The 285,054-nt window shown below is 45.6% G+C and overlaps 5 protein-coding genes and 1 long non-coding RNA gene across 10 annotated transcripts in view; 4 read left to right on the top strand and 2 right to left on the bottom strand.

Annotated features, from left to right (window-relative positions):
* The window catches only part of OGFOD3 (2-oxoglutarate and iron dependent oxygenase domain containing 3), a 32,795-nt gene extending 1,307 nt beyond the window's left edge, over positions 1–31,488 (top strand). The window contains exons 3-9 of the mRNA XM_009094615.4: positions 4,607–4,682; positions 5,282–5,324; positions 10,859–10,923; positions 11,494–11,550; positions 16,331–16,484; positions 23,343–23,466; positions 30,100–31,488. Of these exons, the coding sequence (XP_009092863.2) occupies positions 4,607–4,682; positions 5,282–5,324; positions 10,859–10,923; positions 11,494–11,550; positions 16,331–16,484; positions 23,343–23,466; positions 30,100–30,245 (665 nt within the window). The 3' untranslated portion in view covers positions 30,246–31,488. The remainder of the gene's footprint in view (positions 1–4,606; positions 4,683–5,281; positions 5,325–10,858; positions 10,924–11,493; positions 11,551–16,330; positions 16,485–23,342; positions 23,467–30,099) is intronic.
* Positions 31,489–48,929: 17,441 nt separating this feature from the next.
* On the bottom strand, positions 48,930–50,034 carry LOC127060244 (urotensin-2 receptor-like). The gene has a single exon (XM_050981359.1). It carries the CDS (start codon positions 50,032–50,034, stop codon positions 48,931–48,933), a length of 1,104 nt encoding a protein of 367 aa, XP_050837316.1. The 3' UTR covers position 48,930.
* Positions 50,035–70,507: 20,473 nt separating this feature from the next.
* On the top strand, positions 70,508–252,329 carry LOC127060241 (uncharacterized). The gene is made up of 2 exons (XR_007779035.1): positions 70,508–70,868; positions 251,299–252,329. It is a non-coding gene; the product is annotated as an uncharacterized LOC127060241 (long non-coding RNA).
* On the bottom strand, positions 158,821–160,200 carry LOC103820010 (urotensin-2 receptor). The gene has a single exon (XM_009094614.4). It carries the CDS (start codon positions 160,198–160,200, stop codon positions 159,052–159,054), a length of 1,149 nt encoding a protein of 382 aa, XP_009092862.2. The 3' UTR covers positions 158,821–159,051.
* On the top strand, positions 220,330–240,629 carry LOC108962686 (uncharacterized). Of its 4 annotated transcripts, none has more exons than XM_030233402.2 (6): positions 220,330–220,537; positions 234,703–234,856; positions 235,539–235,850; positions 237,134–237,277; positions 238,076–238,198; positions 239,246–240,629. In XM_030233402.2, exons 2-6 carry the CDS (start codon positions 234,793–234,795, stop codon positions 239,296–239,298), a joined length of 696 nt encoding a protein of 231 aa, XP_030089262.1. In that variant the 5' UTR covers positions 220,330–220,537; positions 234,703–234,792; the 3' UTR covers positions 239,299–240,629. The 4 variants fall into 4 exon arrangements, with proteins under 4 accessions (XP_030089262.1, XP_050837238.1, XP_018774694.2 ...); XM_050981281.1 differs by lacking the exons at positions 220,330–220,537; positions 238,076–238,198 and adding exons at positions 230,284–230,646; positions 237,979–238,075; XM_018919149.3 differs by lacking the exon at positions 220,330–220,537 and adding an exon at positions 230,287–230,646.
* LOC108962685 (T-cell antigen CD7-like) lies at positions 243,077–252,329 on the top strand. 2 transcript variants are annotated; one of them, XM_030230036.2, is made up of 6 exons: positions 243,077–243,647; positions 243,884–244,005; positions 244,698–245,024; positions 246,509–246,850; positions 248,705–248,811; positions 249,803–252,329. In XM_030230036.2, the coding sequence occupies exons 1-6, from the start codon at positions 243,541–243,543 to the stop codon at positions 249,911–249,913; spliced, it is 1,116 nt and encodes a 371-aa protein (XP_030085896.1). In that variant the 5' UTR covers positions 243,077–243,540; the 3' UTR covers positions 249,914–252,329. The 2 variants fall into 2 exon arrangements, with proteins under 2 accessions (XP_030085896.1, XP_018774687.1); XM_018919142.3 differs by lacking the exon at positions 243,077–243,647 and having other exon boundaries at positions 243,674–244,005; positions 248,699–248,811.
* Positions 252,330–285,054: the final 32,725 nt, after the last annotated feature.

The following is a 285,054-nucleotide window of genomic DNA, read 5'->3' as shown; positions in this document are numbered from 1 at the left end:
TGTGTCTGCCAGTGGCTTTGGGGGGTGCCTGCAGAGCACTTTTCTGTTTTTATGTCTTTCTGCTGAGCCAGTTTTCTGTCAAATTGGTATCTGTTCCCCCTGGCCCTTATTTCTTTGAAGTGTTGAGGTTGGTTCTTCAAGAGATATGGAAGATTTTAATCTTCTCTGACAAAGAGCAGTGAGAGTTTGACTTGCAGCTTCCATGGATGAGCAGTGCTGATGTTCTTTCAGATTTGCAGAGTGTGGTGTAATGAGCATTTTCAGTTGGTACAGCTGCAGAGAGCAGCTCTCCTCTTGGCTTTTGTCAGTATGTCTGGCTGTGTGTTGGCTGATAAGCTGTTGAATCCAAAAAACAAAACCCCAACCTAAAAACTTCTGAGTCAGGTTTTAGCCAAATTGGTGATTGTATCTGCTTCATGATGTGGCTGAGAAAATGCTGACACAATGCTGGAGGATGGAAGAAGCTGCTGTGAGCTGAGGAAGAGCAAAGGTGATCAGAGGGCTGGAGAACCCATCCCATAAGGAAACCTCAGGGAGCTGGGTCTCCTTTCTCTGGAGAAGGCTCAGGGAGAACACATCCCATCATTCCAGTTCTTGAAGAGAAGCTATAGAGGACAGAAGCTCTGTCTTTGTAAGGAGCAGCACAGAGAAGACAAGGCACAGTGGGTGCAGGTTGCACTGGGAAGATTTCATCTTGATATAAAAGAAATTTACAGAGAGAACACTCAGTCACTGGAACAACCTCCCCAGGGGGGCTGTGCACCCCTCTGGCTGAGGGATTCCAGGGTGGGACTGGGCACTGTGCTGGATAGTCTTATCCAGGCTCTCTGCACCACAAAAAGCTGAACCAGATAATCTTTGGAGGTCCTTTCCCAGGCTCTTCTGTGATTCTGCAATTTTTAAACTTTCTCCTGTGCCAGTTCTGATAGAAAATGTTTGACAAATTGCCAGTCCCATGTTCTTTAGATGGCTGGTCCTGGTGCTGTTGGTCAAAAAGACTTGGAACATAAAACAAAATTCATATGGAGTCTGAGGTCATATAGTTTTTCCTCAGTGCTGCTACTGTAGCATCTTTTTTTTTGAGGATTCATCCCAAATGTTATTTAGGCCAAGAAAACTGATGTCAGGAAGCTACCAACAAAAAAAAAACAAAAACAAAACTGTGTTGGTAAGGTAAATTTTTTTTTTGACATGAGAACATGTTCTGTGTTAATTTTTCATAGTAACTGTAAGGGGAAACTGCTGCTGGGCGAATTTGTGTGGTGCAAGGCCAGAGAAAACTGCAGCTGGTGATTTGGTTATAATTGAACTGGGGCTAAAAGTCTCTGGATTCTGCTGCTGCAGTGTTTGCTTACCAAAAGAAATCTCCCAAACCAACAAAACTTTACTCTTCCCTTCCCAGGTTTGCAAGAGCAATTTTTTGAGCTTGTGGTCTGGACCATCCCACCAGTTATGCTTTTCATTGTTTTCTTTCTATTCCTTCTTTTTCATGCTATTCTTTTCACTGTAAGGAAGGCAGGAACTTGAAGCACATCTCTCCAGGAATGAATTAATTCTTTATTTTTGGGGCTGTGTGGGGGGCAGCAGCAAGTGCTGACTGCAGGGTGAGGTCTCACCTCTTGGCTTTGTATGGGGATAATTAACTCACCTTTCTAGTTAAGTGTTTGCTTGGTGCTGCTTCTTAAGTTCTGTGATTGATTTGGGTTTTTATTTATGGAGTTTTTTGGTTTTTAAATTTTTTTTTTTAATTTAATTTTATCTATGTTGTGACCATGCTTTTGAGGATCCAGCTGTTAATTGGTTAATTAAAGCTGAGCGGTGATAATTTTCCCACGAGAGGGTGGTGATGAGCTGTGGAGGAATGTTGTGTGTTCCCCACAGCAGAGCCAGGCAGAAAATGGGAATTATGGATCAGCTCAGCAGCTTTAGGCACTTGGAAATAGGTTTCTGTCACTCAATAGCTCTTCATTCTCAGTCTTTAGCCTGGCTTGGCACCCTCAGCTGTGGGCTCTGTGTCAGGAGGAGGCACATTCCTGTCACCACTCAGTGTCTGATGCTCAGCTGTGAAGTTTCCACAGCTAAAATGAGCTTTTTATTTATGCACCTGTCCCTGCTTCCAGCTGAACTTGGTGCAACTGAGCTTCCAGTTTGCTTCAAGTGATTTGGTAGCTGGTGTCAGAGCAGGATTTATTCCCTTAGCACTGCCTGCCTGTAAATAAACTTCATACCAAATAAAATCTGCTGTTTTTCAGAGGCCAGGCACTTGACTTATTATATTTGCAGAAGGTATAAGGTGTAATGTGAGCACAGTCTCACCTGAATTCTGAACTCTGGGAGCAAATCTTGGCCATTTCTGCTCTCCTGAGGCACAGCTAACTGCTTAAACCTGCTGTGGCCACTGTGTGTGGTGAATTCTTATTTCTGTTGGCATTTTGTGTCGGTGCACAGAACATCCCTGGGCACTGCCCAGGAGCCAGATTTAAGGTCCTTTTCCTGAGACAGGGCCAGGGGATGTGGGAAGGTTTAACACAGCCTGCTGTGGGGATGGCAGCTGTAAATATCTGCCTTGCAGAGGGATTGTTCCCTGCCCAGGGCAGGAGGAATGAGATGATCTCCAAAGTCCCTTCCTATCATCCTGTGCCTCAGGGGAAATTCTTACTAAAGCTTTTTTCTCCTGTGAATCCCCTCTGGCTCAGCAGTGAGTGGTTCTTGGTTAAATATCACTGAGAAGGAGACACAGCTGCAGTTTGGGCACTTGGTCCCTTGTGTTATATTCTGGTTTTTGTGCTGAATGGGAGCAGGGGCCAGTGGCAATATTTGTGTTTTACATGTTTTGGATGTTCCTCTTTACCTTGATTTATCTGGTAGCCAGAGCTGATGGTGCCTTACCAGATAAAGGACCAGATCAGATCAAGGTTTTCCAATCATACCATTTTTTCCTCCCCTTTTTTTTACAAGTACAAAATTTTACTCTATAGCACCCACTTTTTACAATTTCTCTGGACACCATAACAATATTAAAAAAGCCAAGCAGGAACACTTAATATCTCAGCAAGCACAGACAATTCTGCTAGTACAGGCTGAGCTGGAAGCTCTTTTGCAAGAGGGGAATTGCAACCATTAATTCTTTCAGAATATAAACTTTAATGCAAATTAAGAGCAAAATGGCATACCAGGTTACCTTATGTCAAAAAAAGCAATATTTTTTCTGGAGATACTCAACAAACCAAGCTCATCTTGAGTTAGCTGGGGAAATATCACAACTCTGAAAATCACTTTGCTCTGAGTACCTTGAGAGAAACTGAAATACAGGTTATAACTGAGTTAGAGGGATGCTTTCATGTCTACTGGGCACAAATTTATGGAATCTACCAGGTACCTGTAGTACTAATCTGAATTTCTCCTGAGATTATCCTGGTATGCCTTTGACTCTTCCTTGCTCATATATGCCGAGGTCTCTAAGACAGAGAGGACACTTCCTGCTGAAACCATTTTCAAACAGACTGTTCTGATTTTTCTTACTGCTGAAATAATTTTCAAACAGACTGTTCTCAATTTTCCTGAGCATTCACCTGGTGTTTGTGCTGTTGGTACCTGACTGACTTTATGCTGGACTACATTTTTCTGTTTGTTGGAGTTTTTTCTCCATTTGGGGAAGCTTGTGCTGTTGCTTTCAGAGCAGCTCCTGCTTCCAGTTCTCTGTCAGAGACCCCAGACATGTAACAATTGCCTGAGGTAACTCTGTAGTTTTGCCAAGCCTGGATATTTGCAGCTGGGAAAGGAGCAAATCTTGTCTGAAATCAGAAATCTTTGCAGAATGTTGTAGAAAGGAAGCTCTAAACAGCCAGGATTGTCCTGGAGTATTAAATTTCTCCTTTGAGTTTACTTGAAAATCAGCTTTCCCTTGCAGCCCTCCTGACATGTAGCTGGAGTATATCCAGTCACAGGGAATGGAAATTCCTGCAGAATTCCTGGCAAAACTTCTCCCATCTGCCTGGTGATTGTTAAGAGCTGCCTTTGATCAGAGCACAGTGATGCTTTTGTCCTCCATGGGTGAATTGATGGATTTCTTTCCAGGAATTTTGTATTCTGATGAATAAATAATCCTTGAAGTGACACTCAGTTCAGGAGCACTGAAACCACACTCAGCCCCTCTCTGCTGGGGCTTTACATCTGTAAATGGATCTTCCATTTACAGATGGAAGCGCCAAAAGTGCCAAATGTAATATCCACTTCCAAAAGTGCCAAATGTAACATCCACTTCCAAAAGTGCCAAATGTAACATCCCAAGGTCTCTGGTGGCTCAGAACTGATTTGATTTCTTCTTCTTGCCTGAAGATTGTTGTCAACCAGACTTAGAAGAACTTTCATATATTCTTCACCTGGAACTCCTGCTGCTGACTTGTTATTCCCTGGAGCTTTTAAAATTTAATGTTAGATTTCTTAGCAGTGAACTTTAGGAGACTTTTAAAATCTTGTATATCCAAGCTGTGTGCTTCAAGAGTGGCTTCAAGAGAGACTTTTGTGCAAAGGCTCATTTAAAATCCTGCCCTTCAGGTGGCTGAAGTGGTTTCAATGGGTTCTTTTCCTCCTTTTTGTGTTGCAGGTTGCACTCCTAGGAAGTGTGGAAGAGGTGTGACAGATGCTGTAATCACAAGGGAAGAAGCTGAAAGAATTCGTAGGTAATTCTTTTAAAAGCACTAATTTCAATGACATTGTGCCGGTCTGAGGGGTAGGATGGGTGAGCAGGATGGGTTAGACTGATCAAAACATGAAATTTTTGTTATTAAAGCCATTTTCCATTTTTACTGTAGTGGGGGCAGTTCTTTCACACAGAATCTCCCTGGCTATGAGGGGCATGAGTGCTTCACAGAAAGAAAGGAAAATGAATTAAATAAGTTTTCAAGGATTTTCACTTGGCCTCCATTTGGCCTTTAAAAGCAGAACAAAGCAATGTGAGCCTGATTGCAGCTGTGGGTCTGGCTGGGTAATCACCAGCAGATCAGCAGCAGTCCTCTGTCAAGGGACTGGTTTTAGGGTATTTTTGGGATTTGTGGAAGGGAGCTGCAAGTTTAGAAATGTTCTGCAACACAAATTCTTCATTTTCATGACAGGCAGGAAGGTTCAGTTTCCAAGAAATGGGAGCTGCTGTTAACTCAGTTGGGTTCTACCTGCTGCATCAAATCCCACCCTCTGGGGAGTTCCATGTAGTAAATAAGGACATTAAAGGACAAATTAATCACACTCCAGTTCTCATCTGAGATTATTGTTTTGCCTGCAGAATAGCAGAGAGGGGACTGTCCTTGGGAGGATCTGATGGAGGGGTGAGCAGTGTTCTGTTATTTTCTACCTTCTTTTACTGCCAAGGCAAGATTATAAATGCATTTTTTGGGGCTGAGGTGAGGAGATGGAGATTTTTTCCATCTGTTCAGACTTGGAAAATAATAGATTTGGAAAGTTATTTCTCATTAATACTTCAGCTAGCAGTGTATCTCCTGACTCCTGCAATACAGTTGCCATTTCCTTGTATTTAATTATTTCTAGCACTTCTTTTGAAGTGATTTTTTCTTCATCTGGAAACAGTTGCTATAGCAGAACTGTAAAAGTTTATCTTCTGAAAGTAAATTACAGTGCTTCTCAGCATCATATAAAGATTGGATTTGTAGAGGCAAGAAAACCATGTAATGTCTTAAGTAGCCCTTGGAATAAAAAGAAAAGAAAATAAAAAGAAAATATTTTGAACGAATCCCACTTCTCTTTAATGAGCACATTCATTTTCATTTCTTTTTCCCATCTTTGTTCTCAGAATGTTTTGTGTGTGAACAGGAAATGTTTCTTGAGTATTTCTAAACAGAGCCACTCCTTTAGGCCTCTGCTGGATTAGGGCATATATTAGCAAAAAAAGAAGGTTTTCAATTGAAAAAATAAAAGAATTTATTGTCCTTGTGATTGCTGAGAAAGATGTGTAAAAAATATAAACCAAGAAATATCTCTGTTACTTTGGAAGCTTCACTTTGCCCTTTTTTTTTTTTAAGGGGAAATAAATGACACGGAGGGGAAATTGTTTCTCTCTCACTGCAATAAAAGAAATCTGTTAAAAATCTGATGTCTGTGGAGAGGTGTGAGCTCTGAGCCAAGCCTTCTCACATTTCTTATAATCTTAAATGTGAGGAACTTCTTAATCCTCAGGGAAATGATCAAGAAGTGTGATGTTGTATTGAGCACTTAACCAAAATAATGGATCAAAACTGAAAGATGTTAGAAACAAGAGCTGAGCAATGCTTCTGGGAAATTGTAAAAGTCATAGAATGGTTTGGGTTGGGAAGGACCTTAAATCCCACCCAGTGCCACCCCTGCCATGGCAGGGACACCTCCCACTGTCCCAGGCTGCTCCCAGCCCTGTCCAGCCTGGCCTTGGGCACTGCCAGGGATCCAGGGGCAGCCACAGCTGCTCTGGGCACCCTGTGCCAGGGCCTCACCAGCCTCACAGGGAAGAATCCTATTCAGGAGAATATGATTTTAATATGATTTTAAATACACTCTCTGTACCCAGTTTCTAATATCTTTAATGTATTTAAAATAATATTTTAAATATGATTTTAAATAACACTCTCCTTACCCAGTTTCTAATATTTTGAATATATTTTAAATCATACTTTTAATATGATTTTAAATACACTCTCCTTACCCAGTTTCTTTTATTCCTGTCCTGCTTGTTTCCTCTTCCTTTCCCCATGTCCCAGCCCATATTCCTGGTGTCATGGTGCAAATCTTTTTCTGGCAGTGCTCTCCTGGCTCTCTCAGATACCACTGGATCCTGCTGGATGTTTGCTGATGGCTTTAGATGGAACTGTCTGTCTTTCTTGGAGCTTTTCATCTTTTCCAGTCTCTTACCCACAGAGCATAAAGAATATTTCAGTCCTTACTTTCAATCCATCCATATCTGTGCTCCCAAGCTTCCAGCCACTTGGAGTAGGTCAGGCTTATTGCTTTAAATTTCTTTGGCTTTAGATGATTCTGTCCAGTTATGTCTGCTGTAAGACTAATTCTTCCTTTAAAATATCTCAAAATTACTGTTGCTGTTTAATGATTTGTAATTCTTACTTTAGCCACTTTGTTCGCTTTGCTAGTCAGAATAAAACTTGTACAGGTTTCTGTTGGGATTCAGATTGCATTTTCATTGCCTGGGGTTTCCTCTTACCCCCTTTGTAAGCAACATGTCTGGGGTTTTTTTTGGTTTTTGCTTTTTCTTTTTTTGCCTGTCATAGTTGTTATATTTTGAATTCTCAGAAGTGGGTTTGTGTCTGTGTATCTAGATATAATTTATTAATTTAAAGGTGTAAACTTGCAGTTTGTGACTTGTTTAATTCTCTCCTCCCTTTGTTTGCTGCCCTTCCCTGGAGTACTGGAGCATAGCTCCAAACCTTGTTTCCCATTCCATCTTTTTATGTTGAGAAAGTCTCGACAAACATCTGAATTATTGAAGCCTCCCTGGGGTCATGCCCCAGTTGTCATGCTGAGCTTTCTTATCTTCCTTTGTAACTTTTCCTGGGTTTATATTTATTTATGCAGAGACACACAGAGTGAAGCTAGAGGGGCCATGGCAATCTTCTGGTCTAACTTCCTGCAGAATCCAAACAGGAATATTTTCTCCACCAGCAAGCTGCTTTCCCTTCTACATCTGTCTCTGTAAAGGAGTTTTATACTCTGTTCCTTATTCACAGAATGGAAATTGCATTAGTTGACTTGATGTTTGCCTCAGCTTTTTTCTTCTTTGTATAGATAATGATATTAACCTTTTCAGCCTTCTATGGTTTTGTAATCTTTCCCTCCCTGGTATTTTTCTGCACGTCACCTCTGCTGGTGTGAGCACTTCAGTCCTGACTCATTCACTCAGGTCTTGCAGGTGCTGCCATCACAGCAACCCCCTGGTGTAAATGAGACAACTCATTTACTGTCATCATGCCTCAGGTTTAGTTTTTATATTTTTCACATTCTGTGCTGCTTTAGTGTGTGGGTCTGGGCTTCACATCAGGGGATGGTGAGCTCTGTGCACAGAGCAGGGAGACAAAACAATTCCTGCTCCAGCTGGGCACCAGGGACAAATGATCCCAATCCCAGCCCAGGAGCACAAACCCTGTGGGCTGGAGAGAGAAAAACAAGGGTGGGACTGGATGGGCTAAAGCTGGGCTGGGACAATGAACTGCAAGGTGGGAATGGAGCAGAGCTGATCCCAGGGAGAGACCCCGTGCCCGGCCGGGCATTTTGGGGCCATTTTGGGTCATCTTGGGTGCAGCCCTGGCTGGGCTCTGGTGCTGCCCAAGGTGCATCCATGGAGGAGATCCTTTAATAAATCCCTGCTTTATTCTTTAACTCTGTCCAGCCTCTGTTCCAGCTCAGCCTTCCCAAGGCATCTCCAGCCCATTTCTGTGCCCCTGTGGAAGCTCCATTCTCACCCCTCAGCTGGAGTGTGGAGCATTCCCACAGGAGCCCTGGGGGAGGCTTTGGCAGCTGCCAGCTCCTCTGGGGACAAGCAGAATGAAGATTTTCTCCTTTTCCTCCTTTGGGTTGTGTGGCTGCTGCTTGCTTTCAGAGTATCACATAAAACCTTATCAGGGAGGAACTGGTGTGGATGTGAACAGGTATTTTATTGTTTGCAATCCCTTTTAGTGAGGAACCAAGGCAGGGCCTGTCAGGCTTTCCAGGATGGGAATAGGGATCCTTCTTGCCATAAGCTGAGAAGTGCTGGGTACTGAAATATTCTTTTTGAGTTCCTTTAGCGGTAAGAGGGTGGAGAATATGGGACTATAAGTAGTGAAAGTCCAGAAGAACATGTTTGTGCTTTCTATTTTTTCCAGAAAGTTCTATTTCACTTCTTTAGAGTTCTGTAAACCAGGACATGGGGTAGTTCTGTCAGTCTCTCACAAATAGGAGTGTGAGTGTTTGCCATCTTTAGGCAAACCTTGGAGGCCCTTCAGCCTGGGATCACTGTCCTGAGCTGCAGGCTGGCCCTTGATCAGAGAGCAGGACTTGAGGTAATCAAGATTTTATTCTCAGTGGCAGAAATGATGCTGAAAATGTTTAATATTCTGAAATGACAGAGGCTAAAATAAATGTGTTCCTGTTTTTTTCCCAGGTAGCTGTTGTGCTCATGTGTAAGAAAGTTCCTGTCTTGGCATTTAGCTGTTTTCCCCTGTCTGAAACAATCCTGAAGAATATTCTTTCTCTTTCAGGTTCCCTCTTCATCCTTTATCTGGCTTTTCTAGCCTTTCTGTTGTAGCTATTGCCTTCTCAGCTATGAATAACTGCAGTTCTTAAGGGTTTTTCTTTTATTGATTAATTTTGTTATTTTGGATCTTCCTAACTGGAATCATCTGGAGCTTGGGGAGTGAGAAGAAATGTGTAAATTTGAAAAGCATGTGGAAAGAGTTAGAAAGGCAAATTTGTTTTTAAATTAAATTAATCTTCTTAGCTGTGTTGTGCCACTTCTTATAATCTACTTTAATATGGTCACAAACATATCTTGGAAGCTACACAGGAGCAGTTTTACTTCTTTTAGCTGTGGTTTAGATTTTTGTACAGAACCAGAAACAAACAGATGAAAGTATTTTGCTTCTGAAGTTTGAGTAAAGCTTGACACAAGAGCTGCTCTTGCCTGAGAGAGAGATTGTTTCCTTAACAGTCCTCTGAAGCTTGGAGAGCAGTGGGAAGGGCAGATCTGAAAAGCTCATGCTGTGTCCACTCCAGTAACTTGTTACTTTATGTATTTTGCAAGGGGTAAATAAGGTTATTTGTGTAGGTTTGGTTAAAAAAAAGTTGTTATCATCTCTTCTAATGGAGCAATTGAGGCTGCAGAGATTCTCTAAGGGACTGTGATGAGTGTGTTCCCCTGTCACCGCTGTTATTCCTGCTGGGGTTTTGTTAGAATGATGGGAATGGTCTGTGGTGCATCCAAACAATGGCAGATTCCATGATAAATGCCCAGATATTGTGCACCAGAGCTGTCATTACTTCAGTGCCACTCAGGTTAATTAACTGGTTCTCTTTGGTATTTCCAGTGTAAATAACAAAAAGACTTCTATTAGACAGTTCTATTTTAAAATATTTTAGAACTGATGCAGAACAAACCTGTGTTTTGTGGACAGCAAGGGACATACAAAGGTGTACTTTATTCAATTTAGAGAAACATTTTAGAATCCTCTCTTCTGGCAAATATGAATGTTAATCTTTGCAGCTTGTTGGGAGCTCAGCAGAAGAGTTTGGCTTGAATTGGATGAAGAAATGGATTGATTTTCCCTTTTCACTCTGTGGTTTTCTTTTTTAGCAGCTTCGAAATTGAGGAAAAGAAAGTTTGGCCCTAGCAAGCCTTGGAATTCTCATTGTACTTTGAAACAGACTTTTTAATGTCTGTATTAAATATGAGAAGTATACAGGATCTCGTGGTGAAGGAGAAGTTTTAATAACAAATGCAGGACAAGATAAATATTAGTGCTGCTACTTGAGCACCCAAAGACTGGAAAATGTGTGTGGAAGGGAAATGTGTTCCAGAAGGGATCCTGGAGCAGAGATTTACCCTCAGCCCATGGGGGGAGACTGGCAATTCCCTGTCAGATCTGAATTCAGAAATAGCAGTCCTATGATTTTTTTTTTTCATAATACCTTGATAATCTCTGCAGGGATCTGAGGGAGGTTTCTAGTTGTAAAATAAATGTTGTATTGTGATCCCAAAGCTGGAAGCTGCTTTTACTTGGGAGGGTGTGGAAAGTGAGAGGCAACTTGGGACAGTTATTAAAGGTCATAGTTAAATAAAGCTAAAACCTTTTCATGCTCATTTTTCCTTCTTTGTTTCCTTTTCCAGGCATCAATTCTGGACTTGCACTCTGGAGCTCTTTCCCTGGGGAAGCATTTTGTTAATCTGTACAGGTAAAATGAGGCTGTGGCTTCCTGCCTGCTGCCATCCCATCCCTTCCCTGCCCACTGCCTCTTCCAGTGTCTCCAGCCCCTGGGCTGGGATTAGTGCTGAGAAATGATGGAACTTGGCTGCTCCCACCACAGTTTCCATGACCAGTTAAAGAGCTTTCCTGGCATGAAAATGGATCTTTTATTGAACTGGGCACTTTGAAAGCTGCCATTATCTTTATTTTGATGTTCTTGCACTGCTTAATCATAGTATTTTTTCACAGTTATAGTTTAGTTTATTCAGAGTGGAAGAAATCAAATAGCCTGAACCATTAAAAACTTGAATCCATGTGCTTATTTCATGATGTGGGAGTGGATTTTTTTAATGCCTGTGGAATGCCATTACCAGATGCAGTTTTTCAATCCTTTAATCTTTTAAAATTTGATCTTTTTTGGACATAATGCTCCAAAGCATTTGTAATATTTGTTTTTCGTGTTGTGTCCTCACTTTTTTGATTGGGGGTAAGGAGTTGTCTTGTTATTGCTCAGTATGATTCAGCAACTCCTCTTTTAGACTGTTGTTTAATTTTTCAGGTACTTTGGGGACAAAATTCAAGACATCTTCACAGAAGAGGATTTTGCCTTATACCGGTAAAGATTTTCAGGAACTGCTGAGTGAGCCACAAACCAGAATTTTTTATGGGTTTGAGTTTTTTGTGGAGTGCAGCCTGGGAGAGGATTGCCCTTTGCATTCACACACTGGATTTTGCAGCTCAAAATAGCAATATCTGAGAACTACATGACTCCAGGAAGAGAAGCAAAAGGATTTTTTGACTAGTAAACAACAGCAGCCACATCAGGACAGTTTTATGGTGTGAATGTATTTAGGGTGATGGCAGCACCACACATTTCCCTCCCTCCCAGCAAGATGAGCTGCTCTTCTGAGCTCTGTGGGGATTTGGGATGGAAATCCTCATTACCTCCTCTTTCACACATTATCCTGGGGTTCTGTGAGATGATAGACACAGTTCTGGGCTAGTATTACATCAGGAACTCGGGGGTTTTTTGAGGCAGAGTGTAGCAAAACATTAAAAAGAGTAAAGCAGGAAGTGGAAGGAGTTGAGATGATTTATATTCTGGCTGGAGAAGCAGCCAGAGGATGAAAAAACTCTAATGGAAAAGCTCTGGCATCTGATGCTCCCAGCTTCCCTGCAGCCCTGCTCATGCACTTAACACACACAGCAAAGCTAACGAGCTCCATGTGGCTGGGAAGGTGTGTTGCCAGGAACAAGCATTCTTTATTGACTAGACACAATAATTCCTTGGTTATGCATAACAGTTGGTTTCTCATCATTTAAGATGTCCCTGATTTGAATATTTGAACTTAGTTTGGTTTTTTTTTGGCCTTTTTTTTTTTTTTTTGCCTCTGTGAAGGAATCTGATCCCCCTCTAGTGGTGGAAGGAATGTTAAGTAGCCAAATGGGTTTATTAATTTTATTAAAATAGTAATTAATTAATATAATCTTAAAATATTATTCACTTTAAGCATATTTTTATTTAACACCTGTTTTTAGGTATCATTGTCTTCATAGATGAACTTCTTTAAAATATTTTTACTTCTGATCCCAAAATTAGATGATTGCTTGATTATTATTGAACTTTAGATAATTTCTGTTTTACATGAACAGAAGCATTCAATTTTTCAATAATTTTATAACTTTATGCTGTGAGATTAGACAGCTGCTAGGGAGTGTCAATATTCCAATGGGATTTGATGAAACATCCCAGTATAGGGGATGTTTCAGTCTACTGAATATGAAGCTAATACAAAATATATTATTAAATGCTTCTGTTCCTATTAATGGCAGTGCTTTAGAACGGACTGTAGTACTTTATGGCCTTAATGAATGATTTTATGCTATTTTTGGGAGCATTTATCTTCATTATTTCCCCTCACCTACCAAGGTCACTTTAAAAATACACTCTTGGGAGAAATAACTGAATGTAATTCATGTCTAAGTATTACTGATTGCAACAATCACAAAGCTGAGAAGGCATCCTGAGCCAGGGGCCTGATTTCTGAACTGTCTCTGTCATAATTACATTGCTTCAGACTCAATTATGGTTTCTAGGCTGATGCTTTAACCACCATCTGCCAAGCACATTACAGCAATCCCTCTTGTTGCACATAATAAATGAAATGTTTATTCAGAAGGGAGACCTTTAATCAGGTTGCTTGGTGGAAGGGGTGAGTTGAGCAGAAAACAGCACAATCAGAAGATTTATTCCCAAAACCTGACAGGTTGTGAAGGCAGAGACAGGAGGAGCAGGGGAGGAGCTGTGGCTTTGCTTGCTGTGTGTCTGTGGTGTGTGTGATTGCTGTTAGAGCTCTCTGGCTGCAGGAGCCCTTTGCTGTGTCAGCTCCCTGGACAGTGCTGACAAGTGGGATCATCAGGAGTTGTGTGCATTGAGCTTTGAGTGTTCCTGTCAGCATGGCTGAGTCACACTTTGCAGTGGCTCCTTACTGCATTTTTGGTGTTGGTCTGGCACAGCCTGTGTCTCACAGAAACTTTTCAGTGGCACTTCCAGCTCTCTGTGCTGCTGCTGCTACATTAAACTGGCAGCTTTGCAAGCTTTTCCTTTCTTTCAAGTTGTGTGTTCCTTGGACTTCCAGCTACTTCACTGGCTTATTTTCTATTTTCTTCCTCATCACCCTAACTCAAACCAGTGACTGCTTTCACAGAATCTGGTGCTCATGTGCTCCTTTCAGGGAGTTCAGCTCTGCCTTTTGGTATTTCCCAGTGACTCAGTGCAAATGGACAAGGGCTGCTGCTGACAGATGTGGGGGGAGCGTTAATTTGGTGCTGATGCTGTCGACTGGAGGCTGTTCTGGGCATTTCTTGCCCCTGCAGAGCTCTGTTATTGCACCTGCTCAGAGCCAAGGTACACCTCAGCAGCCTGAATGAGACAAGAGTTGCTGTGCTTGTGAATATAAATGCTTTTCCAGCATGAAGAAACACTTTCTTTGTAGCCATAATCCACCAGAAGTGTCCCAACAGTTGTGGAGAGCCAGGAGCAGTGAGGGAACGAAGGGAGGCTCCTGCTGCTGAGGGAATAATCTGGCTCTCCCAGTTTTGGGCTCACTCATTCTTTTCTTCTGAGCTGAAATTTGGCTTCTCTTTTCACTTGGTTTACACATGAAGGGCAGAGCTTTTGTCCTTAAGTATTTTGCCAGTAGTTTGTGTTTGGAACAGCAGGGCAGGGAATGGAATGAAAACCTGCAGTCATGATATTGATAATGTTGAAATGGCCTGGCCAGCAGAAAAGTGCACAGAAGAGTTTTTCTAGTCTAAAAAGTGACCTTACTCTACTTTTCAAAGCTCTAATTGGCATATTGAGTAGGGCTTTGCATCCTGTTTGGTTTGTAAAACACACATTGTGCCCAAAACATTGCACATCAGTCTCCAGGAGGAGTGAAGCTTTAACAGAGCCTTCTGAACACCAGACAGCAAACCTTAATAGAGGGTTTTTAAAAGTGAAAAATGAATCATGCTGAAAGAAGAGGGAGGACTCCTTGCAGAGCAGGACAACTGGAGGAGTTCAGTTATGTCAAGACTGTGGCCTGACTGCTTGGGAGGGGATTTATTCCTGGCTGCTGCAGGGGCCAGGGAATCAGCTGCTCTGCTCTTGGTGGCTGTGAATTCTTCAGCTGGCTTGTTCAAAGCTCTCCATTCACAAAATGAATAATTGCATTTAGTGCTTTCTGAGAGCCTTTCCTGCATCCTGCTCCTTGGAAAAAGCAGACAGCAAGATGAGCCTCCCACAGCATGAGAGGAAGGAGCTGTAGGTTCTTTCCTTTTTCAAACTCAACCACTGTGAAGCTCTGAACTTGAAACCGTAGTTCTTGCAGCCATATATATCCCTGAAAATCCCTCTGACTTCATTTGATACTTTTATATTTCACATGTAAAATAGCTTGAATTGACCCCTAAAAATGTAAAGTGAGACAGGTTAAAAAATCAAATCTGTGTGTGTTATTTCTATTTCTTGTGAGGGACTAGGTGTGAACAGAATGAATATTTTGTATTTTTTAGTACTTGTGGATTTTAAGAGATGACTTTCACAGCCTGTAGACACACACCACAGGGCTTGTTTTGATTCTCATTTCTTTTTAGTCACCTTTTAAGTTCCCTAAAGAAATACCTGGGAAAAACTTCATTGAAAGTTATGCTGAGTGGAGAAATGCACTGGAAGATAGAAACCTACTATATAATTCCATGCTCAACTTCAGAAATGTGTTTTCTCACATTATCTTGTTTGTACACTGGAATTGTGTAATTTTGAAAGACATCTTGCATTCATTTAAAAGAATCTGGTAAGAATACCAATACATATGTTGACCAAGAACCCCGAATTTCATGGAGCCAGGGACTTCACCAGTTGGTTTAAAAGTAACTAAAGGTTCTTCAGAGGCAACCCTTTTAGGAAGGTACAACTTCACTCTTACCTGCTTTGGATTAAGAATATCTCTGTGAAAGACTTCAATGTTTTCAGCAGTTAACAAACAGTGGGATGGGTGTGGAATTACTCAGGAAAACAGAAATTTTCAAACCTAGGCCACAGGAGACAAAGTTTGTATTCCTTGATATTCTGACAATTAAAAAAGCCCCAAAGAAACAAACCCCAACCAAAATCCCTGGGGGAGGTTCCTTTTCTCTCTCTCTCTTTTCTCTCTCCCTCCCTTTTCCCCCCATTTCCCTTCTCTCTCCCTCCCTTTCCCTCCCTTTCCCTTCTTTCTCTTTCCCTTCTTTCTCTTTCCCTTCTTTCTCTTTCCCTTCTTTCTCTTTCCCTTCTTTCTCTTTCCCTTCTTTCTCTTTCCCTTCTTTCGCTTTCCCTTCTTTCGCTTTCCCTTCTTTCTCTTTCCCTTCTTTCTCTTTCCCTTCTTTCTCTTTCCCTTCTTTCTCTTTCCCTTCTTTCTCTTTCCCTTCTTTCTCTTTTCCTCCTCTCTTTTCCTCCTCTCTTTTCCTCCTCTCTTTTCCTCCTCTCTTTTCCTCCTCTCTTTTTTCTCCTCTCTTTTTTCTCCTCTCTTTTCCTCCTCTCTTTTCCTCCCCTCTTTTCCTCTCCTCTTTTCTTTCTCCTCTTTTCTTTCTCCTCTTTTCTTTCTCCTCTTTTCTTTCTCCTCTTTTCTTTCTCCTCTTTTCTTTCTCCTCTTTTCTTTCTCCTCTTTTCTTTCTCCTCTTTTCTTTCTCCTCTTTTCCTCCTCTTTTCCTCCTCTCTCTCTCCCCTCTCTCTCTCCCCTCTCTTCCCTTCTCAAGGCAAAATCAGATGTGTTCCCATGTTTCTCAGGTGAGGAAGAAGCAGTGGGTGAGTGATGAAGAACAAGGAGCAGCAGGAGGGAGGTGTCACTGACAGCGCTGTGTGTTCTCTGCAGGGATGTGAGGCAGAGGATTCAGCAGAGGATTGCTCAGGTGTTTGGCATCAGCTCCTCTGCCATGTACCTGACCAAGCCAACATTCTTCTCCAGGATGAACAGCACAGGAGCCAAGACAACACATGATGAGTACTGGCACCCACACGTGGACAAGGTGAGGAGGGGGCTGAGATGGGATGTAAACATCTGTTATTATTATTCAATCACCTGGAAATCATTTTGCATTTAAACAATCCATCAACCAGGTTGGAAAACTTGTGCTTCAGGGGATGAACCTAATGGGAGATAAGTGAGTTTTAGAAACACAGGCCATTGCATCCCATTCAATTTTATTTTCTCTAATTTAGTTTGGTTAGAATTAGTAAACTGTGAGAATGACTACTCAGGAATCTCTTTTGTCAGAAACATTGATTAAAATGACCTGAATTGCTCTTTTAGCTAGGTGGTCAGTTGGTCACTGTGGTTACTGATCTAAGACTCTTCAAAAAGCTTAATATTTGTATTTCAGCTATGTGTGAATTGAAGCTTTTTGAGCTTTTTGTGTTTCAGTGGGGATGTGGGACCTGGTACCCTCTTTCCATAACTTGGTGTTTTGATCCTTTTAACTGCACAATCTTATTTCTAGGCTTATAGCTTAATACCCAATGGACCTAAATGATTTGGTATTGAGTTTATTTCTGAGTTTCACTGAGTTCAAGAATTCTGCGTAGAACAGCAGAATACCAACAATGGAAAAATCAAAGAAAAGCACCAAAAAAACTCCAAAAAAGCAAAAAACCACACCCACATTTCATGCCTTCAGGATTTATAAATTACTCATTCTGGAGTCAAGGATTACCCAAAATGGAACCAAATAAAATAATCCCAGCAAAATCCAAGTTATTCCTTAGGGCTTAAGTCTGTAAGTGGCCAGTGTACCTTGAAGTCTGTGACCTGAGACATGAAAAAATCAAACAGAAATATTCCTTGCCTGAAAGTATTTCCTGGGAAAAGCCAGTCTGAGGGAAGTGTCTTTTGTGGGTCACAACCTTGGTGTGAGTTCCGGCGTCCTTGTTCATGTGAGCAGAAGCAGCTTAAATTTAGAAAATGTGGTGGTAGTGATGACACAGCTCATGTTTGGAAGCAGAAAGTCCTGTAGGGTGGAATGTGCCAGGTTTTGGGTGCCTCTGGTTTGTAAAGCTGTGATGTAACCAGTGAGTAGGAATGGCTCTGGACCAGAGGTGTAGGGTTGGTTTTGATATCCAGATTGTTTGGATTTCTGTTGGTAGGAAATGGATGCAGGGAGCAAATTGTGCTGGTGGGGCTCACAGAAATTCCATCATGTTATGCTCAATTCCTGTGGGTTCTCTGCTTCCTTTTTCTGCCTCTAGCAGGGTCAGGATTGAAGGCACTTGAGAGGATAGTTCACACTCAGGTGTTTTTTATTTCTTATCAGTGTTACAGTCCCACAGCAGTGAGTTCTGCAGTCCTTCATTAACATGGCACAAAATACCTGACTGTCTCTTGTTACAAGGTCTTTTAGGGCTAAACTGTCCAGTTAAGAAATGACGCCTGGATTATTTTCCCTTTTAACCCAATAACTGATCACTCAAAGCCTGCAAATGAGGACTTTTCTGTCCAATTACAAAACATCACCCAAACCCATGAAGAAGGTGGTAAAGAAGAACAACCAGCCTCCACCCTAAAACCTCCATCTTACTTCATATTTATTACTATATTCTTAACCCCAAACTCTAAGGTTTCCACCCAGTGATATTACACACTTATCACCAACTCCACACCTGTAATCCCAGTTCTATCATTCCATTTTGGAAGCTTCTCCACAACCTCAGGTCTAATGTAGTGCTCTCTTCTGAGTCTGTGCCTTTCAGCACAGAAAGTTTAAGATTCTCAGCATCCAGGATTCCAACAAATTCCAAGAGACCCTTGGGAAGAAGGAAACTGGTGATTCTGCTTGTGTGAATTGCAGTGAATTTACTGGTTCCTTACAGTTTTTCCACAGTTTCAGAGAATCAGATTTGACTGCCACAAGGGTGGGAAAAGCAGTGTATTTCAACAGCTTATGCCTATTTTCTCCACTCTTTTATTTCAGCCCCAAAAAACCCCTATTTTAGAATTCCAGACTCTGATTTATTACTGTAATGAGATCTGAGTCTGCCCAAGCCCTCCTTGCCAGAATTCTCTGTGTGTTTTGCATTGGGAAATGAATTAGGTGGTTGGATAACCTCTCAATTAAGTGTTCCCACCTAAATATCTCCTATAATGTACAAGTTCTTTTGCCATTTACATGCAAATAAGTTTACATGAAGAGAATTTGTGGAAGCTGCTTGTCTGTCCTGTCATCCTGAGAATGCCTGAACACGATGGACAGCAGGCTGAATGTTTTCCTGTTTTTATCCTTCTCTTTTGTCCATGTTTTATTTATCTTGCAGGCTGTCTGTCCAGGGATCAGATACATCAATTGATTTGTCTTGGCTTTTTCTAACCCATCTTCAGCTTCAGAATAAAACCAAAACAAGCAGGAAAAATACTCTCTTAGACTTGGAATGCATAGTCTAGACCTTAGTGGTGTTCTATACTGAATAATGGGGTTGTCTGATTTCTGACAGTGGTTGGAGTCAGTGATCTTGGAGATCTTTTACACAACCTAAATAATTCTGAGTCTGTGAAGAGAATTATCCCAGTTGGGGCAGTTTCCAAACACCTTGTTCATAATCATAAATAGTCTGAGAGAGACTAATTAGGATGAGGTTTTGCAGCTTCCCAGGTTGCCTCCAGTGCAGACAGCCTGGCTTGTGCTTCACTTCCTCCAGCAAACTTTACCACTTCCACACTGCAGTTGAAAGCATGGAAAAAACCCCACATTTCTATTGATCTGAGGTAAGAAGTTCTTCCCAGAGAAGAGTAGTAGAGTTCTTATGTGGCCTCCAAATCAAGTGTGAATGCTGGGAAGTTGAAGAAAGATCAATAAAACTTGCCAGTTTCTTGGAGGCTTTTGTCTTGGATCATTATTTATGCTTTCCCCTTGGAACAGAACAAGTCAGTTTAGAAATTTCTTCATGATTTAACAGGAAGGTTATTCCTAGAAGCCAACACAATTTTTTCCTTGCCTCCTTCCAGAAGACAAGTAAAATGGAGCCTTAGCAAAAAGAGTTCACCCTGTTTTCTGTTTCAGAATGACATTGTTGTTAAAAAGATGTGGCTTCTTGGAACATGTGAAAACCCCTCTTGCCTTTTTCCTGATGGGGCTGAGTCTATTGCAATTAAATTTCTTGATCTGAATTTCCCTGAAGACTTTTAACAGCATAATGGAGTAGTACAGATTTATTGTGTTTATCTGAGGCTTTGTTTTTTTCCCTCCTAAAATTTCCTTGGTTTGTGGTTACATAGGAATGGAAACCCTGAAATCACCCAAATGACTCATTTAATCTTGTTGAATTCATAAGCCTCTAAGTCAAATGAAGAGATTGCTGTTTTAAGATGTGGAGTTTAATCTTGGATGGAATTTGGAACTGAGGCTTCCAAATGCCAAACACCTGATTTATAATGGAGTTACTGTTGCACACTTCTCACTGTCAGCACTGCAGTCTTACAACATTCTCTGGTGGGACTTGGAGATTTGTGCAGTCCCCTGCCTGGGCACAGATCCTCTCATCCTTCACACAACTGTCAGGCTCTGCCATAAGATGGTTTTGGGTTTGTTTTCCTTGAATTTCTTCTATCAGAGCTAGTCCAGCACTTCAGTGCACATTTCCCAAAATTAGTTCTGGCTTTTTTTAGCTTAAATGTGTCCATGACCAGTTAATAGCTATTTTTGTTCCTCCTCCCAGTTCTGCATCCTCCCACCCCCATGTATTTATAGGTAGGAATCATATCCCTTTCCAGTCTTTATTTCTCTGAGCTGAACAAGCCAAACCTTTAATTCTCCTCTCCTGCAATGTGCTCTCCATGTCCCAACCCTCCCCTGTACCTGCAGCCCTCTCTGCCTGCTCAGTCTGTCACTGAGAGCAGCTGCTTCCTCTCCTAGCAGACTTTTCACCTTTCTTTTCTTCCCCTACATTTAATAAAACACATCAAAAGATCCCATTTCTGCCCTGGGACAGCCTCATCCCTGAAAACTGAGGATTTTGATTGTCCTTTCTGCTCAAAGCCATCACCTCAGCTCACCTACAGCCCCTTGCAATTCAGAGATGTGCCCTTTGCTCTTTTATTGTCAGCTAATAGACACTGCCAGCCAACAGCACACTGGAAATGCTATCGAGGCTATTCTGGGGCTTGTCTACACAGAATTAGGTGAAAGCTTACAGGAACAGAGAAGTTCTGATTCTTTTTCTGCATGCTAGACCAATGGTGATTGCAAAAAGTGAATTTTCTTCTGCACTGGAAAGCAGAGGATGCTGTCCTAAATATCCTCAGTAGCTGCAGACCTCTTGTATGGTCCTGCAACTGTTCAGTTGCATAGAAATGTGTCCCTCAAAAAAACCCACTGCAAAATGGGCCTGGCTAATTCTATCAGTTTATTCCATTTATAATAACAGTCTTTAAAGAAGTGTCATGTAAACATCATTATGAGCATCTACCATTAAACATTATCTGTGTTTGACTCTTTGGATAAGGAGTGTTCAAAAAGAGCACACTGACCATATGACATAGCAGGCTGAATGGAAATATCTGCATTTTTTCTCTTGAGTTGTTTACAAGGAGCTGTAGAAATTTGATTTGGAGCTGTGTGGCTTTTAATGACAGCTTCTCTCACATAGTTTGATCTTTTGGTTCAATTATTAATCTGTCTGGTACTGGAAATCATTACAGGGTAACAAATATATTTGATGTACATGGCGGGGTTTATGGCATTATAAATAACTGAGTTTCATTTAGTGCCTGCTTTCCAGAGTGTTGCATTTCTCAGGCCTGGTTGCTTTCTGAGAGTGAGTAATGAATGAGGACAGGAAGAGAAAATTTTCTCTTTCCATTTTCCCTTGCACACTTCATATCCCAAATTAGTCATCTCCAGCAGTCAGGTGTGTTTGGTTAGGCTAAAATGGTTGGTGGCCAGTTCTTGGAAGTTTAGAATTGGTAAAACCACCTTGGAGAGGAGGGAGAGTGCACTGGGGGAGCAAAGATTGCTGCTCCTCTGGAGTTGATAAATACAGTTCTAATGCATTAAACTTGCAAGTAGGAGTTGAATGAACTTCTGCACTGGCTGGAGCCTTCCTTAAATCGATTGGAAGTTTCTATCACCAAGTCAGTGAAGTGGAAAATGGCTCTGCAAAGCTGATTTGCATGAGAAGGGCTCTAGAGTGGCTGGTTTGAGGTGCTGCACTAGCACTTGCTCATTAATTCCCATTTATTGCCTTCTACTGCTACCAGGGTTTGGGAAAACATGGGGAGAAGGGGATCACTGTAATATTTCTCTCATTTTTGTGGTTTGGCTTTTTTCCTCTGAGCCCTTATGGTCAGAATAATAACAGGAGTATGAATGGAAATGTCTTCCTATTCCATCTGCTGTTATGTTCTCTCTGGTCCTCCCCTTACAGAAAAATGTGTACAACCGCTCCTGAGCCAAAATTTAACTGGCACTAATGAATATAACTTGAAACATGACTGAAAATATTTAGAAAACTTCTAAGTTTGGAAGTAGCACCTACCTCTAACAGTCACCAGGTCAGTCAAAACACTCTGCAAATTCTGTGTATTTATACAGTACTACTGTGCTGCACATTTCACTGCTTGGCAGTGTAAGGCTGAACTTTGGAGTTGAGATACACAAAGAAACTGGAGAACACAGCCATTGGTTTCAAGTATTTTTTAAATTGCTGGTGACATGTAGATATGAAAGGAAATACTTCCAGAATCAGCTAAACTCAATGTAAATATTTAGATAGGTTCACTCTCAGTATTAGTAGGTAGTATTTATTTTCTGCAGCTTCAGCATACATATCAACCAAAAATAATGCTTTAAAAGGAAGGAAAAAATCACCTTGCTATACTTAAAAGTGGGATATTTGGTCTGTAGGCTGAGAAGAAGCAGAGACTTCCAAAGTTCAGTTTGAAGGGCTTTTGTCGCCATCATATTTTTTGGAAAAATCCCTTTGCCCAGGATTTGTCTCCAGGGAAGCTGAGAAGCCTCAGAGAAAAAGGAAAACAATATTATCTCATTTGCTGCTCTTGTATTTTGCTGCTTTGGAATGAGGTTTGGACATTGTTTACCAATAGGTGCTTGTTTCATTGGTTTCATGTGAATTGTTTTTATTTATTGGCCAGTTATGGCCAAGCTGTGTTGGACTCTCTGGAGAGTTTTCATTATTATTTTTTATCCTTCTGTCAGTATCCTGTCTGTATTCTTTAGTATAGTTTAGTATAATATAGATAATAAAATAATAAATTAGCCTTCTGATATCAATGGAGTCAGATGTATCATTCCTCCCTCTGATGGGGGTCTCAGAAAATACAAGAAGTTTTAAACAAAACCTGTATGGAAAAGAGTAGAAGCTTCCCCAACAAATGTGTATTTACTTGGAAGTTCTGATTCACTGTTACCTGTGTGGTAGCTGGGGAAAGAATAGCAGTGAGGTATCCAGAAACCTTATACCCAATAGATCATGGCTGGAAATCATTAGTCAAGGGCTGTTCTTCTGCTTATTAACCACCTGGTGAGGATTTATCTTGGAATAGTAGAAATCCTGTCTTTTTGATACAATGTTGGTTTTGCTCTTGGATGATGGAAATCAATCAATCACTTCTCTAATGATGGAAACTAAAAATAGAAAAACATGACATGGTAGTCTTGTAGTGTGTGTAAACACAAGAGAAAAGACTAATAAACATAGATAATTCTTAGAAAATGGTGTTCTTGGTTCTTGGAAAATGGTTTTCAAAGACCCCTTTATTAAACACATGAAAAAACTGAAAATCAGCAAAACCCACCAGATCCATCTGCTCAATTAGCTGTGCTCTGCAGAGATAAGATCAAGAATTTGGTGAATTTTGGTGATTTTGGCTTCCCCCACAGGTGACTTATGGCTCTTTTGACTACACTTCTCTGCTCTATCTCTCTGACTACTCCAAAGACTTCGGGGGTGGACGCTTCGTGTTCATGGATGCAGATTCCAACAAGACCGTGGAGCCCCGAGCAGGTATGAGCCAGGCTGGCTGCAGCTTCTGCCATTCAGTGACTTTGCTGGGCTGGCAGGTGCTGTGGGACTGGCTTTGTGTCAGCAGGAATAACGTGGGGTGGTGGAGCATGCTGTGTTCAGGTTGATGACATCAAAAGTAAGGATGAGAGCAGGTTAAAATACAGCCACAGTTGGTAATGTCTGGTGTTAAGGCACAAGAAGTGACTTCCTGGAAAGGTGTAGGGCCAGTTCTGACAGCTTAGCAGGTCACTGTGTGTGGGAAATAGAAATAATAGTAATAATTCTAGATGATTAGCTTTAAAACACTTACAGCATAGTGTAGCTAAAGCTCATAGGCCAAGAAACACATAGAGTATATTATAATTAGGAAATAGTTGGCTACTTATTGTAATAGCATGAATCATAACACCTGTGTTATCTCACCCTTCTCATGAGACTGCAAATAGAATAAAAGGTTGAAAACACCTCTCAGTTGCCCCATCTCTGAGCCAAAATGAGCTTAGTCTGACAACTGTGCAGCAAGAGCAGGGCTAACTGTCACTGCAGCAAATCCAAATTAAAGCAATTTATTTTACACTGGCCTGAAATTCCTTTGCTGCTCAAGGTGGGGCTGAGGGTGGGTGTGAAGGTGATGGATTGCCACAGCTCTGCTGACCTGCTGCAGCTTGATGAACCACGATTTCTTGGCTATAAATCCATCCCTGCTTCCAGGAGGTCTGACAGCTATGAGCCTTCTGATGGCTGTCAGTTATAAATAAATAAAAAACCTTTAAGGCTGGTTTGAGATTTTTAATATGTGGATAATTTGAAACTAGAATTACTCTGGGGCTGCCTAGAGAGGAGCTCAGCCTCAGCTCATCTGTCTGGCAGGTGAGTGCTGAGCCTCCAGCAGTGTTACCTTTCATAATGCAAGATCAGCCACACTGCTGCAGGGAAAAAGAAAAAATGGGCAACTTGATATTCCTGCTGTGTTCTGCCTTTTTTTTCCAAGACAGAAAAGATGGAAATTTACTCATTTAAAGAGCCTCAGTAATTGTCTGCTGACAGTTGTTACCCCAAGCAGAACTGACTTCAGACTATTGCTGCCTGCAAATTGGGATGGGAGTTCTCTGAATTCTGGATCATAGTGATCAACTCACCTGCAGTGATGCTGCTTTAGATAAACTCTGAGATTACCTGGGTTTGCTAGCAAGAGCTGTGTGTTTGATTATTTTGTCTTTTATGATTGGAAGTAAACCCTAAACTGAAAGCTTCACCTTTTGAAAAATGCTGCTGCCAGTACTTTGAAAGGGAACACATTATTTTTCAGATGCAATTCTAAGATTACCAGATCTTTATAGCTGTAGAAATCACAACTGAATTCTAGGTGTGTGTGGGGAGCTGTCTCACTCAGCCTGGCTGCAGTGTGCAACATGCCCCTGACTTAATTTCCAAAAGTCTGTAACTGTGAAATTGCTTCCATTCAGCCCCATCTATTCATTTTCAGGTTTTCTGCTGCAAGTCTTTGCTCTTGATGTTGTTTTGGGGGAAGAAGGGGAAGCTGATGAAATCCAGAATTTTCTTTTTGGCTGTCCCTTTGCCAGGGGAGTGTATGGGCAGGGTGTGCCCCAGGACTCCCCTTCTGAAACAGAACAATGCTCAGCTCCTCAGGAATAGCACAAATGTCCCTCATGGACACAGGAGAAAATTAATTACACTTTTCTAACACATCTCTGTTATCAGAGTTGTCAGGGGTCCTGTGATTGTGTCACAGCCTCTGGTGCACAATCCCCACTGACATCCTGGGAGCAAAGCAGAAAAGCTTGAGAGGTGAAGCACAATGTGAAGGCATTTGCACTTATTTTTCCTCTTCCTGCTAAAATGTGTTTTGTGAAGGAATGACCCCAGGCTGCTTTCTGTTGCTGGTACAAGTTGATGTATTTTTCATGTTCATAATGTTCCTCTGCAGTGTTTTTTCTCTCCTTCTGTCTTTTTGGCTTTTCTTTCTTTGTTTTCTTTTACACTTCTTTTGATCCTTTGTGCTTCTCTTGTCACTCCAACTCCACTTTTAAAACCACATGTTGATGAGCTTTCCTGTGTCTCATTTAGGAGCTCCAGGCTTTTCTAGGGATGACTGTCATAATCACTGGTTCAGTTTTCATGCCTGACAAGTCATTTACTTTTCTGTGTTGCTAATGCCACTGCACTCTTAAAACCTGGTACTTGTCTCACACTTAGCCTGCATTTCTGGGGACCTGATTCTGAGTGCCAAAATGAGCAGGTTTCTTTTCCTGTGAGCAGCAATTTGTTCAAGTGTCAGTGGGGAGCAGAAAGGCATTGTTAGTGATGCAGCAGAGCAGAAAAGCAGCAATTGGAAATCCAAGAAAAAGCAATTAAACCATTGTGGGATGTCCTGTGTTGGAAGGTGCTGCCTGGGCGAGTCCCACTGCTGCTGCAGGTGCATTTGCAGCACTGCACAGGTGAGGATCAGTGTCAGCAGGCAGCTGGGCACAGGGAGAACTGTTCTGCCAGGAGTGGAGCCTCAATTAAAATGCTTTTCACTTCCCTTAGTGCTTATCACTTGCAGATTACCTAAGAAGTCTCTAAGTCCTGACTCTCCCATAGTTGACTGAACAACTCTCTAATTTATAGGATGATCTCTAACATCCCCTAGTTTGGTTGTTAGCAAACATTTAAGAAGGAATTGTGATTTATTAACATTGAGGCTCTTTAGATTATTTTTTTAACAGAAATGAACAAGTCAGCAGCAGTTCAAGTGTACAGACCTTTGGCTGATTCATAACCAGACATGGCATGAAGGAACACATCTTTCTTGGGCTCTGATGGGCTTCAGAAGTGAATATTTGTCTTTTGACATCAGTCAGGACCTCTCTCTGTCACAAGAAACTCACTGTACCATGAGGAAGAAAATTCTTAATTGCAAGGGATATACAACTCGGAATTTTTTTTTTTTTGTGACAAAGAAAGAGATCTAAAGTAGAATCTTCCTTTTAAATATACATGGAAATTCTGTTCTCAAAATTGTCACACTGGGATTTTTCTACCCCTTTGCACCAGGATTGGCTCTGTTTGAGGACTGTAAGAAACAGAGGAACATTTTGAAAATGAGGCCCTTAGAAACTAAGCCCTTTCAATATTAACTCTTCTTGCTGGTCTGAGACTTGTTTTAGTAATCTGCAAGACATAAGGAGGAATAAGAATAAATGGCAAACATCAAGGCTTTCATTTTTCAATCACAAAATTGGTATTCTTTCTTCTGCTGCTAGACTTGTCAGTATATATAGTTCATATTTTATTGAATATTTATTCATAATCGGTTAATATTCATATATTAAAATTTCATTCTTTTGCAGAGTCTTGTGTGAATTTGGGGTCTGGCAATATTAGGCAGGTCCCAGACTTCACTTGATCATAAAGTGCAGATGAAACTGCTGTTGGAATGAAATCCCAGTTCTGGTTCTGTGTTCTTTATTTGCATGTGCATTTCTTGGTTTGAAGGTCAGCTTTGCTGCACTTCTTTTCAACTTACAAGGGAATTTGTTCTTCATACAAGTAATTTATTATACAAAGGCAGAAGGAAAGGTCACAATCACTTCTGTGTGTTCCTGGGAGAAATTAATCTGTGGGGCAAAATGAATTCTGTACATTGGAAAGTGCAGTGTGACTCTTTAATCTCAAACTCAGTGTATTCTCATTTAGTGTTTCTGGAAGTGTAAAATATTTGATTTGAAGGTCTAAGATATTTGGGAACTCCCCCCATACAGACAGTCTCATCTTCCTCTGTATTCAATCCACATCCTCCAGATTCAGTCTAGATCATGATAATCTTCCAATTCCAGCTTCAGTTTTATAAAAAACTGGGGCACATCTTGAAGTTTAATCAATATCAGCTGAAAGCTGAGAATAATTTTTAAGAACTCCCCAGAAGTAGCTGTCAGTCCTGGTGAGGAACAAATGGAGGCAGCGCTTGCAGCTGCAGTTAGCACTAGCCATGCAAAGGACAGCAATTCTTCCTGATTTGCAGAACTCATCACAGATTGTGCCAGGGACTGGTGAGGGGATTGCAAAGAGTGGTAGGAAAAGGAGAATCTGCTGCAGTCATGTCAAAAAGACAGAAAATCCTTATTTCTCAATAGAACTTGCTTTTGGTTTTGTTACCTGTGGAAGAATAACTTCTTCCAGGCAGGTTTTGTATTCTGATGGTGTTTGCTGCCAGGTTAATGAAAAAAACCACTATTTTAAGTGGCAATAAAGCAGTAAGTACCTGGTAGTGCAAGTGTTATTTGTGATTTCTGTGAGAGAGCTGTGATAAATGCACTGCCTTGCTGAGGCAGCTGTCCCTGGGGTAGCAGTGATCACTCACATTCCTGCAGCACTGGAAGGATGGAGGGTGCTGGGGAAGAGTTGTCCACAGAGCATTGTGAAGCACTGCCATATTCAGAATTAGCCTCTGAGGCTTTCCCCTGCCATGAAAACTTGGTTCTAAATGACCACATGTCCTGTTTGTGCCTTTGTGTACTGCATGTGCAGGCCAACATTTCAAACATTTCAGTTGATACTGGTCAAGAAAATATGCAGCAAAGCTGAAGGCAGAAAGCAGTGGAAAAATCAGCTTCAAAGAGTTCATCCATGAAATGAGGTAATGTAACAGATGAAATAAAATACCAAAGTTACTGCAGGTTCAGCTGTGGCTCAGCAGTGAGGGTTCATTTCTTGGTCCCTAAGCTGTGTGTGAATGTCACAGATGCTCTGATGGAGCCTCTTTAAGGGCTGGTTTTGGAATAATTGAGCAGCAGGGATTACCCTTGTGCTTATGCTTCAGTGCTTTACTAAATTGTAAGGATGAATTGCTTCTTACTAGAATTTGGGCACCCATGATTTGACCACAGCTCTGCTGGAAATGCCACGTTTGGCAAGGTCAGGAAAAGTCACCTAGGTGATGCTGAGGTTGTTAAATGGGGTTGGAGCTGCAACACTTTGTTCTTAGTGAGAACTTTTTGTAGGAGTCACATTCTGAGCCCGGGTGCAGCTGCTGTGGCAGAGCAGAGCAGACCTGAGCACGGGCTGGGTGAGGCTTAGCCTGGAGGGGAGAGCTGCAAAATATCCCTGCCCTTCTCTGGGGAGAAGAGATGGAGCCAAAAGGCCTTGGGGAGACTCATCATGGATGTGGAGAGAGCAAATATTCAGTTTTCACTTGTAGATACCCCCAGGGTTGTCACACCTTCAGAGTGGAAGCTGCTGGGATTTTGAGCAACCAACTGTAGGGAGAGAAGCAGGCAGGGGTTCCAAAAATCCAGCTGCTGATATCTGAAAATGTTTGTGTGCTTTTAGCAGGAAATAAATAAGTTCATTCTTTTTCTTTGAAAACTGTGATCTGGAAGATTTCCAGACCCTTCTGAATTCAAAGTAGAAGCAAGTACTTTTCTTAGAGAATTGTTAATACTGCAAATTACAGACTGGCTGTGAGAGACTTCACTGTGTGAACCAGTGATTTTATGGATAAAGAAGTTTCTGTCTAGTAACTAAATATGGGACAAGTTTGTAACTAGGATTTGATACCCATTGCAGGTAGTTTTTTTGAGGCCACAGAGCCTAAATTTTCATTTTATTTTAAATCTAATTTATTTTACTTATTTAAAATAAATTTGGTTTAAAATTTATAAATTTTTAAAGGTTATTAAATTAATTTATTTTTAAATTCTAAATGTATTTTAAAAATTTATTGAAATTATTTTGAATTTAATATAATTTAATTCTTCTGTGCCTGACATAAATGTAGCAAAATGGTTCAAAGAAGCTTGTGCCCTCTCTTCTGGGATGCTTTCTTCACCCCAGATCAGGGCATTGCAGACATTGTCAGTCCAGGTTCCTTTTGTGGGACTTGCTTAAAGCACTTAAATTCCCCCAATTCAACATTTTTAAATAAGTAATTGAATTAGTTAAATAAATTTTATTGTGTGCTTGCAGAAAACATTATTACCAGTTTATTTGCCTAATGATGTGATGGGGTTTCTTGGACAGTCTACATGAGAATGAATTGGTGATTAATCCTAAACAGATGCAGAGGATGAGAAGACAACTGTTGTGCATTTTCCCTGGCAGTGCTCCTGTCTGGCTGTCACTCAGCAGCTGAGATGCAGCTTTTCCTTCTTTCCTGAGGAACATTTTGAGCTGATAAATGTTAGGCAGAGAGTGGAAGCTGTCAGTGCCTGAGATGAAAGATGCTGAATAGATCTGTGGTGCCAGATAAACTATTCATGCTTCCCTTTAACCAGACAGAAGAGTTGCTTCACAGAATTCACAGAACACTGGGTTGGAAGAGACCTTCCAGAATTCCCAAAATCACTGGGTTGGAAGAGACCTCCAAGACCATCCAGTCCAACCCAGCCCCAACACCTCAACCCGACCCTGGCCCCCAGTGCCACATCCAGGCTTTGTTAAACACACCCAGGGATGGGGACTCCACCACCTCCCTGGGCAGCCATTCCAGAACTTTATCACCTTTCTGGAAAACACTTTTCCCTGATATCCAGCCTGGATTTCCCTTGGTCACTGGAGAGCAGCAGAGCTGTGGAGGGAGAGCTGCAGCTGATGGCAACCTCCACTGAAGGGTTAAAACTTTTGTCTTTGCAGGCCGGGTGTCGTTTTTCACCTCGGGCTCAGAGAACCTGCACCGCGTGGAGAGGGTGCGCTGGGGCACTCGCTTTGCCATCACCATCTCCTTCAGCTGCGACCCCCAGCACGGCATCGGGGACCCCAGGGTCACAGGGCACCTCTGACTGCCCTGCCACAGCAGCTCTGCAGGGAGAAAGCAGCTCTTGGAACCTCACCTGCAGTCAGAACTGCCCGGCTGTCACACGTTGTGTTTTCACAGCTCCTTTGCCATCAGCATCACAAATGGTGGCTTAAGGAGCATCCTACATTTGATGCATTCTGAAATTGGTTTGACTTCATGTGTCAGAGAGACAGGCTGCAAAGAAGAGAGGATGGGCTCCACAAAGAAGAGAGGATGGGCTCCACAAAGAAGAGAGGATGGGCTCCACAAAGAAGAGAGGATGGGCTCCACAAAGAAGAGAGGATGGGCTCCAAAAAGAAGAGAAAGTGGGCTCTTCATTTTAAATGATTTTAAAAGTTTTTCAGTTTGAAAGATACAAGCAGTCTTTTGGGCCATGGCTTGATGTGACTCCCCAGGCTGCTGTTACCTGTCCAGTTCTTTCGTCTCTTCATTAGCAGTGTGGTGTAGAAAGTCTGACCTCAGTGAATTGAGCCTAAGTGAATTGAGACCTGAGTTAATTGAATGTTACTCTCTAGGACACACCTTCTGTTAAGAGGGATGGATTCTCCTGAGTGTGGCATCAGTGGGGAATACACCTGGGCCTTGAACTTTTTTTAAAATTTAATTACTACTGATTCATAATTCAGGAAGTCTCTCAGGAGCTATTTTTTTATTTCTCTTTTCCAGTTTAGTGTGAAGACTTTTTCTGTTAATGAGGACCCTGAATATTAAATTGCAGGGACTTCCAAGAGGAGCTGTGTGCAAACACATGCATAATCCTGCCAGATAATTTGGGTATTTTTACTGTAATCAAAGATTTTTGTGGGTCTGGAGGTTGGTAAATATAATGGTAGAAAAACCTATTTTTTTTTCTCAATCAAAATCTGAAAGAAACACATTGATCTGGTTTATTACCTGGGTGTATGATTTCTTTGAAAAACTGAAAATCTGTGAATGTGCTTCGATTTTTTTTTTCAATTTTATGCATACAGTTTGGACTTTATAGCCTTTTATGGAAATAATAACTACTGGGGGAAATTACAATGAAGATCAATATAAAGAGGAATAAGAGGGCACTTGGACTTGTGAGGGCTCTCATTGGGCACACCAGCAAGATTAGTCCTCTGTAATTTCATTTCTTTGTTCTGAAACTTGAAAAAGTCTTCCTTGTCTGTTCTAACAAGGGAGAATTGTTAAATTGGCTGGATGCAAGGAAATATTAAAGTCACTTGGGTTTCATATTGAAATACTTGTCTTTAAGCCTGTTTTTTCCAAGGAATTTACATTACACCATATTTTAAGTCTGTGTGAAGGCAGACCAAGACCAGCAGCAGCCTGAGCTTGATGCAAATGTAGATTGAAATGAGATTTAAATGCAGGGCTTTTCCCCCAAATACCTGATAGGAATCTGAGTGTGTTTGTTGGTAACTCCTGTCATGCCAGCTGTGAGTGGCACTTCTGGAGCTGCTCTCTGTCAAATCCTGCTCAACAAGATCATCTCAGCCCAGGGGGAAATCTCAGCTCATCTCCTCTTGGATTTTCATCTTGCTGAAGATTCTGTGTCCTGTAATAACTGCAGCCCATGGTGCATCTCCTGCTGGGAGCTGATGGATGCTCAGAAATAAAATCAAGCTGGTTTTTGTCTTTTGGAGTCTTTAGTCCTCAGTAATTTGGTCATTATGGTGACCAAACCTGTCACCTGTGATTTGTTGGGAAATTGTGCACTGTGCATGGCAGGAGAGCTGTTGTTTGGAAAAAAGCCAAATATTTTGTATGTTTTAGTGCCACTGAGATTCTTCTGTTTAGAGCTTCAATATCCAGACTGCTAAAAGCAATGCCTAAATCTAGGGAGAATTGAAATGGCAAATGAGGAAGTAAAGTGCAGTCGGAAAGTTTCTGAAGGTGGCCTCCAGCAGGAAGCAGTAATTGCAGAGTGGAATTTGAATTCACTGCTTAATAAGAACAAACCTGGTTGAATTTATTTTAGGCCACTGAAATACCTTAATAACTTTTTATTAAGGGTCTCTCCAGGCATGTAACTCTGAACTTCAAATATATTCATTTTTGTCCTTTTGTAGGCTCAGCTGCCTGGGAACTGCAGGGCTCTGATTCTTACAACTCTGGCTGCTCCAAGGGCAGGATTTCTTCAAGTAGTGAAGAAATATTCAAGTAGCATCAATCTGATGGGAACCTGTTGCAAAGAAGTGCTCTTAATTGAGCAGAGGTGATGTCAGAAGGTGGCTGGATGTGTCCCAGCTCTGTGAGGACCTTTCTGAAGAGCCCTTGCAGTTAAAGTCAAGAAAGGTCAGAGCTTGTGCAGTGGGAATTGGGGCCCAGTCCTGGTGGTAAAATTACAGCTTTGCACCTGAAAGCAGACTTGGTACAAGTGTCTGGGAATGCTGGGTTGTACTTGGAAAGGAAATGACTTGGAAGGAAAGGGAAAGGCTGCTGTGTGAAAAGTCCCAGAGTAAAACAGAAGGTGCAGCAGGAGAGCAAGGCAGATTTGGCTCCCTACAGTGAGACTGAGTGAAGCCTCCCGAGGACTTCTGTGAAATTGTGCTACTTTTAAAACCATATTTCCTTTCAAATGTTTTGTGGAATATCAGGAGCTGTTGAAAAATGGGCAGGTTTTGTAGTCACACTGGGTTTTTAGTGTACACCTACCTTTCAGTCCTGTAGCAGGCATTCCATTTGAATTGTTTTATCCCCTGTGATTCTGGGAACTCCAGGTGGAATTCTTGGCATTCCTCATGGATAACATTTTCATTGTGTAAGCAGTTGTGGAATCATTGTGGCTTAGAATTCCTTGTAAGTCAACTGAAGGTTTAGGAAGACACATTTATTTTGAGATTTTGCTGAATATGTATCATCCACCTGAAATATTCTGCACTCCATCTCAGTTCCAAGCCCAGAAATGTTTACAAACATACCCTATTTACAAAAAAATATTTAAATTTAGATTTATAGCAGAAATTCAACTTCATATCTCATTTTTAAGGTCCACAGCTATGTAGATTAGGAGGCTGTAGCACCTAACAATGTGCACATTAAAATAAATTAGCTGAAAAGGCACTGATGGTCACTGTGAGTAAGGAAACCTGGTTTTGTTTCTTCAATTGCATTTCTTGGTGTTGAATTGCTCCTTCACAGCTTTCCCCAGAAAAAGAAGATGATACTGTTTTTAATGTCAGAGTTCCTGGTGTTCCTTCTCCATCCAGATATCCTTCCACAGTGTTTGCTGGGGATTTGGGGCTCTCTAAGCTGCCCATGGAGAGCTCTGTGCAATATTTTTGTCTTGTCTAAATTCTAAAACAAGGAAATGCTGCTGGAGGTCAGGGTTCTTTGAGTGGGGAGGAATAAAAAAGTAAAATAAAAATAAATAAAATAAAATTGAAATTAAAAATTAATTTTAAAATAAAATCCCAGCTCCCTTTTTGAGCCTTTTGTAGAAACCCAAGCACACACTGCAGGAGCAGCAGAAGAGTTATTTCCTTTCTGAACCCCAGGTGGCTCTGGCACACATGGATCCTCTCAGCCTGGGAAATGCAGCTGAGGCATCTCCTGGAGCTGGGAATCCTCTGCTGAGTGCCCCCTGCTCCTTGGGAGCCCCTCAGAGCTGCAGCTCTGCCTTGCTCTGGGTTTTGGGAACACCCTCAGCAAGCTGAGAGCTCATTTGACATCCTTGGCTGAGCCCTGCTTCAGCTCTCTCCTGCTGATTGTTCATTTATCCCCAACATGAAAACGTGGGAGTTTTTATCTCCTGGGAGTGCTGCTGCCTTTGTGTAACTAAAACACTCAACTCTTTCAGGGTGGGCTCTGCAAAGGAAATAAATAAATAAATGTGCAGTTTCCCAGGTACACATCTCTTTGGGTGTGTCCATCATCTCCCCTCACATCCCCAAGGAGTGACCAGGGGACAGAGCTCAGGGCATCATTTATTCACTGCCTGGCTGCTCCTTCTGATCCTTTTAGCTAACATGGGGTAGTCAATGTAAAATTAATTGTCAAAATTATATTTTTTTATTATTTTCTATTAATATTTATTAATAGGAATTGTATCAATTTTTATTAATAGTATTTAATAGTATTAAACAGTATTTTTATTAAATAAAAGTATTAATTATAAATTGTATTAACAGTATTAATAGTATTAATAGTACTTTTATTAACAATAAAGAATTATTAAATAATATTAAATTAAATAGTATTTATTAGTATTAAATATTACTATTGCTATTAAATAGTAATATTTATATTTAATATTAATAAATATTAGTATTACATACTGTTATTACTTTTAAATATCATATGTATATTACTATTTATTTACTATTTTTAAATATTTATTTCCTATTTATTTATTACTATTTATTACTATCATATGTATTATTACTATTAAATATTATATGTATATTACTATTAAATCCTATATGTATTTCAATTAAATTTTATTAACACGACCTAAATTAATTTCTAATCTTTATTAATAGGATCCTTTATTAGAATTATTTCTAACTCAATTTTTTGGTGATTTTTCACTTCTCAGCATTGTTTTTTTCCCAAATACTGTTTTTCTTCTAGCAGAGGCATTGTCCATGTTTAGCCCAATTATTTCAGAAATATTTCTTTCCATCTTGCCTGTTCCTCTATAAAGCTGAAATCATGACAAGGTGAGCATTCTTGAGCATTCTTGTCTTTCCTGACGCCTCCTGGACAATGAGGAGGGAATTTTGGAACAGAGACCAGACAGAGTGAGTCACACCTGGGACCACAAGAAATGCCTTGCTTGAATAATTCTGACTCTGGAATCAGTAAAGCAGCCTGGAAGTACCATCTGCTTTCTTTATGTAGTATTTTAAAGCATTTAATTAAAAATATCTTGGTTTGCTGCTGAATAATCCTGAGGCTGCCCGTGGTGGGTGAATGCACGAGCTGCCAGCTCAGACTGATGGTTCAGAATGAGCAGCCCTGGAACCTTCCCCTTTCTGCAGGGAATCTTCTGTTTATAGGGAGAGCTGAGATTTGTGCTCATGTTCCCTGTTCCTGGGGATTTCTTGGAATAGTCCTCCAGTGTCTAAAAAACTCATTTTAGACACGGATACCCTTCCTATTCTGTAATTAACAAACCACAGCAGCCCCCCCACTCCCAAAAAAGCACCAGCTGAGTTCCCGAGCTGTGATTTTTCTGTTCAGACACCTTGAGGATTTGTCTCTTTCTTGTTCCTCAGTTTATACAATTCATTTAAGCTGTTTATATAGATGCCTGGACACTTTGCTGCTGACTCCACAGAAAAAATATCTTGCTGTTTTCTTTTGCGAGAGCTTTTCCCTGCCAGGGGAAGGTCTCTGGGTGGATTCCTACCTTGGAGGTGACCTCCTCAGCATATTAACTTGCCAGCCAGACCATTAAATCTTGTGGGAATAAACAAAGGCAGCTCCTGATGGAGTCATCCTGCATGTCTTGGCTCAGGGTGGTGGTTTCTTCCATTCCCTCTAGCAGAGAATTGTGTTTATTTCTGATTTATGTTCCTGAAGAGCAGACGTGTTCTGGGAGTCCTCCCTGCATAATGGGGCTTTAATTGTGCTTCACTGAATAACCTTGTACAAAGAAGGTTTTACCAGGTGATTCAAAACTTAAAAGGCTGCTCTGAAAGAAGACAAACTCTGAGCCCATTTAGTCCCCCCACTTCTCAACACAAAAGAAATGAGAGAAGTGATCTGGGATTATTTCTGCTTTGCTGTGGGCCATAAATGTGTGTTTTCTTGGTTTCTTTATATTAAAGGGAAATAGGAATTAATTTGAGAGTCATTCTTTTCCACAGGGATGAATATGATCCAAATAAACTTTGACTAGCAGGGAAAAAGCAATTCTCCAGAAGCCAGCCAAGCAGGGGGAAGGGAAATTTCAGGTGGTGTTGGGCAGAGAGCAGCTACAGGAGATTTCTCCCACACTGACGTGGCTGTGTCACTTTGAACTGACATTTTCTCCTCCTCGTCACCAACATGTTTTATGAAAAATCCTCTCCTTAGGATTTTTCCCTCCTAAGAAGCTGAGAGGCCTCAGGAACAAACTGTAAACAATTCTTATCTGCTGGAATGCAGCAGGTGGATCTGGGATTGGTCTCATCTGGTTGTTTCTCATTAATGGCCAATCCCAGCCCAGCTGTCCAGACTGTCTCAGTCACAGACAAACCTTTGTCATTCATTCCTTTTCTATTCTCAACCAGCCTTCTGATGAAATCCTTTCTTCTGTTCTTTTAGAATAGTTTTCATGTAATATATATCATAAAATAATAAATCAAACCTTCTGAAACATAGAATCAACTTCCTCATCTCTTCTCATCCTGGGACCCCTGGGAACACCATCACCATCACTCTGCTTTAATGTTTCATCAGATCACACAACTGGAAACTGAGAGCTTTCAGGCAGCAAAGCCCTCCTGCTCAAACCTTTTACAAAATTTTCAATAGGACCTCTTGATAACCACTTGTTTCAGCCATTTATCCTGTCCATCCTCTGTTTGAATTCATAATGAACAGTGAATGTGATAAAATAAGTTAAGTGATGCTGCATCCACCTATTTAAAAAATAAATCTTCTGCATTTATCAAATGGGCATTTTTTAAATGATGGTGTCCACACATAGCTTGTGTCTGTTGCACTTTTTCTGGAACTGGACAGAATTTAGACCTGTAAATAAGAAATAATCCAAGAAGACATTAAAAGTGAATTAAGAAATATACAGAAGTGTACAGAAAGTTTCCCTTTGGGAGCAAAAAGGGTTTGAAAATTTGTGGGTTTTGGAGCTGTAAGAAAAAACAGGAAAAAAATTGATTTATTAATCCTTTAGTGGGGCTTTAAGGGAATCTGCACCTGCTCCTCAGTACCTGGAAACCCAGTGCTGCCCCTGCCCATTTGCCCTTTTTAGGGAAACATGCCTCCTTTTTAGGCACACATTTTGATGGAGATCTTGATCCCTTTAGACCACGAGCAGGAAAAATCTCCTTTCTCTGCCTCAGCAGAAACACAAGACTGTGGATTCCTGTGGATTTCTCAGGAAGGCTGTGCCCTCCTGGAGCAGTGCCCAGCTGCCAGCAACTTGAGACCTCTTCATTTTGTTTTTTTTAATGCCTTTAGCCCCTCCAGATGGGCATGAGTCAGTGAATTCCAGTGCTGCAAAAATTATCACCTTCAATACAAGTTAAACACGTTTTGACTCTGTTGCTAATTTTTTACTTAAGGCTTTGGAGCAGACTGCTAAAACTTGTTCTCTTCCTAATCATCCTCCTTAAATGAAATACTTCAGCCATAAAGCATGCACAAAAGGACAGTAATCAAAAACCTTTCCATAGCTGAGTTGTACAGGAAGATATTTCTGAGATGTTCAGGTCTAAATTAATGATTCTGTCCTCTGGTCAGGCCAGGTTTGTGATCTGCGGGATCTGGGCGAGGCAGAAGTGAAGATGTTTGATGGCCCAGCCCCCCTGGAGTGGGAGGTGTAATAATTCTGTAATTGTGGTGCACTGGTAAAGGGTTCTGTGTTAAATTTACAAACACCACAGGGTCATTAGGAACTGCCACGGCCTCTTGTTAGACAGAACAAAAAACCAGAAATCTTTGAGCCTTAAAGCCTCGTTTCTAATGAATGAAACTGAGGAATGAGTCAGTGGATCAATTAGCTTGAAAAGTAGCTATCACTGTCTGCCTGTCCCCTGAACAGGGTTGGTGACCCCTGGTTTTATTTCCTTCTGGCTCTGGATGGATGTGGGGCTGGGAGAAGGTTCAGTCACTCCTGTTCTAGACATCCACAGCTTCCTCCCACGAGCTGCGGGGGCTTGTTTGTCCTGCAGAGGAGATAAAGGATATTCCAAATCTTTTAAATTAATGAGATTTCAGTTCTCTAACAGCAGCACCTGCTTGCTGAGTGCATTCTCAGTAGTCCAGCTGCACTAGAGACAAGGATTTTCCAGTTGTGTCCATGGCCCTGGAAGGGGAGGACAGCACATCTGAGCCAGCTTTAGTCATGGAGCATGCCAGGGCTTCATGTTTGCATCAGTGTGACAAGTAAAATCTGCCTCTAAATTACCAGCCTTGAAACTGAAAAATTATTATTTTGTTGGGAAGAACACAGGTGTGGAGAGAATGCTGGGCTTAATGAGCTTATCTAATCCCAGTTTCCTTCATAAGTATGAGCCTGACTGTAAATACTGAAGCTCTTTTTAGAGATAATAGCCAAGAATGCTTCCTAACCACAGGAGGATTTACCATTCCTAAACAGCTAAAAAGCTGAAACTAATCAGAAATATGAAAACTCCCTCAAACTGAACATTTTGCAACATGGGTGTGTTGGAGCTGGGAGCTCCCTCTGGGCTGGAGCCAGTCCTTGGCAAGAATTTGTGCAACAGCCTCAGGTGCCACAAACCCTCTGTATTTCTGCAAAATGACTTCCAGGTTGTTGTTATGATCCTTGAGGGTTTTTTTTCCTAGGATTTCTCCCCCCTGAGAGCAGGGGAAGGTTCCTGCCAGGGAGGTGCCACCCCTGCAGCCCCCCCGTGTCCCCCGGGAGCTCCCAGGGTGTCAGCCCTGTCTCCTCCTGGAGACAGCTACTCTAAACACTGGGGATGGTGTTTATCCTCAGGGCCAGGGCTCCATCCATTTGCCCAGTTTATGTTGGGAATGAACAGGAAAATTGCTGCTTGCAAGAATTCTGACTGCACCCACCCTGGACGAGGAGACCCCGGTGTCCCCCAGCCCTGCACCAGGGGGGTGGGGGGGACCACCCCAGGAGGAGGGTTGGGTTTGCTGGGGCTGGAGGGTTTGCTGGGGCTCTCAGCCCAAAAGGCAGCAAGCAGCTGGGATGGGGAGAACACATCTGGACACTGCAGGGAGGTGGTGGTGGAAGGAGAGCCCTATGGAGGGGTTGGGAGAGGATCTTTGGGCTCTTGGTGGGATTCACTGCAGGTGAGGGAAGGGTGGGAGCTCCTGCTGCTGAAGAGGGGCTGGGAAGGAGCAGCTGCTAAACCTGGGTGGCATTGAGTGCTGAATGGCAAGGTGTGACATCCCAAATGACAGGGAGGGAAATCACAGGGATGCACAGGATGGGGAAAGGGAAAAGGAGCTGCTGTTCCTTCAGCATGATAGTGGCACCCTGGAAAATGCTAAGATAAACTCTGAAATGTTAAGCCTTGTGTTTTACCTGCGTAAGTAGTAGTAATTAAAATAATTATTGTATAATCATAAGAAAAACAATGAGAAACTGTATGTTCCTAGTCTAAGGTGGCCATGCTTGGCTGAAATCTATGTATACTATAGAACAATGTAAGTTTAATAATTCACATGAAAGTTATATAACGATAGAATATAAAAGCATATCCATCCCGAACCTATGTCGAGGTCAGATTTGGGTCTGTACCCCTGACACCCAGAGCTCTTCAATAAAAGCACCTACATATAATCATTTCTCGTGATTATATGTTCCTGAATGCTAACAAGCAGAGTCTGAAATGCTGTTTAGAGACATTTCTCCTCATACTGAGGGTTGAGATCAGCCTGCAGCCCTTCTCCAGCCATCCTCTGCTGCTGGCTTCTTGTAGCTTCTTGGGTAAAGAGAGAGGCTGAAGGGAAAGCAGTGCCCTGGTGTGCCAGGCACAGTGCCAGGCACTGTGTCCAGGCAGGGACACTTAGCAGGGAGGAAGGATCCTGACAGCCTTGCTGCCATCCTCTTGCCAGCACAGCACCTCCAAAATCCAGCAGAACACCTAGGGGGACAGAGGCAATGTGTGAGATGCCCAGTGGGAAGTCACTTGCCAGCTGCTTTACTGAGGTGCTGTTTAATGGTTTTGCTAAAGCAGCTGCCTCTGCCTTATTAATTTGGAAGACATTACTGACTGAAAAGCTTAATTCCAGCTCTTACTTTTCCTTGATTCTTTTGCCTTTGGGGCAATGAGAGAATATCCCATAACACCTCCCTTTCTGAAATCACAGGATCTCTTGGAGATCTGCCTTAAACCTTGTCCTCTTGTTAAAAAAAAAAAGGGATATTTAAAATAATGTGGAGCCTACCAGGAGCTTCATCTTCTCAGCAGCCCAGACTCAGAATGGGTGAGTTCTGTTAATTTAGAGCTCTTTGACAAAATATTCAGTTGAGGACCCAGTGGAGTACTCCAGGAGTTATCATCAGGTCATTTGTCCTGCCTGTGTGAGAGCTACAACTCTGGGCAGGTTTGGATTCCATTTCAGTTCATTCACCAGTTCTGTAACCATGGGTAACAGCAGAACTGACGTGGCTCTGCACTGCTGCAAGGAGGCTGTCAAAGTTGTCAGGTTTTAAAATCAACCTGCTTTGATGACTCCTGTGTTCTGCAGCATCTACCTTACAGAGTTTGCCCTGAAAAACCTGTTTAAAAATGACTTTCCCTTTTTTTTGCAGCATTTGAACTGAAAGCAAGACAGAAGAAGTTCAAGGATGCCTTTGCAAAAGACTGGTGTGTTGCCAGAGATACAAGATCTGGCTTGTTCTAATGTCTTCTCTCTTGCAAAAAATAAATTTATTTTGTTCTGAAGTCTGTTGGGAAGGATGAGGTTCAGAACAGACTCTTCCTTCCTTCCTCCAGCACTGGAGGAGCCACAGCCTCTTGGAGGCTTTGAACATTTGTCACTTTGGAAGTGCAAAGGAGATAAATCTGCCTGTGGTCTGGAAGGTGATGCAGCATTGCCTTCCTCAGGCTCCTCTCAGCCTGAAGCCATTTCTCTGTGCTCTCATCAAGAGTAATTCAGGGTGACACATCAAGGATTTCACCTCTGTGTTTGCAGGGGGTGTGGCTGTCCAAGCCCTTCTCCCCACACCTGAACACAAGAACTGGAACTGGGGGATACAAACACCTTCCCCATACCATCAACTCACAGATTTAAAGATTTTTCTTTTTAAAAAAAATTCTTTAAAAAAACTTTTATTGGACTAAACCCAAAACTTGTTGTGGTTTTTTTATTTTGTTGTGGTTTTGTTTGTTTGTTTGATTTTTTTCCTGCATAACAGAGAAAGATACCAAATACCCAAGAGCACACAATGCTCAGGAGGGAAAATATTCTCCTGTATGGATGGAGGTAAAACCCCAAGGGATGCTCCAGCCCTGTCCCCATCCCTCCACTGTGGTCCCTCCCCACTTAAATGAGATCTACAAGGAGCTTTAGCACTGGGCACCATAGGATGGGGAGCTTCACTTTCTCATCTGGCCTAAAAGAAGCTGCTGCAAGGATTGGAGCAATGCTTTGAATTTTGAGGGACATTTTCCATGAGAAACTCACCTTTGTATTAAAAAAACCCCAACACATGAAAGCAGCCAAGCAAAGTGAGTTGGTTGTTATTTCCTCTGCTTCTGTTGTTGGGAATTAATTGTGCTGTGCCTCAGGCAGGCAGAGGTTCCTCGACAGATTTAATCATTCTAAAAGGATGCCAACAGCAAAATGACAGGGAGGTTCTGCTGAGTTTAGCAGTCAGTAATGAGTGCTGGGATAATTCTTTCTGTGCAGGCTCCTCTGCATGGGTGACATGTCCTTACCTGCACTGATCCCAGTGATCCAGGAGGAAAAGGAGAGGTTCTGCTTCCCTCCCTTCCCCTGCTGTTGTGTCTCTAAAGGAAGGGCTTTAAGGAGGGCTGGGGTGTGGCATTCACATTCCCTGAACACAATCCCTTCCCCCAGGGCTTTCTCCTGGGAAGCTGAAAGGCAGAGAGAGGCCTCAGAGAAAAGGGAAACAATTCTTATCTCATTTGCTTCTCCTGTGCTGTGCTCACATGTGGAATGTGTTTGGGGATTGTTCACCCACAGGTGATTGTTCCATTGCATTCTGCTGGGAGTTGTTTTCACTCTTTGGCCAGTCAGGGCCAGGCTGTGTCAGGGCTCTGCAGAGAGTCAGGAGTTTTCATTATTATCTTTTTAGCCTTCTGTCAGTATCCTTGCTGTATTCTTTAGTATAATATAGAATAATAAAGTAATAAATGAGCCTTCTGATGAGATGGAGTCAGATCATTCCTTCCTTCTTTGGTGGCCCTGCATTTATGACACTGGTGCACTGAAATGCTGCTGTTTGTATCAGGAGGCTCATTCCAGCCAAGGCAGGGGTGAAGGAGCATCTTCACTGCCCACTGCCACAAACCAAACACAGAGAGGTTCTGGTCCACACACACTCCCTCTGTCTGACCATGAATGGTTACCCTGAACCCCAAGTTACCCCTACAAGGAGACCTTTTCCCCTTCACACACAGCATCTCTCATCCAGCCACCTCAAACCCTGTCCCACACAACAGTGACACCTTGAAACACCTGCACAGACACTGGAGACAGCATTGCTGTTTTCTAGGCAATGGCAGGAGACCAAGTGACCCCCCTGAGGGCATTTTCTAGCAGGATCCAGCACTGCTGAGCTGCCCTGGTGCAGTGAACCCCCGTGCTCAGCTCCAGCACTGTGGAGTGCTCCAACACCAAACCCTGGGAGATCCCTCCTGGCTTTCATTCCCTCTCTTGTTCCAAGCCTGCCTGAGCTATCAACACCACCTGTGCTTTTGGGGAAGAAGCCTCTGAGCCCCCAGCAGCAGCTGAGGTGAAGGAAGGTAAATAAAAGCATTTGGCTGCAGGGCACAGGGCAGGCAGGGGCTGCAGACCCCTCAAATGTTCCTGCAACCACCCCTCAAGCTGGACACTGCCCAGGGGCAGGAAGCTGCTTCCAAAATGTGGGGCTCCAGCTGATTTTACAATAAAAAAATAAAATATTGTAAAATTTTCTGTAAAACATTGCCTTCTGTGGTGTTAAATGAAAGAAAAAACCCATCTGTCACAAAGAAAAAGGAGAAATTCCATTTAAACCTGTGGGGGGGCTGGGATTTTGAGCAGTGCAATGCTGGGGGCTGCTGCCAGCCCCTGCCCCCCAAAGGGAGAGGCTGGGGGAGCCTGGCACAGGAGCTGCTGCTGCCTCTTGAGGCTCAGGTGTCCCCTCTGCAGGGGTCAGGGGTGCTGCTCTGTCTCCCCTTTTACATCAGGGTTCATTCACCTGCTCCATTCCTGCAGATTTGTGAAAGATAGGCTCAGTGTAGCCAGGAATAATTGCTCTGTGGTGCCTTTCCCTGGGAGGCTTCTTGTGAGAGGCAGCCCTGTGCTTCCCAAATGTCAAGCTGATATTTAAAAGAATAACAGAGGTAGAAGGCTGTGAGCTTGATGGACAACCCTGGCTTGCAGGAGCACACAGACAGATGAACTGTCTCTGCCAGGCTGTGTTTTTGGACACAGCACATTTAGCTTCAGGAATCTCCCTTGCTTTGTTTGGATGGAATCATGTTTGGTTCTAGTTAAGAATTCAGGAGCTGGATTGAAGATGCTAACAGGAGTGCACAAGGAAAGACTAACAGCACCTCAGAGAGATGGGCCAGAACAAGCTGGAACAAACTTGGCAGGTTTTACTCCTCCAGCATTAGCATGGCTTTGGTTTTAGAGCTGCTCCCTGTGCCAAGCATGGCTGACACTGCTGGTGCTTTGATTGTTATTTACTTATTTACCACTTATTTACTACTTATTTACCACTTATTTACCACTTATTCACTACTTATTTACTACTTATTTTCCACTTTCCTTCCAGATATCTCCATGGAGGGGTCTGGGTGGGGTCTTCCACAGTATTGAAGTTCAGCCTTTTTTAATCAATGTTTTAATGACTGCTCTTTAACTCTTCACCCCATCTCTGACTGTAGAAGCATTTCTAGTACTCACCAAAATATTTATTTTACATTAAAATTGGTATGATAAATGGAGAGGACCAGAAAAGCAGAGCCCAAATGCCAGAAGACTTCCACAGGATTAATTTCTCCCTTTCATCTTTTAATTCTCCCTTTCTTGGGTGGGTGACCAAAGTAAAATGATGCAGCAGTTTTGCTTTGGTAAATTCCTTTGGGAGCATTTTCTGTGGGCTCCAGTTGTGACCACAGATCACACAGCTCAGTTTTGCCCATTCACATTTGTCAAACTGAAATTAGTCTCCCCCAAAGGTGATAGATGCCAAACCAGAAACTCAGTGTGGGCAGAAAGCTGCATTCCTGAGCTGAAATATTTATGATTAAAAAAACCCATTTTGACATGTATCCCATTTAAGATTTTAATATATTTAGTATCACATTAATATATTGATTTTTTTCAGTGTTAGGAGTCTGACAGGAGCTTGTTGCATCCCAGAGGTCTGGCTGGGAGGAGTTCCTCCCTCTGCCTGCACAAAGCTGAGCCTGAGTCATCCAACCCTTCCCAACACTTTGCCACCAGTTGAGGCATCCTTTCTCCCTGCTGTGCTTTAGACACATTCCCAAACAAGGGCAAAAAACTTGTATAATGCTAATAACAACAACTTCACAGGCTACTTACACCCTGCAAAGCTGTGGCTACTGTTTTGAAGACAAATAAATATATTTCTCATTAACCCAGTGTCTCTCTATTCCCCAGAAAAACCAGAATCTAACAGCAAACCCAAATATTATTGGGCAGAAAATCCAGAATCTAACAGCCAACCCCAATATTATGGGGCAGAAAATCCCCAGCTGGGCTGAACTGGAGTCACCAGCTCTGGGTGTTTCTGTGGGTGCTGGCTGGGAGGATGCTGTGCAGAAGGGCAGGGATGAAATTACCCTGGGTTTGGCATAGGAAAATAATGGGAGAGGAAATTTAACAGCTGGAAGAAGGTTTTTCTCGTCTCTCCCCCTCCAGATGCTGAAGCAATGTTCTGCCCTAAAGGGATAAAATGCTCTTCTGTTTAATGTTGTGCTGTGATTTGGGGCAACCTCTCTGTTTGAAAGCCCAGAAATAAAAAGCAAATTTTCTTCCTGAGACCTCGGGATGGGAACTTGCTGCTGCCACCAGAGGGACTCGGAAATGAGAGAGAAAAGCTGAGTGTCCTCAAAGCAGACAGAGTTCTGGCAGAACTTCCTGGGGCTGCTCTGAGGATTTCTCTACATTTTCTGCACCCAGGGCTTGAGGGGTGGCCTCTGCTGTGAGCTTTATGTGCTCTCTTCTCTCAGATTATATAGAGATTACAATAGAGAAAATATTAAATATATATAATATATATTATTCTACTATATTATATATATATATATATATAAATAATTAGATAATATTATGTTAACTATATATTATTATATTAACTATATTATATTATATTGTACTAATTATATTATATTATATTATATTATAGAATATTATATTATAGAATATTTATATAACTTATATAATATATAATATATAGTATATATACCATATTATATATTATGTATAGAGATTATTATATATAGATTATATTAGAATATATTAGATTATATTAGTTTATAATAGATTATAATAAATTGTGAACTCTGTCATCCCCCCACAGTTAATCCCCCTGTGTCACCTTGCAGCTTGAGGTGTAAAATGCTCATCAAGTCCCCTCTGTTTTGGTGGCTCCCCTGGTGCTCAGTCACACACCAAGCACCAAACCTGACTGTTGAAATAAGAGTGAAAGAGTTAAAGATTTGCTGGAGCTCACGAGGGAATTGTAATGTGAGGCTTTCGAGCTTTTATTGCAAATTTGTTTTTTGAAAGTGGAGAGAAAGATGATTTTTAAAAAAAGTGACTGAAGGTAAAGGCTGCAAAATTTCCATAAGGTTCAGGTGGATTCTCCTGTGGCTGGTGAGAGCCATCCTCGTTTGCCCCCCAGAGGAGTGCTCTTTGTCTTGTCAAGTCAGAGTGGAATCATTCCATTGCTGCAGCAGCTCCCAGCTGAGGCAGGGGATCCACCACAAAGGAAGGAGAGAGCACTCAGGATGAAACTGCTTTTCTCTCCCACTCTGGGTTGGGTTCTTTTTGCTATAAATCCTGAAATCCTAAGGGGCATGGGAACAAAAATCTCTACTGATTAAATTATTTTCCTTTTTGTAAAGCATGTATGGAATTTTGCAGTGACAGCCTCTGGCCCAACAGGAAAAAGGCTCCTGCCTTTCCTAAACCTCCCATTTCCCATGTTTCTGGAGAAGGAACTGTGTCACTGAGCCTGCTGCAACATTTCATTTATAATAAAAACACCCAAAGCATTGAGAACCACAGGATTACCATGATTTAGGTATGACAAGTGACCCCAGGGAACACAGAACCTGATTTCCTGGAATGCAAAATAGCCAAAATAAAATAGTTTTCAAGGAACTCTCCAGATGATTTTCAGTTACAGCCCCACTGACTTCCCTGCTGTTACTCAGCCCTGGCCTGAGATGCTTCAGATTTACCTGAAGTGACACCAAACATAGAATTTGCAAAGTCCCCTCATCCAGATCCTGGTCATCTCAATTTCCACACACTTCTGTCACCTCTGGAGCTGGGGACACAAAACGTTTTTCATCTCATGGCTTTGGGAATCCCAACTCTTCCTTTTGAGTGCAGAATCACCCTCCTTGACCAGCTGGGCACACTGCTTTGGAAATCTCCTTCCATCTGGGTGCTCCTCCACCAACCCTCTGCTGGCTGATGCTCCCACCACGTGGCACAGCCAGCACAGTGGCACTGCTGGTGACACTGAGCAGAGCACTGAGAGGTGTCCTGGGAAGTGCATCCCAAACAAGCCCCTTCTGTTTCCTTTTCCCCACATTAGAAGAGCCCATCTGCTCTGCATTTTCACCTTTTTTTGCTCTATCAGAACTCCTTTTCAGCTTGCCCCTCTTATTAATAACTGTGGGTTCAGGCTGCTCAGCTTTTTAATTTTTTTTCTTTAAAGTACAAAGCAAAGTCCCTAAAACTCTTTTTGATCCCTGATGTGCTCATGGGATGCAGCCATGCCTGGTTCTGCCAGGACTTCTGCCCAGACACACTTTGCATGTGACAGTCACACTCCAGCCTTCCCAAAATGCCCTCTGAGCTCAGTCTTATCTTTTTAATTCTTCTATGGGAGAGACTTCCAGCCTCGGAAATGGGAACCAAAGGGAAAGCAACAATGAGTTTAGAATTAATAATTAAAAATCAGTTAAGTTCTGAGAAGTTGTTCTGAAAATCTGCTGAATCCTGCTCTCCCTGCCAGTTCCCAAGATGAACTGTGTGTCAGTCCCCCTGTTTCAGAAGGAATGGACAACATTAGGACTATTTATGATGCCCAGCTCAGAGTCTGTGCAGCACTGGGATATGACAAAATGATCACTGGTGTTTCAAAGACAGCCCTGTGGCTAAAAGCAGTATGGGCAAGGTGAGTTCCTCACTCCCCTACTCCCCAGGAAGCATCCCAAGAGAATTCTGACTCCAGCACAGGAACACTTCATCCAACCTGTGGGTTTTTCTGTTGGCTGAGTGCACAGAACCCAGCGTGTCCCTGTGCCTGCTCCCTGCTCTCCAGCCCTGCCTGTGCTGTTGGCACTTGGTGTCTCTGCTGGGGCACAACCAGACCCTAAAGTCTGGTTTTCTGAACTCCCTGGGTAGCACCAGCTGCTGACAGGAGTTTGTGCAACTCCTTCCGTGCTCTTCTTATCCCCAGAGTCTGTCCCAGAACAAGAAAGAAGAAAATTGACCCCAACTTCCCCCCCCCCCCAGCTGGAAACTGCTGTTTTCAGCATCTGCCCTGATAAACACACCCCCCTGAGCTGGGTGAAGAGACCAGGCAAGGGGAAACCTGAGGAGGATCCATTTTTAATAAGCATTTATTTATAAACTGACACTTTACAATTGTTTAAGTGCTTGCAGGCATCTCCAGGATCTGTGCTGAAGGTTTACTGTGAGATGCCAAGCAGGGAGAAAATGAGCAGAATACATTGAGGCAAAAGGGTTTTGTCAAATGTCATGAAAATTTGTCTCTTTTGTGATGAGTTTCATGGTATAAGATTCAGTCATTTTTCTTAGAGCCTCAGGTCTTTGAGTGATAGGATTATAAATAATTTTTTTTATTTCTTCCAAGGTAAATTTTCAGGTTTGTCAAGCTCTGTTGACTTTTAAGAAAAGGACCAACTTTTTCAAGAAGAAAAAATCAGTGACAAATTCAAACCACCTTAGGTAGAAACCTTAAAAAATTACAAGGTTTTTTTTTTTTTTTTTAAGGTAATCTTGTGGTTTCTGACAGCTCACCTGGTGGTTTTTGAATGCTTGGAGTTCAAAGTGCTGCTGCAATGAATTTTAAAATAGAGACTTTAAGCTTGTTAGAACAGTAGTGCACCGAAATGTAACAGGAAATAGGAAAAGGGGCTTAAAAGTCTCTTTACAAGTAACACGCAGGGCAAACCCGAGGCTGGCAACTCAGTTAAATGATCCTGGGCCAATTTCAGATTTCTGCAGCTCTGACCCAGCTGCAGCTCCAGGGCAGCACTGGGAAGCCACAGGAGGAACGGTGTGAGCCGGAGCCGAAACTCAGCCGGGCGTGGAACCAGTTCGTGGCAGAACTGAGCAGAGCATCCACCTCATCTTCTGCGCCCCAAACCCTGCAGGATTCGTCCCAAACAGCTGCTGGCTCCCGGCAGGACCCCCCCAACATCCCTCAGCCAGATGGAACTCCAGCCTCATCTCGCAGCACTCGGATTCGCACGACTTCTCGCCCCTCTCTAGAGAGAGAGCACCGAGCACGAGTTTTCAGAACCCTTCAGGGCTAGGGGGTCCCCAGAGCCCTACCTTGGCCGCACGCCCTGCTGCTCCTGCGTGGTGGCAGCGCCTCCTCTTCCTCACTTGTCCTTCAGCGTGGCCATGCCCAGCGCCTCGGAGCTGTAGTCGTACTGGTTGCTGGAGGACATGGAGCGGCCCCAGGAGCACTGCAGGTTGGAGCCCCTCTTGCGGAAGGAGGAGGTGAACCTGTAGAAGTTGCGGTGCCTGTTGCGCAGGTACTCCCGGTAGTTTTTGGTGAGCAGGGTGTAGAGGAAGGGGTTGATGCAGCTGTTGCTGTAGGTCAGGCAGGTCACCAGGTAGTTAATGCACTTCTGGGTTTGGGTGGTGAGCTGCAGGGAGCTGCTGTAGAGGCGCACCAGCTGCCAGATCCAAAAGGGCAAGAAGCAGGCCCAGAAGACCAGCACGATGCTGAAAATCATGATGAGGACCTTCTGCCGGGGGGACCTCTTGCTCTTCTCCTTGTGGGGGGGGTTCCTCTGGGACTCCAGGTAGGTCCTGGCCAGGCGCGTGTAGAGGAAGCCGATGATGATGCCCGGGGCCATGATGCTGGTGCTGAAGAGCACGGTCAGGTAGGTCCGGTAGGCGTCCACGCTCCAGGTGGGCGCACACATCCTCTTCACCTTGCCCTCCGCCTTGCCCCCCTCGGTCAGCGTGACCATCAGCATCATGGGCAGCGTGAGCAGCAGCGACACCGACCACACAGCCCCCGCCGTGACCTTCCGGTAGCCCCTCGACCGCTTCAGGGTGTCCAGAGGCCGGGTGACGGCCAGGTAGCGCTCGGTGCACATGAGGGTGAGGGTGAAGATGCTGGCGTGCATGGTGAGCAGGTCCAGGCTGAGCAGGATGCGGCACCCCAGGTCCCCGAAGTACCAGTCCTGGGCCAGGTAGGTGCAGACGATGAAGGGGATGGTGGAGAGGTAGAGCAGGTCGGCCAGGGCCAGGCTGACGATGGAGCTGTACATGGGGGCGGCGCAGCGCGCCGAGTGGCACATCACCACCAGCGTGTAGACATTGCCGGCCACCCCGGCCACGTACATCACCGACAGCACCGTCCCGAAGGCCGACGGGATGAGCAGGGGGCCGCTCCCGGGGGCACCCCCGCCGCCCGCCGCCGCCGCCGCCGTCCCGTTGTCCCCCGCCGCCGCCGTCCCGTTGGGCTCCATGGGCGGCGGCGGCGGCCCCGGCACCGTCGCACCGGCCCCGGAGCTCCCGGCCCCGGCGGCGGCCGCTCCGCCCCCCGCGGGAGGCAGGGCGGTACCGGGCTGCCCCCGGGGGAAGGGCCGCCCCCGCCCCGCCGGGGCTCCCCCGCTCCGAGCCCGCGGGGACCCCCCAGCCCCGCCCGTGCGGGGCCCGCAGGTGCCGTCCGGGGCCGGGAGCTCCGGGGAGAGGGGCGAGAGCGCCGGTCGAGCTCAGCCCGGGCGGGGACCCTGCGGAGAGCGGCTCGCCGAGCCGGGAACGGGGCTCACTCCTCCGGGAACGGGGCTCCCAGAGCTAGGAATGTGGGTCCCGGAGACGGGAACGGGGCTCCCCGAGTCGGGAATGGGGCTGTCCCAACCGGGAACGGGGCTCCCCGAACCGGGAATGAGGCTCTGTCCTCCGGGAACGAGGCTCCCCGAGCTGGGAATGCGGCTCCCGGAGGCAGGAACGGGGCTCTTCGAGACGGGAACGGGGCTCTGTCCCAACCGGGAACGGGGCTCCCCGAACCGGGAATGGGGCTCTCTCCTCCGGGAACGGGGCTCCCCGAGCTGGGAATGCAGCTCGCCGAGCCAGGAACGGGGGTCCCCAAGCTGGGAACGGGGCTCCCCAAGCTGGGAACGGGTCTCTCTCCGCCGGGAACGGGGCTCCCTGAGACGGGAACGGGGCTCTGTCCTCCGGGAAGGGGGGTTCCCGAGCTGGGAACGGGGCTCTGTCCTCCGGGAACGGGGCTCCCCGAGCCGGGAGCGTGTCCGGAGCGCCCCGCGCCCCCCGCGGAACGAGCCCCGCAGCGCAGCGTCAGCCTCCGGGAGCTGCCTGAAAAGTTTTCCCGGCCACTCCGCTGGAATTCGGCGCTCCCCTCCAGCGGTGGCATCGCTGGCCGTGGGGCTCGGCGCTGAGCTTCAGCTCCTCAAGCAAAGAGGCGTCAGCGGCCGACAGGGAGAGCCAGAGGCAGCCGCGCTCCGCAGGTGCCCCGCGCAAAGCGCTCCAGAAGCGCTCGGAGAGAGGCTGAGGTGGAGGTGGATAGCGAACCCGGGCTGAAAAAGACTCCTTTCTCCCTGGAAGGAGCTCGTATTTTGAATTTTACCCTGAAAAGCTCGACAGTGCTGTCATAAGATTTAAAATTCGAACTTCAGTGGTGGCTGGTTCTTGTGAAGAGGGGGAGGCAGAGAGTGGGATGAATGTGAGGTTCACAGACACAACTTTTCCCCTTCGGCAAGAAGTCTGGGGACAGCTGCAAAATCAGTAAGCACATTACATTTCCATTTGATTTTAGAGAAAGCAGAGATAGGCAGTCCATAGTCAAAGGACAAATTTCCAAGGGTACCAGAATGCTGTCTTCTCTCAGCTCCCATTGATTTCCAATAGGAATTAACTGGCTTTTATGCCTTCAAACATTTCTGTTTAAACCAGAGTGCTAAAATGACTGATATATGTTTATTTGCTTGTTTTAATTCTTCCTGAAAGTACTTTTGTGCAAACTGTTGTCTAATTCTCTCTGCCATGCTACAAAGCAGTGAAAATCTCATTGACTTGTAGGACCAGGATTCAGCCCTATAAAAATATTTATAATATTTATCTTATAAATATCAAGACAATAAAAATATCGAGTACTTGATTGTAATCTGCTATGAGGTGAACACACAAATACACAAATCCAGCCCTGCTTTCCTCCCTGGTGCTGCTCATCAACGTTCGTGTCTGTCTCCAACGCGCTCCAAACGCTCAAAGCTATATTCAATAAAGGGCTGGCTCAAACATGCTGGTGAGGGAGAAGAAATTAAATTGAATTATTTTTCAGGCAGGGGGTTACTTTATCAGCTTCAGCCGTGGCACTGACAAAGCTCAGGTCCAAGCACTGGGGTGGAATTTGCTTTTCTCTGGAAGTTTGGACTCGTCCGGTGCCAGCGGCCTCGGCAGCCTCACATTCCTCTGTGGCAGCTGGACACAGCAGCTGGGAATGCAGAGGATGCTTCAGCAGGGCCAAATCCTGCCTGCATGGCAGGCCAGGGGATTGACTGCCACAGACTTCAAGTGAGACCCATTTTTGGCATAAATAGATCATCTCTGAGAATTAGGCTGCATGCAACTATTGCAGTCCTGTCGTCTTTTGTTTTGAAGTTGTTCTCTCTCCGTTTTTTTATCTGTCTTCATCTAGTAGCCAGGACAGAGGGAAAAGAGAGAACAGAACAGATATTTGGTTTTCTGCTGTGTTACCTGATTTGTTTTGGAGATCACATGAGGTATTAGAGGTAAGCAGAGTAATGTGTTCTTCTAGACAGAGAATTACTTCATCTGTTTAGTAAATACCTAATTTCAACTGTCTGGTTTTCCTTCCAGCACAAGAATGTTCAATTAAGCAACACCAGGCATCAGTTAGCCTGAGAGACACTTGTTTTCTTGAACATGTAGGATACACACATCTATCCATGGAAACTCAGTCCTGTTAAACTCTTCAGAAATTGTTGCCTGAAGTTGTTCTGCAGCACAGCAAAAGCTGTTCTCGGAACAAAAGGCACTTCTGCTCTCAGCATGCACTGAGCCTCTTCTGCACACCCACGGGCATTAACAGAGCATTTCCTACTGGGTGCAACTGGGCCTGGAGCGTGTGAGAACAGTGATCAATCAGAATTAAAAGGGGGACATTGCAGGAGTCTGGAACACTGATGTTTCCCATTTGTCCGTGTACACAAGGAACACATCTTTCAGCAGTGTGGGTGACAAGTTACCAGAAGAAGTAGTGAATTTTCCATTTCTCCAGCTGTCTAAGTGAGGACTGCAAGTGCTTTTTTGGAAGATGAATTTTGATCAAACAGGAATAGGGAGCTCAGTGTATAATTACTGTCAGAGTAAATCCTCAGGGACTTGCACACAAAGCCAAGTCATCAAGGATCAAATTGTCTCATGAACCTCAAGATCTGTTATTCCCTATGTGGTTTTCTTGTAATATTCTAAAAAGCATTGGTATGAAAGTGATAACACAGAAGCACAGACTCACAGAATGGCTTAGGTTGGAAAGGAACTTAAAGTTCATTTCATTCCACCCCTTGCCATGGGCAGGGACACCTTCCACTATCCCAGTTTGCTCCAAGTCCCATTCAAACTGGCCTTGGATGCTTCCAGGGATGGGGCAGCCACAGCTGCTGTGGACAACACCTTGCACATGCACTTCAGGTGCAAAATTTCCCCTCTGGAGCCATGAATGCCTCATGCTGAGCATACCCAGCCATCTTAAAATATAGCTCCATGTGGCATTTTATTCTCTGCTTTGAATAGAACTTTTTTCAGGTGCTCAGTACCTAATTTTAGAATGTCCTAACATGTTTTTCGTCTTGTTAGGAAGCAGACAGTAGCAGCCTACGTGGTGAGGGCTGTTTGAGCAGCCATGTCCAATTTTTTTTCTTGGAAAGCCCTTGATATTCTCTGTGAATAACTGGCACCCCTTTGTTTGGCTGTGAAGGTCATGGTATGTATGGTGGACAGCTGAAGGCTGTTGCCTTGGCAAATTGAAAAGCAGTTCTGCTGGCTCCATTCAGCTGTGACAGGATCCAAACTAAGTGTTGTCTGGGCAAAGGAGTGTTTGGAAGCAGAGGCTCCCTGTTAGGCACCATCTTTGTACATGTTGTCCTCCTAAAATACCTTCTGGGTGGAATTTTATTGTTGAGAGTGAATTTTGAGTTCAGGATAGGGAATGTGAAATGCTGCATCTGTGTCCTTGATGTGAGCTTTGGCTAGAGGTGCTGTGGGTGACAGGTCCAGCCTTTGGCTGGGTTTGGTTTGAGTTGTGTGAGTTCTGCCTGGGCAGGTGGACACTGATGTTTCTCGTGATGCTCTTGTGCCCAGTCACCACAAGGATGATCCCCTTCCCATCAGAGGGGCAGGAAGTGAAGAGATTTAACTGATCACTTGCCAAAGTATCAGGAAAGTATTTTGCTTTGGCCAAGTTCAGAGGGTCCTGACACAGTATCTGAGTGAGAAGGGCAGAGGGAGGGATGTCTCTGGAGAAACCCAGGGCTGAGGTTTGTTAGATCCCAAGCACGTGCTGTCAGATGAGATCCATACATTCATTTCTTAATCCCAAACTTAGGGGCTCAGTTATCATCTGGTAGTGCAGAGCCTGTCAGTGGAATGTCACATTGCAGGGGAAGGGATGACAAAGAGGAATTGAAAGCAACTGCAGCTCAGTGTCCCACGGGACAGGCAGAGCCTGATTTGGCTGTGTTGCTGACTCAATGACCTTTTCTCAGGTTACCACCCACTGGTGTAAAATCCCTGCAGCTTGGCCATGGAGTCTCACTGGAGCAATGTTTATGCTCTGCAATATGCTCTCTGAAATTGTTTCTGAGCCTCTCATCACTCAGGTGCAGGGGATTATCTGAGAGCATGGGATGTGCACACTGATTGCAGCAGAGTCACTCCTGAGCTGCACAGATATAAGGAAAAGCAAATTTGATCCCCAACTTCTGAATCTGTTAACATCTATGTTTACATCTGCCCCATAGAGCTGAATATGCCCTTAAATTTAAATTTAAATTTACAAGTATACTTTATTTCAAAGTTTATTTCAAATTTTAGAGCTTTCTCCCCTCACTCAGAGGTTTGAGGTGCAAGTGTCCTAGCTCTGGAGGAGCCACTGGAGAGAACCCTCTGCAAGATCTCTGAAGAGGAGTGTGTAACAGCTTTCAGGCAGCATTATTTCAGGAATGTAGTTGAATGGGTTTTGAAAACCCTCCCAGACAAAAAGCACACTGGAGGGACTTGTACTTTTAATCACAGCACTCCTGAGCAAGTGCCCCGTGGCTCCTGGTGCCCAGTGAGGACAGCAGAGTCCTGGCAGGGTAAGGTCTGAGGTGCCACAAGGATCTGTGCCCTCTGGGGACCTGGCTGGTGGTGGCTGCTCCCTTTGGAGGCAGCTTCACTCCCAAGGTCACCGAGTCCAATTTTATGGCATTTCAAGCACCTGTGTGACAGATATGAGCTCAGAAAATCTGCTCCTCACCTCTTGTGCATCCAAAGCCCTCAAACACCTTTGGGGTGCTGCAGAAAGCCTGAGACCTTCAGCACTGAAGTTACACCTGGCAGAGGACACAGTGGCCACAGGAAAATGTGAGGGGATCAAGGGTTTTGTCCTTGCTTTTTGCAGAAGATAAAGAGTGTAAATTGTGTGCTGTAACAGTGACTTTCAGCTGTTCTGGATTTTTAGGATCTTCTCCTCGTGTTAAAGCATTTGAGAACATTTTACAATGGAAAAAAATACATTTTAATAGCCCCAAGTCATTTCCTGCAGAAACTCAAACCACTGCCATTACACTTAGATCTGAATTCTTTCTCCTCCCCTGAAAGACAGAACTGTACACCGAAAAAAGGAAAAAAAATCCTCATCCTTTACCACGTGAGTACAAAGGAGACTGTCTTGGCTCCAGGGAGGTTTTTATTGTTCCACAGCATCTGCACAGAGTGGGCACTGCAGGGATGGTGCCAAAGAGCTGGCAGAGATCAGGGCTGGGGGAAGCAGCAGGTTTGATTTGGCAACCTGAGTTACCTTTTGTCTTGCTGAAGGAGCTCTGGGAGCTCAGTGCAGTGTTGCTCTTGGTACTTGATTTGTTTTTGTTCAAGGTGGGAAGGCTTTAACTCCTATTAAATGGCCTTTTCTACTTTTGGAAAAATTAGAGATTTTGTATCTGCAGATTTCTCCCTCAGAGAGGGTTTGGCTCTTTCCACAGGCCAAACTCCACTTGGAGTGTGCAAATCCTACAGCACACTATCATCTCCAGAACTCAGCCTGTTGTTAATAAAGAGCTCCAGATGCTGGAAAATCTCTTTTTTTTCCTGACTTCTGTGATATTTCTTGATCCACACCGAGCTATTGCCTGCAGGTGAGCAGTCTGCATTTTGTGGGAGCTGGGAGAGGCACTGCTGGGGATCTGCAAGGATGACCCAGCGTGGTGGAGAAGGAAATCCTGCTCTGTTTTGGAGGAGCAGTTAATAGAATGGATGTTGTTTCATATTGGTTTATAGGAATTAGAGAAAAACTCTTGACAGATGTGAGAAAAGGATGGAAGCCCAAGGAATCTCCTTTTGCCAGAGAAACAATTCCTGGTCCAGCCTCATGCTTGGTGTGTGGGTCAGAGCTCACGTGAGTCAGTGTGAGCTTTTTCCTGGATTTCAGTGAGCTTTGGAGAAAGCCATTGATTAAAAACCAAACAAGGACAGGGCTGGGTCCAGCTCTGGGGATGTCTGAACTGAGGGGTGGTTCTGGCTTGGAGGCTGGCAACACAACATCCTTTTAAAGGGGGATTATTTCAACTCCTCCAGCAGCAGCCACACTCAGAGCATGGCAAAGCAGGGCTGAGAGCTCTCCAGGAGGGCTGTGACTCCTGGCACAGCTCCTGGGCTGAGGGTGACAGCTCTGTGTGTGCCTCAGAGCCTCTGCTTAGTCACTTCTCTCCTCTTATTTACCTTCCCTTGCAGGTTTCTTCCTCCTGAAGGCCCCAGAGAGGCTCTTGCTGCAGGTGTGTGTTCTGCACAAAAGGAGACTCTGCTGCAAGCCAGCAGCACAGGGCAGGGGATCTCTCTGCTACCAATTTTATCTGTAAGCTGACTCTTGTCTCCACATTCTAGTGCCTCTGGGGGAGCTGGGAACCATTTGTTGTATTTTCATTCTAATGTTTCTCTGACTTAATTACGTGAGGATGTGTGTCAGAGTGGATCAGTGTCAGATGTTGCTGCTGAAGGGGGATTTCAGGCAGTGAAACTCCAGCTGGGTGGGTACCTCTGTCAGCTTAATGAGAGCAGTGAACTCCTCCTGATGTTTCTCCATTGCCTTTGGTCAGACTTTGCCTCTCCAGATCTGTATTAAACTTGGTTATGAAAGCCTTGAAATGGAGCAGAGGGTTTGCTCTACTTCCAGCCCCAAAATCACCTTCAGAAGAGCTTTGTCCCAGTCTATTGTAAATGCAGGGTGCCCTGATGAGGGGAGAGGATGATGAGGAGGACTCCATCTTATCAGAAGGTTAATTTATTACTTTATTACACTATATTATACTAAAGAATACTATACTATACTGTACTATACTATACTATACTATACTATACTATACTATACTATACTATACTATACTATACTATACTAAAGAATACAGGAAGGATACTTACAGAATGCTAAAAAGATAATAATGAAAACATTTTACTCTTTCCAGAGTCCCAACACAGCCTGGCCCTGATTGGCCAGAGCCAAAACAACTCCCAGCAGGATCCAATGGAACAATCACCTGTGATAAACAATCTCCAAACACATTCCTCATGAGCACAACACAGGAGAAGCAAATGAGACAGGCATTGTTTTCCTTTTCTCTGAGGCCTCTCACTGCCTTTCAGCTTCCCAGGAGAAGAACCCTGGGGGAAGGGATCATGTTCAGGGAATGTGAATGCCACACCAGTCCTGCTGTCACCCAGGGCTGTGCTGCTGGAGCCCCACGAGCTGCTGGCTGGGCTCTCTGGGGTTTGCTGGGTTTTCTTTGTCTGGAGAAGCCACGCAGTGCCATGGCTCTGTGTCACCAGCTGTCCCCAAGGACTCCCTCCTGCACGTCCCTGTGCCACATCCTCACCATGAATGATGAACAGAAGCACTGGAGAGGAACAATGATAAAGGAAATACAGGGATTTGTTTGTTTGTTGGAAAGGGTTTTGGGCTAATTTTTTTACTTTGTGGCTACTTGTGGACAATCAGAAAATCAATGTTCATAAACTGAAAGCCTTAAGAGCTAAGTTTTAGGAGCACAGCTTTTTCCCTGCAGGCTGTAGAGATCCAGGTACATTTGCAATTCTTTGCTAATAAGCTTGGGACTAGATCAGCATATATATGTAAAAACACAAATACTTTTATTACTGAAGACAGCCCAGAGCTCAGGCTCCTTCAGTTTGCCTAGAAAATGGAATATTTGATCCTCCCCCACTAATTGTATGTTTTTCTTTTCTCCTGGCAGTCAGCACAAAAGCTCTGAAGTATGTGACACACGACAAAGAGAGCCCCAAAATCTGCTGTGCCATATGATCAGCTCACATTGCAGTGGGCATGTTCCTGGCTCCACAGAGCTTCACAGCCTTCCCACTCCTCCCTGCTTCCTGCTGGGAATTTCTGCCTTTAACTGTCTGCAGGAACTCACAAGTATTTCCTCCCAAAGCATGCAATATTCATGATTCATTTAAATCTAAAATACACCTGGGACTGGGGAAAGGGGGTTGTTGGTCCTGGGCACTGCTGTTGTTGAGACAGGTCCAGGAGAGATGAGTGGTTGATGCACCCTTCCCCAGGAGGTGGGTTTGGTGTAAGGAACACAACTCTGAGGGTGAGCTGGGATTTGCAGAGCCCAGTGAACACTGAACACAGCTGTGCCAAAGTATGTGATTTCCCCTTTTTCCCATTTGGGTGTGTTCCAGATGGCAAGGCAAGAGGTGTTCTATCACCATCTGTGTGCCAGCTGTCTTCTGTTCAGGGGCAGTTTTCCTTATCTCTTCCACACCCACTCCTCCCTCAGGGGACACCTGCTGATAACAGGCCATGGAATGTCCCTGCATGGCTGATAAGAACTGCAGCATCCCACTGGGAGATGGGAGCCCAGAGGGAGGAGCCAAGCATTCCTACCTGGATAGAATCTGAGATTCTGGAACACCAGCACGGCTTCTCCACTGGATTCCCAGAGGAGCAGCAGCTGCCTCTTCCCCTGGATCTCCAGAGGCAGAGTGCACCCTGCTCCAGGATCCCTGCTCCAGCAGAACCAGCCCTGGCACTGCAGGAGGGCTGAGCCACAATTCCAGTGGCACTGCTGCCAGCCCCCTGACCCACAGGGTGTCAGGCTGTGCTCTGCCTCTGCCAGGGCTGGTTTGGTTCACTGCATTGTTTATTTTATCCTTTCATTTTCTTCCCTAATAAAGAACTGTTATTCCTGCTCCCATATTTTTTGTCTGAGAGCTCCTTAATTTAAAATTTATAGCAATTTGGAGGGAGGGGGTTTGCATTTTCCATTTCAGGGGAGGCTCCTGCCTTCCTTAGCAGAGACCTGGCTTTCCAAACCAGGACAGGGTGAGGGGTACAGTGCCAGTGTGGGCTCTATAAAGAGCTGTGCAAGCTCCTGTAATCCTCCCATCAGCAAATTTGCTGCTGGTCAGTGATGACAGTCAGTGCCACTCTGGCTGTGGTGGCACAGGGATGTGCAGCTGCTCTCAATCAATTTGATTTGGTTCTTTGGAGCAATAACTGCCACCAGCCACTTCAGTCAGCTCTGCAAGATCAAGAGCAAGGCATGACAAAAAGAGAGAGCAGATGATACAAGCACAGTTGTTTATAAACCTTTATTATTCACTGTGAGCAATCAGCAAATCTTTTACTACAAACTGCTTCCGTCAAAGCTCAGCGTTATTAAAGCAGGGGATTTATCTTCAGCAGGATTTTCCTGTGCTGGACTCAAGGGGAGAAATGAAAGATAAACATCACTGTGACAGGCAGAGTCCAGGGAGGGGAGTCTGGTCAGTGCAGCTGAATAGCTGCAGGCTTTTTGTCCCTGCTGGTGGGGAGCAGAGAGGAAGCTCAGCGTGGGGAGGCACTGAACACAAGAAAATGCCACTTCTCAGGGGTGCTTTTTTCAGGCTGACAAATGCAGCCTTTTTGCCCCCATTAGCTGCAGCTGCAGGATGCTGTGTGGCTCCTGCACCCTCCTCCTGTCAGTGAGCTGCAAACTGGCACCCCACAGTGGGGAGGTCAGAGCAGGTTGTGCATCCTTGGCCTGAGGTACAGAAATGTGTGTTTGCAGCTTCTGGGCAGAGACACAGCCAGTGCATTCATCTTTTCAAGAGATACACCTGGGCTTGGAAGCAGGACTGTTGCTTAGTCCTGTGAAGTGTTGCAGGAGAGTTCCTGTACTCAGAGCTACAGTTGGAAATAGAAATATCTCTAAGTTTGTGAAAACAGGGCCAGGAGCAGGTGTGTGTGACATGTGGGACCTTGGAAAGAAAAGATGAGAGGTGATGCTGGAGTAAGGAATTGGACCTGACAGGTTTTCATCACAGCCACCAATTAGGGGGTGGATTTTTCTGCTGAAGTGCAGAAAAGGAGCTGGGATTCCCGTGCCTTCCTCAGAGCAGAGAGGGTGGATGTGTGGGGACACAAGTGCCAACCAGCAGTTGTACCTGTCAGCCTCAGGGGAGATTTGACTGCTGAGAAAGGGCCCACATTTTACCCCAAAAATTGTGGATGGGACAGGTAAAAGAGAGGTTCTTTGCTAGAGGTATAATCAGGCCCTTCCCTCTCCCTTCCCTCTCCCTTCCCTCTCCCTTCCCTCTCCCTTCCCTTCCCTTCCCCTGGTCAGGCTGGTGAGCTGTGGGCTGAAGCACCTTTCCCAAGTAGGAGAAATAGCAGAAAGTTTATTGTTTTTTCTGCTTTTCTCTGTTTCCCTCACCCCTTCCTAACCTGCTCAGAAACATCTCCCCATTGGGAACATGGAGTTGAAAAAAAGGTGGGAGAGACTCTGACAGACCTGCTGGGATTCAGGGTGGGCTTCCAGGACTTTTCTTACACATAGGTAAAACATTGAAGGCAGGCACTGATTGTCATCTCTTGATTCTCCCAATCTTCATGTTGCCAGTGGCTCTGGGGCTGTTCTCTGCACTGACACTTTGAATGAACTCTCCACTGCAGGGAAGGAGTTTGCAGGAATATTTGCAGGGAATGCCTCAACAAAGGCAGGAATGATGCATCTGACTCCATGCTCTCAGAAGGCTAATTTATTAATTTATGATACTATATTATATTAAAGAATATTATACTAAACTATTCTATACAATACAGACAGGATACAGACAGAATGCTAAAAAGACAATAATGAAAACTCCTGACTCTCTGCAGAGCCCTGACACAGCCTGGCCCTGATTGGCCAGAGAGTGAAAACAACTCCCAGCAGAATGCAATGGAACAATCACCTGTGGGTGAACAATCTCCAAACACATTCCACAGGAACACAACACAGGAGAAGCAAATGAGATCAGAATTGTTTTCCTTTTCTCTGAGGCTTCTCAGCTTCCCAGGAGAAAAATCCTGGGCCAAGGGATTTTTCAGAGAATGTGAATGCCACAGAGTCTGCAGGAATATTCATCTCCCAGAGATGTTCCCTCATGTCTGGCAGTTCTGGTGGCACTTGAGTTGAAGGTGTCACCTCTGCCCAGTCCTTGAGGTGCCACAGCTCTGCTGCCCAGCTGAGATCCAAACACATCTCCAGAACCTCACACAGCAATTCTGTGTGAAAGAAGCAAGTAGTGTGACAGAGGCATTTCATGGTGAAGGGAAAAAATCCTCTTCCAATCCCTGTGATGGTGCTCAGAGAGGCAGCTCCATCTCTCCCAGAAAGATGCCAATGCCAAAGTCAGTCCAAGCTGCTTCATAGCAGGATTGGAGAATGGCAGCAGCACATCAATTCTGCACTGGAACACTAGAAAACCTCAGAATTTTTGATTTAGATCTAAGTCCACCTTGAAAAGAGGATTTAGGCATTTAAAAAATGTTACTCTGTGTTTTGTGCTGTTTTCTCTTCTCTCAGAGAAGCTGTCTGCACTGCATTATGCAGCAGGCTCTTGAAAGCATAACTAGTTATGTAATTATTAGAATTATATTTGCATTCCCAGCTAGGCTGTGTATAACTAGTATGCTAATATATGCTAATTAAATACCAATTAATAATTTTTTTAAATGAGTTTTGACTCTATACAGCTATCAGAGATGTAGTAAATACTCATTGCTTATGAAGAACAAATCAGGTGTGATTTAATATGCAGCTCTAGTCCTATATAAACACATTGTGCCAATTATTTGGAACATTTAATGTGCTTTTTATTCATCTTGCACAGCTACTGCTGACTGAGTGACAATCACTGTAATGCATTTGACTGCTTTTTTATTAGCTCACATTAATGCTTCCAGCCATTCACGTTGGCATGAGTTGTGTTCCAACCATCAGAAAATGCACAAATTTAATAAGTTTTACCCTGTGAGGTAGAAGGGTTTCCTCATCCTGAATCCAGTCAGGCAATCCAGGTAGGCTGATGAAAAAATTTGTCTGTCTTTGTATAGTTTGAGGCTGTGTGGCTCTGGCAGGGTATCCTCCATCTCTTTATCTGCAGGCTTCAGGAACTCTCTGGAAGAGAATCCACGTCCCCATCCAGCTGAGATGCCTCTGATTTAAGAAACATCCACAGTTTCTGCTGCCAGAGGGAAACAGGATTTTGTGAACTCGGTCTCTGCTGTAAATTTGGAGTTATGCTGTACACCTGGGGAGATAAGCTCAAGCTAAATTGGCTGAGCACGATGTCTGCTGCCTGCTGTACCCTGGGAATGAGCCAAGGGAAAGGCTGGCAGGGGGCAGCCAGGCAGGGCATTGAGACCAGGGAGCCCCTGGGCACCCTGGCTGCGAGAGGCTTGTGCAGCTTGCTCAGGGCTGGGGACACTCAACACTTCCCCATGGGACCTGGGTTCTGCTTTGCAGGGGTCTTTTCCAGACTTTTGCCATGCTGGGAGTTTGATTTTTTCATTGTGTTTTGCCTTGGAAGAGATTTCCCTCACGAGAAAAAAACAAAAAAACCAAACCAGGGTGATTGAAGAGTTGCCTTGGGCAGGCAGGATCAGGGCAGGATGCCTGGAGGTGCCTCCCTGTTCCTGCACCTCCCCACTCCTGCTGGGCTCTGTCACATCAGTCACCTCTGTCACACCCTCCAGGGAGGCTTTTCCTGCCCTGAGGCCAGGCCAGGACTAGGGCTGAGGCACCCACCTGGGGATTTCCTCTCTGTCCAGGAGCATCTGCAGGGCTCTGGGGGCTCCTCTGGTGTCCCCAGCCAGCTGAGGGGACCAGGGCACCTGGGGGAAGAGCAGCAGGAATGGGGAGACAATGAACATCTGGAATGCTGTGCAGTTAGGAGTGGGGTACAAAGTCTGGGGTAGCATTAGTGCCAACCCAAACAATTCCCAAAAAACAAAGGTCTGTGGCTCCTGAGGCACGTTCACCTTCAGCAGAGAAATTCTGTGCTACACAAATTCTGTGGGCTCCCAGGTCAGAAGTTTGGCAGAATTAAGGCTTTGCCTGCAGCCTGTGTATTTCTTCAGCACTTCTTTCATGTAGTTCAAGTAGTTTCTGAGCTCTGATGTGTTTGCTGTCACTAGAAATGTCTCCCAGCTCATAGAGCCCAGAACTGAGCAGAATTTAGGAAGAATACATACTTTGGTTTTTATTTTCTCCTTTTATAAGCACCTGTATCTTTGATTACTTATTGCATCACTTAGGGGTTCCAGCATCAAGATAGTTGGAATTTTCCTTCCTGCTCTTCTTAGTTTGTTCCTCCTCACTTTTAGGAATCAGCCTCACTGATTTTCAGGGTCTTTACCTCTAACTTCTGGAGCTGGTGACACCTTAAACAGATTATATCAGCTCATTTGGTTTCATTTAGAAACCAATCAACCCAAATTATCTTCAGTGCCATGTAATGAAACTAAGTTCAAGCATTTTCTCAAAGTGTTTTCCTGAGGCACTTCTGTGAGCTCAAGCTGTGCTGCATTTTCAGGACAATTTAGGTCTGAAGCTTACTTGAGACTTTATCAGCAAGGTAAGAGAGCATTAGTAATTATTCTAATTTTTCAAGTTGAGAATGGCTCTGTGCTTCCTTTAAAGTCACTGCATCTCTTTTTTTATAAATTATTTTTTAGTTAATAACTAGGTATAGGAAAGGTAGATATTCAGTTTGATGTAATTTGCTCTATTGATCACGTTGTTTCTCAATGGAGAAATATAAATTTGGTATTTCTAAAAGCAAGATTTTTCCCTGTATATTGACAAGAAAAAAAATGCCATTTTACTAAAAGCTCAATTTACCCAGTTCTGGACAAAACCCAGTCTGGGTGGTAGAATCAGGAGCAGGAACAGGTGTGTTCTTCACCTGAGTCTTACATGTATAAAAGTGATGGGGGTGCTAAAATCACTGACTGCAGCAGGTGCCAAACACAATTCTGCATCCTCAGAAGGTTTTTGTTTTAGAGAGCTTCTGGCTGTCTGCACTCTGCCAGGCTCAGAAAAGGGGTGGTGAGGATGGCAGAAATGGATATTTGCAGGTGTTGTAAATGGATGTTTGCAGGTGTTGTAAATGGATGTTTGCAGGTGTGGAGCAGGCAGGTGTGTCCTGAGAGCAGCAGTGGGTGAGGCAAGGACACAGCTGGCAGTGCCAGCTCCTGGCACAAACCAATCCCTGCTGGTCCCTTCAGGGCAGCCTCTGTGTGGAGTTTTTGGGGGCATTGATGTGGAGCCTTTACCCTTTGAATCTCTTGCTGGTCTGTGAGCCCATCTGGCTGAACTGAGCTAAATCCTGTCCCAGGAGGGCAGTGAACATCAAACCAGTCCCCAAAGAACAGCAAAGCCCAGGCTGAAACACCAAAATCAAAGCTAATGGAGCTGGCCTGGGGTAGAGCTCACCACAGAAAACAAGGTTGAAGCAAATTTCTGAGTCTGGGAAGTGTAATTATGCTGTTTCTTTTCAGAAGATAAATGGATGATGCTAAGTGTCATCACAGGCTTCTCTCATTAGGCTAAATTCACTCAGGAGTGCTTTTGTATTCAGAAGAACATTCTGTGGACTAGAAAGTGCTCAGCCACAAAGCAAGCTATAAAAAGGTTAATGATTTTAAGCCAAAGTCACATCTAAGCAGTGATAATGTTACAGCTTGTGGTATTCCATTTTTCTGTGGCAGTGCACATCTGTTTCTTTCATTTCAGTGCAGGCTTTGGTCTCTGGAAGAGCTCTGAGTCTGGGAGCAGGGTACTTGACTGGGCTTTTGTGCTGGGCATTTCAAAGGCCTGCAGCCTGGTACTGAGATTGAGGCACTTAAGGATTTACCTCCTCATTAAGGAATAATCAGCATCAATGGAATTAATGGGTACTTCTCAAACATTAAAAAAAAACCCCAAACAATCCTGATCCTGCCCTTTGCAGAGGTCTGGGTTCAAAACACCTCCCACTGCTTTTTTGGTTGCTGTGTCTCAATGAGGATGGTGACAACTTGGACAAGAGGCAAACCTACTCCTAATATCAGATATTAGGAAGAAATTCTTCCTTGACACAGAGCAGCTGTGGCTGCCCCTGGATCCCTGGAATGTCCAAAGCCAGGTTGGACAGGGCTTGGAGCAGCCTGGGACAGGGGGAAGTGTCCCTGCCATGGCAGGGGGTGGGACAAGATGGGTTTTAAGGTTCCTTCTAATCCAAACCATTCTGTGATCCTGTGATAAGGAGAAGAGTTGGTTATCACAACCTCCAGGCCTTCTGGGCTGAGAGGAAGATAAAAATGAGAGAAAACTGCATTAATTCTGCCCAGCAGCCTCACTGGTAGGGATTTTCATCACTTGCAGTTTGTATTGAGGGAAGAAGAAAGACTCAGCTGTAAATAAACCCAACTTTGAGCTGGACAGCAGCCTCCACTTGAGGCTCCTGTTACTCCATGGGACACCAGTCCTGCGGGGACAGGCTATTCCAGGAGAGCTGGTTCCACCAGCAGGACCCTGCTGCTCCTTCAGGGCTCCCAGCAGAGGTGCTGAGGTGGAGCTGGGGGATGGATGGGCAGGAGCAAGGCTGGAGCTGCTCTGGAGCAGGGAGGAAGAGTTTGCCCAGAATGAATTGGACACAGTGGAACGAAGTGTTCCCCAGAAATGTGTTCCACAGCCAGGACAGCAGCAGCCTTCCTGCCAAAGGAGGGGCCTGCTGCAGGAACACTTTGGCAAGGGGGTGGAATTATGGCCAAATTTGTGCTGAGCAGCCTGCTGGTGGGTGGCTGGATTGTGCAATGTTACTGGTACTCAAAATCCATTATGTGCTGCAAAGGACCTCTGAATGGAATGGATTGGTAGAGCAGATAGCTCTTTATTTTGTTTTCTTCCCCTTCACTCCCTCCCAAAAGCTGTGCATTCAAACACCTCCATTCAGATTATTTGAAGATGAGAAGACCAGGAGGACAGAGCCTGTAATGAAACCTTCATCAAGAACCTGAGAACAGGGGTAGAAAATGAGCTCTTGCATTGTCAGAAATTCTTGGATTTGTTGAGACTTGGTCCTGGAAGGGATAAACCAGAAAGCAGGCCTGAGAAAAAGAGGCAAAATACAATATCCTTTCCCTTAAGTGTGCACTTTTGTGAGTGCAGTCATTTCTGGGAGAGGGATCAAGAGTTCCAGCTGCTCTCAGCACTGCCTGGTGGGATGAGTGAATGGCAGAACCATCAGCATGTAGAAATTGGTGTGGTTTTGCCTTGGAAAGAGTGACCATAGCTCCAGGGTTGTGCTCAACTGCATCTGTTGGTTTGCTGTGTACAAACAGGAATTGTGCCTGATTGCCTGGCTGGCAAATTAAGGAAATATGGCTGATTTTCTCTCACTGGGAGAAATTTTGGCCTCACAAGGTTGAATTTTAATATTAGTTAAGGTGTATTTAAGAACACATCTGTCTTGTCCTTGTTACAGTCTTGTTCTAGGAACAAGGGAGGGCTGAGCTTGGGCTGCAGATGCCAAAAAGGCATCAGAGCTGAAAGGGAAATGTTGTTGTTTGCAAGAGCCTGAATGAGAGATGTGGGACTGCAGGCAGCTCTCCAAAATGCAGTTTATTGTACCCAAGGTGTCACAGCAGCCCAGGGCCGTGGGTGACAGAGCTGTGCCCACAGCTGTCAGCTCCAGCTGCAGGCAGGCCTGGACACCCTGAGTTTAGGTTACAAATGCATTTTATACTTTGCTTTGCTGAGCATCTTCACACAGCAGAACCAATCTATCCCTGAACTGTTACCTATAGCCCACCATAACTCCTGGAATTCCCATATTCATGTTCCCATTCTCCAGTCACTCACAGTCAGGACATTGCAGTTTAAGCTAGAAGTTGTTTTTCAGTTTTCTTGCAGTGGGAAATTCTGAGACCTTTTTTCTCCTTGCCACATTTGCTGCCTTGTTTGCCTGTGCTCTCTTCCTGCTTGGTAACAACATCTTCTGGTTTGGGGTGGGTTTGAGCCATACAAACCCTTCTCACTCACCCACCCTTTGCCTCCTTGGTTAACCAGTCAGACTGGCTCAGCAATTCTTTTCTTCTGTATCAAAACTTGCTTCCATCTCTATTCCTTCTTCAGATTCTACATTCAAAAATCTTTCTGCCAAGCACCCATAGCTGTGAGACTTCCTTGTCCAACTTTCATCCTTCCCAACAGTGGTTGCTTGTACCACCCTCTCTGGCTGACTGAGCCAGCACATTGTGGAGCTGAGCTATGAACAGCAGCAGCTCGTGGAGCTGTTTTGTGTTCTGGTGCTTTCCCAGGCACCTCATAGCTGGAAGCAGACTTGTCCCTTCAACAATGTCAGCAATGCAGCCCAGAGTGGAGCCACAGCCTCATTACCCAGGGGTGGTTGTGATCCCCAGCAGAAATGAACCCTCAGAGAACAGGGAAGGGGAAATGGCAGCCCAGGCCTGCATGGTGTCTGTAGGGCTGCCCCTGGGCACTGAGGGGTCCGTGTGGAGCTGGGGGGGTGCCAGTGCACTCAGTCCCCTGACTTTCCCTTTTGGGGCTTGAAACCACCTTGAAGTTACACTGCCAGTGGGGAGAAGGGTGTTTGCAGCTGGGGGGTGTGTGTGGTGCCTTTGGGACAGCCTGTGGTTACAAGTTTTGATGTGGAGCTGTCCTGGCCTAACACAAACCCCTCTGGCTCAGACCTTTGCTGTCCTGTTCCCTCCTGGCTGCTGTTGCCAGTGGAGGGGAACCTTCCCAGGGTTTGTGTTTATGTGACACAGGGCTTGGGGAGCAGCTCCCTACAGCAGGGCAGGTCTGCCCTGGTCTGTGTCCAGCCTCAGGGTGACCGTGGTGACAGAGCTGGTGGGACCTTCCAGAAGATGGGAAATTGTTCTAGAGCTGATTTTGTGGTTGGGAAATGGTTCTGATGCTGATGTGGTGGTTGGGAAATGCTTCTGAAGATGATGTGGCAGGAAAGGGTTCTGAAGGTGATGTGGTGGTTAGGGAATGGTTCTGAAGCTGATGTGGTGGTTAGGGACTGGTTCTGAAGGTGATGTGGTGGTTAGGGACTGGTTCTGAAGGTGATGTGGTGGTTAGGGAATGGTTCTGAAGGTGATGTGGTGGTTAGGGACTGGTTCTGAAGCTGATGTGGTGGTTAGGGACTGGTTCTGAAGGTGATGTGGTGGTTAGGGACTGGTTCTGAAGGTGATGTGGGGGCAGCACATGAAATGCCACTTGCTTGCCAAATGCTGTGTCTGTTGCATTTTCAAACAGCAGAACTGGTGAATAAACCAACCCAGTGCAGCTGATTATGGAATAATTGTTCAATATGGATCAAAAAGCACGGCCCTCAGAAAAGTGCTGCTCCTCAGGCACCACTGCTGGTCTCTGGCAGCCTTAACTGAGGAAGGAAGGGGCTCTAATTGCTCTGCAGACAGGGCTTCAGTGAAATGGATTTTAACTTTTCAAAATCAATCGGTAGAATCAACCTACAGTGAAGTCTTTTACTGATTAAATATCACTTCAACCTCCTTTGAGGACAAAATATTTACCTCTTTAACTGCTCAAACTCTTAAGGAGAGACCTCCAGGGGACAGCAGAGAGGGGGAAGAACATCTTAATTTTCTTGGTGTTTGAAGAGATAATCCTATCCCACCTCCTTTGCTCCTGGCTCTCCAGAGTATATTCTGATTAAAAAGCTCATCCTTCCAGATCCTTCCAGATTTGTTCAGATCATTAGGAAGAACATTAATTGATGCTTTTTTTGTGCTTTGTGGGCTGCTGGGGTGATGTTTGCAAGCAGCTGTAGGCACAGAGGAGTTCATGGCAGTGTGAGAAGTGCTGCCTTGTGATACATGAGCATGAGTATTCTCATTCTTCTTCTGCAGTGCCATTCTTTATTTTGCAGAAAATAAAGCTTAGAGAAAACAGGTTTTTCTCCAGGGCCATGTCACCAAAGGCCAGACTAGAGCCTGTCTTTCCTTACCCTTTCTGCCTCGCTGTGCAATTTCTGTCACCACAATGAAGGACTGCCAGGTGCTGTGTGATGCACAGAACCAGGACCTAAGACCTCTTCTGTACACATCTTGTTTCCATCCTGAAATGTAAAAGCAAGGAAAGCTTCCTGGCAGCACCATGAGAGAAAAATCTGCTTTAGCAGAGCAGAAAACTTTCCTGGGGGGCTGGCTACAAACTTCCAGCTTCTGGGTGGTGCAAAAAGCTTCATGCAAACCCATTTGTAGTTGCAGCCTGTGAGGATTCTGCCAAAACCGAAGGTAGATCTCAAACCAGATGTTCTGCCTGTCATATATTGTAAAAAGAGAGCAATAAAATGCAATTGGTGACATCATCCTTTGGGATTTTACCATTCAAAATAAAGAGCTTCACTCAGGGTTATCACCTTGCTCTTGAAAGCAGAGACTCTGAACAATTTATTTAATTGAAATGTAAGTTTCTGCCACTTCACGTGCTGGTAGATGAGTTGTGGGCTTGGAACAGGGCCTGTGTTTGCACCAGCAGGAAATTAAAATTGCCAACTACAGGCTGATACTCGGTGCTGGTGACTCAAACTGTGGTGACAATTGAAGCTGTGCTTCAGAAGCAAACTATTAACACTGATTGTGATTTTCCCTGTCAGCAAAGGAGCGTGGCAGTTGCTGAGAAATGGGATCCATTAAGGTTACAGGTTCTTTTTGAGAGACACAATGCAATTTTTTGGGGATAGAAGCCCATGTTAAGTATTTTGAAGTTCTGCAGAGAGCTCTCCACTATTTTTGCACACAGACAGAAGAGCTGGTACCCAACCTGGTCACCACCACTGATGCAGCTGAGAGTGTCATGATCTTAAATCTGCTTAATTTTTTTTTTTTAATTCCCTGATCTTTCTATCTGTGTGCAACTGTGTGTGTGCTGTGCTTGGAATTTAAACAGGTATTTTGGAACTGCTGGTTGGTGTGACGTTTCTGGATATCAGGGTCAAGAAATGTTACATGATCATCAAAGTGGGGGTTTTTGAAGGGAGGAGGCTGTGTTGTGATGGAACAGGAAGGCTTATATTTAATCTTTCACCTCTAGGAAGTATCACAGGAACTGGTGAAAACAACAAAGATTTGCCTAGTTTCTCATTTTACCTACTTTTATGTCTTGGTTTGAACAGACAGGTGTTTGCTAAGGAAGGCAGGAGCCTCCCCTGAAATGGAAAATGGAAACCCCCGCCCTCCAAATTATTATAATTTTGAAATCAAGGGGCTCTCAGGCAAAGATATGGGAATAGGAATAACAGTTCTTTATTAGGAAAATTTAAAAAAATACAAATGCAATAGTACATAAAAGAAAACAAACCACTGCCAGAGTCAGAGCAGGCCCTGTCCCCTGTGTGTCAGGGTGGTGGCACAGTCCCATCCCAGGGGGGCTCAGGGTGGTGGCACAGTCCCATCCCAGGGGGGCTCAGGGTGGTGGCACAGTCCCATCCCAGGGGGGCTCAGGGTGGTGGCACAGTCCCATCCCAGGGGGGCTCAGGGTGGTGGCACAGTCCCATCCCAGGGGGGCTCAGCCCTCCTGCAGTGCCAGCTGTGGCTCTGCTGGAGCAGGGATCCTGCACAAGGGGGGAGTTTTCCTCTGCAGCTCCAGGGCTGCTGGAGATGGGCCTGCTCTCCCTCTGGGAATGCAGGGCAGCAGAAAGCTGCTCCTCTGGGAATGCAGGGGGCAAAGGCTGCTGGGCTGTTCCCAGGGCAGGTTGGATCCAGGTAGGAATGCTTGGCTCCTCCCCTGGGCAGAGCATCTCCCCATGGGATGGTGGAATTTGATCAGCCCTGCAGGGACACTCAGTGGCCATGGACAGCAGAGATCTCCTGGAGGGAGGGTTGGATTGGGAGAGATAAAGGAAACTGCCCAGTGAACAGCAGAGAACTATAGGAATGTGCTTCCTATAGTGTGCCAAAGCTGTCCTTTGTCCCCTTAAAAAGGAAATAAGCCCAGAAGTTTCTCTCCTCAGTCAGGAGAAAAGGCATCTCATGGGACCTGGGGGACTTCAATTCAAACTTAAGGATGGCTAATTGGACAGGAGCCAAAAAGTCCCACCTGGGCAATTTACTAGAAAAAGAAGAGAACAAAAAACTAATGGCTTTTGTGGGGTGTTCTACCTGGGGCAAGAGGGTCTCTTACACCTGGATATTTTTTCTCTGTAAGGAGTTTGTTATTGGGCTTTTTAATAAAAACCTTTTTGTTTCCAACACTGCCACAGAAGCCATGCTGCTGATTTTATGCCTTCTAAGGTAGCTGAGCTATCTTGGGTGTGAAATAGATCTCCAAGAGCTTATCTGAAACATGATTCTCCTTGAGCCAGGTCTCACAATTGCCGCACCTCTGTCAGATGGGAATAGAATACACCCCCCAATAAATCTTGCAACTTCAGGCATTTTATCATGGATCTGATGAGAGGATCAGAGAAAAGTCCCTGTCACCAGCACACTGCAAGGGTGGGGTGCAGGATGGATGTGCTGGGGTAGGAAACCTTCAGGGGGATGAAGAATCGTGCCAGGAGCTTCGCTGGCTGTACCAGAAGTGCAGAGTGTGGGGTGAGTTTGGCAGCTGGAAGAGCAGAGGATGTCAGGACCAGCCAAAAGTGAAAAACTCTCCCTGTGCCCGTGGCTGAAGGGACCAAAGTAATTCTGTGAGTCTGAGGGGTTTGTTTGGATGTGCTGCAGCATGGAATTCCCTGTAGGAATAACTGAAGTGGCACATGGCATCTTCACTCTTTATTGCAACTGGGAATCCTTGGATTGGAAGCCACTGATAATCTCAAATCCCATTCTCCCTCTGACCTCATGGACTATTTTTTATGAACATTTTCTTTTTTAAAAGCTGAAAGAGTCAAAATGACTCCTGGTGTTCCTGTGCCAGGCAGTGAAATTCCTGGGAAATGGGTTAAATTGTCTCTGTGCTGATCAGAAAAAGAATGACTGAAGACAGAAATTATAGTGCAACCACATTGGTTTTAATCAGATTTTTATTAAGTGGAAGAGGAGATTTAACAGTTTGGTTCTCACGAGAAATCTTGTTTAGTTTATTTTCAATTCACACTTCAGACTGGCCTGGATTGGCCTTTTTTCTGTGTATCAGCTTTTATCACAGTGACAGGATCAATAAGGGAAGGAAATTTGGTACATGCCACGGCTTGTCTCTGTGCATCAATGCCCAAAAGTAAAAAAAAAACCAAACAAAACTGTCTAGAGATTTTTGCATTCTTCTTTCTAAATAGCAAATTTGAAAGCTTCTGAAAATCACTTTAAAAATTCACCAGAATCTGGTGAATTTTCATTCATTTTCAGTGAAGAAATGTTTCCTCAGAAAAATAAAAGTGTTTTTGCAGGAACACAGATTTCTACCTGATCTTCCCATGGGAATTCTACTCAGGAATTAGTTGGGACAAAATCATTTTCACGTGGTGAAATTTCTTTATCACTATCAAGATGTCATGATATTGAGACCAATATTTCAAAAGAAAACTCTCCTTAGGAAAACTTGAAGAAAAAATATTTTATTCTGCTATATTTTAATCTGCTGCCTATCCAGTAGACCCAGAAGAAGTTGACAAAAATACAGTCTGAAAGTCTGTACTTTTGGCCAGTCCAAATTTAAAGGGGAATTTTCACAAGAAGAATGTGCAGCAGTGACATTTAAAATCGTCAGAAATTGAAAGCAAATCCTGAGGATTGTCAGCAACATCCAATGGTCAGAGGCAGCTGTTTGCCTTTGCTACTCTTTACATTGTAATAAATACACATCAAATATTAGTGAGTGTCCCTGCTGTGTTTTCATGGGATACCATCAAGATGAAATCCTCTGTCTGGCCAGAGAGAGGAATTATAAACACTAAAGGCAATGAGCAGTTGTAGCTGAAATTCTGCTTTTCTGAGTGCTTGGAGGTTTGTGTACAGAGCCCATGGGATTTGCCAGCTTTGCTTTTCACCCTGAGGACACCGTGGTGGCCTTCACCCACTGCAGAGCTGTCCCCTCCTCCTTTGGTTCCTTTGCTTTCAATTCAGCTGCTTTCCTCTCCTCCTCTGGTTTTGGACAGCTGTTTGGGGAGCAAACATCTTTTAAAAATGAATCCATCCTGGCAGGATGTAGCAGGGAAGCCAGCAGGAGTTACCTGGCTCAGCACTTGGCTCCTGCATTAAATTCACTCCAGAGCTGGAGGAGAAATGCTCCATCCCTTTGTGCAGAAAACCCCAGCTCCTCTGGGTGCTGTGCTGGTGCTTTTCTCCTGGAAAACTTCAGTTCAGGCTCTGGGTGAATACCAAGGAGCCTGGTTTAGGGTGGGACAGAGCCAAGCAGCAGCACTGAGATGTGGGAATGCACCTGTAAAGTGCCCTGAACTCCCTTTGCAAATTCCTCATCCAAGGCAACATCTATTTTTTTCTCTTTTTTTTTCTTTTTTTTTTCCTTTCCAGCAAGTCGTGATTCCCCTTAACTCCCCCTGTTGCTACTGACACTGATGCATATCATGGTTGCTGTATAAATGTTCATTTTATCATAATGAGGCAGCAAACTCCCACATTTCCCTGGTGCCTGAGCTGCTTTCAGTGTAATTTTTAGTATAAAAATATCTACTAGAGGGTATGGAGAGGTATCAACAATTTTTTTTTTCCTGTTCTTTTAAGTTTGCAGATGATCCAGCACAGCCTGTATTTTATTGTTGCTGACAGTCCCACTATGACTAAATACAAACTTAAATTTACAGCTGGAATGAAGGGATGAGGAATGGAGGGGAAAGATTTTCCAGCGAGAAGTGTTGCAAAATAGAAATTTGTGTGTTCTGGAAGAAGCTCAGAGATTCTGATTCATAAAAAGGAAGAATTTAAAATAAATAAAGAAGAAATTATGAAAGAATTTCCTCTGGCAGCAGATGCTCCCAGCTGCTGGCAAGGGCAGGAAGCAGCACACCCAGGACTGATGACTTGTTGCCACAATTTTCACTTTCTCTGTCTGAAGCTACCCAGGCTTGCAGCCCAGAAGAAAAAGAACCAGAACGTCCAATATCAAAGTGTTCTGGCCATTAATTGTGAATTTCCTCCCTGAAATAAGGCATTCTCACAATGGCCAGGAAAATTGGTCCATTTCAGTCTTTTCTCATAAGAAAATTAACTCCTTGTGGTCATTTGCTCTCATATATCAGCCTTTCTGACAGTTCCCCTGGTTAATTTTGAGGGCCTTGGCCAAATTCAGCTGAAGCAAACAAAGATTTCAGAAATTCAAGGTTGTAAATACAAACAGCAGTTGAGGATTATAGGATCCGATATGGGATCTAATTATAGGAGCAGTTATAGGATCTGGGGAGGGGGAAAGGTGTGAGTCCAGGATTTCAGTTCTCTTGCAGGTACCTACAAAGGTGGAGCTGGTATGAATTCCCCCAGCTGTGGGAGAACTTCAGGAGGAATTTGCTGCAGCAGAAGGCACAAAAATAGAGACTCATTCACCTTTGGATTCTCTGGTGTGGAGTAAGGAGAGCCCTGACTCAGGAGCTGCAAGTCCAGAGCAAAAGGAAAACCCCATCCCTGGAAGGGCTCAAATTCAGATTGGATGGGGCTTGGGACAACCTGGTCCAGTGAAAGGTGTCCCCTCCAACCCAAACCATTCTGTGATTTATAACTTTGCACCACATTTGAAATACTTGTTTCCTCTAACAGGATGGATAATTTTGTAATTTTTTTGTATAGTTTTTTTCTCTTGATTTTAGGACGCTGCTCCCAGTGCCTGCCCAGCACAATCATTGCATTTCTTCCCATGCCATTATTTGGTTCTCCTGTGTCAGCCTGCTCCTGAGGTTGAAATGAGGGAAATGTAACCTTGAACATGGGATGAAGACTTGCTCCAGCTCCTGGTGACACCCCAAACCATTTGCCCACGTGGTTCCTACAGCTCTGAGGATCTGCACTACAGAGATTGACAGGACAGTGCCAGCTTTTCCTCTGTCACTGATGAGAGCTGATTTGAGCTGTGTTATCTCTACCTGTAGCCTTCAATCTTGCTCTGACCCTTGTGTGAGAGGAAATAAAGAGTCATTTGTGTGAAATCAATCAAGAAGATTGAAAATTGGGGGATTTTTTATTCATAAAGGTTATGCTTTTTTCTGGATTTGCTGCTGTAGGATGTTGAGAAATCAGAGCAAGCTGATGCTGCTCTTGTATCCATCAAGAGTGAAAAATCACCTCAAATACCAGAGAGGGGCAGATGTTGGTTTGGGCAGTGTTGGCTCCTCACTGGCTTTTGGCTGCCTCACACCAGGGCAGACCCTTCCCCAGTTTAATTTTACAGTGTGGGTAGGAAATATTTCACTTTCTTTGTTTAAAACCTGCTGCCTTGTGGTTTCACTGGATGGATTCCAGGAAACAGTGAAGGGCTGGGCAAGGCAGGGTTTTGTGGAGAGCCACTTTTCCCACTGACATCCATCGATATCCTTCAGCATGAGAGCACACAGTTCTTCCTGAAAAGAACTCCTTTGTGTCTTTTTAGCTCAGAAATGGAGGTGAGGCTCATTCCAGCTGATGCTGGATGTCTGAGCAGCAGCCTGTTCTCTCTCTGAGAGGCATTTTCACATCTGGGTGGCTTTACCCTGCTGTCAGACTGTCCCAAAAGATTTGTCTCTCATCTCCTTCACAGCAATTTCTTCCCTGCAGGTGCTGGGTGGGCAGCAGCAGTCGGGGGTGGCTTCCTGCCCCTTCTGCTCAGGGCTCTGTAATGGGATTTTCACAATCCATTTCCTGTCCATGCTGTTCTTTGGGGACATTGTGCCTTCCTGCAGGCTTGTGAGATGTGGCATGCTCAGGTGCTGCATTTGTATTATTAAAACCAATTTTATATTATTATAAAATTATATATTATTATTAAAACAATATCATATATTTGTATGATATATATTATATACTTGTATACAATATTATATCTTTGTCTTATATATATATTATATTATATAATTGTATACATTATTATATATTTGTACTATAAAAACCATTTGAGTATTTTCTTATTGCCTTTTCAAAACACCCTCTGGTCACAAGAAATGTGAATTTTATTCTAAACAGGACAGAAGTGATTAGTAAAGTTTATATTGGTGCTGGCTCACAAGCAAGGAGCTCTATTTGTTCATCTTTTGAAGTCCAGTGACATTTCTGTGGTCTTCAGTGGAAAAATTGGGAAATTGGAATATTGTGGGGACATCAATACATCTTTTATTTCCTAATTGAGCTCTTAATCAAAGAAAAATGAGGATGTTTCAATTCACTTCTCACTCTCTCAGCAAACAAGGATGCTAACTGCCAGAAAAACATTGTAATGATTGTGTTGTGTGGGTCCTCTTAAAAGAGGCAAGTGCTTTAAATGGAATTATGCTAATGATGTGATCATTGTCTGGGCTGGCTTAATGAGTTTAGCTGCTGCTGCAATATTAAATGCTTTGCACTTAAGAAAAACACCTCCTGTTCCACTCCAAAAAGATCAGAAAAAGCTGCTGGAGCTTCTGCTGTGGTGCTGGATGCATCACATGGGGCTCTACACCCTGCCAAAATAACTGCTAAATTTTGGACACTCTGGTCCTCTGTGGGTTTGGCAGCATCAACACAGGAATGGGCTCTGGGAGGGTGAACTTTGAAAGGGTTAATAAATGATGTGAATGCTTGATGTGGCAGAGAGGGGAGGAAGGGCCTGGAGAGTGATTCTTGTGTGTGTGTAAAAAAGTGAGATGAGGAAAAGAGGGGTCTGTGTCAGTCTGACATGATTAATCTGGGAATTGGGGCTGTGGCAGGGACAAAAATGAGCTGTGAGGGGTCAGGGAGAAGAGAAAAGGTTCCACAAGGTTCTGTCAAAGCATCCCCAGCTGTGTCCCAAGGACATTCCCTCGGGGTGCTGCTTTGGCTCCTCTGGGCAGTGCTGCCCTGGGGGTTTGGGAGCTCTGGGGATTTCTTCCTGGCTCACTGGTGTCCTGCAGAGCTCAGGGAGAGGCAAAAGGCAGAAAACCTGCCTGGCTTTGCTGGGGAGCTCTCCTTGAGCAGTGCCAGCCTGCTGGAAACACCAGGCAAAGGACAGACACACGCCCATGCAGGGCAGCCCAACTTTAATGCAGTTTTTTGTTTGAAAAACCCCCAATTATTTAACTTGGGCTGTGGAAAAGCTCTTTCTTTTTGCACTGAATAGTTTTAAACTGAAATGGAGGGACCTCTCAGTGACATGAGTTGTCACAGTGGGATTATCCTGCAGGATGAGGTGTCTCCCATTGTCAGACCCTGTTTTGAGCAGGTTCATGTTCCTGACTGCCTGGGGCTTCCCTCCAGCACTGATTTTCATTTTTAAAGTGCACAATCTAAATGCTTCCACCCTTGATCATTTTGGTGTAAAGCCAGGTCAGGCCTGAGGATGGCATCTTTGGGAATGAGCATGTTTGTAAGGAAAATCTAAAATTAATTTCCAGGCTGTTGAACTTTAATTAAATTTTGCTGCTTAATAATGGTGCTTTGTATTTTCTCTTAATTCCTCAAAAAAACCTAATTCAAACATCCTTGACCTCTGCTGGGAGATGTGAGTAAATAGGAGCTACTTATGGATTCTGGTATGGTGAGAAAAGAAATTATTTCTCCTTCATCATTGGAAACTCATTCACAGGCTCTGAAAAATTTTGAATTAAATAAAATTTTCATAGACTTGCCTAGGGCATTAAAGAGATTTGGAGCATTAATAGAGAAATGTGCTTCATGCTGTGGTTTGTATGACAAAAATGTTAAGGGGTTAAGGAATATGCAGGAAGTCAAAGATATGCATGAAATCATCTCAGTTTGGAGAGTCCCAGGAGCCAGGTGACAGAGCTCTCATTCCCAGCATGTGTCTGTCTGGACAAGGATTCTGCTCTTCACACCAGAAAAATGTAATTCTTCATCAGGACCTGCATGAAAGGAAATGAAAATTGTAGTTGTAAAAAACCTCCCTACTAAAAGAACAAATATTGAAATAATTGTAATCTATAAAAAATTTAAACACAAAAAATCCACTATACCCCCCTAAAAAAGCCCTCTATTCCCAAAAATAAAAATATTTTTAAAAATAGATAAGAAAAACCTTTGCCTTTAAACAACTAATCTTTAAAACTATACCCCATAAATTAACATAACTCATAAACACAACTGTAAAAAACTTATAAAAATAAAAAAACCTTCACTATTACAAATTTCCCCAAACAACTTCAATTCACAAAAAACCAAAAACCTCTAGAAACCTCTAGTTTTTCTTATTATAAAACTCCATAACAGAAACAAAACAACTTCTCTCCTTAAAAACTCAAAAAAAAAAAAATTAAAATTATAATAATGAAATAATAATAATTTATAATAAGTAATAAGTTAAATGTTCTAATATAATGATATAAATTTTATAATAATAAATAATATAAAATTCATAACAAATAATAATATAAAATTTATAATGTATATATAATTATAAAAATTAAATTTTATGTCTTTGCATAATTTAAATGAAAACTGTAACCACGAGTTCTGGCACATGAGATTTATTGATATGCTCAAGTATTTTTTTTTCTTATCCCAATGTATATAGTCAGTGTGGCAGGAGACAAAGGAAATACATCCCCATTAGTTATGGGGAGCAAATGTTCTGCTTTTTTCATTTAGTCAATTAAGACTCTGTTTGTAAGTACAAAATGTTTGTTCTAGACAAACTGATCTATGGAGTTGAGCTGGGGCTGCATTTTCCAGGAACAAACAGTCCCATGGAATGTGTGCTCTCTGTTTGGAGCTGGGAGAAATGTCAAATGCAAGTAGATTTTGTAAAACCTCTCTGTGTGAATATTAATGATGGTGGCTTGTTGTTTTCATGATAAACTCTTTTAGCTATTAAATTACTGGAAAGAAATCCACCACTTCTACAAGGACGCCTGGATGAGTCATGTTCATTTATTACCAAGGTAATTTTGGTTGGTTTCTGACTCTAAAAAAAAAAAATAAAACAACCTGCAAAATTTCATTGTGGTTTTCATGGAAAAACACACACATACTTTTATTTTTAACATAACAACAGGGCTTTAATTTAAAGTTTCTGGGGAAGGGGAAACTTAATCCATGCCACTCCTACTAATTTGATGCCAGTGCCAGGAGGAGAAACCTGGAGAGGGGTTGCAGGTGAGCAGAGAAAACATGAAGAGCAGCAGGAAGGATTTGACAGGATGGGTAAGGTTGGAAGGGACCACTGATGTTGGGGAGGATGAAAGTTTGACAAGGAAGTCTCACAGCTATGGGTGCTTGGCAGAAAGATTTTTGAATGTAGAGCCTGAAGAAGGAATAGAGATGGAAGCAAGTTTTGATATAGAAGAAAAGAATTGCTGAGCCAGTCTGACTGGATAACCAAGGAGCAAAGGGTGGGTGAGTTAGAAGGGTTTGTACGGCTCAAACCCACCCCAAACAAGAAGATGTTTTTACCAAGCAGGAAGAGAGCACAGGCAAACAAGGCAGCAAATGTGGCAAGGAGAAAAAAGGTCTTAGAATTTCCCACTGCAAGAAAACTGAAAACCAACTTCTAGCTTAAACTGCAATGTACTGACTGTGAGTGACTGGAGAATGGGAACATGAATATGGGAATTCCAGGAGTTATGGTGGGCTATAGGTAACAGTTCAGGGATAGATTGGTTCTGCTGTGTGAAGATGCTCAGCAAAGCAAAGTATAAAATGCATTTGTACCCTAAACTCAGGGTGTCCAGGCCTGCCTGCAGCTGGAGCTGACAGCTGTGGGCACAGCTCTGTCACCCACGGCCCTGGGCTGCTGTGACACCTTGGGTACAATAAACTGCATTTTGGAGAGCTGCCTGCAGTGCCACATCTCTCATTCAGGCTCTTACACACTGAGGTCATCAGGTTCCACCTCCCCACGTCCTCTCTGGGCCATCTGCTCAGGGCTTGGTCACTGCACAGGGAAGAAGTTCTTCCTCATGTCCAGGTGCAGCTTCTGGCCATCAGTTCCTGCCCATTCCTCTTTGCTCAGATTAAATCTGGTCTTCAGATCTAGGCATGGCTCCTAGAAATTACCAAAACAAAACCAAAAATATGCTTTCCTAGAATTCCTTGGATATCTGTGGGCAAAATTTGACAAACAAGACTCTTTCCCTAGTGTATTACTCTGCCATTCCTGGAAACAGTAGGTAGGAAATATTGCTATTTGCTATTCCAAAGTCAGGCCAAATGTTGCCTTCCTAGTGTAGAATCATATTTATTATTTATTTACTAAGAACCTGTTTGGGGACAAATGTTGATTCCCTAATACAGAATAATATTTATTATTTATTTATTAAGAACCTGGTTGGGGTTTGGGTGTTTTTTTTGGTTTTCTTTTATTTTTATTTTAATTTTTATTTTATTTTTTATTTTTGGGGGTTTTTGTGTTGGGTGTGGGGTTTTTTTTTGTTCTTGGTTTTTTTTTTTTTTTTTTTTTGTTTGTTTTGTTTTTTCTTGTTTGTTTATTTTCCTTCCTGGGTTCTTCTGCAGTGTCTGCCCATGGATTACCCCATCTCATTGTGGAGATCCATCCTGACTTGTTCCTGATCTATTCCTGCTTTCCCAGACATTTTGCAGGTTTCCTCATCAGCTGCACCACCTCAGTCACAACCCTCCAACCTCCAGCTGCAGGGAATATCCCAAAGCCACAGGTGTTTTAGTAGCTCATTTTTTGTGCTCTTTTGTAGCTCTTTTGTACTCTTTCTCCTCTCTCCCATCAGCATTAAATACTGGATTTTAAAACTCTCCAGAGGGATGCAAAAAGAATGCTGAGCTGGTATGAATGAAACAATCTTTTCCAAAGGAAAAAAATAGTGATTTTTGGAGCTCCAAAGGGTCGATTCCTGGCAGTTTCCACCTGGAGTAAATCCTGGTGAGTAAATCCTTGTGTAACACAGGAGGCCAAGGCAGATGAGCACAGCAGCCTCTCCTCCCTTCCAATCAGTGAAGGCAGAGGAAATTTTGGGCCTGTTCTGTGACATTTATAAACCCTGACACTGTTTTATCTGCTGCTGATCTTGCCTGGAGGGAATTCAAGGGTGAGGTGGCCTGGCTTGAGGGAGACCAATTTGTTTTGGTTTTGGATGAATACCAAATCCATTTTCATGGTGACATTTAGCCCTTGGAGATGCTTCCCCAAGTGACTGATGTGGGTTTGCAGACAGAGCTGGGCTGGGCTTGGTGCCCAGGCTGGGCTTTGCTGAGCCTGGTCCTGGTCCCCTGAGGGCAGGGGGTGTGTGAGGCAGAGCAGGACCCCTTGCTCATCCCTGGCTGGGTGATGCTCAAGAGAAAGGCTCCAGATCTCTGTTATTTTGTCTCAGGTTTTCTGTGATTGAATGGTTCCCAAGGTATTAGAAAGATTTTTATTTCCCAGCACTGTGACCAAAGAAGAAGTTGAGATTCCTCAGTTCTGCTTTCCAAGGTTGTTTATTTTCTCTTATCCATTCCATTCTCTCTCTGCCCTGCTGAGATCTGTCCAGCAGGTCGGGTTGTGGCTCAGTCCCTGCCCTTGGGCTGCTGTTGGCTTTTTATACTAAGAACTACCTGTGCTTTATTTACAATAATTTCCCAATCCCTGTCACCTGTGTCAGACAGTCTGTCTCTGCTCTAAACCAATCCAGAAGTGTCACCATCACAGCAGGAGATGGAGGACAAGAAGGAGAAGAAGGACAGGACACGCCCAGATTCCCCATCTTGCCTCTTGAACCCCCATTCTAAATCCCCAAAATTCTACATTTCCACCCTGTGACAAATTCACTGTCATTCTACTCAAACCCTTGTGGTTTGTAACTCCTCACACAAAGTTGGGAATTGTTTCCATGGGCTCAAATCCAAGGCACAGGTGTCTTTGACCCCATGCCAAGATCTCTGAGCCTCTGCCAGGGTCTCGAGTCCTCCAGGGCAGCCAGAGGGATGTCCTGGGTTCCAACATTTTTGGTGTTATCTCTGTAGAGCATGAGAGCTGTGGGATGTAGAGAGAAAAGTGGCTGGAGAGAGGTCAAAGACTGAGCCATTACAGGGACAAAACACCCTAAATGCTCAATCCAACTGTGGTTCTTGGCCAGTTATGCAGCTACAGAAGCCCTTATTACATAATCCACTTTTACCAGGGTACATTTCATAACCAAAACATCATTTGAAAGCACATTGTTTCCAAATGCAGTCTATCCTAAGAACAAAAAGACTTTGTGGGCTGTTTTTGGGAGACGCCCTGGGAGCCAGCAGCCAGGAGCAGCCTGCCCAGGAGGAGCTGCAGGTTCTGCCTTGTGCTTTCTGCTTGTCTGAATCACTGAAATGACAGAGCCCCACAGGCTGGGGAGGGCACATCCCGTGGTTTGCCCTCTAGCAAGTGCTGGGTTTGTTTCCTGCTGTTGTTTCAGCCCTTGTTTAACAAAAGGAGCTTCACACAGATGACAAAGGCAGTCAGGAGCATGACACTTGATTTCTTTTTAATTTGGACAGGGAAATGAAGTCACATGCCAACACGGCAGGAAATTAGATTTTGATTTTTTTAAAAAAATCAAATGCAATGGTGTTATGCTAAAATCCCAGGAAATCTTGGAGGGGGGAGAGTAAATACTGATGCCCCAAAGCCTGGAAGTCTATGAGGCATTAAAGCAGTGCCTGGAGCTCTTTGGTGCCCTGTAAACTGTTCTGTTACATAAGCATGTCTTCTTATGGCTTAACTCATGGAAATAAAATCCCCTCAGGCTGATAACAGGAGATGCCTCAGCCTAGAAAATCTGTTACTTATTTACTTCACAGGTTTGGAGGAGTGAGGAAGCTTAGCTGTGTTTAAGTCTTTCTGGGCTCAGTGGATGCTCCACAGCAAAAGTTGCTGTTTTGGCCACAAAGCTGCATCCAGGGTTAGCTTCCCACTGAGCTTTAACTCAAACTATATTTGTAGCCTCAAATTCCTGCAATTCCACTAAAGGATCTTTTTGTAAATTGTAAAAAAAGATTGGCATAAAGCTTGTGTGACAGGGGAAGGGTGTCCAGGAACGCTCAGCACATATCTGGCCTGGCTAAATCACGGGGATGCTGCCAGGGTTTTGAGGAAGCTGAGCTAGGGAGGTTTGGGGCAGCTGGCTGAATTTGGGTCAGCTGGACCACATCTGCAGCATCCAGCCCCACTGAAATAATCTCCCAGGCCGTTGCTGCAGCTGCAGTCATGTGTGAGCAGCTTTTCCCTTCAGTGGGTTCAAACAGCCCAACCAACAAGGAAAGAGCAAAGTGATTCTTCATGGAGCTTGCTCTGTGTTGCTGGGTGTGAAAGCAGCCTTGGACAGGTCAGAAATGTCCTGAAATCATCTTTGGGACCAGCCAGGTCACATATTCTGGCACCCTCTCTGCTGCTGCTGTTGGAGAAAATGGAGCTCAGTGATGCCCAGGATTATTATTAAATTATTATTTCTAATGTTTCACCATTGTGAAATGCTGTATTTCCTACAGTTAAATACCCAAGAAGAAATTATTTTTTATTATCCTGCTACACAATTTGTCCTTCTTACCTCTGCAGCACCTGGAGAGCCTATTTTGATGATCTCTATTTTCTGCTTCTCCTTTATTTTTATTCAGGTGTTATCAAAATCCCAAGGTCGAGTTTTCAAAAAGAATTCAGAAGGGAGAGGATTAAATTGATATATTTTCAGGGCATGAACAATGCTGCTGGAAATGAGGGATTTTCCCCCCACATCCTGGTTTATGGAGTGCCTGGATTTTGGATAAAAGCTCTGTTGTGCATCAGGGCTGATGGGGGAAGAGATCAAGACATTTAGGAGAATTCCTGCTTCTCTTGTTCTGAAAGATTTTGGGTTGTAACCACTTGGCTGAGGTGTAGGTTCATTGTGGAATACCTGCACTAGAGCCTTTGTTGGGTTATCCAAGCCAAGCAAGACCTGGAACAAGTTTAATCTCTGACTGACCTTCATTTACTTCCCAACACCCCCCCAGGCCTTAGCAAGTAAATAATTTCCCCAGCAACACGCAAATGGAGTTGCCATTAATATTAACAACAGCTATTATTTGTGAAATAAACTTCCTGGTTAACTGGGTGTTTATTGAAGGTTTGAATAAAGTCAGAGTGTGATCACTGGTATGGAGCAGCTCAGGCTTGAGGATGGGGAAAGGAAGAAATAATGAGTTGGCAGGTGGCCTGTAATTACCTGCTTAGGATGCTCTTGGTGTGAAATTAAATGCTCAGCACTTGCCCTGTAAATAAAGTGACCTTCCTGGCTGATGTGTCTCTGGGGCAGGGGCTCTGTGCTCTGCATCCCAACCCTGAATCTTTGTCACAAGCTGAGTTCCTGCAGGAGTCTTACAAGGGGAGCTGATCTTTCCTGGGCAAAAGTCACATTTTGGGTCACTTTGCTGGCTTTCTGAGCTGATTCATCTGGCAGGGATTTATGTTAATGTGTCAGGGCTTTGCAAGACTGAGTTCTCTTTTTTTTTTTTTTTGGCAGCTGGACTCCTTTGGAATTGTAATCTAAATATCAGTTTAATAATCAGAATCATTTTTTTTCTACAGTGAATCTGATTCAAGTTTCATGGGAGATAAAATCCTCAGTTTCTCTCATGCTTCTTTCTGCTGGAGCATTTTAATTTACCCTTCCATCATTGCAATGGTAAACAAGGAGGAAGGGCATGGCTTAAGGATGTTATTTTCTAGGCTGCTATTCATCTTAAAGAGATGGAGCTAATTATGAAATGCCTTTTAGCACTAGGAAGGCCCAGCGCAATTTGCTCATCAGTGCTGAACTGTGCTCATTTATTCTGCCTATGTGCAACCCACAGGAGACTTCTTCAACCTCAGCCTTGAATGCTCCAGAAATTCTGTCCTTCAGTGTGTTTGAGTGTCCTGGAGCTCTTGCCATGGGCTGGGTGGCACAGGGGGTGGCACAGGGGCTGTCCCTGCCTGGTGACCTCAGGGTGCTTCATCACAGGGAGCCTCTGTGCCAGCCCAGTTCCCCTCTAAATTACACTGATTTCTGAGCTGATGTGGGAAAGTCGCTTAAATTATGGCTTTCTCTAGTGGTTTTCAGTTCCTTTTTAAAAATACTCTCTGTGTTTGATATTCTGATGTCTATTGGCTGAAGTTCCTGCAGCCATAGTGCAGGAATGGGCATTCCCAAATACTCCCAGCAGCTGGGTGTGACCCTGTGTCACCATCATATTCTCTGGAAAAATCCCTGTGCCCAGGACTTTTCTCCTGGGAAGCTGAGAAGCCTCAGAGAAAAAGGAAACAATAATTATCTGATTTACTTCTCCTGTGTTTTGCTGCTTTGGAATGTGTTTGGAGATTGTTCACCCACAGGAGATTGTTCCATTGGTTTCTGCTGTGAATTATTTTGACTCATTGGCCAGTTGGGGCCAAGCTGTGTCAGACTCTGAAAAGAGTCACAAGTTTCCATTAATATCTTTTAGCCTTCTGTAAGTATCCTTTCTGTATTCTTTAGCATAGTTTAGTATAACATCCTTTAATATAATATAGATCATAAAATAATAAATTATCCTTCTAAGAACATGGAGTCAGATTCATCATTTCCTTCCCTCGTCGGGGGTTCCAGAAAATACAACAACCCTGAGCACACCTGTGGGCACTAGAGAGATGTGGGCATGGCCAGGGATGCCTTCAGGGAACCTAAATGTTCTCAGTGGGTGCAGTTCTAAACAGAAAATATTGAGAACTAGGGGGTAGATCTTGTTATAAAGTTAATATCCTACTGCATGTAAAGATGCTGGGAGCCAAACGTGAATTCTTGCATTTCCTGTCTTTTAAATGCTCCACTTGGCAGCTGTAATAATGTTTAATAATAAGGTATATCTTGGTGATGCTCTCACTGGGTTGATGGAAAACAGAGTTATGTCACAATGGTGAGGAAATACAGAACCCCAGGTAAGATTGTAATGAATTCTCTTTGCAAATAAATAGGGTGGAAACCCTTTTTCTTTTTGGTGTGTTACTGATGGACTCTAAAGGGAAACGAGCAATCTTGAGTGAACAGAATTATTATTGTTAGAAGGACTAAAATACATGGTTTGATGTTCTGTCAATGTATGAATACACTTCAAATTGTGTGTGCTTTACACTGCAAAATAATTGAAAAGAATAATTCCTGGTTTTTGTGCATTTGTCTAAGATATAGCACAGATATATTGGAAAAAAAAAAGGTATCAAACTGTTTCCTGAAAAATAATAAGCTCAGCACTTTAGGGAGCTGGAGAATTATTTTGAGAAACAGAATCTGGGATATACATAATTTACAATGCTGAAATGTGATATTTAATTGCTTGTTTTTTCTTTCAGAGCAGGAACGTTATGAATCAAATTCTTAATTCATTGCAAAGCTCTGTTCTGTCTAGGTCAAAACTGCAAGGCATGATCCCAGTGTGATTTGTGCTGCTGGAGATGTGGAGGAATCCTTCAAACTGCTGATTAAATGCTGTTTGGAAATGGACTTGAATTATTCACCATGTATTTGCCCACAAACAACAGAATTTTCTTTTAATCCTCCTCTGGTTTTACACCACAATGTGATTTACAGGATGTGAGGCACAGGTAGAAATTCTGTTGTGCCAAGAAAGCAACAGAACCAAGCTCCAGAGGCAGAGCTTGGAGCTGTACTGTTGTTTTTCACCCATCCTTGGGGTGGAAGAGGAGACAAAGCAGAAATTTCACATTATAACAACCGACTTCACTTGTGGTTTGATCTCTGTGGTAGCAGAGGGATTTGCTCTGACTGCATGTTCTCTGTTTAATAGTTTGATCTAGAGCTGCCTTTGCTTCCTCTGGGCTACTTTTTTTTTTTTATAGCCTGGATGTGGATTGATGGAAAATTTTTCCCAGGTCACTGCCCAAATTGGAAAAGAGATTATGGTTTGGTTCCACCTTTTTCTTAAGCGTTTCCTTCCATGATCTTTCTGTACCTCTTGGACCCTGTCTGAGGATCCTGAAGCTCAGAGAAGACATTTGCTGTGGGCAATATGTAATGAATATTAACTGTTGGATGTGGAGCATGTGTGCAGACTGCAGGGAATCCTCCTGACCACTGAGTGTCATTGTTAACTCAGGAGAAATGGGGTGATGAGAAAACATTTTTATCTGTGGAAGATGGGGAGATGAATCTGTGAGGGGGGCCTGGGAGGGCATGGCCATCACTGACATGGTCTGGGGAATGTCCAGGTGAATCTCCCTCACAAGTGCTGTGTGCTGACCAGCAGGCTGGAGCTGGGAATGGCACAAACCTGCCAAATGTGCTGCCATGTTTCTGTGGGAGCAGGGACACCTTGGCTGCGTTGGGATTCATGCTGGGGATTTCTCAGCTGGGTGTCCAAGGATGCTCTGTGTTGTCTCTGCTCCTCTCCCCCCAGCCCAGGCCTCTGTGCTCTCCCCAAAGCTGATGGCACTTCTGGTGTTTCTCTGGGCCCTCTTCTTGAACATTCTTCTTCTCTTCTTCCAGTGGATTTGTGCCCACTGGAGTCTGCTGTGTCCTGTGGGGTGAAACCCAACACTTTTGCACCCTGGTGTCCCTTGATGTCCCCTGGTGTCCCCTCTGGGGCCCTGCCTGGTGCAGTGGGTGATGACAAGGGCTGGTGCCTCTCTCAACTCTCAAAGCCTTGAAATGCCACCATCTGTTAGAACCCATTGCCATCTGAGCCAAAATTATTTCCATAGAAGGAAAAATACTTGGAATAAATAGTTCAAATGGTGCTTTGTGCAGCCATTCAAATAGTAATTCAAATATCTTTTCAAATAGTGAGTTTTAGTACCTGCAAGTATTGCAATCTTCTTTGTGGCCTTGCCTGTTATTGTGAGCAGAGTGCTCCATGTGTGTTAACTTAAAAATTAATATTATTCCTGTATTTTTTGTAGGGGCAAATCCTTGAAATTCCAAGGCCCTGCTATGGACTATTTGCTGTGCAGGGTAAACTCACCTTTATCAACATTGCCAATGCTGGAACTAAGTGAGAAATTCTATTTTTGGCAGTTTGGGCTTAATGTGCATCCTGCATTAGCCCTCACATTAATAATATTGCCTTCACTGACAGCAAAAGCAGAGGAGGAATGGGAACTGGAGAAGGAAACTCACAGGTAGGAAGGCATTTGGTGCTGGACTTTTTGAGTGAGCTGTGTTACTTTAATTCTTCTTAAAAATCATCTCATTCTTTGTGCTACACCGTAACAAGCAGTTGTTCTGCAGGGTTGCCTTGAACACTGATAAAACCAGGCTCCTTCCTTTGCAGAATGGCAAAATCTGTCTTAAAGCCCTCTATTATTTGAAATCAGATCCTAGTGTTTTACTGACAAAGCAGGAGAGGAAACCTTCCCCAGCTGCCTTCACTCCACCAGGATTTAACAGTGGGATTGTTATTGCCCAGCAGTTATGCTGCCATGAAAACACCACTTTTTTGGCCTCAAACCTACTGAAACTGGGCAGCTCAGGCTGGAGAGGGATTTCTGAGATCTCTGGTGCATTTGGGCAGAATTTTAAGTGCTCTCAAGTGCAAATGTTCTGCTCAAATGGCTTTGCTGTAAAAGTGGGGGGTTTGTTTGTTTGTTTGTTTGCTTTAGCTCAAAAATCTCTTCTCTTGGCTGAAGATGTAATTCAGCCCTGCTTTGATTGGTGACTTTTCAGAGCCCTCTGGGAATTCAGGCGTGTTCTTGCTCCACTCTGGGAACAGTTCCCTGCCACTGGGTGAGAACTGCTGAACTCCAGGGGCTCTTGAGCAGATTTAATCAATACAAGCTGCAGAGAGACCTTTGCCTGTTCCAGGGCAGCATCAGCATCACACCAGGGTGACAGAGCCTGGGAAAGCCCACGTGGAGGCTGAGAGCCATGGGCATGAGCACAGGAGAGGAAGACAGCACTGAAATCAGAGTAAAAGTGATGTGCTTTCTCATCAATGCTTGTTTTTGATTTTTATTCATAACAAATTAAAAGTCTTTAGCTCCTCCCTCTGTCCCTGTCAACACCAGCTCTTGTCTGCTGATCGTGTCTGCTGACCTGCTTGCACTCAGAAAAAAAATATTAAAAAGAAATTAAATAGAGCTGTTTGGAAAGGCTACACTTAATGGCATAAAATGACATCATCTGACCCCAAATCAGCATCACTCCTAAGTCTGAATATCTTGTTTTCTATGAAAACAATTCAAAAATGTCGTTCAATATTCATCTTTCCTAGAAATTCCTGCTTTGGAAAAAAATAATCCTTGCCCTAGAGCAGCTGGATGGTGGAGTGCTTTCAAGGAATTGAAAGTTCTTTGGTCCTTTGTGCTTCCCCTGAATTTTGGAGGTGGTGATGAGGATGATGCTTTTGTTTATTCTTAATTCACTGTTGATCATTTCTCCTTTTAACCTGTCACTAATCTTTACCTTTTCTCATTTTCCTCCCCAAATGCTCCAGAAGCCCTGATATTGCTTTATTTAGTTTTTAGGGACACCTGCTTGGTTCACTGTTTACTCCCTGCCCCAGCAATGATCAGGGAGGTTTTCCATGGGCTCATTGATCCCTCATCAGATGAGTCGGGGCAGGACCAGACTCACAAAGGAAACAACAAAAACATCAGGAATTATTTTTGCAGCCATTGAAATCAGCCATGTTTGATTCTAGGAAAGGTATCTGTGGACCTAATGTAAAAGGTGATTTTTGGCAGGTAAGACAAATTTGTTATCTCCCCATGGCCTCCTGAGCAGCTGCTGTTCACCAAATTTGTCTCCAATGCATGGTCAGAAATGTCCTGGATGGGAAATGTTGGACAAAGGCTGTCCAAAAGCAGCTTTTACTACTTTTTTACCACTATTTCTTAGTGATAAAAAAGACAAAATTCATTCAATGAGATTACTGGAATTAATATTCTTAATTGCTGTGACTCATTCTGTAGAATGGTTCTCTTTTAAGCTGATGTGTAACATTTTGAGGTGAACACATCAGTCAAATAACTTTAAACCAGGGCTTGTTGTATTTTGTCTGTTTTTTTATTTGGATGAATTTCTGTCATGGCTCACAAGAAAACCCACAAAACCCCAAAGTAAATCCATTCCACTTAATGAAATGAAATATGTCACAGTTTAGGACTTGGCACTTGGTTCTCTCTTTATGAAATGGTGTTTGGGTGACCTTTGTGTGAGGATGGAGGGGGTCAGGTTGTGTTCTGACTATGTCAGTGGTTGTTGGGGTTTTTTTTTTTGTACTGTTGCATTTATATTTTTAATTTTCCTATTAAAGAACTGTTATTCCTATTCCCATATCTTTGCCAGAGAGGCTTTTAATTTTAAAATTATAATAATTCATAGGGAGGGGTTTAATTTCCCATTTCAGGGAAAACCAGACACCTGTCTGTTCAAACCAAGACTTTGCCACACAAATTGAGGGAGAGGCTCATACAATCCCAAACTTTGCTGTTAGGACCTTGAGTTACAGGTCCTGTTCCCATGTGGAACTTGCAAAGTGTCAGGGCATGAGTAGCCTGAGGCCTCCAATTTTCCCAGAAGAGAGAGTTATTAAAATATACAGGAGTAATAGGTATTAAAGCATACCACAGTAATTGCTGCAGGAAATCAGAAGGGTTTTTGACAACCTGTTGGACAGAATAATTAGTCTAAGTCTGGGGAGAGTAAAAGATGAAGGCATAAATTGGAGAACACAATGAGCCATATTTTTGTTTCCTGGAAATTGGCTTTGCCTTCAAATGAGCTGTCCTGCATAGAGAATTTGCCTTGCTATACTGAATTTGTTACTATTTTAAAGGTGTTTTTTGGGAATACAATCCACTCCCAAGGTCTGGATGCCTCCAGACTTTCTCGTTGGTTAGTTGTGCTGAATTCCAGGCCTGAAATCAGTCTGAGCATGACTCCACATGCTGGGGACTCCAACTGCTCCGTGAAAAAGCAATTCTAATAATTCAAATTGGCTGGCTTTCTTCCCTTGTTAAATTTTCATGATTTAAACTCCTTTAAGGTACTAGTGTGACTTTACTTCAGCAGCTTATAGGTAATAAAAAGCTTAAGAGTCCAAAATGACATATCTCCTCATAAAGCGCCTTGATGGACTTATAACAAAGCTTTGCAAAAATCTGCTAATGAGCCTCCCAGTGACAAGCAGTCAGGATGGTAAAGGGCAAGAAATCTTCCAAATCTGGGCTGCTCCCTGCCCAGCAGGGTTTTGCTGTGCATCTTTAAATCAGCTGGAGAAAGGAGCAGTGTGGTACTGTGTGTTTTTAAAATCGGTTATTCTTTTTGTAACTCAGTAATGGTTCGGTCCTCGGTTCCCCCCATGAACTTCCCTCACAATGGTTTCTCCCTATTGGAGCTGTTCCTCCCCCCCCCCCCCCCCCCCCCCCCTCCCCCGGCCTTGCCCTGCCTGTCACGGTGACCACCCCCCCTTATCTGGAGGATTCTCTAGGTCACTCATTCTTTAATTTGATGTATGATTTGCCCCTGGGGTTTTTCCCCTCCCCTGTGTGATCCTCAGTGGCTCAGATGTAACCCACGCTCCTCCCTGGGTCCTTGTTATTGGTTAGCTTTGTGTCTCCTCCCATCACACCCACTCCCTTTATCAGCGCCCCCTCCTTGTCACCCATCCCTAGCACCGCCCAAGGAGATTAAAACGTCCTTCGTATTTATACAGGTGTCCCTCCTCCTTCCTTTGCTTCAGTACCTCGTAGCCGAGATCCCGCCTGTGCCACCCAGGCCGCAGACGGTAACCCCTGCCCAGGGTTCCGGAGGGAGTCCGGGGGTGGCACCTGGTGTGGCATCTTCGGCCGGGCCGGGGGCACCCAGCCGGGCACTGCACAGCCCCAAGGCCGCAGGACAGAGGCTGCAGAGCAGGAGCGTCCGTGAGGGATCTCACACCACACAAAAAATGGATCCAGCTTTAGATTCTGGGCACAGAGCAAATAAAATTGAGGACATCTCACTGATAGCTGCAGTAAGAGCAGGTTTTTGGAGCTGCTGGGTGAGACTGCGGAGAAGAAAAGTCAGGTTTGGCAGTGGCACCTGTCAATGCCAGGCTGGACCAAGGGAGGAGAGGTTAAAAGCTCCAAGTGACCCCAGCAGTCCTTGAGCAGAGTAGGAGAGTTAAATGAATAAAGTCAAAGGGATTGCTGAAGTCCTGTTTCTTGCTCAGAGAACAGGATTAGGCAGATGAAAGGTAGAAAATCTTATTTTAACACACGGAAAGAGATGTGGCAGAGCAGAAGAGTTTGACTTGTTGGAGGTTGTCTTACCCAGTTATGGAGAGCCAGTTTCTGTAGGAGATGGAAATGCTTCCAAATACTCTAGCAAAAATATGAGACAAAAACTTTAGGAGAGGAACATCCCCTTAAGTTTAAAACCTCTTCTGTTTGGGGTATCAGCAAAATTTCTGAATGCAGGAAATTAAATTTACAAATTGTTTAAATTTCTAAATTAAATTTAAATTAAGTTTAAATTATATTTGGAAATTAAGGGAACTGAGGCACTGCACCCAGGTCTTGGGAGCTACAGGACACGAGGTCTTCTGGCTGCACTCTGCTCTCTTGCAAACAGCTCCTGGCCATGTCCCTGGGGAGGCATTCATCACCTAAAACCCTTCTTTCCCTCTGCCCTGCTCCTGTGCAGCAGCAATCAGGAGCCCAAAGGCTCCTCTTGCAGTGTCTCAGGAAAAAAACTTTAATTAATGACGCAAAGTTCCTGTGGCATCTATTTATGGGAAGCCTTTTTGGGAAGGAATTAATGATCTTAATGTCTGTGAATCACAGAGCATGGTTAGAAAGGCCACTCAGAGAAGTGTCTGAGGAACATTAAGATATTCCTTAAATAAACCTGGGGATTTTTTTTCCCTCCTGGCCTCTGTGAAAAGCACAGGCTCCATCTATGCAGCTAATGAAATTTCCTGCTGATTGGACCCTAAACAATTACTGCATCTTCTGATTGCTAATAGCTGGGCTGTTAAGAAGAGAAGAGGCTCTGTTAGGAAGCAGGGACCCAACAGAGAGCATCCCACCTGGGTCAGTTAATGCCCTCTCCAGTGTACACCAGGAGTTCAGCCTGTGTCTGCCTGATTAATCCCAGTGTGAGGCACCTGCAGCACTGGGGTGGTGTTAATCAGACCCAGCACGCTGCCCCGGGAAGGATTTCTCAGCTGCAGAGAGGCAGATGCTCATCTATTTATTAGCAGCAAGTTCAGCACTTCATCATTTCCCGGTGCAGATTAACGAGGAGACAAAAGGTTTCTTCTGACAGCTTTCTGGGCAGCTATTGTGGCCAAAACCCCACAAAACAACAAACCAAACAAAACTCTGCGACAATGTTCTGTTCTTCCAAAATAAATGATGTGGTTCTTTCTCTTTTAACAACAAAACAAAGTGCTGCCAGCAGCCTGGTGTTTCTGAGGAGCCCAGCAATAATGAACAGGGAAATGAAGCCCAAAAATTGGGAGCAATTTTGTGCAGTAAATAACCTGAACAGCCAGGTGTTGGGACTACCAGGATGAGCACACATCTCTCATGGGTGAGAGCATCTGGAATAAAAATAGAAAAAATAAAGTAAAATAAAATTGTAACTTCTTTCAGCCCCACGGATGGGCTGGGTCTGAATCCCTCACCCCCCTGGTTTTAAGGGGGGAGGATGAAGAAGGGAAGCTCAGCTCAATTGATAGAGTTGTTATTTATCCCAGGGCTCTGCTCCTCCCTTCACTGGCTCTTCAGATCCTCTGGAATCCTCTCTGAGGCACTGCTGCTCTTCCTGAGTCTGTGGTTTCACTCCTTGGGCAACAAAACATGCTGTGAAGGACACAGTGAGAATAGGGGCTGTAAACTGGGTCTTTGCCTGTGGTCCATAACAGCTCAAGAGCTTTAAAGTTCCTAATTTCTCCCTATTCTGCAGAGAGAATGGTAAATCTGTGGAATTTAGGTGATATTTCCTATGAGGTTCATAATATGATGTTGATTAAGTCATTCAGTCTGTCATAAAACTGTTCAATAAATCTATGTGTGTTACTGGTGGCACAGAAATATTCTTGTGCCACCAGATGTTGGAACGGGGTGGGAACCATCTGAACATGGAAAGAAATGCTGGGGGTGACTTCATGTGTCTTGTGTTGGTTGGATTTCATGAGATCTGAGCTTTAAATTTGGGCTCTTCCAAGGATGGAATAGCTCATTAATGCTGGCAGAGCTTTTGCAATGCCGGTTAAGATTGGCATATTGTTAATATTGGCATGTTGGGGTTTCTGGCATTGTCAGTGGATTTCTCCTGGTGCTTAATCTGCAGTGGAGTTTTTTTTCAGAGTCCCTTTTTCCATATATATTGTAATGTTTTCCTAAGCCTTTCACCATTAAATTAACACTAGGGTGTGGAGGACACTTTTTGTTTTTACTTTTCATTCCTGTGGTCACGTTCTGCAGAGTGACTCCCTTCTGCAGCTTTCAGTAGAAAAAAACAGCCCTTTAGCACTTTCTTCCAGCTGGGGTTCACCACTGCACAATTGATCCTGTTTGCTCCCAGAACCAAATGTCCTCGTTTCCCTGATGACAGCAATTCACAGATTTATCAATAGGCTGTGGCCTTTACCTTGATTATCTGGGTCCCCAAAGCTGAGTGCCCAGAGGGCCTTTTGATGTGCATTGAAATTTTCAGGTTGACTCAAATGGGATGAGGAGTTTCCTCTGGAGATGCTCTGGAAAGAAAGTCACCAGGGACTGAAAAAAAAAAGATTTTCTTCTTGTTTGTTGCTTTGTTGGTTTCCTGTCGAATACTTTGATTTCCTTTATTCCTCTAAGGCTCAGTTCTGGTTTTAATGGAGCTGTGGGTATCTGTGTGTTATCTATCAGGCTGAAGCTCATGTTCCCAAACAGAATATCTATTTTCTTAAGCTTCTCTGCCACCTAAACACTTCACTTTCCTTTTCAAACCTCTTCCTTATCTCTGCTGTATATTTTGGGGATTTTTTTTCTGTCAGGTTAGGTCTTTAGTCTCTGTTCCTTCAATTTTCTGTATCTCCTGCATAATTTCCCCCCCTTTATCTCTACTGCACAATCCCTGGAGGCTCTCTGCTGGGAGAACAAGCAGCAGCTATTTGGAGGTTAGGTTTATTTTGGAGGTTAGGCTTTACTGGAGTTGAATATTCTGCTCATTAGAGAACAGGATTTTTGTGTGGCTACCAGGGAATAGCAATAAAGGTGGTGGGTGTTTCTTCCCCCCCTTTGCTCTGCAGCTCTCCAAGAGCAGCTGCTCCAGGTGCCAGGTGGTTCCTCTGCTCCTGCCTGGGATGTGCAGGTCTGTGTGCTCCCAACCTGAGCTGGAGAACCTCTGCTGGCCAACCAAAGAGCATTTCAAATAATCTGATGGGTATTTAAATGGAATCACAGTGTGGTTGTGCAGTTCCTTGGGCTGAAGTGGGTCCATCTCCTCTGGCTGGAGTGCACAAGGGGTTTTTATGTCTGGCTCAAGCACAGCTCTCTGTGCTCCATGACAAAATGGCAATGGGGCAAAATACAGGAAATGCAAATCACATGGAAAAGGAATTGGGCATGATGAAGGAGGATGAGGAAAGATTATTCTGATTGTGGGGCTGTGTTCAATTAAACTGGGACTCCAGCTCCTGGGGAACAGGGCTGGGTGTGGTTTTGAGGTGTCTGACAGAAAACACCTTCAGGACCTATTGAGAAAGATGTTGATAGTGATTTGTTTATTTTACAGAAGCCTCTCTTTTCCTTGCTAAGGACTGTGCCAGCTGCAGCCTGTGGTTTCCTCTCCAAATTTGCATAGGGGAGGAGAGAACATGAGGAAAAAGATTGATTTGACAAGGCACTATGCATTTATGGATAGGAAACCAAGATCCCTCTGACAGTGAGGGCTTGTGAAGGTTTAAGACTGTGCCATGTAGTTTTTAACATGATCAGCTTCTGTATAATAGGGAACATTTTGCTGTCAGTATTTCCTACTGGATGAGATGGCAAAGAGCAATTACAAATGGGAATAATTTTTTAAAAGATGTTGGGAAGAAAATGGGCATGGCTTTGTGGTTGGGAGGAACTCTATGGCAGCATCTTGTTAAAAGTACAGGGTTGTGGGAGGTGTTTCTGTATCTCATCAGGCACTGGGAAAATGTCCCAGTGAGAGGCAGCCTTTCTTACCTCCCTCTGGTATTTCATCCTGCCTGTTCTCAGAGAGTTTTGGGATGGGAGGTCTCTGATGGCTTTAAGGGGGATTTTCCTGGTAAAAATAGTTCAACAGCTCCAAAAACTCTTGCAGGGCTGGTCATCTTCCACATATACTTCAGACAGTCATAAATACATTTCCTGACATTGTAGGCTGGTTAGTGCAAATGAAAATCTCAGTTACATGTAGAGATCTAATACTCAGCCTAGAAATTTCCAGAGGAAATGTAAATATCCTATATGACCACGCACAGATGTTCATATGGACACACACATTTACATTTTCTGCTTTTGTGTGGCTGAAACACCCAAAACGTGTTTGAGCAGTTTCAGTAACTAAATCAAAACCACCCAAAATGTATTTGAGTAGTTTCAGTAACCAAATCTAAGACAAAAGGGTTGTCAATTGTGCTGTGAGAGCAGAGGGAGTTTGCCAAGTGGGAAGTCCCTCTGGGATTATGGATGCTTCCCTTGCACCTGCTTTCCACTGATAAGGGACAGGAATAATAAATCCCTCCAAGATTGCTTTTCCATGGCCAGGAATTCGTGTAGGTGAGAGGCTGCAAGCCTGGTCTCTCATGCACTTGCTGAGAATAGTGAGCTTCAGTGAGGAAGAGGAAAATTGGAGTGGAAAGATGGTTTTAAGAAAAACCAGCCCAATCTTTCTGCAGGAAGAGTCAGCTGAATTAGAGCAACATGTTCCTTTCAGTAGTTTGAGTCTCACAAGCTCCATAAATCCGGCTGAGAAGGAATTCAGGCTGGTTTCCCCTTGGTGTGGGACCATCAGCACCTCCTGCTCCAAACACATTTGGAAACTGATTTGGTTTTATTGTTCCTTTTCTGCTGAGGGTCTGGATGATGCCTGATGCTGCTCTGCAGCCTTGCCCCCAACATCTGGGTCTGATGGAGATGGGGGGTGTGAGGCACCTCCAAAGGTGGAAAAAAGTCCTTTTTGGGGTTTAGAAATGTTCAATCTGTGCAGGCACTTCAGCAAATCTTCTGGGCTCCCATGTGCCTGATTATGTCAGTTAATTTGGTTATTTGGCTTCCTGGAATGGCGTTCAGCAGCTGCTTTACCACAGCATTCTCGTGGTCTGTGCCTGACCTCTCTGTTCTCCTTTCTCTTCTTCCATGGAAATGGCAATAAAATAGGCAGCTTAAAATTGTGGGTTTTTTTTTTCCCTACAGGTTTTTATAAGAGTTGTTTTCTACTGGAAACCTGTAAAAATGAATGGAAAGACATTGATGAATACAATGGATAATTAACCTGGCTGAGTTCTAAAGGATTTTTTACTTAAGGATAGGGTACACCAGCAGGCACCTTTTCCTTGTCCTTTGTAGTTTATTCATCTGTCTCTTTTCTGTCTTTTGTCTGCAAGGTGCTTTTTGGTAAGAGATCAGTCTTGCAAAGGTGAAATAATTTCCATTCTTCAAAATCTGAAAGTTGAAAGCATTGCTGTGAAATCCTTTCAAATAGATTTCTACTGAATGAAAAGCCCTGTTGGGAAAAAAATCATAAGGCAGCAGAAGATACTGGCAACAGACAACTGAGCTGATATAAGAACTCAGTTATTCATGGTGAAGCATCACACTCTGTGCAGGGGGTGAGGTGAAACAAGTTCCCTCTCCAGAGGGGAGTTGGAGAATAAAGCAGAGAAGCAGCTGGAGAAGTTTTTGGTAGAGCTGTCTTTGGGGATGATTCTCTGATGTCTGCCCCTTTTTTCCTGTGCTCCCTGAATGCAGACTCTGACCTAACCAGGAACTGCTGGTTGGAAAGTGATTATTTCTTTTATCTCTTTCTCCCTCCTCACCCTTTTCCCAGCAGACAGCTTTTTCTTCTTCCAAAAACCACAAGGAGAAACCACAGTTTTTTCAACCAAGTGCAGCATTCTTGTGGGGAAAGAAAAAAGGAGTAGATTCAAGTCCAGCTTCCTTGCAGAAGGTAGTTTTGCTAAAAAAAGGGGGCAACTTTATATTCATGGTGAGAAATGAAGGCTCTTCTATTGAGATAAAGCCTGGTATCTAATTCTGGACAAAAATCTCTGAATGTGAGGGAAACTGTGACTAAGCAGGGACAGTGACATGTGGGCTCTGTAAGGCTCCTTCTTCTGACTCTGCTTTTCAAAGTGTGCTCTGACATTGGCTGTCACCTGCCAAAATCTTTCAGATGAAGAATTCCTTTTTCCCCCTAAAATGAAGACAGCCCCTGCCTCTCACTTTAGCACTGATTTAGGTGGCTTTTGTTCATAGTTAGCTTTAACCAGAATGAATAATTCTGTTGAGTTCTGCTGCTTCTCATCCTGGCTCTGCTTTCCAATTTTCAATGTGTGCCCTTGTCCCAAAGGCCAGTCTGTGCCTATCCATGGGAAATTATGTTTTTCTCCACTTTCAAGTCCCTGTGTCTAGCATGCATGAGAACTTCTTACATTCATTTCAGAGTCCTTGTGAATCTTGAGACAGTGTGGAAACCTTTGAAGCTTCTGGTAAGATCTTTTCCCATCACAGATGTGATGGAGACACAAAACCTCTCTTCAGGTCAGTGGTTTCAGTGGGAGTGGGAGCAACAAATGCAGCAGAAATCCCAATTAATGATTCTTTAATAACTGAAAGGGAGGGCTTGATCTCTGCCTCTAAATAATGAGGAATATTTCAGTGTGAAAGCTGCCTTGCAGCCTGTGAGTTTTTGGTCCTAGGGGGGCAATGGGAGCATTCAACTCTGTACAGAAGTTGTTGGAAAATCCACAGGACAAGTGCAGCTATTTCACAAGTCATTTCCCAATTTTCATATTTTTCTCATTTCTGCCTGAATAAGATCTCCTCCAAAATGTGAAAATTGCTGTTGATTTTTCCAGCTGGGGATGGTAAATCATTTATTTGAAGCTGGACTGTCTTGCTTGCCTATTTGAGCAGTTTATCTTGTAGTGAATTGCTGTGGTCCTTATCTCATTTCAACACCCTAGCTCAGTGCCTTATCCACCCTGTGGGAATTGTGGAACTCCCTGCTTGTGTCTGCTACAGCTCTTTGGGATTTTCCTAAAAGTGGAAACCTCCTTTGAGATTTTGCTGGAGAGATCAGTCCTGAAACTTTCAATGGTCTGAATTCCTTTTTGTGTTATGGTCTCACCTGAGCTTGGTATCACTCCTTAGGGGCCAGGATGGCTTTGTACCAAGTCACTTGGATCAGAAAAGAAGGGAGTGAGAGTCTAACAGCACCCAGTTCTCAGCTTAGCAGATGTGGAGGTTCTTCAGGTGCCTCTTCAATGTCACACTGAAGTGAGGGCCATTGATGGAATATGCAGGGATTTTCAGTGCCACCAGCTCTCTGGAGGGTCACAGCAGTGCAGCTGCTGCCTGGAGTCTTTCTCAAAATGTCTGGAGTCTGGCAGGGATGCTCCTGTGCTGCCACAGCCCTCAGCTGGCCTCTGCTGTGTCTCTTTTATCACAGCTTCCAGCAATGCATGTGGTTCACTTCATCTTTCAGATAGCATTGATTTCAGAGGAGTGTTTCTTATTTCAGACTTCTCCCTTTCTATGTGATAAGGAAACCTATTTTTTTTTGCTTACAGGATTATGTAGCTTACATTCTTTGGAGGATAATTTCACTAATTCTCCTTGGGTACGCTGACAGCACAATTATCATCTCACTTGACAGCTGTTCCCTTGAATTTTAAACATCCAAAACACATCCAAGGGCACTGGAGGAATTCAGTAGTATTGCTGTCTGTTGCTTAAAAGGGTTCAGCTTTTTTGGAAGGGGGAAGGATTTCTGCAATCCCAGGGAAGACATTCCACAGCTGTAGATGGCCGCTCTCTGATGAGAAGGGATTTGGGAAATATTATCAGATTTATGAATGAAAACTACAAGCAGTGAATTACCAGAAAGAGCAATGAGGAGCAAAGGAGATAAAACAGAAAAATACGGATTATTTTGCTTTGGCTTTTCTTCGCAGGGCAAGCTGGTCCTGCCCTGCACTGAGCATCTCCAGTGTGATGTGGGAAAAGGAGCTGAAGTATAACCAGGCCCTGTGGGTGATCACACAGCTGTTCCCAGGGACATTGATGCCTGTTGGACTTGAACCCCATAGGAAATCTTTGACATCAGCACAGCAACATGAATGAGGAACTTGTCAGTGTGAGATTCAGTAAATGAAACCTGATTTTTTGACAACCCAAACTCAAATGTGGTATTTTGGAGCTATTAGTGTTTTAACTCTGTGCATTCATGGGATGGGGCTGAACCCCTGACAGCAGGCCGAAAACAGGGGGTGAGACTTCAGCATCTCCAAAGAGTTGTTTCTCTGTCATCCTCCAGTTCTTTTCTTCTCCCTCTTGCTAAAATCTGTAGTTCAGCAAAATGGGAGGAAAAAATGGTCAAAACTTTCAGAAGGAGCCAAAGACACAAATGTCATTGTGCTTTACTCATCTGGGTGTGCCTGAGATGGGAAACATTGGAGACCCTTAACCTCAGGATGTTTTTACAAGTCAAACAAATGAAATCAACCATGAGAGTATTTACAAGTAAAAAACACTGGGAATCACTAAACAGATATAAAAAGCCTTATCATGAATTGTATCTTATAATTTTTAATGCAGAAAACATTAGTCTTTCTTCCCTGAGGGCCAAGAAGCTTCAGGGAAAAAAGGTTGGGATGTCTCCACTGCTGCTTGTGGTTCCCCATTCTGCATGGAAGAGTCTTTTTGTGGTACCTGTAGCACCTTCTGAATTACCTGATGAAACTCAAGGGAACAAATGTTTACGAGATAATTTCATTTGCTCCAGGCCTGAGGTCTGCCTCCCTGTTGCCTTGGAGATGACACAGCCCTTTCCTGGAGGGATGTGAATGGGATTTGTCTGAAAAGTGCACTTGAGTTTGTTCTGCACCTTTCCAGCAGCTTGGGCATCTTCTGCTTTAGGATCAGAGCAGGGGCTCATTCTGTTCCTTCCCACATCATAAATATGGACATGTTTGCCAATAACTGAATGTTCTGTTCATTTTTGACTAAAAGCTCAGACAAAAAGCTCAGGTTTATGGTACCTACTTAGTAGGAGAGATGGTTTAAGCTGAAAAAGCCTTTTTACCAGCACTGGTTGCAGATGGGTGCTTAGGACAGAGCCCACCTTGGTGCAGAGCACTCAAACCAGAAACCACATTGTGCCCTGAACAGGCTGCTGGGATCCTGCAGCCCTTCCTGGGAGGGTCAGCAGCTGCAGTGATTAACATTTGAGCACTGGGAATTCTGGTTATTCTCTGTGCTGCTGTGAGAAGGATGACTCTGTGCAATGACAGACTCTGGCTTTTTGTGCATTCTGTTTGAGCACTCCTGCAGAACACGCTGCTGGGCAGCCCCAGGACTCAAGGACTAGAAAGGATTCATTCATGTGAGCTTTCTAACTAGTATTCACCAAAATTGGCAACAGTTTCCCATCATTACCTAAAATTAATATAATTTGTTCCTCATTCCCATTGCCAAGGAATGAACTGATCAGCCCTTCTGATTGCCAGTCCCTTATTTGGTTTCCCCCCTTTTCTGATCAAGTGAAACTGCCAAGATCCAGCACCTTCCTGTTTTAACCCTGAGAATTTCAGACTTCCTGTGCTGCCAGGCACTGACCCCCAAGAGAACACTGCATTGACCTGAGACCATGGAGAAGCTTCCAAAATGGAATGATGGAACTGGGATTGTGGGTGTGGAGTTTGACTAGAAGTGTGTGATATCACAGGGTGGAAAACCTGGAGTTTAAGGGTTTAGAATATGGTAATATATATAGAGCAAGATGGAGGTTTTAGGGTAGAGGCTGGTCCTCTTCCTTCTCCTCCTCCTCCTCCTTCCTCCTCCTTCTCCTCCTCCTCCTCCTTCTTCTCCACCTTCTTCTCCATCTTCTTCTTCTCCTTGTTCTCCATGGGTTTGGGTGGTTTTGTGTAAGTGGATAAAAAAAGTCCTCGTTGTGGGCCATGGGTGGTTGGTTATTGGGTTAAAAGTAAAAATAATTGAGGTGTCATTTCTTAATTGGATAGTTTATCCTTAAAAGGCTTTAGAGAGAGAGAGGGGGCTCCATTTTTCGTTTGTTAGGGTGAAATGCTGTAGAACTCAGGGTTTGTGAGACTGTAACAGAGATCAGAACTAATAAATAACTGAGTCCAAACAAGCAATTCGGTCTCAAGCATTTAATCCTGACCCTGGCAAAAAGAAATCAAGACTCCACGCCTTCCTTCCTGGCTGATTTGATGACTTTACTTTTGCTCTTGAATCTTTGTCCCAGCTTTGCCTTTTGCTGCAAAGTTTCCCCAGGTTTCCTCCTCTGAGGAGGATTTGGCCTCATCTCCTATAGATGATGTTGTAGATGGAAAGTTTCCACCTCCCCTCTGTGCTCCAGCTCCCTCCCAGCAGCACCAACAGCAAATTGCAGTTCCCACCCCCCAGCAGCAGGTAGGAGCAGCTTCTTAATGGGTGCCCATTAATATCTTTCCCTTTGGAGCACAATGTCTTTTGTAATATTCTGAAGCACAGTGATTGTTCGGGCCTGTGTTTGCCATTGTACATGCTGTACTTACTGTGCTTTCAGTCTGTGCAATCAGCAGGCTATGGGAAGGATTCTTTGGCACCTTTGCTTAGTGATTAGTATTTGTGTAGCACTTGAAAGCTTAAAATGCTTTAAGAGGGATAAGTAGTACTATTAATAATGTCATGCTTTACCATACAGAATGGAGCTTATGCATACTTGTGGTGATAATCCCCAGTCTTCTCTTTATCAAACACTGTTGTCTTTCTGATCTGCTTCCAGCTTATCTTCCTCACACCTGTCAAAGCACTTTTCAAACAGCTTTTCTTCTTCCTCTGATTAAAGGCACACACAAAAACATTCCTCTTAACACAGAATTCAGCCTTCAGGTTTCAGTGGCCATGCCCAGATGTGGTGGTCTCTAAGCCATGTTCAGAGACTTTGATCTAATCAGGTTTTCACTAATCTCTCTGTCTGTTGCTGACCTAAGCTCTGCCATTCATTAAAACCCATTTTGTTTTCAGCAGCATTTGGGGTTTGATCTTCCTGGAGGAGTGCTTTCCTCTGTCCAGGTAATGTTTCATCTGTGCTTTTTACAAACCAATTTATTTTCAAGTCACTCCCTGTAGCTTCTTGTTGGGAAATCAGCTTTGTGGCTGAGGAGGAAATTAATAGAGACACAGAGAACATCTTTCTTAATGGCTGAGGCAGAGTTAAGGCAGAGTTTTTCCCCTTATATCTCAAGCAGAAAAAGGTGGGTGAATTTTGTGTGTACTTCTCTGAATTTTGAGGAGGTTAAGGCAGGAAGGATGCCTGGAAGAGATGAGTTTTAATGGAGATGGAGGAGTCTGTGTTTAAGTGACCACTGTTCTCCTCTGGCAGGGCCCCTTTCAGCCCCAAAATAGCTCCAAGCTCAGCAGCACGTTGGCATCAGCAGCATTCAAAGTGTTTTAAAATGTCCAGGAGCCAACAGAGGTTCATTGCCAGCAACTGACCTTGGGTGTTTTTGTAGAACCTGCTCGGGTTTCCAGCGCTGGGAGCAAAATCTTGGTGCAATCACAACCCTTCTGCTGCTTTACCAGGAGACAGGAGAGCAAACAGCATTTCCTGGTGAAAGGGAGGCACAAAATGTTTAATCTGGGCAGTGTGGCACCTGTGTGGAGTTATCAGCATGACTTAGAGGAAGGGTTCATTCACAGACAGCTGAGCAGAAATGAAATTATTTGGGTTTTCCTCCTCCAGCCCGGGTCAGCCTGTGCTCCAGACCCCCAATTTTGATGGAGCAGAGTCCTGAGCATGCGGCTTGGGAAGCAGAATGGAAAAGTGGGGCTGGTGTCAGATCAGAAACCAGAGCCACCAGCCCCTGTTGTGGCATGGAGATTCTGCTTTCAGGCACATCTTGCTGCTCTAAGTGCTCATTTTATAAATATTTTGCCCTGATGGATGGAGTTGTTGAGCATTTCTCTTTCTTCTCTACTCAAATGGACACTGAGGATATTCAGGTCTTGCAAACATTGATTGCCTCCAGTTGATTATCCAAAGTGGCTTTTCAAGCCCTGAGCCTCCCTTCCATTCTGACTGACATTCTGGGGTGCAAGCATCTGGCCTAGTGCTCTAAAATGCAGAAAAGACTTTTCCCTCCTCTAGACATGAGGTTTGTTTTCTATATAATCTCCTTTTGGACCTGATTCTCTTAGGACTTCCAAGAGTCAGTACAGCAAAGGCCCCAGAAATCTGAAAATACCTCAGTGGAGTGTGTTGCAGGGAAGATTCAGGCCTTCAGATAAAATTAATTTTTGATTTTTAGAATTATGCAATGACCAGAATCAAATTATCAAAGCCTTGCCAATAGGAAAATCAGCAATATTGGGTTGAGGCTTCTCTTTCAATTACCTGCAGCATTTTCAGAGACTTGAGAGCAAACAAGCAATTCAAGCTGCCTACTGCTCAGAGGTTTTAATTAACTCTAATGATAATTGCAGAGCATGTGTTGCCATTTTGGGCAGCAATTGCACAGCTTATGTGAGAATTCTTGTGTGGGTGAAACGTGGAGTGGGGAAAAAGCCCCTGGTGTCTGAACATATATTTATACACTTGTTGCTAAAATTGGATTTTATTAGAGAGTGGAATCTGCTTTCAGCTCTGAGGGCACTGAACATCACGAGGTCCTCCTGCTGTGCTCACTCAGGCCAGACAGAGCCTAGTTTGGTGTTTGGTTTGATTCTGAAAAAGCAGAACTGAACTCTCTGTTCAGCATTTCAAGAATCTTTCCAAATGGGGATGCAAATTTTGAATTTTCCTTGGAAACACACGAGCCTCGAGTGGATAGATGTTGTTGGAAGAAGGATAAACTATTTCCAAGAGCAGGAGCTAATAAAGGTTGGCCCCTGAGGGATTTGGGCCCTGAGATTCCTTCAGCTGTCCTGAAAAGCCCAGCTGAAGTGGAGCTGGTTTTGGGAGCACAAACAGCCTCCTTCTGTGCCTGCTCTCACACAGGTCTGGCTTTATTAGTTTTGGATGTTTTCTTGGATGCTTAGTGAACAAACATCATTCCACTGATGACCAGCCTCAAGTGACCTTAGAAGATTTCTTCAAGTGCACCTTTCTTCTTCCTTCTGCTCTGACTCCATCAGAATTAAAACAATTCAAGGCTCTTGGTGTGTTACTCTCACCCTAAAAATGGAGTTTCAGCTCCTTGGGGTTCCTGTTGTCTCTGTTGGAGGGAAGCTCTCACAAATCTCCTGCTCAAAAGCATCCCTTCTTAGAAAGGGAACATTTCAGTTTTTTTTCAAGAACTTGGAAATGGTTCCCCATTTCTCAGTGGGAAAGCTTACTCAGAGTTCCTTTTCTTTCTGTGTTTTTGTGGGTGTTTTTTCTTTTCTTGAACATATTTGATAGACTTCCTTTGAGTGCTCTGTTTTTGTAACACAGACTATGAAATCATCTCTAAATGTTGTGGCCCATATTTATCAGCAATCAAAAGCATATAAAAGCAGATGAAAGCTGGATTCTTTTGCTTTTGACTAGAAGAGGTTGAAAAAGAGCTAGTGCCATGGAGACACAAAAGAACCCTCCTCACAAAGGCTGTTGTGAAGGCAAGAGCATGGACATTTTCAAAACTAAGCTAATGGTCTTTTTCAAAAGTCAAAGCAATGGAGCCAAAACATTTCTGGGGTTTTTTTTTTCTGCTTTTTGATATGTTAGAAAACATATCAGATGGGCAAAATTTTGACAGGCAAATTTCAGGAAATGCTTTGCTCCAAAGGATCAAATGGGATATTTGCATTAATTATTCATAAACCCTGAGTGGCACTTATTGCTTGGAAAGGATGAAAACAAAAAAAAGCAAGATAATATTTTAAAAACTTGTTAAAGGTTCTGTATTTGGTAGAAATATTTAATTAACCTGCAGAGACCATGAAGTGATTTATTAAATCTTTTCACATCTATGCTGTGACCTGGTCTTAGAATAAAGCTGAGGGGAGAATTTTTATTTAATTCATATCTTCCTTTTCAGTTTAGCCTTATTTCTTCAGCCCTAGGACTCTTGCACAGGTGGCTTCTGTTTGAACTATGAGTGTCACTTGATCTGATACCCTTTGGGGACATCCTGATGAGTTTTTGCAATAATTTGGGTGTGAGATGAAGGAGAATCAAATAGAGCAAACTCTGAACCAATTACTACCCTACCCCAGCTCTCATTTTTTGTCATTTCAAGTTCAAAGGGAGATAAGGACCCTTTTGGACACAGATTGCAGTTGCTGGGTGTCATTATAAATACATTTCTTGGTGACTATTTCATGCTGAGGCTTGAAAGGTTGCTGAGTCCTATTCTGCATCAACTTCAATCAGGCACCACTTGTCCAAGAAAAGGCCTGGAAATGATTTTGAGAGCATTTTTCCCCCCATGGTGCCTGCTGAGCATGTCCATGTGTACTGTGGGCATTGTACATTCAAGAGAAAACCCTCACACTCAAAGCTGTTCTTTGTCACCCCCAGCTAGGAATTCTCCAACAGTGCTGACTTTTCTAGAATTTTGGGGAACAGCTCTTCCCTCTTACCATGACATACAACCATACCTAACCACGAAGAAAAAGGCCAAATTGAAAGATAAAATTAGCTTTAAAGTGCTGGTGGTGCTGACAAATAGTGCCTTGAGCAGTGTGCTTTAAAGCAGCACAGCAAGGTGAGTGGATCCCAAGGTTATAATAAATGTGGGAACTTTGTAATTAGTCCTGGCTATTGGATGGTAATCAGCAGTGCAGTCTTGCAAACAACTCTGCCACTGCTGTGCTACAGCTATTTTTTTTTCCTCTCTGCAGCTCTGCTAGGAAAAGACCATTAATTAAAACTTCAATGCTCCAATGACCCTCCACTCCAGTCTCAGAATTTTCAGTATTTTCTTCATCCTCTTTCCTTCTTTTTTCCTCTCTCAGAGTTTACTCATTTTCAGGGCTGTGCAATTTTCACCTTGGAGTAGTTCAGACTCCAGCAAGTCCTCGAAGCTTGTGTGTCCCCACTACATGTTTTTTCAGGAAAAGTCCCTGTTCATGTGTCCTGCTGACCTTTAGAGTAAAATGTTTTCACTGCAGTCTTTTTTCACTGTAAAATAACTGGGTGAAGCTTGTGAGTTTCAAAAAACATTAATTGTTTTTATCATGCTGAGCCTGGGAAATGAGGGTGGATGTTGGAGGTGTGTTCTGGATTATGTTGCAATGGGAAGGTTTTGACTTTGGGGTCTTTTCTCACATCAAATCTGAAACTAAGAATCTGGGTTCTTTTGGCTTTTAGATTGATGGTCTTACAAACAATATGTCAAACCAACAGAATGAAGTTTATCAGCAAAGAAAATATAATTAATTTTTCAAAAATAATTTAAACAATTAGTTATTATTAATATTATTAATAAATATTTTATTTATAATACATAAACTAATTAAATAATTTAAAATAATTATTATTTAAAAATATTTCCAGTCTTAAAACAATTGATTTCATTACCCCTTTTTCCTTTGTTTGTCTCAGGCTTTATCTCCACCCCCAGATCTGTCTCCATGACCCTAGGCAGGCTGCAATATATCTATATCTATATCTATATCTATATCTATATCTATATCTATATCTATATCTATATCTATATCTATGTCTATATCTATGTCTATGTCTATGTCTATATCTATATCTAGATCTAGATCTAGATCTAGATCTATATATCTATATCTATATATACATATATATATAGATATAGATATAGATATATAGATATATAGATACATCTATAGATATATATACACACACACCCAGATACAGACATATATACCTAGAATATATGTTGTTTGCCATTTTTTGTTGGTGCAATAAGTGCTCTTTGGGTTAGGACAATATGTGTTTATCTTCAGTTTGCCCAGGAAAACTGGATGCATAGCAGCACAATAAATTTCCCAGAACAAGGTCCTGTGTTTGTAACTTTAAAAAAAAAATAGATTGTGAAAGCAATGCAGGGAAACAGATGGGATGGGAGTCGATTAGGGTGCCTTTATTGTCAGCTGTTGATGAGCAGAGGAGGAGGATGCTGTCAGAGCTCTCTATAAACCCATGAATTAGGATGCCTGGGTTGAACTTGTCACTTCTTGAGCTAATGGTGAAGTATGGGCACGCTCAGAGCTGGAGGTGACAGTGGCTGAGATGGATGAGGGAAGAGCAGCCTGGGCTGTTGGCATTGGGGCTGTTCTGCCCCAAATCTGTCTGTCCCTGCTCACAGCTCTGCCCTCCAGCACTCCCCATCCTGTCCTTGCTCTGGGTCTCTGAGGCTGTTAATTGATGCTTCTGTCAGAGCTGGCAGCCAGGTTAACCTGAGGCTTCTTTTCTCAGCCTGTGCTGGAGTTTATCTGAACTGTTTGTGGTGCACAATGGACTCCCCAGAGCAAGATATTGACTGCAGCAACAAGAAGCAGCTTCTGAGAAATCTCCCATCACTGCTGTGGGAGGGGGAAGCTGTGTGATGTTAATTACTCTGACTCAAGGGCAAAGCAAACTTTAATTTATAAATTCATTATTGCGCCGTAGCAATGGCTTTTTTTGGCTTCTCACAGGTAATTGTACTGCTGGAAACTCCTCTGATCAGGAACAAAATTATTTATTAGCAACGTGTCAAAACCAGTGAAGCATTAACTCTGTGCATATTAGTGAGTGGAATATTCATTCATGCTCCAAAATACCAATTTATTGGTACAGTGTCCTGCAACAGCAGTAATGGAGGCAGCTGTGGGTCCAGAGAGAAACAGATTGGATGCACATCTGGAAACAGGAAATGTTGACCTTTGGCAGAGGTTTCCTGGCCTGTTGTGGGCAGAGACCATCCCCATTTAGAGACTCAGATGTTTCTGGGCTGTGAGGTTCATCCCTCTTTGCTGGCTCCCTCTTGGACCACTGAAAGGTCCCTGCCCTGGACCACGTGGGGTCCTCAATAACTTGATGAGTGCATTGGAGCAATTCAGGGTTGTCATTGGCAAGTGGCTACAGGTGTCCAGCCAAGTTCTTTGGAATTTTAAATAAGATACAACTGAGCTACCTGGGCTATACCAATACAGAAATAACAGCAGCAAAGAGCTTCTGATTCAGGAAGAAAAATACAGAATTTTTTTGAGGGTTTGAGGATCTAGGACACAATTTCCTTCTGAAAAATTTCTGAAATTATTTGGAAAGAATTGCACTTTCCAATGAAATGCACTTTCATGTCTTTTTGACTAGCATTTATTTTATAATTATATTGTGTGAAAGTCACATTTAGAGACTCTAATGAGAATTTAAGATCCCATTAGTCAAGCTGATCTAATGACAATGAGACATTTGATACTGATGAGACAGTGGAAAGAAAGCATTCTTTATTAAATAGCTCATTTATATTTTCCAAATGGTCAAAAAACCTTGAGTAAATATTCCCCTGGGTCTCCTTTGTGGAAAATAATTATGGGTTAAGTGCTGGGTGTTATTATTTGTCCATTCCTTTCTGTGAGCACAGGCTGGCATCACAGCTGCTGGGGTACATGGAGCACAACACCTGGGACTTCTGGTGTACTTGTGGACAGGATTTACATGAAAATCTTTAATACTACAAGCAAAAAAAAAAAAAAAAAAAAAAAAAGAAAAAGCAGGATACTTATTCTGATTAACAGTTTAGATGTCCTAGAGTGTGGATAATTGGGGTTTTTTTTTGCTAAGGTTGGGATTAAATGCACAAGATGGAATTTCTTGTTTGGACTCAGATGTTTATTAGTTCTTATCTATGTTAGTCTCACAAACCCTGAGTTCTACAGCATTTCACTCTAACAAATGAAAAATGGAGCCCCCTCTCTCTCTCTTCAAGGCTTTTTAAGAATAAACTGTCCAATTAAGAAATGACACCTCAATTATTTTTACTTTTAACCTACAACTAACTACTTGTGCCCCACAATGCAGACTTTTTAAATCTAATTACGACTTTAACTCATGAAGAAGAAGGTGAAGAAGAAGGACCAGCCTCTGCCCTAAAACCCCCATTTTGCTTTATATGTATTACCATATTCTAAACCCTTAAACTCTAAGTTTTCCACCCTGTGATATCACACACTTCTATTCAAACTCCACACCCACAATCCCAGTTCTGGCATTGCATTTTGGAAGCTTCTCCACAGCCTCAGGTCAAGGCAGTGTTCTCTTGGGGGTCAGTGCCTGGCAGCACAGAAAGTCTGAAATTCTCAGTGACCAGGGTTCCAACACTAGAGACAGTCAGTTTTTTTGGAAAAGGGAAGTTTTGAAGTTTTTGGGGAACTCCTAATGGGAAATGCAAGGGGTTGCTGAGGCACCAAGCTGACTCAAGGCCCTTCAGTGAGGGGAGGAGGGCACACATTACATGGGGAAAGTGCCAGAATCAGAGGCTGGGAGTCCTGCTTTTCTTGTCCCAGGAATAAGCAAATACAATGACACTAAATAAAAACAATTGCAGAGCAAAGACACAGCTGTCCCAAAAGTCTGGGGGACATGAACCCCAAGATGTGGATCAAATCTAATCTCAATATGTAGGAAAGTGAGGATTGGCTTAAATGTTCCTCTCTTGGAGGAGTTTAGAACCATTCAGGATCTTTGGAAATTCACATCCAGAGCTAGAGTGCACTCCAAGAGTCACAGTTTAAGCTTATTTTGGTTAGAAAACACATTGCAGATGATGCAACTCCCTTTAATAGTGATGGTCATGTCATGCAGTGGCCTGTGGTCCCTTTCAAAATAAAATCAGGGCCAGCCTGAATCTTGGCTCATCCTTTTCTCACTTTGAACTGTGAACTGCTCTTTGCCCTTTAAATTAGACTTGGTCTGCAAGAAATTGTCTGGAGAAATGCTGGCAAGTGCTAACTTTTTCCCAGCCATTAATAAATCCGTGTTCCAAACAAACAGAAGCAAATTTCCTTTCCTTCTCTAATGAATCCCTAGAGGGAGTTGTGGATTCTGCATATAAATGGGCTTTGCTCAGATTTTCTGTTTTTTTGGTGTTGTGTTTTGTCCCTCTCCCTGCTCAGCTCAGCAGGGTAAACTCTTTACCTGCTTCCCAAGCTTCTGTACCATCTCTCTGAAAAATTACCAGCACAAGACACTCCAAAGCTGAGCAAACAGCCCAGTTAAAACCAGCTGGCAAGTGTGGAAACCCAGAGCACTGGGAATATTTCTCTGTCTGTTCTGGGGTGCCCTGACCCCCAGGGCAGCACTGACTTTGACCCTCACTCATGGAGAAAGTTTCCCAGACTTCAAGATAGACTGGAATTCACACAAGTGTGCAATAGATTATAGAGAGCAGTGCAGGTGTGTCACTGGGTGAGAAATTGAGGTTTTGGGATTTTTAGTGTGCTGTGGATGGCAGCAAGATGGAGGGCACAGGGTGTCATCCTGGGTTTCTTCTTCATGCTTCTTCTTCCTCCTTCTCCATGGGTTTGGGTGGCATTTTGTAATTGGGCAGAAAAGTCCTCGTTGGGGCTCTGTGGGATCAGTTATTGGGTTAAAAGGGAAAATAATCCAGGTGTCTGCTCTTAATTGCATAGTTTGGTCTTAAAAGCCCTTGTACCAAGAGATTGTTGGGCATTTTGTGCCTTCTAATGAAAAGCTGCTGAACTCAGGGTTGTGAGGCTGTTTCACTGATAAGAAATAACAAACACCAGAGTCCCAACATGAACTGCTGTCTCAAGTGCCTTCAATCCTGACCAGAGAAACCACCTGGCGAGTGTCTGAGCAGGGACCAACCCTGCATGAGCATCCCACTTGAAAAATCTTCTGGTTGGATTTTCTCAGGTTTTCTCAGGTGGTTGAAATGGCTCCTGAGGTATTAGAAAGTCTCTTTTTTCCCCAGCCCTGTGACCAAAGAAGAAGTTGAGATTCCTTGGTTCTGCTTCTCAAGGTTGTTTATTTTCTCTCATCTATCACATTCTCTCTCTGCCCTGCTGAGCTCTGTCCAGCAGGTCGGGTTGTGGCTCAGTCCCTGCCCTTGGTCTGCTGTTGGCTTTTTATACTAAGAACTACCTGTGCTTTATTTACAATAATTTCCCAATCCCTATCACCTGTGTCAGACAGTCTGTCTCTGCTCTAAACCAATCCAGAAGTGCCACCATCACAGCAGAAGAGGGAGGACAAGAAGAAGAAGGACAGGACACACCCAGGTTCCTCCATCTTGCCTCTTGAACCCCCATTCTAAACCCCCAAAAATTCTACATTTTCACCCTGTGGCAAATTCACTGTCATTCTACTCAAACCCTTGTGCCTTGTAACTCCTCACACAAAGTTGGGATTGTTTCCATGGTCTCACATCAAAGGCTCAGGTGTTTTTGACTCTGTGCCAAGGTCTCTGAGCCTTTGCCAGGGTCTTGAGCCCTCCAGGGCAGCCAGAGTAATGTCCTGGGTCCCTACAGGATTTCACTGTGGGCAGGGGCTTGTCTCCTGTCCTTCCTGGCACTGGGAGGTGACACCTCAGCCCTGCTGCCAGACCTTTCCCAACCTTCCTGTGCAGGAGAACATCTGGCAGCTCTGGATCTGTCTCTGCCACCAAGTCAGTTGCCTGTCTCCAGCTTACTTATTGTCCTTTGTAATTATCTTTTCCCTAATTCCTTTGGTTAGAAAATGTTGAATGAGAAATATGAAGGTGACTTGGCATAATTATTCTCTGGTGAGTCAACAGGGCTCTTCAACATGAACTGAGTGATTAGAAACATCAAGTTCAATTAGGAACATGGGTAACTGTTCTGGGGAGAAATAGACCTGTACATTTTCTGAGCTCTGCTGGATTTCCTCCCTTGCAGAGCTCAGTGTGTTTAGTTTTTCTGTATTTGTGCACCTCCTTGGAGGAAAAAAGGCTCATAAATACTGGGGGATCATCCATAGTACTGTAAGAAAAAGGTGTGTTTTGACTTTTTCAATCACTAGCCCTGGGAATTGCAACAGGATCTTCAAGGAGGAGAGGGAGAAATATATCAACCTCCAGGGAAGAGAAATGGAAAAAACCCAAAAATAACGAGGAATAGAGAAACTGACAGACCCCAAAAAAGCAAAGGCATTAATAATGAAAGGCTCTGGAGGGGATGTAAGCATCTGGTTTATGAGTTCAGCATCCTGAAATTTCCTCCAAAGCAGGTCAGGTCAAAAATCAAGAGGAGATGTTCCCATGGGCTTTGGCTCAGGAGGTTTTGGGGAGGACACAAAACACGAAGAATAGACTCAGAATAGATATTTAAGGGCTGATGCAGTGTTACAGTGTTCAAGAGCCACCTAGATTTTGGGAATTGCATGGGATCTGAGCTGTATAATCTGTGGAATTACTGGGGTTCTCTGGAGCCAGGACAGGGGAGGATTCAGCAGGCAAAGCCCCACTGCAGGGGGGTGGGGACAGAAGGGGACTCCAGCTGTGTTCCTGTGGTGACAGACTGTAGTGCTTTGCTTCATAATATATTTAATGTAGAATTGAATAACAAACCTCTTCTTGCAGCCTCAGAACACAGGGCTTCTCAGGCCCTGAAAATCTCCAAGCCATTTTGCCCCTGTTTTGGTTTTATTGCCCTAAAAGCCTGCTGCCTGCTATGGATTGCTGGCTCCTGAAGTGCTTGGCATCCATGGGCAAAAAGCAGCAGAAAGAATAGACTGAAAAATCTGCTCTGTACTTTATTTGCGGTGTTTACCAAGAAATGGGCTATGAAAGTAATTATGTCCTTCAGATGGTGCAGCCTGCTATTGATGCAGAGGATGAGCTGTCAACATCAAGTGTTGTAAGACGTATGAATCTCACATACCATGAGTCTTTTAGATGTAAATGAGGAAAAAAAGGTCAGGAATGGGAAGTGCACAGGGTGATGTTCTGATAATTCTGCACAAAGCTCATGCTTCTGAGAGTAAGGGAGGCAAGACAGAGCTGTAAGGTGGAGCTGATTCTCCTGCCAGGTGTTTTTTACCAAGGAAAATACTCTTTTCTCTGCCAGGCTGCCCCTGCTGAGGACATGGCTCCAGTTACTTGGTTGAACAGTGTCCTGCAGAGCTGGCTCATGCCACTGGTGCAGGGAGGAGAGACAGGGTGCTGCCAGCTCTGCTGGGTCAGGTCAAGGTGCTGACCACAGCATTTAGCAAATAAACTGCTGGAGTGAACAGAATGTGTGAAGGGGCTCCCAAGCTGGGCTTTGGGAGGGGAACCAACAGACAGCAGGTCATCTGGGCAGGGAAAACTGCAGCCTCTTAAATGGTCTGCTAGGAACATGTTCTTGGGGCAAGGATTTGTAAAAATAGACCTGGGCTCCAAAGCAAATGAGCTGAGGGAAAGGATGAGGCTGGGCTGTGCCTGTGGGGAGGCACAAGGAAGGTGCAGGGTCCTGCCAAAGCTCTCCCTGCTTCCCTTGGGAGGGGTGGGAGTGCTGATGATGCTGTTGTAAGGAAGGGCTGGAATCCTGAGCAGGAAAGGGAAGGAAGAGAGGGTCTGTGGGTGTGGTGCAGCTGCTGTGGACAGGCTGTGCTGCATCATGGGGATGAGCATGGAAGGGTGGTGCTGGTCTGAGGCCACCCCTCTGTGACATGGTTCTGAAGGTCAGAGGTGTCCCCAGGGCTGCTGAGGAATGGGCACAAGCTCTCAGCTTTGATGCTGAGAAGAATTCAATAGCGTTGGAGAAGATGAAACAGGAAAGCCTTATAAATATGATTGCCTGGCAAAAGATTTTGAGAATATGGAAACTATAGGTGAGATTGAAATGAAAGCAGCTTTGAGATACCTTAGTTACTGAACAACTGGAAAACAATGGCATGGCCAGCTGAAAGCAATCCCCTTGTGATGGAACAATACCCTCTGCCTTGCAGACAGGTCCAAGGGCCAGAGCAGACCCTGCTAGCTTGGCAGAAGGGCCCAAAGAGGAGTTTTTAGGGTTTAAAATGTAACTCAATATGGTAATGTAATGATTCTTATAGGCTGTATGTAAATGCTGTAGGATTTGTATCTTGTGCTAGATTGGTTAGTGAGAATTAGAATATTCAACACAGAAGAAGATTTATGGTATTGTAAGGGGAACCTCACTCTCTTATGCTTTTATCCTCTCATCCTCTCTCTGTCTCTCTCATTCTTTTTACCACTTTCTTCTCTTGGGCCTGCTCTGAGCTGTGGCAGCTCCCAGCAGGGCCCCTGCACCTCATCAAAAACCCCAAGTTCCAGACCCGGCTTCAGAGATCTCTGGTCTCCACCCATCCCAACCATCCTACTCCCCAACACTCTACAGTGCTGGTCTGAGGCCACCCCTCTGTGACATGGTTCTGAAGGTCAGAGGTGTCCCCAGGGCTGCTGAGGAATGGGCACAAGCTCTCAGCTTTGATGCTGAGAAGAATTCAAGAGCAGCATCTCTGTGGTCAGGGCTCTCCTGTGTGCCTTGACTGAGGGCAGTGCTGCACAGGGAGCTGCTGCAGAGCTGGAGCAGCCTCATTAAATCTGAGCCAAGGACTGGGGCCAAAGAGACACCTGATGAGTCACTGAAAGATAAAGGAAGAGCAAGGCAAGAAGTAGAAAGCAGAAAAGGTAGAAAGCAACAAGTAGGTAGGAAATTGAAGCAAAATGCCCAAGAAATGTTCCCTGTCAGCCTCTGTCCCTGTGAGGGATCTTCACTGGGCTTCCTCCCTGAAGCTGCTGTGGAGAAAATAAAATTCCCTGTCCATCAGTTCCTCTTGTAATTAAACAGTTGGAAAGATTCCAGGTGAAATCCCCAAACCACAGTGCTACATTCGGCCTGCTCCCCTCCTGCACTGGTAACATGTCAGCAGGGCTTTGGGACTTGGCTGTGAGCTGTCTCTGATTCATAGACCTTGGCCAGAAGAGGCTGAGTCCGAGCCCAAACCACTAGCACTCCACTGGAGATTAGTTTGGAAGGCTGTGCTTAATCAGAGCTTGGGCACAGGTGGTTCTATTTTAGCCAGTCTCCAGAATAATTATCTTTTATTGGTTGTCTTTGGTCTCAAGGCTCTGCTCCTAAGTTGTTGTGCAGGAATGCAAATACAGTTTGGCTTGGCTGGAGCTCCCCTCTCCACCTGGAATGTTCTGGGTTGGTGCATCCCACTCTGTTTTCCTTTCCATTTCCTGCCTTACCCTGCAGCCCATGCTGCTGTGGCCATCTCAGCCTGGAGTGGCACCTAAACCTGCTGTGCCCTGTCCTGCTGCTGGGGCAGTGGTGTCCCACTGTGGGGGAACCTCTGGCTCTGCCCAGGCTCCTCCAGCACCATCTCCCTCTGCACTTTGGGCAGTGGCTGAGCAGTTTCAATGGATTAGCCCTGGGGCTCCATGTTCACTCAAATTATCTCCAAAACCCCAGGCTGAGGTGGGGAGCTCTGTCTCTATCCTGGTTTTGAATGTGATGTAGCAAAGGGACAAGGCTGTTGTGCCCTGGGAAAAACCCCATTATTAATTTCAGATGTGATTAGTCTCCCAGTGGGATAAATAATCACAGAGCTGAGAAGATACCTGGGATCTGGTCCAATGTCACATTTTATCTTTGCACTCTCTCTCCTTGTTTTCTGGAAATGCTCCCTCTGGGACCTGTTTTGAGACAGAAGAGGCTGTGGCTGCCAGCCTGGGGCTGTGCAGTGCTGAGGGGCTGGAGGGCACAGGCTGCTGCCTCCCTGGCACCTCCAGGGTTTGTTAGAGGGGAGCTTTAATTTGAGCTAATTCTGCCCTGTCTGGAGTTTTGGTTATGTCATGAGTTATGGCACTGTTCATCCCCACTTTTCAAAGTGCCACCAAACTGTTTTTCAGCCTTTTCTATTTTTCATCTGGCTAGTCACAAACGGTTTTGTTTTGTTTTTTTTTTACACCACTTCCCAGGCTGGTTTGATTCCTTGGATCTTGGGGATATTACATCAGGGCACTGAATAGCAACTGTGTTCAGAGTAACCAAAATAAAAGTGACAGAGGCTGTTAATCAAGAGATGTCAGCTGGGGTCAGGAAGAGTTTCCAGCCATTTTTCATGAGCCAGGGATGAGGTTTGAATGGTGCTGCTAAACAAGATGAAATGTGCCTGTGGCCTCCTCCACCATTCCTGTGTGAAGATGTTGAAAAGCTGAGGCTTTTTTGCCTTAACTTTGTGAAGTGTGGCAGCCAAAGTCACCAACCAGAAGGTGCTGGACCCATTTTACCAGGGGTCCAAAAGCCACTTACTTTCAGTATCTGCCTGGACTTCCTTTCGGTACCTGAAATCCTGCTTGGAATTTTCAATGGATGTATTTTAGGTAGGATAAGAGCCTGGCTAGGGTTACACTTAAGATGGATTTAAAATGGTTATAAAATGGATGACTTGTCAGGGGGTCTCACACTTTTATAAGTTCTGCTCCATTTGCATATTGGAGTTAATTGTCCAATTCCAGCTTTAGCCTATCAAGTTCCAACCTTCTTGTTTTTCTCTCATTATTTCACTGTTGTTTGTGCTCTTGGGCTGAGATTTGGATCATTTGTCCTTGGTCCCCAGCTGGAGAAGGAATTGTTTTGTCTCCCTGCTCTGTGAAGAGAGCTCACCATCCCCTGATATGAAGCTCAGAACTAAAGCAGCACAGAATCTGAAAAATATAAAAGTTAAAAACTGAGGCATCAATGCTTCCTGCTGCCCTTTGGGGCCATTGGGCTGGGCCAGGGCAGCTCCCTGGATGTGAATTTGTTTCTCCAGGGCTCCCAAAGTGTTGCACATCTTGGAGCAGAGCACGTTCAGACCTCTCTCTCCTCCTCCAGTGTTTCCCTTGGCACCTCTGCTACTGATCACAGCCCTATCTTGTTTGACTGAATTGTTCCCTCTCTTCTTCCCTCAGTCTCCTCTCTCAGCCAAGTCATAAATCTGGGTTTGTAGCTGATGTTGTTCTCAGGGAAGCAAACAGGGAAAGTGCAGACAGGAGGTTATGACTTCCCTGAGGGGTGTGACTGAGTGGAAGAATTGGCCTATCAGGTGGAATAGATCCAGAGGAGTAGTCTGAAAAATGGGACTAGTGACCCAGTTTGGAAGGGAACCACCCCTGTTCTAAGTACTGTCTTCAGGGGAAAGCTTTTAATCTCTGCATTCCTCCCCTCTGAGATCTCATGCTGGTTTGGGGCTTTGAGTCATGTCAGTTGTTTCATCATTTGTATTGTTTGTTTCATTTGTTTTTCATCAGATATTTTTCCTTTACCAAGTTGTTCATGAGACTGAATTATAGAAAGTGATTTCCCAGGGGCTGTCCCACCTGAGCTCTAAGTGGCCTCACACACAGGTCAGAGAGCTCTCAGGAATCCCACAGGGCCAGCACAGAAGACTTTTGACAAGCAATACCATGAATTTCTGGTGGCCCTGTGGGTATGTTTGGGGTCAGGGATGCTCTTGGGCTCTGCTGTGCTGTTGGAGAGGAGCAGCCTGAGGGATCAGTGACTATTCCTGAGGGGAATGTGACCATTTCCACCCTGCCCTAGGGTTATGCTGCCCCACTCCTTGTGCTTTAACAAAGGCTGGCTAAGGGAGCTTTGGGAGGAATTAGGGCAGTTCAGTCACAGTAAGAGACTTTTAACAAACATTGGAAAAGCTTCCAGCATGACATGTTGGAAGATAATAATTCCACTCTGCATTTGACTTTTCATTGGCATGTGTCAATGTGCCATTATATTTCAGTAGTGGAGGATCTCTAGGCTGGGGAAGAATCTTTTTAGAATCACAGAATGGTTTGGGTTGAAAGGGACCCCAAAGGATATCTTGTTCCAATCTCCCCTCCATGTGCAGGGCACCTTCCACTAGCCCAGGCTGCTCAAATCCCCATCCAGCCTGGCCTTGAACACTTGCAGGGCTGGGATCTTGGTCACTCATGACAAGGGAGAATGGGAGAGCTTCTCCTCTTGCCCTGCCACAAAGTCCTTTGTCATTGCAAGTGGCAGTGCTGCCCTTCCCCACCTGGGCACAGCCTGCCTTCGTTTCTCCTCCTGTTAAATGAGGAATTCTCTTAGGGCAGCCCCTGGCCCCATCTCAGTCTAGCTGAGCAGCTCCTGAACACAGTGATGCCTCACCACTCTTATTGTTACAAAATGCCACAATAAATGCTGTTTTCTGCACGTTATGGATTCCTTCCAGCTGCTTGGCACAGACAAACTGCAGATCAGTGGAGCTGAGATGGTGTGCTGAGCCTGCAGTAAAGCCATGATTAGCACCATTTGGCTGTGTAGCCCTGTGCAGTATCTTCCTCCACAGGAATAAAATAGTTGGAGGAAGAGAATGGTTAGATCTGCTAAATGAATCCTTCAAAACCCTTGGGCTATTTAGGAAAAGGATCCTTTGACACTCCTTGCAGCTGTAGAAACATTTGTGTGCAGTTTAGGGGCTGTTCTGTCAGCAGCAGAGTGCTCAGAGTCCATGAAATAAAACCTGGCAGCACCTTTAAAGATGGTTTGGTGCTCAGGATCTCAGGGAACAGCCACTGCCAACACTGAGTTTGTGTCCCAAAGGAGCAGAGAGAGGAGCCCCAGACCTCTTTCCTGGGGAACAGGCCTGGGGTCTCCACTCTCTGGATCTGGTGGGCATGAGCTAAAGAATTCTGTCCTGCAGCCTGGAGAGGAATTTGAGAGATTGTATGGACAGACTGGATTTACCACAGACATAAACAATGCTCTCCTTTTGCTCCAGTTGCACTGAATGATGTCTTTGTCCCTTTTCCTTCAAATTAATGTAGATGATGACTCTTTGTCCTCAAGCAGAGAGCTGGGCTCTGGTGTGGCTGCAGGGATTCCTTCCTTTGCCCCTCCCCAGCAGGTGACAGGATCATACCTGTAACCACCCTGCAAGCCCTGCTTCCCCAAAACTCTACAGCCTCAGGAGGGTTGGAGATGGGAATTTATGTGTCAGCAGCTGTGAGACTGAAGGAGTCTCTGGGTGCATGCAAAGAGCAATCAATGCAAATTCAGAAATCCAAGCTGGCAAACTGCTCAGTAGTCACAGATCAAACTCGTCACTGGAGGGTTGTTTATTAGCTATAGCATTTTGATAATGATTATCATCCTACATTAAAGCCTTGGCTTAATCCCAGTTTTCCTCCCCACAAATTAGGAGCAGTTGCATTAAGGGCTGGTCTAGTGGGAAATATCAGAAAGGGGGTGATGTCCAACAAAGCACAGTGCTGAGGAGATCCAGCAAGTACCGTGCACTGGCAAGGAGCACCAAACCTCACCAGCGGCCATGCAAGACACCAGCAGCTCATCTTACCCTGATTTCAAGGAGGAAAAGGCTTTTCTGATACAAACAAATGGTTTCCAAAGTGTTGATCCCAAGTGGTTTTGGACATTGTGGAAAGGAGAAGGCAGAGCTGCCTGGTGCTTGATCTGTGACAGCTTCTGGGGGTGGTTCTCTGGCCAGAAGTATTTGGGTATTCATTGCCCTTCATGTTTACATAAGAGGTTCCCACTGCTGAAGCTACAACCAACACTATGGGTGAGGCTGGAACTAAGCCAGAGTGCAAATTTGCCCCATATTTGGTAAATTTCTTGACTTCTGATATGTTTGCAAAGCCACGGAAGCAATTACTTTGGCCAAAAATTTATATGATGAGTTTCTCCCCAGTTGCAGTGAATTACCCAGGAGCAGTTTAAAGTTTGATGACACACATATATAATTTAAAGTAGTTCTGACACTTGCATATAATTTAAAGACATTCACAAAATAACTTCTGGTTTGTAAATTGGAGCAACCAGTGCAGGAGCACATATGGAAAAGCTGAGCTTGGATCCCTGCTGATTAGTGCTGGCACTGCAGGCACAGCCTGCTTTGTGCAGTTTGGAGAGTCACCAGTTCAAACTTTTCACAGGAAGAGTTTTCTAGAGCAGCTTTAAAGTGAATGTCAAAAGATCATTAGTTGATATGCAAATAAAGAAATTATCTTTCACAGAAAGGACTTTTCCTTCCCACTGAGCAATTGAAACTTGTTTTGCCATTTAAAACAATCTCATCTCCAAGCCCTGCTTGTGTTACTTGGCAAGTGCTGCCCAAATCTGATAACCTTGGCAGTGTGTGGCTTTGAGATTCTCTGTTTTGAAAGATGAAATTTGCAGAGCTGCTGTTGAAATCCCAGCTGAAGGAAGTCACAGTCTCATCACTGCACTGCCCACTAAAACATCTCAATGAGAGCAGGAAAACAGCTGGCAGAGTGAGAGGAAGCCTGGATCCTCCTGGCCTGCAAAGCAGCTTTGCAAATAGGGATTTGGAATGGGGTTAGTGGGAACTGGGGACTTGGATGATCTTTGGATGTGCCTGGGCAACACTTTCATGGCAACTGTGGCCCAGCTGGCAGGGCCACACGTGTGATGTGGTGGCCACAAGGGCTGCAGGGAGCTACAGCTGGAGCTGGTGGACCAGACCAGAGCCTGTTTTTTCAGCAGCCTCAGCTAAGAATGGCTTTCACTGCTCCTTCTGCAGCACTGGGTCCTTTGGGAGCAGAGGAAAGCAGGACTGTGTCATGCTGTGGGTGTCTCTGAGCAGTTGTCTCTGGACTTGCCTGTGGCTCTCTTGTCCTTCCCAGGCACAGGGTATCAGCAGAGAGCTGAGAGGAGATTCCCCCCTCCTAATCCAGCCCTGGAAAGCCAGATAGGCAGTCAGTGGGGCAGCTGGGACACCTGAGCCTCTGAAGAGAGGCTTTTCCTCCTCTCCCTGCATCTCTGACTCAGGGCTGGGGGACTCACACTGAGGGAGACTGCACTCCAGTTAAGGGGGCTGAAAAATTGCTAGAGATAATGTGGTCTAACACTCCTTGGAGCCACCAGCCAGCACTGAGGCCACTGTCCCTGTTCCTGCTGTCGCCAGTAAAAACTCTTAGGGTGACCAAGCCATGTGTGCTGATGAGCATGTACTGGCTCATTTATTCTCAATTTCTTTACAGACCAGGCAAAAGCTTAAGCCCCCAGGTTTGATTTTGAACTCAGCCCAGGTGAAGGCCAAAGGCTTCCCTGTGCACAGCAGTGGTTCTGTTGAAGCAGACTTGGGCACTGGCCTGTGGTTTGCTCTCTGGTTTGGTTCCTTGGGAGGGTTCTGCAGCTCCATCACGAAAACCAGCTCTGGAGTCCCCAGTTCTCTGGTGTCACTAACATGTATTATGAAAAATCTTAAAGATTTTTTCCTCTTGAGTTGCTGAGAGGCCTCAGGAACAAAGTGTAAACAATTCTTATCTGCTGCTGTGGTATGCAGCAGGTGGATCTGGGATTGGTCTCATCTGGTTGTTTCTAAATAATGGCCAATCCCAGCCCAGCTGTCCAGACTGTCTCAGTCACAGACAAACCTTTGTTATTGATTCCTTTTCTATTCTTAGCTCAGCCTTCTGATGAAATCCTTTCTTCTGTTCTTTTAGTATAGTTTTAACATAATATATGTCATGAAATAATAAACCAAGCCTTCAAACATAGAGTCAACTTTCTTGTCTCTTCCCTCATCCTGGGACCCCTGTGAACAATGTCACACTCTGGTGCAAGAGTTCATGGTGCTGGAGAACCTTCTCTTGGGGGAGTGTGGGTCTGCCTTGGGAGAGACTTCCCTACAATTCCCTACAATTTGTACATGTCCAAGACCTTGTATCAGTCCAAAACCTGGTAGGAGAAACTATTGGTAAAGAAATTCTTCAAGCACCCTCTGCTTATGCTGCTCTTGCCTGCTGCATCCCAGTGCTCCAAGTCAGCATCAGTGGAAATTCCAGCTCTGTTGTGTCTGCCTGCCACTGCTGCATGGCCATTTATCTCCACACAGCTGCTGCTGAGGTTTAAGAACTTTGTTGAGTCCCCCAGTCTCTGATGATGTCAAGGATTTTTGTGCAGTTTGTAAAATTGCCCATTCATATAAATGTGTCTGAATAGTTTCCATGGGAACACCTGCTCCACGCAGGGAAATGTGATTTGCTTTATGAATAAATATGGAATCTTGCTACCTTGGAGAGCCTGGGCTAGGAAGGGAATGGCTGCTGGCTAAGAAACAGTGCATGAGAGGCCAGCACAAGCCCTGGGTCAGCACAGCCAGCAGCAAGACCAAAGCTTGGGGTGAAGTCTCAGAAATTAGCTCAGGCTGAACCCTCAGGTGTAGCTTGGAGCAGGATTCCTGGTGCTGTGAGAGGATTTTGACTTTTAATTTACTAACAGAGTCACCAAGATGTCACAGTGCTACCTGGGGTGGGTCCTTGTGAGCAGCTTGGATTCCTTGGGGAGAGCACCAAGGTCTGAGCTGGAGGTTTTCCAGTTCTGTGGTGTTTCATAAAACCAGCCTGTGACTCGAGGGAGCTGTGCTTTTGCAGCAGCCCTGGAGACTGAGGGGAAAAAGGGCTGGATGTCCTTTTAGCAGGGAGGGAGGCAAGTGAGGAGCTTCCCCTGAAGCTGGCAATGAAGCAACTTTTAAATTATTTTGCTTCAGCTTTATTTTGGAGAGAGTAAAACAAAGAAGTGAGTTCTTCAGGAAGGTTTTGTTGTTTTCTTTAGAGGATAAAGAAGCCCTCTCCTCAACCCTCCTGTAGGAGGGTACAGGAGCACTTAAATTCAAGTATCTTCATCTATATGCCAACCAGGCAGGCTGTTCAGCTGGCCCCCTTTGCAGCCAGCAGCATCTGTGACCTGGGATAGGTACAAATACTTGTCACAATGACAAGCTGAGAGCTTAATTTTGTCAATTCATTTCTGTTTGCAAGTGTTCAGCCATAACCTGAATGAATCACAAAGCAGCCAATAAAGGATGGGATCAGCCTTGAGGTTTCGCTTGTTTATTTGTGTTTTTTCCTTGGTTTTGTTATTCTGAATATTAGTACATCCCAGAGACTTTTGTCACTTCAGACTGGCAGTTCAGAGTTGTGCCTGTGGAGATCTCTGCAGCACAAGTTCAATATACAGCATAGCTGTGATCTTTAGAGTCTCTTTGGGATTAGTGGAATTAGAAAGCTGGAGATATGAAGTAAAAGGCAGCTGTAAATGTACAGGACCAGCTCCATTCCTGCTGTATCCCTTCAGGGCAGGACTGCAGCAGCCTCTGAGAGTTGGTCATGGGGTAAGGGACCTTTATTTTCTGGTCACTTTTGAGGGCTTTGTCTTCTTTATATTTTCCTTGCCCTCTGACAATCTCATGTTTTCTCCATTTTCATCTTGCTCTTTTTCTCTCTCATCTCAGTGTCGTGCTTGTGCTGTAGCTCTGTCTCAGCCTCTGCTTGCCCTGCTATTTGTCATGCTGATTCCACAGTGCTTGGCACCTTCTGAGAGAAGTCAGCTAATCCTACTCCCAGTCCTCAGCCAGAACCTATGAGGAGTGATATTTCTCAGACTTTACTGATTCCAGAGAGTATTAAACTTGGAGATAAGGACTGAAAGCAGAGCTGAGGAATAGAGCACATGACAGTTGGAGCAGGTTTGTTGGATGTGTTGCACACAGCATCCACGTTAAAGCAGGATTAATGATTGCACACTGCCTGCTGCTCTCAGTGAAGCCTGCATTTCCAAAGGGAATGAGCAGGAGGGATGTGCACAGGAGCACACCGAGGTAGGTCTGAACAGCAGAGGCCAGCAGAGGGATCCCTGGACTGCTGCTTTTCCTCCTTCCTGCTTTGCTGAGAAATTCCAGGTATGACAGAAGTAAAAATACAAAGTGATGGGGCAGCATCTGGCGTCTGCTGGTGCCTGCGGGCTGTGGGCAGCAGTCTGTGTCTGATCCCTGTCCGCCCTCAGCCCCACCCTCCGTGCTCAGGGAGTCCGTGCCTGCAGGCAGGGCTGGATGGATTTACCAGGAGCAGGGGAAGGCTCCTGAAGGCAGTGTCTGAATCCCTGGTGTGGTGCCCACATGCCACGGATGCTGTGTGAGCACGGAGAGCGAGGAGCGTTTCACAACAATGGAGTTTTGTTTTCCATCCCTTCTCCACCCAGAAGAATGACAGTAACACGAGTCCCTCTGAGTGCCAGCAGAGCCCTCTTATGTGCTCGTGGGCTGGGTACCAAGTTCCTGCTCTGGAGCTGTGCAAGGGCTGGAATTAGAGGCTGAAGGCACGGACTGTTCCTCAGCTCTGTCTGCATCCCAATTTCCCCAAAGGTCAGCGCTGAGATGCCAGCCCAGTTCCCTTTCTCTCAGCTGCAGTCACCGCTGATGGCTCGGGGTGAAGCTCTCTTCCTGGAAGGTTGAGTCACTGGTGTTCTTTGAAGCTGAGTCCTGCTGCTCTCCTTTGAATTATCTTCCAGACAAGAACATCCTCCTGCTCCTTTCCCTTCTGTGCTTGCAGAATGACCACGCTGTGCCCTGCTGGGGTGACACTGGTGACACGCACGTGGCCTGTGTGTCCCACTCAGGTGGTGGCTTTCCTGTTGGGTGTGCTGCAGTTTTACACTCACAAGGACAAAGGTTTGGCTTTGGGATGAGGGGTGCCCTGAGGAGCAGCTCGAGGCCCCTCTCTGGTGTTTATCCCAAGGTGTGAGGATGTCCCCAAGTCCTGACCACCACACCACCTCTCTTCTCTGCTGTCCTTGCCTGAAGAGCTGGTTCTCAGCCCAGAGATGCTGAATTCCTAATCCCACCATGCTAATTTTCACCATTTTCTCCCTCTGCCTTTTTTTTTTTTTTACTGTGGCTCCTCCTGACACCCCTTGTCCCCATGAGGAGAGGTCTGGCCAGCTGCTGAAGGCACCTTCTGCTTGGTGCAGCCTTCTGTTTGTACTCTTTATCTTTGAGATGTTGACAGCTCTGAATATTTTACACTGCTCTCCACCCTTTCTAAGACATCCATATCAGAGGGAGTTTCATAAAATGGCTCCACAAATCCTGATCTCTAACAACCAAATGCTGCTTTCCTTTTGTGGTGGCGTGACCTCGTCAGGAATGGGCTGCAAACCCCCAAAATTTCTCTTGAAAAGCCATCATCACCCAGCCTGTCTCACCCTGACATCCTGAAGACCACAGGCTGCTTAACATTTGATGCATTTTGGCACCCTGACTGGTTTGTGGCCATATTTTTTTGGTGTGTTATTTAAGATGTGTTTTGGCAATGTGACTGCTTGGTGGCTGCTTCTTTGTGTGTTTTTTGAACTTGGGTATGAAAATGTCTGTGATCTATTACCAGCCAAGGCCAGAGACAGACCAACAGCATGATTTATTGTCTCCTAGAACTAGAAAACAGCTTCTGTCTTTGTACAGGCTTATCTCCCATCCAGTATCTTAAATTTTTCCACCTAATAACAATTTAATAGATCTTTGAGAGCATCTTTTATCTTAAAACTTATGGGGTTTAAGCCCTGGAGAATAGTTTAAAGTAAAAGTTGCACAGCTCTAAAACAACCAGGTCTGTGTTATTCAGAAGAGGGGATTTTTAATGTTAGAGAACATTTTCAGGTTTCTCTGTGATAGGAGCACTTGCAGAGAATTGAAGTATTTTTAAATTCATTTATATAAGGTAAAAAGATAATCTGAGCCATCACTATATTTAAAGTCTTGTAGGACCAACTAAAGTGTGTGTAGGTACAGCCAATAAATGATTTGACACAGGTTTTTGCCACAGCTTTGGAGTACCAAAGTTTTGCTGTTCCATTTTATTTCTGCAGCTCACAGAGGCTCTGAGTCACTTTATCAATGACTCTTGCAGCAATCTGCTCTTGGCAGGGTGAAAAAAATATAATGCCCCAGTGGAATTTTGTGGCTGTTTTTGACCCTGAGGCCAAATCTTTGCCAAGTCTTTGCAGGCAAATTCTTTTGTGCTTGCTGAACAAGGAAGGCAAAGGTGGTGGGCAGGGCTGGAGCCCTGAGAAGGGTGATTTACAGTGGGCAGGATGTGCCCTGACACCACATTTTGGGGCAATTTGCCTTATTTTGCCCTGGCCTGCTGAAGTGCTTTCCTGACTATAGGAATGTTTCTGTTGAGCAATGCAGAGCTGCTGCTGGGATGAATAATTCATGGGAAATCAGGCGTGGAAAAAACTTGCAACATTCAATCAGATATTTATTTTTTTTTCCCTTTTAAAATTCAGGCTATTGCTGACCTAATTTATCTCGAGGATGAGTTTAGCTGATCTGGACAGACAGGGATGAATTTAACATTAGAAGTGGCGGGGAATGATGTGATAATGAAATATTGAACCCTTTTGCCACTCAGTGCTCTTCCCCTCCCATCCTGTGCTGGCTGCTCCTGCTGCCATCTGGCATCTGGATGAACATCTGGCTTGGTACCTGGAGTGTGGAGCAGAGCTCAGGGATTTGGGAAGAAAACACCACAAAGGTTTGCTCTGGGAACACAGGCAGAGACCTCTGTACCTGGTTATTCCCAGGTGCTCTGGCTCTGGACACATCCTCAGTGTTGTTGGGAGCTACTGCAGCTTCATTTGGGGAAATATTTCTGCTGGTTTCATTGTTCTTTTTGCTGTCACTCCTGTTTTCTGGTGTTTGGATTTGTTTTCTTCCACTGGTAGACTGGAATATGCAAAGCAGGGCCTGATTTCAGAGTGGGAGGAGGGCCCTGAGGAATGAGCATCGAGTCAGAGACAGCCAAAACAACCTGTGGTGTAGGATGACAAAGCCCATCCTGAGACAGCAAGGCAGCCTCGCTTCTCCTGATTATTTTCCTTTCTGTGAGATTAACAGCTTCAGTACCACAGTAATATTTTCTTTAACTCCTCACAGTAATATTTTCTTTAACTCCTCAATTCCTTCTGAATAAAACATTTCCCCTTTGTGAGGCATAAAAGAAGACAGTATGTATGACTCAAGGAGCTGCTGGACCTTTTCATACTCCATAAGACCATGGAAACATCAGCAAAAGCCAGCAGAGAGCTCAGCAATACCCGGAGCAATATCACACTACCTTCTTTGTGGTGGGGTGTTGGCCTGGCAGCTTTGAAAATGGACATGCAATTTTGAATCAATTAGAAGAAGCAGCATTGCTTTAAAATCTCCCTTTTTTTTTTTTTTTTTTTTTTTCTGTACAGTTGGAACAAGGGTTGAGATACAATCCCCTGCAGCTGGAGGTGTGATGTTTGCTGAGCATGCTGGTGATTTTTGATCTCAAATGTCAGTGCTGTTACTGATTGAGTGCATTGGTTCTCTACATGACTTTCAGCCAGTATTGACCCTGCTGCTGTGTGTCCTTACCTTGTGATTTAGCTGGAGGCACCGTGTGATTCTTGCCTGCTGCAGAGTTCTGCTCTGCCATATCCTCCTGTGATCACCCAGGAGTCAGTGCTGGATGTGGGAACAGCTTCATCCCCTCCAGGAGAGGGGATTTGTGTGTGTCCTGCAGGTCACACACATCCCCCTCCAGCTTTACAGACAGCCAGAGCTTGCTCAGGCTGGCACTGGTGTTTTTGCAGCCCCAGCTGCTGTAGCCTGAGCTGCACTTCCCATTATCCTTGTGCTTCCCATTGTCCTGAGATGGTGCTCAGCACCTCAGCAATTCTGCCTTGGCTCATTAGATATTCTTAAATATGAGATGAGGTTCACAGGAGAACAAGCTCAGACTTTAGTTACCGAGATTAAAGCATGAAGAACTTGATGCTTTTGCTGTAAACCTGGAAACAAGTAATTATAAGAACAATCAGTCCTAGGTAATTGGGGGTTTTAGTGGTTTTGCTCTGTCCTCTTCAATTCAAGGCCTTCTGAGTTGTGCTGTGGGCTGGAGTGGTTTTCTCATGCTGCTTACCCTTGGCACAGAGCCTGGGAGCTGAGGCATTTTATTCTTCAGTGCTGTGTCTGGAGTTGAGAATGGAGTTCACATCTCCTGCCTGTAATTGTCTTTTAAATTGCTTCTGCCCTGATTTGACTGAGATGGCTTAATAGATATTCCTGAGCCTTTGATAGAGTAACAGTTGTTTTTTGCACCATACAGCAGGAAAGAAGAAGAGGTTAATTATAACTGCTTTCTGTGAAGCTTGGGAAGAGCAAGGCATTAATTACCAAAGCTCTGTGGAGACAGCCCAGATCACCTCCTGGTTCATTATCAGCACAGTTAATAAGGTGCCTTATCTGGATATGTCTGTGTGTGCAAACACTCATCCCAGAGCCTCTGCTGTGATCTTGGGTGCTGCTAACTCCCTAATCCAGCAAGAATTGCCCTAAAATCTGAGATGGTGTGTGCTGAAGGGTTTGGCTGGGGATGGCTGCTGGGGCTGTGTCAGGGGAGGCCAGCAGAGATGGCCTGGGAATCCTTTTTTATCCCCCAAAAGCTGAGAGAATCCAGTGGGTGAGGGGAGTAGGGATAGCAGGAAGGATGGTGAGCAGCAGGAACAGGGTGTCCATCCCTGCTGAGCTTGGGGACAGGGCTGCCTGAGCTCTGTGTGTCACCCCTGCTCCTGCCTGGAAGTATGATCCCACATGAAGTTATTTTTACAGTGGGAACAGTGCACAAAGGGTCACAGGACATTACACCCAGCCTTGCTGAGCCAATTTTGGTCCAATGATCACAGTCATTGGCCTCCTCCCAAAATCATGGTGATCATCACACAGGAATCCCTCACCCCAGGCTAAGCTCAGCAGACCTTTCTTCCAAGGACAAGAGAAGTTTAGTGCCAGGTGAAACCTCAGTTCTTGGTACCCACTGCCCCCTGAGGGTGCTTCCCAAGCCTGCTGTGGCATCTGGGGGCTGTGGAGGCCCAGAGGTTCACAGAATTCCCAGAATCACTGGGTTGGAAGAGACCTTCAAGACCATTGAGTCCAGCCCAGCCCCAACCCCTCAACTCAGCCCTGGCCCCAGTGCCACATCCAGGCTTTGTTAAACACCCCCAGGGATGGGGACTCCACACCTCCCTGGGCAGCCATTCCAGAACTTGATCACCTTTCTGGAAAACACTTTTTTCCTTATATCCAGGTTCTGACTGTCTGGCTTAGCCAGGCCCTGCCTGCAGAGCAGAGTGTCAGGAGCTGCCACCCAGCAGGGTGAGGAATGGGGGAGTCCCAGGCTGTCCAGGACAGGGACCCTGCTCAGGGCCATGAGGAGTTACACCCCAGGTGATGCTGTGTGTCCTCTGTGGTGTGGTCATGGTGAGATTGAGAGTGGTGGGACTGCTCAGGGGGAACTCTTGAGCCTCCTCACCCGTTTAATGAATTTGTTTGAGAATCCTTTTCTGGTTAGAAACCAGAGCTAGCAGTAGAGATAAAATTTGGCTCATATCTCTCAGCCCCTCAGAGTAGGAGGAAGACAAATAGGTGTGAGAAAATGCCTTGAGCTTTCATTTACAGTGACTTTGATTGTTCCATTGAGCTGACATCCCACTCTGATGCATTTCCACTCCTGCACATTTGAGTCACGTTATGGCAGTTAATCAAAACTACCTCTACTACTGATGCTGCTCCCCTGAACTGGCTGATAAAATCTCTGAGAGGCCCTAAGGCTGCTTCCTTTACAGCCCAAATTTACTGAGCTCAGTTTCCATCACCTGTGCTGCTGTCCTGCTTTATTTTCCTGCTCTTTCCTGCTCAGTGCAAAGCAGCTCCCGAGTGAAGTGCACCCCAAATGGTGGGAATTTATCAATGACAAGCATAGCTGGATTCTTGGTGTGGAGCCACAGCATCCCAAAGCCTTCTGAAACCAACCTGGCTTTTACTGATGCTGCTCTAATCCCATCTCTGCTCCCACAGCCTCCTCCCAGCCCCTCTCCCTTGGCAGTCCTCACCTGGGGGCTGGGAACCAATGGAGTCTGGGGAGAAAAAACTGAGTACATGCTCAAAAGCACCATCAGGTTTTGTAATTCCTCCTTCTCCTGGAGGAGGTCTGGGGACACATTCAGGATATTTCTTCCACAGTGTGCAGCTGAGCACCTCTGCTCTGTGGAAGAGCTCCAGTCTGTCCACAGTTTAGGATGAGACTTCATATTTTATTCAAGTGTTACAAGCCAGGCTTGTTTGTGTGCTTTGGGGTTTTATTTCAATGAGGGATATTAAAAGTTAATTTCAACAGCATCCTGGGAGTGGTAGTTGATGTTTTGGAGGCAGATAAGGCACTGCAGAGTAGTTTTTTAAAAAGCTTTTGCCACCAGAGCCCTGTGAATTGAACAAATTCCTGTATGATCTGCCCTAGAAATCTATTTTGTTTTATACCTTCTTATCTTTGTTATATATCTACACATAGATCAGTGCAATTCTTTAGAGAGAGGAGATTTATCTCAGCTTCTATTGCAGTTTTCCTAAAAAAGCTGTGAGCAGCTCCTGTGCTCTTCTGGCCAGTCATAAACTTTCCAGCTGAAATCCATCTTTGGTCACATCATTAAAGTCCCTTTTAGTGGGTTACAACCTCCAGCTCAGCTGGAGGCAATTATTATCTGATATGTACCCTGAGTAGGACATAATTATGCTTGTCACTAAGTGGCACTGTGTAAATTAGTCTTTAATTGCTGCACATCAAATGAGCAGCTACCCAGCCATTTTTCTGTGAGATAAAGAGTTCCAGCATTGGCTTCATCACTCTGCCTTCTGCCTTCACCCAGCTTCTCATTTTTCCTCTTTGGTGCCTAAGATGCAATTTCATGTGATGAGACCTTCTTAACATATTTGGCTTTTGCCCTGTAAACCCTCTTTGGTCTTAGATATGGTGGTAGAGAGTTTAACATGAAAAACACAGGAGTAATGGAGAAGATTCAAATCCTTCAAGTCCTGCTGTTAAGACATAATTATTTCACATCATCTGGGGCCAAAAACCCTTTTCTGGCTGCTATGTTGATAAAATGGGAGCCATCACAGGGCCTGAGGAATGCAACCCTTTATCATGATTTAGCTGGGTTGTGCTTTGGGGGTTTTTGCTTTAATATGGGGTGGATCACTCTTGTCTGAACCTCATTAATGTGTGTGAACTTTAGCCCTCTTGATAAGTTAGGAGTTAATAGAGGGGAGGAAAAGCCTGACTGCTGCAGTGCAAAGCTGTTTATCTTATCTGGCAACATCTGGACCTTGGACCAGACTGCTCTGCTCGGCTGCATTCCCAAGCCCTGGCTGTGTTTGGGATGGATGGACACGTATCCTGCTGGTTCCTGCTGCAGGGGCTGGGGCAGGCACACTCATGGTCCATGCACTGCCTGCCCTCAGCTGCTGGGAGCCTCCCCCAAACCACTCTGAGTGGCACTTCTGAGCATTTCTCACCCAAAAAACTCCTTGCTTACTCTTGTCTCGGTTTGGAAACCCAGGTCTCTGCTAAGGAAGGCAGGAACCTCCCCTGAAATGGAAAATGCAAACCCCCTCCCTCCAAATTGCTATATATTTGAAATTAAGGGGCTCTCAGGCAAAAATATGGGAGCAGGAATAACAGTTCTTTATTAGGGAAGAAAATAAAAAGATAAAATAAACAATGCAGTGAACCAAACCAGCCCTGGCAGAGGCAGAGCACAGCCTGACACCCTGTGGGTCAGGGGGCTGGCAGCAGTGCCACTGGAATTGTGGCTCAGCCCTCCTGCAGTGCCAGGGCTGGTTCTGCTGGAGCAGGGATCCTGGAGCAGGGTGCACTCTGCCTCTGGAGATCCAGGGGAAGAGGCAGCTGCTGCTCCTCTGGGAATCCAGTGGAGAAGCCGTGCTGGTGTTCCAGAATCTCAGATTCTATCCAGGTAGGAATGCTTGGCTCCTCCCTCTGGGCTCCCATCTCCCAGTGGGATGCTGCAGTTCTTATCAGCCATGCAGGGACATTCCATGGCCTGTTATCAGCAGGTGTCCCCTGAGGGAGGAGTGGGTGTGGAAGAGATAAGGAAAACTGCCCCTGGACAGAAGACAGCTGGCACACAGATGGCAAACAGAATACAGCTTGCCTTGGCATTAGAATACAATTTGCTAGAGACAGCTCTCCATAGCAATGCTGGCAGATCAAGGAGCCATTTCAAGAGGCTCAGTTCTATGGTTTTGGGGCAAAACCCAGATGTGGATGGGAAACCTGAGGAGACTGGAATTGCTGGAGGACTTGTTTAGTCCATGTGCTGGTTTTGGCTGTCTGCAGTATAAAATGTGGCTTCTACTCTCCTGTCTCTTGTGGCACAAAGCAAACAGTGCTGGTTAGTAGGGTAGATGGCTGCTGGAGCCAGGTGTTTGCTTTTCTGTGCTTCTGTCCCTCTTGCTGACACCAGACACCCCTTGGCAGAGAGGCCTGGAGGAGCAGCCAGGGCACGCAGCCAGCCCGGCCTGGGTTTGCATTCCAGGCTGTAATTTCTAAAGCAGCTTATGCTGTGAAGTGTGGACAGACTGTTCAGAATAACAGGAGGAACGTTTTCAGGCAGAGAAAACCTCAGCACTGTGCTGACGTGAAGCCTTTCCTGTCCCCTGCCTCAGTGAGCAGGGTCCATGGCCAGAGTGAGCCTTCCTGTCCTGGGAAGGGGCTGCTGCCCTGGCCAGGAGCTCAGGCACTAAATTCAAAGTTATTCCTCCAAAGATTTCTACCAATATGTTATCATCAACATATAAGTGCAACCAAAAGCCAACTTTCCAAATTCCTTGCAGCCTGCGAGCCTCCCACCACAAGGTTTTGGGTTGGGTCCTTTATGGCTTCAGAAATTCTGTCTGAGGAAATGCTGCAGCAGGAAGACACCAAAAAGCCTTTTTTAGTTTGTTCTTCTTCACCGTCTTTATCCTGTCCTTGTCTTTGGCACAAGATTTTCCCAGGATATTTATGCCAGGTCGGGGCATGGGTTCTGGGCAGCAGGAGCATCAGCCTTGAGCTGAGCCAGAATTCCAGCTGGGACTGACTTAGCACAGGACAGTATGAAAAAATAGACCTGGGTTTCTCTTGATCTTCTTTGTCACACGTGGGAGCTAATCTGAGGGGCTAGAAACTAAACTGTACATATTTATTAAAGTAAGGCCATGTTTTCTAGCAATTCAGGGATTTCAGGAAAAATAGTGTTTAAAGAAATATCACTTTACATCTGAGACTTCATAGAAAACTGTTGGAGCTGATGGCGCAACGTCCTGTTGTAAGCTTGATAGGGCAATGACAAATCTGGTTTTAAAAGTCCTTGATTTCCATCTCTGTGGAGTCATTATTTCTGCCTTGTATGTACACTGAAAAACATAGATGGGCTTGGACATTTATTTTTCATATATTTGGTTCATTGAAATCTCAGCCAGGGTGCTATTTAAGTGATGAATTCACTGTTATACAACACTGGGGAAATTCAGGGCTGAGGCAAAGACTCTTGTGGTTCAGAGCTATAGGTGTTTACTCTAGACACTCTACCCCTAAATGAGACCTCAACACTCTGACTTTAGCACATTCCAGCCCTGAAAATCATCACAGGCTGACCACACAAATGTGCACTGCCAGTGAGGAGTCCTGGTGATGCTTCAGGTTTTGGCTTTTCTATTTTTCACATTCTGTGCTGCTTTAGTGAGTGGGTCTGGGTTCCCATCAGGGGATGGTGAGCTCTGTGCACAGAGCAGGGAGACAAAACAATTCCTGCTCCAGCTGGGCACCAAGGACAAATGATCCCAATCTCAGCCCAGGAGCACAAACCCCGTGGGCTGGAGAGAGAAAAACAAGGGTGGGACTGGATGGGCTAAAGCTGGGCTGGGACAATGAACTGCAAGGGGGGAATGGAGCAGAGCTGATCCCAGGGAGAGACCCCGTGCCCGGCCGGGCATTTTGGGGCCATTTTGGGTCATCTTGGGTGCAGCCCTGGCTGGGCTCTGGTGCTGCCCAAGGTGGATCCATGGAGGAGATCCTTGGAATAAATCCCTGCTTTATTCTTTAGCTCTGTCCAGCCTCTGCTCTGGGTCAGCCCATGCAAGGCACCCCTGGCACACCCAGTGCCTTTGATAATGAGCTGCTTCTCTCTGCCCCATGGAAATAAATCAAAATGTGGCTTCTGTCTCCTCCAAGGGAGGGATTTCTGTGTTCCATCCTGACCCAACACTTTATTTACCCCGTGGGTGTTGATCCTACAACCTCCATCCAAAGACAATCCCCATCCATTTCTTTTTTTGCCTCCTGTGTGCCGAGATCCCCAGGATACAGAGAAACTTCTGGAACTGTAACAGACATAAATCTCTGTAATTACAGACACCAATTTTCTCAGACTTCCCTTTGAGAGGTTTCTCACTGTCATCTGTGATGAATAAATCTGTGAGCTCCCTCAGCCTGGTGCCTTTCAAAACCTGCCATGCTCTCCCTTCAGGCTGCTGCCAGGGACTTACTGGTGGGTCAACATTTATTAAACACAGACCTGCATAGCCTACAGCTGGCCAAGTTTGTCCTTAAGGCCTGCCTGGGAGTCTGGCAGGGCTTTTGGTGGCTGGTTGCATAAGCTAGGTTTTATTCAAGGTAAATTTAGTTTTCCCCAAAGAATACTGATGATTTCCTTTCATTCAGGCTTCCTAAATTGGACAGGCAGTGTAATTTCTGTGGGATGGCTGCCACAGGGGCTGGGTGATGGGGTTTTTTTTGGTAAATATTTGTCAAATTCAATGTTGCACTTGCTTCTGCTGGGTTTTGTACCCTTGTTTGTGGTGAAATCCTCAAATACCTGAGCTAATGCATTTGCTGTCAGGAATGCCTTTGGGAAAAGTACCTGTGAGTGATTTGCAGGAAGCAAATGGATCAATTTGCAAGTGTGAAAATTTTCATCAGAAACCTAGGTCTGTGAGTCTGTTGAAATCTCATCTGACTCTGGTGTCCAATCCAAACTGAGTGGCAAAAATCAGAGAATTGTCTGCAGAAATACCTGCTGGAAATGAACCCAGCAAATGATAATGGGTTCTTTTTAAATCATGAGAGGCAAAGAAGGAAAATACAAGAAATTATTGCCTTTGCTTCACTCTGAGACATGGCTCTGGGCACCCTGCACTTGCTGATTAGTTATGTGGGCATCAAGGGAGTGTAAAGCCTCTCTCTGCAAAGAGATGCAAAGAAGCCATGTCACAGGATGCACAACTGGGCTCAGGAGCCAGTCAATGGCATCATGACAGGCACTTTCATGGTCTGTTTTATTGTGGCAAATGAGGACCATCTCCACTGCATGAATCCCTGGAACCTGTCACTTGTAATACACTGTTAATGCATCAGCTGCCCAGAGCATGAAGGTGATTGCTGTGCCTGCAGACTGTTCCATATTTGCCCTTTTCTTCTTCCCCAAACTCATTAACTGAGGGACAAAAAGTGATGTGGGGCAAATACATTATGCTGGTAGTTTAATGGGATTTTTGCTTCTGTTCCATAGTGCAGAATGACTGATTTAGAGAAGGAAAGAAGGATTAGACTGATTTAGAGAAGGCCATGAGAGGGAAAAGTGTACCTGTGGCTTTAGTGCTTCGCATAAAGTACAATTCATTTTATCTATCCAAGGGAAGTAAATCCCACAGACAGGCTGCTAAGATTATAGTGAGAAACACAGCTGCTGATTTCTCTTTATGTTTGGATTACCTCCAGAGTTACTCATTCCTATGAAACTGTTTGATCCATTTCAGCTGGGACCAGCAGAGGAAAAGCTGATCTTTAATAAATAAATAGCTGGATAATAAATAAATATTAGTAAATAAGTACTGGATAAAAGAATGTAGATGCTCCTGGCTGTATTTATGTACTGTAGAGTGAGGAAGGGTGTGTGTGCTTTCCAAGTCCTTCACATACCTGGAGGGAATGACTTTGGAATGCCCAAATGTCTGGGTTTGGCTGGGGCAGCCTCAGAATATGGATATTATGTATGGATATTCAGTACACTCTCATTCATGGTTTTGGTTTTGGCCACAGGATTTTCCCTGTTCCCCCTTCAGATTGATGACTTCAGCAATTTACCTATCCCAAACCTGTGGCACCAGACTGAGACCAGTGGCACATGCTTTGAGGAAACCTGGTGTGAGGTGTGTGCCTGTTGAATATCCCAGCACAGGTCACAGGCAGAATGTGCAGAGCTTTTGCTCCAGGTTTCATTTGCTCCATTTGCAGGCTGTGATTCAGATGCCTTTTGCCTGCTGCCAGCACAGGTTGAGTTTTACCTGCTGAGAATAACAAGGCTTAGGCACTGGTGAAGCTGAGGAGTAGCAGGAGCAGGAGTGCTCTTATCCTGCAGGATACTCTCTCCCAGCATCCCCAGCCCTGTTAGTGGTCCCACTCCATCAATTAAAACCAGCTCTCATGGTGAGAACAGCAAAGCCAGGCTCTGCAGTGTGCCAGGCTCTGCAGTTGCCATCCTGCTGGCACAGCAGTGCTGGCAGTGCTTTGTGCAGGGCAGAGTGGTGCCCATGTGCCCCATGGTGTGGGCAGCACCCCAGCCCACAGCTCCTGGCTGGCCTGAGGTTCCTGTGATGCCTTCTGAAGGCTGAGCTAGGACAGAGTTACAGAATAAAGCAGGGATTTATGAAAAGGCCTCCATGGATCCACCTTGGGCAGCACCAGAGCCCAGCCAGGGCTGCACCCAAGATGAACCAAAATGCTCCCAAAACGTACATGAGGTCTCTCACTTTTATAAGTTCTGCTTATATTGTCCATTGTCCCATCCCAGCTTTAGCCCATCCAGTCCCACCCTTGTTTTTCTCTCTCCAGCCCACGGGGTTTGTGCTCCTGGGCTGAGATTGGGATCATTTGTCCTTGGTGCCCAGCTGGAGCAGGAATTGTTTTGTCTCCCTGCTCTGTGCACAGAGCTCACCATCCCCTGATGTGAACCCAGACCCACACACTAAAGCAGCACAGAGTCTGAAAAATAGAAAAGCCAAACCCTGAGGTATCATCTGCTGCTGGCCACCAGCCCTTCCCACAGCAGGAGCACTGGGGCTCTCTGTGCTCAGGCTGCTCCTGCCCAGCTGCCCTGGGCCCTGCACAGGCTGGGCTGGGCTGGGACAGGACACTGAGGGGGCTCAGGACTGGTGTAATCAGATCCCTGCTGCCCCTGGCTCCATCCCTGATCTCTGCAGCATATCCCTGATTCTGCTGGGATGGGGTCTGACTGGTGAAGATGAGGTAGGGACAGCATCTCCCAGTGCCACTTCTGCCTTTTGATATTCTCATTTTCTGCTGGGCTGGAGCATGTCCCTGACCTTTATTGGGGAGCTCAGACTTGCCAGCACCTCAGTGCCAGCACACCATGCCCCTGAGGAAGGAGGGAACCTGAGTGAGCCCAAACCTCTGCAGAGACACAGAGGGTCCCTGTTGGGAAGGATGAAAGTTTGACAAGGAAGTCTCACAGCTATGGGTGCTTGGCAGAAAGATTTTTGAATGTAGAATCTGAAGAAGGAATAGAGATGGAAGCAAGTTTTGATATAGGAGAAAAGAATTGCTGAGCCAGTCTGACTGGATAACCAAGGAGCAAAGGGTGGGTGAGTTAGAAGGGTTTGTATGGCTCAAACCCACCCCAAACCAGAAGATGTTTTTACCAAGCAGGAAGAGAGCACAGGCAAACAAGGCAGCAAATGTGGCAAGGAGAAAAAAGGTCTCAGAATTTCCCACTGCAAGAAAACTGAAAAACAACTTCTAGGTTAAACTGCAATGTCCTGACTGTGAGTGACTGGAGAATGGGAACATGAATATGGGAATTCCAGGAGTTATGGTGGGCTAGAGGTAACAGTTCAGGGATAGATTGGTTCTGCTGTGTGAAGATGCTCAGCAAAGCAAAGTATAAAATGCATTTGTACCCTAAACTCAGGGTGTGCAGGCCTGCCTGCAGCTGGAGCTGACAGCTGTGGGCACAGCTCTGTCACCCACGGCCCTGGGCTGCTGTGACACCTTGGGTACAATAAACTGCATTTTGGAGAGCTGCCTGCAGTGCCACATCTCTCATTCAGGCTCTTACAGGTCCCATTAATGTCACCCCATGAAGTCCTGCCCCTCAGCTCAGGTCACCTCCTGGGGAGGAGGACTGCCACATCTGACCAGGAAAGATGATTTTCAAATTGCCATAAAACACTGGACACCTGAAGCCATGGGAGCTTTAACCATCTGACCCTACAACGTGAGATACAAAGCAGAGTTTGTTCTCCTTGCTGGGCACGTAGAGATCAGAATTCCTGATTGCAAATCATGCTGGAGTGTTTGGATAGCTGCTGCTTCTGGGAGCAAATGATACTGAGACATTAAATTCTTTCAAATGTCCATTCAGCATGACATCAGTGCTGGCACTAAGATGTCTGTGTGTTCTCTCTCCCACCACTCTCTGCTTTTTCACTCTGCTTTTTGCAGTCCAAAAGCCACTAGAGTTGCTGATGATTGGAATAAACAAAATGCAGAGTCCCATCAGAGATTTAGGATTACTTAGAGGAAAAAGAGGAAAAAAAAGCAAGAAAAAAAGCCTGGGATAAATTTCAGTGCCTGTGGGAGATGAAACCATGAGCCCTTTCCAGAGCAGGCACTGTGTGAGTATGGGTTTCTCCCAGTCTCAGTGCTGGGCCAAGCCCTCCTCCTCACAGGGATTTCAGTCTCTGCTCTCTCTGGAAAAGAAAGTGAAATTAAAAACCCTGGTGACTTCATAAGGTGGAAAAGTGTCCACTTGTGAGAAAGTTTACACTACCAAGCCCTTCTGAAAATGCCCCATACTGGATGCCAAGGCAATGTTTCTGTGAAATGTGGCATTGCAGGATGACTCCTAGCTAATAAATCAGTGATGATAAAATCCCTTCCTCTAGGGAAGGATACAGATTCCTTCCTTGCCTGATGGGCTTGATTTCTAAACATCTGTCTGCTTCATTTCTTGTCATTGCTGTAGTAGCACCAAGAGCCAAAGTGTTTGTTATCCATCTCTTGTCACCATGCCTTGAAATGGCCATTTGCTCCTCAGGCCTCAGAAAAGGCAGGAGCTGGATGATTTCCTCACCCCAGTGTCCTGGCCAGCCAGTCCTGCTGGCAGCAGGGAGGATTTCATTCCTCCTATGTCTAGTCCAGTGCTTTGTGGGTATCTGAGCCTGCTGTCACCACCCCAGCTCTGCAGGAAGCCTTTCCTCAAAGTGATGACAGGAATTTCACTAACTGGTGATCATTTTTAGAGGTCACTCTTCATGTCAGCACAGCTGCCCAAGGAAGTGGGAATCAATTCTGTTTTCTTCCCTTTGGACAGCGCTGAAAAAAATTGAATTATCTTGCAGTCTGTAAAATTAGAGGTTGACTTAGACTTGGGATGTGCTTCCATATTGATACCTCAGGGTTTGGCTTTTCTATTTCTCACATTCTGTGCTGCTTTAGTGTGTGGGTCTGGGCTCACATCAGGGGATGGTGAGCTCTGCACAGAGCAGGGAGACAAAACAATTCCTGCTCCAGCTGGGCACCAAGGACAAATGATCCCAATCTCAGCCCAGGAGCACAAACCCCGTGGGCTGGAGAGAGAAAAACAAGGGTGGGACTGGATGGGCTAAAGCTGGGATGGGACAATGAACTGCAAGGTGGGAATGGAGCAGAGCTGATCCCAGGGAGAGACCCCGTGCCCAGCCGGGCATTTTGGGGCCATTTTGGTTCATCTTGGGTGCAGCCCTGGCTGGGCTCTGGTGCTGCCCAAGGTGGATCCATGGAGGAGATCCTTTAATAAATCCCTGCTTTATTCTTTAGCTCTGTCCAGCCTCTGCTCTAGCTCAGCCTCCACAAGGTTTCAATATCTTGAGACCGAGGCAGTTCTTTCTGCTGTCCTTTGAGGCAAATTTGTGCAGGTAAATCCCCGGGTTTGATGAGAGGAGCAAAGGGCTGGGAATTAGGCAGGTGAGTGAACCTGTGTGAGACTGCAAATAAAGAAACACATTTGTGGGGATGTACCCAGAATTTTTGCTGAAACTGAGGAAGAGGGAGGAGCTGGGTGTATAATGGGACAAACAGACCTCTGCAATTTCAAAGTGCTTTGGGGGAGAATCAAAATCCTCAGAGAAATGTGCTTTACACCCATCATGGCTATGAGACAAAGCAAATATTTCTGTTGTGCCTGTGTGAGCAGAAAAGACTCTGTCAGTCCTGTTATTAATGTGCCATTATCTAAGTAGCTTCAGATACCACATTGTTATCTAATAATTGATTTTAAAGTGCTTATTTGAAAGCTTTCCCAGCCATGTGCACACCTGCTGTTTCTCCCTGTAGCAGCTTCTTTAATTTCTCATGTACTGAATGCCGTGAGGATGCTAACAGAAAACACCAGTGGTCAGGACAGGGGAGAGAAAAAGGAAAAAGGAAGAGTTGCTCCCTGCTGTGTGCTGTGTCCTGCTTTCCCTGCTGGAGTCTGTGCCAGAGTGGGCAGCAATAATTTCACCCCCAGTTGCAGTGGTCTCAGAATTTCTGCTGCTCAGAGAGACCCCAAGATGTGTTAGAAAGTCTCTTTTCCCAGCCCAGTGGTTGAAGAAGGAGTCAGAGCTCTTCAGTTCTCGGTCTCAAGGTTGTTTATTGTTTCTTACCTATAAAATTCTTTCTCCTGTCCTGCCGAGGTCCTTTCAGCAGGTCAGACAGAGGCACTCTGGCCACCCTCAGGGTGGTGTTATCTCTTTATACTAAGAACTATGTGTACAATATTTACCACAACTTCCCAATACCTATCACCTATGTTAGACAGTGAGGTTCTACCTTAAACCAATCCAAAAGAGCCAGCATCACCCAGAACATGGAGGCTAGGAAGAAGAAAGAAGAAGGACAGGGCACATCCAAATTCCTCCATCTTGGGACCCCAAGCCCCCATTCTAAAAACCTCAAAAATCTATTTTTCACCCCGTGACTAACTATCGTCCTACTTAAACTCTCTTAACTTGTAATTCTTCATATAAAGGTTGTTAATTTGCTCCATGGGTCAGGATCAAAGGCCCAGGGGTCTTGGGCCCTGTGCCAAGGTCTCTGAGCCCCCCAGGCAGGGGCTGGAGCCCTCCAGGGCAGCCAGAGGGGTGTCCTGGGTTCTGACACTGCGGGGCTCTGGGAGATGTAGCCGTGTGCTGCAGGAGCTGGGCAGGGCTGGAGGAGCAGGGCTCGGTGCCAGGGCAGCAGCAGAGGTCAGCAGGGTGCTGGTGCCCATCTGCAGCAGCCTTGGAGCTGGTGCCTTGCTGACAGAACTCAAACAGCAGTGATTTGCTGTGGGGCCTCAGAGCACCCCACTGCTGAGCTCTGGGAAGCTCTTTGGTTGTGGTTTGGGCCAGCAAGGTGCAATTTTCTGCAGGACAGCCACATGCCTTGCAATGCCAATTACAGGGATTTTCTGCTGCTGTCACACAGTGACTAACAGCATCCAGGCCCCTCCAGCCACAGCACTCAGGAGTGGGAGCTCCTGCAATGCTGTCTGCAGAGCCAGCCACATCCTCTGTGACTTCTGTGCTGCCCACAACATTAGGGATGGAGTGGAAGGCTCAGATGTGTTGGTGTGATGCAGACCGGCCCAGAGCTCTGGGTGGCGATTCCCATTCGGTCCAGCCCCTGCTGAGAGGGAAATCCCCCCAGGAGGGGGAGACCTGGGGGCTGTAGGAGGGGGTGGGCACTGGGGTCACCTCCTGAAGCTGGGATGGGGTCTCTGGCTGGGGAGAGCTTCTGGGCCTGGGTCTGGGTCTGTCTCTGAGGGGTCCCAGGATGAGGGAGGAGATGAGAATCTTGACTCCATGTTTCAAAAGGCTGATTTATTATTTTAGGATATAAATTATATTAAAAGAAAATGCTATATTAAAACTATACTTAAGAAAGAAGGAAGGATTTTATCAGAAGGATAGAAAAGGAAAGGAATGGAATGATAATAAAATCTTGTGACTGCTCACAGCCTCGACACAGGTGGCTGTCATTGGTCATCAAGTAAAAACAATTTCACATGTTGGGCAAACAATTCTTCAAAACACATTCTAAAGCAGCAGAACACGAAGAAGCTGAAGCTTCTCAGCTTCTCAGGAGAAAAAATCCCAGCAAAGGATTTTTCAGAAAAAATGTCCGTGACACCTGAGCAGTTTTCACTCCCATTTGTGCATTACAGGTGTAATAAAGTGCTTGCAAATGCTGCTTTCCCCCAGAGTGTGCAGAACCCAGGCCTTGCCCCCTTCTTGCTGGAGCTGGGTGTGCTGCTTGCAGTGTGCTCCTGACAAACTGCTGCTTGGAGGTTGTTCCAATCAAATGGGTGCAGAGAAAAGAGAATTTCACTGTAGCCCAATGCATCTTTCTGTTTCAGGGGTGATGAAGGGCAAATTGTTCCACCCTGGAGGGGTTTTAGGTGCTGTTATTACCAGGCTCTTGTGTTCCCCTGGCTTGGCACAGAGGTGTGGAGGGGATGCTAAGCAGATGTGATACAGATGTCTGGGAAAATTCTGTGAGTGAAATTCTGGTGGGTTTTGAATGTCTCCAATGACCCTTTACCCAAAGAATACACTTACTCTTTCCAGGACTGCAAGACAGCTCTGCTATCTCTTGGTTTTGTTATTTGTTTTAAAGTTGGAAGGAGAAGAGAACGTTTTTTGTGTTTTTTGTTGTTAATATGTGTTTTTTATAGAGGTGTGTTTAGTTTTTTAGTGGTTGGAAGTTTTGCATTATTTTCTTTAAATGTTTTTTATGTAAAATTATGATATTTTATTTTTAGTTTTTGTGAAATATATATGTTTAAATTATTATTAAAATTATATTTTCTATACGATTTTATATATAATAATAAAATATTACATTAAATACAATGGGAAAATGTATTATTTTTATTTTTAGATATTTATTATAATATATGTTATATTTATATATAGCATATATAATTTATTATAATATCAATTTTTACTACTATCTTATTTAACTTTATGATTTGATATGTGGTTTGGTTTGTTTTTTTTTTTTAATAAATCAGTTTGTGGCTGATCCATCAGGAGTGTTACCACAGTGGTTTAGCAGGAATTTGGAGCTTTTGCTCACATGCAGAGCCACGATCCCTCCACTCCTCTGCCTCTGTCAAGCACAAAAGGACCATCCAGCTGCTCTTCCAAACACCTCCATGCTGACAAGACCACGTTCATGTGCCCACAGCTCTGCATCTGCTCTCCCACTCTGCTGTCCACAGAGATTTTAGATCCCCCTCAGTGGGCACTGAGAGCCCTTTCCCCCTGTGCCGTGCCCAGCCCTGAATGAGAGCTGCACATGCTCAAGAAGTAGAGAAATAAATGGAATGGAGAGAGAGAAACCTCCCCAAGAGTGGAGCTGCCTTGGAGGGTGCCAGAACAATCCTGTTCTGCATCCCCTGCCAAGCTCCACTCTGAACAAACGTCTGCCACTTCATTCAGCTGGGGTCTATTTTTCTTCCATTTAGAAGAGAACCCTCATAAACAGCACTGCAGCTCGGGGGAGACTGCCAAGGATAACTCAGCACTGTCGGAGCAGCAGAGGCCTGAGCAGGGTTCTCATTCCAGCAGGGCTCCCATTCCAGCAGCATTCCCATTTTATTAACATTCCCATTTCAGCAGCATTCTCATTTCAGCAACATTCCCATTTCAGCAGTGTTCCCATTTCAGCAACATTCCCATTTCAGCAGTGTTCTCATTTCAGCAACATTCCCATTTCAGCAGTGTTCTCATTTTTTCAGCATTCCCATTTCAGCAACATCCCCATTTCAGCTCTCTTCCTTTCTCTCCCATTTCCCATTTTCAGCTCCCATTTCAGCTCTCTTTCTTTCTCTCCCATTTCCCATTTTCAGTTCCCATTTCAGCTCTCTTTCTTTCTCTCCCATTTCCCATTTTCAGTTCCCATTTCAGCTCTCTTTCTTTCTCTCCCATTTCCCATTTTCAGCTCTCTTTCTTTCTCTCCCATTTCCCATTTTCAGCTCTCTTCCTTTCTCTCCCATTTCCAGCTCTCCTCCCATTCCAGGCTCCCCCTCAGCCTCACCCACAGCCTCTGGGGATGAAGCTGTCGTGCCCTTTGCCAGGCAGATGGTTTGGGCTCGTGGCCTTGGGCAGAGCTCTGAGGTCTCCCTGCTTGCACCCAAAAGGTTCTTGCTCCCTTTCCCAACCAACCTGGCAGATCCCCTCTCTTCTTGGAAATGATTTTGCTCAGAAATAAGGCAAACACAGAGCTGTGTGTTAGTTTATGCCAAAGAGAGATCCAAGAGGTTTAGGGCATGCTGTTGTTTCATGCTTTGATCTCAAAGGACTTCAGGATGGAAAACAAACTTTTTTTGAGCTTTTCTTTGTCAACAGCAACACAGCAGGGCTGGTTCAGGGTCCAGAGCTGGGAGTGGAGCTCACCTTCCCTCAGGAGAGGCTGAGGGGACACTGCTGTCATATTTTCTGAAAAATCCTTTCAACCAGAATTTCTTCCCCTGGGAAGCTGAGAAGCCTCAGAGAAAAATGAAAACAATAATAATCTGATTGCTTCTCCCTGTTTTGCTGCTTTGGAATGTGGTTGGAGATTGTTTGTCCAACAGGTGAATGTTTGATTGGTTTCATGTGAATTGTTTTTATTTAATGACCAATCACATCCAGCTGTGTTGGGCTCTGAGTAGTCAGTCACGAGTTTTCATATCATTCTTGTTAAGCCTTCTGTCTGTATCCTTTCTTCTATCTTCTGTATCCTTCTCTATTCTTTATTACAGCATAATGTAATGTAATATAATATAATATAATATAATATAATATAATATAATATAATATAATATAATATAATATAATATAATATAATATAATATAATATAATATAATATAATATAATATAATATAATATAATATAATATAATATAATATAATATAATATAATATAATATAATATGCCTTCTAAGAACGTGGAGTCAGATTCATCATTTTCCTCCTTCATCATGGGGACCCAGAACCCACCACACCCTGCCCCACAGCTCCTCATGCTTGGAGCTCAGCACTGGAGAGAGGAGCTGTTCTGGAGGAGTTTTTCCAGCCCCAGGGGATGCCCACAGCCCTTCTCCCTCCTGGTCTGGCAGACTCTTACCCCAAAACTCTTCCCCTCTGTGCACACCAACTTGTTTCTCGGCTGTGTGGGGAGATTTGGTTGCTCTGAGGTTCCCAGATATTTTGCCATTTGCTGAGTTTCAGCACAGCACACCCAGGAGCTCCCAGGCTGGTGTGGAGAAGCCCCAGAAAAGACAATTTCTGCAGTGTTTTATTCCTACAAAAGTCAGTTTTCAGGTGGGTGGGCTGCTGCACTGGGTGCCAGTGCAGCTCTGGGATGTGCTGTGCATAACTCAGCCTCCCAAAGCTGCAAATTCAGCAGCTTCTCTAAGGAGAAAAAACTGCATTTAACTAATCCTGGGTCATCTGAGCAGCTTGCTTTCCTGACTTCTGCCTTTCCTGCAAACTGATCCCTTTGGGCAGCATTTTCACATGTCACTGATGGATTTACCTGACCAGTCAGAGAAGCTCTAAATGTGCCAGTGCAGCTCTTCCAGAAGTGCATATCCAGAGATAGCCATTCTTTGCACAGCAGGGCAGAAAAGCTGCTTTATTACTCAATGGAAAAAACAAAAAAAGGGAAAAAATAAGAATATTTGCTGCAGGACTCTGGAGGGAGCTGCACAACCTGGCTCAGGAAGGGCAGAGCCATCTCACAGAGGTGTAACAAGCACAGGGTGAAGTCTGTGTGGGAAATGAATTTGTAGAAAATTCTTAAAACCTAAGAAAAAACTTACATATTATACATCTATAGACAAACCTTAAGAAAAAAGATACAAACTTAAAAATACCATAAAATAAAACAAACCTATTAAAAGAAAAATAAAACTAAGAACAAATTTCAAAAAATAACCTTCAAAATAAAGCAAAATACTTTTAAAAAACCTATTAAAATACATTATAATAAAACCTACAAAAATTGTTTTAAATAATTAGCTTTAAAGCATTTCCAACATAGTAGAACAATAACTAATAAACAAAAAACCATTTATAATGTAGATATAATAATACACATATTAATAATAATAAATAATTATGTATTATAATTAAACATAGTTAACATCTAATTGTAATAATGCAAATTATAATATTCATATTGTCTCACCCTTCATCTAAAGAAAAAACAAAAGTTTTTAAACCACCTCCCAGTTATCCCTCTCTAAATAAAAAAACCCCTTAATCCAACAGTCTGCTCTGCTGCAGAGACAGTGTCCTGTCCCTTCCTTGCTCAGGAGCAGGGATGGTGGGTGCTGTGGGCAGCTTTGTACAGGATTAAAGCCCCTCTCCAGAAAATACCTCTGCTTTCAGCATCAGCAGCTGAAATCTGCTGTTTGTGCCAGGCTGCTTTTGAAGTCACTGCTTACATTTGTGGCCCCTCTGTACTGAGCAGCTCCTGACAGGCTTTGCCAGGAGTGCTCAGTGTCCTGGGGAATTTGTGTCTGAGGAGAGGGACAGAACTGGGGGAGAGAAAAGGCAGGTTAGTGATGAAAATCCCACACACAGAACAGTTGGTTGACTGGCCTGGGTTCCCCTGAAAGGCTGTGATTGGAACCATTTTCACCAAAATTCCTTCAGTTTCAGCCAAGTGTCTGCAGCACATCCCCATTGTTCCCCTCCATGCTGTGGGATGGGGATTTCAGTGCACACAGCCTCAGCTGCACCAAGGGAAATACAGGCTGGATAGCAGGGAAAAGTGTTTTCCAGAAAGGTGAGAAAGTTCTGGAATGGCTGCCCAGGGAGGTGGTGGAGTCCCCATCCCTGGGGGTGTTTAACAAAGCCTGGATGTGGCACTGGGGGCCAGGGTTTAGTTGAGGTGTTGGGGCTGGGTTGGACTGGATGATCCTGAAGGTCTCTTCCTGTAGCCCCACATTTCTCTCCACAGAGAAAAGCAAGGCACAATTCTGCCCAAGAATATTTCCAAGTTCCACATTCTCTGAACCTCAGAGGAAGGAAAAACAATTCTTATCATTTGCTGTGCCTGTGTTTGTTTACTCCCAGTGATGGTGTTTTGTTTCCTTGGCCTATCAGGGCCAGGTATGTGTGTGTCAGGACTGTGGGCTGACAGCCACAAGATTCAGTGCAGTGTGAGCAGAGTTGAGTGCTTGGCAGGCTCAGATATAATATAATAATATAATATAATGTAATATAATATAATGTAATATAATATAATATAATATAATGTAATGTAATGTAATGTAATGTAATGTAATGTAATGTAATGTAATATAATATAATATAATATATAATTATATAATTTATATTAATATATTAATGTAATTATATTATTAATGCAATAATATTATATTAATATTATTACATTTAGTATAACGATATTATATTTATGATATGATATGATATGATATGATATGATATGATATTATATCAATTAGCTTATAGTACCTTCATATTCAGGTCTGGTAAGTGCCCAAATGCATCATTCTCTCCCCTCGTCAGGGGTTCCCTGCAAATCCAATATCTTCCAACCCGGTCATTCTGTGAATTCTTCATGTGGGAAGGGTGCAATCACCACCTCCTGCTCCTGAGAAGGGTGTTTTGTTCTTTAGGTGTTGGGATATAAGTTAATCTTTTGCTTTTCATCACCTTTGAAAAGGTTCTTTTCCTCCAAAGGAAATGTTTAAAGCAGGTATTTGTGATTCTTAAACTATGCAAGACCATGCTCAATCACTGCAAACCTGGGCTTGGGAGCCTGTGGGTTTCTCTTTTTGGTCAAGGATTTTAATATTCTGGTGTTCCTGCAGAGTGGGAAAAAGAGCCTTTTAGACCTCTGCTGGCTGAGCACAGCTGCTCCCTGCACTGCAGCTGTTTTTTCCTTTAACCTGGGCAGGGAGCCTGAGGGTGGGAGCTCCGTGGGTGGGATGGAGCCCAGCTGGGCACAGCCATGCCCAACCTCCCTGGGCAAGACAACCATAAAGAACAGCTTCAGCGGGGTCTGCGTGAGTGCCCAAAATCCTGCTGGTTCTGGCTCTTTTCTCAAAGGGGTAATGAAGTTTCAGCTCCATCCATTAATCAGGGATGGCATAAATTAAAGCTCCTTCCTTGCTGCAGTGCAGGAGCGTGGCAGCATTTGGTGCTTGCCTCAGGGTTTGTTCTGGTGTAGGTTGGCCCAACAGCAGATCTTTCCAGACACAGGTTTCAAAGCAAGGAAGAAGTTTCAGGCAGCAGAAAGCAAATCAAGCAGCTTACAAAGATGTTTTCTTCCTTAATTAGCTAAAGTAAATCTTAATCAACCCAGCAGTTGGCTTGCTAAATGCCAAAAGGGAAACTGCTTTTACTATTTTTGGTCCATCACAAAGAAGCCAGGGATGATGTTCTAATGAAGCCAGATGGCCAAAGCTGCTGTACTGAAACCCAGCCATGGAGGAGGAGGAGGAGGAGACTGGAACAGCACAGGCTGCCCTTAAAGAGAGGAAATTTACCATTCTCTGATACTCCAAGGACTGGGAAACTTTGGAAATTCCAGCTCACTTCAGAGGGTTTTGCACAGATTGTGGTGTGATGGGGTAGGTCTCACTAATACACGGAGCCACTTGTCATTCATGGGATCCCTTGGTATCTTCACTGCTGCTCTTGTGGGCAGCTGAAATGCTGATTTCCTGGACTCAGGGGGTCAAAAATGTTTGGGGTGTTTTTGGTTTTGACTTCAGGGTTTGTTTTTAGTATAAACTGGTACAACTGCATTGACTCCAGTGGAAACAAACCTGCTTTTATTGTTTAGAGGCTTGTAGCTTTTCCTTGGAAAGCTTAATTGGCCAGAAATAACAAATTAATAGCCTCAGCTGAAAACATAGAATAGACAGGCTCTGTGCAAAATTAAGCATGTATTTCTTCCAGAAATCTCAGCCTGAATGTCTCAGTCCTGGGCTCCCTGTGTGGTTTGGCCCATATTCCTCACACCCAGACTTTCTTTTCTTTGGGCTCCCTGCACATCTCAGCCAATGCCAGATGGGCCCCACCTGCTGCTCTGCCCCTGCCTTGCTCCTCTCCAGCTTTTCCAAAATGTTCCCAAACTACCTGAGGATGTTTTCCTCACTGGGCTTCAGTGGAGATGCTGCTCTGAGGAGGGGGATCCAGCATCTCCCAGGGGGAGTGGCTGGGATGGAGAAACTCTGAGCCCAGGGAGGGGGTCCTGGGAGGAAACCTGGGTCAGAGGCTGCTGGGGCTGCTGGTGATGCCTTGTGCAGGCTGGAGAGAGTTACAGAATAAAGGGATTTATGAAAAGGCTCCATGGATCCACCTTGGGCAGCACCAGAGCCCAGCCAGGGCTGCACCCAAGATGAACCAAAATGGCCCCAAAATGCCCGGCCGGGCACGGGGTCTCTCCCTGGGATCAGCTCTGCTCCATTCCCACCTTGCAGTTCATTGTCCCAGCCCAGCTTTAGCCCATCCAGTCCCACCCTTGTTTTTCTCTCTCCAGCCCACGGGGTTTGTGCTCCTGGGCTGGGATTGGGATCATTTGTCCTTGGTGCCCAGCTGGAGCAGGAATTGTTTTGTCTCCCTGCTCTGTGCACAGAGCTCACCATGTCCTGGTGTGAAGCCCAGACACACACACTAAAGCAGCACAGAGTCTGAAAAATATAAAAGCCAAAATCTGAGGCATCAGTGACACCCTGAGCCTTGTGCTCAGAACTGAGCTCTCTGCAGTCCCTGTTCTGGATCCTGAAGGAATTTCTCCTCTGAGGATACCAGAGAGGACCAGAGTGATTCACATAAACACAGCTTCACATAAACATTTTGCAGTTCACACAAACATGGAGCAATTCTGTTTGTAGAACGTTTGCAGTTAATGAATTAATTATGTTACACTCTCCTCTGAGCAGCAAGCCATGAACTGAACCAAGCAATCAGCAGGAGGCTTTGCTGCCTGTGTTTCCTGTTGTGTTTCAAATAAACACAAACACAGAAAGAGTCAAAGTTCACTTCTGCTGCCCAGTGTGCTCAGATTTGGGCACCAAATTCAGTATGGAAAGGAGAGCCTTGGAAGGCGTGCTCCTACTTTAATTCCCAAAGCATGTTGGTGCCTGTTGCCACTGGGGTATGGATGGAACCTCCCTCTTTTTAAGATTTTTTCCCCCTCTTTGTGAAATAGTGATTAAGAATTAGAAACCTTTCTCATAATATTTGATTCTCGTGTCCATAGGGCTCAAAGAGTTTCCTTGCTGATGCTCACACCTCACTCTTGGCATTGCTTTTCTTTCCCACAAGAAAGACAGATCCTCAAAAGATCCACAAGTTCCTCAAAATCAATTGATCCACAAGGATTAACTTATTTTGAGGATCTGTCCATTGGTGGGTGTACCCCTCATGCTGCCTTTAGCACATCTGAAAAAAACTAAAAAGGTCTTGGATGTTTTGTGGCTGGAACTGCAGTTGATGCCAAAGAATTAACTCTGTTATGGGGCTTCCAGGATTTCTGAGAAAGGGAGATGCCAGAATTGGCCAGGGATGGTTGTAGCAGTCAGAGCTGGTGTGGTAAATCCTGTCCTGCCTGCCCCTGTGCCAGGGGATGCTCCACTCTACCACTGAGGCAGGTCGTTTCCCTGATTTTTGTCATAAATTTGCACTTACTGTGCTATATTTTCATCTTCCTAGACAGCTTTGAACTAATAACAGCAGCTACTTGACATGTAATTAAAGCTAATAACAGCAGAAATTATGCATGCTTGAGTGGTTTGGTCTTTGAAACACAAATTGTGATATTTACACTTTCTCTTTTGGCAAAAACACGTGCTTTCCTCCAGACAGATGGCTTCACAGGTGATAAATGTTTGGGAAAAGTGGGTTTAGCAGCAAGCCCTCAGTGTGCAGAGAAAACTCTGACTTTTTGACAGGTGGATTCCCTGATCTGTGAGTATTTTGGTGGGGTGTTTATTCCTGAGAAGCCAGAATGAAATTTGGATTTATCTCCTGCCTTGGATTATCTGCTGCTCAGCTTTCACTCAGAGATGTGGGATTTTTTTTTTTCCTGCAATGTTTGTAGTGAATTTTCATTTTTACTACACTGAAAAACTGGGAGTCAGCAAAAAATCACCTGCTTTTCCTCTGCCTTGCCATTTCCAGCCCACTTTCAAATACCCCTCCATATTCTGGCAGCATAATTCATTCTCTGCTCTTGCTCTGTCTCCTTGATTAAGTTGATTCCACCACACTTCTGATGTGCCTGGATCAGCATCCTCAGCTGAAAATCAGGTCTAAGCAGGACTTGCAGATAAGATGCTGATTTTGGAGGTGCAAAAATGGTCAGAATGACTTAGCACTGACACTGTGTTCCAGGCTATGGCAGCCTGTGCAGTAAATAGGTGGCAAAGATCCCCCTGCAGAGCTGGCCTGGGTGCAGAGCTGCACAGGGCACCATTCAGGGTGCCCAAATGTCACTTCAAAGCAAAGCACAAGGCAAGGTCTGATGTTTTTCTTTCAATGAATTCTTCACTGCTGCACTGCAGAGCTGGAGTTTGACCTGGAGAAGGAGCAGTGGCTGTGTGGAGGTCTCAGGATTTAATTGTGCATTTTGAGAAAGAGAAATGGCCAGGCCAGGCAGTCTGAGTGTGCTGCTCAGCCGTGGCTGGGGCAGATGATTTCAGAGGAGACATCCTGGTGTGGCAGCCACAGCAGATGCCCATGGGGCAGCACTGGCAGGAGGAATGGTTTTTTCCTAGGCAGCTCTGCCAAGGACTGGATTTGCTCTCCAAGCTCTGCTCAGCCTCTCCTTTTAATGTCCTGAAGCAAACAGTGAATGGAGAAGTTTCACCCCAGAGAAATGAAAGGAATGGCCTGAAGTGGGAAATGAGTTTGTAGAGAATTTTTAAAGCTTGGTAGAAGGTTAACATAGTATATTTGTATGTAAATTTTGAGATAAGGAGTGTTGGTTTAGAAATGTTATACAATAGGATAGACATTGTTGAGAGAGAAATGGAATTAGAAATAAGTTTTTAAAAATGGTCCTGTAAATGAGACTAGATGCTGTGGAGAAATAGAACAATGAAAGATGTGTAGTGATAACACTTATGAGGAGTAATTTTAGATGATTGGTTTTATAACATGGTGTGGTTAAAACTGATAGGTTAAGATGATGTATTGTAATTAAGAGGTTAAGAAACACTTACAGTGTATTGTAATTAGGAAATAGTTGGCTTTTGATTGTGATGGTGTGAATGATAAAATCTGTATTGTCTCACTCTTCACATAAAACCTAAAATGGAATAAAAGTTTTTAAAACACCTCTCAGTTGCCCAAGTCTGGGTCAGAGAAGGGCCTAATCCAACAACCTGACAATCTGGAGATTGTCACACAATGTCACACAGCCCTCAGCCCCTGGCCCCGTGGGGTAATTGTGGCAATGTTCCTCTGGGGGCTCACCAAATGTGGAATTGTTCTTCACTCGGGGTGACCAGCTGTGGTGGGGCTCACAGGGGTCCCAGGGTGAGGGAGGAGATGAGAATCCTGACTCCATGTTTCAGAAGGCTGATTTATTATTTTATGATATATATTATATTAAAAGAAAATTATATACTAAAACTACACTAAAAGAATAGAAGAAAGGATTTCATCAGAAGGCTTGAAAGGAATAGAAAGGAATGGAATGAAATGATAATAAAATCTTGTGAGTGACCAGAGAGTCTGAGACAGCTGGACTGGGATTGGCCATTAATTAAAAACAACCACATGAGACCAATGAAAGAGGCACCTGTTGCATTCCACAGCAGCAGAGAATTCTTGTTTATATTTCATTTCTGAGGCCTCTCAGCTTCTCAGGAGAAAAAATCCTGGCAAAAGGATTTTTCATAAATTATGTCCTGACAGGTAATCCCTGAGCTGCTGACCAAGAGCCACAGTGCTCCAGCAATCCCACCTCTCACCCAGCCAGCCTTGAGCTGCAAGTGAACCAAAATGTGCATCAGACTGCCCAGATCCTGTCTGGGAGCTTGAGCTGAGGTTTTCCTGGGTGCTTGGAGGCTGAGGAGCTCTGGACTGGCTGTGTCCCAGCAGGGGAGGTGGGACACTGGCAGCAGGAGGGAGGCTGGTGCCTGTGGCAGTGGGAATTGGGCAGGGCTGGCAGTTTGGTGGGGTTTGCACAGCTGCTCTCTGCTTTCCTGCTTGGATTCTTACAAAAGTCCTGTGGTCTGAACAAAATGGAAAAAGGCTTTTTAAAATTAAGTGTAAGCAAACTGGTGGGTAAAGCTTCACCTTGGAGTGAGAAATTGTGCTGTTTTGCCTCCTAAAGGCTGAAACGAGGCAATTCAGAATTTGGAAAAAAGGATAAATAAAAGAATTTCCAGAAGGATTCTTACATTTCTGGGTGGATTTGCAAATTATTTGGGTAAACACAGACGTCATCCTTTGCTGGCAAAGACCAAAGCTGAGAGCACTGCCTGGCCCCAGCTGCACTTTGCTGCCTGTTTCAGCCACCAGAGTGGGTACCTGGCCTTTCCTAGCTGTAGGAGCACTGATCTGGCCCTTTTGGAAAACTTTGGAGTATTTACAATTACATTTCCTATGAGTTTTGAGACATTGTTAATGCTTCCTGGCTTAAATGGGCAAAAAATTTGGTGTTTTGGCTATGACTCTCTGGAGTTCAGTTGGTGATTCCAGCCTGTGGGGCAAACACCTCAGGGATGGGGGGACTTAAGGATTTGGGATCATGACAGAACTCCTGGCCTAACAACACAGGGGAAAATGAACAAAGAGAGCCAGGTCTGAGCTGCGCAAGCCCACAGCTGCCACAGACATATTTTATGAAAAATCTTTTTGCCAGGATCTTTTCTCCTGAGAAGCTGGGAAGCTTCAGCTTCTCCCTGTTCTGCTGCTTTGGAATGTGATCTGGAGAATTGTTTACCCAGCATGTGAATTATTTTTACTTGCTGACCAATGACAGCCACCTGTGTCGAGGCTGTGGGCAGGCACAAGATTTTATTATCATTCCTTTCTATTCCTTTCAAGCCTTCTGATGAAATCCTTTCTTCTATTCTTTTAGTAAGTTTTAATATATCATTTTCTTTTAATGTAATATATATCATAAAATAATAAATCAGCCTTCTGAAACATGGAGTCAAGATTCTCATCTCCTCCCTTGTCCTGGGACCCCTGCAAACACCACCACACACAGCCACAGGGATAGACACTCTTTCACACCAATTTCAGATTTAATTTATGCAAAGGGCTGCTCCTGGGTCTTTGATGATAGGTTTGTGCAGGGAGGACTAAGTAGGGCACAATAATTTTGCAGCTATCACTAAGCACACCATTAATCTCTGTCCTGGAGGAGGCAGTTCCTCCTTTGGCTCTCTCTGCTGCTCCTGCTCCCTGCTAATATTCAGCAGGCTCTGGGGGCTGAGCTGCTCTTTGGTTTCAGGCAGAGAGCAGCTCCCTGGTGTTGTCTGAGCATGGCTGGTGCTTTGTAGAGTTAGTTTGGGTTGTAGGGCTGGGTCTCAGCTGCTTGGGAAGTGCTCAGAGCCTTGCCTGTAGCTGCAGGCTTGGAATGCCATTCCCTTATTGCTGCCTGAGCTGAGTGCTGAAGGATGTGAGTGCTTGAAGGAGCCAAAACCAACTCCAGCCCGGGGTGGGAAGGGAAAGGCTTGGATAAAACATCTCATCCTTCAGAGGTGACCCAGCACTGACAGGAGCATCACCCACAGCCACTCCCTGACCTGGGGATGCCTTTTCTCTTGGCTTTGTTGTGCTGGTTTGACAAACACATCCCCAGCCCCTGCTGAGACAGCACAAGCTTCAGAGGAGAAGGGCTGAGGCTGTGTGTCCTTCCAGGGAAACAGGGAACCCAGCTCCTTTCCCTGGTCTCTGGCATGGCCTTGTGCCTTCACCACGCTGCTCAGGGTGCTCCCTGCACTGACAGAGACATGAAGGGCGTTTTGCAAAGCTTTTCTGTGAGATGGATTGCTTGGGGAGGGTTTGGAGAAGAGAATCAGAGCAGAGCTGCTGAGGGTGAGGGGGTCAGACTGAATAATGGAAAGCAGATCTGCTCCAATATCTTCAGTAGCTGCTGCACTGCCTGCATGGGTGGGTGAGGTCTGGATGAGCTGAGATTTGCAAACCCCCTGTCACTTTGACTGTCTGATTTTAGGCAAGATGGACAATGCTTTCTAAAGGCTCAGGCTGCAGCAGCTTTCCTTCACAAGCAGGGGAACTGCTCATCCTGAGCTTGTCTGGCTCTTCCTGGGCAAGGAGAAGCTAAAACTGCCATTTGAAAGAGAGAAAAAGGAGGCTAAACTTTACATTCTGACTCATATTAAACCCCTGACTAACCAAGTGAAAAGCAGGTTCCAATTAATGTGGATATTTTCCAATATTCAATTAAATTGGATAGTAGGAAAAATTCTTCCATGAAGGGGAGGTCAGGCATTGGAACAGGCTGCCCAAGGAGGTGTGGAATCACCATCCTTGGATCAATGGAAGTGTTCAAAATGTGCACAGTGCACGTGGCACTGGGGGACACGTGGTGAAGGAGGTGGTGCTGGTAATGGTAAAGGTAAATGTGGTGGTGGTTAATGGTAATGGGTAACGTGGTAGGGGTTAATGGTAAAGGTTAATGTGGTGGTGGTTAATGGTAATGGTTAATGTGGTGGTGGTGGTTAATGGTAATGGGTCATGTGGTGGGGGTGGTTAATGGTAAAGGTTAATGTGGTGGTGGTTAATGGTAATGGTTAATGTGGTGGTGGTGGTTAATGGCAATGGGTAACGTGGTGGGGGTTAATGGTAATGGTTAATGTGGTGGTGGTGGTTAATGGTAATGGTTAATGTGGTGGTGGTGGTGGTTAATGGTAATGGGTCATGTGGTGGGGGTGGTTAATGGTAATGGTTAATGTGGTGGTGGTGGTGGTTAATGGTAATGGGTCATGTGGTGGGGGTTAATGGTAATGGAAAAGGTTAATGTGGTGGTGATTAATGGATAATGGTAATGGCTGGACTGGCTCCTGAAGGTCTCCTCCAATCTTTGTGACTCCATAACAAACCTCTTCACCCCATCCATGGGCTCCCACTCCCTCACAGAGGCTTGAAGGTGCTTCACTCTCTCTACTGGGCTCTCACTAATGTGTCTCCAAGCTAACAAGTACTGCCAGCACAGGGAATGGCCAAACCCATGGTATTCCTGCCCCTTGAAAGACCCAGCCTCAAGCTGCACCAAGGGAAATACAGGTTGGATATCAGGAAAAAGTGTTTTCCAGAAAGGGTGATAAAGTTCTGGAATGGCTGCCCAGGGAGGTGTGGAGTGCCCATCCCTGGGTGTGTTTAACAAAGCCTGGATGTGGCACTGGGGGCCAGGGTTTGATTGGGGTGTTGGGGCTGGGTTGGACTGGGTGATCTTGGAGGTCTCTTCCAACCCAGTGATTCTGGGAATTCTCTGAGATCAGGAAGGGGCTGATCCTGAAGTGGGAGCTGCTGGCACACTGCACAGCAAGCAGGCTGCAGGTAAATTGCCCTGACCCCGAGGAGCACCTCTGATGGGGTGTGTGGAGGGGGCTGGGAATGAATAAAGGCCCCTTCCCGTTCCTGCAGCAGTTCAGCAGCAGAACTGCATGCACCAGAGCCCTCTCTCATGAGTGAATCTTCCCCCATTCACAACAAACTTCAAGCCCATGCATGGAAGAGACAATGACTTGTCCAAGTGCATTCCCCAGGGAGGCTGCATGCAGATCTTGCCCTATGCCCATGAGCAGTGACCATTTCAACACCTTGAAGGGGAATAGATGTTTAAATTCTGAATTCAGGCTCAGTCTAAGCAAACAGAGCTCACTGCCAGAGGGATTTCACGCTGCAGTTCTGAGTTTGCTGCTCAGAATTCATTTAGTTCCAATTCTGTAGCTTGGCTGTGTTGGCATTGCATCCTCATATCCCTGCTAATGAGGAAGCAGGGCTGCTGCAAGCAGAGGTCTCCTGTGGGGATGTTGGCAGCATCCCAGAGAAGGTATTTTAGACTCAGTGGGGAAGTTCCAGACACCACAGATTATGTATTTATTCTAATGATGCCTCATCATTTGGGAAAGCCAGGACAGGCACTGTAATATTGGTGTAAGCAGGACTGTTTTTGTAGCAGAAAGGCAAAATCACTTCCAGGGAAGGGAACAAGTTGTCTCCCTAACCAAGAACCAGCACTTTTATAACTGGCACTATTAAGCACTTCAGAGAACATTGCTCTGCCCAGGGAAAATCACATCTCCTCAACCCCCTCCTCTCCCTCTGTCCTCTCCCCCTGGACTTGGAGGTGGAGCTCTGGTACCTCAGGCTGGACATTGCAGTTTGCCAGCAGATGCCCTGAGGACAGGCACATCAGGGGTTCCCAATTCCTCCTTGGAGGAGGGCAGAGGGTGGAAATGCTTGCTCAGGGCAGATGATGCTGCTCCTCCTGGGTGTTTGGGGCCAGTGCAGCAGGAGATGCTGAGTGTTCCCTGCCTGTGGCACTGCCATGGGAAGCCTGTGCTGCTGACAAGGACCATGGTGTAACTCCACTGCACACACCTGTGTGACTGGAGAATCCAGCCCAGTGCAGAATAAGTGTGAGCATCACCCAAACCAGGACAAGCAACCCTGGATATGTCCAGTCCTACCCCAAATGCAAAACTGCGTGGAGTTTCACAAACATCAGCTGCTTTTTCTTTATTTCATTGTCTTCAGTCCTCATACAGCTACAAATTTAACACTACTGCTAAAGAAAAAAAGAGCAGACTACAGCCATTCAGGGGGTAACATAATTTTAAACGTTGTGAGACAGCTGATACTCTTAAAAATCATGGCCTTGTTATGGGCTTTCATTATTGATGGCTACTTGAGGAGACATACGCTATAAAATATAAAGATAAAAAGTGAAAGGCTATTTAGATAGATGTTCAGCTGAGTGCTGCTAGCATCAAATCAGTGGCACTGGAGAAATGAGAACAGACACACGGCACAGCCTCTGGACTAAATGTGTGCACTGCCAAGGCTTGGCCTGCACAACGTGCACTTTAAATCAAAGCAACATTGAAGTCAGTATTGATTGTTCTTGGAGATATATTTTACCTTCAGGCACTGCTGTTTCCCAAAGGAGCATGAGCAAGGACGTAAGTCTCTGTGCAGTGCTGACTGCTGGTGGACAGGGATCTCCCTGAAATCCTCTGGAAACGATTCCTCCTCTGGAAGTACCCACTGCTGCTGCTGAGGGACCTCTGCCTGTTCTTCAGGTACTCCCGGTAGTTTTTGGTGAGCAGGGTGTAGAGGAAGGGGTTAATGCAGCTGTTGCTGTAGGTCAGGCAGGTTGTCAAGTAATTAATGTTCTTCATCACCTTGGGGGATAAAGGGAAGGATTCATAATACTGGAAGAGGAGCTGCCATATCCAGAAAGGCAAGAAGCAAGCCCAGAAGACCAGGACTATGGTGAAGATTAAGTAGAGCACCTTCTGGTTGGGCAGCCTCTTGGTCTGCTTGAAGGAAGCAGTCTGGGACACCCAGTAAATCTTGGCCAGGCGAATGTAAAGGTAGCCAATGACCACCCCCGGGCCCACGATGCTGGTGCCAAAAAGGATGGTGAGATAGACCTTGTAGGACAGCTTGCTCCAGGTGGGCAGGCAGATGCTTTTGTTGTCCCTTTGCACCAGCTGGATCATGATGAGCATGGGCAGGGTGAGCAGCAGTGACACCAGCCAGATCACCACAGCGATGGCCTTGCGGTAGCTCTTGGACCTCTTCACCGTGTCCAGGGGCTTCAGCACGGCCAGGTAGCGCTCCGTGCTCATCACTGTGAGGGTGAAGATGCTGGCGTGCATGGTGAGGAAGTCCAGGCTGAACAGGATGCGGCAGCCGATGTCCCCAAAGTGCCACTTCTGGATGAAGTAGGTGCCGACGATGAAGGGGATGGTGAGGAGGTAGAGCAGGTCGGCCAGCGCCAGGTTGATGATGTAGATGTACATGGAGGCAGAGGATCGCAGGTAGTGGCACATCACCAGCAGGGTGTAGACGTTGCCTGTCACCCCAACCACGCACATGAGGGACAGGATGGCCCCGATGGTGCAGATGGCAACCATGTCCTCCGTGGAGCTGGCCGCCCAGGCGCCGTCCCCGCTGGCGTTGGCAGAGACATTGGGCCTGATTCTGAGCACGCTGCCCTCCCCTGTGTCTGTCACCACGTAGGGGGTGGTGGAGAAGTGGCTCTCCAGCTCGTCACTTAGGGACATCCTCCCGGGTTTAAATGCCAGAAGCTTTGCTCATGTCACTGGGGTCTGAGGGGGTTCTCTGCTCTGAGAACTGCGGGGAGCTGTAGAACCATTTCCCAGCAGTGTCTCACCCAAGGACCATCTGCATTCTCCACTAGAGGAAAGACAGCAAAAACAACGTATTAGAAATCTTCCAGAGCAACACAAAAGTTCATTTAGAATTTACCTGTCCCTGAACACGTATCTGCACTGCCTGAATGTACCAAAGGTCTCAAGTGCTGAGACCACTCTTGCAGGGCCCCTGCTCTCATCACAAGAGCCCAGCTGTGAGGTGTGCCCATGGAAAAGAGACAAAAAAGGTTGTGTGGATCACTGGAACCACTTACTGCAGTCCTTAGTTTGGGGTTGGAGGAAAAAAAAAATCCTTCCTAAATTTATAACGATGATTTAGAGCTACCAGCATGATTGTTTAAACCTCTTTGCCACATTCTTAAGTCTGAAGGAGCAGAAGGCCCTGAAAAAGGGAAAACAAAATTTGGAGTTATCATATGCAGCCAAATTGTCTGTTCTGAGTTAGTGATGCATTCCCAGTCCTGTCCAGCATTCCTGCAGTGTTTTCACAGAGCAGCTTCCCTTGAATGAGAAGCTCCTCCTCTGTCCTGCAGTTTCAAACAGCATTCGAGTGATGGAGAAAAAGGCACCTCATGAAGCAAAGTGCAGTTTCCCTGTGGGATTTCTGTGTCTGTAAACACAGGGTTTTTCACTCTCTCTGTCCAGTGTGACAGCAGAGATGTCCATGTGTCTGTAAAGATCTGTTTCAGCCAGAGCTGGGTGTGAACCTGCCTGAACAGCCTTGAGCAGCGAGGTGTGAGACGACTCTGTATGTGGGAGCCTCTGCTCAGCTCAGGCTCAGCGCTGCACAAATCTGGACTGTGCTGCTCTGAATTCATGCTGGGTGTAGGCAAAAAGAGAGCAAACCTTCCTCAGAGAAATGCTGAACAAGTGGCTAAAATGCCCAGATTTTAAGGCATACCAAAAGCCTGTGCCATCCTAAAGGTCCCTGCACACAGAGGTGCATTTGCATTGTGTGTTTTACAGCACTCAGACTGTCTCTTTTTCTTTGGAAAATGCTGAGGGAGAGGAGTGCTGGGCTGCCTTGTCCTCGTAGGGCTCAGCAGGCAAAGACTCCCCTCTGCCTTGTTCCACTGGGCAGGCTGGATTTGTTTAATCCTGGGAATTTGCAGCATTTCCCAGTGAGTTAGGTGTCCCTTTCCCTCCTCACCAGCTCTGACTCCTTTGCCTCTTTCCTCCCACTGTGTCCTGAGCAGGACATTACAGTCCCAGGCCCTCCCCTGCTGCCCTTGTGTCACCCTGTCAGTGACCTCTGTCACCCTTGAGGATGGACGATTTTCATCCTCTTTGTGACTTGCCCTCATCTTCTCCCCATTACCACCTGCAGAGATGACATACAAAGCTCTGTATAAGAGAGGACAATCCAGTGCAGAGGGAGATTTTCCCTCGCTTAGCATTTGGGATAAAAGTACAAAAAAGCCAGAGAAACACACAGAGCCCATCTCCCACCCCAGTCCCTCGAGTACAGGTGGGAGATGAGCGTGGTTCTGCAGTGCTCCTTCAGGACCCTGCTGCCCTGGGCTGGTGCCCACAGCTTCACCAGCATCAAGATCCATTTCTTGGACCCTGCAGCCCCAAATCTGCCTGGTCCTGCTGTGCTGTGCTGTGCCCTTCTGCTGTAGGGCAGGTGCAGCCAGTCTGTCCCACTGCCCCTTTGTCCCTTTTATCGATGCTGGTGTCCGAGCTGGCAGTGACAGTGTCTCCCAAGAAGGAGACACAGCTGCTCCAGGAGCTGTGGCTGCTCCTCAGCCTCACAGACAGCAGGAGGGCACAGAAATGAACAGCTCTGCATGGGATGCTCCAGCTGGTCCCACACACAGCTCTGGGCTCGGTGTGCTGCTGAGAGCTCATTTTCAGGAGCGTATTTCCATGGCTCAGGGGCTGCCTCCTTGCAGCTGCCTCATTTGGTGTCCCAGGGACTTGTAGCAGATTTGTGCCATGCTGGTGCCTGTCTGTGCTGTTCCCTGGAGTGACAGCTCCTGCTGGAGAGAGCCGAGCCCACTGCATCTCCCTGCTCTGCTCCTCTTCTGCTGAACCTGCCTTCTGCTCCATTCATAAAATTCCTACAGCACCAATTCCATTCAGACACTTTGCCCATCTCCAGACAGAGCTCGAAGAGGAAAATTAATCCAAAAGGGAGCCCTTGCATCATTTTAAAGTTGCCATCACTGCTGCTCTGGTACACGAACACACACTCACACACATGCACACACAACAGAGAGCTTGTTATTCCAAGCAGCCATTCAAGCACCTTACGGTCCAGGCGATTTTCCCAGCCAATCTTGCCTTTCCCTCTACGAAATCATCCCACAGGAGTCCAGTGCATATTTACAGCTGTAAACAGAAATGAATTTCTCCTGCTCAAACCTTGCTTTTAAATCCGGCAGATGAAGTTTCCGACAAGAAAGAAAATGTTTCTAAAATAATAATAAAAAATTCTATCTAGTAGTATCAAAGCTGAAACTTAAAGAAAGAAAAAGAGGGGAAAAAAAACCAGAAAGAAGAGAATCCTTCTTCACAGGCAGAGAGTGAGAGATCCCAGTGCTCTGTCGCATCTGGAGCGGCAGGGGCAGCAAGGGAGCGTGCTGCCAGCCAAGTATGTTTGAAATCTGGGCGCTCTTAATACTCTCATTCCCCTCCCTCCACTCGTGCCGGCTATTTTTGCTCCCCGGTGACGTTAGGCATAGCGTGGCTTTGCTGCAGCCTGTTTAAAGCAGCAGGGTTGGATAAGCACGGCTCGCCTCCCCTGCCCCGCTCTGGGCATCACAGAGGTTCGGGTTGTTCCACCCCAGGAGAGGTGGAAGGCAAAGCACCGTCTGTACAGCACACGGAGAGGGAGAATTCCTGGATTCCTCAATTAATTCCTGGATTCCTGAAGCTGCTCGAGCAAAACCAGCACGGCTGGGGAAGGAGAGAGGGCCAGGGAGGGTTAAATTCCTGCGGGAGGGTGGGTGGGCTGCCCAGGGGAGCAGCGGAGCTCCTTGATTTGGAGATCGATTCCAAAGAGAAGCTGGAGTTTATTTGGGTTGGATGGCGTGTGAAGAGATGAATCTGTGCAGTGGGGTCACACGCCACAGCATCTGAGACATTTCAGGCTGGCAGTAACAAAATATTGCCGAAGTTGTTCGGGGGCTGGGTGGTTCCCTTTCCCCAGTGATACTTGTGAGAAATGACACTCACTTTCAGACATTTTAAAAGGGTTTATTAAAGCCTTATCAAAAATTACAACAGAAGACTGAATAGAGAAAATAAACACGGCGCTGGGAGCAAGGGATTTTCCCCACCATGTGCTCATCCACACAATGGAGGTTTTGCCTTTTAACCCTTCTGCCCCTCCCAAAGTTCTGCCCATCAACTCCTTCTTCACTGCCCAGTGGTGGAGATCACTTCCTGACATCTTTTTTGGAGGTCAGCTGTTGCCATAGTAACGAGCCAACCCTCCCAAATGTCCCAAACCCAGGCCACCCCCTGATAACAACACAAGGGGGTAAAACACAACTGTAAATTTATAAAACTTCTCTTAACACATACACATAATATTTGCCCTATAATTGTGAGACTCAACCATTTCATTGCTCATTTCTCACACACTCAAACACAGAGATCAGCCCAGCTCCTTGAAACGGAGCAGTGTTGGGATGGGGCTGGTGCTGGGAGATGCTGAAGCTGAAATCTGGATTGTTTCTGAGCAGCTGAACGTTGTGCTGGTTGCTTGCACACAATAGGATTGCTCTTTCTCCCAGTTTCCTGCTTTGTGGACTGCAGGGAATCACTCCTGATCTGTGTCGGGGGAGGTGAGGATCACTCACCTCTCCCAGGTGTCTCCTGCAGGACACAGGTGTGTGGGAGATGCTGGCAGGCCCATTGCCAGCTTCCCTGGGCACCCACAGTGGGCAGATGACACTTCCCAGCCTTGGGCTCCTGGAGAAACCAGCGCCTGGCACAGCAGCTGGCCCTGGCACATCCCTCCCGAGTGCTGCTCCCTCCTCTGCCTCTTTCCCTGGATACTCAGGTCATTGCTTCTGTCTTCTCCACCTTCTGCACTCTGCAGTCTGGGTGCCTTGTGGTGCATCTTGTGTCTAAGGTCAGTGGGAGCCCAGTTTGTGTCCAGCTGCCCAGGGCAGCTGTGGGAACACCTGGACAGCTTGGTGAGCCCTGGCTGTGCCTGTGCCCACAGTGGGGCAGCTGGGCCCTGCTCAGGGACAGGCTTTGGAGGGGGCTGAGGGCTTGGCTTAAGAGCAAATCCATGTGGAAGCTGGATTTTACAGTAAAAACAGATCTAATGTGAGCAGCTCTGACAAGGGTTGGCTGAGACACCCCAGCCTGAACACCCACATGTACATTTGTGCTCTGGCTTTACATTTTGTGTCTGGTCCCTAGAAATCTTTGGAGAAGTGTGGGATGGAAGCTGCTTCTCAGGCTGTCTTCTGAGGAAGATCCAACTTCCTGGATCAGGAATGGTGGCCAGCAGGAGCAGGGAGGTCATTCTTCCCCTGTATTGGCACTGGAGAGGCCAAACCCTGAGTGCTGTGCCCAGTTCTGGCCTCTCGGCTTGGGAAGGACCTTGGGACACTGAGCACATCCAGAGGAATCTGGAGAGGAGCTGGGAACATAAACCCTGTGAGGAGCCCTGAGGGAGCTGGGATGCTCAGCCTGGAGAAAAGGAGACTCAGGGGTGCCCCATCACTCACAGCTCCTGAAAGGTGCCTGTGCTCAGCTGGGGCTGGGCTCTGTCTCCAGGCAGCACTGACAGAACCAGAGCACACAGCCTCCAGCTGGGAAATATAGGTTGGACATCAGGGAAAAGTGTTTTCCAGAAAGGTGATAAAGTTCTGGAATGGCTGCCCAGGGAGGTGGTGGAGTCCCCATCCCTGGGTGTGTTTAACAAAGCCTGGATGTGGCACTGGGGGCCAGGGCTGAGTTGAGGTGTTGGGGCTGGGTTGGACTGGATGATCCTGGAGGTCTCTTCCAACCCAGTGATTCTGTGAATTCTGTGACTCCAGGGAGCAGGAACAGTTCCTGGGTGTGCACAGAGAGTGAAGCCATTGGCAAAGTGCTTGATTTTCTCCCACTGGGAGTGAGGAGGTCATTGATGTGTCCTCCTCCCAGGCAGAGCAGGCACAACCTGCTGCTGTCCTTGAATCCCTTTCCTAGAGCCTGCCTGTGGCCCAAAGGGCTGGGGAGTGCAGGGATGCTGATGGGGACGTGGGTGCCTCTGCTCAGCACCTCCAGCACGTGGTAGGTGTGTCCAGGTGTCTGTCCAGGCACTTACATTGGAACTGCCACACTCCTGTCACTCCTCTGTCCCCAAAGGGCCACTTGGGTTGGTGTTAACCCATCCCAGGGCAAGGAAGGAGTAGTGGGATGGAGGAAGGATAATCCATCTGGGTAATCCATCAGTTTTCCAGGCCTGTGGATCCCAACTTGATACTTCCTTTTGTGGCACTTAAACCTTTCAAAAAACATGAAACCTGTGATTTCATTCATCAGGATATCTCTGTGCCCACAGGGCTCCCATTTGTCTGTGTCCTGCTGCAGTCATCAGAGGAGAAGTGGCTGGGAGCAGTGTGGGCAGTGTCAGCTTCACAGCCCTGGCTCAAAAGGGCTATTGGTGGTCACAGTTTGGTGTGATAATTCACTTGTGGGGATTTTTGGAAGGAATTTGAGACAGGACCTCTGAATTGTTTTTGATGATGGGGTTTATTTTTCTTATTTTCTACACAGGAAGGGTGAGTTCAGCTCACATCTTCACAGCACGGCTCAGAAGGTCACAAGACCCTCAGTTACAAGACCTTTAAAGGAGTTATTGACCAATAGAACACTATTGACAACAAGGATATTTATGTTTTTGATCCAATCCTTAAATATTTAATCTTATGGACTCATGCTACAGTGTGAGCTTTCTTAGCCAATCATGTTATGGCACACAAACCCACAGTGCTGCATTCTAAACTCCTTGTTTACCTCTGCAACTACTTTTAGTTTTTCTATACCCTAAACTCTAAAACTCTAAACTTTCCTTTCCTTAGCTTTACCTGTCTCTGCTTTAAACTACAAATCCACATTCTCTCTTCTAGCACCTGAGTTTGGAAGGCTTTCCAAGGTCTCAGACCAAATTCTGCATTTAATTCTAAGCTTTGGCTTACAGGCCCAAAATTCTGAGAATTCCTTGCATTTTGGTTCCAATAGTTTTGCTGCTTCTCTTCCCCTTAGTAACTCATCTTTAAAGCAGGGATAACTGTCCTGGATTGCCAAGGCAAGCTGTATTCTGTTTGCCATCTGTGTGCCAGCTGTCTTCTGTTCAGGGGCAGTTTTCCTTATCTCTTCCACACCCACTCCTCCCTCAGGGGACACCTGCTGATAACAGGCCATGGAATGTCCCTGCATGGCTGATAAGAACTGCAGCATCCCACTGGGAGATGGGAGCCCAGAGGGAGGAGCCAAGCATTCCTACCTGGATAGAATCTGAGATTCTGGAACACCAGCACGGCTTCTCCACTGGATTCCCAGAGGAGCAGCAGCTGCCTCTTCCCCTGGATCTCCAGAGGCAGAGTGCACCCTGCTCCAGGATCCCTGCTCCAGCAGAACCAGCCCTGGCACTGCAGGAGGGCTGAGCCACAATTCCAGTGGCACTGCTGCCAGCCCCCTGACCCACAGGGTGTCAGGCTGTGCTCTGCCTCTGCCAGGGCTGGTTTGGTTCACTGCACTGTTTATTTTATCCTTTTATTTTCTTCCCTAGTAAAGAACTGTTATTCCTGCTCCCATATTTTTGCCTGAGAGCCCCTTAATTTCAAATTTATAGCAATTCGGAGTGGGGGGGGGGTTGCATTTTCCATTTCAGGGGAGGTTCCTGCCTTCCTTAGCAGAGACCTGGCTTTCCAAACCAAGACAATCACTGTGCTCACTCATCTCCCAGTGCCCTGAGTTTCAGGGGTTTTAACATTTGTGGGATGCTGTCAGAGCTACAGACAGGGGTGGCAGCCCCTGTGATCTTGTGTAACTGGAGTAGGAGCTGCACAGGCAATCCTAGGTGAAGACAGGAGTTCTCCAAAATATGGAACAGCTCTGTTTAGTCATTCAGACAGCATCCACTGCTACAGGGCTGGAGTTCTGCACAGGAGCCTTCTGAAGTTACTGCACAGGCAATAACCATAATTATTCTATTAAATACAAGGCAAAAGAGACTCTTTCTCCCCTTTGATGTGAGGATTTATGCCAGTGCTATGTGAATTTAATTGTGTTACTGAATTCTCTTTATTGCAAAGCATTCGAGATCAACAACAACAAAAATCACAGCAGAGTTCTCCTGGAAATCCATCAAATCATCTTCAGGAAAACCTCTGGGCATACAGACACACTGAGACACACCTTCCATGGGCCAGAAGCTGTTGCTAGACTAGAGTCAAAAGCCTATTTGCCATTATTTTCTGTCCCAAATGTCCTGTGCAGCACCTGTGTGCTCTGCTCTGCTGACCACACCATTCCTTTGCAGTTTGGTTCCATTCCTCAGCCTCTCCTCCTCTGTTCAGCTGAACAGCAGCCCTGGGTCCTCCTGGGACACCATTCTGTATTCCTCAGCCCTTATAGCTGGGAATTAGAAGATTTAGGAAAGTGTTCTGGGGCCAGAAGTCTGTTAGGAAAAAGTCAGGCTCCATAATTTCCAGCTGCTGCTGATCCCAGGTGTTTTCTCAGCATGAAGGGCAGCACACATCCCCAGCCTGGCAGCAAAAATTTCTGCTGGAGCTCTCAAAACCCTCTCACAGGAGACAAGAGATGAAGTCTGAAAAGTTGTCTGGCAGTGCATAAAGAGCAGCAAATGTCACCGCACTGAGTTCGTGCCACTGTGGACTCGGTGGTGGCATTTGCCATCCTGCACACAGGGGGGTGGTGACAGCTGGTGCTGCTGTGGAGCACCTCTCTGGAGCAGCAGATGCTGCTTTAAAAAGCTGCTTTTCTACAAGAAATCACATTCCCACATAATTTCTGCCCTTGCTTGCTCTGATGGGTAACTTCCATTCCCAGTGGTGGTGACTCAGTCTGATTTCCAGAGCCTGTCTTTACTTCCCAGAGGAGACAGTAAAGGAGTCAATAAAGTCCTTTTTTCCCCCTTGTGGCAGCATCACCAAACTGAGCCAGAGTCCTCCTGATGCTCTGTGAGCCCCTCTGGGGCTGCAGCCCCTCTCTGCTCTGCACTGTGCTCCCCTGAGTCTTGCACGGCACCAGCAGCATGCAGCCCCTGCCAGGGGCAGTTTGGGGGCACCAAGCAGGGGCAGGGCTGTGCCCCCTCCAAAAACCATCCCAGCTGGCTGAGAGTGGATGCCCTGGGCCATGGGCAGCCCCAGCTGACCCAGCTGCCTGTCCCCTGGCCAGGGTTTGTCCCTGTGGCTCAGGGTGTGGCGTGTGGGGCCATCACAGTCACACAGGTTGGGTCAGGCTGGAAGGGACAACTGTGGCTCATCTGGTGCCACCTCCCTGCTCCAGCAGGGCCATCCCAGAGCTCAGGGCACAGGGTGTGTCCAGGTTCTGGAATTTTTCCAGTGAGGGAGACCCCATGCCCACTCTGGACAACCCAGTACAGAACTGCCAGTGTTCTCCTGGTCACACAGAAATTCCAATTAGCTCTTGAGAATCTGCCCTGACTTTGGGGTCAACCCAGAGGAGAGCAAGGATTTGCAATGCTGTGCTGAGATCAAGTCCTCCTGAAGCTCTGCTGGTGGCCAGGAATGGCAGCAGCTCCTGAGGAAGAGAACTGGTGAGACCTGGCCTCTGGTCATCTCTCATTCCAAGGAAAGTTGCATTTCAATCCCTCTGTTCCAACACTCATGGTCTTGGACACATGCAAATGTGATATTCAAGTTCCCAGCTGGTTCCCAGTTGTTCTCTCTACTCTTTCCACTGTCTGTCCCCACTGGTGGGGACATTGGTCTCTGATCCAGTGCTCGGTCACTGCACAGGAAATTCTTCCTCGTGTCCAGGTGAGGTCTCTGCCCGTTCCTCTGGTGCCATTGCTGTGCCCAGCCCAGCAGAGCCTGGTCCCTGCTCTGAGCCCTCCCTGCAGACAGGAATGAGGCCCCCAGGCTCCCTCAGTGTAAGAGCCTGAATGAGAGATGTGGCACTGCAGGCAGCTCTCCAAAATGCAGTTTATTGTACCCAAGGTGTCACAGCAGCCCAGGGCCGTGGGTGACAGAGCTGTGCCCACAGCTGTCAGCTCCAGCTGCAGGCAGGCCTGGACACCCTGAGTTTAGGTTACAAATGCATTTTATACTTTGCTTTGCTGAGCATCTTCACACAGCAGAACCAATCTATCCCTGAACTGTTACCTCTAGCCCACCATAACTCCTGGAATTCCCATATTCATGTTCCCATTCTCCAGTCACTCACAGTCAGTACATTGCAGTTTAAGCTAGAAGTTGTTTTTCAGTTTTCTTGCAGTGGAAAATTCTGACACCTTTTTCTACTTGCAACATCGACATGTCTTTTTTGTCTGTGCTCTCTTTCTGCTTGGTAAAAACATCTTTTCGTGTGTGGTCAGCTTATCCTTTGCTCTAAGTCATAAAATCTCTTTCCAACTCAACAGAACCTTTGTTTTCTTAGCTGTCCTGCAAGACTGGCTCAGCAAGTGTCAATTTACACATCTATTATTTTTCTGTATCAAGACTTGGTTCCATCTCTATTTCATTCTCAGATTCTACATTCAAAAATCTTTCTGCCAAGCTGTGAAACTTTCTTGTCAAACTTTCATCCTTCCCAGCACCTCAGCCATGTCTTCTCAAGGTTGAGGTGATGGAGGTGTCCCTGCCATGCTGGTGGCACTGGGTGCCAGTCTGTGCTCAGAGAGAGCTGCAGGGTCACCCACTGCCTGGGTGGCTTGAGTGAGATAAACTCTTTACGTGTGGGAAATGGATTTGTAGAAAATTCTTAAAAGTTTGACAGAAGATTCAGATAGTATGTATTTTTATGTAAACTTTGAGATTAGAAATATTGACTTAGAAATGCTGTGGGATAAGAAAGACATTGTTGAGAGAGAAATGGAACTAGAAATAAGTTTTAAAGGATGTTTTTGTAAGTAAAACTAAATACTTTGAAGAAATAGAACTATGAAAGATGTCTTGTAGTAGGACTTATGAGGGATAATTTTAGATGATTAGTTTTAAGGTATTTCTAGTATAGTGTGGTAAAAGCTAGTAAGAAATAGTTATAATGTATTGTAATTAGGAAGTAGCTGTCTTCTAATTGTGATGGCATGAATTATAACATTTGTATTGTCTCACCCTTCAGGTAACACTGAAAATAGAATTAAAGTTTTTAAAACACCTCTCAGTTACCCCATCTCTGAGTCAGAAAAGGGCTTAATCCAACATTTCCTCTCCTCAAAATCCAGCAGCTGAGCCTCTCTCCTCAGGGATTTGCTCATGAACCTCCTGTGCCCTGTGCCCTGCTGTGAGCTCCCTGCTGAGGCAGGTGGGAACAGCTCTGTGCAGGGGCCTTGAAAAATACAGACTTGCAGCTAAAAGCACTGCCAAAAATGACAGGTGCTAGTTAAAAGACTCAAAACTATGTGCCAGTTTTTAAATGAAGCATTTTTGCCCAAAATGTTGCTTCCTGGGATGAAGAACAGGGAGCAGATGCCTCCTCTGTGCCATCCCCTCTCTGCAGGGACATCTGTGCCACCAGCACAAGGTCTGGGGACAGCAGAGGAGCCTGCAGGGCACAGGGGAGGTGGCTCTGCAGTGTTTGTCCCTCTGTTGGAAGTTCTGATGTAGGAACAGGCTGGAGGGTGCTGGCTGAGGTGGGCAGTGGATGTGGCACTCCACCTGTGCCCCACTCCCCTGTGGTTCCTCCTCTCATTTCCCTCTCTTGGGGGGCTGCACTCCCCTGCCCACTGTCCCTTCCCACCTTTGTTTGCCCCTGCACTTTGCAAACCCTCCCTCCCAGGGAAGTGGCTGCTGGCATTTTGTGTCAGAGGGAGATTCCTCTGGAAATGGCTCTAATGCAGAATAAATGCCTTAATTCCCTGCTCCAAAGCAGTGGGAACCCTGAGCAGGGGCCTGGGTGCTCAGCTGGAAAGCGTGTTTGATTGTCCCCAAATGCTTTTCTTTGCCCTGCTTTGGGCCAAAGTAACACTTTACCTGCTGGAGGCTCTTTTGTTTCCAGGTGCTGCCCCACTCAGTGGGAGCCCAGAGCAGATGGGGGGGTTGCTGAGGGCTCACCCCAGCCCTGGTGTGAGCAGGGGGTGCAGCCAAGCCATGGAACTGCCCACCTGCAGCCCAGGCAATGCCCTTGTGCCCCTGTTAGACTGACTGCTGGGCTACAGCTCAGCTTATTTTGAATTTGCATCACTGTGGTGCTCAAGGCCACACCGAGGGGAACTCTGACCTGCCCCAGATGTGCTGCTCCCACCCCACCTCCCTTCCTGCGTCACTCTCATATTTTCTGAAAAATCCCTTTGCCAGGATTTCTTCTCCTGGGAAGCTGAGAAGCCTCAGAGAAAAAAAGAAAAAAAAAATCTCATTAATTATCTCATTTGCTCCTCCCTGTTTTGCTGCTTTGGAGATTGTTTATCCAACATGTGAATTGTTTTTACTTAATGAACAATCCCTGTCCAGCTGTGTGGGGACTCTGAGGAGTCAATCACAAGTTTTTAATTAGTATCTTGTTAAGCCTTCTGTAAGTATCCTTTCTTTATTCTTTAGTATAGTATTAGTATAGCATAATGTAATATAATGTAATGTAATGTAATGTAATGTAATGTGATATGATATGATTATAATATAATATAATATAATATACTATAATCTATATAATATCATCTAATATAATATAATATCATATAATATAATATACTATAATATAATATAATATCTATAATATAATATAATATAATATAATATAATATAATATAATATAATATATAGCATTAGCCTTCTAAGAACATGGAGTCAGATTCATCAATTCCTCCTTCATCCTGGGGACCCTGAAAATCCCACACTTCCTGCTCTCATCCATGCTGAGCTGCTCTGGCAGTGCCCTCTTGGCTCCCTGAGATGATTTCCCTCTCATTCCTCAAGCACTTGGTATGCTTCAAAGTTCCTCTCACCTCCCTCTGCATGTGGACACAGCACCTGGTTGGACTCACTGCAAATATTTCATTCTCTCTGCTGATTTCCCAGCCAAGGCACTGAAGAACCTGTGGCAGCAGCTACAACAAATCAGCACGAGGACATGGCAGGAAAACAACACAAAACTGCAGCACAAAATACCCTGGTGGTACATTGTTATTGCACCACTGCTGCACAACTGGAGGGCTTTACATTTAAAGCAGATTGTTCCCAGTGGGCTGGGAACCTCCTTTGGGTGCTTCATATGGCTGAAGGTGGGGAGGGCTTTGGGCTTTGGGTTTTGGGTGTCAAAGTTGTTTTATTGGGGACACAAAGGGAACAGCATCCTTTGTTTTCCAGACTGGTCCTGTGTGGGGGTGTTCACAGGGGTCTCAGGATGAGGGAAGAGATGAGAATCTTGACTCCATGTTTCAGAAGGCTGATTTATAATTTTATGATATATATTGTATTAAAATAAAATGATATATTAAAACTATTCTAAAAGAATAGAAGAAAGGATTTCATCAGAAGGCTTGAAAGGAATAGAAAGGAAAGGAATGGAATTATAATAAAATCTTTTGACTGACCAGACAGTCTGAGACAGCAGGACTGTGATTGGCCATTAATTAAAAATAACCACATGAAACCAATCCAAGATGCACTTGTTGCATTCCACAGCAGCAGATAATTATTGTTTAAATTTCATTTCTGAGGTCTCTCAGCTTCTCAGGAGAAAAGATCCTAGCAAAAGGGTTTTTCATAAAATATGTCCATGACAGTCAAACAGCTGTACTATTGAAGAAACACCCCAAAGGATAAAAAAGCCCCACTCAGTGCAGAAATCAGCAGTGGTTTGAAATTCTCTTGTGTGCCTGCAGCCCCTGAGCACGTCACCTCTCCTTTCCCTCCAGGGTGCTGGGGATGCAGTTCTTGCCCCTTGGCTGAGCTGTTGTCTCTGGCAGTGGCTGCTCCAGCTGCACTGGCTTTCTGCTGTTTATTCCTCCTGCTTTGCACCCTGTCTCATGCTGCAGCACCCCTGGGGCCGTGCAGATGCAGAGATCCAGGTGGAATGAAGTGCATCCTTTCACATGCTTACAGAGCCTGGCTGTGCCCACAGCCAGCCTGACTGTGCCCACAGCCAGCCTGACTCCTCCTCGTGTAAACAGGGAGGGAATGTTGCCTCTGGAAGGTGTGCTCAGAGCTGCAGGGAGGTTTCCCAGGCATCTGCTGGGCTCAGAGCACTTCAGGCTGCTCTGGTGCCCTCCTGAGCCCCTGGCAGAGGGGAGCCTGGCCCATCCCTGCCACCCAAATCCCCACAGATCCTTGCTAGCCCACAGCCTGGCTGTTGCCATGTTGCCAGCAGTGCTTTTTAGCAGGGCTGAAAAGCCAGCACTGACTTTAGCAGGGTTTTGGGGAGCAGATGATTGTCCAGGCTGGGGCACTCAGGGTGAGAAGAGCCAGGCTCAGGGGCTGGGGCTGCCAGGGAGCCTTGAAGCTCTTCCCACTTTGCAATTTTCCTGTGTTGAACCCAAATGGGAGAGGCTGGGCACCTGCTGCAGGGGAGGGTGGCTCTTGAGAGCCTTTAAACACCTCCAGTGTTAAGTGCAAGCAAAACATTCCAGGATTTTGGTGGCTTGGAGCTCCTTTTGCCAGCCTGCATTGGCAGTGTGTGACTCAGTTCACTAATGACTGCAATTAGACATCCCACAGCTCTTTGCAAAGAGGCTCTGGGTGACCTGTGCTGGCCTTGGCTCAGTTCCTGTCCCCTTGGGCCATTCTCCAAGAGATGCTCCAGGACTCTGTGCCAGTGCAACATCTGGCTGTGCCTCCTCCTCCCAGCACAGCAAACACAAACCCCTCAGCTGGGCACAGAAAGCAGTGGGAGCTGGCAGAACTTCACTGGGGCAGAAGGGAAGGGCAGATAGGGACTGTGCCACCTCTGCCCAGCAGCTTGAAGCATTTTCCCTTCAAACCTTCCTTGCCAGACCTTCCCACGAGCTGCCCCTGGCATGGCTGTGTCACTGACACATTTTATAAAAATCCTTTCCCTAGGATTTTTCTCCTGAGAAGCCTCAGAAAAGAAATGTAAACAATAACTCTCTGATGGCTGTGGAATGTGGTCTGGAGATGCTTTACCAACAGGTGCATCTTTGATTGGTCTCATGTGGATTGTTTTTACTTGATGACCAATCCTGGTCCAGCTGTGTCAAAGCTCTGAGTCTGGCACAGGTTTTTGGTTTTTTTTTCATTCCTTTCTAGCCTTCTGATGTCTCCTTTCTCTTTCTTTGGTGTAGTTTTAGTATATAATTTTCATATAATATGATATGATACGATATGATATAATGTAATACAATATAATATGATACATATAATATAATATAATATAATATAATATAATATAATATAATATAATATAATATAATATAATATAATATAATATAATATAATATAATATAATATAATATAATATAATATAATATAATATAATATAATATAATATAATATATAATATAATATATCAGCTTTCTGAAACATGGAGTCAAGATTCTCATCTCTTCCCTCATCCTGAGCCCCCTGTGAACACCCCCACACAGGACCAGTCTGGAAAACAAAGGATGCTGTTCCCTTTGTGTCCCCAATAAAAAAGCTTTGACACCCCTCCCAAAACCCAAAGCCCAAAGCCCTCCCCACCTTCAGCCATATGAAGCACCCAAAGGAGGTTCCCAGCCCACTGGGAACAATCTGCTTTAAATGTAAAGCCCTCCAGTTGTGCAGCAGTGGTGCAATAAAAATGTACCACCAGGGTATTTTGTGCTGCAGTTTTGTGTTGTTTTCCTGCCATGTCCTCGTGCTGATTTGTTGTGGCTGCTGCCACAGGTTCTTCAGTGCCTTGGCTGGGAAATCAGCAGAGAGAATTAAATATTTGCAGTGAGTCCAACCAGGTGCTGTGTCCACATGCAGCCTCCCTGCCATGCCCAGGGCACAGGGCAGGGACCCACTTGGCTGTCTGATGCCAGTGTAAGCTCATTTATTACATGGCAAGGGCTTGGCATGGTCTGTGTGAGCACAGAGCAGCATTTGCTGCTGGGAGTGCAGCCCTAGCTGGGAGACTCAGATATTATCAGGATCAAGAAGCAAACAGGTTTAATGTTTCTGTTGGACTTTACTCTCCAGAATCTCTCTGCATCAGCAGCAGACTTTGTCATTTTCCCCTTCACTCCTTTTCCCCCTGCTCACTTAGGAAGCTGCTGGATGGTTGGACACCACAGGTGATTGTCTCCTCTGAAAACTGGCCATTTGCCCCCACACTTTGTTTCTTAACTTTTAATCAATTACATATTTGTTTGGGCTCATGGAAGATTAGCTGTTGGAGGACCTTGCTGACTGCTGATAATCCAGTCAAACTGCTGGAATTATTTCTATATTTCTACACCTTGAGAGAGCTCCAATCTATTCCTGAGGCAGAGCTTCTCTCTCAAGACCCAGAGCTGCCTTTTCCCCACTCTGCTCACTCGAGTGCCTGTTCACCCTCCTTACTCCTCCACAGTCCCTCTACTCATCACTGAATCCTCCTTTGGCAAACTGGCCTCACATTCACCTCTCTCTAGTTCTTCACTACCCAGAATTTGAGGCAAGAAGCAACACTCCAGAGTTAAAGCTGAAGCTGTTTCATCCCTGGGCTTTCACAGCTTCTGGGTGAATACAGTTCTGGAGACTTGAAGTAAGCTCATGCAGCAGGGGAGATCATAGTCAGCTGTATTTATTTTATTTCATTGATTTTCTGGCTTTTAACTCACTGTATGAAAAGAAATCTATGTTTTAAGGCATGCAGTGCTTACAGTGAGTTAAGAATACTTGGACTTGTTGCTTTTAAGAAAACCATTTGAAGATACCAAGTCTTGACTGCTGACCCCAGGTCCCTTCAGAAGTGATAAAGAAGCTCTTGAATGCACCAGAGAGCATTCTTTGACATCTGCAGCCCTTAATACACAACCTGTGGTGTTTCCTGGAGGGATTTAGAAAGAAAAGGAACAATGAGCAGGAAGAAAAATAATAATAAAAATCATCTTTCTGTGGTACAGAACAAATTCTTCCATGCAAGGGCTGGTTGTGCCCAGGCTCTCACTGCTCCAGGCTGCCTTCACAGCTCCCTCTGATCAGAGATCCTGTTGTGAATCTGAGTGTTTCAGTGTTTTGACACACCCCTAGAGGCATTTTCTGTCAATTTTGCACATATAAGCCTGGAAAATAAGTCCCCACGATGTGTGTTTATGCAAATTAGTGTGTTTAAGCTGAGGGAACTTGGGGAGCTGTTTGCTCAGACCTAAGGGCATCCAGTGTCCCACCAGGATGGCCAAGCTGCCCCTTCTCTCCTGTTTAGCAGCACACAGCTGGATGGGAGGCAGGTGTCTGCAGCTCCAGCCTGGTCCTTCAGCAGGTCCCTGGGCTGGGAAATCCTTTCTTCTTCTTGGTGTCCCTGCAGGGAAGTTCAGTGTTGCACTAAGAAGCAGTCCTCACTTTCCTTGCACAGCCCCTACCTGTTTCCAGGTGATTCTGTGCAGCCTTCTGAATGCTGAAGTGCTTCAGCCTCTCCCCTCTGAGTCATCCTCCTGCTTCTGATTTCCTGCATTTCTCATTGACTTAAGTGGGAAATGAGGGGGTGTATTTTATTCCCATCTGTTAGAAGTGGGGCAGTTAGCTTCTGGTCATTGGGGCCACCTGTTAAAACCAGCGGGGGCAGTTTCCTTTATCTCTTCCACAGCCAACCCTCCCTCCAGGAGATCTCTGCTGTCCATGGCCACTGAGTGTCCCTGCAGGGCTGATCCAATTCCACCATCCCATGGGGAGATGCTCTGCCCAGGGGAGGAGCCAAGCATTCCTACCTGGATCCAATCTGCCCTGGGAACAGCCCAGCAGCCTTTGCCCCCTGCATTCCCAGAGGAGCAGCTTTCTGCTGCCCTGCATTCCCAGAGGGAGAGCAGGCCCATCTCCAGCAGCCCTGGAGCTGCAGAGGAAAACTCCCCCTTTGTGCAGGATCCCTGCTCCAGCAGAGCCACAGCTGGCACTGCAGGAGGGCTGAGCCCCCCTGGGATGGGACTGTGCCACCAGCCTGAGCCCCCCTGGGATGGGACTGTGCCACCACCCTGAGCCCCCCTGGGATGGGACTGTGCCACCACCCTGAGCCCCCCTGGGATGGGACTGTGCCACCACCCTGAGCCCTCCTGGGATGGGACTGTGCCACCACCCTGAGCCCCCTGGGATGGGACTGTGCCACCACCCTGAGCCCTCCTGGGATGGGACTGTGCCACCACCCTGAGCCTCCCTGGGATGGGACTGTGCCACCAGCCTGAGCCCCCCTGGGATGGGACTGTGCCACCACCCTGAGCCCCCCTGGGATGGGACTGTGCCACCACCCTGACACACAGGGGGCAGGGCCTGCTCTGACTCTGGCAGTGGTTTGGTTTCTTTTCTGTACTATTGCATTTGTATTTTTAATTTTCCTAGTACAGAACTGTTATTCCTATTCCCATATCTTTGTCTGAGAGCCCCTTGATTTCAAAATTATTATGATTCAGAATAAGGAGGTTTACATTTTCTATTTCAAGGGAGGCTCCTGCCTTCCTTAGCAGACACCTGGCTGTTCAAACCAAGCTATTCTCTTCTTTCTAGGGTAAGATGAAGTTGACCCCATATGTTTTTTTCTTTTGACCCATCTCATGTAAAAGTTCAGCCCTTCATCTCCTGCAGCCTTGGCCCAGACTGTGACAAAGCAGATCAAAATGCTGGTTATGTTAGGGGTGCCTGGATCTGGGATTTAAAGCTGGCAGGGTGTCCATGCCCTTGGTCTGACAGCAAACCTGCTGTGCCTCTGCTTCCTCCACATCTGGGAGATGCCAGGATGGGGAAGACTGCTGTGGCTGCTCCTGAGCGGAGTGGGTGAAAGAGCTTGGTGAGAACCCATCCCTCCCAAAGTGGAGCTGATGCTCTCCCCTGCTTCCAACCAGATGAGGCTGGAACAAGAGACAGACCTGTGTCCCTTCCCCACCCACCAGAGCATCCTGTGTGAGCAGTTTGCCAAAGGAACAAGCAAACTTCACTCTTGGAGCCTTTCCCAAGAGTTGCACTGGATGTTCCCTGAGCTCTAACTCACTGCTGAACAACACAGACCTTTTCCAGCAGGATGATTTTTCAAAACTTTAAAAATATAGAGTGGGAGAAGTGTAAGGAAAAGGGTTTTCTCCCATTCTGACAAGAGCTCCTGCCTTCTCCCTCCAAACTGGCATCATGTTCTGCAAAAATATCCAGCTCTCACTGGTCAGCACTCCTTGACAAAGCTTCTTGCCAGGACACTTGTTGAGTTTTGATGTGGTTTCTGCTGGTGTGTGCCAGCACCTGGCAGGCAGCATCTCTCAAACTCTCTCCTCTTTTTCCCTCTTTCCTCTCCCCTGTGCCAGATTCCACCTCACCTGTTTATCTCCTCTCTTGCACAGCCCTTGCCTTGTGCCAGACTTCTCCATCTCTGTCTCTGCTCCTTTCTGTTCCTGTGCTCCTGGTGACAAACCCCAAACGTACCCAAAGGGGGGTGGGTGTTGAGTAACTGCAGCACACACAGTGCCTGAGCCTCCCAGGCCACCCTTTGTGAGCATCTCTGGGCAGCTCTCTGTGGTTTTGTGAATTGCTTTTGACTCCTTGGAGTGGCTACTTAGAATAGAGGTTAGCAAGATTAAAAGAGTAAAGTGGGTATTTATTAAAGGCCTTCAACAGATACACCATGGGCAGTGCAAAAGCCTCAAAGAGGCCACACCCAAGATAGAAACAGTCAAGAGTTTTTCAGACAGAAATAAATTTGGTCCATTTACATATCAGAGGTTAATCCTCCAATTACAGCTTCAGGTAATGAAGTCCTGTTCCCCCAGTTTGCACCCTCTCCAAATTCACTTTTGTTTAGTGTGGCATTCACATTCCCTGAAAAATCCCTTTGCCCAGGATTTTTCTCCTGGGAAGCTGAGAAGCCTCAGAGAAACAGGAAAACAATTCTTATCTCATTTGCTTCTCCTGTGCTGTGCCCATGTGGAATGTGTTTGGGGATTGTTCACCCACAGGTGATTGTTCCATTGCATTCTGCTGGGAGCTGTTTTCACTCTTTGGCCAGTCAGGGCCAGGCTGTGTCAGGAGAGAGTCAGGAGTTTTCATTATTATCTTTTTAGCCTTCTGTCTGTATGCTTTCTGTATTCTTTAGTATAGTTTAGTAGTCTTTAAATAATACAGTATCATAAAGTAATAAATTTACCTTCCGAGAGCATGGAGTCAGATTCATCATTCCTTCCTTCATCAGGGTACCCTGTAAATACAATAGCTTGTACTTTTTGGGGCCTAAGGCTGTAGGGTGTCCTTGAGTTTCAGGCCCAGAGGAATTGTTTTGTCTCACCAAAATGTGAAGGCAGCAGCTGACACTTCATATCGAGTTATGCACTAATGCTGTTCAGGATTTGAAAAATATAAAGGCTGAAATCTTAAGGCATCACTTTGAGACTTCACCTTGCCAAGAACTGCTGTTCCCAAACCTGTGCTGCTCTTATGGTCCCTTTGTCTGTGACTGCTCAGGTAGCAGCAAAGTCTGGTGTTGGAATAGATGGGAAGCAGGACTGAATAGCTTGTGGAAAAAAATGAGAGTGAAGAGGAACCTTGTGAAGTTCTGCAGTGAGGAATGACAGGGGAAGGAGAAAATCTGAGTTCTTCTTTGGGTTGCTCCAGTTCAGTGACCTGCTCAAGTGTCTACTGGCTTCCCTAAAGGTTACTCAGGTTGGCCAAATGCATCTTTAAAGGTCACCAAAGCCCACCTAGACCTTGGTGAAACCTTGAAATGTTCTGCTGACACAGCTGAGGGTAAGTTGGACAGGCAGGCTTAGTGCATGGGGACCCTGGTGTTGGGGTTACCCAGACCCACCTTGTGTTTCCACCTTGAGGGGAGGAGAAGAGACCCTTGTCTGAACCAGCTGGGCCAGTCAGGGTCTGTCCTGGGCTGCTCCTGCAGGGGGGTGGCAGGGAGGGAAATTCTGTGCTGTTTCTTCCAGAAGTTTCTGTGGGAAGCACCTCTGCCCTTGGCGTGGCTCCAGGGCGTGAGGAGCAGCAGCAGGGAGCTCTGAGCTGTGTCTGCCTGTGCCAGGCTCCAGCCCCGAGGCAGGGCAGGCACAGCAGCTCTGTGTGGTGCCAATTAGCCCTGCTAATCCCTGCAGCTGCTTCATTTGGGTGCAGCCTGTGCTGATGTGATTATGCTGCTTCTGGTCCCCAGGCTGGCTCGTGTGCTCGGCGTGGCATTACAGCCCTGAGCAGGGAGGGGTCTGGGGGCTTTCTGTACAGAAACAAACTGCAGGAGGGGGGAGGTGGAAAGGAAAAGACCCCTTGGGGTGAGCAGTGGTTGGGTTTGATGCTCTTTTTGTGAAGCAGCATTGAACAGACGTGTCCCAGCACTCCCCTGGTGTGGGAAATGGATTTGTGGAGAACTCTCAAAGCCTGACAGAAGGCTCACACAGTGTGCATCTGTATGGGAACCTTGAGAAAAGAGATGGTGACTTGGAAGTGCCATGGGATAGGACAGACATTGCTGAGAGAGAAATGGAGCTAGAAACAAGTTTCAGAGGGTGGCCTTGCAAAAAAGACTATGTATATATAATATAGATGATACAGATATATATAGATAGATATGGAGAAACAGAACTATGAAAGATGCATTGTAGTAAGACCCACGAAGAGTAATTTCAGATGATTGGCTTTAAGGCATTTGCAGCATGGTGTGGCAAAAGCTGATAGGCCAAAAATGCTTATAAAGTATTGTCATTAAGAAATATGATACAGATATATACATAGATATGCATGGAGAAAGAGAACTAGGAAAGATGCATTGTATTGGGACCCACAAAGAGTTATTTCAGATTATTTGCTTTAAGGTATTTACAGTATGGTGTGGTAAAAGCTGATAGGGCAAGAAACACTTATGATGTATTGAATTAGGAAATAGTTGGCTTTTGATTGTGATAGTGTGAATTGTAACATTTGTATTGTCTCACTCTTCACATGAGACTGAAAATGGAATAAAAGTTTTTAAAACGCCTCTCAGTTGCCCCTCCTCTGGGTCAGAAAATGGCTCAATCTGATCCCCTGGAGCTGCTCAAACACGGCGCTGTGCTGCTGGGATGGGCAGGCTTCCCATGGAGGGAAAAGCAGACAGGCTGGATGATGTGATGCCTTGGCCATAACAGCTTGTGCACTGTAGATCAGGAGCTGGCCTGCCCCTTCCTCCCATGCTGGTGTTATCAGCCCAGCTGTGGGGAGCATCATTTGCCCAAATCCTCCTGCCACCTCGTGTGGCCCTGCTGTGGCAGTGACAGCTGTGCTGACAGCCCACATCCCATTCCCCATTGCTCAGGTTAATGAAGCCAGGGCTCAGCTCTGTGTGCACTGAATAACAGAATAACCACGGGCTAATTCTCCCCAGCCAGTTCTCTTGCATTATTTATAGATAGGAGTAGCACACTATCCATGAGGGAAACATATGGACACTTGGCTGTCAGACTGTACTCAGGTATCTCTTTTTTCCATCTCCTCTTTCCAGTAAAGTTAGCTTAAAAAAAAAAAAAAAGGCCAAAAATGATGATAAAAATGTAGAATAAGACTCTGACTTCAGAAAGATAAGCCCTTGTCCCACTGGTATTGACTTAGCAACTCACAGCTACCTGTGCTGTCCTTGTTCCCTCAGCCTGGAATCCTTCCTGTGGTTGCACTGAAATCCCTTCAGCAGAGCAGTCCTCACATCTCCACTTGTCTTCTTGCTGTAATTCCTGCCTCCAGATGATGTAAAGATGACACAAGAGCCCTGCTGAAATGCTGCTTTCCAGCCTTGAGATTTCCCAGCTCAGAGCTCTCCTGTGGAGTTAATCAGTAATTCAGGCACCTCCTCCAAAACCCCAGCCTTCTCCAAAGCCTCTCAAAATCACAGATGAGCAATGTTAGAGAAAAGACACTTCTGTAATTAAAAAATTTGCTTCCACTGATATTTTCCATGGTAAATATTCATTGAGACAAGAACTTTTAAAAGATTTTTTTCCCTATTGCTTCACCTCAAGCCTAAGGGTGTTCGTAGCAAAATACTGTGATTCTGTTGAAAACATTTAATTTCAAACTTGCTCATCCAGGGCTCCCTAATGTCTCATTTTCCAGCTCACAAGAGACCTCAGCATTCCAGCTTTCCATTCTTGTTTGGAATTGAAAGTAATTTCAAATGTCTAAACTCCTGGTTTGAATTCCTTTTTGGGGCTAAGTGATGATTTTCCTTATCAAAGTTTTCTATTCTCTTTTCTGCTTGGTTTTTACTCATGAGTGTGTGCAAGCATTTCCTTAATCTAAAGAAAATCAGCATCTATAAGAAAATTCCTTTTACCCTGTGCAGCTTTAATTTCACCCAGCACCAGCTTCTGCCTGGTGCTTCCCAGTGGGAATTGTGAAGCTCCCAGTGGTTTCCTCAGCATTAGCTCTAACCAGGGAAACAATCCCATAAAAACAAATTGGTTTATTTAATAGCCTTAATCATATTTTTATGTGTAGAGAGACAAATAGAAATGCTGCCAAACACAGCTTTCCTCTTCCCCCTGCACCTGGAGCCTGGCTGATTGATTTTGGAGTTTTTGCTGCTTTTTTTTTTTTTTTTTTTTTTTTTTTGGCCAGGATTGGCATTAAATGGGTGAGATTGAATTTCTTGATTGGACTCAGTTATTTATTAGTTCTTATATCTGTTACAGTCTCACAAACCCTGAGTTCTACAGCATTTCACTCTAACAAACTAAAAATGGAGCCCCATCTCTCTCTCCAAGGCCTTTGAAGGCCTTGGAGAGAGAGATGGGGCTCTCTCTCCAATTGTCCAATTAAGAAATGACAACTCAATTATTTTTACTTTTAACCCAATAACCAACCACCCATGGCCCACAATGAGGACTTTTTTATCCAATTACACAAAACCACCCAAACCCATGGAGAAGAAGGAGAAGAAGAAGGAGAAGAAGAAGGTGAAGAAGAAGAACCAGCCTCTGCCCTAAAACCTCCGTTTTGCTCTATATATATTACTGTATTCTAAACCCTTAAACTCCAGGTTTTCCATCCTGTGATATCACACACTTCTATTCAAACTCCACACCCACAATCCCAGTTCTGTCATTCCATTTTGGAAGCTTCTCCATGGTCTCAGGTCAATGCAGTGTTCTCTTGGGGGTCAGTGCCTGGCAGCACAGAAAGTCTGAAATTCTCAGTGACCAGGGTCCCAACAATTGATGGTACCTGAGATGTTGGAAAATAGCTCTGGTCTGCAGCCAGAGCCTGTCTGTGACAGCACTGGCAGCAATCCAGCCCTCTGGGATTGAATTCAGACCTGCAGGCATGATCCCTTTTCCCTTCAGGAATTCTCTCTTCCCAGCTCTCAGTGTCTCACTCCATTCCTGGAGGCATCACCTGCCCAGCAAAGCAAACTGCCCCTGTGGGGACCTCACTTTTGGGAACATCTCCCTGAACCAGGTGCTCTGAGTCTCTGGTTTGCTGTTTATCTGTTGGGTGTTTTTTTTTCTGGCAGCTGGATGGGCTCTGTGCCCACTCTGCTGTGTTGGGCTGGGCTCTGTCCAGCTATTTTTCTCTCTGAAGCAGAGATGAGACCGTGACCAAGTGAGGTTTTGTCTGGCTCCTATAAGGAAACTATCTCTGCACTGATCCATATCCAAGGGAATGTGGAGACACGACAGAAGTTTGTGCTCTCCAGGCTCCTACTTGCAGAGAAAGAAGGAAAAAAAAAAGGGACTTAAAAATTCTCCCACTATAATTTTTTGCTTTAGGGAGTTAACAGCTGTTGGACCTTGCTGTTGCTCAGAGCAATTCATGAAGAATTGTTGCCTGACAAAAGTTTTGAGCTTCTGGGTTGCTCAAGTCCCCCAGATCCTGTCTCTGTGTCCATGTTTTGGGAACTGCAACTGCTTTGAACAGCCAAGATTTTATCTATGCTTACACTCTGAGGGTGAAGGATTTTGTCTTTCCCTTCTGGAGGTGTTGCCCTGCTTGCCCAGGAGCTGGGAAGGCAGGAGATCTGAGGGCTGTGGCTCTGCAGCTGGGGCCAGCCTCTGACAGTGCCCTGGAGGGCAGCCCTGGGAGCTTCCCAAAGGCTTTTCCAGGGTGTCAGAGCAGGTGGCAATGCAGAGGGAAGGCAGAGAATGACACTGAGGGAAGTGCATCCTCTTTGCCTCACAGCAAGCAGCCCAGAAGTCAAATTTCATCATCTTTCTCAACAGCCTTTCAAAAGAGAGTAATTTGCATCAGTCCAACAGCAGCACCTCATGGGGTTTTTCATGAGGCAAATTTGTCCTCTCCAGAAAGGCCACCCTGCATTGCTCTTTCCTCACAGGTCCCCTGCAGACCTGTCAGCTCTGGTACCAGCTGCTGGGATTGGAGTTGATTGTTCTGATAGGAATAATCAGGGAAGGGGAAGATGTTTATTTTATTTAGTTTATTTTTTTCTGTTTCCCCCCCAATTTCTCATGACACTTGGGCTGGCAGAGCAAGGAGTAGCTGGGGAGAGGTTGAGCACCATTTGTGGCAGCTGCTCCTGCTGCTGAGGTGGCTGCAAGGCTGGCTCAGGAGCCAGGCACAGGTGAGGATGCTCAGACTCCCTCCTTTCCAATTTCACACTTCATTTGAATGCACAGACAGGAGAGGAGATTACTGCAAAGCCAGCCCTCAGCTCTCCTGACTGCAGGATGGAAATGGAAATCTCTGAACCCTGAACTGGCTCACTGAAACCTCCTCAGGGTGGAGGACCTGGAAGTATTCCCTGTTCTGCCTCTTCTGGGAAAGCTCTTGAATAGGGGATGTCTCTTTTACTTGGAAAAGACAAAGATTGTTGAATATTAGGCTGGGGGTTTTGCTGCAGCTGTGTCTTAAAGGATTTTGGGAGTAAAAGCTGCACGCTTCTTCTCTGCCCTCCCTTTGCTCTCAGAACCAGTCTTGAAGGTGCAAAATTTATTTCTGGGCTAAACAGGATGGGGATATGAGCATCATAAAGTCACCCCAGGAGAACTGTTTAGAGTGAGAATCTGCAGTCTGAGCAGGTGGAGGGAGGGAGGAGCGTGGCCATCTCCCTCGAGGGGATTAGGGAAGCCTCCCTGGGTTTATCCTGCCTGAGGAGCAGACTGGGAGGAGAGCTGGGAGCTGCTGGTACACATTGCAGGGAGGAGAAGGCAAGGGATAGGGGAATATGAACAAACAGACTGTGTTAGTTGATAAATGGATGAGTAGGTGACAGTTGAAGGGTCCCTGGGACATTCCTGCCCCCAGAGCACTGCCCAGAGGAGGCTGGAGGGACCAAAGGGAGCTGTGACACTGACTGGGGTTGATGGATTTACAGCAGTAGTTGTGTGCCTTGGTGTTCCCACTGTAGCAGACCTGATTAAGCTCTTTTCTGACCCAGAGATGGGATAACTGAGAGGTGTTTTAAAAACTTTCATTCCATTTCCAGTCTCATTTGAAGGGTGAGACAATACAGGTATTATAATTCACGCCATCACAATCAGAAGCCAACTATTTCCTAATTACAGCACACTGTGAGAGTTTCTTGGCCTATCAGCTTTTGCCACACCATGCTGTAAATGCCTTAAAGCCAATCATCTAAAATTACCCCTTGTGGGTCCTACTACAATGCATCTTTCATAGTTTTATTTCTCCAAAGTATCCAGTCTTTTTTGCAAGGCCATCCTCTGAAACTTGTTTCTAGCTCCATTTCTCTCCCAGCAATGTCTGTCCTATTCCATAGCATTTCCAAGTCAACATTTATCTCAAGATTTGGATACAGATGTACACTGTCAGGCTTTGTGATTCCTCTGCAAGTCCATTTCCCACATTTGCCCACCCAGGGGGCTTTGTCTTGGCCAGAGGTGCCTGCAGGTGTGTCAGGTGCTGTGTCCTGGCTCCCCAGCAGCTGGGCTGAGCAGGGGCTGTGAGCTCCTCAGCTCTGCAGGCAGCAGCTGGGCTGGGATGCTTCACTCTGTCAGTACCTTCTGGAGAAGCTGCTGCATTTTCCTACAGCAGATCCCAGGAGTGTTTTGGATCAGGGAGTGCTCCTGGCTGGGAGGAACCACAGGGCTGCAAATGAGTCCCCTGGACTGTGTCACACCACAGGTCATTGCCCTGCCCTGGAAGTGCCATCCCAAGAGGAGCAGCATTGCCCAGAGCCAGTCCTGGCACTGGGTGTCACATCTGTGGTTGCTCCTTTCTCATAGCTCCAAAGGGTTTGGAATATCTGCTCATCTGGAGCTCATCTCTGCCTCCGGATCTTGGCACATTTGACTGATTCCCTTCCTAAACTGGAAAACCTGAATCCAGCAGGGCAGATGAGTGTGGTGGGGAGAGGAATGTGGGGGGTTTTGGGGTTTGTTTGATGGGCTGGTGTTTTTTGTTTGGTTTTTATCCCCCCAGGATTTTCTGTGTTATCAGCACATGCCCAGCAGTGGTACTTGCTTGAGCAGCTGTAATTTCCTCATTCCTTCCAGTGCAAACCTGCCCAGCATCTCAATGCTGCCATTCAATGTTTCCTCTGAAGAATGAGAGGCAGCAGCAGTGAAAAAATCATCCTTTATATTGGTGGACATGCTAGTCAGGATTATGGGATAATCAATTCTGTATTTATCTCTGCCATCTCTTCCAAGGTCAGGATTTACACTATTTTTTTTTTTTTTAATTTTTTCCCCTTCTTTGGTAGATTTATCTCTGCTTTAGAAAGCCTTGAGAGCATGTTATAGCCACTTTCACTTTGGAAGGTGCTGAATTTGAAGCAGCAGACTGAAGGTACCAAGATATTAATCCCATTTCTATGCAGTTATGCACTGGTTGGCAGCAACCTCAAGAAATGCAAACCAGGCTTTTTTTAAATATTTGTGAGGATCAAGAGGCAAAGATGCTCTGCTGCCAGCCTAGAACCATCCCCCAGTGCAGTGGTTTGGGTTTGTTCATTTGAGATTTTGTTAATTTGGGGATTTTTTGGTTAATGTATTAATGAATGTGGTGGGTTTAGTGTTGGTTAAATATGAGTGTATTCACTTCTTGTTGTGAGGTAGGATTAGGAGAAAGGTACAGTAGGTTTAAAAGTTAAAAAGGATATAAAGAAAAAATTATTAATAGTAACTTAAAAAAGAGCAATAAGAATTAGAATAAAACCTTTAGAATACTTCTTTTCTCCTTATAACTTTTTTAAAATTGATAATGAAAAGAAACAAACCTTAACATTTTAGTTAGTTTACTACTTTTAGAATAGTTTTTTTTTTAGTTTATTTAGGGAGATAAGTCTTTCTTGTTAATGTTATAGAGACCTTTCTATAAGAAAAATAGGGTTTTTTGTGGGTTTTCATTTTTTTATCAACAGTAGTAGTTTGGGGAAATTTGTAATTGTGAATTCTTTTTTCTATAAGTTTGTTTTTATAGCTGTGGTTTTGGGTTATGTTAATTTACCTGGGCAGCATCCCAGGGAACAGGCTGTGGTACTTCATCTCACCTGGGCAAAGTTTTGTGGGATAAAGGCAAAGACCCCATGGGGCTGTTGGTGCTACAGCCACCCTTGGGGTGCTGCAATATTGGCCAAGGCTCTGTGGCTTTGACTAGCCAAGGATTGATCAAACTTGGTCCTCTAGTTTTTGAAGGATTTGCTTTATTTTGATATTTTTAGTGCTTTGCAGTGGCTGCTGATCACTGAGCTTTGTAGGACCCTAAGAGTCCTTTGTAGAATCCTAAGGGTCCTTTGTAGGACCCTAAGAGTCCTTTGTAGGTCCTTGGTAGCATCCTAAAGGTCCTTTGTAGAATCCTAAGGGTCCTTTGTAGGTCCTTTGTAGGACCCTAAGAGTCCTTTGTAAGTCCTTGGTAGCATCCTAAGGGTCCTTTGTAGGACTCTAAGGGTCCTTTGTAGGTCCTTTGTAGAATCCTAAGGGTCCTTTGTTGATCCTCCTAAGGGTCCTACAAGGAGTCCTTTGTAGCTTCTTTGTAGGTTCTCCTATGTCGTAGTTGAGAAGAAGACAATCCAAAGCAACACACTCCATTTTCAGAAGGCTTCAAACTGTTTTTATTCCAGCATGAGTGCTTTTTATACATTATTACAAAACTCATAAATTTACACTTTGCTCATTGATCAGGAAAGACAAACAAAGTGCTCATTGGAATGGGCAGTTCAGGTTTCTCTTATTTCTCCTTCTTTCTTTCTTGGTTTCTATGTCAGTGACCTTGGTAAGAAATTCTTTCAGGGGTAGACATGGATCCTCTGATCAAACATGGATCCTCTGATCAAACATGGATCCACTGATCAAACATGGATCCTCTTCTCAAACTTCTCTCTGGCTCCCAGAATTGCCTGTAAAACCTCTGCCACACTCTTAAGGGTCCTTTTTAGGACCCTGGTTCCAAGGTGGGGGATTTGAGGGCTGTAGGGGAAGGGCAGGGCTGTCCCTGCCTCCTGCACATCCGTTCCTGGGGCATGGGGTGTGCTGTGCTCCAGGCAGGAGGTTTGGGTGCCACAGTTTTGGCTGGATCCCAGCTCCCAGCTGAACCTGGTGCTCTGGAATCTCTGGCTGAGTTTCTGTGGGAATTCAGGCTCAGGCACAGGTGGGGAACTCTTGGGTGCTTGGGATTTACCTCAACAGCAACTCTGGGTGCTGTAACAACAATTGTTACCTACAGATGGGATATTAGGAAAAAATTCTTCCCTGTGAGGGTGGTGGGGCCCTGGCACAGGTTTCCAGAGCAGCTGTGGCTGCCCCCATCCCTGGAATGTCCAAGGCCAGGCTGGAAGGGGCTTGGAGCCAGCTGGGATAGTGGCAGGTGTCCCTGCCCATGGCTCACTGGATGAGCTTTAAGGTCCCTTCTAATCCAAACCCTTCTGTGATTTTATGATATTCCTAAATAGACAAACCTTTGCCCAGGTGAGATGAAGTACCACAGCCTCTTCTCAGGGATACTGGACAGGTAAATTAACATAACCCATAAGCACAACTATAAGAAAAACTTAAAGAAAATTTTAAATTTTTCACAATTACAAATTTCCCCAAACAACTACTGTTCATAAAAAAATTAAGAGATGAAGATGATTGGATTAATGACTCTGCCAATTTTGGTGTGCTCCATCCAGCAGCCCTACCCTGCTTGAGCTCAGTTTCAGTGCTCCTGGTCTCAGTGGTGCTCTGTCACTCTGATCCTGCCTCTCTTCCAGACTCTTCTATCAATTAACCCAGCATCCGGGAGGGAGGGGAAATTTTAAAACTGAATTATCTTTTATTTTATTTTTTAATATAAAAAACACTTGTTCAGGAGGGACTGTTTTTTCTCTTGCAAGGCTCTGTGCAGTGGTGAAAGAAAGCCTCAAATTCAATATTTCCCATGCAACATTTTTCATATTTCCATCTGTTAAAATGGAAATTTTAATTTTTGATTGACAAAAATTTCTTAACTGTTGTTAGACAGTGAGTTGACAATGGCAAATAATCCATACAAAATCCTTGTGGATTAGTTCTGCATTCAGGATTCTGGCACTCTTGGTATTACTACTTTTACTTTTTCTTTTTTATGATGTTTTTTTTTGCTGCAGAGGACTCAAGAGGCTGACGTTGTGAATGAGGCACCGAGCTGAACTCGGGAGGTCTGTGTTCAGCTTCCAGCTCCCTTAATCCTTCTGTAAGCCTTATTGAAAAGGATTCAGCTCCTTTAAATTGCCTTTGCAAAAGCTCCAGGTCGAGCTGGAGCCTTGTGAGCTGACATGCAGAGAGAGGAGAGTTTAACACCTAATTGGGGAAAGTAGGGAGCTCTTGGTTTTAAAAGTGTCAGGCTGCAAATACGTGGCTGGGAGGCAGCCAAGCACTCTGTGAGGAATGGATCTCCCTGGGAAAAGGGTCACTCTGGGGTGCTGGCTCACTCCTCAGTCTTCACATAGCTGTTCCCATATCTGCAGCCCCCCAAAAGCTCTGGTTGACCCACATGGTGGTGGTTTCTGTTTCGGGGGTGTTGCTTGAAGAGGTGGCTGCTTAGTCTGGCAGAGTCACTGGGGAACTGGGTGAGTGCTTAAATAGGAGTTTGAATTGGGATATTCAGTAGGGAAGTTGCAGCAATAAATAAAATCCTGTGAGAAATTGAGTGATGACCTTCTCAGCAAGAAGAAACCCAATCTGCTCAGCTAATAAACTTTCCAGGTTTGCATTTCCCTTTCCCAGAAAGGTGAGGACTACTTCAATTCCTCCTCCCTGGCTGATCACTGGGGCTCTGCAGGAGCCTTTTGGGAACTTGGAGGTTCCCCCAGGTGAGGGGAACCCCCAGAGCAGCCCAAGGGGGAAGGAGGAGCAGCTCTGCAGCTCTCAGTGTGAACAAGGGACAAAACTTGGAGACAAAGGCTGAGGCTTCAGTGAGCCAAGTGGGCTGTCAGTCTTCCCAAGAGCTGCCAAAGGGGAAGGGAAGGAAGGTCCAGATTGTGGGATGATGCTGTCTGAGGCTCTTCCTGTATCTGCTGGTTCCTGGAGGAAGGAACTGGGTCTCTGCCAGGGTTTGAGTCATCTCCTTATCTGCAGCTCCCTCTGGGCTGCATTCTGCATGTGGGTGAATTCCCAGTGAGATGGAGACACCTGGAATCCTGTTCCCACAGGAGTCATTGATTCTTGTTGCCCATAAGTGACCTGTGGCCCTGAGGGGGAGGGAAAAGAGCAGGAAGGAAGGGAAGGCACTGCCTGCAGTGTGGATAACTGGAAATGGGGTGGTTTTCCTTAAAAACTGTTAAGGCTACAAATAAATCTGTCTTTTCCTTGCCCTCTGCAGAGTAACCAGACCTTCCCCTGCACAGGGCCCAGGGCTGTTGGAACCTTGGTCACTGAGAATTCCAGACTTTCTGTGCTGCCAGGCACTGACCCCCAAGAGAACACTGCATTTCACCTGAGGTCATAGAGAAGCTTCCAAAATGGAATGACAGAACTGGGATTGTGGGTGTGGAGTTTGAATAGAAGTGTGTGATATCACAGGGTGGAAAACTTGGAGTTTAAGGGTTTAGAATACAGTAATACATATAAAGAAAGATGGAGGTTTTAGGGTGGAACTGGTCCTTCTTCACTTTCTTCTTCTGCACCTTCTTCTCCACCTTCTTCTCCATGGGTTTGGGTGATTTTGTGTAATTGGATAAAAAAGTCCTCATTGTGGGCCATGGGTGGTTGGTTATTGGGTTAAAAGTAAAAATAATTGAGGTGTCATTTCTTAATTGGACAGTTTATCCTTCAAAGGCCTTGTAGAGAGAGAGATGGGGCTCCATTTTTAGTTTGTTAGAGTGAAATGCTGTAGAACTCAGGGTTTGTGAGACTCTAACAGAGATCAGAACTAATAAACATCTGAGTCTAATCAAGAAATTCCATCTCATGGATTTAATCCCAATCCTGGCAAAAAAACAAGCCAAGCTTCCACACAGGTCCTGTCTCTGGTTTCTGTGGCACTGCAAGAGCACAGGGAGGGCTGCAGGGATGTCCCTAAAGGGCCACATCTGTCCCTGCTCCTTGTATGGCAGCTCTCAGATTTTCTGTTTGCTCCTGCTGCTGGGTTATGATGAGCTGGGCAGTGGGGACAGGTCTTGCATCACTGGTGACTCAACATCCCACTGAGTCATGGCATCAATATTCCAGAGTGAATTAACACATGGGTAGGAGTGTGTGCACAGGCCAGGAAGAAGTTATATTCAGCACTGATGTTGTAAAGGAAGTGATCTCTTTATCAGAGTGGTGTAAACATCATTTTCACATTCAGGGAACTACGGAAGTATATCTGTAGGCCTGAAGGGATTGTCTGCTGGAGAGTAAAAATAGAAAATTAAATGCAAGGCATTTGGGTCTTCTACCATGAAGTACAGCAATCCTGATCTGATTGCAATGATTATGAGTGCAAGTTACTGAAAGTTTTAATGTAAAAATAAATTGCAATTATCATGGAGGGAACACTACACTTGGCTGGAGGAGATAAAAGTCCATGTTCAATACATCAACTGCAATTCTTGAAATATTTTTGAGGACCATTTAAGATTTAGAGTGCTTGAAATGCTGCTCCCACATGAGAAGTATTTCTAGGAAGGCTTGTGGAGCTCTGAGTTGGTATGTGTGTAAATCCTTGGGTGGTTTGTGCCCCTGTGACTCACATTTGAGTCATCAACCTGAGCATCTGCTTAAGTTTTGAGGAGAGATCAGATGCATTCTTACCTTTTACAGAAGCCCTGGTGGCCTGAGGAAGTGAGGTCATTGGTGAGAAAGTGCTTGATCCTGAGAGGATGTGTTATCCTTGTTATCCTTTTGGATTCATTACTCCATCCTCAGAGCATGTCACCCTATTTTTCCCAGCTGAATGTCCTTCTAATTAAATTTAATCTCCTTAAATGTTTGGTTTGTATTCCTGCCCCTCATAGGGGTGCTGCATTTGTGCCATTTGTACTTTTGCTAATTTCCTATCCTGTCCTTAATCTTTTTTTCCTCTGTCTCTGAATTTGGGATGAAACAAGTCTTTCAAATAAGATGTAGTTAAGAAAATGAGCTGGTCTCCACTGATTTACCTGTTCTTGTAAAGCCACTTTTTTTTTTTGGAGCTCTTTGCTCCAGAGCACACATTCTGCTGATAAACAACTGCCTGTGGCACCCCAGGCTAGGCTGAGCAGGTCTCAGCTGCTGTCAGCTCTTCACTGGCTGTGATTTTGATTTGTGGCACTCTGTGACAGCTGTCACCTGTATTTAGGTCCCTCACTGTATTTGTGTCCCTGCTGGTGTATTGATGGAGCTGGTCCATGGCTCGCTCTGTGGGAACAGCCATGAAAGATTTGGGACAGGTTTGAGCTTGGAAGTGGCACTGAGAGGATCCTTGACCATGGAGAGGTGATCTTGTTGGGAAGGTCCAACCAGGGGGAAATCTGCTGAAGAGTCTTTACCCTGTGATTGGGCATGGCTGAACAAAAGCCTAGCAGAAAATGGGAGCAGGTTCTGGGAAGTGCAGTTATTGTTCTGCCTATATTGTGATTGCTGTTTTCATGACCTTTGCTCCTGTTTACTTGCTGACTGAAGTTGTGATTCTATTGCTATGTTTTTAAAAGTGATTCAATAAAGAGTATTTTTTTCTTTGGGGTAATAATTATCTCATATCTTGTAGAACATTTGTAGATTAATGCAAAGTCGTAACGTGAGGAAGTGATTTTGATCTCTAGTGACTAATGTGATGAATAATTTTGAATTTTTTTCCTTGTACATGAATCAGTACAGACGTGGTGATGCTCTGCTATAAAGAATTGCAAACACAGGTGGTTCCCTTGCATTTCAGGATAATGGTATCATTAATATTAGAAAGGCTTGGGTTGGAAGGGACATTAAAACCCATCCAGTTTCACCCCCTGCCATGGGCAGGGACACCTTCCACTATCTCAGGATGCTCCAAGCCCTGTCTAGCCTGGTATTGGACACTGCCAGGAATGGGGCAGCCACAGATTTTGGGGCTCACTTCCCCAGAGAAACATGGCCCTGGTCATCCCAATGGTCCTTGGCAGTCCCTCCTGGTGGCATTTACCTTGTCCTGCCTTGGCACAGGAAAGAACAAACTCTCCTTCACTGCCCTTCTCGTGTGCTGTGCCCAGCAGAGCAGCTGTTTGCAGGCATGAGAGCTGCCTCCTTGGCCAGCTCCTCAGGAAATCTCTGTGACCAGGAAGTGCTGTGTTTGGGAATCAGCAGTGTGAATATCTCCTCTCTTTCCTCTCTCAGAGCAGTTAAATGATGAGAACTCTAAATCTGATTCTGCCATGACTTTCTTTAGTGGCCCAGGGCAAACACATTATTTACACTCATCTGATGGCAGCCTGTGTGCAGCCAGCAGGAGTTTGGGCTCGAGCTGCCCATGGGAGGACAGCTCCTGAGGGAGAAGTCTCTTGGGGCTGGTGCTCTTTGTGCCAAGCTGACAAGTGCTGATGGGATACCTTTAGTGCACTGAGGCTGTACTGTTTGTCCAGGAGCCAAGCTGTGCTCTGCAGTGTGCTCTGCAGGGACCTCACTGAGGGGTTTAACACACACTCCTCTCATAACGAGGTCAGGAGCTCTAACAGACCCATTATCCTGGATTGTGCTCATGAGAGGGAGCACAGGCTGCAATAAATGCTGGTAGAGGCTGCTAAGGCCCAGAAACCTTTCTGAATCTCTCATCTAGGATTCTCCCAGTTGAGCCCAGCTCCTGCAAACTGGAGATGCTCCCCATGAGCTCTGGAAAAGCTTTGCTGTCCCAGTTGCCAGCAGTGCTGTCACAGAAATGATTGGCATCTTCCCCAGACTGATGCTCCACAAAAACAACTATTCCTTTTATGTTACATCCCTGCTAGGAGTGTGGGTTTTCTACCTGTGGCTGCCAAAATGTTGAGGGGAACAGGGGAAGTGAGGGAAATGTCTCAAACTCTCAAAGCCCAAAGCAGCACATACTGAATCCCATTCAGCTCTGCTGGGAAGTGTTTACCAGGAAAGCCTTTAGAAAGCACAAGAAGGCAACAAAACAATTGCACAAACACAGACTGTTTTCTTCCCAGCAATAATCTAATCATCAAAAAGGGAACTTTCAGTTCTGTGACTCCTCAGGCTTAGGAAGAGCAGATAAAGCCAAAGCTGGTTAGAGCAGCACGATTCATGTTTCCTCCAGCAGCCGCTTCTCATTTCACCTCCTGTTTTCCCTGGAAAGTGAGGAAACTCTTGTTTCTTTTGGACATAATAGGTCTGGGGAATGCCAAAACATTTTCTTTTTTCAGTTTTCTATCACATTTAAATGTGGAAGCAGTGCTGTTGCATGGTGGGAGATGCTTCACCATCACAGTTGGTGACTGAAGCATGTGGGGCTGGATGTGCTTTGGCAAAATTTTTGGCTGAGTTGTTGGAGCAGGAGAGAGCTGTGGAGCTGGAGGGATATTTGGTTTCAGTCCATATCACGCTGTCTTGGTTTGGAAAGACAGATCTCTGCTAAGGAAGGCAGGAGCCTCCCCTGAAATGGAAATTCCCTCCCCCTCCCTCCAAAATGCTATAAATTTTAAATTAAGGGGCTCTCAGGCAAAAAAATATTGGAGCAGGAATAACAGTATCATAAGTTCTTTATTAGGGAAGAAAAGAAAAAGATAAAATAAACAATGCAGTGAACCAAAGCAGCCCTGGCAGAGGCAGAGCACAGCCTGACACCCTGTGGGTCAGGGGGCTGGCAGCAGTGCCACTGGAATTGTGGCTCAGCCCTCCTGCAGGGCCAGGGCTGGTTCTGCTGGAGCAGGGATCCTGGAGCAGGGTGCACTCTGCCTCTGGAGATCCAGGGGAAGAGGCAGCTGCTGCTCCTCTGGGAATCCAGTGGAGAAGCCGTGCTGGTGTTCCAGAATCTCAGATTCTATCCAGGTAGGAATGCTTGGCTCCTCCCTCTGGGCTCCCATCTCCCAGTGGGATGCTGCAGTTCTTATCAGCCATGCAGGGACATTCCATGGCCTGTTATCAGCAGGTGTCCCCTGAGGGAGGAGTGGGTGTGGAAGAGATAAGGAAAACTGCCCAATGGACAGAAGACAGCTGGCACACAGATGGCAAATAGAATACAGCTTGCTTGGCAATCCAGGACACACCCCAGTGCACAAACTGTCATGGCTGTGCTTTCACAGGTGTGCTCCTCCTGAACCAAAACCTGCTGGTTTAAGGACAATCCCTCAAAACTCTCCCAGAGGCAGGCTGGCTGTGTTATAGCACCGTGGTGTCTGGAAGTGGTTCTGGGGTTTAAGCTGCAGCCTCTGTCACCCACCTGGCCTGTCCTACTGGCATCTCTGAGGTCACTGGATGGGGACAGGGGGAATAAGAGGCACAAGGCAAACTCTGGAGGAGCTGGAGGGCTTTTGGCTGTCCTTTGCAGGATGTCTGAGATGGAGGTGAGCCCCATGAGCCAGATGTCCCCACTGCCCTTGCTGGAGATCAGAGCCTGTGGAGACACAAAGGTGATGGTTCTGGTGGTCAATAGAGATGGCAATTCTTCTCTGGAGCCCATTGATTTGAGAGTATGCTCCTATTTTAAAATTGTTTTGTTTTTCCCTGTGGAAATGTGCCCCCTGCCTCTCACACTGCCAAAGGAGTGATTGTATTACATGAACCTCTGCTGTGGAGTGAGGAAATGTTTGAGTTGATTTTCTGACACTCACTGCACAAAGTGGAAGAGCAGCTTTAGCTGGGTGAGTGCTCTGTGTTAGCCCCTCACAGCAATGCTAGATACACCTGCTGCAGAAGATGTTTAAACAAACATCAGTGGCTCTGCAAGAAACCTGACACAGCCCTGCCACTGAGGTTTAGCTGTATCAACACCAGGATGAAAAGGAAAGCTAAATAAACAACAACAAAAAAGGATGTAGCTGAAATTCCTTCATAGATGGGCTGCAGCCCAGTTAGCTGGAGCTTTGTGGAAAATGAGCTGAGCAGCAGAAAGCCATGGGAGGAAGTGTTGTGGTTTTAGGATCATGTTGCAGGAAGTCTTTAAGCAGATGAAGCTGCTTTGATGGTGCCTTTCCAGGGAAGAGCTGTTCTCCAGCCTCCATCAGAGCTCACTATCCCTTCTTCATGCTGAGTTTCTGGCCTTTTTTTTTTTTTAAGTCCACCTTTCTGGCCCCACTATCCTGTACACACAGGGGTGAAAGCATGGCTGGGCTTTATCCAGCTGCTCTCTGGTCCTGAGAAACATGAAAAGATTCATTACACCAAGAGGATCTTGGACACCACAAAGTATTTGATGAGTAGTTAAAAAACTCTAACTGTCAAGCAAAACTTCCATTTTCCTTTCCTTCCCCTTCTTTTTAGTGAGACAGCCTATTTCTGTAAGGAGAACTTCTATCCCTTCCAATATTCAAATGGCTTTTCAAAATCTGTATTTTCATGAGCAGTGGATATTTTTCAGGATGTGTATGAATATTTCACCTTGACTCCTCAGCAGTTACTGGTGGCCACCTGCCAAGTTCCATTCCTCTGTTTCACCCACCTGCAAACATCTCCTCTCTGGGTGTTTCACACTCCAGGCAAGGGGAGCAGCCATCCCGAGCACAGGAACTCTCAGGAGTTTAACATCTCTAATGTGCTATAGCACTCAACATGCTGCCCAGGTTTTTAATTACATCATGGTGATTAGCAGTCCAGAAAATCACTTGAAGCCAATTAAATCATGTGCACCTCACTGAAGACTGCTGCAGGCTCTGGGGGCTGCTTCAGAGCAGCCACAGTTGATTGGGTTTTGAACAGCCCCTCTCCCCTCCCTGTAAATTATTTACCTACTTCATTATTTTACAGCTCCACCAGTAACTGTATTGAATGGGTTTAGTAAAGCTGCTATCACTAGTGGTAGCAGTGACATTTTCTCTTCTATGTACCCCCTCATGTCTGGGTTGGGACCCTAAAGTGAGCTGTGGCTTTTCTGACCCCTGAATCACTGCCTGTAATTTTAATGCTCTCATGCAGAGCTACCACAGCTTCTGCTGCCCAGAGTAAATCAGCCCTGCAGCCCAGTCTGGCCTTGCAATGGAGCAGCAGCTGATGATGCACATGAGGTCACCACTATTAAATACCCAAACCTCTCCAGGAGCAAGCAATGGGATTGAGAAGGGCTGAGACCAAAAGGTGCTTTTCTGCCCTCCTTTTTTTTTTTTTTTTTTTTCCAATATATAAATACTTTTGCATGAAAAAAGGTCCCTCCAGGGGCAGATGTCCCTGTCCCTGACCAAGAGAGCTCAGAGCAGCTGTAATGCCCAAGGGGGGCCTTTCCTCCCACCCTACAGCTGCCCCATGAATTGCTGCTCCTGAGACCTTGGGGATCCCCAGCTCAGAGCAGCCAGAAAACCCTCCCAGGGAAAACCACCAGGAACTGTGCCTTGTCCCAGGACCTGGATTTATTCTGCCATACATACAAGCTGCTAGAGAAATTCAAGGTGAGGGGACACCCCATGTGCTGGGGGGGATCTGCTCATCCCTTATGGGTCCCTGTCAGAACCCAGGAACTTCCTCTGGGTGCCCTGGAGGACTCGAGACCCTTGCAGGGGGCTCAGAGACCTTGGCACAGAGCCCCAAACCCCTGTGCCTTTGATTTTGACACATGAAAAAAATTATCAACCTTTATATGAAGAATTACAAATCAATAGAGTTTAAGTAGAATAATAGCTAGTTTGTCATGGGGTGAAAAACAGATTTTTGGGGTTTTTAGAATGGGGATTCAAGGGGCAAAATGGAGGAATCTGGGCATGACCAGCCTTTCTCCTTCTTCTTCTTGGCCTCCATCTTCTGCTGTGATGGTGGCACTTTTGGATTGGTTTAAGGTAGAAGCTCACTGTCTAACATAGGTGATAGGTATTGGGAAGTTGTGGTAAATAATGGACATGTAGTTTTCAGCATAAAAAGATAACACTGCCCCGGGGGCAGGCAGAGTGCCTCTGTCTGACCTGCAGAACAGACCTAGGCAGGCCAGAGGAAGAATTGTATAGGTAAGAAACGATAAACAAGCTTGAGACCAAGAATAGAATTCTGATTCCTTCTTCGACTGCTGGGCTGGGAAAAGAGACTTTTTATCACACCTCGGGGTCACTCTAAGCAGCAGAAATCCCTTATGGGTCCCCTGCACAAGGCCTTGGGGGCTGCTCCCAGCACCAGTGTCCATCTGACCCTCCTCTGTCCTTGCAGCTTGGTGGAGAATGTGCTGGAGGGCAAAACCAAACCCTCCTGTCTGCATGTTTCTCAAGTGTCCTCTTGCTTCCCTCAGAAAGGGAAATGCCACACCAGAGCACTTCCCTCTACATCAAGGTAAGTGCTGGCTGAGCTCCAGGAGCTCCAGCCTAAGGACCCTTGGAGCTTTATCCTGGTGGTTGCATCCTCCCCATCACTCCTGCAGAGGCTGGGCTCTGCAGGACCCTGACAGGAAAGGCATGTTTTGTATTCCTACCCCTCATAGAGCTGTTGCATTTTTCCATTTGTACTTTGGCTAATTTGCTCTCCCGTCCTTAATCTCTCTTTTTCCTCAGCCTCTGAATTTGGGATGAAGCAAGTGTATCAAAATATTATGTGGTTAAGAAAATCTGATTTCCACAGATTCATCTGTTCTTGTAAAGCCATACCTTTGCTCCAGAGAACACGTTCTGCAGATAAACAACTGCCTGTGGTACCTCAGGCTAGGCTGAGCAGGTCTCAGCTGCTGTCACCTCTTCACTGGCTGTGATTCTGATTTGTGAAGGCAACTGAGAGTGTCTGAACACGGGGCTCTGGGATGCACTGCAGGGCACCAGGGACGTCCTGAGGGTAAAGTGGGGTCTGGAGGCACCCTGAGAGCACCCAGGTGCCCAGGGCTATGCCAGGCCTGTGCCCTGGGGGACACCCTGCCCTTCCCTGCCTGTCTGGGTCACTGGGACCCGTTGCTGGGGAAGCTCTCCTGATGTCACCAAGCACTGGGACGCAGAGGTAGCAGCAGGTGCTGTGTCACAGTGGGGCCCTTTGTGACACCCTCCTGCAGCGGGTGTGGTGAGCATGGCTGCTGCCCACAGTGCAGGGTGACAGGCAGGAGCCTGGACCTGACACGGAGCCCCCGAGTGCAGCCCATGTCTTGCCCCAGCACCCCTGGCAGCCCTGTGGGGCTGAAGTGTTCTGCCAAGGCTTCCCACGACACCACCCCAACACCTGCCCCAGGATCCCCCATACTGCCTGTCCCACAGGATGGAGAAGACACCTCCTGCCAGCCCCAGGGAGGCCTGGGAGGGGGACAGTTCTTCCCAGGGGAGCAACTCTTCACAAGTGGTGTCCTTCTACGACACAACCACGATGCAGCCACTGCAGCTTGGTGAGTGAGGGGCCCCTGGGCTGGGTAGGGCTGGGGGCCACCAGCACAGCCTAGACAATGCCAGGATCATGTTTTCCTGGCATCAGTCCTGGAGGACAGGCAGGATGTCACCTGGATGCCAGGGTGGCGTGGGGCTGGATGCCAGCCCCAGCACAGCCTCTCCCAAGGAAAAAACAGAGCAGAGAGGCTCCAGGGCGTGGGCAGTGAGAGGCAGTGGCACTCTGAATATTTCCTGACCATATTCCAGCACACTCCTCAGCCCAGGGCACTGGGGCCATCCCAGCTCCTCTACCCATCACCTCCAGCCACCAGCTGCTCAGGAAAAAGGCTGTGCCAGGGTGTGGGCATGGGGCTGGCTGCAGGGTAGGTGTCCTTGGCTCTCTCCTGTGCCCAGAGCCCTGCAGCCCCCCTGTTCTTCCCCTCTGGCAGATGCCAGCTGGTTGCCTATATACGAAGAATCAGAGGATGCAGTGGATTTCATCCTGGCCTTTGTCAGCAGCCTTGACAAGGTAACAGAGGCCAGCTGGACACTGGCTGTGCTGGCATTTGCTGACCTTTGCTGTGCAGTGGTGCTGGCTGGGCAGAGCTGCCTTTCTCTCTGGGCACTGCACTCCCAGTGCTCCAGCCCCACTGGCTGTGTCCATCCTCCTACACTCCCTGTTTTCGTCTCTGCCAGGACACCCACAAGTTCACATTTCTGAAGAGCACCTACGTCGTGTGCAAAACTGCCTTGAAACGGGGCTTGACCAAGGGCCTGGATTTATTCTGCCAAACGTGTGAAGTGGTAGAGAATATCAAGGTGAGGGGATGGGCACATCCCATCTGGTGTTTTAGAGATGGGCACAAGCACCCCTGGCACTGGCACCCTATGTGGACAGTGCTTGGGTGGGTCAGGGATCGGATGCTGCCAGGTGCCATCCAGGTTGTGCTCTTCAGGACCTCCTGGAAAAGGAGCCAAGGGACCGTCTGTCCTCCCAGATCCGCTATCTGGCCATGATCACCATTGAAGAATTAAGGTGAGCCCCTGCCCCAGAGCTCTGAGTCCACCTGCACGAGGCCTTGGGGGCTGCTCCCAGCGCCAGTGTTCAGCTGACACTCCTCTGTCCTTGCAGCTTGGTGGAGAATGTGCTGGAGGGCAAAACCAAAACCCTCCTGTCTGCATGTTTCTCAAGTGTCCTCTTGCTTCCCTCAGAAAGGGAAATGCCACACCAGAGCACTTCCCTCTACATCAAGGTAAGTGCTGGCTGAGCTCCAGGAACCTCCCGTCCCTCTGGGCTGCTCCTTGCTCACCCTGTGCTGCCCCATGATTAGAGATCTGAAGCAGACTGAGGTCTTGCCGTTGCTTTCCCACTCTGGTGTCTCTGTCCCCTTCCCATGGGCCTGGCTGCTCCGTCCCCAGCAGTTTGTGCATCCCTGTGTCTCTCCAGGGCAGTTCAGGTGTCCTCCTCAGGCACTGAGAGCTCAGATCACTCTCCTGGGCGTGGGGAAAGAACAGCACAATGACAGGCACTGCTCTCTGTTGTGCTTGCAGACCCTGAAAGCCATGGACACAATGCTGAGGACAGTGGTGCTCAGCTTTCCTGCTTCCAGCGTCAACAAGGAGCTGCAGGACATCTTTGAGGTGTGGCATAAGCAGAATGGGGGTCCCAGGGCTGTTCCTCACCCTGGAGGGGAGGAGCTGCCCAGTCCAGTGCTGAGCAGGCAGAGCATGGCATGGGGAGGATGTTCACCTCCCCTGGGGGAGCAGGGGCTGGCACCAGGCTCCTCTGAAGGAGTGGCTGCAGAGGGTGGCACCTGCCTGGCCAAAAATTTGTCCTGGGACCTTTGTCCAGGCTTGTGAGAGACCCCAAGGACAGGCACCCCACTGCAGGCTTTGTGTGAGGTCAGAGGAAGCCGTGAGGGATGGTACAAGCCTGGCCCAGGAGCAGAGCTGTGCTGGCTCTGGTGCTCACCAGTGGCTTCTCTCACCCCAGATGCTGCTGGAGTACACCAGATCCGAGAGGGAAGCTGTGCGGGAGAGGGCTGTGGGGAGGATTGCTGTCCTCACCAATTTGCTGTCCAACTATTCCACTCTGAAGGTAGGAACCACGCACCCTCCAGCCAGCCCATGCCCCCCTCCCTGCCACTCTCCATGCCAGGGCTGCTGCCCAGCTGGTTGCTCCAAGAGATGGGCCCAGGGAGCCCTGCAAAGCCCAGATTCACTAGGAATCCAGCCCTGGGCACACTCTTGGGTATAGGTTCAGCACCAACTTCCTTCTCTTAGCCCTTCTTCTCATACCTCCCTCATCCAGCCCTCTGTCAACTTTGGAAGAGACAGTTCTGGACCTGTGTGCCCTGAAGACATCTCATTCCCAGCCATGGGAAGGCTGGTGGGACGTCTCATTCTTTTCCGATATTCTGGGGAACAAACAAGCTACACAGCTTTCCACGCTCTTTTTTCCCTCGCTGAATTCCTCTGTAAGTAAAAAAGCAAGAGTAGCTGTGGCCTTCATCCCTGTGCACACAGACCTCTCTTGACAGACCTGCTTCCTGACCTCCTCTGCCCCTCCCAGCTGCTTCCCATGGCATCACTTTGCTGCAGAAGCTGAGTGCTCACCTCAAGTCCAGGATCTGTTTGTTACTGCTCTCCTTCCCCCTGTTCCTTTCAGGACCTTGAACCCCACTGGCTTGTGGCCTCCACAGCCAAAGCCCAATTGACTCCTAGGTCCCAAAGCTGAGTCTTCCCCATTAGAGAAGAACAAATCCACCACCCTGGCTGGTACCTTTTGCCTAAGCAAGAAGCTATTTCTGATGGCCCCCAGAAATCCTGACTGATTCTGTCTTGCAAGCAGTTCTTAGGGTGGTTTGATGACCTTGCTGGCAAAGCAGCTCTGCCTCACTGACTCTTCTGTGTTTGCCCTGCTGTTTAGACAAGTCAAGGCCAAGGGATGGGTCAGACGAATTCTCTTGGGAAGCTGTGACCACCTCCTCACTGTGTTACCTGAGCACTAGGGACTGTACCCAGGTAATGATCCCCCTCCTGGCTGGGACCACCTCCTCACTGTGTTACCTGAGCATTAGAGACTGTGCCCAGGTAATGATCCCCCTCCTGGCTGGGACCACCTCCTCACTGTGTTACCTGAGCACTAGGGACTGTACCCAGGTAATGATCCCCCTCCTGGCTGTGACCACCTCCTCACTGTGTTACCTGAGCACTAGAGACTGTGCCCAGGTAATGATCCCCCTCCTGGCTGGGACCACCTCCTCACTGTGTTACCTGAGCACTAGAGACTGTGCCCAGGTAATGATCCCCCTCCTGGCTGGGACCACCTCCTCACTGTGTTACCTGAGCACTAGAGACTGTGCCCAGGTAATGATCCCCCTCCTGGCTGGGACTCTAGTCTGTGGTATCAGCAGGGCACTTGTGTGAGCAAAGGGACCCAGAATCAGTGGGGTCTCACAGCCCTGGCAAGAGGGTTCCTGCCATCCCTGAGAAGGGACAACACATGGGCTGCACTCTGCTGTCCTGGCAGCAGCTCCAGACCCAGCAGGAGCTCCAGCAAGCCCCTGGTTCTCCTGAGTCCTCCTCCCTGACGTGGAGGGCCCTCTTTCCTCACTCTCTCCCACACAGGGACTGCAGGCACTGCTGCCAGCTCTCCTGTGGGCTCTGCTGGCAGCACAGCCAGGAACCTCTGCCCAGCCAAGCAGCACCATCAGGGCACTCAGTGGCACGTGTCTTCCTTCCTTCCTTCCTGCTACAGGCCTTTGGAAAATACCTCAACTCCAGTGAGAGGACAGACGTCATCCTCGAGGCCATCGAGGCCATGAGAGATGCCAGCATCCTTGACAAGGACGTGCCCAGCAGCATGCTGGATGTGGTCATGGAAGACACGGACTTCTGGCTGACAGATGTAAGTGCCCTGGGGCTGAATTGCCCTGATCTTCAGCCTGTCAGGCCTTGTTCCTCCCTCCATCCCTTCCTCACAAACCCAGGTGACTTGGGCACTTGAAGCCATCCGAAGGCAGCAGAGAGAAATGGGAAGGGCAGCGGAGACATGGCTGCACTCCATGGCAGTGCCATCCTCACCTGTATCCTTTCCAGGTGCCCAAGATAGCGAACTGCATTTTTGAGAACCTGCTAAGCATCACCATGGAGGCAGGCAGTGTGAAAGTGGAGTCACTGTTTCTCCTGATGACCAACGAGTACGCCTCAGCAGCGGTCATCAGCCTGTGTGAGACGGCTGTTCAAGGGAACAGGTACTGGCCCTGACAGTCTGAGGGGCTTGTGCCACGTGGGGACGGGGACCCCGAGACTCTGTGGCTGCCAGATCCAAGGAATGCTGCAGGACATCCCCCAGAGCCAGGCTCTCCATCCCACAAACCTTTCTGGCTCTCTGCCGGGCTCACAGCAGCCAAAGCCAGCCAGGCTGCTCCAGAGCCAGCTCGGTGCTCCCATCCCACAGAGAACTCCCCTCAGCCCTGTCCTGCCTCCTGCAGGGCCCCTGGGGACCCCAGCCTGTGGGGCTGGTCCTGGCCATGGCTCTGTGGCTGAGACAGGCCCTGCCTTCCAGCACTTTGCAGGAGCTGTGTGACACTCTGTCCTCTAAGCCTGACATTCTGGACAAGTTCCTAGCGGAGTTTGCTACCTTGCTCCGGAACCAGTGGTGCAACCCTCCCAGAGAAGGCACCCGTGCCTCTCACAGAACGGTGAGTTACCAGAAAAAGCCCCAGCCCCTTTCTGTGAGCCCTCTGCCAGCACCTCATGGCTGTGTTTGCTCCTCCAGCCATCCTTGGGGCAGGTTGACGTGGAGGAGTTGGGTGATGAGCCCGGCATCCGGAGCAATCAGGGGCATCCCGATGTGATTAAGGCCTTCCTGATGCTGGAAGTCTTCGCTGGGCTGTCAGAGAGAATTGAGATGGTGAGCAGGGTGGTATTGGGGCAGCCAGGGCCTGGGGCTGAGTGCAAGGCAGTGGCTTGGCCTGGGCTGGGCTGGGGGTCAGAATGTGGGCTGACTGCTCCAAAAACCCTCCCTGCCATGGCAGGGCCTGGGCTGGGGGTCAGGACGTGGGCTGACTGCTCCAAAAACCCTCCCTGCCATGGCAGGGCCTGGGCTGGGGGTCAGGACGTGGGCTGACTGCTCCAAAAACCCTCCCTGCCATGGCTTGGCCTGGGCTGGGGGTCAGAATGTGGGCTGACTGCTCCAAAAACCCTCCCTGCCATGGCAGGGCTAGGGGTGGCTGCCCTGGGAGGTCTCCAGACACAGCCTTTTCACAAAATGGAAACCCTCTTCTTCATAAAGGGGAAAAAAATTGAAGCCTTCCTGCCAAGCATGATGAAGATACTGGAAGTTGGCAGTGAAGATGAGAAGCTGAAGGTCATTGAGGTCTTCCGAAATGTCCTGGGTCAGCTGAAGAAGTCAAAGGCCAGCTCCATCGCTGTGGCACTGGTGGGGAGGATCCTGCCCCTCTTTGACTCGGTGAGGCTGACGTGGGAGCCCAGCCCCAGAGATGGGCACTGCCCCTCATGAAAGCAGCACTTAGAGCAGGCTCAGCCCTCCAGGAATGGATCCTGGGCTTTGCAGCCCAACACTGCTTGTGCCTGCTCTGGAATGTGACAATGTGGCATGGCCCTCACTGCAGGCACCAGCAGGGAGCCTTGCTTCAAGGCTCACCTTTCCTCCCTTGTGGAAACCCAGGGCACCTGGAATATTTCTCTGGCTGCTCTGGGGTGCCCTGACTCCCAGGGGAGCACCAACTTTGACCCTCATTCATGGAGAAAGTTTCCCAGACTTCAAGATAGACTGGAATCCACAAAAGTGTGCAATAGATTATAGAGAGCAGTGCAGGTGTGTCACTTGGTGGGAAATTGAGGTTTTGGGATTTTTAGTGTGCTGTGGATGGAAGCAAGATGGAGGGCACAGGGTGTCATCCTAGGTTTCTTCTTCATGCTTCTTCTTCCTCCTTCTTCATGGGTTTGGGTGGCATTTTGTAATTGGGCAGGAAAGTCCTCATTGGGGGCTCTGTGGGATCAGTTATTGGGTCAAAAGGGAAAATAATCCAGGTGTCAGCTCTTAATTGGAGAGTTTAGTCTTAAAAGACCTTGCAACATGAGATTGTTGGCCATTTTGTGCCTTCTAATGAAAAGCAGCAGAACTCACAGCAATGAGACTGATTTACTGATAAAAAATAATAAACACTTGAGTTTGAACGTGAATTACTGTCTCAAATGCCATCAATCCAGACCCAGAAAAACTGATGACTGGTACCCCACACTCCCTCCTCACAGGACAGCGGGCGGCTGCGAGAGCTCTCCCTCTGGCTCCTCAGAGACCTGCTGAGGTCCGTGGCAAGGAGGGATGAGAAGAAGATGAGGAGGCAGGTGCAGAGTGCCCTGATCCCTCTGCTCTTCCGTGTGAACGACCAGGTTCCCAGCGTGGCCAAGGTATGGATCTGAAGGTTGATGTGATATGGGGGGGCTGACATCTCCCAGGGTATTGTACTTGTGGGGTGCCCCGTGGCAGGGAGGAAGGATGAATCTGACTCCATGCTCTCAGAAGGCTGATTTATTATTTTATGATATTATATTATATGAAAGAATACTAAACTAAACTATACTAAAGAATACAGGAAGGATACTTACAGAGGGCTAAAAGATAATAATGAAAACTCCTGACTCTCTCCAGAGTCCCAACACAGCTTGGCCCTGATTGGCCAAAGAGTGAAAACAACTCCCAGCAGAATCCAATGGAACAATCACCTGTGGGTGAACAATCTCCAAACACATTCCACATGAGCACAACACAGAAGAAGCAAATGAGATAATTATTATTTTCCTTTTTCTCTGAGGCTTCTCAGCTTCCCAGGAGAAAAATCCTGGGCAAAGGGATTTTTCAGAAAATATGAATATGACACCAGGGATTTTGGGCACTGGGGCAGGGGCTGCTCACTTTGGGCAGGCAGCCCCTAGGAAGGTTCTCTGTGGAACCAGCAACAAGCAAGGGTGGACAAGGTGCCTTGGCCATTTTCATCACCTGTCCTGCCTGCTTCTGCAGCTTGGCAGCAGCCTGTGGCCGCTGAGGCAGCACTCGAGGCCTGAACATGTGTGTTCCAGGAGAGGCTTCCCAGCTTCCCCACAAGTGTCAGGGGCCAGGCCTTCAAGCCTCAGTCAGTCACCCAGGGCTGGCCCCAAGAAACTTCAAGACATTTGGGCTAGGACAAGTCACAGCTTCCTAAGGGTGGGATCATTGCAGGAATAAAGCCAAGAGGTCTCTTTGCCCAGGCCCTGGTGCCACCTCTGAGCTAATGTTGTTCTGCAGGCTTCCAGGGAAGCCCTTTTTGCTGCTGCAGAGCTTCTCAAATGGAAGCAGCTCAAGCACCTGCTGCAGAAAGAGAGGATGTGGGAGCTTGGAGAATGCTTGGTAAGGACAAGCCCCAGGGCCCAGACTGGGTGACAGCTGTCCCTGCCCTGTGTCTGTGCCCATGGGAGCCCAGGGGAGCAGAGGCTGCTCTGAGTGCTGCTCACAGGGCTGGGCAGGACCTGGAGGACCTTGTTCCTGTCCTTGAGAACAGAGCCTCAGAGGCTCCTCTCCCCTTGGGAGGGCTCAGCAATGGGGTGCTCCAGCCAGCTGGGGGGCTCTGTGACAAGCCTGGTGACATCCCTGGTGCTCCCTGCAGATAATGAAGAGGAGGAGCAGGGCTGAAGAGTTCATGAATCAGAGCCTGCCCTACCTGAGGGACCCTCAGTCCTCCGTGCGCCTGGCGGCCGTCAGGTTCATCGGTGAGTCACAGCCCTGGCCCCTTTTGGGCCAGCCTGGCCACATCCCTGCCCTGCACTGGCAGCAGCCCTGTGGCTACCCCAACCACCCTATGCAGCCTCAGCCTCCTTCTGTGCCCTGCCACCAGCTGGGCTTGGTGGCCACCTTGCCCAGTGCCCTGCTGGTGGCCCCTGGGTCATCCCTGTGGAGTGGGAGGGTGGCAGGGCTGGGGGTCACCCTGCTGGGAGCACACTGGGAGCAGGGAGTGACAGAGCTCTGTGCCCAGGGTGCGCCACGAGGCACATGAGGGACCAGGACATGGAGACTCAGGCCCACATCGTCAGTGGTGAGTGGTCTGTGGGGAATCCGGGGGAGCTCTGCAGACCCGCAGCTTCATCTTGGCTCTGTTTGTTTGGGTCACAGCCCTTCAGCCCTTGGAGAGAGACAGGGATATCTCAATCAGCTCCCTGGCAGCCCACACAGGCTTGATCCTGAGAGCTCCAAGGGTGCAGAGAAGATCGTGGGTCATTCTACACATGCTGTGCTGCTGGTGTCGGTGAGCTCAGCAGAGCTGCAGCTGTCTGTGGATTAATAAAGCTGGAGAAACACATCCATGGTATCCTTCAGATGTGTAGTGCCCTGAGCGTGCTGAGCAGACTGTGTCCTTCTTAGCCTGTTCCACAGAAAGTGGGATGCTTCCTCCTCAGACACCTGCCATCCCAAAATGCCCCACTTGGCCCCAGACTGCAGGCACAGGGCCCTAGATTTTGTGCAGAGGGTCTCAAATTGCATCCCTGGTACCCCAGAATGTTCCCATGGACCTTGAATTCTACCTGCAGAGCCCCACAGCATCCTTGGCAGACTGAATTGTATCTGCAGAGCCCCACAGCATCCTTGGCAGACTCTAAATTCCATTCCATGTATTTCAGAATGCCCCACTGAGTGCTTAGGTGTAGCTGTGGGGCCCCAACTGGTCTCTGGCAGCCCCACTAGGTGTGGAATCATGAGGGAATGCTCAGCCCTGAGTGGAGCTCAGCAGGTTCCAGAGCTCCCTGGGGAGTGCTAGGGGTTCAAAGCTGGAAAGGAGTGAAGCACTCTGTTTTGAATGTGGCATCTCTTAATCTTCCACCAAAAGAAGCCTCATCCACACCCTATGGGGAAAGCTTCCAGCTCCCCAGCACACACCCTGAACAATGAGCAGGTGATGCCATCCCCAGGAGCTGGAGAAAACAGCAGAGGGTTTTTGAAGAGCCAGAAGGGAGGGGCAGGGGGGCACTGGGGGAGGAAGCAGAGAGCCCCTGCCCTGGATTTCTTCAGAGGGACAGAATGTGTGAAGGATGTGGGGTTTGGGGTCTTTTCACCAGTGCTGCAGTTACCAAAACCCTCTGAAACTGTCGGGATTGACTCCCTCTAACTCTGGCTTTGGGTGTTAGAGAGTAAGGCCTTGCTTCATTTTTGGCCAGCAGATGTGGCTGAAAAATTCTGGCCTCTGCACTGGTGGAAATACAGAACTTTTACACTGATTTACACATTTTTAGCCAACAAACAAATTAATGTTCATTGGATCTAAGTCACATCATTGGCTTAATTAATTTGTGTTCTATCCTTTCCTGGTTATTGATTTCTCACTCTTCATGCCACTTTGCAACACATTTTTTCATCCTTTTATCCTCTTTTCCTTGGATGGGGAGCCTCCAACTCCTTACTCTCCTCTGTATCTTCTTGTTGATTGTTTTCCCTTGCTGTGCCTCAGCTGTCCTGTAAGTAGCAGAGTTGTCATGTTTGTCACTTAATATTAAATCTGACTTTAGCTCATACCCTTACCAGTGATTTTTTAAGTGATCTCAAATCTCTCTTTCATAGCACCCAGGGGAGGGGCAGCACCGTGGGGCAGCTGCTCGGGGGTGTTAGGGGACCTCTCTGCTCCTGGCTGGTCAGCTCAGGACACCCCCCTGGCAGGTCCCCAGCCCCGGGGCCCTGCTCTGTCCCCGGTGTCCCTCTCCTGCAGAGCAGGATGGCCATCAAGTGGCTGGTGCTGGGACTGGCACAGGAGCTTTTTATCCCGGGCTGCTCCAGGAGAGCATGTAAGATCCCATTTAAATATAAATGTAAATGTAAATAGCAGGAGGTGTGTATATATAAATATTATATATAATATATAAAAGAAAAATATAATAAACATATATTATGTAATATACTATTATGATATAATATACTATTATTTTAGTAATACATATTATTGTATGTAAATATTATATATTAATATTGTGTATTGTTATATTAGTATATAGTATTATATTGTATATTATGTATAATATATCATTGTATAGAATATATCATGTATATATTATATTTTTATATATATATATATAAAAATAGGAGAAAAACCCAAGTATTTGCTTGATATTATTAGTTTCTTTCAGTGCCCTGTTGTCACTGTCATATTTTCTGAAAAATCCCTTCACCAGGATTTATTCTCCTGGGAAGCTGAGAAGCCTCAGAGAAAATGAAATCAATATTATCTGATTGCTTCTCCTGTGTTTTGCTGCTTTGGAATGTGGTTTGCACATTGTTTAACAAGTGGTCATTGTTTGATTGGTTTCATGTGAATTGTTTTAACTTAATGACCAATCACAGCCAGCTGTGTCAAGGTTCTGGAGAGTCACAGGTTTTTCATTTAGTATCTTATTAAGCCTTCTGTCTGTATCCTTTCTCTATTCTTTAGTATAGTTTAGTATAGCATTCTTTATTATAATAAAGTATCATAAAGAATAAATTAGCCTTCTAAGAACATGGAGTCAGATTCATCATTTCCTTCCTGCCATGGAGGCCCCTGAAAATACCACACCTTGTCCCATATCTTTCTGTTGGGATCTGTGCCCTGTTTGGGCAGTGGCCTGATCAGTGAAACTTGTCATTCCCCCCTGTTTGCCTGCAAAAGTGTTTTTCATTTTAATGGCACTTTAAACTTGGGCCTTCTCCATGCCCTGCAACAAGAACAGAATGACTTGTGTAAAGCTCTTATGCTGGATAGGTTTATTCTCCTGAATATTTTCACCAGAACAATTTAATAAGTTTATATTTTTTAAGCATTACAGTTTTTTCAGGCTGACCACCAGCAGAACAGGAAGGAAGCTTCCAGAAGAGCTGTTCCTAAGACAATCATGCCTCCAAGAGCAGCCCACAAACACATCTGTCAGTGGCTTTGGAGCAGATGCTGGGCTGCTACATGGAGCAGGCTGATGGCTGGCTGCCCCAGGGAAGGAGTAGGCTGTGAGTATGCTGTTTACACAGGGTGGTAACATTACCTACAAACCTTGTTTCCACCTTCAAGAGGAGGATTCATTACTCTTGTTATGCCACAGGTTGCAGGGATGGAAGGCACAAGTTGCTGGCTTGAGTTTGGATTGCATGGCCACAGGGAGGCTGCACAGAGCCTGGTGTAACCCTCTGGGCTGTGGAACATCTTAGTGAGTGCAGAGGGGAATGCAAGGCTGGGGAGGGGGGGAAAAGGCTGCAAACCAGCAGCTGGAGGAAGGAAATCCATTTGTGGCATGGCTTGGGAACACAGCTTCTCTCTGTTCCCTCCTGAGGAGGAGGGAGAGCCCAGGATCTGCTCTGTGCTCAGTGTTGGATGCTGTGGTACTCACATGCCCTCTGAACAGAGAGAAGCTGTGAGAGAAGCAGAGAAGAAGGGAAAACAATTCTTATCTCTGCTTGCTGCTCCTGTTGTTTGCACATGTGGAATGTGCTGGAAGACTAATTACCTGAAGGAATTTGGTAATTGGATTCTGCTAAGGATTGTTTTGTTTCCTTGACCAATCACAAAAAGCTGTGTCCTGACTGTTCAGAGACAGTCATGAGTATTCTTTAGTATCCTTTAGTATTCTTTGTAATATAGTATAGTTATAGTATAATAAAGAATAAAATGATATACTATATATTTATACTATAATATAGTATAATGAAGTTAGTAATGAGCCTTCTGATATCATGGAGTTCTGTGCATCATTCTTCCCAGCCATCAGGCATCATAGCATCGAGAGGATGCTGGGCACTAAAGTGGCACAGAAGCACTGCAGGGACAAGGGTGAGGCTGGGAGGTGGGAGATGAGCTCAGGGGACAGCCTTCAGGTGGGTTTGTAGTAGACAGCTGCCACTGCAGAGACACTTGGTATTAGTCCAATTAACACCTCAAATTAGTGTGTGCATTTACTGGAAGTGCAGCACAGCATGCAAGGTGCAGAAGTGCAAGGGCAGTACATGTTTGTGTTGGGCAGTGCATGATTGGAGCCAGAAAAAGCCTTAATGGACAACTTCTGTGATTTCTTTCATATTGACACTTCTTATCTGCTGAGTATTTAGCCTCTCTCCCTGAGGAAATGTGTGGTTTCCCTGGGGCCCACATTCTCTGGCTCTGGAAGGATTGGTTCCTCATTTGAGGTTCAAAGAACAATTGTCCCTTTCTACTGCTTTTGGTTTAAGTAAGTTGTAGTGATTTCAGGGTTTCTAGGTATAGAAACAAAAGACTGACCAAAATAATTTTTAATTTGCACAGTTCTGTATATAATGTGATCCTGTGCTAGGACTGGGACTGCTACTGTGACACACAGACCAGCAGGAACTTTCTCCCAAGCCCTGCATGAAAACACCATTTCACCAAAATTCTTTTCATCTTTTGGACCCTTTTGAAAAAAGGATAAAAGGAGTCAATCTCTTGCAAGCATATTTGTGGAAAAGGAATAAAAACCATCTTGTGTCCAGGTGTTTTCATCTATAAATGGTCACCTGGCCCTGCTTCCAGCTGGAAGTGTGGGGAAATTTTCAGCGTCTGGATTTGTGTTAATGAAAGCAAAAGCAGAGTGAGAGTGATCTTCTGCCCTTCTGGAGTGAGGTAGAAAGGGGTCATGGAGAGCTGCAAAAGAGGAAAGGACAGCTCTACCTGGGAATAAGCTTTTGAGTAGCTGGTTTGGATCTGAGGTGGAAGTGGCTGCTGTGTGTGTTTCCCAGTATGGTGTGTAACTCTCAGATTCTCTAGCTGCTCAGAGAGACCCCAAGATGTGTTAGAAAGTCTCTTTTCCCAGCCCAGTGGTTGAACAAGGAGTCAGAGCTCTTCAGTTCTTGGTCTCAAGGTTGTTTATTGTATCTTATCTAGAAAATTCTTTCTCCTGTCCTGCTGAGGTCCTCTCAGCAGGACAGTCAGAGGCACTCTGCCTGCCCCTGGGGCAGTGCTATCTTTTTATACTAAAAACTACCTGTACAATGTTTACAATTACTTCCCAATACCCATCACCTGTGTTAGACAGTGAGCTTCTACTCTAGACCAATCCAAAAGTGTCACCATCACAGCAGAAGATGGAGGCCAAGAAGAAGAAGGAGAAAGGCTGGACATGCCCAGATTCCTCCATCTTGGTCCCTGAACCCCCATTCTAAAAACCTCAAAAATCTATTTTTCACCCTGTGATAAATTCACTACCATTCTACTTAAATTTTTGTGGCTTGTAATCCTTCATATAAGGTTGGTAATTGTTTTTTCCAAGGGCTAAATCACAGGCACAGGGGTCTTGGGCTCTGTGCCAAGGTCTCTGAGCCCCCTGACAGGGTCTCGAGTCCTCCAGGGCACCTAGAGGAATGTCCTGGCTTCCTACAGGTATCTTAAATATTTAACACTGAGACTGTAAATCCATGATCTGGATGTTGGAGAACCAGCCTGGCACAACCCCCTGAGCTTTCCAGCAAGATGATCAGTGTTTCTCTGACAGCAATACTGGTGCTGCTGGAATAAATGCTTTGTGGCTTGGGAGATGCTGCCTGACTTTGGGAAGGAGCTGGAGCAGCCCTGATGGCTTGGGTGAGGCAAAAAGGAGTGGGAGGGTTTGAAAGTGAGTTTCTAGTGATGGTTGAAGTCCAGAGCCACAGCTTTGCTCCTGCTCTGCCTGGATTAGGTGTTTGGACCTGGGAGATGAGCATGTTATGATTCTAAGGCTCTGGGCTGTCTCCACAAAGAATAGAAATGGTACTCTGGGGACTTGGTCAGCAGCTCTGAAGTCTCAGGGGTGGGAGATTTTATTTGAGTCAGCTAATTTTTTCTCAGCCTTGGAAATCTTGCTGCTTTTGTTTCCATTAAAGAAATTTCTCTTGTGACCAAAGGGCACTTAGTTCCTGGAAAGGAAAACACAAGCTTTTCTTTTCCTTTCTCTAAACCAATCAATTTACAGACTCTCTCTGTGGGAATGTCAGGAATTGTACAGACACCCTATGCTCTTGATGGAAGTTGATGTTGTTTTTTATGAGTTATATTATCTTACTCTGCAGGAAACAGACATTTGTCTATATAATTTTGTTCTAGAAAAAAAAGAAATAAGCGAGAAAACAGAAACAGCAGAACATGGGTCCTGTTTTTCTCTGCTAGGTGGACTTACCTGCTCTGCTTTTCCTTTCCCTGTTGTCACCTCATGTTATCAATCACCAGGACAAATCTGACAGGGGTCTCACACTTGGTGGGTAAATTATTCCTGTGGGCTGGCTGGGGGCGAGGGCACCCAAAAGCTGCAGAGAGCCTCGGGCATTCTGCTGGGAGAGTCTGCTCCACACAGGTGACAATGACACCTTCTGGTGCCAATCTGGGCTCAGGAGAAACATTGTTTCCTGCCAGGATGAGAAACACAGACCCCCAGGATGTGGTGCTTGGGCTCTGAAGGCATTGTAAGGCTGGTTCTCATTTGCTAAGATTTTGAAATCTGTGGATTTATTCTCTTGCCAGCCCATGGGAATATACATGTCCTGACACTCTGCTCAAGGCTGTGTGACCAATAAATGATCTCTGTGAGGTGGCAGAGCACCAGGCATGCATTTGGCAGGCAGGGGGTGCCCAGCAGCTCTGTCATGCTCCTCTGCCACCCAGGGAGCTTCATGCCCTGTCTGTGCCAGCTGTGACACAGGGCCCAGCCATGCCAGTGGACACATGCCCAGACACAGAGCTGTGCTCTGAGTTTACTCCAGTTTATTGTTTTCTATGAGAAAAGAGAGCACATTTTAATCTTTAAAAAAAACCCAAACCAAATTCCACACTTATGGAGACTGATGTTTTGCCCTCCAGGCTTCTCCAGGCTTGCAGGGAAGCAGCTGTCAGAGAGGAACACCAAAAAAATCCTGCAAGTGGGAGCAAACACAGAGTTCTCAAAAGATCTCCTGCTGCTAGTGTGACTCTAAATTGGACAGAGATGGGTTTGATGGGTGGACTGTAAGATGGATAAGAAAGTGGTTGGATGGTCACTTCCACAGGGCCATGGTCAGTGGCTCAGAGTGCTGATGGACATCAGTGACCAGTGGTGTCCCTCAGAGGTCAGGGTTGGGACCAGAGCCATTTCATCTCTTCATTCAAGACATGGATGAAGGGACTGAGTGCATCCCTCATAGGTTTGCAGGTGACACCAAGCTGAGGGTGCAGTGCCAGCCCTGAAGGATGGGGACATCCAGAGGGACCTGGACAAGCTCCAGAAGTGGCCCATGGGAATCTCATGAGGTTTAACAGGACAAGTGCTGGTGCTGCAATAGGGTTGGTGCAACCCCCCAGGATCAATCCAGGCTGGGATGAGCAGAGGAGCAGCCCTGGGAGAGGACCTGGGGGTGAGATGTGGACCTGCCCCATTCCTGAACCCCCCCCCTGCCCCTGTGTGGGCTGCAAGAAAGGGATTGGGATTCTGCCCCTGTGCCCCACTCAGGTCAGACCCCACCTGCAAAACTGCCCCAGGCCTGGGGCCCAGCAGAGGAAGGATCTGGAGCTGCTGGAGAGAGCCCAGAGAGGCACCAGGATCATCAGATGGATGGAGCAGCTCTGCTGGGAGAGCTGGGATTGTGCAGCCTGGAGAAGAGAAAGTTTGGGGTGACCAAATTGCTTTTAGAAGGAGACCTTTCAGATTTAAACAGCTTCAGTGCATGTGCTGTTAGGATTGTTAGTGAGTTTTTCTCTTAGAGCAGGAACTCATTTTAACATAGCTAAAACAAGCTAAAACATAACTAAACAGAGTTTTAAAATAATAAACAAAGTACTTGAAGCAGAAATTTTTGGAGGATATATCGATTCTGCAGCAGGATGATAATTGCAGATTATTTTGCACTCTCTGAAAATAAACATCCATGTCGAGCTTTTGTCTGCCTATGAGTCAGCACAATAGAAGGAAATGGAAGTTTAACAAGTGTGAGTTAAATGTCTGGAGACTGAGGAGACAAAGGGAATACCCTGAACATGTGTGAGAGAAACCTGAAACAGCTCTGGATGGACAGCAGGGACTTCTCCCTCAGCTGCTTCATCCTGCACAGTAACCTTTTCCCTTCATTCCTTTTATCTATGGGCTCAGGCTCTGGGAGCAGATCCAGATCTGGAACTTTGACCCCAGTTTCTCAGCCTGGAGCTCCAGTAGTGGAAGGGTGAACGGTCCAGGTTTTTATGGGAAATCAGCCTCATTCCCTGACATAACAGAACAAAAGCAAAGAATCCCTTGAAGATTCAGGGAGCTTCATTCTCTTGCAATTTTAGAGATCTTATCACATCGTGTCAAAAATGTTTTCTCACTATTTTATGTCAACATGTTTGGTTTCTTTCTGCTTTTATTATTTTAACATTAATGGCATCAACATGCTGGTGTTGATGCTGAGGTTATGTCATCTATCTGTCTATCTATCTGTCTGTCTATCTATCTATCTATCTATCTATCTATCTATCTATCTATCTATCTATCTATCTATCTATCTATCTGTCTGTCTGTCTGTCTGTCTATCTATCTGTCTGTCTGTCTTGTCATCTATTCCATGGGTTTCCTATTTCATTGTAGAAGTACAATCATCTTCCTCAGCAGGGACCAGAGCTCTCCCAGGTGAAGCTGCTTGCCTGAAAACAAGCATTGAACATTTTGGAGTTGATGGGGTTTTTTTGGCTGCTTGATTTTCTTCCCCAAACTGGTGAAATTTTAAATTTTAATTTAAATTTTTATAAATTTAAAAATGTATAATTTTAAAATTATTCTTTTTTTTTAATAACAATGGACATCTTTCAGCAGAAGAAAACAATATTTCTTTGTTGCAATGGCCAATTTGAGCTGTTGCAGAACAGTTCTGTGGCCATCTACAGCCACATGTAACTTGCTCAAGAGCCAGGCTGGTGGCTGAGACTGAGTGCTTTTCACCCTGGGAGCTTTAATTCTTTGCAGCTGTGCTCCAGTTTGTGGTGCTCACCTCTGGATTGGTTCTCAGCAATTGTAAAGGGATGATTTCCTGATCACCTGAAGCAGTGCTTGGTGCCACCATCCATCCCTCCAGGTCTTCACGAGCTTGGTTACCTTTACAAGGGACAGTAGGTCCCAGTCTGGTGAGAAAAAAGTGATATTATTCCTGGGTGGAGTAGGGGAGTATTTAGCATGGAAAAGGATGAGAATGTCTTGTTATGAAATAATTTCCTAGATCTTTCCTTCCTTGGAGAATCTGTGTAAAAGCAGATCTTGTTTGGGAATGTGTCAAAATCAGCAAATCAGAGTAGTGCAAATGGAAGGGATGGTGTAAAGAAGCCCTGAGGAGAACTGAGCATGATCTGATAGAAAAACTCATAACCTTTCTGGGAATTAATCTAAAAGAATTAATCTAAAGGAACTGAGCATGACCTGATAGAAAAACTCAAAACCTTTCTGGGAATTAATCTAAAGGAATTGTGGGGTGTGAGGTCCTGATGCAGCTCCTGACTGAATGTCTCTTGCCAGTGTTTTGCTGCAGTTTTGTGTTACAATTTTGATGATTTGGATTTGCACCAGTGTTGTGTTGAAATAAATGTACTCTGCATGTGATTTGGATGTTTCACAAATATTTTTAATTTAGCAATTATTTTTACATGTGTTTATGGATGGAAAAGTCCAAATACAGTGCCTCTTGGCTAACCCCATTCTGTTCCATCCATAATCCTTTAGAAACTCAGAGCTGTTTGGATTCAGCACCTGCTGCCTCACCTGTTTCATCCACTTTCCCTCATGCTCTTCTAAGCAGAAAAAGGAACCAAGTTAAAACTCCAGGCCCCCTTGTGCTTATTTCAGAGACAAAGAACATCTTGATATGACACTTGTGGAGGGCAAAGCAGCTCTGCTGGCCTGGGCTGGATCCCAACATCCCCTCTCTAAGGGTGACAGCGACTTGCAAGTAGCTGGTGTTCCTTGGGATGGACCTGCTGAGCAGGAAGGTGCTGGAGACTCTGAGCTGAAGCTCACACCAGAGCCAAAGTGCTGAAGAGCCCTGCTTGCTGCACCTTCCTCCCATGGATCTGTCTAATCCCAGATGTGCTGAGGGTTTCTGGGCTGGCCCTTGTCCTGCAGCAAGGGGCCCTTCTCTCAATCGTTCTGAGCACAGACCACAGTGATGGCTTTTGTGAACCCACTTGTCCTGCAAGGACAGGGGAGGTGACATTCCTTGTTTCTCAGGGTCACTTACATCTACATGTGCATGGCCACCTCTTGCACGTCTTTGTTGTCTCCTGTTGTCCCTTGTTCCTGCAGCCCATATTTCCCACATTGCCCATTTCCCACATTTGTGTATTTTTCAGATCTAGTTTATATTACTGGAATATGAGCTAATTGGATGTGGATATGCTGTGGCTTTAGTTGTTCTGATCTGAGTTTCCTTCCTAACACTTTTTGATGCTTTCACTTTGGCAAGAGGAAATGGCCTCAAGCTGTACCAGGGTCTGTTTAATTTGGACATCTGGAAGAATTTAATCATTGAAAGCATTGTCAGAATTTAATCATGGAAGTCACTGTCATTGGGAGGTGGTGGAGTCCCATCCCTGGAGGTGTCCAAGGAATTGCTCTGGGCTCAGTGACAAGGTGGGCAACAGGCACAGGTTGGACTCAATGATCCAGGTCTTTTCCAACTGAAATGATTTTGTGATTCCATGATAACTGCACTGAGCTGCTTTTGGCACATGTGCCATAATCCTGATGTCTCTGTCTTGAAGAGCTGATTGTGAGTTCACTGCTGTGGTGGTCAGATACTGAGCTGATTGACCACACTTCCCCTATTCAGTTCCCTTAAGGCAAAACTCCCTTCCTGCTTCTGCCTTCACATTTGGATAGTGAACTTACTGCCATTTCAATAGAAGGAAAAGCTCCAGTAAAGATTGCTGTATTTCTATGTCTGTTTCTAAAGGGGAATGAAAATGTGAAAGGCTTCATTTGTCCCTCAATTTAGTCTGTAGAGTCCCTGCTGGATAAGCATTCTTGGGGAATAACAAATCTCTGAGTTGCCAGAGCTGTAGTGCCTGAAGTCATGTTTCCCTCTGAAACAGATCTTTTCTGTATTGCACAACTCACAAGGCTTCTACTGCAAAATGTTAGCAGTAATGAGAAATATCTGCAGTGCATCAATAAATGAGCATTCAGTGGGACTGGCCTGTGGCCTGCCAGCATCTGGCTGTGCCTCATGGAAGAAAAATACCTCTAGAGAAAACTGAAAGTCAGTGTTAGAGGAAATGGTCCTCAGAGATCACCAGTTACAACAAACGGAGTTGGAAAATTTAATAAAACTGTGCCAAAGCGAAGAGTCAGACTTTGGTATGAAAGAGTCAGTTTAGAACAACTAGAATTTGTTTGGATAAATAGCTTCAAGTCATCTTTGTGTTGGGTGGGAAAGGGAAGCTCTGCTCAGATAAGGAAGTCCTTGCTTGGAAACCAAAAAAAACCCCACTGATGTTTCAGAAATGATGTTGCCATCTGCAAGATCCTTTTACATCACAAGTTGAAATTGCTCCATAGCTGGAATGGAGACCTCCACAGCTGCGTGATCCAGGTGGGAGGGCCAGGGGTGAGCAAAGCAGAGAGGGAAACACAGAGCTGCAAAGGAAATTTCCTCTTGGTTTTATTGCCTTGCCTCAAGCAGTGGAACCAATGAGCCTTGCTGCAGAGTGTCTGTAGGGGAACTGCACTGCAGAGAACTCACAAAATCTCTGTATTGTTGGGTGGTCCCCACCTGACCCCCATCTGCAACAGCCACCAAACCTTGGGCTGCAGTGAGATTAATGCCTTCTATCTCCTCAGTGTGCAGGAAATACAATAAAGTCACAGGCCTTCTCCTTCTGGAGAAGGAAAAAAGGTTCAAAATCTCCAGATTCCTGGTCCAGTGCCATCTATACAGTAGGGGAGCACAAGACAGGCCCAGTGATGTCAAGGTGTCAGATGGCAATAGCATTAAAGTCCATGTGTGTTTAACCTTTGGAACTCATATATGAAAAGTGAAACACTGGTTCTTCCTTTCCAGCTGGAAGCCCCCTGTGTCACAGAGCTCTCATGGAGATAGGAAGTAGATGTGAATTCCCTGATCTCTTGTGCCAGGACTGAAATAATTTCCTCTGAGAACAACATCCACATCACAAATCCACCTTGTTATAAATGGCTGAATTAAGGGCAGAAGAGTTACATGCAAAGCCTGACTCATAAAGGAAGGATACTGAAGGAGGTAACTTTCTACTTTTATTTTCTTTTCCCTCTACCCTGACCATCTGTGTGTATTCTTCTCTGGTTTTGCACAGGGCAGTAGACTGTAGCATGTGAACAGTCTGTTTCAGCCTCATGAGATCTTGCAAACTTCTCCTCTGCTGTCTGTGATGCTGTCATTGCCTTCTACTGCTCCTGCTTAGTTCTGCAGACTTTAATTTCCACTGGCAGGTTTTTTTGGTGCTGCTGAGCAGCACATTTGGCTTTTTGCTAGCCTGCAGCAGGACACCTGCAAGGGAGCAGGGGTGTCAAAACTCCTGGGTTTTGTGTTGGGAGAAATGGTTTAACAACTTATTTCACACTGAACTCCTGGGGTGTAGCTTTGGCCTCTGAGCTGTTGCTGGGAGGTCTGTAGTGCTGGGACTAGGACTGAACATCAGGGACAGCAGGATTAAAACTCTGGATGGAGTCTGAGCTGGTTTTCCTGGTTTGCTGTTTGAGCAGTGCTCCCTCCCTCAGCGAGCAATCTGCTCCCTAGATTGTACCAGATGTGCCTGGGAAAGATGTCTCCTACCATGTTTTTGTTGCCTTTTGGGTTTTGTTATTCTCTGGGCAACACCTGGATTTAAATTCCTCAGAGAGCATATGAGCTGCCCTGAGATACCAAGGAAAACATCAGGAAAGTCATTCATTGCCTTTTGATTTTCCAGTTGTGCTCTTTGCTTTAGGGCTATACCACAACTGTTAGTGTCTGCATCAGTGGACATGCTCTGCAATTCCTTTGGTTCCCTTTTGAGACAGGAATGCCCAAATCCATAGAATCTGCATCCTACAGATGGACACATGAATGTGAACAAGTTGCTTGGCTTCTAGAAAGAAGGTGGCTGAGGAGGCAGTGGAGTACCTGTCAGGCACACTGGCCTAGGAGCAGGTAGGAGCACCTAGTAACTATCCTGGTGGCAGCTTTCCCCTCTGAATCCCAAAGCTGTTTTTGCTTTAGCAAAGGATAAACTGGAATGCAGGAAGGGCAGGATGCTCTAGATCTCATCTGGGAGCTGGGATGTGCTGCTGGGTGACCTTGGCTTTTAGGCTTGCATGCCTCTTGGGTGTTGCAGGCTCACAAAAAGGACATACAACCAGAGGTAAATATAGAAATTTCCCATTCTACCAACACTTCACTGTCCAATACATGGTCCCAGGGGAACTAGTAGCTGGTTACTTCCAGGGTCTGAACTGGTGGAAAGGAATAAGACTAAAATATGTGGCCTGGGAGCCAGCAGAGCTGCTGCTGCTCTTCCTCTTCTGAGTCATGTTCTTTGTCTAATGAAAAACAAATGGGGAAAGCTTGACAGCTCAAAGCTGATTTTGCTCTGCTTGAGTATTTCTCCTTGCAAAAGGGAGACCCCATCCTGCTGCTGCAGGCAGCTCAGTGTTTGCTTGGCCTCTGGCAGGGCAGGGATGTGCAGAAAAGCAGTGATTTTTAGCTGGCAGAAGGTGAGTGCATGCCTTTGTGCTGGGGTTGAAAGGACTGCAGCACTGTTTTCTCAGACCTTTGAATCTTTTGGTGAGATCCAGTCCCCCACAGGAGCCAGATGATGGGGTTTTAAAAACAAATCTGAAGTTGGGGTATCAGTCATTCAGAGCTGCCCCATCCTGTCTCACATTGTAGAGGCCTCTGCTTTGGAGAGCTGAAAGGATTTGCTCTGCTGTTTCTCCCATTCAGCTGCTTGTAACTCACTTCAAGCTGGAAATGCTTTTGATGATGGTCCCAAATGTGCAACCCCAACTTTCCCAGAGATTGAAAAATTACCTCTAGGCCATTTTTGTGTGAGACATCACTACATCAGCAGTTTTTATGAGCTGGGCCAGGTCATGGCAGCAAGACACTTGTATTTGGATTTTTCCTGTATTAGCTGGCTGGGGTTCAGCTGTGTTGTGGCTGCATCTATCACATCCAGTCAGGGGACAGTGGTAAAGCAAAGAGAACAAGACATTCTCTGCACTAAACCTTGTCTGTGCAGTTCAGAATACAACAAATAGATGAAGGAGGATGAGGCTGGTTGCAAATACTCCTCAGTAGTGACTTTTCCAAGGAGAGCTCAGATGAGGCTATTGACAGTCACAGGCTCTAAGGAAAAGTTGAGAGATTGAATTTTCTTTTTGTCAGAGCGAGCAGACTCATAGAAGTAGGAACAAGGCTGGGCTTGGAAATAAAATCACAGAACTGAGTGGGGAGTGTTGGAAAGGGGCGAGTCAGGATGGCCCAGACACAGTTCCTGGTGCTGGGCATGAGGAAAGAGCTCTGTCCTCACAATCAGATGATGTGGCAATGACCCAGGCTGTAAATCTCCCCTGCAGCCATAAACTCAAAGATAAACTTGTGCTTATGTTGCAACAGAAAGAAAACACTGAGAAAAAAAAACAACTGGAGTGAGTGAAGAGGAAGAGAAAATTAATTGTTTTTTTTCTGGAGCTCCTTGGCCCGAGGGAGTCAGAGGGCTGGGCTGGGACCCCCCAGTGGTGCCATTTATCAGCAGCTTGGTGCCACCTCTGCCTGGCATGGCGTCAGTTCTGGCCCTGGCCTTGGACTTCTGAGCCCATGGGTAGGCTGCTCTCTGTCTGTGTGTCTGTCCATGAGTCTGTCTGACTGCACTGCAGGATGGCTGCTTTGGGCTCTGGTGCATAAACCCTTGTGGACTTGCTGGCTGTAGGGCAAATCTGCAAGTAGGAGCAGATTGTCCCAAAGGGCATTAGGCCCCTCTACACATCCCTGTGTCTTAGGACAAGATGGCCAGGGAATTATCAAATTTATTTAAGATGATTTTGAAAGAAGCTCTGTGTGTCCTTTACAGGCTGCTCAGAGGACTCTTTTTAAAGTCTTAAGATCACACACAGAGAATTCACAGAATCACAGAATCACTGGGTTGGAAGAGACCTTCAAGATCATTGAGTCCAACCCAGCCCCAACACCTCAACTAAACCCTGGCACCCAGTGCCACATCCAGGCTTTGTTAAACACACCCAGGGATGGGGACTCCACCACCTCCCTGGGTACTTTATCACCCTTTCTGTAAAAAAATTTTCCTCATATCCAGCCCTTGGCACAGCTTAAGACTGTAGATGATTAGTTCATGCATGACAAGGCATGTCATTGTGTAGTTATAAAGAAGAGTGCTGGCAGCTGAAAAATTTAATACAAGACCAATTTTTCAACTGAGGAGGTGTTTTACAGCCCACTGTGTATCTCAGTATGCCATAAGATGTTAAACCACAGCTATTTAAGGGTTAGGGGAAAGGGCAGGGAAATGATCCATTAAAACTTATAAATTTATGTCACCACTGAAGAACATTTTTAAGAACATCAAGCTGTTACTTTAAAGGAAACTTAGACAAGGGTTAGACATTTTTCTGTCAGTCAGAAATCCTGGGTACCATGTCTGCCACACACTGGGGATCCCTGGCAGGGGGGGCTGGGGGAGGATGCAGTGTGCTCTGCCTATCCATGAGATACTGCTGAGAATTTCAGACTTTCTGTGCTGACAGGCACTGACCCCCAGGAGAACACAGCATTGACCTGAGGCCATGGAGAAGCTTCCAAAATGGAATGACAGAACTGGGATTGTGGGTGTGGAGTTTGAATAGAAATGTGTGATATCACAGGGTGGAAAACCTGGAGTTTAAGGGTTGAGAATATGGTAATACACACACACACACACACACACACACACACACACATATATATATATATATATATATATATATATATATATATATAAGGCAAGATGGAGGTTTTAGGGCAGAGGCTGGTCCTTCTTCTTTACCTTCTTCTCCACCTTCTTCTCCATAGGTTTGGGTGGTTTTGTGTAATTGGATAAAAAAGTGATCATTGTGGGCCATGGCTGGTTAGTTATTGGGTTAAAAGTAAAAATAATTGAGGTGTCATTTCTTAATTGGACAGTTTATCCTTGTAGAGAGAGAGGGGGCTCCATTTTTAGTTTGTTAAAGTGAAGAGCTGTAGAACTCAGGGTTTGTGAGACTGTAACATAGTTAAGAACTAATAAACATCTGAGTGCAAACAAGAAATTCCTTCCTGGCAGAAAGAAGAAAAAACTCAACAGCTACCCTAGAAAGTTTGTAATTATCCAGCATCCATTTGCAGAAAGCAGTTTCCTCCACTTGTCTTTGGGTCATGGTCAGCTGATTTTTGATCTGAAGGGAAAGGGGATGGGGTAGAAAGCAGAAAAGCCTGAGCCAAAACCTCTAGAAATGTTAGAAAGGAGGCAGCACCTGGAGTAAAGCTCAGGGTGGGTGGGGGGGAGTAGATGTGAGAATGTACTGGGGAGAGATGTTAATTCAGCTCTGAGTGTGATCATTACCTGGGGTCTCAACAATTCTGTCTTTGATGCCCTGAGCCTGGCACAGGAGTGTAATGGCAGCCAAATGTCCTGGTGTTGGCTGGAGCTTCTCTCTAAGAGCCCTGAACTCTGCAGCCAAATTGCTGCTCTAGTGATGCAGAAACCTCAGGGAACAGCACTGGTGCATCTGGGAAAACCATGCCTGACAAAAGGTTCCTTGTGTGAGCAGCTGTTGGGTGGTACACAGGTATTTGACTGGGGAATTATCTGATCAGTTGAATTATAAAAATCACTTTTGTGATACTGCCTTCACTGCCATCAAAATTTATGGCCTTAGTTATATTTCAGCCATAAATTACTCCATGCACTTGGTTAGCAAGGAAGTCCCTCGCAAACATGAAAATGGAAGTTCTGCAGGTAAGTGAGATTTGGAAAGCAAATACTACATAACTTGTTTGCTTTGTCTCATGGGCTCAAACACCTGGTAATTCAGGAGAATAGAAACTTCCTTCTGTCTTCTTTAGCTGTAGGGAAACAAAGATTTGTTATGGTCACCACGGGGGTTTTTTCAAGGATAATCAAAGAAAAAGTGGGTCCCATCCTGGATTTAATTTACTGCTTTCTCTTTGATGTTCCTTCTTCTCTTTTCTTAAAGAAACAGTTGTAATAGCTGGCCATGGTATTATGCAGTAAGTAAACAACTTATTCTGATAAATTGTTTTAGTTTCCTATCACAGAAGGCTTTGAATCTTGAACAGTGATGGGACTGCTTTGTCCAAAATACTGTTGGTTTGCAGAATAGTCTGAGTTGGAAGGGTCTCTTAAGTGAATAGCTCATTTGGGATCAAACCCAAAACTTTAGCATTATTAGCACCTGCTCTGACAACTCAGGTTGTGTCTCTGCAAAACCAGAGGTGTTTTGGATCTTTGCTTCTGTATTCTGATCTCTGGGATGCTGCTGGGTACTGACTGTGCCATAGCTCTCAAAACCAGCTCCTTTGGACATGCACAGGGGGTGCACAAATGCTTGGAAAAGGGGGCTGCTTCTCCTAAAAAGGCATCAAAGCATTTTGAGGTCAGAGGGTCACAACAGCAGATGCAGTTCTGGTTTGGCACTCTTGGAAGAGAGTGTTCTAGGAAATGCCTGCCTTTTAGAGGAAGCTAATTCCCAGCTTTTGCTGAGGGTTTTGGAGCATTGCCACAGCCACTGGAGCTGTCAATGTGTACTTCCTGCAAGACAATTGTTGGTTGCATTCCATACAGTAATTTTCCAAACTCTGATATTGGAGTTTGGAAAAACAAAAACAAGACTCAGCCATGGAAGGAAGAGAGGTGCATTATTCACACTTGCTGTCTCCCCAGACAAGATTATTGTTTAGGGTGATTCAGCCAATATCTGCAGCTCTAAACAGGTCAACAATGAAATGGACCAGAAGCACAAATACTGCATGATCTCATCTTGAGGGAGAGCAGCTTCTTGGCAGGCTTCAAAATAACTCTCCCACCACTTAAAACAAATCATAAGAGAGGATGCCTAATACTTGGGAAGGTGATTGAATCATCCTGCAGTGACTGATTGGGCAGCTACACAGCTGCTGGGCCTGGCACAAGCTCCTGCTCTGTGTGCCACAGCACAGGCCCTGTGGGCAGCTGCTGGTTGGGCCTTGTTGCCTTGTGATGTTCAAAATCACCTTAATTTGCTCCATCTATCCATCCATGCAACCATGAGTCCCTATCCATCCATCCATCCATCCATCATCCATCCATCCATCCATCCATCCATCCATCCATCCATCCATCCATCCATCCATCCATCCATCCATCCATCCATCCATCCATGAGTTCCTATCCATCCATCCCTGTCCATCCATCCATCCATCCATCCATCCATCCGTCCGTCCGTCCATCCGTCCATCCATCCATCCATCCATCCATCCATCCATCCATCCATCCATCCATCCATCCATCCATCCATCCATCCATCCATCCATCCATCCATCCATCCATCCATCCATCCATCCATCCATCCATCCATCCATCCATCCATCCAGTTGTGCTGTCAGGTAGTTTTGCTGAGGAAGTGTTATGGTATGAAGCTGATGCTGGCTCATCCAGCACCCTGTGAATTTCTGGAGCAGGGGACAGCACCTGGGGGACATCAGACCATTTCCATGTTCATCAGAAGGAAAGCTGGTGCAATGTTTGTGCCCTGGCAATGGGGTCCTGCCCAGCACAGCTGCCCTGCAGCCCTGGGAACTATTGAGGCTGAGGATTCCAGACCTACAGGGAGCCTACAAGGGGCATGGAGAGGGACCTTTTACAAGCACAGTGACAGGGCAAGGGAGAATGACTTCAGACTGTGGAGTAGCTTTGGATGAGAGATTAGGAGGAAGTTGTTTTGCTCTGAGGATGGTGAGGCCTCAAGTTTCCCAAAGAAGCTGTGGCTTCCCCATCCCTGGAAGTGTCCAAGGCCAGGCTGGAATGGGATTCTGGACAACCTGGTCTGTTGGAAGGTGTCCCTACAGGGTGGGACTAGATCTTTAATGACACCTCTAAGTTCCCTTCCACCCCAGTTCTGTGATTCCATGATTTACCCTGTGCCCAGAGGATGAGGGCATCCCTGAGCTGTGCTCCCCCATGGCACACTGAAGTGTGTCCCCTTGGGACACTCTGCTCCTGTAGCAGAGGAGGCTCACCCCTGTGGCTTCATCTCTCTTACTGACCATGGCCTTGAAGTCAAAGAAGTTTGGTCAAAGTTGGACTTCATAATTTTGGAACCTTATTGATTTAAGGTTCCAAAACCTTTTCCAACCTTAATGATTCCATGATTCTAAGCAAAAGATCAAAATTGTCTACAGTCCACCTATCCTTGGGGTTAAGTTAATCTCTTCTCATTCCTGCCCTTGGTTGCTCCTCTGCCTCCAGGAAGAGGAGATTTCCTCATAAGGTGTCCATGGGGGCTTAGCACAAGCTCTTTCTGCCTGAAACAACTTGGGTAGCTGCTGATTTCTTCTGCAGTAATTTACAGGTGCCAAGACAAGATACATGGTTTCCCCCAGTAACTTCTCTTCTCACTCTCCTGAGCAAAGCTGAATATGTATGCTCAGATTCATAGGGTAACTTTTTAACCAACATCAGAAAACAGCCTTATCTTTTCTCCTGGTGCCTGACTGGTGAATGACTTGGCAATAAAAGAACATTCTGTGACCCTACAAAGGCTGTCATAAACCATTGGGGTTACCCTTTTTATGTTCCTGCCATAAATTACCTCATGCTCTATTTTCCTAACGTACCAGATTAGCAGGGGCATTCCTCACCACCATGAAAGTGGAGATAAGTGAGATTTGGAAGCCAAAATCAAGGACAAAGCACACTGAGACCAACAGTCTAATGGGACAAAAACTGTTAATGCTGAGACCTGGGAAAGATCTCTGTGCTGCCTTATCACTTTCAATTTCCCATGAAATAAGATATACAAGATGTTACAGTTCCTTGAAACAAAAAGGAATAGAAGCCCAAAACACTTGTAATCATGAATATAGCTAAGAAAAACTGAGGTTTTCCTATATTCATAGTATTTGACTTTCATATCTTCTGGTTCATTTGTCATGTTGAGTTTCTGGGTAAAATTCTGGTTAAAGTTAACATATTCTGGACTGATAATTCTGGATTCAGCTAGACTAGAAGGGATTTTGTAATGTCAGGATGGATCAAAATATAAATTCCTTGGTCATAGGAGAAAGTTCTTGTTGGAGGTTGTCTCTTTTGGAAGTCGAAATGAAGTCTTGTTCAGGAGTGGTGTTTGTGGGATTATTGCAATATAAATACAATTTAATTAACAAGAAGGCAAAGGTCCTTACTGAAGACATTAATTACTAATAATTTTTTCTATTTATCATACAGTTTATAGTCAAAGGATGCAGTGCAAATTCCATACAAACTAAAACTTCTCCAATAAGTTTTTGGGTAAAGATGACCTCTTCCTGATAATTCTAAATTTTCTAAATTAGGCAGCATATGTTACCCCTGAATTTCTGCCCTATGCTTGCAGAAAGCAGATGTTTGAGGAACTTGGTATCACTCAGACTGAAAACTGAAAATGGAAAAATCACATTATGGCAGAGCCAGAGAAACTCAGTGTTGCATTTCTGAGGAAGAGGTGAATCTGAAACAACTCTTGTGTGGTTTGGTATTACCAAATCCTGTTCTTGGAGACTAACCCTTTCTGTGAAAATGAATCAAGACAAAAGAAAAATTAAAATTTTGAGTCATATTCCCAGGATATTGCTATCTTCAGTGGTGCCAGCTTGCACTAGAACAGCTGCTATTTAGGTTGGCTGGGTTTGAGTGAAGGGCTCACTCCTGTTAGCAATTCCTCAAACCAAGCAATCTTCTGGGAGCCTCAAAACCCCCCAAAATGTGGTTTTTTTGCTACATTTCATAACTGCAGCTCGTTTCCTTGTGGTAATTCTCATCTCATGTTACAACACACTGAGGCAGTCCTGGCTGAGCAGCCCAGCCCAGCCCAGCCGGTGGCACCCAGTGAGACTCTGCTGCCAGGGGCTGTTTCAGGGTGTGAATTCAGAGCCAGGTGACATTGGGGGCTGGTTGGGATTAGCACAATGTGTTTGTCTGGAGCATGACCCTGCTGGGAAGTCACTGCCAGACTGTGCTGAGTGCCGGGGCAGGGCACTGGAAGGAAAAATACTGCAGAGCTGGGGTTAGTGCAAGAGTGACCACATCACCTTGTGGTGGTCATGGTAATGATTACCCAGCTCTTGAGTCACCTTTGCCAATATTCCACTTCTCTAGAGAGATAGAAACCTTATCTGTATGCTGGAGGTGTTCCTTCTGGGGCAGGGCAGGGTAAGAAGGGCACAGGTAACAGGGAAACAAGGAGTTTTGTTGTGGGTTTTGCTGTTGGCTTGTTTGGTTTTGGCTGTGTTTTTTGTAGCGGTGGTTTGGGTTTCTCTTTGAGGAAATGTCTCCAGTTCAATGTCCTGAACCTGAAACATGAAAGTAAAATGATTGATGGACAAATGTCCCAGCTTTGGAGCATTTTTTTAACACACAGCTGCTGTCCTGAGCTGGGACTGTGAGAGCAAAGCCCAAACTCACTGGAGGGGCAGTGTGGGTGTGCAGTACAGGGGTTAAATCGAAGGCTGGTCAGTTCTGTGTGATGACTACTAAATAAATCCCTGAAACTGAGTTTTCTAAGGGTCAGCCTCCACATCTTCCACTATAAGGGCACGGGTGCTGCAGTGCTCAGCATAAACCAAGCACGTGAATCCTTCCAGAAACACTCCTTTTCTCCGAGAGCAAAATTTACAAGCAGAAACTCCTTGTCTGGACTTTTGGGCTGTGGATCATGTGATAAAAATATGGACAAAGTGCAATAAAAGGACAGCATGATGAAAGAATGGACTGTGGACTGGGAGAAAGCATTGGTATCATTAGATCCTGCAGTTACAGCATTTCCAGCAAGTTCCAGCAACTCCTGCACTCAGAGCAGCACAGACTTACCTGGTTTGCATTGCTCTGTGATGCTGCTAACCTGTACTTCTGAAGTGAAAGTGAAAATGCAGTTTCTTACAATAAAAAAGAAGTTGTATTTAAAGAGGAGGAGCCAATGAAGTGGCTTTTCCTCTGAGATCCCATTGACTTCTGCCTTTGCTCTGGAAGAGGAGCTGAATGAATTGGGATCTGGAAAGGCTGCACAGGCACTTGGAGAAGGGAAGAGGCATGAAGGCTTCTTTGGACACAAACAGCTTCTGAGGTACTGTCTTCTTCCTCTTTCCACCCTGCTCTCTTACAAATTCCTGCTTTCTTATTTTGAAGTAGACATTCAGAAACTGGCACTGAAATGTCTGTGGCAGGAGGGAAATTCTCAGTGTGCTGCACATTTTCTGCATAGGGAAGAACATGCATTGCTGGTGCTGGTGATCTTTGTGACTAAATAATACCACATCTGTAGTCCAGACTGGGAACTTCCAGAGAGCTCTGTGTGAACTCACACTGATTGTGGGAATGCAGAAACCCAAAAGCTTCCTCTTGGTGCATTTATATAAAAGTGTGAGTGACCTCAGAAATAAGTATTAACAACATTTTCATGTTCATGTAATTTCTGAATATTTTTTTCCATATCCATTAACCTTCTTTTTTTCCCTCATAGCTCCTTAGCATGTCTTGCTAATATCTTCTTTTTCAAAAGTTCCATCCTGGCATGTTTGCAAATAAGGGAGAATTTATTAGAAGGGTTGCAGGAGAAATCCCTGCAGCTCTTCTTTTCAAGGAGCTGATTGTGCATTTCCCCAAGTCCAGCCTGACGAATGAACAATCCAGCCTGGCAGCTCTGAATTCAGAATGAAACAAGACAGAACCAAAATACAAAACATTAGTGGTTTTAAAATAGAAGAAGTTAAACCAGTGAAGCACTTCATTCTACTTAATGTACTGCAGGCAGTGAAAAAAACCATTACCAATGTTTTATAATGCTGTGGAAAATTTTTTTCAGAGCAGGTAGAGGAAAGCAAAAGTGTGATTTACACTTAGGATTTTTTGCAGAGATTTCTCAGCTCAGCCTCAAAGTCCTGCTGGTTGCTCTCTCTGCTTATTGGAACTGTGGGTAGAAACTGAAGTCATACACTCACTCAGGAAAGAGCTGCTCCATCTCCTCACATGATTTTGTACTGTTTTGTTTCTTTATCCTTATTGCAAAGCCTTGTTGATAGTGGAATACAACAGACCAATAAGGGAAACGAGATAAGGAAAGTGATATCAAAATTCTCTCATGTAAATACTTCTCCTCCTTTTCTGGGAAAGAACTTAGAGTAGAGAATAAAATCTGTAGGATCTTCTCAAGTTCCTTGAGTTTTATTCTGTTGCTGCCTTACTTCCTTTAATAGTACTATTTTCTCCAAACTGACTGCAACTTAAGCCTTCTCCACGGGACCCTTGGGGTGCCACATAAATATTTTAGAAATGATGGTGTCTTGTTCCACCAACCTGGTTCTGACCATAAAACCCACGGACTGAATTGCTCCTGAAGCTCTAGAGCCCAGAGGATGTGGCTGGAAGAGGGAAGAGGGGTGAGAAAATGCAGTTTATACAGCTGGGTTTTGTGTCCAGTCTATGACTGTGCTTAATGGTTGTTTGGAGAGGGGATGTTAACCCTGCTAGAGGATGTTAACATGTGAACCCTGGGGCAGCAGCTCTGCTCTGCTGGCTCCTGGGGGTGTTGAGGGGACTCTCCTTTGGTCACTTTGGTCCCACTGAACTGTGCAGAAAACCTGAGGACACAAACTGGAGAGGCAGTGACTTGTGCTGGAGTAGGAGAAAACATGGGTCAGAGTGTGCCAGGTCATCAGATTTTAACTTTGAGAGAGAACTTTTGTTCTGCTGAAAGGGATGTAATTGCATTGGAGACTGAATTTCGTCCTTCTTTTGGCAAACACGTGAGTTATTTATTGACTTGTGTTTGTTATGACACTACGGGGACAAGGAAAAGCCTGAGAGTTTCAGGTAGTGACGTTCCCTCAAAGAGATCCTGTCAAAAACAAAACCAAAGGACCTTGTTAGGGCTCTGCAGATTTCCTGTCAAATCCTTTCTCCTGCAGGTGATCTCAGGTGGGTCAGGTCTGCCCTGGGGGGAAGCTGAGTGGGAGTGGCTGGTGTTTCCTGAAGGAACTCCACCTCTCTCTGTTTGTTCCTTTATTCACCTACCTCTTGCTCCTGATCCGCTTTTAGGGTCTGGCTTTACTTTGTTGCAGCTCTGTAGAAAACCTCAGAAGCTGTGATTAGTGAAAGTTTGTATTACTTTGAAAAAGAAAGGGAAACAGGCAAAAAAAACCGGATGGAAAATATCTGTCCGAAGACTGTGTTTCACTTTAGATTTGAGTGTTTTATTGAAGTAAGCTTAAAACTAATTCAGGAGCTGGCCAAGACAGCTGGAGAGACTCCAGATTTTAGGACAGATCAGTTGGGGCAAACAGAGATTTGGTGGATGGTGCTTTGGCTGTTGAAACTGAAGAGAAGAGGGGGAGAAGGAGGGAATATCACCTGAGAGAAGAGGAAGGGACATGCCCTTGATCAGAATGAGGAGAGGGGCAAGACACAAGAGAGGACCAAATAAATGAGGATACAAGATACAGACCTCATGCTGAAAACTACTGGGGAAAACCCAACTCTTAACCTCTGGGCAAATAACTCTGCCAGATGTGCTGCAGCTGTTCTGTGCAGCAAACATGCCCTGGGGTATAAATCCTCTGGAGACATTTAAAAGACAGGAAGAGGTGGCACTTAGGGACACGATCTAAGTGATTTGGCAGCGTCCTGTTAACAGCTGGACTCCAGGGTCTTTTCCAAACCTATGATTCTGTGATTCCAAGATTGATGTCAGTCCCTTGGAACTCTGCTCATCTGCAGGGTAGGAGGGTCAGGCATTGCTATCTGTGCTTTGCAAAGCAGGAAAGGGAATAGAGGAATGCGTGAAATATGAAGGATCAGTAAAAAAGAATTAAAAAGAAAGGATGATTTTTTTATGGATGGGAAGAGGAAGATGAATTTTTTATGTAAGAGAAGAGATTGTTGTTAATACTTGGTGGGGCCAGGGAAATCCCTGCAGGACTGTCCAGGTGAGCAGGAGCTCTGTGCATGAAGTGCAGAGATGGTGGTGGAAGAGGATGGATCACTCCTTGGAGGGTGCAGTGCCAGGGGTCCAGCTCTGTCCAGCATTTCCTGGATTTGCATCCTGCTCAGGGTTGTTGGGGACCTGAGGGGTCCCAGGTTTTATTCCACAGGAAATTTTGCAGCTGGTCTCGAGGACGAGTTCAGCACCTGCTGGAAGCTGCAAGGACATGTCCTTGGGTTGTTTTTCTCCTGGCTCACCTGTTTCTGGGAAATGGGGTTGAGCTCTCAGCAGATCTAGATCACCACAGACCATAAGAGATAAGCATTTATTAACTTCTGTTGAATGTATAATTAGGAATTAACATATAACTAATTTGGACATTTCCTCAAGGTTCTTCTCAGGTAGTGGCAGCAAAAAAGTTGTTTTAATGAAAGCTTTAGATGAAAAGCTCCTAGGAACAAAGCAGTTTATGTTTTCCAGAGCTAGTCTGGTGAGGAAAGTTTGGTGAATTTTCTATAATTTTTTTCTTATTTGGCAAGTATTTTACTAAAACATTCATCACAAAGTCATGTTATTTAAATAAAAACTAACTTCTGACTAAATCCAAGGATGTTTTGAAAAGAAATGCCAAGTTATTGTTTGTTTGTTCATTTGACTTGAACAAATATTTCCCAAGATATCTCCTAAATTAAAAATACAATTCAATTTGACAGTAAATATTTAAACTCAGGCCAAATGAAACATTCATTCAGCATAATCCATCTTCCTTAGTTATCTGGTGGGTTTTGGAAAACTTGAGCAAACTTAGGAACTTGGAAACTCAGCTGTGGAAAATGTGGCAGTAAATCAAGCTGTTACTTGCTGCTCCTGCTGAGGGGTGTGAGCAGGGTCACTGCCTGGAGGAGGACGTGGACACGGAGCCTCCTGCCCGGCAGGCTCAGGAGGGATTTCCCTCTCCCTGCAGAAGGACCTCGTGTCTCCTGCTGCTGTGGATGAGCCAGAGCTGGGAAGGGCTGTGAGTCTGGCCCTGGCAGAGTGCAGCAGCAGCTGTGTGAGCAGTGTGAGGGTTCCTCTGCCTTGCCCCCATCCCGTGACCTGGGCTGGAAGCTGCTGTCTGGCATTTGGTCTGTGAGCTCTTATCTTTTTGTCTGGGCAAAGAGAGCAGAGACACTGTGTGTAAGCACTGCCTTTAATTCCCCACAGGGAGAAGCCTGAGGGAAGAGCCTGCCCTGGCACTGTGGAGGATCTGGGAGAGCTCCAGCCCTGCTGGAGCTGAGCCCCCCGGGCAGCCCCATGGACTCTCCCCACCTCCTGCACTTGGGATTCCTGCTCCTGGCTCTTGCTGCTCCCCCTCCAAGTGAGTCTCTGTGTTTGACCTCAGTGCTTTTCCCTGCTCTTCCATAGCTCAAAACCTCTGAGCTGTTAGGATCAATTCAGCTGTGCCTAGTTAAAACCAAGACCACAAAACCTCTAAGGTGAGAAGAGAAATTAAAGAGGTGAAGGTTGATGTGTTTGACCTGCCCCAATCCCCTCTTTGGGAGGGGTGACAGTTTGTGTCTGTCTGATGTCAGATGAGGTGAGTCCTCTCCCAAAGGACTGACCCTTTCCTGGGAGGGTCTGAGGGAGGAAACCTGGGACACTGCACCCAGGGTGGGCAGTGGGGCAGCTCAGCTCTGAGCTTCAGTGGTCCTGGGATCTGGCAGTGTATTGGAGGGATACCTGGTGGGATTGTGCCAAGGAGTTTGGGAAGGAAAGAGGTCAAGAACAGAGGAGCTCAGAGGAGAAACATCTTTCAACTCACCTCCCACGCTGCCAGCTTCCCAGTTAAAAACAGTGGAAGTAGTGGGGGAATTCCATCATGTTTCTACCCCAAAAGTTATCCTGGTAACTGGCCCCAATACTGTGTAAAATTTGCCCACTGGCAGACAGTGTTTCCAAAGCCATGACTAAGCTTGTCCACCAAGACCCATCTTGTTCTCTAACAGTAAACATCCAGGGAGAAAACTGATAGAAATTCTTTGGGTTTTTTTCTGATTTAGGTATTGCCATGTCCAATGTTGACCCTACTAAGGGGACACAAGGCAGCACAACTATGGCAGTCTACTACTGTAAGGACTATGAAAGCTGCAAATGCAAGAATGGGAAAATCAATTTTGAAAACTTTACAAAAATCGCTGAAATAAAAAACAAGATAAATACTATTCCAGATGTAACAGTTGAGTTGGTGACCAACAAATCACATATCACTGTTTGCTTTGAGCAAGCAAATTCCCATCTTGAAGGAATTTATGGCATCTTCTCGGATGAAACTGATCCACCAAAACTCTGGTGTGGCATCCTGAATTCTGGAGGTATGCTTGCTGGGAACCTGGTTATTAACTGATGGAAAACATATTTCTGGGAGGAAACTGAACTGTTTTCTATGTGGGCAGACAGCAAGGCTTATGAATGAATAAACTGGAATGACTGGGTTTCTTCTGTAAGAAAAAGTCATAAAGTAATTCACAAAAGTAAATTCAGTTCTTTCAGGTCAAACACTGCTTAAAACTACACTGAGAGAGATTCAGATAAACACATGTTACTGTGATTTATAAAAATACATTTTTATTTTAGGGTTTTTTGGCAACAGCCATTCCCATGATGAAATTGTGTGCCACGTTGCAATGTGTGAATCCCACCTGCTTCAGCCAGAACACACCCAGAGCCAGGTCCAGCCTCAAGAGCTACTCTGTGCTGCTCTTCTGTCCAATTCAATAAACACCCAGGAGCATCTTTCCAGCTTCCTCACAAAACTGCCAAAACCAGGAATTCAAACACCTGTCAGTATATGAAGCAAGTGGCTCCACGAGGGCAAAACTTCATGGTGGCTCAGGTTACAGGGCTTTTATTTAGCCTGATCATTCCTCCTGTATTTAATTTCTGGCCACCATAAACCATTTCTTTCCTGTATTTATGCTCACCACTGCAAAATATCTGCATGCTGTCACTACAGTGTAAAACTTTGGTGACACTGAAAGATTCACAGTGAAATGTGGAAATTGCTGTAGACAGAGATGCCTGTATCCCCTCAGAGGGGAAGGGGTGGATGTGCAGGTGAAGGCAGGAGGGAGTTTTCCAGATTCTCTTTGAAGAAGAATAAACTCTACAATGGCACAGTGGGATGAAGGGTTGGTAGGAGATGCACTCCAGAGTTTTAGAGATTTACTCAGCTACTACTAGAGATTTACAACAAGCTACTTGCTTCCTCTTCTTTGGTTCCTGTGGGTCAAAGGCTGCTGCAAAATTTCTTAATAGGTTTTTATTGCATAAAGGTAATTATAAGCTTTTTACAGATGTTTTGTTATTTTTAACTGCATGTTAAAACTTTCTTACCTTCTTCAAATATTTCCATTCTTGATTCCCAGAACAACTCATCAGCTTTGGTGAAAGGAATTCTAATGACAGTGGTTGATTTGGACTGCTAGGGAATGAAACATCTCCAGCTCATAGCAATCATAGCAATCTCCAACATTTTGTGCAACATGATCCACTTTTTTAATCTATTAATCTATCCAACATCTTTAGCTCTTCACTGAAGATCTTCTATATGATCCATATTTATCATCAAAACTTTTTTACCTTTCATCTTTCTCAGAAAATGGAGGAGGTACCATCAGTCCTGAGGACAAGAATGTTTGCTGTGAAGCAGAGGCAGATGCCTGGCAGCACACCCCCAAACTGAAGTGCTACATTCAAAAGCCACGTCCAAAACACACTGCACTGCCAGTTGCCATTGCTGGTGAGGGAATTCTAGGTTAATCTCTTCCTGTGTTTGCCTTTTGCTTTGAGAGGGGTTTGTCCAGACAGCTTGATGTGAACAGAGTTTATGTGGGCAGGGAGATGTCCTGTACATTCATAACTTGGATCCACACATATTGCAGCCAACCAGTCTCAGAGACTTTGCCTTGGCTAATGGACATGGCCAGTCCTGGACAGAGGTGTCCACAGGCTCAGGTTCCTGTAATTACACAGTGGCAGACTATTTTTTAGTAATTACTATCTTTTAGTAATTAGTAACCTGTAATTACAGGGGTGCTGAGGGAAGGGGGCACATGGTGGGTATGCAACAAGTTCCCAAGGATTGACCTTATCTGTAAGTGCTAAATGAGGACATTTTTCAACTAAAGGTAACATTTAATTATTCAAATTTCTTTCATGGTAGAAACCCCTGTCATATTTTTAAGGTCATGGACAAAAAGGTTTTTAAAAACCAGTCAAAGTGGATTTCCTTATTTGAACACTTCATCAAGGATGGGTCTTGCCATTTCTTGTTGGTTATTTCAGATAAGATTAATGTTCAGAAGTATCTGTTGTGGTGGGGTGACAAGAATTTCCTTTGAATTTTGATAAAGTGAGCCTTATGCCAGGTACCTTCTGTAAAATATGATAAGCCAGAGGCTCTTTGATCTCTAATTCATCAGTTCCTTCTCTCTTTATCAGATGGGGCCTGCTCCTTTGTCTGGTGCTTACGAGGCAGCTCATGGCTTAGCACTCCTGCTTGCTTCACTTGGATGCTCTGTTTTCTTCTACTCTGCAGGTAATCCTGAATTTCTCACCAGCAAAAAGAACAGCCTTGGCATCTTATTGGCATTCCTGTTTGTTGGGGTTTGCACAGGATGGGGCACCATGTTTTACTTCTTGCGGCTGCGGCGTCACCAAGGTACAGTCTGACAAATTGTGTGTTGCCTGTGGATCCCACACCTGGAAGTGGGAAAAGCATAAAGGGTTTTCCTCCTGGATCTCATCTCCATTGTGTTGTTCCTGCAGTTCTTAATGATGTTCACTGGGCTGACAGCTGGGATGAGCTCTCCTGCCGTGGCTGCCGTGACAGTGCCCATCCCGTGGCTTTGCTGTGAAAAATAAGCACAGAAGGAATTTCCTCACTGCTTCCTCCTGAAACAAGGGGGAAGCACTGGCAGGGCCAAGGAATCACAGGGCTCAGCCCTCCCTCCTTGGAGCAGTCCCAGACTGCAGCATTGCAGTGCAGCTTCCCTGGCAGGGATGTGTCCCAGCCAGGAGATCTGGCCTTCCCTCTCCCTGCCCTGCTCACTCCAGAGCCAGCTGTAATTTAAGAACAAATAATTCCCTAAATTAATCCAAGAGGGAGGTTTGTTTTGCAAACCAATATGAAAGGAGAAAGGTGGGATGGGCTCTGTGGACATTTCTTGAACCTGCCATAATGCCTTTTCCCCTCCATCCTGTGTCCACCTGGCTCCAGGGATTTTGGCACCTTGTGTATGCCTGAGGCTGGGCATCCTCTCAGTTACTGAACTACTGTATCCCCTGATGATGACTGTTTATTTCTGAGAACCAAAGAATTAAATTTCCAAGTCTGAATTTGTTTCAGGAGCACAAAACCAGTCTCACTGTTGTTACATCAATAGATTAATGGATATACTGATGTGAGGGGTAAAAAATTTACCAGTACTGACTGCCCTGAGGTCCTGCCCTGGGGTGCAATGTCCAGTGATGACTCAGGTCTGTCCTAGAGCCCCTCTAAGGCAGAAGTTGATGGGTCACAGCACCAGGGCAGGGTCACAGCAGAGCCTTGAAGCTGCCCCCTTGGTGGAGAAAGGAGTGACCCAGTAGCAGATGCGAGAGGGGAGGTGCCTGGAGGACTTCATAAATTCAGTTATTTTGTTTATAATTCTAACTGGAATCTACCAGTTTCTTTGGTGGCCTCACAGATTTTTTTTTAATTCTGCAGCTTCTAGGCAAGACAGACAGGCTTCTGACAGAGAAAAGCTCACACATCCTTGATAACCATCTACAAGGGAGAAAACCTCTCTGCCAGCAGCATCCTCCTCCTCTCTCACGATGTTCAGCAACCAGATGAACACAGACTGATTTTCCATGGGAACTCCTGCCCTTGTGTTTCCAAATAATCCTGTTTTCACCAAGGTACTTTCACCACATCCACACCTTCCCCAAGCACTGACTCTTGTTCAGCTCCAGGCCTTTGGAGCAGCACAGGCAGCACCAGGAGCCCCCATCCTCTCCTTGGCTTGGCAGCACACAGCAGGCACCCCAGGGTGTGTGGCTGACTCAGCAGCACTAAAACCAGCTGAATTCTCTCTGTAACAAAGTGGGAACAGCTCTGAAATGCTTCCCATGCCCTCTGCATGGCTGTCCCTTGGTAATGCCACAGCAGCACCCAGGTGTCTGTATTTGAATTCTCAGGCCAACTCTGCATCTGCCAAAGCCTTTTGCACCACAAGGTGGCTGATAGGTTGAACTGGAATAGTTTGGAAAAGATATTTGATTTTGCCCCCACCTGCAGGCTGAGGACACGTCTGAGTGTTTCTGCAGGGCTGGGTGGGAGGCTGTGTCCAGCTCCCTCAGGAATGGCATTGGGTCACAGAGGCCTTGGCCTCCCCAGGCTGAGCAGAGCTCTGGTATCAATCTTCTGACAAATTAGGCAAGTTTAGATAGCATGAGATGAGTACAGCCCCTCAGGAATCCCTCTGGATACTTGGTATCCTTAAATCATTCCCCATTCCCACCTGATTTGAATAAATCCTCAGCTTTTGCATTGGATCTAATTTACTATCAGGACTGTTGAGCAAAAATCAGTGGCAGCACAAGGGGAGAAGCGAATTCCTAAAGCAATGTGAGTGTTTGTTGAATCACTGTCCTTTTGCCACACAGCTAAACACAAGCACACACACAGTTCTTGGATCATTTCTGCTTGCTTTGATTGACTGAATTTTGTTTGTTGCTTGTTTTTTCCTCAATGTGTCTTAACCATCCAGTCAGTAGCAGAGTGAACCTTGCCAACAAACTTTGTTGTGCTGGTGCTTTATATCAAATCTGGATTTTACTGATCCCCTTGCTGGTGATGTTTTAGAGATCTACAAAAATTTGAACAGCTGCTTCCCATTTGATCCCTCTGTTCCTTGCTATTCATTGTACAAATGCTTCTTGTTCAGTTTCTTTGGTTATTGGGGTCATTGGAGAGCTTTAAGGGTCTCATTATACATTTGTATACCTTTGTTTCTCACTGGATTTACACCTTCTGCAATCATCTTTCAGAGAATCTGTATTATCCAGTTCTTTGATGTCATTAAATACTTCTTAAAAAAAAAAAAAAAGTGTATTTTCTTCTATTCTCTACCACTTTTCCTTACCTTTGCATTCCTGATTTAGATCTGACACCAGCTCCAGTTACCAGGCTGAGTTTACTGCAGCTTGTATTTTGAGAACTAATAGGATTTTCCTGGGAATCTACAGAGAGAACTACATTTGCTGTGTGAGTGACAGCAGCCACTTTGCCATGGCCTTTGAAGCTTGGGAAGGTGCTGAGCTGCTCAGGTCACTGGGCATGAAAGGCACTACAGGTGCCAGAGCAGCCAAGAAATGACACATCCAGCATAGGGACATTGAGGTCCAGTCTCACAGAGCAGTTCTGTAGGTGGAGGAGTTGGTTTTGAAACCTTCTTTGATATGATCAGACCGAGAGGAACTCTGATGTTACAATTTCAATTGCAATTCTTATTTTTGGGTGAAGTGAGTGAATGGTCAAGAGGACATCTATCAGTGCTTGGGAGGGAGACTCCATCAGCATAACTTGCTTAATGCTTCAGAAAATGAACTTTTAATTGCTGGGCAACTCTTTTTTCTCAGTGGTCCTTTTGGCAAAGCTGTGGAGTCAGTAAATAACCATCACTGTTTCCATGAAATACTTGGGTTCTTGTGCAGCAACTTCAAAGGTTCCTGCTGAGTTCCTCACAGCTGCCAAGGGACTGCTCTTGCTCAGAGCAGCAAAGATGCAGAAAGCTCTGCCAGCACCAGCACAGGCACTTCCAGTTTCCATAAGGAGATCCCTGAGATGGGAGTGCAGCAGTGCATGCACAGGGCTCCCTCCTTGTCCTGCAAAGGTAGGGGTTCAGCTCACAAACAGGGGGTGCAGTGCATTTCCTTTCCCCAGGTTCTGGCTGTTCTTTGAGACCACTTGCAGTGAAGAATCAGGACCAGCAGATGATGCCCCAGAGAAAAAGGGTTGGTGTGGATTCACGGGGGCAAAGGGCTGTGATTCCTGCATGGAGTGCTGTGTGCTGAGGTCCCTTGGGCTGGGCTTGTGTGACTCCTGCCACTGTCACAGCCCTCTGTGCCTGCTGGGACAGGGAGTGGCACTCCCTTATCTGCAATGTCAGGATATCTGGTGCCATGCACTCAGAGATACACCGTGCACTGGGCTTTGGTTGCTTTATCACCTGATTGACCTGAAGGCTGCCCTGTAGACAGATTTTCCTTGTCTAACAGCAAAGTGATTTTCCAGGAGGAATCCCAGGCTGTTTCAGATGGCAGGGAAGGGTGAGCTCAGCAGCTCAGCCCAGCCAGCAGCAGTCCATGAGATGTCTGCTCCCACAGGCTGTTTTCAGTCCCTGTGAATCTGCAGCAGTCCCAACAGGCTGAGACTGGCACAGGTTTGTTTGGAACAGAAGCTCCCTGTGAAATCCCTGCTAAAAAGGCTGTGCTGAGAGCCAGGGTGGAAGAGGGCAGGGTGGTGAAAGGGTGAGCTGTGGGCTGGGAGGAAGCATTGCTGCTCACAGATCCAGCTGCAGCTTATGGCAGCCCAGGGCTGGGACTGCTGCTTGTCACTGCCTGGGGGACAGCTTGCACAGGCTGACAAGGAAAAGGTTGTTCTGTGTCTCAAAGGTAGGGGCCAAGTCAAGGCAAAGAACTTCTGGATCTGTGGAGATATCTGGGGTAGTAGGGAAGAGGGGAAAGGGGAGGGTCAGGCACTCTCCAGATCACTTCCCTGTTGCATCTGCTGAGAGTTAAAATCTATTTAATTGCTTTGCCTTGTGCCACCCCAAAAAAACCCACCTAAAAAGAGAGAAGAAAGCAGCAGATCTTATCCTCATCTGTACCGTGCTTACAGTTCCTGAATTTACAACAGACCTGGGAGCCCTTGCATGGCCAGGCAGTGCCAGGCTGGGGAGCAGAGCTCAAATCCAGTCACTCCCATCCCTGCTGCAGTACCCAGAGGGACAGGGTGACTGCCCAGGCACTTCTGAGCAGGTTCCTGAGGAGTTTTTGGGAGTGTGATTGGCTTTTTCCATGTTTTCCCCTACTGTCCTCTACCACACATCAGCATGGGCATGCCTGATGTCAATGTTCAGTGACCCTGCTGACCTGCACTCTAAAAGTGAAAGTAAAAATCCAATTACAGGTAATTAGGCAATAATACATCTAATTACCTTTTAAAGAAGGGAGGAGCCAGTATCCTGCTTTTTCTCCAGATCCAAGGGACTTTCTTCTCTCCTGGTCAGGGTTCTTGAAGAGGAGCTGAATGAGCTGGGGCTGGAAAGGCTCCACAGGCACTGGGAGAAGGGAAAGGAAGAGCCATGAGGGCTTCCTCAGTCACAAATAACGTGTGAGGGGCTCACACTGTCTTCTTTAAGTGCTCCTGTCTTAAAGCCAATCTCTTCACTTAGAAAATGTTGCTCCTTTTACTTATTAAGTAGACATGTAGAATATAATTGGTTTTCTGGGTTGCAAGTTCAATTCTCACTTTGCTAGGTGGAAAAGGCTTTATTGTCCTGCTAAAGATTGAAATTGTTTATTGTCTTGGCTTTGCAATGAAGTTAAGTGAGAAGAAAAAGCCTGAAAGTTTCAGGTAATGATGTTTCCTCAAATAGATCCTTTTAGCAACGAGATCAAAAAACCTTGTTAGGGTTCTATAGATTTCCTGTCAAATCCTCTTTCTCCTGCTGGTGATGTGGGGTGGGCTGGTTTGTGGGTCAGGTGTGCCCTGGGGGGAAGCTGGGTGTCAGTGCTGGTGTTTGCAGAAGGAACTCCAGCTCCTCCTGCTTGGCAATTGTTCACATTGGCACAATGCAGATCAAATCTGCTGGTTTGTGAGCAGGGCTCGTACAATAATTGAGCGTTTTCCCAAAGTAATGGAGCATCTCTCATCTCCTTTCTCCTTACAAAGCCAAGACTTTTGCATCTGCATCCACCAATCTCAGCCTGTGGGAGTCCTGACAAACTGAACTGATGTTTCAGGTGGTTCTGCATTTCTGGGATGGGAGACAACTGCCTGATTTTGGCACTTTGAAGAGCAAATTTGAGTCTCCCTTTTCACAGTTGTCTTCAGAGGGGAGGTAGGTGCTCCCCACAGACAGCTTTCTACTGCTGCCCTGGGGGCTGGGGTTTGTTCAGCAGCAGAAAAACAGGGGTGGTTTAAGTGTGAAGTAAACCAAGGTGCACCTCCCAGAGAAATGTTTTTTCCCCCACAACCATTGTGATACAAAAGCAAAACTCTGCTGAGTTCTTTCAGTAGGCAGCTCAAGTAACTGGCAGATGACAGCCCAACCTGGGGTTGGGACTCTTTCCTCAGGGCTTTAACTCATTGTTCAACTGAAGGAGCAATTAAAAGACCTTTGAAAATGTTGTGGATGTTGTGTCTCCCAAGTGCATCCCTCCTTCTCCTGCTTCTCCCGTGCTTCCCTGCCCAGGACGGTACGTACAACATCGGTGCTCTTACATTTCTTACATTAATTTTTTCTTCCCTTGCTTCTGATGTAGTTTCTTTCAGGTGTTTCCCATTTGATCGCTCTATTCCTTGCTATTCATTGTACAAATACTCCCCCTTCAGTCTCTTTGGATATTGGGGTCAGTGGAAAACTCGAAGGATTCCATTCTACATATTCCTTTGTTTCTTAAATAGATTGGATTTATACCTTCTGCAGCCCTCTTCCTGTATTGAATCTGAGAATCTATATTATCCAGTTCCCTGATGTTATTAAAAGCCCCTTTACAAGGACAAGTGTATTTTCTTCTATTCTCTGCCTCTTTTTCTTGCTTTTAAATTCCTGATTTAGGTCTGAAACTAATTATTAGGGTAATCCTAGTGAAGTTTGTATTTTGTGAACTAATAGGATTTTCCTGGGAATCTACAGAGAGAACTACGTTTGCTGTGTGAGTGACAGCAGCCACTTTGCCATGGCCTTTGAAGCTTGGGAAGGTGCTGAGCTGCTCAGGTCACTGGGTGTGAAAGGCACTACAGGTGCCAGAGCAGCCAAGAAATGACACAGGGAGACTGAGGTCCAGTCTCACAGAGCAGTTCTGTAGGTGGAGGAGTTGTTTCTTTGATATGACCAGACCAGGAGGAACTCTGATGTTACAATTTCAATCGCATTTCTTATTTTTAGGTGGAGGTAATGAACAGCCCACAGACGTTATCAGTGCTTGGGAAGGAGACTCCATCAACATAATTTGCCCAATGCATGGTTCAGAATATCAGTTGGGGATGGTCTTGAGAGCTGTCAGACAGAGTGTCAATGTGATATATTGTCCCAAGGAGAAACCTCCACGTATCAATCCTGCCTTTGCTAATCGCACCGAGTGCTCAAAGGAAGGGGAGAGCCTCAGGATAACCCTGCACAGGTTACAGGAGTCTGATTCTGAAATCTACGTATGCGTTGAGATTTTAAATATCCAGGAGATATCTAGGAAGACAACCATGGTACTGGTCAAAGGTATTGCAATTCCACCTTTTATGTCAAGATTTAGTAAATACAGATCCGTATTTTAAATCAAAGATTGGAAGGAGACACAATGGGAGGGTGAGTCTGAGAGAACCTTTTCCGTGTCTGCTCAGGTGCAGATTTGAAGGAATGTGTGGGTTTGCTCCCTGAAGCAATGAAGAAAACACATGAGATAGTATGGTACCAAAAAAACCCCAAACCATCTTAGAAGATTAATTTGTGACTCATTAATTCCAGCTACAGATTTTCACATGAGTCACAGGTTGCTGCAGCAGTTTGGAAACAGTGAGGTCCCACAGCTCTTTCCAAAACAACCTGTCAAACATGTTTATACATCTAGCAGAGCAAAGAGGGGACTTTTTGGTAGCAGTTGTTTTTGCAAATCTCTTTTGTTTTTACTAATTTGTCTTAAATGACAAATTGGTAATAACTGGGAGGTTGATGTTATGCAAGTTGGGCATGAGTGCGTAAAGGGTTTTTTCTCTTGTTAGTGAGGAGTTGCTGAATGGGCAGAAGTGTTTCTTTTGGCAGGTACTTCTGGTTGGGGGAACAATTTTTCTGTCTTTATTATTTTTTTTTTTCATTAGAAGAGGGTTGAGTCCACACTATTCTTTGGCAGTTTATTCCTGCATGTACCTGTCCTTCCAATGAGACCTTCTAACCTGAGACATCTTTCCCAAAGCTTACAGGGCTTTCTTCCTTTCCTGTCCCCCAGGCATGTGAGATCTAATTGATTGCTGATCAGCAATAGTAATTTATATCAATTAGGGATTATCATCTTCTCCCTTGGGCTTCTCCTTTCAAACTTCCTAGCTGTGTTTTCTCAAATGAATCACATCTTGTTTATTATGTATTGTCTCTCCAAATTATTTTATTAAGTTGCTTTATATCTGTGTTTGATTCTGATCCTCTTCTCTGAAATGTTTACAGCCTTCTCTTTACAAACCTGATAAATTCTGTCCTCACTCCCTTATCCACTTCAATGATAATATTAAAAGGAATAAGTCCTGTCCTCAGAGGAACTCAGTGGAATGTCTTCCCAGCTGGACAGTGAGTCATTAATGACCACTCTGTTCTCATGGACCATTTTCACACTGATGGGACACACACTGTGTGATTTCATCCAGACCAACAGGCCCCAGATCTTTCTCTGCCTGGGAAAGCAGGCAATGATGCATGGCTCCAGAACGTGCTGGTCAGGCTGTAGTCCCTTAGAGGGGGTCAGTATTTATAATTTTTTAGGTAGTGCAGACCTTGTACAAACAGCTAAACCTGCTGGTCAGTCCTCCTTTCAGATCCTGAGCCAGGGTGTACTGAAATATATCCTTCTTCTGAAAGCCTGTGTAAAGCATGTTTAAAAATTCATTTTATCTACATTTCCATGGTCTGTTCTTTCTGCCTGCTCTGTCCCCTTGCTCCCCAGTTAAATTGCACCGTGTTAAGCACATGATAACCACTAATCTCTCTGTTTTTAGCTAAATCCAGAAGGCCTCTGGAACAATCACCACTCCACGCCAACCCTGAGCAAGGCCAGTCTGTCAACATCACCTGTGTGCTGAAAAGCTCAGGGGAAGATGAGAAGTTTATCTTGCTCAGGACTCATGTGCAGCCTGGCAGAGTTCTGTCTGTGTCAAATCTCAACGGGTCAGAGGTTTCTCCTGCCTTTGGGAATCGCTTGGAGTATTCAAGGGAAGGCAATAGAATTGTGATATTTCTACACGAGCTACAGGAACAGGACAGTGATAACTACATCTGTGCCCAGGAGGTGAAGGGCTCCCCTCTGCTCTCTGCAAGTGGCACCATGGTGCTGGTTAAAGGTACCACCCTTTTGCTTGTTTAATTATAAATATCTATTGTTGTGCTGTGGACAGAAAGCTTTTGGAACTTTAGTCAGGACAGGCAAACCTTGGAAAGTTTGGAGAGTGGGCTCAGGCTCCTTTGTGTCCTGTTGAGCTCAGTCACAAACAGACTTTGTGTTTCCACCTGCCTTGTACAACCAGAGGGGAATTTAGAGCTTGCCATGATCCTGCACCTTAGAAAAAGAAAAACAGGTCAAAACAAGGTAACCAACACTTCACTGTGTGCAATCTGTCACTTTTAGGGTATGATTAAGTACTTTCAGCACCAATTCTTTGACCTTATGACATAAATGGCTTTTAGAAACCATTCCCTCTAGCAAAAAAACAGTCTTGTGTTTAAAAATAGATCACACTGGGGAGCAGAAAACAAGTCCTTGGGCATTTGCTTCAAGCACCACAGACCACAGCAGAGATGTTCTCACACACCCTTGTTACACACTGAGCACTCTGTGAGCGTGTGCTGCAAATAGGGGATTTGGTTTTTCTGTGTTCCAAAGACGGGGTTTCATTTTTCTGTGTTCCAAAGAGGGGGTTTCATTGTTCTGTGTTCCAAAGAGGGGGTTTCATTGTTCTGTGCTCCAAGGATGAGTTTTTTATTTTCCTGCAGGATTCTGTTGCACTCATTTGCTAAACTGAAGCCAGAACCAGCAAGAGAGTGCTTGATTTTGGTCTAACTGGTGCAATTTAACCCTGTGCATTGGGCTTTGCTGAAGCCTTTGTAAAATAAGGTTTACAAAGGCCCTGAGAGTTGCAAAGGATTTTCCTGCAGTCTGCAAAAGCACCTGTAATCCTGTTCTGTGCCACCACCCACAGCTGGGGCAAGGACTCAGTAAAGTGAGGTGGGGAAATGACAGTACCCCAACAAAGCAAGGGTGTGATTATTAATTAGTGTATTATTCATGTATGGGTTAATTGAGGTTTTAGAGAGTTGAAACCCTTTCCATCAGCATTATTCTGCTCAGTGCATTTTATACCACAGCATGAACATGAACATTCTCCTGCTTCTGTCTGCACCTCTCACCAGCCTGGCTCTTGGATAATTCAGAGCCCTCGGGGTTGCAGCAACACTGCAGGAAATAATTTTCTGCTCCCATTAGGAGTGTGTGGTGCTATCAGTGGTGTGGGAGGTGCCTTTTTGGAGTGCTCCTTGCTGACCCACCTGCAGCCACCCCCAGCCTCTGGAAGAGCACAGGGAATGCCAGTCAGAATGCTAATGGCATGAGAAATATGGCTCTGTAGCTGTCAATATCCAAATTTTTGGCTAAACTGTAAAATTATTTTTTTCAGGATAAAAATAAAATTCTGTGGGAAATTTGTAGAAAACTCTCAAAACCTGACAGAAGGCTCACACCGTGTGCATCTGTATGCAAACTTTGAGATAAGAAATGCTCACTGAGAAATGCCATGGAATAGGACAGACATTGCTGAGAGAGAAATGGAGCTAGAAACAAGTTTCAAAAGATGGCCTTGCAAAAAAAGACCAGATACTTTGGAGAAATAGAACAATGAAAGTTGTAGTAGGACACACAAGGGGTAATTTTTGATAATTGGCTTTAAGGCATTTACAGCATGGTGTGGCAAAAGCTGATAAAAACATTTATATTGTACTGTAATTAAGAAATAGTTGTCTTCTGATTGTGATGGCATTAATTAAAACATCTGTATTGCCTCACCCTTCACATGAGACTGAAAACGGAATAAAAGTTTTTAAAACACCTCTCAATTACCCCGTGTCTGGGTCAGAAAGAACTTAATCTGACAAAATTCTGCCTTTTTGTATTTATAACAATGCTGCTGTAATTTTAAATGCAGAAGTGGAGCAGGCATGTGAGAAGAGCTCCTGGGATTTGTATGTCCTTCTCATGGTGGTGGCTGTGCTGTGCTGTGCCCTGGTGTGCTGCTTCTTGTACCATGTGGATGTAAGTACAGTCAGCACAGCAAAACTGGGGCACTTTGGTGGAACAAACTGATATTATTTTGAAATAGTGCCAGAGTCAAGCAAACATCTGATAAAGCTAAGGAATTGTGGCTCCCTATTTGCCCTAGTTGAATATCTTCCAGCTGTAAACTCTTGGCAGCTAACAGTGTCTTATACTTCTGTTACCCTTTGTAAATGAGACATTTATTGTCTTTTGATAACAAACCTCGAGTGACTGTGGTGGACACAGCCAAGTGTTGTGTGTTTATCCCTGAACAAAGCCCCTCACTGTTCTGCTTTCCTTGCTTTTTAATTTTTTTTTTTTAATTGGGAGTGGAGCTGTACATAGCAAGCTTGTAAGAGATGTAACTTGGAGGGGGACACAAGGGCAACAAAAACTCATAAAATAGCCTGATGTCTGAAAGTTGTGCTGGGAGAAAAAAAATGGCCCCTTTCCAGAAAAAAAATTATTACATTTTTTTCCTTCACTGGGATTATTTTTATACTTATACTGCAGGAAGTGTCTCTGATAGATCCTTCTGCTGCATAAATATTATTGAAAATTAAGTGTATGATTCACAGGCTCCTGTCTCATCCCTCCAAATGTGGATCCAGCACTGCTAAAAACCAGTAGTGTAACATCATTCTGTCAGAGCCCAGTGGGACCTCATGTCCTGTGTTGCCAGTAACAGTCTAAGAATGAGCCTTATTTATTATTATTGTCATTTATTATTTATGTCAAAGCTACAGTTACATCCAACCCTTGAAGGAACTTTTTGTGAAATTGCACCAGACTCATAAAAGAGAGTTAAATAAATAAGCTGATAATTTCCACGTGGTCCTCTAAGACCTCACTGGGTCATGAGAGGAATTTTAAAAGTATGTTTCCTCTTCCAACAGATGATGTAGATGGACTACTAAGATGGAAAATGACTCCTTGGTTGGGGCCTTTCCAGGCTCTGGTTTGAATGGCTGTTTTCTTTTTTTGGTAGGTGAAGAAATATTTCCAGAAGAAAAAGCCCAATGTGGTGTATGAAGACATGTCCTACAACTCCAGACGGAGCACCCTGGTCAGAACCAACACCTATTCCAGAGGTGAATAAACTTCTGCCAGCTGGGACCATCTCCCCACAGGCAGCTCTGAGAGCTGCTTTAACCACCTGAACTGCAATTGCTATCACCTGCCTTCTTCAGTGGAAGGAAAAACCTCATTTCCAAGGTGGTTTCTACTTTTTTTTTTTTTTTTTTTAATGTACAGAAAATCTAGCAAAATGCAGGTACTCTGGAAATGTGTATGCAGTTCAGTGTGAAAAAGCAGCATTTTGGGGCTAAATGCAACATATGGGCTCATTTCTTTGCTAAATAACCCATCCAGGATGGATGGGGAGGTCTGGTTCTGAGCATTGCTAAGTCTCAGGAAGGCCACACAGGTCTGATCAATAATTTGCCATGGATCCACACAAGCATGGGTTCCAGTTCTCTCATGAATCCTTGCCCAAGAGCTCAGCCAGCTAAAACTACTCAAGAGTTACAGCAGGGAAATCTATTTTGCAGAAACCAGAAATGTGGCAAGGTGAAATGCTGGATCCATGTGGGCTCACCTGCTCCAAGGCCATGATGGTCCCACAAAAACACAATCAAGTCTGGATTTTAGTTTACTGCCTCTGTCAGAGCCAGTCACAAGACTGATGGGGGTCTTGATGTGGCTGAGGAGCAAAGTGACTAAACTTGGGTCCTGGTGACATCTTGGGTGTCTTGGTTTGAACAGACAGGTGTCTGCTAAGGAAGGCAGGAGCCTCCCCTGAAACAGAAAATGTAAACCCCCTTCCTCCAAATTGTTAAAATTTTTAAATTAAAAGGATCTCAGGCAAAGATGTGGGAATAGGAAGAACAGTTCTTTATTAGGAAAAGTAAAAATACAAATGCAATAGTACAAACAAAAAAACCCAACACTGCCAGAGTCAGAGCAGGCCCTGCCCCCTGTGTGTCAGGGTGGTGGCACAGTCCCATCCCAGAGGGGCTCAGGGTGGTGGCACAGTCCCATCCCAGAGGGGCTCAGGGTGGTGGCACAGTCCCATCCCAGAGGGGCTCAGGGTGGTGGCACAGTCCCACCCCAGGGGGGCTCAGGGTGGTGGCACAGTCCCATCCCAGGGGGGCTCAGGGTGGTGGCACAGTCCCACCCCAGGGGGGCTCAGGGTGGTGGCACAGTCCCATCCCAGGATGGCTCAGGCTGGTGGCACAGTCCCATCCCAGGGGGCTCAGGGTGGTGGCACAGTCCCATCCCAGGGGGCTCAGCCCTCCTGCAGTGCCAGCTGTGGCTCTGCTGGAGCAGGGATCCTGCACAAGGGGGGAGTTTTCCTCTGTAGCTCCAGGGCTGCTGGAGATGGGCCTGCTCTCCCTCTGGGAATGCAGGGCAGCAGAAAGCTGCTCCTCTGGGAATGCAGGGGGCAAAGGCTGCTGGGCTGTTCCCAGGGCAGATTGGATCCAGGTAGGAATGCTTGGCTCCTCCCCTGGGCAGAGCATCTCCCCATGGGATGGTGGAATTGGATCAGCCCTGCAGGGACACTCAGTGGCCATGGACAGCAGAGATCTCCTGGAGGGAGGGCTGGCTGTGGGAGAGATAAAGAAAACACTGCCCAGTGAACAGCAGAGAACTGCCCAGCTCTGACAGATAGGTTGGAAATGGGGGGGTGTATTCTAATCCTAAGACCTTGGGACAGCAGAAATATTTGTGATGTGCTGGGTGAGTTTCTCCAACCCAGTGACTCCACACTGTACAACACAAGGTGAAATAATCCAGGGTAAATAAAGCCAATTCCTGCATTCCAACCTGGGCATGATCTAAAATGCCTTCTTATCAAAGGGATTTATCAAAACCCACCTCAGGCAAGAAGAGGCTACATTTGGGTTGGTAACAGCTTCTAGAGCAGGTGGCTGTGGGGAGCTGGGCCGGGGAACAGCTCGGGCTCCTCCAGGGGTGTTTTGGTTTTGCAGGGTTGGGGCACTGTGAAAAGTCAAAAATCTTTCACAAAGGAATGCTGAATTACCTTGGTACAGGGCAGGGCTGATGGGGGTGGCCTCTGGTTGCTGAGGACAGGCTGAGACTGGAGTTTGTCTCTATTGATGGGATTGTTTATTTTTTTTTTTTGAGGGATTAGGGTCAGTTTATCTTTGATGAGTGCAAAGCTGGAGCAGAGCCAGGCACAAAGGATAATTCCTCTCCAGAGCTGAGCTCTGACAAGCTCTCAGCTTGCCAAGGCAATCCTGCCCCTCAGGAGGGCCCATTTCCCTCCAGATACTGCTCATGAAATGCTGTGCACTAGACCTGAGGGAGCAATCCCCTCACTGTGAGGGGTGGGTGGTGCAGACTCACCTTGTGAGCAAGTAGGTGCTGTCTTCACATGGCCAGACCTGGATTAGTTGTGTTTGCTTTTGGGGTTTTGTACAGTTCCTTGATATTTTCATACATATATTAAAACCTGTTTCATATATCTTGCAAATAAATGACTGTTTATTTTAGTGGTTTGTTGTGGTTTTTTAAAAATAGTGATTCAAGGCTTTTTGAAAATTCTGTATAACCTGCCCCTAACAGCATCCCACTAGACAGCATAGTAACTCTTTTCCACTTTAATTACAAAATCTGCAGGTGAGGTTTTTCTTTTTAAAACCAATCACTGAAGAAAACAGAAAAGAACCTTTCAGACCCTGTTCATTCCTTTCCCATTGCCCAAACTTTTCTTGAATTCTGGGAGCCTTGGTGCTGGGACCAATTCTGGCTTTGTCCCTGGAAAAGCCCAGCTCAGGGGTGAGTGAAGAGCTGAGGAAGAGCCAAAAAATCAGGTACCAACCTAGGAACTGAGGTGCCCATGGTCACCTCAGTCACCTTTTGTCACATTTTCATTTTTGGAACAAGGTGCAGGTTTAGTCAGAAAGGGGCAAGAGCCTTGAGAGCCAGCACAGGGAGGTTCACAGTGAGCAAAGTGACATTTGAGATCAGCTTTCTGTGCAAATGTGACCACAAAGGTGAAGAAAAAAAAAAAGCTGTGAAAGGAAACAGTAGTGGAGGTGTTTTTTGATTCTGTGTAAACAAATTAAAAAAAAAAAAAAAATTAACACCTTTCTGAGGAAAATGACCCACACTGAGCCATTTCATGGGCAGCACAATTAACCCAAGAAGTGGTGAATGAACTGCTGGGGAATTTAGCTCCAGAGTGTCAGGGAATAATTGGGGATATATTAAAATTAATTTTATTTTAAATAAAGAGGGCTGGAGCATTCTAAGATGCACAGTTGTCTCAGATCTTCCCTGGAAAGCAGAAAAACTGAAACTTTCACCCCCAGAGTTGCAGAAAGAATTGCTCTGGGCTAATTCTGTTGCCTTTGAATCTTTTTCTCAGCCTCTGGAGAGGGAAATGGTTTTCAGAGAGAGATGGGAAGTGCAGTTCTGAGGCTGGGATGTGACCTGCAGCAGTGAGAACAGTATCAAGGTATTGGTGATGCCCCAGCCCCATCCATGGGATAAAAACCAGGAATTGCAGCTGGCAGCAAAGCAGGCTCAGGTGGGAAGCAGGGCTGTAGCTCCAGTGTCACAGTCTGTGGAGCAGGGATGGGGCAGGCCAAGGCAGCCAAGCAAGGACAGCAGGTCCTTGAAGCAGAGAAATCCCAACAGGAAAGGCACAAAGAGTGACTGAAATGACTCAGGGGTCTGGGGGAGTGACCAGGGCTGAGTGCCTGGGAAGGGGAAGGCTCATCAAGAGTACTCTTGGTTATTTGCAGAACTGAAGAAATCAGCCAGCACATGTGGATTAGTGCTGATGGAGCCTGCAGACCCAGGGAAATTTAGCTGGAAAAAGCATTTTAACCCCTTGACTCAGGTGTGTGTGACAAGGACGTGCCTGAACTCAGGTGCCAGGGAGGCTGATAAGCCCAGCTGAGCCACAAAACGTTTTGCAGGAGACAGGAGAGAAGCAGGTTCTGCTCTCGAGGCTTGTGACACATTGCAGGACCCTGGAATGTCTGCAGTGGCTCCTGCAATCCAGTGTTTATGTGCTCCAGCAGCTGTGAGTGCTGCATGATCCAGGTCTGAATCCCACTCTGGGCTTGTGGTCTGGAGCCAGTTTCTCCCACCTGTCTCTTGCTGGGGACTCCTTTTCCATCCAAGAACTCACGCAGGAGGCATCCTGTTACAGAATTCAGAGGATCTGACCAAAATATGTCCAGCACTCCTGGCTCTGCTGAAGAGAAGCTACTGAGTGCTGATTTCTCAAGGTCCCTGTGTTAATAAAAAGCTGTTTCCACTCATGGTGTGCAAGCTTTTGTAGGCACTTGTTTTTCAAAGCATTTAGTTTCTTTTTGAATGCTTCATAACCCTCAACTTGCATTATATTAGCAGTAAGCTTACAGTCAGTTTGAAAATATGGAGGGTTTTTTTTTCTGGTTCATAGATTTGGTTTTCTCACAGCTTTGAGGTGCTGAAAATGCTTCATTGGTGCTATTTCTTTAATCTGATATATTTGGTTAATATGCTCCTGCACTAGTTAATGAGTTTTTTTACTGCTGGTATAAATTTAACAGTATTTATGTTGTTTTGCATGGTTTTTAACACTATTTCGATTCCTTCAGGAATGACTGGTTACTGGCTTTGTGCAACATGCAAGAAATCTTTCCAATTTCATTTGGAGTCTCAACGGGTTTTAACCTACTTTTTAGAAAATCAATACATTACTCATCACACATTACTCTCTCACACAGCCAGAGCACTCTGCCTTGTCTACAAGAATCTCACATAATTTTTTCATTTAAGAAATGGAAATAAAGCAACCAGCCTACATACTGGCTAAAGGGAATAAACCATTTTGTGTTAACACTGAAGTTTTACAGTGTTGTCACATTCTGTGGTACAAGTAGCTTGTCTGTCCAATTGTGGATGGGAGGTGACTCCACTCAGTGTAATCAAATGCTGGTAGGGCTGGATGAACTCTCTGGATGGTGCTAATTCCTGTGTAACTACTTCACAAGAGCCATTATTTTGCTTTTGGCTGGTATTTGACTGCACCAACTGACTGGCATGTGTCTGGCACTCTCCCTGGAGAACAAGTCCATGGCCCCAGAGATTTCCAGCTGAGATATTCGAAATGCTCTGCTCCACTCCTGTGCTGTCTGTAATGGGAATAATGTCTAAACACTGCACATGCCAAGCAGAAGATGATCTTTCATTCCTTTTAACTGAATTAGTATCAGTAATTAGTAATTAGTAACTCTCTAGGAAAGCCTTTAAGTTCATCCCTCTCTGCAGTTCATGACACCCCAAGACATTTGGTCCATCTGCTCTTAGCAGAATCACACAAGTCGTAAAAGTTTATTCTGGGGGTTGCTGTACAAGTGATGCTTTACCAATGGTAATAGTATTTTCATCCTCAGATGGTGGAATTTATCACTCTGCTCTGGTAGGACAGAAGAAAGGAGACACTTGGTTTGTGGGGTCTCTTTTCCCATACATTATTGCCTGACAGCTCAGGGCAAGTCTTCAAAGAAGTCACTAAGGACATTTTACTGCTTGTGGTTTCCACTGGTGTAGTATTAGCTCTGCTCAGAGACAGTTGGCTGCAGGCTTGTGGCTGAGTGACATTTAAAGTCCCAATGCAGAGGTGACATTTTACATAAATGCTCATGATTTCTCAGAAATAAGATTATAGAAGAAACTCTGTAACATTGTTGTAGATTTCTCTGTTACCCTCACTCTCATACTTTCTAATGCTCACAGTGGAAGCTTTCCTAGGAAGGCTCCTCAAAGTGATGGCAGTTGGTGTCTAAATTAACAGCTTTTGGACTCAAAACTCTTTATTTAATTTTAAAAAGCCAACCATGAACAGTTCAAGGTCTCAAAAAAAATCAAGCACGTGTGTGTACAACTACAGGTAAAAAAAAAATCACAGTTCCTAATGATTTTCAAGGCTAAAATTGGAAACAGAGCACACACACACAGAGCCATGTGCTCTTTCTTGCAGGGTGTTTTGGAAATAAAGTTGTAGCATGGAAAAATAGATCCTTGTATTTCTGTCCTAGCCAAAAGAGGAAACAGAGGAGAATTCCTACCAAGTTTAGAACTCACAGAAAAACTCAAATGAACAGCCCAAACTGAGGCTTTGCCGCTTTTATACTTGTCCAGGATTAGGTGAACCAAGAGGGATCCATCACTGAAAGGATGGCTGTTGTCCTCCTGATGCTTTTGTGAGTAAATCTCACCGTGGTGGTCATGGTGAGCTTGCAAATTGTCTGAGTGGGCTTGGCTGGAGGCAGAGAAGGGCACTTCTTCCAGTGCCTCTTATTCCATGGCAAGCCCCAATGCTCAGACCTGGGGACACCACTTGGGTGGAACAAAAAGAGAGGCAGAAATATCTGTAATAAAAATAATTCCATTCCTTAGAACCATGCTTTCTGCAGCTGGCTTCTCTCAGGCTGCTCTCACATCTCAGTGACAGATGAGACAGAGACAGACAAAAATCGTGGTTTTGTGGTGGAGACAGCGAAGCCTGCCTGCTGCAGGGGGCCTGGGGTGTTATTTATGTTCAGAGGTGCTACGGGGGCTGCTCTGTGGTCTGGCCTGTCCCCATGCTGAGACAGGGACCTGTGAGCACGCTCTGGCAGGAGCCTGCGGTTGCCGTGTGCTCGGCAGGGCTGGGGCAGCTCTTCTGCAGAGCATCACCCCCAAAAGCAGCCTGGCTGTCCTCTGAGCTGCCACCTGCCAGTGCCCTGGTGTCCCTCACTGTCACTGCCACTGTCACACCATGCTCTGTGTTACAGCTGTGACCCTTCAGTTCCCTCACTGTCATTGTCACACCATGCTCTGTGTTACAGCTGTGGCCTCTCAGTTCCCTCACTGTCACTGTCACTGTCACACCATGCTCTGTTACAGCTGTGGCCCCTCAGTTCCCTCTCTGTCCCTGTCACTGTCATTGTCACACCATGCTCTGTGTTACAGCTGTGGCCCCTCATTTCCCTCACTGTCACTGTCACACCAAGCTCTATGTCACTGATGCCTTTTTCAGGCTCACCTAGAGACAGAGGCTAGAGAAGGTTAAAAGAATAAAAGCAGATTTATTTACTGAGGGGCCTTCTGGTACACTGAGGGCTGACAAAGCCTCCCCAGGGGTCTATGGCCTTGGACCTCAGGCCCAGAGGAATTGTTTGGTCTGACCAAAATGTGAAGGCGGTAGCTGACACTTTTATGGAGTTTAGAGCTCTACACGAATGCAGTACAGGATTTGGAAAATATAAAGGCTAAAATCTTAAGACCACGTTACCTGAGGGGGGTACCAGAGGCCTGTGGCCCCTCAGTTCCCTCACTGTCACTGTCACACCATGCTCTGTGTTACTGAGGCTTTTTTTCTGGCTTACCTAGAAACAGAGGCCAGACAAAGTTATGGAATAAAAAGAGATTAATTTACTGAGGGGCCTTCTGGTACACTGAGGGCAGACAAAGCCTCCCCAGGGGGCTATGCCCAACCTGAATAATGGTCATGAGATTTTCAGACAGATGTAAATTCGGCCCACTTACATATCAGGGATTAATTCTCTAATTACAGCTTCAGATAATGAAGTCACATTCCCCCAGTTTGTTTCTCCCTCGTTCACTTTTGTTTGTACTTTTCTGGGCCTGGGGCTGTAGGGTGCCCTTGGAGCTCAGGCCCAGAGGAATTGTTTGGTCTGACCAAAATGTCAAGGCAGTAGCTGACACTTCATATCGAGTTTAGAGCTATGCACCAATGCAGTGCAGGCTTTGAAAAACATGAAGGCTAAACTCTAAAGACCACGTTACCTGAGGTGGGTGCCTGAGGCCTGTGGCCCTTCAGTTCCCTCACTGTCACTGTCACACCATGCTGTGTGTTACAGCTGTGGCCCCTCAGTTCCCTCACTGTCACTGCCACTGTCACACCATGCTCTGTGTTACAGCTGTGGCCCCTCAGTTCCCTCACTGTTACTGTCCCTGTCACTGTCACACCATGCTCTGTTACAGCTGTGGCCCCTCAGTTCCCTCTCTGTCCCTGTCACTGTCATTGTCACACCATGCTCTGTGTTACAGCTGTGGCCCCTCAGTTCCCTCACTGTCATTGTCACACCATGCTCTGTGTCACTGATGCCTTTTACAGGCTCACCTAGAGACAGAGGCAAACAAAGTTAAAAGAATAAAAGCAGATTTATTTACTGAGGGGCCTTCTGGTACACTGAGGGCTGACAAAGCCTCCCCAGGGGTCTACGGCCTTGGACCTCAGGCCCAGAGGAATTGTTTGGTCTGACCAAAATGTGAAAGCAGAAGCTGACACTTTATATGGAGTTTAGAGCTCTACACTAATGCAGTACAGGATCTGAAAAGCATGAAGGCTAAAATCTTAAGAGAATGTTACCTGAGGCCTGTGGCCCCTCAGTTCCCTCACTGTCACTGTCACACCATGTAAACAACACTTCATATGGAGCTGAGAGTTATACACTAGTGCAGTGCATGATTTGAGAAATATAAAGACTAAAATCTTAAGGCATCATTACAGCTGCCTGTGGCCACTCTGTCACCCAGGGGCGACAGGTCCCTGCTGTCCCCAGGGCAGCTGCCCTTGGCAGGGGGGTGTTAGCAGGTAGGAGTCAGGCCCTGTGGTCAGGCACAACAAGGGAGTGCATGGACACACGGGGGTCACCAGGAACAGCCAAATAATGACACAGACTCTAGGTCAGATGGCTAAGAGGTTAGAAGCCCCTAGTTTACTGGAACCCCTTCTCTTATACTCTGATCTGATTCAGGTGGACCTGATTGGTCCTTTAATCAAGACATTTCACATGATGGGCTAATTAAGAACACCACCATTTGGTAAACACCTTATGGGAAAAAACAACTTGTTCAAAACACCACCTGCAGATTATTTACCATTTGTTTACCATTTTTTCTCTCTGCCTCCCTAAAGCTTCCCAGACCAGTTCATGGGAAAGCTAATCTGGCTTTCTCTCTCTGACCAGACTGTGACATCCACACACGGATGTGTCTCCCAGGCCATGCCAGGACATGTCTCCAGGCTCTCCACAGCCACACTCAGCCCCCAGGGCTCCTGCAGCCAGGGCAGAGCTGCAGTCCTGCTGGCTGTGGCCAGTGTGTGAGCAGGGTTTGGTCTGCTCCAAGCAGAATTAACTGATTAACTCCATCTTCTGCTTTTCCCAGTTTAAAGAAGAGAAGCTGAGGCACTGGGTAGCTGATGCTCCTGGACTGAGGCCACAGAGTCAGGTAGTAAAGCAGTTTTCATTCAATCCCACCAACATAAACACATCCCTCATATTCATGTTCTGTTCTTGCATGGAATGAGGTAGAAGAGGATAAAGTGACAATCAAACCTGTTTGATGATGAGCTGGCACCACTGTCATTACTTCACATTTTAAAAATTTCATTTTCTGATGAGCAAACCTCATCTACTTCCTTGCACAAAGACATAAGAGAAAGCACCTCCTGATTTTGCTCGTTTTTTTCCAGCAGGATATTTGGCCTGTGCCAGTGGCATGTTGTGTTTGGTGGTTGCAACATCTCTGTCACCACAAGAATGAGCAGTGACCTTGCTCTGACAGTCACAGATGATACTCTCTTTGTTGTGGTTTATTTATCTCAAATCAGATCTCTGGCATTGGAGTGGGGAGTTGATGTGTGATATTTATGGCCACTGACATCCCCTGTGAGCCTCTGAGCTCCAGCACTGCATCACTTTATTTGGGCATCTCCCCACCAGCCTGTGCACCTCTCTGTGCACTGCTAGCCCAGACAGCAGCAGCAGTCTGGCTCCTGCAGACCCAATTTCTGCTGGGCTCAGAAACTCTGCCCACAATTAGATCACTCCTGATGCCTCTGTTAGAGCTGGTCTGGCTATCTCAGGTAGCCCAGTATGGGGGCCATGCAGAAATGCAGCCAACAATGCTCAACTCCCGATGCAGCAGCACTGCCTGCCACAAAACTTGGCCTTTGTAAGGTCCTGGATCAATCCAGAGGCACCTGGGATGGTCTGAGCTCCAGCTCAGAGCTGTGCTCAGTGCCTGAGCCTGATGGGTACAGCCATGAACCTCAGCGGCTGTGTGGGTGTACTTGGCACCTTGTGGAATCATGAACTCCTGTCTAGCAGGGACAAAATGGGGAGAGGGGACAACCAGTCTGTGGCATTAACAAAGGACCTGCCCAAGAGACATAGTAAACAAAAAATGATGTGTTGGAGTGTTGTTGGTTTCTGATTTTTGGGTTTTCTGCTGTTAGGTGGGACGGTGTTGTTTTGGTTTGGGTTTTGGGTTTTTTTGTTTTGGTTTGGTTTTTTTGTTTTTTTGTTGGGTGTTTTTTTTTTTTTTTTTTTTTTTGTTTTTTTTTGTTTCTTTGGGTTTTCCTAATTTATTATTTGAGATTTATTTGCTCTTTTAGCTATTGGCTGCTTGCTGGCAGGGAAAAGCCATGCTCACTCATACAGAGCTATCTGTCTGCTACGTTCAGAGTTGTTTAGCAGTTACACTTGAAGGGTTATAGGGAAAGTAGGAACATTCCTTGCAGGACTAGGCATTTCAGGCATAAACCCATTTAATAAATCCCTGCTTTATTCTTTAGCTCTGTCCAGTCTCTGCTCTAGCTCAGCCTTCTTAAAAGGCTCTGCTCTAGCTCAGCCTTCTCAAAAGATCAGTAACTGGACATAAAAAATGTTACCCACTACTCAGCTCATGTAAGAGCTGTGCAATTACTTTTCTGCAGCGTTGATCTGCTGCCCCCAGTCCCCCTGGAAGGTGACATGACATGAGCTGCTATGAACCCTGTCAGCTCTTGGTGGCCTAGCTGGTCCATACCAAGGTTCCTCCTAAATGCTGATATTTTCTGGAAACGCTCTTTACTTTGAGTCACATACAAACCAACCCACAAAGTTGTATCTGCTTGGACAGCATATTATCAGTTCTGAAATGTCTTTTGCTGGTTGAAGGATTCCTTGCTGTTGGGAGTAAGTTTTTCCTAGAAAATTCTAAGGCTGCTCAGCTGTACATATAATCCTCTTTAAGTGACTCTTATGTTCTCCCATTACACAACTGGGTACAGAGGCCATTTCATATCAGCAGGAGGCAGGAAATTAATTCCCCACTTCAGGTTCCCTGCAGTTTAGATGGCCAGGTAGTGAGGTGCAGCTGAGGTTTCCTAAGGCACTCAGGGAGCCACGCTGTAAAACAGGAGCAGGAAGAGAGGAGGTTGCTTTGGCTGACACACTTGCCAGGATTTTAAGATAAGTGCTGTTTTAGTCTTGTTGAAGGTACAGCTGTGTTAGAAAAGCTGTGCAAAGTCCTTGTCTAGTTCTGCACTAGAATTTATTAGGGCTTAATGCCCTAATTTATTAGGGCTTAACAGCCAGGCCACAGATATGCATCAATTACAGAGCCACAATATCTGCAATAAATGTTTTTCACCCCATGATCAAATATGGCTTAATTAGGCAATGCTGAGAGAACAGTCATAATAAATAGATTGAGTAAGACTTGCCTTTATAATTGAGATTTAATCAGCCAACTCTTGTATGTTCATTGATTAATTGATTATTGGTTGGGTTTTGTGTGTTCTGAGACCTGCAGGTTCTACAGCTCTAGGTTAGAAATACTGATCTACAGAAACACAGATATAATACTCTCTAGGTTAGAGAAAACAGCTGGATTTTTGAGGGAGCTGGTTCTGGGGCAGTCCCTGCTAATTTGGAGCAGCACTGCTGTCCTCCAGCAGAAGCCTGGTGTCAGGAAAACAACCCAGCTCTGTGTGGTTAATGTGTGAAACACGAGCTCTGGGGGCAGGTGAATCTGTGAAGCTGAATTACTTGTGATGGCCAGACATCCTGGAAAGAGTGAGGCATCTTCACAGCTACATCCTGGGGCTGCCTGCAAAAGGCAGCGAGTGCAGGGTTACCCTGCTCTGAGGAGGGGCACTGTTTTGGGGAAGGAGGTGCTGGATGCTCCCAGCAGCCTTGAGCTGGCCTTGTGCTCACTCTGGATGATGCCTCAGGTTTTGGCTTTTCTATTTTTCAGACTCTGTGCTGCTTTAGTGGGTGGGTCTGAGCTTCATATCAAGAGATGGGAAGCTCTCTGCTCAGAGCAGGGAGACAAAACAATTCCTGCTCCAGCTGGGCACCAAGGACAAATGATCCCAATCTCAGCCCAGGAGCACAAACCCCGTGGGCTGGAGAGAGAAAAACAAGGGTGGGACTGGATGGGCTAAAGCTGGGCTGGGACAATGAACTGCAAGGTGGGAATGGAGCAGAGCTGATCCCAGGGAGAGACCCCGTGCCCGGCCGTGCATTTTGGGGCCATTTTGGGTCATCTTGGGTGCAGCCCTGGCTGGGCTCTGGTGCTGCCCAAGGTGGATCCATGGAGGAGATCCTTTTAATAAATCCCTGCTTTATTCTTTAGCTCTGTCCAGCCTCTGCTCTAGCTCAGCCTTCTCAAGGCATCATGGAAGTGCTCTCAGCCAGACCAGCAGATGAAGTAGGGGATGTCACAACCTTTTGCAGCTCTGCTGTGGTTTAGTTTCACCTTGTACATCACCTGGCATCCACCCTCAGGCAGCACTTTCTGTTTTTGTGGCTGCCCTTTTTCTAACTGGGGCCTAAATCAATCCTCCAGGATAACTGTGGCCTTTTCATCTGCCTTGAAAGTCTTTAAATAAAAAGGCAGGCACATGCAATGCCTCAAAAACTCAACTCTTCATTGTTAAGTTTTCCTTAATATTTGTGCTGGCAGCATATTTCCTCAGAAGCAAATTTAATTTGTTAGAATTGGAAGCTGCATTTTTATTTTTTGGGCTCCTCCTCCTTGCTTTTGTGTCTTTTTTTTTGTCTCCTTTGCATCAAACCAGGATGTGTCTTCAAAAGCCACAAGTACAACAAGTGGTAGCTCTGAGGTGCTTCAATTTACTACATCAGATTGTGGTTAAATCTGCCTTTAGCTCTGTCAAACAACCCGGCCAATTGAGGGGAAAGGAGGAGAAAGGTTGTGAGTCTGACACTCTTCAGCTAAAGTAAAAGGAAATACCAGTCTAAAAGAAGGAAATCTGTACTTAATGCTCTGTGTCCTCAAATATCTTTTTTTTACATCAGTGAAAGCAAAATTAAAAGATTTTTAATGGTGAATAATGCAGCAGGAGTTGGCATCAATGCTTAACAGGAAAACATGTGATCACAGAGTGGTGTTAACTGGTGTAATAGTGTAAAGGCTTTTATTAATATCTGTTCCTGTGCTTAGACTGGACACCACCTGCCACACCTTCAGGCATGCCCATTGATGAGGGAAGGAACTCCCTGGATTGTTAGAAATGGGCCATTTGAGGAGAATGGAAGAAGACAGACTGTTCCTAGAGGGTGGAAAGAAGCTCCAGGAAGGATGCTAAAGCAGAGTCATGGGCTGGTGGGACCCTGGTCTCTGAGAATTTAAGACTTTCTGTGCTGACAGACTCTGACCCCCACCTGAGGCCATGGAGAAGCTTCCAAAATGGAATGACAGAACTGGGATTGTGGGTGTGGAGTTTGAATAGAAGTGTGTGATATCACTGGGTGGGAAACTTAAGAGTTTAAGGGTTTTGAATATGGTAATATATAAAACAAGATGGACGCTTTAGGGGGTGGACTGGTCCCTGTTTCTCCTTCTCCTTCTCCTTCTCCTTCTCCTTCTCCTTCTCCTCCTCCTCCTCCTTCTCCTCCATGAGTTTGGGTGGTTTTGTGTAGTTAGATAAAAAGTCCTCATTGCGGGGCATGGGTGGTTCATTAAAAGTGAAAATAACTGAGATGTCATTTCTTAATTGGACAGTTTATCTTTCAAAGGCTTTGTAGAGAAAGAGAGGGAGCTCCATTTTTAGAGTGAAGAGCTGTAGAACTCAGGGTTTGTGAGACTGTAACAGAGATCAGAACTAACACACATCTGAGTCCAAACAAGAAATTCCATCTTGAGCATTTAATCCCAACCTTGGCTGAAAAGAAGCAAAAGAACCAACAATGGGCTCAGGCCAGCAAGGTCTAGAAAGGATTTGCACAACTCCAGCTCACAAAATAGTTCCATGTCAAGGTCCAGCCCATCCCAGGAGTGAAGTGTGTGCCTGATCTGTCCCTGAAGCCTCCTGCTGGTGGCATCATTCACAGTCTGTGCTCGAGTTTAATTCCCTTGTAACTCGTCTGAGCTGATATTGAGTTGTGCTCACACCTCATGCCAGGAAAACAAAACTGCTCCCTTTCCTTGACTCATCTCAGCCCTGGGGTTTGGCCCAGCACAGGGACCTTGAGGAGAGGGACTGGCAGTAAATCTGGTGTGGGGTTGATACAGCCACACACAAGAGCTGTTGTGAGAGGGATATTCTTGATGTCAGTTTGTGCTGAATGAACTTCTTTAGGAATGGTGTTTTATGCCAGAACCTGGAAATGCTCCATGTGGAGGGGCTTGAAAGGGGAACAGGGTGAAGGGACAGGCTGAGGAGCATCACAGTGAGGAGGAGTTTGTGCTCCCTGGCTGGCAGAGGAGCACAGAAGCTGATGGTTGTGCTTTTGCATGGCAAAATCTCTTAATTTTAGACTCTTGGGTAGTGCCTCGGCATTTAGAGCTTTCTGCATGTACACACAGATGTGTGTGGGAGTGAAGGTGATCTCCACATTCCATGCTGACACTGTTCCTATCAAATATTCATCAGAGGAAGATTCTCATCTGTACATTTTGTATTATTCAGGCTTAGAAATCTTTCAGTGACTTTCATGTTGCCTACAGGATTTAGATAGCAGGGATAAAACAGGAGGCTCTTTAATTTTCTACATTTAGGATTTCTGCTTCATTAAAATTCTTTTGAAGATAAGTCCTAATGATAAATCTTCAGCTTTGCCTCTTCCTCCCAGGAAGAAGCAGCTCAGAGCTGCAAGCAGATGATCCCACTCCAGAGGAATCCCTGCCATCTCCCCATCAGCTGTGGGTGGAGGATGCAGGTAGCTGTATTTCTATTCAATATCTGCCTCACCCCAAAGGGTCTGCATTTAGCCTCAGTGTGAGATAGCTTCCACACCCTCCCCCAAGATAAAAACAGGGGAGTATTCTCCTTGAAGTGATTCTTTCTGAGATACTGTGAAAAACCAAGTTACTGAGCCGGTTTGGACTGAGTTTTAAACCATCAACATTCAGCACTGGTTTTTACACACAGAGTTCTGGTTTGATTTGTTACCTTTGCCTGTTTTTTTCAGAGAATTTGAAGCACCTGAGTGGCTGCTTAAAGAGACTGTGGGTGTTTGCCATCCTCTGCAAGGCCAGTGTGCTGTTTGCTGCTGTCAAACCTGGGTTACAGGCACATAACTGATGGTTCCAGATTTACTGAGAATATAGTAATGCTTGAGGTGCAGTGGCTGGAACTTCTGGATCCAGCTCACCAGCCTGGCAGGTTGAGGAGGGAGAAGAGCTGGGTTGTTGGTTTAGCTGGAGGAAAAAGGAATGCCAGTGGCTGTTAGATGGAAGTTGGTACTTAATATTCTGTGGGAATATGGTTTGAGGTCAAAATTGCATTATAAAAATGGTTTGAGGTCAAAATTGCATTCAAATTGTAGTTACTTTATATTTTATAAGTCTTCAAGGTGGGAGTGCTGTGAGGCTGCTGGAAAAGCAGGATGTTAGCAGCACAAGATTAAAGAAAAAAAAAGATAAATAAAAGGAGCTGGGTGTGTCCTACAAACAAAACCACAGCATCCCCAGCTAGTGCCTATTCCTCTACCTGGGCTGTGACAGATAAACACCAGTTCAGGTGTCAATGCTGCAGAGACCAGTTTGGACTGGTGGATCCCAACCCTTGTGATGGAGCCTCTTTTCAAAGCATTGGAGGCAGAGCTGGGAGCTCTGGCACGTGGAGAGAGGGGTGAAAACATTGCAGCAGCTTCCAGAGCTTTCATTGCTGTCAGGGCTTTCATGGCAGGCCTGCAGAATGGTTTATACTGAGCTTGGAAGAGTGTTCTTAATTAAATAATTAGTTGTTTAAAATGTATTTATTAGGGCTTAACAGCCAGGCCACAGATATGCATCAATTACAGAGCCACAATATCTGCAATAAATGTTTTTCACCCCATAATCAAATATGGCTTAATTAGGCAATGCTGAGAGAACAGTCATAATAAATAGAGTGGGTAAGACTTGCCTTTATAATTGAGATTTAATCAGCCAGCTCTTGTATGTTCATTGAATAATTGATTATTCTACACATTTATCAAGGATTAAAAACTCAGTGGTAGATATGCAAATCCTCTCATATTAAATGCATCTGAAATTCTCAAATAACATTGAATGCCTATTAACATTTTGATTAAATCTAAATGACAAACACATTGTGGATCTCATGCCTGCAGTTGGCTATTTTATTGCTATTTATCACTTATTTTTTCCCCAAGCTAAATTGCTTGTGGCTTTTTAAGAGGATGTAGGAGGTGGACAGAAATATGCAGGGGAAGTGAAATGGGAGTGAATTGTGTACTCTGGGATGAGCAAACTGAGCCTGGATGGGACAGTGGGAAATATTTTTACCCTGGCTGCAAGTGAGCAGAACAAACCAAGTGAGGTAACCAAAATCTTTGGAAGATATGGTAATCTTCTGTGAAGAACTGCTGTCATAATTAGTGCTGTGTGAGAGATGCTAAAATAGCCATGGACAAAAACAAAAAAAAAAGCCAAAACCAAACCCCAAAATAAAATGTTAAGAAATTCCAAACAAACAAACAAAAAAAGCCAACAACAACAAAAACAAAAATTACATTAAAACACCTTTCCACCTCCCCAAAAAAACCTCAAAGACCCTAACAAACAAACAAAAAAAAAACCTCAAATCAAACCCACATGCAGCAGTGCTGGTGTGAGCTGGGGAGGAGCAGTGCCAGGGTTACTGAGAGACCAGCTCACAGTGTGTCCAGGTGTTGCTGGAGGGATGCCACCTCTGCAAAGCTCAGGAGAAACTGCCCTGGGCCTGCTCAGGAGAAAGCAGAACAGAAGAACTTTCACTGTGGAAAACAGGTTTGCCTCACTCAAGTCATGTTTGCAGAGTCTTTTAAATTTTCTATTTTTTGCCAAGGATGAAGTAAACATGAGAAAAAACATGAAATTGTGGTTGGTAGTGACAGCTCATGTCTGAAGTGGGATCTGAGAGGCAGATTAACATCTCAGAAGTGAAAGCCCAGTTTAGCTTACAGGACTGCACCGTGGCAAATTCCCCCTTCTCACCTGTACCTGGTGCAGCTCCCACCCCATCCCCCAGCTCTGGGGCACAGTGTGCCTCAGGTTCTTGGGGCAAAACCCAGAGAAGTCCCAGGCAGGTGGCACACCAAGCTGATTTTGGTAAAAATGTAACTCTTTGTAGCAGAGCACTGGCAACAGCAGATGTAAGAATATTTAATTGCTCTGCACTGATCCCTCCCTGATTTGTGGTTCCAGCTGGGCAGGGGCAAGTGAGAGCCATGAAGTCTCTCAGTATTAACAACCCTGCTAGTATGCAAGGTTAATTAATATCCATGTCAATTGACTTTGTGTGCATGGACTCAGTGCTTTTCACCTTTCTCAACTTGTAGAATCCTAAGTGAAGTGGGACTGAGGGATTATTGAATTTAAACCAGTAACAGCAGAGCACAACCCTTTGTGCAGGAGCTCTGGAGGGCAGTGTTGGACTAAGCCTTTTTCTGACCCAGAGATGGGACAACTGAGAGGTTTTATTCCATTTTCAGTCTCATGTGAAGGGTGAGACAATATAGGTGCTATAATTCATGCCATCACAATCAGAAGCAAACTATTTCTTCATTACCATACATTATAAGCATTTCTTGGCCTATCAGATTTGCCACACCATACTGAAAATGCCTTAAAACCAATCACAAAATTACCCCTTGTGAGTCCTATTACATTTTTCATAGTTCTATTTCTCCAAAATATCTAGTATTTTTTTACAAATCCATCCTGCAAAACTTGTTTCCATTTCCATTTCTCTCTCAACAATGTCGGTCTTATTCCATGGCATTTCAAAATCAATATTTCTTATCTCAAAGTTTCAAGTTTCTCAAATTTTCTTATCTCAATCTGCTATGAGGATTTTATTTTAGAGGTATACAATATGTAAACCTCCTGTAAGCTTTAAGAGTTCTCTATAAATCCATTTCCCACAGTGCAGCTCCCCCATCCATGCCCTCAGTCTGGAGACACTTCTGTAAACTGGAGAATTGGGAGCCCAATGGGCACCGTGCAGCTGTGCTGATGTGGATGCCTTTACTTCCCACTTCTATTTTTACTTTATTTTCCAGCCTTTATTTTCCACTTGTGGAGCATTTCTTGCTTGCTTCACTCTGGACACAAGAGGGTGATATTTCCTCAGGAATTTCTGTGTGTTGAAGAGTGAACAGAGATTTTTCTCTCTAGAGAGCAAATCACCATGTTTAGTTCTCCCTTCCATGCCAAGGTTATCCTTGCATCTGCTTGGCATCACGGCCTGGTACTGGAGCTGGGTGGGCACCAGGGTGTGCTGCCTCTGGGCAGACACAAAACCATTTCATCTGACCAGCAGCAATTGTTAGAGCACTTCCCAACATCCCCACCAGCCTCATGAGGGCCCCTTTGCTTCTGTGGTTTCAGGGATCCAAGCAGATGCCATGTGTGTGGTGGGTTCTCATCATTCCTACCTGTGGGGCACAAACCTCTGCTGTTGATTGTGCCACCATCAAATGGTTGATGAAAACAGAGTAAGAGAAGCAGTCCCTGCCCCAGGCAGGGATTAGGATTGAGCACAGGGCAGCGCTGGGAGATGGAGCTCTGCCCACAAAGAACATCCTGATCTTGCTCTGCCCAAGCTGGGCTCACCTGCAGGGTGTAAATCTTGGGGCTGGGGCAGTGAGGGCTCTGTTGGAGCCCTGGTCACTGAGAATTTCACACTTTCTGGGCTGCCAGGCACTGACCCCCAAGAGAACACTGCATTTCACCTGGGGCTGTGGGGAAGGCTTCCAAGATTCAATAATGGAACTAAGATTATAGGTGTGTAGTTTGAATAGAAGTGTGTGATATCACAGAGTAGAAAACTTACAGTTTAAAGTTTTAAAATATAGTAATATATATAAAACAAAAGAAAAGTTTTAAGGCAGAAGCTGGTCCTTCTCCTTCACCTTCTTCTTCATAGGTTTGGGTGGTATTGTATAATTAGATAAAAAAGTCCACGTTACAAACCACAAGTGGTTAGTTATTGAGTTAAAAACAAAAAGAATTTAAGTGTAATTTCTTAATTAAACAATTTCTCCTTAAAAAGCCTTATAAAGAAAGAAACACAACTCAATTTTTTAGTTTGTTAGAGTAAAATACTATAAAACTCACAATTTGTAGAACTGTAATATAGATAAAAACTAATAAACATATAAAAAATACCATCTCACACATTTAATCCCAACCCTAACAAGTAAAAGTTAAAACTCAACAGGCTTTGCTTCTCACTTCCACCCTATTTGTACCTCGAGGCTGGAATGAGGATACAGGTCAGTCTAACCAGCCCCTAAATCACCACTTTTTGGAGAGTGACTTCTGCTCAGCCTGGGAGGTGTTGGTTAAATCTGACCTGCTGCATGGGGTACCCAGGAGGTGAATGCTACTACCCCAGTGTGCCAGCCTCTCCTATGGGGATTCTGAAGGAATTTTGAATGAGTCAGAGACAGGACCTCTGAGATTTCTAGATGATGCAATTTATTGTTTTTATCTTCTGCATAGACAGAAGGGTGAGTTCAGCTCACATCTTTACTGCTTGGTTCAGAAGGTGACAAGACCCTCAGTTACAAGACCTTTTAAGGATTTATTGACCAATAAAACACTGCCAAGAAGGATATTTATGTTTTTGACCCAATCCTTCAATAATTCATCTTATAAACCTATACTACACTGTGAGCCTTTTTAGCTAATCATGTTATGACACACAAACAGACAGTGCTGCATTCTAAACTCCTTGTTTACCTTTATAACTGCTTTTTTCCTACATCTCAAACTCCAAAACTCTAAACTTTGTTCTTCTCAACTTACCGTGTCTCTGCTTTAAGCTATAAATCCACATTCTTGCTTCTAGCACCTGAGCTTGGAAGACTTTTCCAAGGTCTCAGATCAAATCCTGTTTCATTCTAAGCTTTGGCCTACAGGCTCAAAATGCTGCATTTTGGATTCCAACACTCTCCCATCTCCTGGACTGGCCTGGAGCCTCAGTGCAGCCTTGTGCTCTGCTGGGTCACTGAGGTGCTTCCTCAAGGCTCTTGCTCTGCTTAGGTCTGACAGGTTTAGCTCCAGGCTTAGATTGGTGACACTGCTTGGCCCAGATGTTGTTACAGATGAGCTTTGTTTCCTTTAAAGGTAGAAGCTTTGGGTTCCTCAGGAGATGTCTCTCAGCCATTGGCCTCCAAGTATTTTCTATCCAACCAAGTTCTCCTCCCCAATCTTTTCTTACAAACAAGGTGAAGGAGCCAGAGTTGGAAAAGGGTTTTTGTGCCAGCTGGAGGAGGTTTTTTGCCATGTTAAGGATGCTGTGGTGGCTCTTGTGCCTCAGCCTCTGCCATGAAGTGCCCTGGCAGGTAGGACTGCCAAGGAGCCAGTGCCCACAGCACTGATCCCTTCCCTGAATCTGTTTATTGACAACTGTCACCCTGCTCCACACACAGACAGGGATTTGGGATTGTCTCCCTGAGCTGCCATTCAGCTCCTCTGAGTCACTGTGCTGCTCTGGACTACGAGATCTCTCAGCCTCTGGCAGCAGCATGAGGAGTTGAGTCTCCAGAACTCCAGGGTTTCCCAGAGTGCTGGATGCCTCACTGGATATGTAATTCCTGTGCTTGGACCCTGCACAAGACAATGCAAAGCAAATTACTGCAGACTAAATATATGGTCAGGATGTGCTGGAAGTTGGCAGCGTGGCTGGAAGGGATGGCCAGGGAGGGAGGAGAGACATGGTCAGCTTTCTTCTTTTGTGTTCAACTGGATAATGCTTGGGATCCCTTAAAAGACTTTAACACGGGGTTGGAAGGGAAGAGCTGGAGGAGATTCAGCTGTAAAAAGCTGGATGGAGACTGAAGGGTGCAGTGTGCCTGAGAATTGAGAAGGGATCAGCAGCCAGCTCTCAGAGAGGATGAATTTGGGAGTAGGTAATCTTTCAGAGCAGTCCAGAACACGGCTGTGGCAAATTCTTGGCCTTCTCCTCTGATTCCTTCCGTGATCCACAGCTCTGTTCTGGTCCTTTGAGTTCTGCTGCACGTTGGCAGTGTTTGCTCCAAGGCACCATTTTTATCCTCCTTAAATACCAAACTCAAAATCAATGTCTTGCCTGTTTTACTGTAATTCCTAATCTTGTTACAGGGAAAGAAACTGAAATTCAGAAAACTGAATTAGAGCTTTGTGCTTTAATGGATTTATTTTTTTGTATTTCACCTGGTTTGCTCAGTGATATTGGAGTAGACTTTGCTTACATTTTCTGTTCAGTCACTCTCTGGCCCTTTGCCCAGACCAGAAGAGCCCCAAGCTCTTCAGTACTGAATACTGATTAGAAGTGAGGCCAAACTCTTCTCTAAAGTGCTCTGCTTTGAATAAGGAGACAGCTGTAATGATCACTGTGACCTTTACTTTTCCTCTCCTACAAACTGGAAAATCCAATTTGATGGTACTTGGAAACCTTAACATTTTTTGTCACTGGGCAGTGCTTGTTAAGGTAAGTAGTGATAGAAAAGAGGAATTAAGAATTTTATTGGCATTCTGAGGGCAAAAACCCACATGGGCACCTTGGTTCTGCAACATTTAAGAGCAGCATGACATGTTGGATGGGGTCTAATGGTTGAAATGGCCTCATCAGCTGAGCATCCTGCCCGTGGGCAGCACATCACCCACAGAGCTCTGCCATGAGTCACACTCATTGTCTCTTTTCCCTGTTAAATGGAGAGAGCTTTGGCTCAGAGCTTATCCCTGAAAGAAACCTGTGTTTGATCACCTTTGTCCTCTCCCTGCAGCTAGAGTGATCTGTCAATAGATTTTATTTCAGGCCTTCAAAGGTAACATGCAGCTTCAGGAGTGCTGCTCAGGCTGCCTAATAAATTCCCTGCAAAGATCCCTTTTCTTGCTAGGTCTTCATCCAGCCTGGGAAAAGGCACGGGGGACTCCCCACACCTCTGATCCAGAGCATCCACAGGCCCAGCAGCTCCTCTGATGAACACTTCATACATAGAGCAGGTGAGTGGTGCAGGGGGAGTGGGAATGGCTCTGTTCAACAGAAAAACCTTTGTCACAGACTGAAAAAAACAGCATAAATCTCCTCTTCTAATGCCACTGGAGCTGGGCAGGTTTCCATCCCCTCAGGCTTGACTTCTGTGTGTGTTTGAAAGGTCCCCCAAGGTGACCCTGTGCTGTCCCCAAGGCACCAACTCAAAAGCAGTGGGCACAGAAACTTCCTGCAGCTGCAGCCTGAGGGCTCTCTCCTCCCCTGCCAGCAGCTCTTCCGAGCTACTTCTCTTACATTAAATAATTTCTTAACCAATATCAAATAATAATAACTTTAACCAATAAAAATAATTTGTTAACCAATATAAATTATTATTATTATTAGTAGTAGTAGTAGTGATAATAATAATTTATTAACCAAATAATATTAATTTATTAACCAACATCAAAAATATAAAATAACTCTACAAAACGAAACAACAATAATTTTCTTTTCCTAATACATAAACATAAATGTAAATTTTAATGAAATATATTACATAAACCTACCTAATCATTCAAAATCAATTCATAAAAACACACAATTTAAAAGATATAAATAAAATGACAATTAATAATAAAACATAATTAAATAATCTACTCAAAAAATTAAAACTTACACCGTAATAAAAATATTAAATAAAGGTACATATCAATTATCATCACAGTTCTAACAATACCTTTCCTACTCCACTAATTACAAAATCAATTAACAAAATAATTAAAAAAATCTTAATATGAAAGAATATTTTGTATTTTGTGAATATTAATATTTTGAATATTATTGAATATTAATCATTGTATATCAATGTTGTTTTATTGAATATTAATATTCTGTGTGGAGATGCAGGTGGGAGCTGGAGCTTTTTGTCAGCTGCTGAGGAGATGCTGGGGGCTCAGGGCTCAGCTTTGGCTGCTGGAGGAGAGGTGGCAGCAGCACAGAGCTGGTGCTGTCCTTGTGCTACAGCTTTCACTAGGCTGGGTTTATCTCCAGCTCTGTGTACCTGCCTGCTGGAACACATTGAGTAATAATTAGAAATGATAGAATGATAGTCTGCTGCTGTTGAAATCTCCTGCTAGCACTCTCATTTTGCACGTGTTGGTGCATGTTTGTGTGTGCATGGTTTGGTTTCCCTCATGCACATTGAGTTCAACTGGTGAAGGAGGGACCCTTCCTGTGTGTAAATACACACTGTGCTTGAAATGAATGTGTTTTTACAAGGTTATTTCCTTTTCATGAGAGAACAGGACCATACTTGCAGCCATAAATAACATTAGATCTGACTTTATTGTTTGCAGTCTGCCCACGTAGTACTGGAAGAGTAAATAGATATCAGGTGTTCTCTCCCTCCATGGCCAAGGGGGCAACAAGAAAGCTTCAAAACCACTAAAAAATAATGTTCTGGCATTCTGACCTTCAAATTGCAATTCTGCTAAGGAGAAAGGGCACGGCTGTGAGACTGACTACCCAGAGGACAGCTCAAAGCTGGAAAAACCCTAGGAGATAGCAGAGGATAAAGCAGGCAATTGCTTCCAGCAATTCTCACCTGGCCATGCAAAGCTGCTGAATAACAAGAGCTGCCCTTGTCCTTAGTGCTGCACCAAGACAAGCCATAAAGCAGTTCCAGCTTCAGCCAACAGCTTGGCATATCTAATAGATAGTTTATTAATTTCTTTGCTGATTCAGCTGGCAGTGAGAGATCAAATCAGGAAAGAAGGAGGGCAGGAGGAAGGGGATTAAGAGCTTAGGCTCACCAGCCCCCATTGGGTTTTGTCCCCATGGGCAAGTGTTGATGAGCATTCCCCATTTTGTTTCTTCACTGATTAAACTAAGAAATCAAACCAAAGGATGCAGGAGAGAAGGGTTAAAGGATTAGGAGATGGTCTTTGAACTGCCATGTGGCAAGGTAATGAGGCATGAATTATTAAAATTATTTCAATTATAACTGGCAGCCACATGCTCAGCTTTTGCATTGGCTTTCTTCCTTGCTGTAAAAAGACAGCTTTGTAAGTGCTCGTGCTTTCTTGGAAGGGATCTGCTCACCCAGGACTGTTAATTGTAGAAAAGTGTAATTTGTCATTGGCCAAGCTGCTCTTATGGTTAGATAAGTTGAAGTGCCAATGAAATGGGCATGGCTCAGCAGCAAGACAGATTTTGCCCCTCCAGGTTGGAGCCACGCTGCTGTGGGGCTGTGGGCATCAACAGCCTCTCATTCTAGATTCAGAATTGTGGGCTGTGAGGCACTGGTGGTGTGCTGCTAGTAATAATTATTATAAAAACGGATTTGGCTTTAATGGAAGGAGAAATGTGTTTGTAGTTGTGTGTTCTTCTCTTTGTGCGTGGCTTGGAAGCAGCGGCTGGAGAACGGCTCTGTTCAGACAGTGATCAGACTGATTTATGCTCGACCTCTCCAAAGACAGGCACCACACTGCTGGCTGCCTTCCCCGTAGTTCTTCGTGATAAAAAACCCTACAGAAAGGGAAATACAATCGGGAACAGCTCCACCTGGTGACTGCTACAATCCCTGCACAAAAGCCTGTATTTTGTGTCAAAATCAACAACCTTGGGTCTGACTCCTTGGGAAAACTCCTATGGCCATGAAGACCAAGCAGTACAAGTAAGACTTGAAGGGTTTGGTCCTGCAGATTGCTGTGGAGATGTCCTGGGGAGATCAGAATCTGCTGGATGCCTCAGGAAGAATTATGTACCTAATACATCCATTTTTTTTCTACTCATGAGCTGCCTGAAGGATGAAGTAGGAGAACTGAATCCACCAGTGCTCAGATCAGTGAGCAAATATTGAAATGTGAGGTATTTTTGCCATAACACTATCCTGAAGCTTCATCTTGGAGCAGTGTAGTTGAGCTGTTACTTTCCACTGCTTTTCTCCTCTCCAAGTTCTTACAGGCAGAGTTTGTCCTCAGAATTCTGAGTACTCTGAATTCTCTGTACTCTGTTCAGAGGTGGTGGCTAAAAGCCATGGCAAGGTAGATGCCCCTCTAGTTACTTTCTGTAGTTTCAGTGTTAGAGGGAAGGAAAAGGAAAGGCAAAAAGGGGAAGTTTGTAGTTGATTTCAGCACACACAAGGACCTCACTGGAAAAGGAGCTGCCTGTAGTGCTGGCTGCAGAGTGAAATGGGTTAAAGCCCTTGGACAATCACTCTAACACCAAACAGGGGCTGTGCCAGTGGGACAGCACCCGAGCCAGGGGAGGGCAAGGCAGGAACAGCCACCTGAGTGACAATTAATCCATCCAACAGGGCCACAGGGGGGTGAGGGCAGCAGCTGTGCCAGCCTGGGGGCTGGCAGGGCATGGAACCCTCCAGGGGTCCCACTGCTCTCAGTCCCTGCTCCTCTTGGGAATACGAGTTGTTAAACACAGCCACAGCAGGAAGGCTTTTGCACTGGGGCTTGTAATACCCCTGTTACAGTTCCTGCTTCCCCTCTCCTCAGAGCAGAGCTGTTTGCCTTTGGCCACGGGTCAGGTGAGGGGTTTTTGGAGCCTCGACCCTCCCAGCAGGTGACAGTTTCTGCAGCTACTCCAAGGAGCTTCCCTCCACAGCCTGTGTGGAAATGGAGGCCAGATCCCCCTGGGGTTTCTGGATCACAAACCTCTTTTTCTGAGTGGTTCTGCTCTGCCTGGTCCCGGAAGCAGAGGGGGATGAGGAGGGAGGAAGCATTCCTTGCTGCTACATTCACAAAGCTCCTGGCACCAGCCAGCTCCTCCTGAAACCGCTCCAGACTCTGAATCATTTCTGTTGGGAAACCATTCATGCCCCAGCCTGAGCCCCAGCTGACTCCTCAAAGCCCCCCACAACCCTGGCAGCAGCCTCTGATGCTGCTTGGCTTGTCTTGGCAGGGCTGAGGGGCTGGGCTGACACCAGGGCCCTCTGTAGTTCTTGGGCAGTGGTTTCCCTGCATCATTTTACAGTCCTTGCCAGTCTGTACAGAGCTGGACTCAAACCCCAGCTCTGTGTGCTGTGCCCTCAGTGAGAGAGAGGCAGCTTTGCTTTTTGTGTCCTGTGTTTTCTCTCTTCCTCTCTGGTGCTGCCTTACAGAGCCTGTCTGCACCATATGAGTATCAGCACACACACAAATAAAACCCCAAACAAACAAACAAACAAACAACCCCTCCCCCCCCAAAAAAACCAAAACAGAGCTTGTAAAGCTGAGGATATTTAAATAAAACACAGAAGATGAAAATATATATTCAGGCTCTAAGGTGCTTCTCCAGCAGCAAGGCTGGGATTGTCCTCTGTGGGGGCTCAGAGGGTCTGGGCAGGAGCATGGATTGGAAATGTTTGTACAGAACTGGACTCAAACCCCAGCTCTGTGTGCTGTGCCCTCAGTGAGAGAGAGACAGCTTTGCTTTTTTGTGTCCTGTGTTTTCTCTCTTCATCTCTGGTGCTGCCTTACAGAGCCTGTCTGCACCATGTGAGTGTCAACACAACAAAACCCCACAGTTTGTAAAGCTGAGGATATTTAAATAAAACACAGAAGATGAAAATACATATTCAGGCTCTAAGGTGCTTCTCCAGCAGCAAGGCTGGGATTGTCCCCTGTGGGGGCTCTGGGCAGGAGCATGGATTGGAGATGAGCTCCTGCAGCCTCCCTGCTGCCTCCCCAGGCTCTTTGAAGTCCCTGTGAGGTGGGGATGTCAGCCCAGTCATGCAGGTACCTGCTGAACAGCAGCAGGCATGTTTCAGTGTTTAAATCACCTCCCTGCTCCTCTCTCAAGGGATGATTCATGGTGATTGATCACCCTGAGCTGGGTGTGAAGGCAGCCCTGGCTCCTTCCTTACTGGCACAGCAGAGCTGCAAATGAAACTGATTTTTACCCTTAAAGCCACTGCCTGTTGCAACTCCTCTGTCTTTTAGATTTGCTCCTTCCACTGTCAGTGGGAGATTCCCCAGGAGCTTTCTGGAGCTTTCCAAAGGAATTTGTACCCAACTAATTTGGAAGTCTTGGACTTGTCAGCTTGGGGCTTGTGAGTTGATTGGAAATGAGTTTGGGTTTTGTTTCTCTGCTCTCCTAAATCTTGGGCAGGTATTTTAGCTGCTGCTGGTTGATGGCAAAATGATCCTTTGAAACTCTGGAGTAAATGACATAGATGGAAGATAAAGAGCAATGAGAAATGAAGCTGTGCCAGCAAGAAAAGAGAAAATAACAGTGAAATTGTCCTTAGCAAGCAAGGCAGAGACACAAGTGAAGGCTGATGCTGGGTGACAGTGAATCACAGATCAACCTGCCCCAGTTTCCAGGAATATTCAGAGTTTTATGTAGAATAAAAGTCTAGGACTACAACTCTAAAGCTGGGCTAAACCAGCTGCTTTCTGCACCCTTTTGTGTCTCAGTTTCCCCACCTGTAAAGTTGGACAATGGTAATTTCCTCCCAAAAGAGCTGCCAGTGCTGGCTGGAAGCTGCTCTGTGTTACAGCACTGAGGAAACAGTGGCTATTATTAATCATGCCTCATATTTTTTCAACCTTCTGCATAACTAAATTTTGTTTGTTTTGATTTTTAAAACTTGGACTCGATGGCTGGACCAAATTATAGCTGGAAGCTGAGAGCTATAGGAAAAGACATCCAAATGCTGCTCAGTTTGCTCTGTAAAGGACAGAACTGCTGAGGCTGCATCACTTGTGGCTTCTGAGCCTGGTGCCAGCACACAGAATTCCCTCCTTGCAGCTTTTCCATAGCACGTGCCAAGTATCCAGCTCTTCAGTCTGTTACAAATCATCCCTAATTCTGTAATTGCTTTGCTAGTGATTATAGGCAGACTCTGGTTGATCCTTCAGTGGTTTTCCCTTATCCACATTTTCAGTGGGCTCTTTAATTGCTGATTTTATTTTCCAGTTCCTTGCTCCCCTTTCCCAGTTCTAGCAGGCCCCATGGCTGCAGTCCAGTGTTTTCCCTGGGAGAGACAAGGCAGATCTCCCTCTGCTTTTGGGGCTGCTTTTCCATCCAGAGCTGCCAGGGGAAGGGGCACCTCTTGCCTCTGCCTTGCAGACAGGAGGCAAACATGTAAGGTCATGCAGGCAGGAATATGCTCTGAATCACTCTCACAGCCCTGGGAGCTGCATTCAGGGCTGGATTTGGAAATCGTGGCACACTTCAGCAGAGCTTGCAGCATGACTGTGCCATTCCCTGCCCAGCCAGGGATGTCTCTGCACAGGTACAGGAGCAGCCCAGCAGTGGTGCCTGGCTTGTTGGCAAGTTCTCAGCCTGCAGCCAGACTGGTTGGTGCTGCTGAGGAGCTCAGGAGAGCTGCTATGTTGTGGGAATCAGAAAAACAGAAACTTTCAGACCCTGAAGGATTTGATCTACAGCCTTGGAAGAAGCTTAGATTGATGTAAAAATACAACACATAGATATTAAGCAGAGAAATAATAAACTTATGTTTCTATAGTTGTAATACTATGCCTTAAATAAGTGAGAAACTATTGATAAGATGGTGAAGGGTTTCTAATGTAAAGGTGTGGTTGTATAGAGTAGCTGAGAGTTTAGAAGTTATAATAGAAACATAAGTGTACCTGTGAGACAGAAGCCCATTGGGCAAAAGTATCCATGAAATAAAGGTGACAGGTTAGAAAAGCAAAATACACCTTGTGGCAACTGTTCATTAGACTAGAAAGTTCTATATTGCCTTGCAATGAAGAAACTTGTGACCACTTTGAGCTATGGCTGACTGCCTGCTCCTCTAAAATCTCACAGCCTCTGAGACTGATGTTTATCTGAGCAAGAAATCATTTTAGCCCCAAAATAGTCCCATCCCTTCATTTTTACTGTGGTAGTGTGTGGTGCCTCTACCCCACTTCTTCTGGCTTTTCTGGGCTCCAGCACTGTGCCTCTGCTCCCCTTTTCCCCCTTCCCTAGGGGTGCATGTTCACTTCTCTAAATTGCACTTGTGAAAATGCACCTGGGGTTCAGGCACTGGGGGAAGGCCCTGCCCTGGGTTAGGTGTGATGCTGGATGAAAATGAGGGATCCTCTCACTTGGTGGCAGTTAAGATCCAGATCCCTTCTGTACCACTTTGGAAGGACATAACTGTCACAAAGCTGAGGTTGTTGCTTAATTCCTGTAGTTTCAACTCAAACTCAGACCATAAAATCCATAAGCCAGGGTTCTTTATTTGTGAAAAATGGATTAAGCTGTGAGGGGTTTGAGAGTTTGACTTTGACCTGCTTTTGTTTTTCAAACTTGCAGTTAGATTCTGAAGTGCTTAGCTGGCAGTTCTGAAAGCAGCTCAGGGATTTTACAATGATTCTGGGAGGGGGGTGGGGGATGCATTCATGTGGGTCAGCTCATGAGCCACCTTGAGGAGTTTTGTTTTCAGAAACTGGAGCTATTGAAAACGAAAAACACTTATGACCTTTCATTCAGACTTCCCTTACATTCAGGGATTTTCCTTCCATTGAATGGGCTTTGACTACTGCCTTTAATTTTTATTTTGTTGTCTTTTAATGCCCTTTTCAACTTTAATTTCAGGTTGAAGTATTCTCTTCCTTAACCATTCTATGAAAATGGCCATCTGATGTACCTTGTGGTTGAGCAGATGTTATCTTCTTTGGTAATGAAATTCTGCCCTGAGTAATTGCACATTCTTCCTGGTTCCTCATAATTAAGGCAGAAGAAAAGAACAAAATCTGCTGATTTGATATGAGTAATTGCTTCATTAAGTTATTTGCTTCCTTACCATAACCATCACCCCAACAAGAGCAGCCTGACCATCAGATCATACATGATAATCTTTTGGTGCTGTGGGTTTTTGGTGCTTTGTTGTCAGATGGAATCACAGGGGAAAAAGACAGGAAACACACAGCTAAATCATTTACCTCCTAACCATAGGCAGTTCAGACCAAAGAGAGCCTGGCTGTGTCCTAAGCAAATGAATCAACCTCTGGAAAAAGCAGAGAGTGATGAGGCTTTAGGTCACCACAGCTGCCTGGCCTCCTGCATCTGAGCATTGTGGATTGATGCTGACAGGCTGAACATCTGTGCTCTCCTGCTGTGGAGCAAGAAGGGGAGGGAGCTGCATGAAATCCTGGCCAGTGGCAAGAAAATGGGATTCAGGGCTGGGCTATGGCAAGTTTTAGCAGTGGTGGTGGCTTGTGCCATTGCTCTTTAGCCATCCTGGGTTTGGGGACACAGGGACTCACAGGTGGCCACCTGTCCCCATTGACATTGAGGACAGGGAAATAGGCCTGTTCATGGGTTAAGTTACACAGATTTAGCTGAGATCTCAGCTGTGATTTCCAGTGGGAGATTATTCCCCCTCCATGTGGACCTGAGCTCTCTCACACACCCCACCACCCCATCTCCATGGTTCAGGGTGTTTGGTGCTCATGAAGAGCAGGTCACCCCAAATGCACTCCAGAAACCTACCCCTGATTTCCTAATTGCAAGCTTGAGAGTCAGGCTGCTGCATCACAGCAGCCACATGATTCATATGTGCCTACAGATGAAGTCAGGGCTTGGAGGGTTTTTGGATGTGAATTCCACTGAATTATCCCCAAGTGCTGCAGAAAGCAGTTCCAGGTCACTGCCAATCAGTCCTGCAGAGCTCTGCATGAACAGCCTGTATGATCCAGGAATGCTATCAGGGACTTTGATCATGGAGCTGATTCCTATCTCCCTCTCCAAGATGTGGGCAGGTATGTTTTTATAAGGCTCCACTGAGCTCAGAGCAGCCAACATTCCTGCAGCTGAAAAGTTTAGGCAGTAACAAGTTAGACAGCCCAGAGTTTTAATCCCAGTTTGGATAACCCTTTCTCAGAGCTGTTAAAAATGAAAATATGTGTTTGCTTTTTTTTTTAATAACTAAATGAGGGTAATGACTGTAAGTAAGCAGTGCACTGTATGGATTAACTGACTGGCACAAGAGGTGCTTTGTGTGAGTGAATGCTCTGCTAGGGCTGCAGGGGACAGGGAGAGCCATCAGAGGTGCCATAACAGTTTAATTTCCTCAAGAAGGTGGCAGAGAAAAGGGCAGATTCTGCCAGGCTTTTGTCCTTTCTCACAAACATCTCGCTGTCCTGGGCACCAACAGCAGGAATTGTGCCCTGCAAAGGGCACAGAGCAGGGCTGAGCAGGGCCACAAGCAGCCAGGCTGCTGGCACAGAGCTCCTCCAGTAGCAGGCAGCATATCCAGTGGCATGAATGAACTCCTGGCCCTTCCTGCTGGCTTAGTGAATCCCAGCTTTTGGATTCTGGGGTGAGGCAGGACCCACTGCATGAGCAGCAGTGCCCAAAGCCCCCCTTGGTACCTGCCAAGGTCTCAGCCAGACCCCACAAGGTCTCAACTCCTGTGTGGTGGTCTCCTGCTTCCCTTCCCTTGAATCCAAGGGCCTTCCATGCTGGGTTTTGCAGGGATCCCCAGGCCAGAGTGCAGTGTCACCATTCCCCTCCTGCTCAGTTTGGCAGCTGCCTGCCAGCCCTGGGCTGCTGGGGCAGAGCAGGGTGGAAAAGTCCTCTGCATCTCCTCTCCAACATTACAGCCACAAAAGAGTGGCTGGTCAGGAAAGGAGCTTGGAGGATCCTTTGTGCAACAAACAGAGCTGGAGAGGCACATGGAGGGGATTTATAGTCCTGACACCTGAGGTTCTACCCCTGTATCAGAGATGCTGTTCCCCAAGGTCTGCCGTTCCCCAAATTTAGGTCTGCTCTGCTGCACATGGACAGGTCTTTGCAGTGTAAATTCCTGCTTCTCCTTCTTCTTAGACACCCAGGGAGTTCTGGTCTCTCCATGACAGCCCCTTCTGCCCTCAGCCAATGCCTTGGAACCCCAGGAATGCTGAGCCTCACCACACCTCTCCCTGGGAAAACTCCATCCTGCTCCTCTTTTGTGAGAGAAGCTTGGTCAGAGAGATGGAATGAGTCAGCCAGAGAGGCAGTGACACTGCCCAGCACTCCCAAATGTCTCAGGACATGTCTGTGAGTCCTTGTAATCAGCTTTTTTTCCATAGGGCTCATCCTTAATGTGCATTTCTGGGTGCTGCTGCCTCTGCTGTTCTCTCTCTCCCTCTGACCCTTTCCTGGGCCTCTGGCTGCCGGCCTCAGCCCACGGTGTGGAGCTGGCAGTGCTTGTCTCTCCCTCCTCTGATCCCTGCTGTGTTTAGTTTGGGAGATTGTGTTTCTGCAAGCAGGACCCCCACATGCAGGGGAACGTGGCTCCCTGGAGGAGGATGCTGGGGGAGACACAGCACAGACCCCTTGCAGCTGATGCCTTCAGATTTCAGCCTTTATACTTTTCAGATTCTGCACTGGTTTAGTGTATAACTCCAAACTCCATATAAAGTGTCAGCTACTGCCTTCACATTTTGGTCAGACAAAACAATTCCTCTGGGCCTGAAACTCAAGGGCACCCTACAGCCTCAGACCCTGAAAAGTACAAGCAAAAGTGAATTTTGAGGGTACAAACTGAGAGAATATGACTTCATTACCTGAAGCTGTTATTGGGCAATTAACCCCTGATACGTAAATGGACCAAACTTAAAATTGTCTGAGAAACTCGTGACCATTGTCCATTTTGGGTGTTTAACTCTGTCTAGCTTCTGTTCTAGGCAGCCACTCCAAGGCATCACAGCCAATGCTTTTCATGCCTGCAACAACTCTAACACAGGTGTTGCAGGAAGAACCACCAGCTGCTGAGGGCACCACAGCTGGGCCAGGCTCAGCAGCTGCTGCAGGAGGTGCAACATCTGCAGCCCCATGCCCAGGCTCATCCCTCCCCAGGTCACTGCTGTGTGTGCAGCTGGCACCCCGAGGTGGGGACAAGCAAGGCTGGCACAGCCTCCCTGAAGGGTGGCTGTTGGGGAAGATGAAACAGGAAAGCCTTACAAATATGATTGCCTGGCAAAAGATTTTGAGAATATAGAAATTATAAGAGAGATTGAAATGAAAACAGCTTTGAGGTACCTTATTTGCTGAACAACTGGAAAACAATGGCATGGCCAGCTGAAAGCAATCCCCTTGTGATGAAACAACACCGTCTGCTTGCAGACAGGTCCAAGGGCCAGAGCAGACCCTGCTAGCTTGGCAGAAGGGCCCAAAGAGGAGTTTTTAGGGTTTAAAATGTAACTCAGTATGGTAATGTAATGATTCTTACAGGCTGTATGTAAATGCTGTAGGATTTGTATCTTGTGCTAGATTGGTTAGTGAGAATTAGAATATTCAACACAGAAAAAGATTTATGGTATTGTAAGGGGAACCTCGGTCTCTTACCCCTCTTATCCTCTTTTACTCTCTCTCTCTCTCTCATCCTCTTTACCACTCTCTTTACTTCTCTGTGGCTGGCAGCTCCCAGCAGGGCCCTGCACCCAGGCCCTTTGCAATAAACCACAAGTTCCAGACCTGGCTGAACTTGAGATCTCTGGTCTCCATCCATCCCAACCATCCTACCCCTGCCACTCCTACAGGTGGCCAGCTCTGTGGCTCTTCCAGGGCTGTGCTGGCACCCCAGTGCCAGGGTGGGATGTGTATGGCAGGGGGGTGTTCAGGGCTGGGGCAGGACGGGTGTGGGTGCCAGGATGTGTGAAGCTCACACAGTGCCTGCCAGGGCTGCAGCCAGGCTGAGCCAGACTCCAAATCCCTGCTTTCAGGAACAGTAAATTCCCTCAGTGACTTACGAAAGAGCAAGGAGAATAAAAAAAGCTCTAAATGACTTACCTATTTGAAGCCTGTGGGCTCTGCATTGTGTTAAACATTAACCTGCCCTTCTGAGCCAAGCCACTGATTCTCTGGGCAATTCTGAGGCCAGGCAGGCAAAGAAAAGGATTCTTTGTCAGGAAGCATTTCAGAAAATTATCCCTTCAGCCGTTTTCTGTCTCATGGTGTTTGTTTGGCCCTGCAGTAGGACGCCTGCCCCACAATTTGCTGTTTATCTTTGTGCAGTGGAGCTGATCAAACAGCCATGGCTCTGAACAGGCTGCTCCCACCACAGCAGCCCTGGGACGATGGCACAGGCACCCTTTGCACGTGTAATCACACTAATACAGCACTGGACATTGAATTCACAGAATCTCAGAATCACTGGGTTGGAGGAGACCTCCAAGACCATCCAGTCCAACCCAGCCCCAACCCCTCAACTAAACCCTGGCCCCCAGTGCCACATCCAGGCTTTGTTAAACACACCCAGGGATGGGGACTCCACCACCTCCCTGGGCAGCCATTCCAGAACTTTATCACCTTTCTGTAAAACACTTTTCCCTGATATCCAGTCTGTATTTCCCTTGGTGCAGCTGGAGGCTGTGAGCTCTGGTTCTGTCAGTGCTGCCTGGAGACAGAGCCCAGCCCCAGCTGAGCACAGGCACCTTTCAGGAGCTGTGAGAGTGATGGGGGCACCCCCGAGTCTCCTTTTCTCCAGGCTGAGCACCCCCAGCTCCCTCAGGGGTTCCTCCCAGGATTTGTGTTCCATTGCACACATGTGCACGTGGAATTGCACACTGGAGCAGGCACACGTGCACATATCCCCATAATCAAGAAGGGCAAGCTGCCTTTTGAACTCCTGGAGGTGTATCCCTGTGAGTGCTGGGTGTCAAACAGCTGTGCCCATCAGAGAGGTGCAGGAAGGAGCAGAACAGTGGGATCAGTGACCAGGAGTGGGCTCTGCTCCTGACTTTGCCCTTACTTTGGTGTACAAGGTGGGGCAAGTCGTTGCTCTATTGTTTCTCCCCCAGGACTTGTGACAATGATTTCAAAAGCACCTGGGGAAAAGGTAATATATCATTACTATTGCCTTAAAGGTGTGCTTGGTTAAGCAACACACCTTTGGTGGTTTTCAAGAGGTTTTATTTTGATGGAAGTTTTGTTGATGACAGCTTTTTCAAACATCTCCCCCCTGCAGACCCCAGCACTGGAGAGATGCAGTTCTGTCCTGCAGCCCTGGGTAGCTGTTTCGCTACAGTCCTGGGAATGTGGAGCACTCCTGAGCTGTTCCAGTGCAAAGTCTGGCTGCTTAGCACTGA

Source organism: Serinus canaria, chromosome 18 (assembly GCF_022539315.1).
Source record: "Serinus canaria isolate serCan28SL12 chromosome 18, serCan2020, whole genome shotgun sequence".
Classification (NCBI taxonomy): domain Eukaryota; kingdom Metazoa; phylum Chordata; class Aves; order Passeriformes; family Fringillidae; genus Serinus; species Serinus canaria.
This window is presented reverse-complemented; position numbering and strand designations above follow the sequence as displayed.

Coding starts and splice junctions, on each gene's coding strand:
- LOC103820010 (XM_009094614.4), bottom strand. CDS start 160,200: ATGTCCCTAAGTGACGAGCTGGAGAGCCACTTCTCCACCACCCCCTAC.
- LOC127060244 (XM_050981359.1), bottom strand. CDS start 50,034: ATGGAGCCCAACGGGACGGCGGCGGCGGGGGACAACGGGACGGCGGCG.
- LOC108962686 (XM_030233402.2), top strand. CDS start 234,793: ATGGACTCTCCCCACCTCCTGCACTTGGGATTCCTGCTCCTGGCTCTT. Junction 234,857..235,538: donor TCTTGCTGCTCCCCCTCCAA/GTGAGTCTCTGT, acceptor TTTCTGATTTAG/GTATTGCCATGTCCAATGTT. Junction 238,199..239,245: donor GCGGCTGCGGCGTCACCAAG/GTACAGTCTGAC, acceptor TTAATTCTGCAG/CTTCTAGGCAAGACAGACAG.
- LOC108962685 (XM_030230036.2), top strand. CDS start 243,541: ATGTTTCAGGTGGTTCTGCATTTCTGGGATGGGAGACAACTGCCTGAT. Junction 244,006..244,697: donor GTGCTTCCCTGCCCAGGACG/GTACGTACAACA, acceptor TCTTATTTTTAG/GTGGAGGTAATGAACAGCCC. Junction 245,025..246,508: donor AACCATGGTACTGGTCAAAG/GTATTGCAATTC, acceptor CTCTGTTTTTAG/CTAAATCCAGAAGGCCTCTG.